This window comes from Antennarius striatus, chromosome 22, assembly GCF_040054535.1.
Source record: "Antennarius striatus isolate MH-2024 chromosome 22, ASM4005453v1, whole genome shotgun sequence".
Taxonomy (NCBI): Eukaryota; Metazoa; Chordata; class Actinopteri; order Lophiiformes; family Antennariidae; genus Antennarius; species Antennarius striatus.
Window position 1 is genome coordinate 10,897,776 of NC_090797.1, and position 243,768 is coordinate 11,141,543.

The 243,768-nt window shown below is 39.8% G+C and overlaps 6 protein-coding genes and 1 non-coding gene across 9 annotated transcripts; 3 read left to right on the forward strand and 4 right to left on the reverse strand.

The window, feature by feature from the left end:
* Window positions 1–10,305: 10,305 nt before the first annotated feature.
* LOC137589195 (chemokine-like protein TAFA-2) lies at window positions 10,306–64,191 on the reverse strand. The gene is made up of 6 exons (XM_068306766.1): window positions 63,250–64,191; window positions 29,678–29,781; window positions 20,881–21,036; window positions 16,355–16,479; window positions 15,721–15,777; window positions 10,306–11,074 (listed from the first exon to the last, which is right to left on the reverse strand). Exons 2-5 carry the CDS (start codon window positions 29,778–29,780, stop codon window positions 15,748–15,750), a joined length of 414 nt encoding a protein of 137 aa, XP_068162867.1. The 5' UTR covers window position 29,781; window positions 63,250–64,191; the 3' UTR covers window positions 10,306–11,074; window positions 15,721–15,747.
* A 147-nt stretch (window positions 64,192–64,338) lies between these two features.
* Window positions 64,339–89,987, reverse strand: etv6 (ETS variant transcription factor 6). The gene is made up of 8 exons (XM_068306765.1): window positions 89,615–89,987; window positions 86,019–86,148; window positions 72,462–72,626; window positions 69,149–69,283; window positions 66,431–67,012; window positions 66,138–66,280; window positions 64,968–65,068; window positions 64,339–64,847 (listed from the first exon to the last, which is right to left on the reverse strand). The coding sequence occupies exons 1-8, from the start codon at window positions 89,642–89,644 to the stop codon at window positions 64,745–64,747; spliced, it is 1,389 nt and encodes a 462-aa protein (XP_068162866.1). The 5' UTR covers window positions 89,645–89,987; the 3' UTR covers window positions 64,339–64,744.
* A 5,062-nt stretch (window positions 89,988–95,049) lies between these two features.
* Window positions 95,050–106,825, forward strand: si:ch73-252i11.1 (uncharacterized protein LOC553517 homolog). Of its 2 annotated transcripts, none has more exons than XM_068306822.1 (12): window positions 95,050–95,406; window positions 96,865–97,000; window positions 97,198–97,996; window positions 98,079–98,129; window positions 98,216–98,342; window positions 98,909–99,080; window positions 103,019–103,139; window positions 103,239–103,335; window positions 103,431–103,506; window positions 103,821–103,951; window positions 104,420–104,571; window positions 104,738–106,825. In XM_068306822.1, the coding sequence occupies exons 1-12, from the start codon at window positions 95,129–95,131 to the stop codon at window positions 105,331–105,333; spliced, it is 2,736 nt and encodes a 911-aa protein (XP_068162923.1). In that variant the 5' UTR covers window positions 95,050–95,128; the 3' UTR covers window positions 105,334–106,825. The 2 variants fall into 2 exon arrangements, with proteins under 2 accessions (XP_068162923.1, XP_068162924.1); XM_068306823.1 differs by having other exon boundaries at window positions 98,912–99,080.
* Window positions 106,826–109,463: 2,638 nt separating this feature from the next.
* On the forward strand, window positions 109,464–204,195 carry syn3 (synapsin III). The gene is made up of 14 exons (XM_068306805.1): window positions 109,464–109,562; window positions 118,908–119,353; window positions 128,714–128,771; window positions 140,354–140,445; window positions 151,639–151,795; window positions 153,091–153,180; window positions 188,261–188,323; window positions 191,957–192,099; window positions 192,869–192,943; window positions 193,155–193,257; window positions 197,745–197,876; window positions 199,370–199,388; window positions 199,508–199,661; window positions 199,906–204,195. The coding sequence occupies exons 2-14, from the start codon at window positions 118,965–118,967 to the stop codon at window positions 200,027–200,029; spliced, it is 1,599 nt and encodes a 532-aa protein (XP_068162906.1). The 5' UTR covers window positions 109,464–109,562; window positions 118,908–118,964; the 3' UTR covers window positions 200,030–204,195.
* On the reverse strand, window positions 153,255–170,462 carry LOC137589143 (metalloproteinase inhibitor 3). The gene is made up of 5 exons (XM_068306664.1): window positions 170,162–170,462; window positions 162,209–162,291; window positions 160,408–160,519; window positions 158,382–158,503; window positions 153,255–155,825 (listed from the first exon to the last, which is right to left on the reverse strand). The coding sequence occupies exons 1-5, from the start codon at window positions 170,289–170,291 to the stop codon at window positions 155,628–155,630; spliced, it is 645 nt and encodes a 214-aa protein (XP_068162765.1). The 5' UTR covers window positions 170,292–170,462; the 3' UTR covers window positions 153,255–155,627.
* Window positions 204,196–212,039: 7,844 nt separating the features above from the next.
* On the reverse strand, window positions 212,040–241,279 carry rerg (RAS-like, estrogen-regulated, growth inhibitor). 2 transcript variants are annotated; one of them, XM_068307206.1, is made up of 6 exons: window positions 240,897–241,279; window positions 240,777–240,817; window positions 234,259–234,412; window positions 220,004–220,060; window positions 214,928–215,001; window positions 212,040–213,038 (listed from the first exon to the last, which is right to left on the reverse strand). In XM_068307206.1, exons 3-6 carry the CDS (start codon window positions 234,317–234,319, stop codon window positions 212,628–212,630), a joined length of 603 nt encoding a protein of 200 aa, XP_068163307.1. In that variant the 5' UTR covers window positions 234,320–234,412; window positions 240,777–240,817; window positions 240,897–241,279; the 3' UTR covers window positions 212,040–212,627. The 2 variants fall into 2 exon arrangements, with proteins under 2 accessions (XP_068163307.1, XP_068163306.1); XM_068307205.1 differs by having other exon boundaries at window positions 240,777–241,279.
* trnak-uuu (transfer RNA lysine (anticodon UUU)) lies at window positions 220,846–220,918 on the forward strand. The gene has a single exon. It is a non-coding gene; the product is annotated as a tRNA-Lys (tRNA).
* Window positions 241,280–243,768: the final 2,489 nt, after the last annotated feature.

Below are 243,768 nucleotides of genomic sequence, written 5' to 3' on the forward strand. Positions count from 1 at the left end.
ATGAACAGCAAACTGCTTCTGGGAAGAATTTCAAACAATCAATACTAACGACAGCTGTTTGTTCTGACAAGAATTATGGTTTGGCATTTCAAAGTATGACACGCTGCTACTTTCAGTTAAGATTAAAGTGCATAAATGACAGCGCTGCTGTAAACATGCCTTCCAGTTTACGGCACGTATGATGGTCATGTAGCGGCATGCACTCCAAATTTGACACGAGATTTACGTAAAAATTCTAAAGTGCAATCATTTCTTTGGGTGGGTCAGCAGGACAACATACTCATTTGTTTCTCTGGTTGCCTCAACCATTGCAGCAACCTCTATTGCCGTCCTGTTGTTGCTCCCTTCAGCAGAAACCAGCCCTGCGTCAAATAGAGTTGTAGCAGCCAGAGAATCCGGGGCTTAGAGAACAAAAGAAGAGGCCAAGTTCGAGCGAGACGGAGAGAGTCAGCGAGATTAGAACCGTCAATCCCGGCATCTTTAGCATCTAGCGAGGGTCTCCTTGTGGGATCAAGCATAAAGTTGTAATGGAGGTGAAGGAACTTTTCTAGTCCGCTCCTGCCCCACTTCCCTCCCATCTTCAAGCAGCACCAGGACTTGGGCTGAGACAGGTTTTGGCGGGGTGAGTGGGTGGGTAGGTGGAGCATTGAAGAACTTTCCCTGAACTCTTGCCGGCTTTGCGTCTCTTACTTTCATCTCAGGTCACTGTCAGTAGAGGGTTTATCTCGTTAAAAGCAGCCCTGAGATGAAACAAGGACCGTTGCTGCTGAACACTAAAGGCCTGGCTCTCAGTGCGGGTTCTCCCTCCCCGGATTCCTTAGAGCAAAGTTTTACTTTGTGCTAAATATGGGTCATTTAGTCTTGAGATGCAGTAACCCCAGCATCTCTCTACCTGATTAATTAACTTGCGACTGAAGAATTCCGCAAAGCATGAAATTGAACGGAATAAAATGGATTGTGCACGGAGTAAAAGGAGTGCTGAAAATATCTAATCCCATTTTTCATTCTTCATAATTGAATGAGTGAAATAAGAAAGCAACCACAAGGGAATAGAGAGAGAAACTCTATTATGATTTTGTAGCTCGGCATATAAGCAGTACGGCGGAAAATACCTCAGTCTGCCATGATGAATAGGGAGGCATGAAGTCGACGTGTTTGGATCAGTCAGATAAAGGCAGTCAGGAAACAAAGACTGTGACAAAACTGACAAAGGACACATTCGTTTTGCTCTGATGTGCCACCAGAAATGTGACAGTTATTGAAATGACTTGCTTTCATAAAAAAAAAGAAAAAAAAAACTGTTTTTTTCTGTCACATGTTATTTGGGTATTGTCAATCTCCTCACACCATTATTGCTTCCAACCTGGTTTTGTGATATCTAATTCATCCCCAGCTGCCCTGATAATAAAATCATAGCAGCAATGGTGGACACAATAGCAAAGCAATTCCATGCTGCGTGCAGGTAAGTTTGATGACACTGATGGCTCACTCAAATCATCACTGTGTTCCCCGTCTCTCTTTGCTTTGTTGTGGTGGACGTAATGCTCAGCAGCATCTCATTAGTTCTTGCTTTTACCAATTTCCAGTCAAATTTTTTTTCTGCTTCACAATAGAATCAGAAATTTACGTCAGACAATGGAAACAGCTTTGAGGAAAAATGATTTCCGCATACATTATGCAGCACCAGATGTCTTGGCGTTCATTGTATCCGTGACTTCTTAATTTAGTCGCTAAACTTCAATGGATCACAATGCAAAGCTTTAACACATCCTCTGAATGCAACCTTTACAGCATTTTTTTCTTTAAATAAAACTGGCGCTGATAAGAATCGCTGGTGTAAAATTAACAGTAATGGTGGCAGAGCTTCATGGTTCCTGTCTTCATGTCTGCTTCATTCAGGTTTTTAAGCTACCTGTAACCGTTGAATGGAAGCTTTATGGATTGAATGACAGGGTGAATTGTACGCTATAATCCAGTGTTGGGCTTATAGGAGGGAATTGGTTATTGAATATGATTAATGATTATTGAAAATAAAATTCTCATTAACTATCATCATTTTTCAGCGCACCAATCATTTGGGGTAAACTAGGGTAAATGTGGATGTAATTAAATGAATGATTCATATCTATTAAGATGATTTATCATTGTTGATTAAGCAATTTATCATATTATTAACACAAATTTACAACTGTAAATTTGGGGCACCACCTTGAAATAACCCATTACAATCAGTCTCAATCACTGGTGAAGTCTGAGCTTGAGCACTGACCCTCACACCCAGACTGTATAACATCATTATGAACAATAATAAAAACAATTTCTTTAAAATATAACACATTTTATTAAAACAGTGATGATATCAACTGGCAATTAATATACCTCAATTTTTAAATTTAATTACGTTTAGGCTACTACCACCACTCCCTATGTAGATTTTAGTGCCCCTCGCTTAATGAGGGCAGATAGTCTGAGTGGAGGAATTTATGACCCAGGCGTAATGTTGCCCCCTGGGAAATGCAGTTTCCCTTGTACTCCCATTGTTCTTGCTGTCTGGCCTTATTAGATGTTAGATCCCAAAAACAGGCTTTCAAAGGCTCAGTGAAACAGTCGAGGCCTTTCTTTGTTTCAAACTTTGGTTCATGTGACGCCCAAGTGCAGTAACATTTTTCAGAGGAAATTAAATTTGAACAGATGTCTTATTTCCGTTACCAAAATCCCACACAGCTAAAAGGCAGAGTGGAGGTCAAGAACAGCCAAACTACAAGTTGCAATCTTTTAAGAGAACACTTGAGGTTCTCCACGAACCCTTAGCCCCATTCAAATCCAGAATGAAGAGTGCACACCTCTACCAATACCAAGCGTGTGTGGGATATATATATGTTTTCAGCTCTCTTAGTTCACCTTTACTCTCTTCGAAAAATGTTTAGGGGATCAATTTAGCACATTTTTCTGATATCAGAATAACATTCAGGGAGAAGGCACTCAACTAAATCTGTGACTAAAGCGTAAGAAGATATGAAGCTCGCATCCACCATAAATCACCATAGCTACGCTTGTCCCAACACTGATGTATTTGCTGTCGGAGATGCATAGGACTTGTTCTTCTACAATGTAATGGGACTCATGACAAAGCAGGAGAAATTTAAGAATTATCTTCTTCGGGGTGGGATGTGTGTTCCTTGAGCACAGACAAAAAAAAATAAAAGTACCCAATATAGTGGCAACTAATTAATAATACTGTAATAATAAACAAAACAAAACAGGAGAATCCAGAACAAGGATTTACTTGTAAATGGCATACAAGGAATAGTGGTGTTTAAGGGTTTTGACCTTGAAAGACAACCAGTAATGATAATAATGATAATAATAATAACAATAGCAACAGTAATAATAATAATAATACTTTAATACAGTAATTATTATTCCTGTGTTATAATACAGTAATAATAATAAAAATTATTATTATTATTATTATTATTATTATTATTATTATTATTATTATTATTATTATATGATAGTTACCTGTTATGTTATTATTATATGATAGACCCCTATCTTCATATTCATATCATATAATTATTGCTTTTTAATGGGCTTTTCCACACTGAGCTGGTACACCTCCAGCTGCAGTCAAGTGGAATATTTTAACTGACTCAACTTCAAAGATGCAAGTTGCTGTTTTCCACTGATCCTCAGGGTTTGCAGCTTGTAAAAGCGGTCATGATTAGTCATGTAATATAGCGATATGGACATTTTTCTATGTGCTTTATTAGTAGTTTTTCATTGTGGTGCATTGAAAAGGTCACGTAATCCTAGATATTCAAATAATGCTATGATTGGATATTGTTTTTCTCAGTGAGGTTGCTGTGGTTGCCGTGGCCCTAGAATGTAAGAGTGGAAATTATCCGTAACATGAGAGCACCATCCATCCTTGTCAATGGATCCTTATGAGCTTATGAGTTAAATTTTACCATAACTAAGAACCGCATGACCCTTGTTGTACACATCAACTGTTTAATACTGGTCTCTTGGGGGCTTTGGGCTCAGAGGTTGTTGTCACGGATGTTGATGCTTAGTTTAAAACAGAAGCACAGGGACGGATCCCTCCTGCTTCCTTCATTTCATCCACACGTAATCCAACACCACCCTGTGAGGTATGTTTCACGCAGCTCGGGGGGGTGAGGCAAACAGGCGTGATACATCTTGGCGCTAATTAGGAACGTCTCAGTTTTATTGGCGTGAGAAGGACCGGATACTGCTCATAACGTCAGCTCTGGTCGGTGTACGTGTTCAAGGATCCATTCCTCATCAGATTTCCAATAACTAAATATAGCGAAAACACCCCTGAGGTCAGATCTGGCAACACGAATGGATAGCACTGTGATATGTAATCATAATAAGGGTAACAAATGTCCTTGGAGATTCAACATTCATGCAACAGTTAACAATGTAAGTGATCTGCACAGAAAGTTTCTTCACATTGTTGTGCGTACCAATCATCAGCATGGTGAACACATCTTACATGCATTACATTCTTGGATGCTACAACCTGTTGATTAATAGGCTAATGGCTTATTTTCATTCTTTTATTTTCTATTCCAGCTTTTCACAAATGAGACGAGGCGTTAAATTCTGCAAGCACCACAGGTTGGAGATTCTTTCCCAGCACTGATTTAGGTTTTATACACACAAACACATGCAAAGACTGTTGTGTTGTTTTTACACAAACTTAATAACCTACAAATTTACAATGGTGATCACTGGCCCACCGACTCAGGGAGTTTGACAGGTGAATTCTGGTACATGCAGTGTGAGGAGCGGTGAAAAGTTCATGATGCCAAAAATGAAAACAGTCTGAAATGAACAAACAAATCACGACTGAAAAAAAAAAAAGCCTAAAAAGTAAAAACCCTGTTCGAACCCCCATAAATCCACTGCACCTGTCGGAGGTAATTACAATGTGTAAAGTGAGGGCACTAATTTGGGAGTGCTAATTTGCAGGAGATGATGAATTATATTAAAAATGAGCTCATATAACATAACCATATCAGTACTATATTATAGATACATAATGAAAGCAGACATTCATTTATTTGCACTTCTCAGATACAAAGTGTTTGACGAATGAGGCCATTTAAGGCATTATGGGAACCCGTGTTTAAAACAGATTGTATTATGTGATTTATGTGTCAGGAAATGTGATGTGAGGATGTGCAGCAGACATAGGCAAAGAAATTCTCTTTTCATTGCAATAACCTGAAACCTGAAAATCGAGTAACACTGAATGTACAACTTTAGACATTGATGTTTTATTGGTAAATCAAATGGCTGTGATGTGACATTGGTTGCTTATAGTGAAAGACCCATTAAGAATTATCACCCAGGACTGCAGTTCCCACAACTGGCTCAGTTTTATTTCAAATCATTCAAGGCCTGTTGGGTAACTTTTGCTTTTTTCTCACATAGCTCTCATTAACATTGATTCCACAAGCATTAACTTGATTTTTAAAAAATGCCACCAAGCCTCTGAAAATGTGAGCCTATAATTTGGAATCAGATTAGAATGATTATTAACTTGGGGGGAAAAAAGCTGTTTTGTTAAAGAATTACATCCCTGACTTCTAAAGATTTATCAGATTTGACACAAAATAAAATCACAGGTACAGTCTGATCAAATCAGGTCAAATTAGTGTCATTATAGATAGATAGATAGATAGATAGATAGATAGATAGATAGATAGATAGATAGATAGATAGATAGATAGATAGATAGATAGATAGATAGATAGATAGATAGATAGATAGATAGATAGATAGATAGATAGATAGATAGATAGATAGATAGATAGAGTTTACTCAGCTCCAACATCTAATATGCCCACAGAAACACATAAATACTTCCAGTACAGTGAATGTCCCATTTGTCATTTGATGTCTCGATGAATGCATCGGAGGATGTGAGGTGCATGTGTGAAAAAGCAGTATTCATTATTTGAGTATCACACAGATATTAAAATGTCATACAGACTGCTGTGTTGCACAGGCAAACAGATTACATGATGTGATGAAATATTTCTTCTTTTCATATGTTGGTACCTTTGTAAATGACATGCTCTCCTTTTCAGCATTTCTCCTCCAGCCTGGAAAGTTTTGAAAGCTTCCATGGTAGAGTGATTTGCATTCAGATCTATAATTTTGTCCTCTGCATGTGATTCTGACAAGTCGTTTTTACAGTGTAAAATGAACAAATGAAATTAAGGTACAATGCTGTTGATAGTATCAACGGTTTACAGTGAGTCTGTGTAATGAAATTTCTTCTCCCAGAGAATCGATGAGCTCCATTCCCCTGGTGGACAGCGTAATTACAAAACCCTCATTAGATTATGAAACTATACGACATATGGTGAGAGGAGGAGATCCTTTTGAAGTGCTCTCGTAATGACTGCAGCAAAGTGGGGAAAAAAGAAAGACCGGAATGCTTGCATTTATGGCAATTCAACCCTCTGAAAGAAACCAAAGCTTCAAGAGTGAAGTTTTTTCTGTATTTTGCAGCTTCTCCATCCCAGTAGGAGTTGGACACTCCTCCAACTCCTACTGGGAGTCTGACCCTTGAGATGTCAAACTGTTTTGAATGCCGAGACCAACATTGCCATGGCCTTTTGATTCATGTAAAATGTTTGTCGTTTTGCCAAAGGACGCCTTCGCCTGAGAAGAATGAAGGTGGATGTTTGAAGGAAGCACTCTCTCTTCACGAAATAGGAAGATGCTCCAGGCACCGCTTGTTTTCTGCCCTCAGTGCAAACTTTTTTCACAGACTGGCTTCTTGGAAAAGGATAGCAGGCAGGGAAACACCATTTAGTGTAAGTGTGTTTGATGGGCACAGACAGGCAGGCATCAAGGGTTTAAAAGCAAGGTCAAAAACCTGGAGAAACAAATCATATCCTTTCTGAATGACCTCCATGCTTGAGTGTTGTGGAAAGATTTTTTTTTTTTTCTAATTTCCCAAAAGACAAACATCTAAGAATTGAGAGATGTCAGCAATGCTCCAAAAACAGTGGAAAATATCTCAACTGTAACTGTGAGTTGAGATCCAAATTGCAGTTTGCTGCTGGTAGGTCCCTTTATGATGAGGATGCAAAAAATTTTAATAAGCCTGTTTCCCCGAGCAACCAAAGCTAATCTCTCACCGGGGTCCTCAGGTAAAAGCATTTAAGAATCTCTCATCTAAACAGTGGATTTAAGTGGGATATTGGGAAATTTGAAGGAGAAATATATTATGGAACATGTATTATTTGTCTGTTTATGTACAGGACTTAAAATCAGCTGTATTTGTTTAGCATCTTATGTACCTTAAATATCTTCTTTCTTTCTTTTTTTTGGTCTCCTAACTCTCCTGTTGCAGGACCAACATCTATGCAAGTCACAGTCTGAATGTTCCCACAAGTACACCAGTAGTCAAAATTAAAATTATACTTTGAACAACATCAAAAATAGTTTGGATAAAGATTAAATAATGATGATTGAATAACTGATTGTGATACTATGTCATTAGACATTAGAATGTTAAGTACAGTATCATCGCCAGAAGCTCCAGTAGCTTGTAAGTGAAGCAGTTTGATGGAGATGCTGCATTGTGGGCCAGAAAAATCTTGTCATCTTGTCATAATGCAGTAATTGTAGATGTGTTTCTCTGTGATGAGTAATCAACTGGTACTCTTGGAACAATTTCAAAAGGAGCAGGTTGTACCAGTTCCCTAAAAGCACAAACAAAAAAACAATGCCATTATTCACAGGACTGTTACACTTTCCAATGACAAAAAAAGATTGGACTCAGACTGGGTCAACTGATGATAACAGATGGTACTTGTCTTGTGGAGGACAGGGTGAGATTAAAAAATGCCATTATTTGAAGAAAAAAAAAAAGAAACTGGAGATAAATCTGTTGCAGGGTTGTGCAAATCAAAAATACGGCTTGCAATTTGCCTTCTGATTTAAATGAAAATGCTTCACTTCTCGATGTGACTTCAGGCGCTGATGAAACAGTCGAAGTGTAGCCGATTTGAAGAGCTGGTTAAGGACCACTGAAGTTGTTGGGTTGACTGAGTAGCACATTCAGTCATCAGCAACATTTTATCAATCTATCTTTGATGACAATATGGTAAACCCATTGGGTTGGGCTGTAGCCACCATGACTGAGACCCCTGGTGTCTCAAGACAAGAGGAGAACATACAAACTCCACACAGAAAGAACTTGAACCTGGAATATTTCTTGATGTAACCCTTACCCTAACCCTATCCCTCTCTCTCAGTACAACTAAAGAGAGGGAGGAGAGTCTCTAGGAGAATAGAATGAGCAGACTAGCATTCAGCCCACCAAGTCAGAGCACAGGATCTAAAGACGCTTATTCTGATTTAAGGAAGAAAGACACAGGTTCTAACCAGTTAAAGCTTCTCAGCATCCGCAAGATCAGTTTGGTTAAAAAAAAACAAAAAAAACCCTTCAATCAAAATCAGAATCAAAGTACTTTATTGATCCCATAAGGGGAAATAGCTTTTTGTTACAGTTGCATAGAAAGCATAGAAAATGTCAGAATGAGGGAACTATTTAGAACAAAGTGCTAAAAAAGAAATTGAAATAACTAAAAGAATAAATTAGAGGATCTAAAAGTATTTAAAGGTATGTACAGTACATACAGTAGTGTCTGATTCCATTCCTCTTCCTCCTCACCATGTGACTGTCAGAGTGAGTGAGGAGTTGTACAATTTGATGGCCACATGTAGGAAAGATTTCCTACAGTACTCAGTAGTGTATTTAGAAAGGGTCATCCTACTACTGAATGAACTCTTATGTCCAATCAATGTTCTGTACAGCGAGTGAGACTCATTTTCTCAGATGATCATTCGCTTCGATAATGTACTCCTCCCCAACGTCACCGTCAAAGAGTGCAAACTTTGCCCCAATAATGTCACCTGCCCTGTGGGTCAGTCTGTCCAGTCTGTTAGCATCCACTGACCCACCACACCACAGCGTAGAGGAGAGCACTGGCCACCTCAGACTGGTAGAACATCCTCATTAAGGTGTTACAGACGTCAGAATTGGACATTCCTTTAACATTTAAAGGAACTCAGGTTTCTGAGGAAAAAGAGACGGCTTTGGTCCCATTTGTAGAAGGAAATGGTTTCAGAGATTTAAATGGGTTTTTTAGATGGTTTGAGTACTCACCTAGAAGAAATGCTGTGTTCTGCTTTGCCAACTGTGGTAAAAGTCTCAGACAGGCTATTCCTGAATTGGAAAAAGGCACTCTGTGTTACATACAAGGTACAAGGTACCAGTACTTGGATCTCAGTGGGACTTGAACACTCCTTCGATCTTCATGCAACATGCGTTAACCCAGAGAAGAGTTAAGCGAAATGAAGCAAAAAGGAAAATGAATGAATGAATGAATAAAATAAGAGGATCCTGAAAATAAAATTGATTTCAAATATCGGTATCATTAACTGGGACTGAGCCAAACACAGGGTCATTAGATTTATGAAAAGTTCAATGTTGTTGTCACTGTATTTCTATCATATTGCGTTGTTTTGCCTGCATCTACTTCCAAACCAGTTATAAACACTCTTTCATTCATTTCTAACCATTAGTCTATGGTTTTGTCTCATCTGTTTATTTAGTTCGAGTCTACAGATCGGTCCTATCTGTCTGTCACGTCTACAGAGCTGCACCAATGATGAGTCCGATGAAATGTTTTATGTGCCAGAACGTTGGCACAAAAAATACAAATATCCATCCTACCTCTGGTGCTGAGCCCCCCACCCATCTCCCATCTCCCCCAAGCAGATATGACTCTAGAACCGTCCCTGCTGGTAACCTGGTTAACAGTTGGTATGATTACCCACCCTGAAAAGTTTCTTTTTCCCTCTTGTTGGATCTTATTTGTCTTTTTTTGGCATCACTCAAACGATGACGCTGATTATTTAGAGGTCTTGGACTCAAAATGATTACAACTTTATGTCAGATATTAAATGTCAAATAAAAATAAAATAAACAAATAGATAATTATGTGGATCGGAACATGTCAGTTTCTGAAAGTACTTCTTTAATTGTCATCATAAAATCATTAAAAACAAAACACATCAGATGCAAAATAACCAAAACCAAAAAAAAGTCCTGCTGCTAATGTGGTGAAATGTTAAGATACTTAGAAAAGACAAGACATAGTTAATTTACACAACCATAGTTTATTACTGATGTCATTACTTACACAGACAAAGGAAGTGTCAGCAACACTTACTGAAAGGTGATCAGCAAATTATACCTTGGGGAATATCAAGGTCATTGTCCAATCAGAGATGCTGTGTGTTTCATTTACTGCTTTCTCCTGGAATCCACATGTTGTCATTAAAAAAACGGGAAAAACGAGGGGAGAAAGGAACCACAATGGTAATCAGTCTTCTGTCTGTTCACGGCTGGAAGGTTTGATCGGGTTACAACATCTACAGCACTGGGTTGTTTCAGCTGTGCTTGAATTCTCAACAATATCTGGCTGAATGGAACACATGATGCATAAATAACATGATGCTTTCTCTTTGTGTAACATGCCACACAATGTGACTGATGCACCAATGAGAGCGGTTGTGTATTTTTTTTGTTTTGTTTTTGGAAATCACCCTGAATATCTGCTGCTCAGCCATGTATTTTCATTTATATCTGAACTTTTGTAACAACTACTTTGTTAGGGAAGAAATCCACGACTGACTGATGAAACAAAACACCGTTTTGGTCAACTTGTGGCATAAAATCCCTGTAAATGTCATAAATACTGGAGAAACTGACATATAGGTAAAGTTCACCGTTGTCTTCCACTACAAGCAGTACATGTTAAAGAATAAATCCATCAATGGAGTCCATCAAAAAATAAGTGCCGTAGGTTCGACTCCCCCTTTTTCTTGTCTTTAGAGCTCTAGAAGCATTCAGAGTTTTCCAAAGATTAACTTGAGTCCAGAAGGAAGAAAGTCTCTATTTACAGAAAGGTCCTCTTCTCTGTTAATAATCTGACCGGAAATGTTGGCTCACCTGCAACAGAAAACAAAAAAAAAACACACACACACACAATTCACTTTTTTTTAATGCAACAATGGCCTTAAATGTGAGCATCTGCTTCAAAAGAGAAAAGAAACACTGAGAGAGAATGATGCTAAAGATGAGCAGAAATAGAAAAGAGCTTGACCTCCAGTGTTAAAAAACTTTCTCAACAGAACATCCAAGCAAGAAGAAATGAGGCTCCCCGCCCACATTGATTGACACGACAAACATGTTGGCAAAGCAACTACACAATCAGATATATTATTCAACCCTGAAGTCTCCTTTTATTCCTGCTCTTCATTTTTCATGTTTATATCTCTGAAAAAAAGTGTTTGAATAAGATAAAATCTTCATTCATGGCCTGTGGAGGCCAAATACTGTTGGAGAGTTGGATTTAAGGATTATGCCAATTAGATTGTGATGTTATGCAAAGATCTTCCTCTGAGAGGAGTCAACATTCGAGCGTACAGGTCAAGATCTCTAACCTTTAACTTGTGAATCTTTCAGATTCATTATAAGCCCTCTTATAGACTATAGTGCCTTCCTTCATCAGTCAGTGTTATCCGTTATTCAGGATTAACGTTGCCATGTGAGTCTTCTCTCTCCTTGCTTTGATGCTATCACAAGAAGTCCTCCTTTTTTCTGGAGATGAAATTGCCTGTCGTCAAGCTCAGCGTCTGATTGGCAGCTCCTCTGCTCCTCCAAGAAGTACATTCCTCTCAAGAAGCGAAACAACCTTCATAACGACATCCGCCATCGATTCCAATCGTCTGTCAACCACCGCGCTGACTTTGACGGACTGAGGGGAGCTATTGGGGAAGCTGTACGGTTCCATTTTCGTGGCTGAACTTTTCATCGGAGACAGACAACGCTGACAGTCTGCTTAGATTTAATTCACAAATGTGTCCCCTCACGCAGGCCGGAGCAACAGCAGCAGCAGCAGCAGCAGCAGCGTGGCACTGCATAGTATCATATAAATCATCCTCAATTATGCAGAAAAGCAAAACAATCCAAGAACAATCGGCCCCATTGCTTGACAAGAAAACCTGCATAATCATATCAAACCCGAGGAAAATAGTTTCCATAAATTTAGCTTATAGCAGCCCTTAGCTGGTCTGCAATAAATTCCTTCCTTTACAGAGTCATTTACATTCGGAGCTGTCACTGTGATTAATGTGGTACTAATTTGAGAATAATTCCGAGCTGAAAAGACAAAGAGCAGCGCTGCTTCTTGTCAGAAGCAAAAAAAAAAAAACAACAAGTCTTTCAGAGATAGATCTCGCCTGCATCTCACTTCAGGGAGGGGCGAGAGAGGAAAGGTGGCGGGGGGTGGGGGGTGGGGGTCATTAACAGTATTTGAGTGACTGAAACAATTCTAAAAATAGAGGGGTAAAACTAAATCTTCATTGGGTGTTGCATTTGTTTAATTAGTGGCTGACAAGTGATAATTTAACTGGCAAAGGATTCATTTCCATTTAGTGCCTGAAGTAATCTTGGCTGAAAGATTTAACACAGCAGGTGCATGGGCTTGTCTTTGTGTAATTCAGCCGTGTAATTGGCACTTGCAGTTTCCTCCTGAGCAATATGTTTTGTGTTGTAAGTACCGACACAGGAATTTTAATAGTATTGCCATTTTAATGCAGCACCAGGCAAGAGTTTTAGTGAGAATCCACCTGTAAAATCAGCAAAAAAAAAAAAAAGACAGCATAGAAGCTATGCAGATTCACCTTTTACTCAGACGGAGTTCTGCTGTCAAGACTAACGGCTAATTATTGCCGCAAATCAAAACGTGACTGTTCTCGTGTGGCTGTGAATTCATTTGGTCTGAAGAGGAATTCAGCAGATAAGCATAGAGGCAAACATAAAGACGTAGGAGGAGAGCCCTTTTGCCGTTCACACCTGTTATTATGGGATAAAAACTTGCCTGTTATGGACACACCCACTGGGCAAGCAGCAGGATCAGTCAGCACAGAGAAGAATCAACGCTGTTTCAAGTTAAACTGCCCATGAATACTTTACTGTGCCTTAAATCCCACAAGAAGAACAAAAAAAAAACAAAATTATCTTTTTCGTTTCAAACTTCACGTCAAGGTTTGCTGAAATTACTTCTTCAACAGGCAGACTCATTAAAACTACTGCGGTGGGTTCTCCAGATTGGCAGTTAACCAAATTTGTTTAGCTACAGTGTTCTTTTAATAACACGTAATTTTGCATGCTGTTTTAATTAGGACACAACAGTGTAAACAGTATTTTCATTTGATATCTCATTTTTAGCTGACTCTTGGTTAATAGTAGTCCAAACCCGAATTAGTTTACACACCTCACATATTAGCACAAACCAGATTTATTTCAAGAATTTTAAATTTTACAGTCACATCGTTAAAGAACCAGTGTGTGGGATTTATAAGTATCTATTGGCAGAAATGAAATATCAAGAACATTTTTTATTCATTACGTATAATCACATTAATATTCAATTCATTCAGTTTTATTTATATCGCATTAAATCACAACATTTGCTGGATCAAAGCATTTTATAAGACCAAACCAACACTTTATTTAGTGGCGGCAGTAGCTCAGTCCACTATGCCTTAGGCTGAGGACCAAAGGGTGGCTGGCTCAAGACCCATGTGGACCACAAAGGTTAGAGTGTAAGCTGCAGGTGAATATTGGAATGGAAAAAAGTAATTTCCCCATGGGGGATCAATAAAGGATTGATTATTTTTATTATTATTATTATTATTATTATTATTATTATTATTATTATTATTATTATTATTATTATTATTATTATTATTATTATTATTATTATATTATTATTATTATTATTATTATTATTATTATTGTTGTTGTTGTTGTTGTTGTTTTATTTATTTTATTTAGATTTTTTTTATACACCGAAGAAAGTGAGGAGAAAACTACCTTTAACAGATCCAGGACAAACAAGATGGACAATCCTTTCCTTTAACCATTGAGAGGATGAGAGAGAGGAAGAGAGAGAGAGAGGAAGAGAGAAATATTTTGATTTGTAAAATCGCGTTTATTCATAAAAGCCAAATTACAAAAAAATCACATTGACACAAAATCTAAAAGAGAATCACACAAATAGGAAATTGCATTTCAAAAAACAACTGCAGGATGTTTGTTTCCTGAACAAAGAAAACAACTAGCAGTTTTCCACAATCATCCTTTTTACTTTTGTCATTAGCTTCTTCAATCTAAAAGTTTCTTGGTCTGTAAAAACTGGTTGGTCACTTCCTTCTGGATTCTTCAAATAAAAGAGCGAGAGATGAAGAGAGACAGAGAGAGAGAGAGAGCTATTCCTCTCAAATGCGGATGGAACCTATCCCAGCTAATGTTGAAGAAGAGACATGGTTCAGTCTGGACGGGTTCATCATGGGGCTGACACAGAGAGCACCAAACCATCTCAGTGACATTCACTCCAATCGACGATTTAGTGTCAGCAGTTTATCTATATCGCCTGTTCACGGACAGCGAGAGGAAGTTGGAGCTCCTGGACGGAACCTTTGAATTTACCGGGAGAACGCACTCCATACGAAAGGCTTCAGGCAGCAGCAACCATCGTGCAACACACTCAGGAGAGTCCACAACTGTGCTCCCACATTTACTGAAGTGTTATGCAATCCAGGTAATACCTCTTACACACTGGCACAGTCCTGCTTATTATGCCAGATAAAAGCAGCTCCAATAAAACATAATTAAACACATTTATTGGTCTCCTAAGAAACTGTGATATGTATAAAATATTCAATATATTAGAAGAAAAAGGTTTCATTGTTATTATTTTTTCTAATTACAAACTATTATGCGTGAACATTATTTGAAATTACTCACACATTTACAGACCAAAAATTGACCTATGCTGTTTTTAAACTGTCCTGAAGGTTCTTGTTTGTCTGATTTAAAATGCGTGATCTGGTGCATGCAGGATAAACAGAGGCTGACATGTACCAAAAAGAGAAATACAGCAGTGTAAAAAGTAATAATGGTAAAGCAGCACATTCTGGGGGGGGTCACCCTCCAGAAGAGCACGACTTTGAGGCCTGCAAATGTACAAATACTAAACCTGCAGCTCGACCTTCTTCAAGATTTACTCCTTGATTGAAAGACTCCCAGGCTGTGTCCTCGGCTTTGTAGTAGCAACAACTGTTTTGTGAATGTTCTCCAAGTCTGTATGAATGCAGTGATGAAACAACCACAGAGGGCAGTGTAGATGGGAATTCCAGGTTATGTTGTGCTGTTTTCCCAAAAGCTCAGCAGAGGTGAAGAAGAAAGTGTGATCCCCCCCCCATCTCCCCCCCGCTGCTTCAAGCAGCCGGCAGAAAGATATGAAACTTAAGAAACTAGTTCCTCCAGCTGAGTTCAAAAGGTGTGTGAGATGAATCCATTGGATGATGCTGATGCTTTGAACACGTTGTTGTCTTTCTAGATCACACGCGTCTTTTCTCGAGAGTAGCTGAACCACTGGGAACCGTGATTAGTAACCTTTTGTCTGTTAGTGCACGTGTTATTTTTGCAGAAGAATGTAACGGTACAGAGATGTTCCCTGTTTAGAAAGCGAAACAATCCCTTTATATATAAAGTGTATAAATACAGTATATATGTGTGATAATTACCTGGACTCCACTGTGAAACATCTGATGTTACCAAAGCTGGTCTCTGTCCGCAGAAATCTGTCCCATCAAGCATGTTGAAGAAGGAATAAAACATTTTAATGTTAACAATTCATATAATCTATGACGTCTATTTCAACATCTATCTAGACATTAAGCTACGTCTCAGAACTCAGTAAAAGAAAAGCTAATTATATGTATATAAATATCCCATTTTGAGGTCCCGACACGTCCCCGAATCAATAGCTCCAGGCTCCATGGCTCCCGGCTCCAGGCAGGTGTGGTGCGGGCAGTTTAAATAATTAAGTACATGGAGAGAGACAGAACTGAAGTCTATGGGTCGTCATAACACAGTGAAGGATGGGGGGCATCATATTACAACGTTAAAAGCAGGTAATTGGAGTGTGTAATTGGCCATTTTGGGTGATCAAAGTGGCTTGAAAGTGCAAAGGAGACATGACAGCCCATTGATTACAGGCCCCCAGGGGCCAGAGCCCCGGGCTGCAAACACTAGCTGTTTTTAGGTGACAGCAGTACAGAAGACTGTAACAGAATCTACGGCTTGTCGACCTTGAAGAGTTGCGAGGTCAAATTCAACAGGTTTGAATATGGTGTCATAAAAATGATTTTAACTCACCTTAGTGGTTTTGATCTTGTTCCCCATGGCACAGCTCCAGCCCTTCAGATCAGGGAGAACTTTGCATTCCTCCCCATCAAGGCACGGATGCATCTGACACCACCACTTCTGCTCCACTATGGAAGCTGGTGAGGAGATGCAGAGGTTACAGGCGTGTTCGACTGCATTCTCTAAAGGGTTTTGAATCTGCTGGAAAATTATTCTGAAAATTACTTTTTTATTTTAATTTAAATAAACTAAGCTATTTTAATACTGTATAAAATTGTGAGAAAATGTTATTTGTTATCAGTTAATTATAAGAAACTAAATAATAACTCTTTTTTTTTTTTTAAATAGTAAAATAATAAATAATAGAAGATTAAGCTACTAGTAAGCCATTTCATTAAAGCATCTAAAATTATAAAACCAGATGCCAGTTTAACTATGGCACTAACACCAGCTATGTTGTTTTGATATGTTTCCTGTTTACCAACAAAAATGCTTCTTGGAAGGATGAAGTAACAGATTTGTGGATCGAATTCATCCTTAATCACACTTAAAATAAGACACGTGCATCAAAGCAGCCCAAAAGACATCATTTATCTATTTATCTTAAAGGTTAATCTTGAGATATGCTGTTAGTGAGTGGTGGAATTATTTGTGATTTTCCCCCCCCCCCAGCCTTCATGTTGACTCTAATAAAAATAATAATTCATGTTATCGAACATTTATTTTATGACACGTTGGCCACCGTTTCTCTCACTGTTGCCATATCAACATGCTTTAATTTCATCCTTTCTCTCTTTGCTGTATTTAAGCACATTTTAATTGAGATGATTCTTTTCGGAAATTCTCCTCAACTTTCAAACACCTTTTTCCGTGATGTTATGACTTCTCCTCAAACGCCAGTAAATTCATCACAGAGTCTCATCAGGGTCACGTCACAATTTGACAGCTGTCTCAGGGTAAGTGATGTAAGATTTGCTTTTTGACTAGCAACACTCTCTGAATCTATTTTCAGTATTAAAACACGCAAGGTTTCGAGATCCCTGTCGTAAATATCCAGGTGCTGAGAGGGGAACCGGCAAAAGTCGTGTCTCCTCTGACATGAGGGGAAACCTTCAGCTCCAGCGGGAACACCTCCTCAATTGTCTCCATAAAAGAGAGCATTAAACTTCTGCTTTACCATTGTGTGAGACATCATTTAAATTTAGCATATTACAGAGGTCATTATCTACATTCCACACACCCCTGCACAAGTATTAGTGTTCCTCCTAATGAAGAGGAAGGTTATTATAATCCACACATAACACCAGAGCCTCACTAGACTAAATTGCAAAGGATTCTTTATGACATGAGAGAATCAATTTGTACCACACAGTCATGGTTATGGCATCAGTGTGGTGGAAAAACATGCATCAGGTCAACTGCCAGCAGATGGTGGTTGGATAACAACGGCTATTAAAAAGCCACAAAGGTTTCCCATCAAAATGAAATGGGAATATTGATAACCAAACATACATAAAGTATATGAGACACATTTCACTTAACAGCTAATGATGCTTTAAAACACAAAGGGCGGAACACTCTGAGAACGTCAGGGAGAAAAAACACATTTTATTGATTTTCCTTTTTTTTTATTACAGCTGTTAGGAATATCTAGTATTTGCTTTGACCTTGGCCTCATGTTCATACATGACCACCAATGTTTTTGCATTGTGATAAAGGCTGACGGCTGACATCCATGCAAAACTTAATACATATTAATAGCATCTGTTTCATTATAGAGGAAAGCTGGAGAAAATTGAAGTTGTTTCTTTTCATCAAGTTAAACTGTCTTAATTACAACATGAGCCACTATTGAAGATTATATTGTGAGTGTCTTGGAGGGTGGCCAAATTATACAGTACTTCTGGCAAGAGAGTCACAAGCAGATCGTAGTTCTGTCGAAGTGAAGGGCTATATGGAGACTATCTGGCTGCTATGGGACAAAGCTAAGTGATCTGAAGACCTGTGGTGGTCACGTTATTGTTGGGATCTTATTTCAGAAAATTAGTGACCCCAATCTAAAATTGATGATAGTAAAAAAAATATACACTGTTGGTTCACACATACATAACAGAGAAATGGAAGGGCACAAAGGACACAAAACTGTGCATTCATTTCAGCCATTTCCTTATATTATGAGGTATCAAGTTTCACTAGAACCCATGCAGTCAGAGACTGCAAAATCCCGCGACACCCCACAATTCAAAATTTTACCCTGACCAACTTGCATAGGTCAAAGCACTAGCTTTGATCTACAGTCTTACTCACACTGGCCTTCTCCATCATCTTTCAATCTTATCCAGTTCCTGAGTGTACAAGAGTTAAAATTTGACCATGACCTAGTTTAGTCAGGGTCAAGGTCATCATCTCATTTTCATCCCCTTTGCCGCCCGAGTCATGTGCTTTTTGTTTCATCTCTCTATCTGCAACGGTTGCAAAGATATTTGGCGGACTAACGGATGGACGGATGGACGGCTGAACAGACTAACGGACAAACACACAAACGCCGACAATTACAATACATCGCCGCTTTGAAGTGGGACGCAATAAAATTAATGCAGTCAATTTTGAATTATTACGGATGAGTTACTGTCACACCAAACTGATGAACGCAGACCGGCAACCAATCCCTGAACCAACACAGTCTGAAGAACTACAGCAGATGTTGATGGTTTGATTCCTGCAGAGGAATCTGGAACAGGTTGGTCAGTCAGTCAGTCAGTTAGTTACTGGTGGTTAGTTAAAATTGTTTTTTCTGTACTTGTTCACAGCTTACTGACTTGCTAATGATCACGTATACTACCAGCAACCGCCTTCATCCTTCATGATATTTTGTTTCGAAAGCAGCCACTGAATGTCTGTTAGGATTCTATCAAGAACTGAGCCAGTATTTTGTGTGGCCAGCTTTGAGTCACCCAATTCAGTCTGGTGCTTCATTAATCTTCATATAAAGAGCGGATTGTCTCACACAGAGTGGAACTAAAGGTAATCCCCGGTTGCAGAAGAAAGAATAATTAAAAGGTTAAGTGCTGATCTTCTTCTTTTTTTTTTTTTTCTTTTGCAGAGATAACGGAGCTTTAAACTGAGGCCAATGACTCACAGCACTAATTTGCAGAAAATGTCAATACTAAAATGTCAACGAATAGGTCAAACACGATTGGGTCCAAAGTTTGCCAGAAACCTGCGCTTTTAAGACGAATGTGAAACAGCCTGTTCACCCAAGTCAGGGGTCTGACACACTAGCATGCTAACAGGTCCTCTGGGTCATCAACTCTACAGTCTTTGACTTTGCAGTGGACAGTTTTACATTTCTGGGTAATTTTTTAAAAAAAAACCTTCAGGAGCTTCTTTGCCAAGTTCCTGAATTCAGCAGCAAAGGGGCATCATCAGATGGATAGTGAGCAAAATATTAGCATTATGCTTTTGTTAACTGCTGCAGACCTTTTTCCCCCCCATGCACGAATCAGAGATGTCCATTTAGCAGGTTAGCAGTGAAGCTAATTACTGGAACGTAAGCTGTTTATGTGTTCTTATCCAGTGTAAAATGTGAAAGTAATTAAAGTGACTGAGCTGTCGATTCTTCATCACATCTCCAGCCACAAAGTGATGCAAACTGTGAACATTTTAATCTTTTTGATGTTTTGTATAAAAAAAAACCCCAAAACAATTCACAAAATAATCAGCAGCTTAATTAAAACCGCAAAGCACAATATAAATATTTCAATCAAATTTAATTAAACTGCTGAGAGCAGTTATCACCACATCTTTGCACAAAAATAGCTGTTTTGTTTTTTTTTGTTTTTTTACTAATACAGTTTTATTTTTTTATAGGAGTAGATATTGAAGCACTGTCCCTGTCCTTACCTTCGTTGTTTTTCTCCCCCCCCCCAACCGGTCAAGGCGGATGGCCACTTAAAAGAGTCTGGGTCCTGCCCGGAATTTCTTCCTCAATGAGGGAATTTTTCCCTGCCGCTGTCTCTTATCCTCGATCTGAAGGGTTCTGTCGGGTTTTTCTGGCTGTTAAAGTACTTTGAAATGTCTGTTTCCATAATGAAGCGCTTTATAAAACTTGATTGATTGATCGATGGATTGATTGATTGGTCAAAAAGTATATATCATGGTTAGATATGACATATACAAGTTTAAACACAGTCTTTGATTTCTTCTGTTTGCTGTTGCAGTACTGAAGGGTATGGATGAAAGCCAGATGTTCCCACCTCCCACCTGCCATGGTTGTTGACATCACCACAGACTGCAATGTAATTTCACCAGGCAAAACTCGATTGATTCTCTATTCACTCCATGTGTCAGCAATTACATTTTGAAAATTGAATTAAGACTATTACTAATTTCATTTTTGAAACACACAGAATGAATTGAAATGACAATATTTTGAATAGAGTTGTTTTGTCCTCAGTATAATTTCTTGGGAATTGAATTGAATGTGTATTTGCTGGTCCGTGCCTGAAATGTTAAAACATCTACCCGGCGGAGCGTACCATCTACACATGATGGGGCGGCTCTAGTGGTGCCAGCCACTTGCCCAGGAAAGCAGGAGCACTTGACAGTTTGCGACCGCTCCTCGATTTTGTTCTTGTTGCAGCAGCGATGCAGCGCCACCACTTCACAGGTGCCTGTCCGGACATGGTGCTGTGCTGCAGAGATGATGAGAAAGAAAATATCAGAGAGTCCAGATGCATCACAGCAGTGGTTACATTCATTTACAGACATACGCTGACTTTTAAAGTACATCTCACTCCTGTCTTTGCTTTATAAGATGGATAGAAAATAAAACGGAGATATCCTGACGCGCCTCAAGCAACAAAAGTAATTGCATTGTAAATTTCCCTGCCTAAATGATGCAGTCTGGTTGGTACATCTTCAGTTTCTTTCCTTACCTCCTGCTATTACATCCCAACCCCCACAAATGAAATGAAACATCCCTTCTTTTGAGAAACCATCTTTAGGGATCATCTGTCCAAAGTTTAGTTGGAATGCATCACTGTATTTTTATGATCTGTGTTGGAAGACTGTAAAAGAATTCATGACAACCTGCTATAAATACTACAACGCTAAGATGTCATTAAGGAGTAGGTAGAGCAGCATCTCAGGAGATGATGCACCGATCACATGTTTGATCATTTTAAATAACTACATGAATACATTACAGTCTCTCCTGCTGTGTTTTCTTTTATATTCTAACAGTGTCGCACCTCGTATGCCTCAGTTGCCGATAACTCTTCCACAAATCCTCCAGTGTGTCTGTGGTCATAGCACTTCTGGCAGACCTGCTCCTCCACAAATAGCATTTTTTTTTGTCCATTGACCGTATCGTAAACCAGCAGCTCAAAGGTCCTTTGATTCGAGGTGCATTTTTAGGAATTGATACGTCCTTCAGGATGGAGATCAATTTCCTGTTCAAAGGCAGGAGACCGGAGAAAACAAGGGTGTTTGGTTTGGTCTGGACTCCAGAGATAATTTCTCCATTCTTAAAAATGGGGTGAATTTGTAAAACTTGCTTGTTTAAAACAGTGTTGAGGCTTTGTGTTATACATAATTAAATAATTTGAGTAGCTGCTAGCCACAAGCTGTCTAGATTTTGTCTCAGCTTGTCTCGGTATTTGTGCAAATACAAGTCAAACACTATAATGTGGCATTTACTGCAACAAAATTGATTGGAGAAGCAGTTGACAACAGCAATAACACACAAAGCGCAGGAGCTAATGATTTTCACATGTAGATCTTTATTCTCACATGTGGTGGCATCATCAAAATGAGGAGCTGTGAATGGAAACACCATTAAGAAGAAGATCAGTGTACTGAAATTACAAAGGTACCCATTGAACTAATTAATAACTCAAGTACGAGGCGGCAATGATTGGAACTGATCTCTCTTTGAGTTTAACACACTGAGCAGCAGCCGTTAAGAACATTCAGATGTGCGATAAGGAAAGTGCAGTGCTGCAGCAGTAAGAGACAATTTCTAGATCATGCTCCATCGTCTAAATTATTTAGAGCCCAAGCTGCTCTATTCTCTTTTAATTGCATGTGACATTTTCCTGAGGTGTCCTTCTGCACAGAATCACTGCCGCCGTAAACAGTAAATCTGAAATGAGTGTATTAAACTGCTCCTAACTGTCTGTACTGTAGCAGCTCAACCAAAGCCAGTTAATTAGGATTTCTCTTCTATCAGTGGACAGCAACACTCTCCAGCTGCTGGAACAAGCAGCTACTGAGACTAACTGTGATGGAATCAGCTGCTCTGCTGTGACTGCATGATATTAAATCTACAAAAGATGTTGAGCGACGGTTGAATGTCACGTTACCTCCAGGGTTTATTTAAATTTAGAACTCTAAAAAAAACACCAAAAAAAACATGATTTATAAAAATTAGCAGGGAATCTAATATCGCTTGCATCAAACGTGTTTTTCTCCTACAGTGTTTGGCTCACTTACTGTCTGTGATTGGATTGAGTCGACGACTTCGCTGATAGCTGCCGCTAGAGTATAAAAGTGAACAGCAGGTAGAAAAAGGACTCGTGCATCAAAAGTAATGCGGGTCGTCATCCAAAAGTAGTGAGACGCTTACTTGTGTTTTGCCCCAAACAAGAGAAGATATGAAAGACAAACACAACAAGCCGAGCTGAGCTGCTTTAGAACGAAAGAAGTGCTGCCAGCATTTCTCTGAAGGACATGCTTCACACTGAGAGGCTGTGGTTTGTCTGGCTGGATTTGTAGTTCTGCATGGACGCCTACTCAGCTTCCTCTGCCAGCAGATACAGAGAAAAGCGTTTCGCTGGAGAATCAGTCAGTCCGACCACAGTCCAGCTTTAAACCTGCTGCGCGGGCCACCTTCTCAAAGAGGATCCCTCCGGCCTTGGACACGCTGCTACTGCAGCTGTTCAGTTTTGAAGATTTGTGTCTTTCAAGTTTCATAAGACAAGCGTGACGCCGTGAAATTTAAATAGCAGTCGTCAGAAGCGTTCTGTTTTCCTGGTGTGCAACATAACATATGGCTGCAGTTTGGTTCCTGCTGTTGCATAGCCTTACTTCTTTTTTTTTTTTTGTCTCTGCTCATGTTTCCTGGCCGCAAAAACACCAAAAACAAATAAGCATGAAGAATTCTATTTCCCCTACCAGGGGAGCTTTTCACTGAAGAACAGTTAGACACTAAGTTCTTCCACTAAATTGTAATTTTGTTAGATCTATATTTCAGAGATGTTTGATACTTAAACTCAGGCATAATTGTGGCCTCAACGGAAGAAGGTTCTTGGTTCAATTCCATCTGGGGCCTTTCCGTGCAGAGTTTGTATGTTCTCTCCATGTCTGTATGGATTCTCTCCAGGTTCTCCAGCTTCTTCCCACCTTCAAAATCAAGCAGCTTAGAATTAGCAACTCTAAATTGACGGCCGTGAGAGTGAATTTTTGCTTGTCTATGTCTTGCCCCATGACAAACTGGTGATTCATCCAGGGTATATCCCGCCTCACGCCTGATGTCAGGTGACCTGGACTCAAATAAGTGACTAAAGATAAGATTCTGGTAATCTCATCTTCAAAAGGGTGAAGGAATGAGTACACAAACTCAAAAACAAATTCAACTAAATGTTTAAAATTCTTACAATGTCAAAGAACAGCACTCCAGTATATGAGAGATACATACTGTACATTAATATAACTTTTGTTTCCATGTTTCCTAATTCCAACTATAGAAACAAGACAATTACAAATGATCAAAATTCCTAAATAACAAAAGGCAACACTTCAGCAACTGTGTGTTGCGTGTTGAAAGTTTGGACACAGAATGCTGAATTGTTTGTGACGTGCCGAAAATAAAATGTGACAACAATTTTCTAAATTCTCAATTAATTTGCTCGTTTTCATTGGTTGGTTTCAACCCCTTTCATTTTGTGATGATTATTTGCCTCTAAATTGCATCTCATTCCCTCCTGCTGTCAGTTTGATGTTGTATAATTGTCGGAATGATTTGATCGAGTAATTTATGCTATATGTAAAATACAAAAAAAATGCCATTTTCATCCATTTTTAACAGCATCAATAAATAACCCTAATGGAGGATTTCCTGTAGGATTTGGTTTCCCCTGCTTTGAAAGTTGGTTTAAACATGAAGTTGCACTAAAAAAAAATTCTAAGCGGCATTTTCATGTACAAAAATCACGCCCTCAGGCACTTTCCATTAGTTTGCCTGCAGGTCTAAGAGATCATGTACAGTGAAGAGGCTCTTCAACTAAATAACAAGGGAAACAATGTTTATGTGTGTTTTAATTATTATGTTTCTTGCCGTTTTATGCTGTGAATCCATACAGACACAGCAGTCAGGTACTTTTTATGCTCCCATCACATTTCGAGGGCATCTCACACATGATTCACTCTATTCTCCTGGATCCCATCGATACACAGACTTGCTGCAACTCAAATAATCCTCTTCTAACAGTTCTCCAGTGGAAAAGTCTACAACAGATTGTTTTTGAAATAGTAAGTGTTTGCATCAGCTGTGCAAGCTGTAGAAACCCAGTCAGCTGACATCAAGTTTGTTGCCAAAGAAAAAATGTGGCTGAGCACGTATCAAAGCTGGTCAGACCATAATGCAATGTTATAGCTCAAAAACAAGACTGACCTTATGTTTACAATGATTACACCAAATGCAAAGCATGTGTTTACTTGAATGGAGTGGATTAACAGTTGTCCATGCATTAATGTAGAAAAATACGAAAAATCTCAAACAAAATACGCCAGAATTATATCATTCTATATCTTTTAAATTCTAATAATAACATTTTAATCTTTTTGATAATTTTTTTTTTTTAAATAAAGCATTAGTAAAAATGTCTTCAGTATATCAGCTATTTGTTGACAGGGAACAGATCAATGTCAATGACCCGGATGCTAATCTAAGTGACAGGCTCATTGTTCAGTAAATGAGATACATATTTTACAAGATAATATAAAACATATGCCTGAAATGAACTCAGTTATTGTTCTGAGAAAAGAGACATTTTGTTCTTCTATTGCAATTTCCCCTGAAACATATGGTATCATCTTCTTCTACCTGCCCTCTTATCTTGATGTCAAAGTCCTGTAACATCTGTCTTCATCTCTCATTACTGACATTTCATTCCCTCGCACACCTCAGTCACAAATTCAAAGTGTAGATAATTGTCACGGTTTTAAGAATTGTTTTCCTGCTTTATTGTAAAAGTTAATGTTTCTGTCATGTTTTTTGTGTAACATTTTCTAACATTTGTCCCAGCTGGTTCCTCCTGATTAACCAGTGAAGCATTGATGCATTCACATCTGCAGACAAGAAGAAACTGAAAATGATGCGTAGTTTGTATTATTGTGTTGTGAATGAAGATAATGTAATCAGGGTTTTGCTTTACACACAGCATCGTGTGCGTTGCCAAATACACCAACTCTAATTCAGAGGAAGGATCTCTGAAGATGAGTTCTGTAATTCCCTCTGAGCAAACCTACATGTTAATTGTGATGAACAGATTTTCCCCTCTAACTATTTGCTGCTTTGTCAGCAGCAGTTTTAACAGAGTGACAGACGAGGAAACACTTTAGTCAGAGCACAAAAACAAATCAAACTCGGGGAGCCAATCTCCATGCAACTATAAATACCAAGGCGTCGATTGATTGTAATGTTTAACATGGGGATCCAGCTCCATCTCCGACTGTTTGTTGCTGCTCTCTCATGGGTGCAAACAGTGTTTTCCTTTCTTGGCAGGAAGCTTATGTATTATATGAATCATTTTTATTGCAAAGCACAGAAAGTTTAGGTGCAGAGCAAGCAATAATGTTTGATGCATATGTCAGACATCAAGGTCATACGTCAGTGCACCTTTTACAACAGTCATAAAGGTACCTATGAACTGAAAATGCATGTGAGCGCAACATGTTAAAAATAACGGAGGAGCAACCATCCATCCATCCATCCATCCATCCATCCATCCATCCATCCATCCATTTTCTTTGTCTTAACCAGTCAGGTTCCTATGGCAGCAGGGTATTCCAGGCATCCCTCTTCCCAGCAACACTTTCCAGTTCATCCTTAGGAACCAGAGGTGGGATGAAAGATATTACAGTCGAGAAAGTTCTGGATCTACTTAGGGTCTCCTCCAAGATAGATCAGGCTAGAAACCCTCCTAATGAAGTCACACTGGAAATTTAGGAATGGTTCATTCACAGTGGGCATCCTAATCTGATGCCCACTATGATGATTACCCGTCACATAAATTTCACTCTTGTTCAAGTTCCCCTTTCAGTAACCTGTGTGATTTGATTATTGCTAAGTGGTTCCCGCTGAGGATCCTGAAATTAATCACTGCAGGATTCATGTTAGTGTGACAAGAAGATCAGAGTTTAAACATAAGCTTCTTTGTCCTCAGAGAGGCTGCGTTGCTCAGAATGTTTTGGTAATTGTTGTTGTACTTTTTCTAGTTACCATTGATCAAAAACAGAATTAACATAAGCATCCATATAGGTAAACAAAAACATGATTTAAATTTCAAAAGTGTCAGCTTAATGTAGCCTTAAATTTGATGGGGTTTTTTTTTAGGTAATAAGCATAAATTCTTTTATCACCCCTTATTACAAACACATTCTGTTTGCATGCCTTTCACAAAGACAAACACGACAGCTGAAAAAAAACACACAAAAAACAACGTGGAGAGAAAGAACAAGTTGAATTTGGTAGAGGGCATGTACAAGAGAAGAATGCAGCTAACTCAAAGGATCGATTACAACAGATGCTAATGAAAATAAATCAGATGTCCCAACAACCTGTGAGCTGAGTCTTCCTTGGACCGAACCCCGTCTGACTCCTTTCTTCCATCTGGTCAATACAAGATGGCACAAAGTCACTGAGGCTTTACATATTTGTGTTGTAAACTCCAGCCGTAATGAAAGACACACTTTTCTTTGCAGTGTCACCGTCTGACAAGACAGCGCAAGTAAGCCTTTCTTCACATATCAGAGAGGAATAAACTGAATTTAAATAGCTGTCAGAGTAAAAAAGCATGTTTGATGGCACAAACTGAATGTTTCAAAAAGTCTCAAATGTGCATTAAGTCAACTTCCCTGCTCGCTTAAATGAGCTACATTTACCCTGCTTGTCAGAGAGCAAGTTCAGTTCTCTTCTCTGGTTCACTGGGAGGAAAAAAAACAAACATTTCTTTTTCTAGTTCAGATGTGTTCTGGGTTCAAAGTCATCCTTTGAATGATAACAAATTTACAGCATCAGAAATAACACCCAGGGGAAATTAGGAGGCTTCGATGGCCACAACACTATCAAAGAAGTTTAATGTATGCAAGATTATTCTGATCTACATCCTGCTAGCGAGATGAGCGCAAAGCCACAAACGTTAAAGTGCCGTGCCGTTTAATTGGTCGACGAAGAGAAGAGAGGTATGGGCAATTTCTGTCCTGTTCACAAATGGACATCCTGTCCGGCAGCAGCTAGCGCCTGCATCACCAATTACCTGAGGTTGTGTATTGTCATTGGGACTCCCAGTGATGAAACATGGGGGTTGGCCTCTACTTGTAATGTTGCTGAGTTGCCATAATTGATCTCTCCGGGTTTACTAGTGACGACTCGACAACACTTTTAATGAGGCGAGAGGAGACGGGATTGACTCATACCTCCAAAATAAGTGTTTCAATCCAATTACTCCCCATTCGCTGCTGTGACATTTTATTTGTGATTCTTGCATAGTGAGGAATTCCTTCCCAAACACCTCACAATAGAAGTGGTAGCCGGCGTGGCGGCATTCCTGTCCTTCTCCTGCTTCTCTCCATGCAGCAGGTCATTGTGTCGCTGATGGAGCGCTGAGGCATCGCGCCATCATCAAAGCTTCCACAAGCTCAATCGCTTCCTACGGAGCGAAGTGAACAGATGGACAGAGAAGTAACGTATTTTTGGACAGAGACCATTTTGTTTGTCTGAAGGAGAACTTCTGCATCTTTGAGCCAGTGGGACTAGGAAGTGTCTTTACCTTGATTTTTTTTTGCTCTTTGTGGAAAGACTGGAGCAACTAATAGCAGGAGAACTCCTGCCTGCAGCCAAACCTTGAATCCTCTTATTTCTGCTGCTTCTGTGCTTTTTTTTTTCTCATTCTATGAACAGCAGCCGCCTTCAGTTCTCTATGTCTACATCTCAATGGGGGAGTCAGACTCCATATGTCAAATATCGTTTTAGTAGTCATTAGGAATTTGACTCAGCCAGTAAAAAAACAGACATGCAATGTGTTCTCTACATCTCCAAGAAATAACCATCTACTGTATAAGCTCCACAGATTTGGGCTTTGAACCATTTTTAATGCTATGGTGTGCCTGTGGTAAAACGTGCTTGAGAAGTTTGACTGATGGTGTCATCTAACAGGCAAGAGGAACAAAATGTGTTGCAGCAGCTCATGCTGTGACAGCAGTCTGTGCTGCGATGTCGACGCTGAATTCCACAATGGTCACTGCAGCGTTGTTTCAGACTCTGTGTATTCATGCAATAGTGAATGAGTTTGTACTGTACAGCATATCTATGTCCTGGAGGATAACATCTGTCCAAGTGAAATACTAAAACACTGGTACCACATCGGATTGATGAAGTTCCTACTATTCCTTCATCATTATGGCTGCAATGAGGCTGCTTTTAGATCTGTATGCAGAGTTTCTAAAATGAATTTTTTTTCTTTTCTGTTTTCATTCATTCTTTCATTCATCTTCTTGAAGACTAGACAACTGTGGTTGTCTCATCATCAGCCACTTATCAGAAATAAGGGTCATCAATTATCCCAGCTGGTTACTGTTGAGAGGTATGGTACACCCTGGACAAGTCGCCAGCCCACTGCAGGACCACACACAGACACAAACATTCAGGCTCATATTCATACCAATGGACAATTCACTGTTTTTGGAGATGGAAAAAAGCCGGAGAACCCGGAGAGAACCCATCCAGACACAGAGAGAACATCCAAATTCCACACAGAAAGGAGTTGAACATTGAACCTACTTGCTTTGTAACGACAGCTCAACCCACTGTTATGATTTATTATATTCGGATGCACTTAAATGAAAAAACTTGTAAGCATTGAACTTGTAGTTTATTTCCCATTTATCAAGAGTTGAAAACGTGTGTTTTGCATCAGAATAAATGTCAGAATTCTGACCGTATAATTGGAATTTCTTCCTAATTTTCAGTATATAGGTTCCTATTAGAAACACATAAGTACTGGAGTGCCCATGCAGCAGCAGGATGATGTGAGGCAGTCTGAATTTGCTCACCTGTAGCAGCTTCTGTTGGTACGGTCATCTCCCAGACACTGATCACAAGCACCATTACAAGCAGAGCTCCTTTTCTTCCGATGTGCACGTATCGCTCACTCATCCTGGGAGGAAGAAAGAGGAGGGTCACAGTAAGGAGGTGACGTAATTCACAATTTGTTACTGCACCTTCAGGCAAGGCATTCCTAAAAAGTTGTTTAGCATTTCATCACCGGAGATTGTTTCGTCTTACATTAATTAACAGTCTTTTAACGTCTTTATTAGTCGCCATTCCGCCCTGAGTGGGATTGGAAGGTTTTCTGAAGCACAACGAGAAGAGGTTGCTGTTCCACGAGCTCACACTTTAACTTTTCTGCGACTTAGCTTGTCTGAATGTGTATTTGCTCTTATCTAGAGGAGATAAAGGCTCTTATCCTCCTTCCTGCTTCCCAAAACAAACTACAGCTGCACTTGTGCGCAAAATCACTGTCTCCAAATCCCGTTTCTTCCCCTGCACCTCCTCCCTCCTTGTCCTCCAACAGAAGGCTCTTACAGTTGAGGCACTGGGCAGGAGGTGAAGACCCTCTGCTGCCCCAGCAGGCTTCAGTAAGTCTCTTTAGGCTCTACAGCCGAGTGGAAGCAGGCGAGCGGGCCACAGTGGCTAATCCAGAGCTCCTCTGCACTCCCTCTCCCTAATGAAGTGGTGGAGCTGAGACCACACTGCATAAGCCACCCGGCACAGTGTGTTATCACTGACAGACAGCGATCAAATTTCAGACGGGGAGCGGTACGGTAATTACTGGAAGAGGCACGGTATCGTATGGCGTGAGGATACAATATTACAAGCTGCGTTTATGCCTTATTTACCACCTCCTGCCTGCCTCATTGACATATAGATTGGCTAAACCTCGTTGGGGTTCTCAGATTATTAGTCTAATTACGTTTATTTTGGCAAGGGAACATGACCTTTTGCTCAGATTTTTCATATCTCTCGGCGTGTCACACAGGAATTAGAACCGAGCGGTGAGTCAAAATAGCACAGACAGGATTTGCATGTATAGAGTGCACTCCGAAAGCAGAGATGAGGCAGTAATTATTGAGACACAGATATACGGATAAAATATGTGTTAATAACCAATCTTTTAATTTTAATAGTTAAGAGAAAAAGCACATTTGCTTGGCTAGAGCATCTGAGGTTATAAATTCATATGTCAAAGATTTAAAAGGCAATTTAAACAATTTAAATTATAGAATTAAGTCCCATCCACTAGGTGGTAAACACCCAGAACGACTCTCATTGCACCACCCCTTATGACTCTAAAGTCAGATCTGTTCATTCTAACAAGTTAACATGAACACAGACCATGGCTCATTCTTTTACTCCATAGGTAACATTGCACCCATTTGTAAAAGCTGCTAATATTTCACAAACTAACCTTTTAAGCAGATGGTGCTAAATTAGCTTTGCTGGAGGCCTGATTCTGAAACACTTTCTAGATCTGCTGCAGGGATGTTAACGCTTTAAAGCACACTCATTGAAATACTCTTAAATTCCATTGGAGGACATTGGAGTAACATTTTTCATAATGTTCCAATGTCATGTAGAAAATTAAACTATCAAACAACAGTAATTTACCCAAAAAAGGGTTAGGTTGGATAAAAATAAGTACGCACACATTTGTCCTGTTTTCTTCCAACACTGTATCCTTAGGTAATGCTGTTATGCTAATATGAGTCAGCACACTAACAATAAACTCCCGACTTTTGTCTGGTTAATATGCTTTCTTAGCCTACAACTTCATCAACTACTCAGTATTTATGTTTTCCACAAACTGCTGCGAGGCTCTATAAAGTCACATTTCCAGCTTAGTGGGGACTTTAAGGGCGTGCTGTGGTGAGACTAGGGGATTGTAGTTGGAGCATTCGTACATCCATCCATCCAATTTCTTGCGGACGAAATGATCGTGATCGCCGAGCCCACAGCCGCTTATCCGCCTCGTGAGTCACAGGTCACCAGCTCATCACGGGGCCAGTCGTCGGAGCATTGGGTGTTAACGTTCACCTTCAGGGGTGACAGATGTGGAGCTGCTGGTTTGCCAACATGTGTGTGTGTGTGTGTGTGCGTGTGTGTGTGTGTGTGTGTGTGTGTGTGTGTGTGTGTGTGTGTGTGTGTGTGTAAGACAGAGAGAAAGAGCGAGCAAGAGAGATAGCACTGTGTTAGTTGGGCGGTCTGTGATGGATAGTGTTGCCACTGGAGCATCAGAACGCCTCACTGAGCAGTAGTTACCGTTTGAGTCTATTTGGCAACTTAAAGTTCAGGTTTGGGCAGAGACCAAAAAAAAGTGCTACAAATCGGGGGGATGGGGTGGGCCGCTCCACTGACGCAACAGTTTCCAGTTCTAAATTCTAACATATTTATATAAAAATATTTCATGGAACAGCTTTCCGTTCAGCTGCCACGTTGCTTGATGTTACACTTGAACTTCATCAGAAAATGTAATCCCTTTCTCCTAATTTTAAGATGCACTGTGCTAACTGACAGAGGTCCAAATCAGTCCACATCATCAACCCACACCTTAGTCTGCAGATTGCACTCAGCACTTTTGCATTATTATTATTATTATTATTATTATTATTATTATTATTATTATTATTATTATTATTATTATTATTATTATTATTATTATTATTATTATAGTTTTGGGGGGAATGTCCCCAGGGTGACATATATGTCCCTGAGATTCAGCCAAAATGCATCTGCAATTTAGAAATATGACACAATATTAATGCAATATTATGGTCAAATAATTAAGTTAATATTTGTTAATGTGATCAGCACAGACTGAATGAATGCAAAAAACGTGTTTAATAACATGCAGCAGTTTAGTTGATGTTGAAATTGAGCATGAACGCATGAGGTAAGAATTTATAGTTTCAATTCAAAAGTCCCCCCAGAACGATGATACATTTATCATTTCGGACAAAACACAGAACTACCACAGAACCTTGTGTGACTTTACAGCAGCTTGCAGGAAGAGACTTAGAATTTGAAAGAATCAAGCAAGGAAAATCATTGAGGAGTGTAAAATCCATGTCCTAAATTTAAAAATAGGAATGATTCTCAAAAAGTAAAACATATTCCTTTAAATGTAATGAGCTATCTAATCATAATCGTTTTAAATATTCCCTTGAGTTTATCTGTATTGATAATTATCTGGGCAATAATTACATTTGTGTCCTAAAGCAGGTAAAATTCATTTATTTTATGCATCTTTATATAGTGGGGACGTTTTTGCCACTGGGGATATTATATTGTGGGTTATAACCAAAAGTCAAATTAGTGTTTTGAAAAGAAAAAAAAAACCAACTCAAACTCTCCAGTGGAGTTTTGATTGTGCATTTTATTCTGTAATGATTGCCATAAGCATGAAACATGAAGTTCATATTGATGTTTGGAGGATAGCAGATGAAAAACAAAGACTAATAAACTGAAGCTTAAATGAAATGCGTAATTATCTACTGATTGTCTGCAGTGCTTTATTTCTCCTCTTGCTAGCAGACAGAATGTTTTCCTGCCTACAGTAGATTGTGTGCTGCACTTCAGGATATTTTCAAATGCAGACGAACACCTTCATTGAGAAATTATGCATATTCTTGTCACTGGTGTCACCTCAGTAGCTCTCCTGGATTTGCATGCTCAAATTTATCCAGAGATTGGACTTTTATCCCTTTGTTATGAGTTGGCTCTGTTGTGAGGTGTATAAGCCTGCAGTGTAGATCATTGGATTTCCTTTCAAGAGTACAAAGTGAATTTGTTTAAAACCAAATGAAGCAAGAACCCATATTTCTGACCAAAAACACTGATCGTGTCCCACTCTTTTGCTCTCTGTGAACTAAATTAGATTTGCAGCAGCCGAGTGTGTCTGCTTTCAAAAGACTCCACTCTAAGTATGACCTTCATGAGCGGACACACTCTCTGACGTTCGTCTGAAAAACAAGTCGGGTATCAATCACAGAAACTTCTCCTTCTCAGGTACATTAAAGCAGCAGTTGCATTTACATCCTGCAACAAGGCTGCTAACCTTATCTCTGATGTACAGGAGTGGAACTGTCGCTGCACCTCACTACACCACCCAACAGTGTTTACATTTATTATGAACAAAGCAAGTCAGACTTCCTGATGATTTCCTAAAAATGGAAATGCAATTTGCACTTTTACTTGGTGTCTGTTCGAGTACAATGAAAGGCTAAGTCAAATTATTATTATTAGTCACAGCCCATTTTAGAAAATAGGTTTTTGAGTTGTTGTTTTTTTGGATTTTTTGTCTTTTTTGGGAGGGGGGGGGGGTTAACTACTGAAAAGAAGAAAAAAAAAACAAATTGGAAAAGTTTTGACCAGGCAAAAAGCTGCATTGCCCTGGGTCTACTTTCACTTCACTGCTGTCGATAAAAAAATAACACTTGGTTTACTGTTATCTAGAGACACGGTGAACACCCCCGAGCTCAACACTTCCCCCAATATTTTGTTTCTCCTGTACTGACAGTGAGACTGAACAGTATATCAAAACCTTTAAGGTTATGGTCCCATCTGCTGTGTCCCTGTCTTCTGCTCCTGGTGACCATATGGGGAATCATTAGCATACTAGCTACGTTACTGAGTCAGGTTGTCCTTATTCCACATTATACATAATAGAAAGACACTGGACTTAAGATGGTCACACATGAATTCAATGATCTCACATAAAGATTATGGAATTGTGCAATTATGTGTGTTTAGTTGTGGGTGATTGAAAATCAATGTTCCAGTATTTAAACACCTGTGAACCATTTTTCCCACATCAGTCTTATTACTAATGTTTACAGGAAAATCAAATTTCATTGAGCAAAATAATATGGAAAGTCCTGAAATTTTTACATAATTTTTATTGAGTTTGCTACATGTGCAAGAAGCACCAGATAAGCACTGATAATAATAATAATAATAATAATAATAATAATAATAATAATAATAATAATAATAATAATAATAATAATAATAATAATAATAATAATAATAATAATAATAATATAATAACAGTGGACTAGATTTATATATTTATATAACATATTTATATTTCTGGACACTCAGTCGATTTTTTGCAGTGGATCCAGATCAGGTTTTGGTACCATTTTCACTGTTTTGTGCTCAATAAGTGATGCTGTTATTCAGAGGACACCATGGAATGACATTCCACTGGCTCGTCCTCTCAAATGAGTATCACTTAGGCATCCTGTGTAATCAAAAGGTGTTTGCTTTGCAATATGGATATGGTTATAAACTCAGGTCATGAGAGATAATAATAATAATAATTATGAATGGGTGAAGCCACGCAGAACATCATCAGTGCCCATAATGCCAAAGCTTCTTCTTCCAACTGGCTAACTCGACCCAAACACTTCATGAAAATAGTTCATATTTGTCATTTAAATCTTTTTTAATTAATTTTTTTTCTTATTTTGATTTTGGTGATTAGATGAGTTGCTACAAGTATTTACATTTTACATCTTATTTGTGTTTCTTGAGTCATTCAAATAAATATTTAATCAGTATCTAAATCATTTTCTCTTTGTCAACACTGGGCAGTCTATCATTAGATGACTGAACATTCTGCCATGAGAAATGTGAATAGAATATCATTAGAACATTCATTCATTTTCTGCTTCATCCGCTTGCGCGGGTCACGAGGAGCTGGAGCCTATCCCAGCTGGCATGGGGCATGAGGCGGGGGAAACTCCGGGCGCGACGCCAGTGCACCGCGGAGCTACACAGAGACAAACATGCACACACACACACACTCACTCCTACGGGCAATTTGGAATGGCTAATTAATCTGAAGCGCATGTTTTTTGGAGGTGGGAGGAAGTCGGATAACCCGGAGAGAACCCACGCAGACACGGAGAGAACATGCAAACTCTACACAGAGCGGGACTCGACCCTGGAAATGCCTTGCTGTGCAGCAACAGCGCTACCCACTGCGCCACCGTGCCGCCCTCATTAGAACATTGAAAATTATAAAACTAGAACCCTGAACATTCTATCATGAGAACACTGAACATTCTGTCAATCTCATTCTGTTGTATTCTCCATTGGCAGTCAGATAGTCAGACATTAGCATCTGGTGCTGTTGTTTTGTAGGCAGTCTCTGAAAGTAAAAAAAACAAAACAAAAAACATTGTTTTGTATTTTAATTTCATTCTTTTTCTTGTGTTAATACATATTTGGTTCCAAGATGGATATTAAATTACTATAAGATACACAGATCCATTAATTAATATTACTGTCTGTGCTGTGCAGCTGAAAAATCTGAAAAATCCACGTTATCCAAATCTGGGTGACAGGTTAGGTTTGGAGCCCATCTCAACTGACAACAAGTGGGAGGCAGGGTACACCCTGGACAAGCTGCCATTTCATTGAATGGCCTCATAGGGAGACAGACACCAATTCACATTCATAATTTATTGTACAAATTCACCAAAGTTGCATGACTGTGGAGGTGGGGGGAACCCGGAGAGAACCCACCCAGACACAAGCAGAACATGCAGGTGGAAGTGAACTAAGGACCTCCTTGCTGTGAGGTGACGGCGCCACCCACTGCGCCTCCATGCTGTCCCAGGACAATACCATTCATACTTCATATAAAACCATTTGTTGTGAAGCAGTATTACATCACCGTGGTTATCTGTTACAGACTACAGCACAAATAAACCTTCATTCTCCAGGACAGAGATGGAGTTTACACATCCTGTGTTTGGACGCACAGGCAGACGAGGGCTTAACAAAGGTTTAAACTGGGTTTGCTTGACAGGAGTCGAAGCCAGGATGATGGAACTAACAGACAGTACATGAAAAGATGAGTCGTCAGTGAACTGACTAAGATTAATCAGAGAATATTCAACTTGAAAGAATGTCTAATTCAGCATGACAAACATCTTTACGTTTTAGATTATCATAGCAAAGGATAGCTGCTATCTGCCATCATCATTTATAATGGTATCCACATGCAGGAGGAAATATAGCTTCGTATTTGATTTGGCAGAACAATGCTGAACACAAGTGAAATCAAGGACTGCAAGTTGATCTTGATTCTGACCTCTGCTGTCATTGTTGCCCCATTTGTGTCACTTATTTTCTTCCTCTGATGAGCTTACACAAAGCCACAATAATATCCATTAGTGAGTGAAGGACTCTGTCGTCCTTGGACTATTTATAACTGTTTTTTAAAGAAGAGAAAAAAACTAGGGAATTCTTCCACCTGCTCTGGGCTTGTTAAGAAAGACTTTCAAGGTGATTGCATGTATGCAAATCATACATACAGAATGCAAATCCTTTTGTTGTATGTATGTATGTATGTATTTTAAATAGTATTATGATGTCCAAGAACCATGCATTTTTAAGACAAGGGTTCACAATCAGAAAATGCAATTTACAAAATGTTGCAAATGGCTTTTGTCAGAATGTAATAATTTTGTCAGTGTTCTAGAATTTACCATAATTTCTGTGGACTAAGGAATAATACGAACCTGTATATACCAGAATTTAAAGTCAAGGAATGACAATCTGATGAAGTGGCAATCATGCATGTATTGACATTGGAATTGGTTTTCTAACCACATCTCACTTACAATTAACCTCCCTTGAGTTCTGTTGCCACAAAGTTTACATAAACAGCTCTTGAAGTTAGATTTCATGAGGACGGACAGAATGAAGAAACCCTTGTTCCTCGTTTTGATTTGTCTGTCACAGAGTCTTTAGTGTTAAGTCATCTCTGAACCAAGGTCATCAGCCCAGAGCAGCTGTATAATTAAGCTCATTGGGGTCTACAGACTGGTGGCGGCGGCCGATGACTCTGCTTAGACTAATGAGGGTGAACACTTAACATAGTCAGTGAATCAATGAAGACTGGGTGGACATGGAATAAAGGGTGAAGGTAATAGTAGCATGAATAAAATGCAGGTAAAGAGAGTGTCATATTAAAAAAGATAGCAGCAAGATAGGCTAACAGTGAAAATGTTGCGATGCTGCTGGATAGATGCGAGGTGATGTCTCAATAGCAGCTGACAATAACAGAAGGAAATTAACACTAAGCAACCATAAGAACTGTGAATGCCTGATTGGTACAAGAGTTCCTTATTTAACAGGTGAAAATCAGTATTAATTTGTACACATCTATTAATCTCCACAACAAATGGAGAAGAAAATACAGTTTAAGTTTACAGGGACTAAAGTGAAGTTCTTTCTTGTTTCAGAGTCTTTAAGGATTATATTCTGGTATATTTTTCCATGAATATTTTGCCTGTTAAGCAGCTTTACAAATAAACCATAATATGCTTTAACAGTCTAGGCCATAATCATTTTAAAAGTGTGATGATGAATTTTTACTTTTCCACAATTGCACAAAGATGCACTCTTGAAATGCTCAAAGCACGTGTGTAATCCACAGTATCACAGATATTGCAGGACAGACAGAGGGAGTTGGTGCTAAACCGTGAAACGCTGGACTTTCTTGCTCTGTTTCTGCAGCAGGATTTAATACCGGGGATTACCCCCTCTCCCCCCTTCATCCCTATCTCACTCTTTACTTGGACCGTGACAGAGACTGTCACCTCGGACGGCTGCAGGGAGCCGATTTCTCCATCGCCGAGCAAACATCGCTCATTTGCCAAAACACAGATGTTCCCTTGTGACAGCTGAGGAGTGAAGCTCTCAACCCTGTCACGCCAAACAAGGGAGTTTGCCCAGTCTTTGTCAGGCGCTCTGTGAAGCATCTGCCACAAATCCTCCTCACTTCACTTCATAAACACGACAAGACAGCTGTCAGGGTCATGTTAAAGTTGATGTATGAACTTTAAACTATAAAAAGAGTTCTGCTTTCGCGCATTGTCCTGATTGCTTGTTAATCAAATCATGATAGGCCAGCCCGCAGCAGGATACAGCTTCTCCACTGTGTGAGTCACAATCTAAATTCTGACGTAAGGACTGTAAGTGGCTCAGTTCACTCCTCAGGCCTTTCATGCTCACTTCTGATTTGCTCCTCATGAATGATTATTTTTGGAAGACGGTTCATATCCACGCTAGAATGTAATCCATATCACCAACTTAAGGATGTGACAGCTCGGCAAAATATCCACACGCAATAAATGTCACTGTCACTCTTTTCTAAGGGATCTTGGATCGAGCCTTTCGTATCTTTTCTCCTCTAGTCACCAATAAAGCTACTTTTGTTTGTTTGCTTTTAAATGTTAATGTTTCTCTGTTAGTCTAGCCAGCTGCAGAAATGAAAGGATTGTGAGGTCCTTTCAAAGAAAAATCATCTGAATCCAACTGATTGTGATTAAAAGTGCAAAAAGCAACACCATGTACAAAAACTGATGCGACGGTTAGCCATAGAATTAGGGTTAGGGATGGGGTTAGGGTTGGTTTTAGGGTTCGGGAAGGGCTACGTTCAGGGTTTGGGTTAAAACCGAATCGGGACACTTCCAGCTATAGCGTGAATGGACCCCAAGCGAGTAGGGCCTTGATTTCAATGAACGCAAAGCAGGGCAGATATGTACTGTACGCTGTTACCCGACCCTGATGCTGAGTGCCCTTTCAGAGATTTAACCACCAAAACGACCTTCCGTAACGACAAGTCGAGATGCTATCTGAGAGGCCGCACTCATCAAAACCGCAACAGCCAAATGGTCTCAACCTTAGTTTTCCTTTGATCAAACTGTCCATGCATCACTGTCTCGTGATCCAGTGTCTTATTTCAGTCCCACCCCACCTTCAAATATGGCCTGGCACCACCAGCGCTGATACAGATCGGTGTAGCGCTCTAAAACCATAGACTCGCCTTATTTCTTTTTATGTTTAGGATCTAAGAACACAGCTGTCTGTTGTTTGCCTCCCTGTAACTGCTCTCTTAGCTGAGGCTTTATGAATTATCAATGAGTACAATCTAAACATTTTAGTTCAAATGAGCACAACTGTGTCACATTAGAGAAAAAAAGAACTGATGCCGTGATAACCACGTTACTCGTGGTTAATGCGTTCCAGGAACCACATGCGAATAAGGAATTCTGCGATATAATGACAAACTATCTTATTATTTATAATTTAAATGTTTATGAAGCCTCCCAATGCTGATATTAAATCTCCTTCTATCTATATTAACTTTTCCCACACTCTTATCGACTGTTTAAAGCACTTTTATGTCTCACGTAAGTCCGAGACTGACGAATAGAAGCGCACTTACGGATGCTGTCAGCCAATAGAATGCACGTACGGTATCATGTGACTGCCTACCAAAAATAGCATTCACTAGTCCAGTTTCATAAACCCAAAGAATTTCATCAAGGACATGCAGCAAGTTAAGTCAAACTGTTAAAACCCCGTCAAGGTCCAAAGTGGGTTAAATCACCAAGCAACATTTTTGTCAACTCTTTTATGAAGTATGTCAAAGTCACATTGTGTCGTCAGTGAGTCCGTCCCCTCACTGGAAGGATATGAGTTTGTTCCCTGTGACAGCCCAGTGTCCTTGTTCAGACGAATCCCTCCATCACTGAGCGTCATCTCTGTGGTTGAGTTTGTCAGCTCAATAACCGTGCAGCAACATGGGAGAAAATAAATAAATGATGTGTAAAACACATATATTTCTCATTTAGAGTCAGCAGCGTGTGTGAGAGTCGGCGAGAAACTAATTAATTTCACTTTTGTGAGTCATAATTTCATGCAAATGCTATTTCTAATACGGTGAGATGTTTGGTTTGATTCGGAGCGTTTTTCATTGTGTTTCTGTCACCTCAAAGACAATCATTATTACTCCGTTTGTGATGCTATGGTAGCTGCTGTCGTTCCTCAGGATAAAAAAGGATAAGAGAACATGGCAACCTGAATTCCAGTCTTTATCGCTGTCCTACGGCTCGGCTGTCGGCTGTCAGGTGTTACCTGATAAGCCAGAGCCGAATCGCAGGCGTTTTGACTTTACATATATCAGAATAATAAATGGCATTTTCTTTTGCTTCAGGTTGATAACAGTAGAAAAATTACATCCAGCAACAGAGAGAAGAAAGCGTGAGTTTTTATATTAAATTTGGTACAAGTTGTATTTTTAAAATGATCTTTAAAATGGTATTCTAAAACATTATTATTATTAGCTTAGCAGACAAAGAAACAATAAAGAGGTTGTTGAAACTTTCATTTCAGTCAAAAGTCTGTAGCTTTATTGATTTACTTGTACACAAAGTACACTGCATTAGCTTTTTACTTCATATTAAATTTGATCTATTATCTATTATTAGTTTTTGCCTTCACCGAAGAGCTTATGTTCTCACTGAGATTAGGTATCCTGTTAATACTGGGTGTGTTTTCACAAATCTTTGTGGAACAATGGGGTCAGGAGAAAACCAGGATTTGTTTTTCACATTTTATTTATTAACACAAAACCTACTGGTTCATTACCCACAAACATTTGTTGGAGAGAAATACGTTTACCTACCACTCTTTTAAGTCAGAGATTATTCTCATACCCTACTGTCAATCACAGCCGTCACACCTGTCCGTCACACCTGTCACATCTATCCAAAGGCACTTTGACACACCTTTAGAGTTCACCTATCATCTTGCAGCTGTCTTTCTGTATCTCTTGTTCTTTCATATGTTTTTTATGTCCATCTTCCACTCCCCCCTTCCATTTCATCAGTCTCAGTCCAATCATCAGCCGTCACCACCACCAGTGTCAACTGCTCCTTTTCAAGAATAGATACCCTTCAACCAAAATCTCCCTGACAGATTATCATATATTATCTGTCATGTTAAACAGTTACTTAGTCACTTATCTCTCTTGGTTATAATCAGATTCACCTTCCTATGTTAGACTCAGAAACGTGTTTGTTTTTTTCCAAATTGAGCTCCTCCCAAAAACAAGCAGTGAGAAGTACGGAGACACGAAGCTCAAATATTTCATGTAAAATTAATATTCTAAAAAAAAAAGAAAAAAAGGCTGGAAACTTGACAAACTATTACGTCTTCATGCAGCGTTCCCATTGGTCATAACTACAAGCTGACTGATAAAAAGATATTGTGGACCTTAAATGTTAGTTTGGATCTAATTCAGTACCTTTGACTGGACTAATTGTGTCTCTGTGGCTGGATTTGTGTCCCTTTCTTCAGACAAAATGCACATTTGCTGGAACAAATAAGAGCCTAATGTGATTTTGGGGATCTTTACAGCGTGGTTTGTCATTGTAGCGCAATCAAATTAAATCTAAAACCCGAGTGCGGCGTGGAGGGACTGATCAATGCTACTGTTACACAAGTGCTAGGCTATTCGTTTCAAATTCACAGCAGGAAAGACTTCTCTTTAAAAACAACAAAGACAGGCTATTTATGAAATCACATAGGAGAATAGGAATACATTACACTGTGAGGTAGGTCACCATTTATCATCATTATTAAGCAAACAGCAGCGCCTGAGGCTTGTGCCTCCATGTGCCAAAGCATAATGCTATCGTGATACTCTCTCTCCATCAGCAAGGACCTGGAGGAGCTTTGTCAAGTTTTCCTTGTTCTGAGAAACAATAATAAACCACATTTATGAGTGAAAGTGTGGTTTCTAATCAACTTTGAATCCTTGCTGCATTTTTACCAAACTATAAGTGCACAGATATATAAAGGTTCGACATAGAGCAAAGTGAAGAGAAATAGAAGCTACATAAACACGGGAAACAGTCACAGCAGAGCGGGAGTGTAAATCAAAATATTGTGATATTTTTGTGCTCAATGTGAAATGGCTGTCAAGGCTGAAGCTATTTCTAAAGCTACATAGAATAATAAAGGAAGCAGCTCCAAACAAGGAGAACAATCGAAGAGAATTTGTATCTCAATTCAAACATGAGTGGCACCTTCTTAAGAATGGGGCGATCTGAACAGAAGCAGTAGTGAGCTCTCAGGTTCTCTTGTGCTTAAGAGCAATAATGGTGGCCCCCTCTGTTCCCATGATGTTTCACCTCTGACTATACACGCTTTGTTTGGTGACAGGCTCAGCTTCAGTACACCTCCTTCAGTCTGTGCAATTGAAAACCCAAAAATCCACACCTAGGATTAGTTGCCACCGATAAGCGTGTGTGTGGGGACACACACACACACACACACAAATAGAGTGTTCTCTTTGTTGAGAAGAAAAGGTGAAGAGGGAGATGTCGGAGCATTGGAGAAGCTATTTTTAGGCTTCTAATGAAACTTTTCAGTGTTCTTCTAGCAACCTGAGGGAAGTTGACAAGTGATTAAAATCATCTTAAAATATATCTCCAGTGCTGGTTTACGTACATGTTAACTAAATATCATTACTGAATTGCAAGTTTAATGTCTCCGTCCTTTTTATTATGAGTACATTTATGACATTTATACATCTATTTGTGCAGGATGTTTCCTGACCTTGTGGGGGAAAAAAAGTCATTTTTAGCCTCCATCAATTCTCCTGCTGTTGTCAAAACTCACACCAGTGTGTGATTGAGAGCTTTAACTGAGCGAGCTCAGAAAAACTGACATCACGTCTACATCGGAACTACAAAGAAAAAGAAGTGTTTGTGTGATCCAAAACGACAACTGTAAAGACCAAAAGGTATCTTTCTACAGTCTTTCATGTGGGAAGAAATTCATTGCAGAGGAGCCATACAGAGGCCAATTTACTCCCACAGAAGAAGAACAAGACCAGCATGAAATGCAGCAATGAGACAGGTTGGGTTTTGAGTCAGTCATTTGGGAAATCTTTCACCATTGCTTGTCTCTCTTTCCCTGGTTGTAAAACCTGCTGCTGCCTTCATACCACTTCTCTGGGAAGCACTCAAGGAAACGTTGGAAATCACTAAATCATAAAGATGGAGCCAGCTAGAAGGAAACAAAGAACCACGACTAAAAATACAACAGCATCCGGCCAGCATTCAGTCAATCCTCCTACTGTATTCCATCTTGAATCTTATTTTTAGCATCCTTGTTGTCGTTCACACGTAGTTTTCTTGTGAATTACTGTCCAAGATTTGTCAAAAGTAAAATGACTGTAGATGTTGGAGTTCATCTGCTTAATAAAGAATGAAGCAGCTGCAGGTGCAGGTGCCTGAAGTTGTTTGTTTGTTCATTTGGGTCACCCTGGTTTCATAAAACACACCTGGAGTCAACCTTCACCTTTGGTGTCTCCGCTGCTCTTCAGGTGGCGGCCACCTCGGTAGTCTCATTTGCAAATGAAATGAAACCCCTCTTTCTTCACAGGAATTTATGTTCTCTATTTATTTTTTTTCATCTGATGAGCAATAAACCAATAGTTACTTCTTTTTCTCGCTAACAAAAAAAAAAACTGTTGAGGGAGAAGCATGTATTTATAAAGGGGATTTTTTTTTTTTTTTGGCTGCTGATGCTTTACTGGTTGTTTGAATTTTACATTTACTAATCGTTTCACTTGTTTTTTCTTCCCCCTGTAGTTGAACTAACGATGTGTGTCTACAGCATGGTTCATGTTTCTGTAATAAACTAGAATTATCTTACTTAATCACAGGAAAGTATGTAAGTCAACAGTCATCTTTTTTTACATGAAGGATTGTGATTGTCGGTCTTCGTCCATTTGTCCGTCCACCCTTTAATCCACCAAATATCTTTCCAACCGTTGCAGACCGAAAGACGACACAAAAAGCACATTACTCGGGCAGCAAAGGGGATGAAAATGAGATGATGACCTTGAACTTGAGAAAACTAGGTCAAGGTCAAATTTCAACTTTTGTACACTCAGGAACCGGATAATATAGAAAGACGAGGAGGAAGGGCAGTGTAAGACCATAGATCAAAGCACCAGCTTTGAGTTCAGCCGACAGGGCGTCTTTGTAACTGAGGAAAGGGAACATGATTTTGCAGAGAGAAGCAAGCCCTGCCATCTTATCATAATACACACGTTCCTGCACAGGTTGTATTTACATTCCCAACATCTGCGGTGCCAGCAACGGTTACGGCTGCGCCATCAATGACGAGCTCCGCCGACACGAGCCATAAATCAACAGCATCGCCTCCTCTTGTCGCCCTGTTCTTTCCTGTCAACCTTTCCCGCGTGTCAGAGAGGAGGTGCGGTGGCGTGGGCCATGAGTGGCACCGCTCCGCTCCCCGAGCGGGGCTGCTGGGACAAAATGACCAGGGCAGTGCAGTGAGGAGGGAGGGAGGCTTATAAAAATCTATTTAATTACACAAAGCGATTGAGCACAGCACACGGGCTTAAATATTAAATTGCACCTCTTTTTTTTTTTTTTTTTTTTGGTTACACTCATCTCTCCGCTGTTTTACATCGCGGAACAACGAGGCAGGAGTTATTTTAGCTGTGGCCCTCGTGAGGCTTATAATCCAGGCTAAGTGACAGGCTAATTTGCGGTATTAGATTGCTTTCATCGGGTCGTCTGGGCCCGCTTTGAACGTTATCGGTAAAAAAGGGCGCTTTGCCTCAGCGGTTGCATTGACTTGTACGCTTTGTGACTCCTACTGGATGGAGGAGGATAGAGGGGGCAAGGGGGAGTCACTGCAGCTCCTCATATGCTGGATTTCCTCAGTTCTGGTCAACCTCCTCAATTCCAGAGAGAGAATAAGTAGGAGAAAGTGAAGCCGAGGGGTAAGAAAACTGGAGCTCTGCAGGGGAACCCACAAAGATCAGTCGGCTGCTCAGCGTAATCATCATCTGAATTTTGTGTGTTTGTAATGAGCGATGAGAGTTAAATTGAACTGAAGGTTCATGAGATGAGAAAATGGGCTTTTCTGCAGGGGAGGAAATCTATCAGAAGAAATAAGAACACGGTTCAATAATGATGCAAAAACATCAAGTCGAAAATTTGATTTGGAAATCAGTGTTGCGCGTGTGTGTTTGTGTGTTTGCGTGTGTGTATGTGTGTGTGTGTGCGCGTGTGTGTGCGTGCATGCGTTTGTGTGTGTTTAACAGCAGGCTAAGTCCCCAAGATATAGTCTTAAATGCAGACACAAAACCATTTTCTTTAACAATAAGATGGGAGCCATGCTAAGTCAACTTATTCCTGATGACCATTCAGAGTGTCAGAGGCCGGAACAAGTAATTAAAGGCAATAGAAAAATGGAGGATTAGTTCGAATTAATCCGCAACTTTTCCCATTTTCTTGCAGAAAATGTCGAAATGGAAGGATATGGAAATCTAGCAGAGCAAAGCAGAACTAATGGGTTGGCAGCTCTCCCACTGAAATGAGAAGGGACTAATAGATCCTCGGCCCTGGCTAAGATGGCTGAGCCAGATTGCATGTGGATTTAAGTGATTAAGAACATGGTGGCCCCACTCCTACTTTGTCAGGGATAATGTAATGTATGACAATGAATGCTAAAATGTGAAATTCCTCATTTAAAGAATCCATCCATCGCTGCTGCAGAAAATTTTGCAGAAGTCACATCTGAGATTAGGAAAATGTTGGGAATAGAAGAATAGAGACTGTCTGTGATTTGACTTCTGTAACAGTTCTGATGGAAAGAGGTCGTTTTTTGCTGATTCAGCTTTTATATAAATCAAATGCAGTTTATTTTACTCGTTCACACTGTTTTTCAAACATGTCACGCTGTATGAAAACTTGCTTAATTACCTGGAATTTGCAGGAGAATTTTTTTAAATGAAATCCTAGCATTTAACAGAATCAATTTCAGTAATTAAAGAAGATAAAAATGAAATTCACCAGCAATGACAACTGCAAGCGCAAATCAATTAATGTCGCCTCGTATTTTCACAACATATTCTATTATATCATGGCTGCACGAGGTGTTACAAGCACATATGTGGCCTTTAATATAGTTTTAATTTATTATTGGCTCATTATTTAACATATTTAGCCTCTCAAGGAAATATTACAGCAGGTAATGTAATACTGTGATGTTATCTGAGAATTGATTTCCTCATCAGACCTTATAACATTTTTTTTACCATGTAAAGATTGCAATTTGTTACATTTCAGTGAGTTATTACACCATCTATCAACAAAATAAGGGAAGACCAGAGGGTGTGTGTGTGTGTGTGTGTGTGTGTGTGTGTGCCCCAGAAACAACGTTCAAAAGAACAAATGACAGAGTTCAGCCATTAGTTATAGGAAGCAGAAATTTCTCCTGCTATTTTTAAATAACAGCTTTAACAAGTTTATACTTTTTTTCATCAAGTTCTCATATCTAAATGACAAAAGTCACATTTTCAACTCCGTTTGATTGCCGGAAGTAAATTTCTGTTTGTTCACTTGTAGATTGAGTTTGATAATCATCATCTTGCCGCTGAGCTGTGAGCGACTCATATTTTCCCGGCCGTTCATCTTTGTCATCTGTCGGCTAGGAAATAGACTTTTTCAAGGAGAAATCAATCCGTGGAATCCAGTCCTTTGCTTCTCCCGTATGCTGATTATGGATAGCAGGTTCGTTGTCTATATGATCTTAGGTGAAATCAGCTTACGGCAGAACGCAATAAGTGTCGCATCATAACCGTGGAGGGTAAGAAAACAAATGTTGGCGTCTGTGTTTTTGTATCATTCATCATCTCTATTTGGATTTACAGCAGACTTGGAAGTCAACATGCTCATCTAATTGAAATGAGAAAAAGATGCTGATTTTGAATCCTTCCCGTTGAAATGCTGAACCCTTAGCAGTCACAACCAGACAGGTCTAAGTCCTGATGCTGATGTTCAGCTGGAAAAACGAACAAAAGACTGATCAGACAGAAGCAAATTCCTTTCCTGGAGCATTTTTAAAATATACATCCGGGATGTGCTCATGCCATAGCGACACCTCCTCTCTCATTATGAGAGAGTCGAGGGTGGGACTGCTGTCTGAAAGCGACATTCCATACAGTCATGACCGACTTCGACAGGTGTTACCACATAATTGGGCATCGTGCCGGCTACAACCGCAGCGCTGCTGTCTGCTAGAGCTCATTACTATCACTCAGAAGTTCCCTGAAACACCTCCAAAGCCAACGAATCTACATGCGACAACTGAAACCTCTTGAAATGCGGATATTTAAGGGCTCAGTCGGTCTGCTGGTGGTTCATAATCGCACTCAGGTCGCCAGAAGCACAGGGTTCAACCGCATGCAGATGACGGCGTATGGAGAAAGAGGGTCAGTCCTGTGATACAAATAATTACACAGTGTAAATCATTTAAATCAAGCCTTAAACTCCTGAGTAACAGGAGTTAGCAATATGTAACAGGAGTCTGAATCGGCTACGACAAGCCAACAACCCGCTGTCAGGTGAAACATGTCTGTCCTTGACATATTACATTTGCAGTTTCTGATGACAACCGCACCTTGAACTTCTGCAAGAAATCATTTCTGCTCGCTAAAGTCAAGTGGTTTGTTAGCAGGATTACACCAGAACTACTCTGTAGGCTTCCAAGAAGCTTGGTGGAAGCCTGGAGCAGTGGGCCAAAAAGGAACCTATTTTTTTTTTTTATGAATATCTGGAAATTATGGTTGACTCAGGATTTTTTTTTCTCTATATTATGAGAAAGGACATTTCTTACATGAGAAGTATTTAATATATTTATACTGTATGTAAACCAGTGAGAAGGTCAGGCATGTCAAAAATAAATAAATAGTGGGGCTGTTTCATTTTAGTGGAGGCGTTCACCCAGCGAGACCTTCTCATCATCATCTTCTAGCTCATATCCCAACCGCCTCCGGGCAAAAGGTTGGGTACATCCCGGATAAGACGCCAGCTAATCACAGGGTTATGTTCATGCCAGCACTGACATCTAAAGATAATTTGGTGTGACCCATTCATCTAAGCTGCATGTTTTTGGAGGTGGGAGGAAGCTGGAGAACCTGGAGAGAACCCACACGGACACGGAGAGAACATACAAACTCCACACAGAAGCAAATAGAACCCAGAACCTACTTCCTGTATCATGTAAATAACTTTAATGCTAAACAAAAAACAGTGTTATAAATAAATTACTGATCTCATTTGGTTCAAAGGGGCTTTTTAAACTAAGCCATTGAGAATACTAAAAGACTGAGTGAAGCTAGTGATCATATCCTCTTCTGTTCCACGTGATCTGAACAAATGAACATAACTGAGGGTCCTACTGCCTGTACCAGTCAGTGAAGGTGATAATAACTTACTCATCCTACAACAACCATGTTCTCAGTATCCTGTCATGCTATTTAATCACAAGATTCTGTTAATGGGATTGATTTGACTTGGAGGCATCATTAAGCTGTCAGAAAGACACAAAGCCTAGGATCAGACAAGACCTTTGGAAGTCTTTTGTTTTTGTCCTGGATTATTTGATCAGGAGACTGGCTAGTAAACAGTCAAACCCAGTGGATTACAACATGATCTGTCACAGATTTATCTACCTAGTCACTGTAGAAAAGGCCAAATTAATACCTTTTTGCTAGCTTCTTTTGATTACCCAGGAGCTGGTTACTTTCTACTTTACATCAAATCAGGAAGGTTTGAAGAGTCTGCGGTTCTGGTGGACATCAGCAAATACAGCAGATGCTTCTCTGAAATAACATCATACAACAGTTTCAAGAGAGCAAACAACTTCAGCACTGTTTGATACGAGTTTAACTTGTCAGAAGTAATCATGTGAGAACAGATGTTTGAGTTTTACGCGTGTCACTTTAGTGGATCTTTTCAAACTCAAACAGGATCAGGCAAGCTCTATAAATCAAACGTTTGTGCAGAGTTTGTTGAAGAGTTCTTGTAGGTCGTTTTAGGCCTTTTTGATATATTGGGGTGTTCTTATCCACAGGAATCGGATGTGTTTAAATACATACACACACACACACACACACGCACACACCCCCACGCACACGCACATATATCTGCCTTTTTTATTACATGTGCAGGCAGTGCCTTGTCGAGCAGATGCTCAAGAGATTTGCCACATGCTACACCTCTGATTAAAGGCTAGGAAGAGAAAAGAAACACTTCAGGAAACAGCTGCAAATTGGAGTGCATGTTCTAAGTGATTCAGGGAAGGGGTGTTAAGTGAAGATTTAAGTTTATTAAAGTGTTGAGACTGATGACTGCAGCTCTGAGGAGTAAAAGCTCATGTGGAACGACATGAGCGTATAAAGAAGACTTGACTGTCAGAAAAACTAATGTAGCTTGTGGCTTTCGTCAGGGTGATGAAATGAATAGGTGTTCCACATACAGTGTGTCATTGCAGCAAAAGATGGATCCGCAAAGTATTGATTCAGAGAGGTTGAATACTGTTGTGCATCATATGTTTAAATTTTTATTTGTAAAATAAATTTCAAATCATGTATAATTTTCTTTGTACTTAACAATTGTGCGCAAACTTTGGTCTATCATAAAATAATATAAGAAACATAAAATCCCAGTTAAAATGTTAGGGGTCATAAATGTGTGAAAACATGAAAGTCACTGTACATCTGGACGACACCACAGCAATGTTTTCCATACAAAAACAGATGAAGTGAAATATTATTACGATAAGCAAAAGACTATATTAATTTAGAAAAGGCTTCAGTGCCTTTCGATTAAAATCTTAATGTAATCCTAAAAAAATCAGTTGATTTAAATTAAAGTGTCTCAGTAGTTCAGATTTGCTGATTTAATTTCTGATGATGCAGATTCAGAATTATTCAACCCCTGAAAAGCATCGTTATACGGGGACACATCAGTTATTAAAGTGAAAAATCTACTTTAATTTACTTCAGTGTTCCATGTTAGGAAATTAGAGATTCCCACCACTGCTGACCCAAAATCAGAAGAGAAGTGTTTTCTAGCAGCACTCAATGAGAGCAGGAGCTTTGGTGAGTTGTTCTGTGATCCATGAAACTAAACAGGAACTATTCATTCCTGTGGATCAATGGTATGTCTGGAGGAGGAGGGATCTAGCTGATGCAGCAGAGAATGCTCTACTGCAGTAAAGCATGTTGGGGGTTCCTCAGAACAAACGCTTGAAACCTGCAGCATGTGGAGGTCAGATGGATTCCATCAAGGACCAGGAAATTATAGAGGAATGCTAGATGAAGCTTAGGCATCATTATATGTTCGTAAGGGACAACGATCCTCAGCGGACCAAAAAGTCTACCGAGGCAGAACATTCAGGAACATTCAGGAGATTGAAAAACGTTTATATTATTCAGAAAATTCTAGATCCTTCTAGACAGCATCAGTCTCCTGATTGAATCACATGGAGGATTTTTTTTTTTTCCCAGGAGTTTCCAGCATACAAATCAGGAATAATTTTGCTTTCATCTGTATAAACATATGTTTACTGGTGTTCTGGCATAAGAAACATTATTTATGCTAACTGATTTAATCTGGTCATGTTGATTAATGAATTTCTTTCTAATAGAATTTGTGAAGTCCATGATAAATCTTTCCCATAATTTGTGTCACATCTTTATTCGTCAGATGACCTAAATGGCTATTAATTAGCGCCTCGATGTCATTTTTGTCAAGTTCTAACGGTGACTCTGGTCCATTAGTGAGTGTGAATACGTGATAAACACACACGTCTGTGGAAGATCTGTTTTGTGTATTATTCGCTGTTTAATTTGATGATGATATTAGCAGCAAGTGCGAAACGACAAACCCTCTAAAATGGAACTCCCTCCTGACCGACAGCACCCATCAGAAGGACATGATGCTGTCCTCGGCTCAGATCCACAAGACTGGACTTCCTTACTCTCCTCTGCCTTCACATGTCTGTCAGGAGTGGGCTGTGTGTCCTGTCTGAGACAAGACTGCTCGTTGTGAGTGTTTTCTCATTCCCATTTTGTAATTAGCTGTCAGCACCTTCAGCTTGACAATGTAATTGGTTCCTATGCTGCTTTAAACTCATTAAGGTGGACTATTTGAAGAGTTGATTTGCGTCGTGTCCTTCAGCGAGACTGAAAAAGGAAACATGGGGTTGAGCGCAGCCTTCCAGCCATCCAGTCCTGCAACAGTGTGTGTGTGTGCGTGTGTGTGTGTGTGTGTGTGTGTGTGTGTGTGTGTGTGTGTGTGTGTGTGTGTGTGTGTGCGCGTGTGTGTGTGTTTATGAGAGAGAGAGGCTTACTGGGTCATCTTTCTCTGGCAGTCAGCTCCAGTCCTGACTGGCCACAGGGCACTGGGTGGCACTGCCTTTCATCTGTCAGTGACAAATGTGACACTTTCCATCACTGCACAATCTCACAATATTTTTTTTGGGGGGGGGGTTGGAATTCACCCCGGCCTGTCCAGCCAGCTGCACCAAAAAAAATACAAAAATACTGAATCTTGGCTGAATAATATCACACTTGAACTGGAGACGTATGTAGGACGTCTGAATCTGCCCCTGAGGACTATTTTGCGTACTCTTTTTTACATTCTCCATGTGTCTGCGTGTCTGCGGTTGACTCCAATTGGCCCGTTTAAGTTTATTTGGTTTAATATTGCTGCCCCCTTGAAAGAAGCAAATTATTTATTTTTGCTGTTTACCTAATTCATGTGTGCCTAATTCATTTCAGCTCAGCGTGACAATCTCTCACTTGTCAGAATTCAAACGCACAAGCAGAGATTACTTTGACCTAAGTTACTGGTGGGTCTGTGTGTCTTAAGATTCAGCTACTCCAGTTTCTTGTTAGTAAAAAGAAATTAATACAAACCTACTTCCCCCTTTCTGTGTTGCCATCAACATGTCAAAATGGTGTTAATTGAATAATTTGAATTTAAATCCCTCCACTGTAACAGATTGGCTCGCATCCCCGGTGGCACCTGGAACATCTGGCACGCAGATCAACAAATCAACGGATCCCAGAGCCTTGAGACTGGAGCTCAGTGGGCTCTGCAGTCTGGAGGCTCACTGTTACTCATTTCTGGCACGCTACTGTACTTGTAAATGTGACTCCATTTCTCTTTTTTTCTCCATCCCACAAGTGTGTGTTGGCGTTGAGCCAGAGAGGATGGGGAGCTACAGAGGCTAAAACATTTCATCAAACTCCTTATTCGCCATCTGAAGGCTGGTTTTTCCTGTGATTAGAAGGGAGGTGGCCGTCATAAGAACACAGATCACACTTCAGTATTTATTCTTCTATCTGCGTGGCATTTGATCAAACACCACGAGCGTGAAGCAAAGCCGTAGTTTTAATTTTTATTTGAAAGGTCACCGACCTATCAAATTATATTAGTTTCTGCAGATGGCTGCATGCCAGCATGCATGGATTGAGCCTGAAAGGTCTTTTGTATTTGCATCAGTGTTGTTCATAATATTGATCTCATATTCACTAATGTCAGGTTCAGTCTATTTGGCTGGATCAAAACCTGAAGTATCAGTATTTTCAATACTAAGTCTGTTTGGGGTATTGACGAGGACTGATACAAAAATAGATCTGCCTCTCTGCTGCCCAAGACTTTTTTATTTTTTTATTAAAGAGCTGTGGTGTCATCTTCCTCTGGTGGATCACGTTCTGCACATGTGATCACTCTGATGCTGATGTTGCATCAATCAGCATCTCTTTCCCTGCGCTTTGGCAGGAACCAGACCACCGACCAGAACCAAATCTGATGGAGGGGAAACAGCAAATGACTCAGAAAACAGGAGATAAATGTACTTACATTAATGTATATCCTTCATTTAAGATGATTCAAATCTTCACAATAATAATAACAACAACAACAACAATAATAATAATAATAATAATAATAATAATAACAATAACAACAATAATACTAATAATAGTAATATAATAATAACTATAAAAATATATAAATAATAATAATAATAATCGTAATAATAATATAATAATAATAACTATAAAAAATATATAAGTAATAATAATGATGATAATAATAGTAATTATTATTATTATTATTATGTGATACAAATGAAAACAATTAAATGTAGATCAACAAAAACTTTACACAGGAAATAAATAAATAAGCAACATTGCTTAAATGTTTGTTTGTTTGTTTTTTGTTTGTTTTCATTGAATGTAAAAACATAATGAATAGTACAGCTTTGACCAGAAAAATGTCAGTTTAGGCTCCACCCTCTTAATCCCACTTCAGCCAATGAGATCATTCCTGCCTCTGAGTGATGTTTGCAAACTGCAAACTAACATGTTTTCTCCCGCTGTGCCCTCGCTTCCCTCCCATCTTCTCTCGCCCTCTCTCCCCTCACGTCTCCAGCTGTCGCCTGGTAGAATGTAAATGAGGCTCTCAGCAGAGAGCCCATGATGGTGTCAGCCCTCTCCTTAGTCTCTGGTCTCATTAGACGCCTAGTGTAGCTGACATTTACCCAGACGCCCTGTTGACTAGCTCTCATGCAGGCCGCATGGGTCAAAACAAAACACAGAGAAACCTCAACAATCCAAATCTCTTTGGAGAGGAAGGTCGCTGGAGCCCGTGAGATGACTGCATGTCACACTGGAAAAAGTCTTAAATGCCAGCGTAAAGCTTTCAAAATAATAACTATAAATCCATATCCTCTCCAAGTGACCTGTGTGGTTAAATTTGAAATTAAGTCAAAAATTAAAAGTCTTCCTATTCAAACCTGTGTCCTTGCTCCATTGTGTGTATTAGCTTCTGCAGTTGTCAGTATTTGGGCACAAATGCTATAAATAATGAAAAAAAATCCCATCAATTGGACAAATTAGGTTTCTGAAGCAGTAAATTCTCCACATTTTTATTTTCATGTATTTACACAAATGCACAAAAAAGCTGAAATTGCTTTGCACGCTAACCTGTGTGGTTTTACACTTACATTACTTATTACTATTGATTATGCCCATTCAGCGTGCTGCACACCATACATCTTTAACATGATCATTCAAATTCGCTTTGATTTTTGGTGAATGGTCGCCTCTCCGGAGCCTTAAAGTTAACAGGAGAACAGTTCTGTGCGTTGGAAATTAATAGGAAGGTCACTGCTATTTCCTGACTCTGTCTCCTCTTGGGATCCCCCAGCTCTGTTTTTCTGCGGTGCTCTCATCCTGTTACTAATGCCTGACTCTGTGTAACCCTTATCTCTATGCTCACGACATGGCCTGATAGGGCTCTGTGTGTAAGCAATTAAAATGGCTTATTGGCCAGATAAGTGAGGGAGAGCACTCAGACTGAAAGCCACAGGCTGCCACTATCAGGTCTTTAGGTTACAGTCCGCGGGTTAAATAGCCCGGGGATGCAGAGCGAACAAAACGAGTCGTGCAGCTCGGCGTGACTGAAGTTCTGCCAGAGGGAAAACACACAGGACAAAGGCCACCGCGAGTCACACAACTAACGTACACAGCAGGCAGTCATTGGGCCCGTTTCACAAAGTAGGTTTAGTGGAAAAAAACCCTGGGTAGGTTAACCCTGAAATCAGGGAAAACCAGGGTTTTTGGTTTCACAAGGGGAGGTAACTTAATCCAGAGTTAGAGCAGTAACCCTGGCCTGTTTCATGAAGCGAGGTAAACTGAACCTCTGGGTTTGTCACCGCAGTAACAGACTCTCTGAAGCTAACCTGGTTGGGAGCAGGTTTTATTCCACAAACCCAGGGTTTCCTCTGACTCCGCCCCCTTTCACAGCCACTCACAACGTTTCATTTCCTGTTTCTGTCGGACGGAGAGTTTAACAAAAGGTTGGTATTATTTAAAAAAAAACCTCTGTATTTTAGAGGTACTTTAGAGGCAAACATGGCATGTCCGTTTGACAAGGATCCCCTTGATGGAGTTTCAGCATTAATTCACAGAGAATTCAATATTTTTGTATCGCATTCAGATGTCCCGTCATATCCAGACAGTTCCCTTTATGATCAGTACTGGCTCACATCCTGATCCATCACACACACACACATACACACACACACACACACACACACACACATCCACAAACTAATCCATCCTCACATCTGCAGCAGCGCTGCATGCAGCACTCCATTCAGTTTTTACGTCCCGCTTCAAACTGGTGATGTATTGTAATTGTCGGTGTTCATGTATTCGTCCATTTGTTTGTTCGTTTCTATGTCCATCACATATCCTGGCAACTATTTCACTGTGATCATCTGTGTGGTTGTGATCCTTCTGCTACTTTCCATCCACGCTCTTCTGTTAAAAAAGGATGAGAAGGTGTTAATACTTCAGCGGATGCTAAATGTCTAACTCTGTATTCCACCAGAATGCTAAGCAATGGGAAGAGATCAATCAGTGATATAAAATATTAGACCAGCTTTGTTTTTTTTCAATTTCTTACTAATTTATTTTTCTTTTTATCAATTAGTAACTCCTGTATGCATCATGTGACTAAAACAGACAGAAAATAAAAGATGAAATACCTTAAAGCAGCCATAAGCAGTACAAAGCCACAGATATTGATGTAAGAAGTAAAGTAGTTTTGGCTATTATTAAGGAAACCACTCAAAGCAGCTAGATGTCAGCTCTTGATTTCAGTTCTTAGGTAATATAGGTATAGGCAATGCTATGAATATTCTTCTCAACTGTTTTTGTAACGCGTACATGTCGATTTACTGTGTTATTCACAAAACATTTAAAAGTTTGAATAGATTTCCTTTTTTACTTGATATAGATGAGAACACATTTATGTGATTTATGTGATTGAAAAGAGCATTATGTTAGCGATAAAACAACTGAAAAGTCAAACGTCCACTTAATATTTACTGTATAATATCAAACATAATGAGGATGAGGAGGATCCCTGACATAATGCAGACCAGTGTGAACAATGTTTTTATCTTCATTCTCAGCTGCTGACATGTGCGCTTCTCCCCCCACTGGATTGCGTCTAAATAATATAAATTAATAACCTATTATTGAAGCCGTTTACCTATGTAATTTTACCGTGAGTGCAACAGACTACGTTTAAACTTACGCATTGATTCGAGCCACAGGTTTACCTCAGGGCCCTGTCATCATTTAGACATTAGTTAATCACAGAAAAGAAAAAAAAAAGTCCAGTATGATGGCATTAAACTTTGTTAACAGTTATAATCTTCTTATTTATGAGTAAAAATTATGATACTATTATGACATTTGTATATTTTTTATTTGTCGGAAACCTAACTTCAAACTTATTTCATAAATCCTCAATAGATTGGTCTTCACATAAAACATCGAATAGAGCCTTTGGCTTTTCAGACAACTTTACAATTTTCATAATTTGGTTTCCATGGCAACAACATTACAACTATTCTTAAGAATAGACTGAGGTGTGTTTTTATTGCCCATCTTGAAAGGCGTGTTTTTCTTTGACCAATTATACTTAGGAGGAAAATGTTTTATACTGTCGTGTGGTATTTTGTCCCTGACCGACGATCGAGTCTGCGTGGATTACCCTGAGTGTAACGTCCCGTGAAAGCATTGTGTAAGTTATCTGTTTTTAACAACACACCCACTACTAAGTAATTTATTTTAATCTGCTGATATAAGTTGCAATAAAGGAACTCATTGCACTGTGTAAGGGATTCTAGCAAAACATGATCCAGCAGTTTGAGGACATTTCAACAAAGAACTAATGACTTGAGGATTTCAGAAAGAGTTAGCAGGTCATCCTAACCTTATCATTACACAATAAATTAATGCTAAACTAGCAACATTTTATTCATGCAAACTGAATAGCCACTTCTTGTGTCAAAGTAGACATGAAAGCTAATTTCCACCCTGTTCTGCAGTCCTGTCTGCTGTTGGCCTCTGGACACTGACTAAGAAAACCAAAGGGATTAATTAAATTTATGGAGTTAGTTTTTTTGGTTATTTGCATGATTACACAGAGAAAACCTGACTTTTCTTTCTTAAATGTGTTAGATTTGTAGAAATGAGTGAAAGGAGGAATTTATTTTTGTTTGATTCAACATTTGAGATGGAGCTTTTATAACTATTCCTGTCTGTTGTACATTAACTAGTGAATGGATTTTGATAAAACCGTGTTGAAAGGTTGGGATGGTAACAGTAAGAGTCCTTTACATTTTAGAGCCTAATAAAAAGTGTTTTGGTTATTTTATTGCAAGACAGGGAGTTTATTTTTGGTTTAGTTTGTCTTTTAACCTTGAATAATTTTTACAGACTACCATCAAACTGTGTCTCAACAGAAATAGCATTGAATTTTAGAATAGAACCAGACTAACAGCTGGGCCGCTGATTTGTTCTTTTTTCTTTTCTTTGTTTTTCACCCATTTAATACAAAACATTAAAGAATAATTTTCTTAAACCTTTATCAGGGCATGGGAACAAAACTTTGGATGAAAAGAAAAGAAAAGATTTAGCTACGGGTGGTTTATATCAATTGCATAATAATAATATGTTCATAAATGGGGATATAACCTGTGGGAAGGGACATGCTCTGGATAGAAAGCTTTTATTTAAACTGTTTAATTTAAATGCAGCAGACATATCCTTTTCATTTCGCTAAAAATAAGAGGAATAAACTGAAGAACAAGAATGGGAACCAGGATAATAAAAATGATACGAAGAACAGAATCTAAGAAAAGAATGAAGCTGTCGTTAGATAGACATCAGATACTGGCACAAGAAACTACATTTAGAAACAAATCAAACTGCTCAAGTTTTATTTCTATGAGCAGTATCAAGTAGCTCGGTCTTTCTGATCTTTACTCATTCATGCGGTGGACCGGCATCGAGGTTCAAGTGTGGATAACTGCTGGGAGATCCTGGAAGCTCACAAACCATGACACCAAAACACACAGGCTCAGCTATAGATTGAAGAAGAGTACAAAGGCATCAGGAACAGCGTCTGTTTTCTGACGGCATCATGGCGGAGTAACAGAGACGAGGTCGACCTTGACCGCGACCTGAGCAAACTGTAATGAGTTTTGAACTTCAGCCCTGGTTCGGTATTGTTGTGGTTTTCAGAGTGCTGAGAGCTGGTAAACAGGATATTGAGTCCCAGATGGCTTTGGCTCACATCATGAAAGTACTGTATGCCCACAGCTCTGCACAAACCAACAGCCATCGAAATTAAACAGAGGGAAGAGGAGAGGAGAGGAGAGGAGAGGAGATGGAGGATGGAGAGAAAGATGTTTTCTCGTGTCCAAAATGTGCGTTGGTGTGTTTCTTTGGAGGCTGGAGTCATCGTGCATGACGGGCGCATGTTTACGAGCCACTGGGCCACACAGAAAGCTGCACTAAGACACTGCTGAAAGAGATAAACCCACCATGAGGGGGTGGGGGTGGGGGGGAGCTGGACAGAGACCAGCGGATCTCCATTTTCTCACACTGTCCTTCAGTTTCTCTCACTCTTATTTCCTCCCTCTGCATGAAATGACTGGAGTGGGAATGGTGGACGAGTGGGAAGAAGATGGCGTGAACAGAAATAAAGTCGACGACTGTCCCAGCAGAGTTTCGGTTCGACGAGGAAATGGTAAATGTTGACCGAATCTCGTGCACGGAGAACAAAAGTATTTAAAAGTAAAACTAATATAAAAGCATCTTGAATGTCTTTAGAGGAAAATCATTTGTTTTGTTTTTTTACATGTTGCCCCCCCTTTTGTGTTGTGAGGGGGAGTGTGTGGGCGGTTGATGGGTGTGTAAACACTTATACTAACATACTAATAGATTTATTAGCCGAGAGACAAGGAAACCGTTTCAGGCAGACTTTCTCACTTACTTTCGCGCTGATGATGATGTAGAATGTTAGACGTGTGTGTTGCCTTCATTTCTGTCACATATGAACAATAGAACAGCCTCAGGTGTGACAACTTCATTTACACCAACACTAACGTTTTTTGTCATCCCTCTCTCTGGATGACATCACTCCAGTTGGGAAGTTAAGTATTACGTACTGTATAAGTGCTTTATATAAATATTATTGGGCCTTTTATTGTGTGCTTTAAAAGATATTAGAATTTTTTTTGTTTGCCAACAGCACTCTTACATCACTTATCTCAGCCTATGACTGCAATTCAAACACAACAGACCATTGAGAAATACAACAACACTAAGAAAACATTCAAAAAGTGAAGTTTTTGTGTGGATTTTTTACATTTTATTCTAATATAAAAGTAATGCTCCTCAGGTCCCGATGGCATCTACATCCATACAGATTCCAGCTTGAAGTGTCAACTTCACATCGTTCTACACTTTCCTTTATTCTCCTCAGTGTCAAATGAATTAAAGATGCTTCTCATTTACATTATTATTTCATTACTTGTGGCTATTTGAAACAGATAGTTGTGAACCTTTTCTTCATTTTCAATAGTGGCCATTTTTCCTTTTTTTATTTATTTGTTTAAGACAAGACAAAGAGTTTAGTTAATGTCTGTTTCACTTTATATAAAACTCTGAGATTAAAATATAATAATATAATATACTGATATAATATTAAGTTAAGTCGTAATATACAAAACTTTAACAAGACTCTCTGAGGACAGCTTGAGAAACAGTGAGGGAACCAGTCAGAACAAGTCCTGCACAAACCGACAGCAGGAATGGGTGACAGAAAAAATCCTGTCAGAGAAAGAAGACAGAGGTCAAAGTAAAAAATGTTTCAGAACTTTTTCCTATTGTTTTATCATTTCCACAGTTCTCCTGTTTATTCAGCGGCAGGTGAATTTGTTGTACTTGAAATGAAAAAGCCGGAGAGCGGAGCGAGCTGCAGATCAAATAGAATGTGAGAGAGGGTGAGGGGGAGGGAGAAAGTCCTCGCTCCCCTCTCACATCAAACACTTACACGGTGTGGTGCCAATCAGACGCTGATATTTTACACAAATTCCAATGGTTTCAGGAGAAGAGAGCACAAACTCACCTATCAGCATGCTGCAGCTGAGCACCTGACCTCCTCTCAGGTCTTTCATTTGGAGCAGAGAGGAATAAATCCCCCGGGTTCCTGTGAGGCTCACAGGACTCACCTCACACATTCAAATGTTTTCCCACAAAAAAAACATCCAAAATCATGTTCAGCTTTCTTAGACAGAATCAAACGATGCCCTGCTGATGACGAGAGTCTTGAGTTTAGCACTCAGTTAGAAATAATGTAGATGACACCTGAACCCCCTTTCCTCTGACCCGGCAGGATAGAAAACAGCAGCTAGTATTGAGGACTGGATCACATTCAAATACATGTCGTAATGCAGAACGACACTCGAAGGAGAGCAAGCTCCTTTAATTCAACCTTCAACTGTAAATTAAGGATTATTTATCTGCTTGTTGGTTTTGTTTTTGTATCCATTTTAATCTGGTTGATACAGATTTTCATTTGGAACCACAACAAACACACCATCTATTTCTTATTATATTTTAATCTAGTACAAAAGGAATGATGTAATATGCATCTTTTTGCAGTTACAAAATATTTTAAGTCTTATTTGTTGGGGTTTCCATGGTAACAACTGTGCTATAGACTCAATCTCAAAAGAGATTAATGCTTGCTTTTTCTATTTGACAGGATATTGTTTAATTTGTGCAATTCCATCAAGCATCACATTTGATCTCTTTCTATATATTCTATTTTTTTTTTCCTTTTCATAATTTTGATGTTGTTGTTGTTGTTGTTTTTCTAACTGGGCTGTAAACGTGGCAGTGATCTCACTTCTCCTGAATGTTGCCCTTTGATAACGACCCCTGATGAGACTTCTAGTGATGGTGGTTTGCTGTTTTCTGCTCCAACAAGAGAAGTATCAGTACTCCCTACCAGCCAATCAGAACCATGGATGAGACATGGAAAAATTTTCAAACATTACGCTCTTCTTCTCGACATGTATTCGCACCCTGCTCCACACTGTGGGGGTGCTTCCTTTTTTCTTTTCTTTTTTAGCATATTGCAGATTGTTCTTTAAGAACATGCAAACTGGATAGTTTGACCCGTGACATTACTTGAACAGAAACATTTGAGATGTTTATTGGTAAACAGGACGAGGAACTGCCAGATGAATGCAGCGGAGTAGAAGCATGAAACAGCAACGAGTGCTGGAGTTCTGTCTGTGAACAGATGGAGAGACAAAAATAGGCCTCTGCCGACTTTGGTTTTTAGATTAGACAAGAAAATGATGAGTCAAGATAATACAATTTCTTTTGTGGTCTGAAAAGTAGCTTTTTATTTATTTATTCATTTGTTACATGTTTCATGGAGGTAATATAGGCCTAGTTTTCTGGGAGAGGAGCAGAAATAGAAACAGCCTTTGGAGTTTTACTTTTTACACACATTTGTTTAGCCTAATTCAGAATTGCTTTTAAAGGCAAAAAAAATGTTTCGAGGGTCAGCAGTTTCTTTCTGGCTGTGTGACGTTCAACTGAAGCAGGCTTCCTTCCTTTTTTATTTTTTTTTTTAAATTTCACTATCAGAGCAGCTCCACCTCAAAGAAATGTACAACAATCTGCACCATTGACTTAAAATGTTGGGTGTCTTTTCTTTCTGTCATCCTGTCGTCTTCTTCATCCCTCCCTGAACACGACTCGTGTTTCTGATGACATCCCGCTTCAAAGCGGTGATGTGTTGTAATTGTCAGTGTCCGTCCGTCCGTCCGTCCGTCTGTCCGTCCGTCCGTTAGTCCACCAAATACCTTTGCAGCCGTTGCAGATAGAAAGATGAAACAAAAAGCACATTACTCGGGCAGCAAAGGGGACAAAAATGAGATGATGACCTTGATCTTGAGAAAAGTAGGTCAAGGTCAAATTTCAACTTTTGTACATTCAGGAACCAAATAAGATAGAAACACGAGGGAGAAGGCCAGTGTGAGTAAGACCATAGATCAAAGCTAGTGCTTTGATCAATGACAGTAGGTAAAGCATAAGCTTTGATCTTTGACCTACACAAGTAGGTCAGGGTACCATTTTTAATTCAGGGGCGTCACAGGATGTTGCAGTCTGTGACTGCCTTGGTTCTAGCATCACTTCCATAGTTGGAGCAGGTGGGGGGTGAGCGTCTGTTTCATCCTGCCAGGATTTCCTGTGTCCCTGCATTTCATCGCTGGAGGACTCACGGGGTCTGCTCCAGGTGAGCTGACATTATCCTCAGAGCAAATTGATCCACAACTATCAATATTTGCTGACTTCCAGACAGCACTGGTCTTGCCACACCTACGACACCAAATCACTAGACTTATCTCATACAGGTCTGAGACAGACCACACAGCTGAATTAAAGAACAGGCTCGACCCAGCCTGGTCAGGTGGACTCAGGACAGAGGTGGAAAACTGCCATCGCACAATAAACTGGAAGTAGGGACAAATAATATGACAATTGTTTGGGGGTTTTTTTTATTCAGGAGTTAAATTCTTTAAAGCTCTAATGGAGAAAATGTTCAGTTGTGCATATCCAGGAATGAAAATAAGTAAAATACACATCAAACTGCAGTTATCTATAAATAAGTATAATGGAGTAATTCCTGCACAGAAATGCCTGCAGGAAACAAAAATGCAGTTCAGACAATCTGATGTCTGATAGTGTAGGGAAGAGAAAATTTTTTAAATCGATGACAGACCCTGATATGGTCCCGTTAATACCTTCCCTGTAAGAATGAGGTGTGACTGCGCTGGAACTGACTCCAGGTCTGAAAGTGACGCGGCGCTGATGGGCGCCTGGCTGTGCGCACTGACCGGTGGACAAAGTCCCCCAGCCCGACGCGGGGCCACAAATGAATGTCGGAGTGGCTTGAATCGCTCTTACCTGTAATTGTCCCACTCTCGTCCCGCACCTTAACGCCCTTTCAAACCATCTGCGGGGCTTCTGCTACAATCCAGGGGTGTGTCTGTGATGTGGAGACATTTGCGTCCCAGGCTGGCAGCAAAACGTTAGATTTGGAGCGTTGGATTTATGTCAACAGGAGAACAAAATGCCTTATCAGAATAAGATTCTTCCTCCTCCGACGCAGAGCCGAGACTCTCCTGGACCCGAAGCGCCCCAGTCTCTTTATTCCAAGAGAGTCCAGAATTAACTGGAGTCTGCTGGCCGACAGTCACCCAGAGGATCAGACCACGCACCTATGACGGACAGATTAATTTGTCAAAGTGGGATCCATCCTGATCAATCACTTCAGTATCCGGTCTTTGCTCCGCTGCGTCGCATCCCGGTCTGACAGCTCAGCTCCGTGCGCTCTAACTTTTATGGAGACTCCGGAGCGCACAGCTGCTACCTCCTGTGGTAACGCGTTACTGTACTCCGATTACCTTTAAGGGTTTGTGTCGCCTTTTACATTTGACCTCTCCGTTTGAATGTCACATTGAAGAAAAAGAATCATGTGTTGCTTTAATGTGATCAATCATAATCTGATTAGAGTTCAAACAAGCCTTTCTAATTGCTTGAATATTATGCTGCAAGGCCGAGGAAATTTGTAGACTGGATTACAAAATAAATGCAGCAAAAGTGCAAAATAACGCAACAATAAATCAACACTAAACATACTAATTAATGCGTAATAACTTGTATGTGAATAATTGATCTAATCAGTGATTATTTCCCACTGTGACATCATCAGTTCCACCAAAAAGCGAGACCTCCTTCCCCAAAGACGCAGATATTCTCATCTCCTCCCCTGCAGACAGTCAGTCCTGAGTGGGGTTTTAAATATGAAGGTGTGCAGTGTTTAATGAACCGTGGACAGACGCGTCTCCTGTCGGATGATAAACGGTACCACACTGCCATCATGTGGACATCTGGTGGATTTTCACCAGAGAATACCGGAGACAGGAACCAACCACGTGACTGTGGTGTGCCGGTAAGTAAACAGTACTCCACTGAGGACCGGTTTGATCAAAAATGTTTAATCCATGGTGAAAACATTCCTGTCCCACACGCGCACACACTCAATTTTGTACAAACAGCAAAAATTCCATAGCATAATGCACGTAAGGAGACAATATTAAAAGTGACACAAGCACAAAGTGATTGACTTTTTGCAGTTCATTCAGAAATAAAAAGGGAACTCTAAGAAAGTCCTTTTCGGGTCAGTCCATCAGCAAAACGATGGGTGCTGGGGTTTGTTGTTTTTTCGAAACTTCAGGAAAACTTCCCTGAAGGTGATCTTCAGGGAGACGGCGTTACATCCGTCTGTTTGGGACCCATTCGAGCGAACATCCATGTGGTCAAGATTCGACAGCGATTGTTGAGGCTGCGTCTGAAAGGCATCAGCGGCTGTAGTAGTAAGTAGTTTTCCCAGAATTCCTCAGCATTCCTCTTTAATATAGATTTGCTCATCCGTGTCAGACTCCATGTGCTCCAGCCGGTCCGTCTGCCCGTTCATTATCTCGTCAGGCGTTTTCATGAACCTGGTGAAAGTATTGGGAACAAGTTACTGAGTAATGATCTCACAAGACATTTCTAAACGATTGAAATACAACACAAATAGTTTAATCATTTCCTGTAAGGATGTCTTTGAGTTGACGGACCTGAAGAGTAGTCTTTGTCCAGGCTCTTTCCTGATAATATTCAGCTTGTAGTAGTGTCTCAGTGCTCGTGACATCTTCTCGTACGTCATATTGGTCCGGTTCTGGAAGAAGGACAACAACAGAGTTTTCAAAAATATAAATATTAGCAATAAAATTCCCAATAATAGCAAAACTGATCTGCAAACAGGTCTCTTAAGGTCAAGCAGTGTCTACATTCCTGGGTGAACAGTGTTGGCAGTGTTTGATCATCAAACCCTGAAGGCTAGCATGTTAGTCGTTAGCAAACAGACGCTTCTTTTGGACAGAGGTTTGTGGCCTGTACTATTGGGGTTAAGTAACATCGTCATCAGAACCACTTTCCTGTACTTCACTCTCTGTTGTGTCCAAATTGTGATTCCATTTGTAGAAGTGAACTAGCTTAAACACCAGCACGGCTTTAAAAGGTGGGAACTGGTTGGGGGGGGGGGGGGGATGATATGAGATCAATACTTAAGAAGTAGAATTCATGGTCATCAGCTTTAACAAACAAGCAATCAGTGGGACACAACATAATTTGAAAAGTGAAAACATTTGTATATGTGTAAGAACTTTTTCTGGCCATTCGGGGGCGACAAAAACAACCAACGGACACAAACAACATCATTGAGTATCTCAAAAGAGCAATTAGTGGATTCTTTAAACTCAGCAAGGATTAACTAGTTGTATTCATCTGAGGTTCCTGGACCCGCCACCCCACCCCGCCCCGCCCCCCTGATTCTCTCTCTACTGACTCCTGAGGGAAATCTGTGTTTTTTCAACTGCTGAAGACTTTGTGTATTCACAGTGAGATGCTAACATTGTCTGATATTTTATGCGCGTCTGCTTCAACTTTTTTTTTTTTTTGCAGATAGCAGCTGGCTGCTGTAGCTGGTCCACAGTCTGTTGGGAGTGTCTCAGTTTATGGGCTGGATTCCATAACAACGTGATCAACAAAAACAGCCACAGGTTAGCTTCAGGGTTGGCTAGTACCTCTGTGAATTCATCACACATTATGATTTCAGTCACCGTTGATACAAAAAAAATTATTAGCGCAGCCACAAGCCAGAAATGGCAGAGGGCTGGGAGGGATGTCCTCGATCACAGCGCCACCTACAGCCTGAACACAGATGGAAGCTGAACTCGCATGCTCACCTTGTGGTTGCCCCAGAGCCTGGCCAGGCCGTTGGGGTCCATGATGCGGAAAACTTTGCTCTCTGTATCCTCCCAGCGGATGTAGTTCTCGTACCTGCTGTCAGACAGGAGCTGGTAGACGTAGTCCCACAGCAGCCTGCAGTCTGAAGGACGCAACAAACAGGATGAGGCGGTGTGGAATAATTAACGTGATGCTTTGTGTCGCAGAACGCAAACAGCACAACACCCTGCCGCCACCAAAGACCTGCTCTCATTATGATGTGTTTACAGGTGGGGGGGGGGGTAATCGTTACCTGCTATCCGTCCAATGGGCATTTGTTGGTCGTCTGGAGGAGACACGGGCATGATGACATGGTTCCTGTAGAGCGCCTCCTCCTGCAGTAGATGCTGCTGTTGGCTCAGCGGCATCTGGATTTGGTGACTGTGGATTTTCCCCTCACGCCCATTCTCAAGGGTCACGTGAGATTGGTTCCCACCGCGCCTGAAGTCCATGGCGGCACCCCCGCCGCTCCTGTTTGGACTGAGGAGCAAGGGATTCATGATGGCGCTGGGCATGAGCTGAATGACGCGTGGAGGACCTGCCTCCGGGCCCCCGGGGCTTCCTGGACACGGCGCCTCTCTGGGAGTCGTGCAGCGGCCGTTGGGCGCGGCCGGCGACACCGACAGAGGGTACATTTCCTCATGCAGGTGGTGGTTGCTGTCAGGCAGCTGGGAGAAGGTTTGGATGGAGTCCTCGGTGGCTGAGCGGGAATGGTTTGGCTCTGAAGGGGATCGCCTGGTTGGATGGTGAGGAGAGCGGGAGCGGTGCCGCAACTCGATGGTCGGTGGATGCTGGGGGACTGGGTCTGACCCGCGTGGGGCCCGCCGTACCGTTTCTGGGGTTCACAAAGATACAATATGTAATAAATACCTGCAGCTACACAGTTACATAAAAAAACAGCTGAATCTATTTGTTGTTTTCAAACACAGACGTCAGAATTTGATGGCTTCTGCCTCCAAAAGGAGAAACTTTGCTGCTTTTACATTGTGTTGCGTTACTTTTTTGTCGAGTCCTTTTGATTTTTAAGAAAAAAACCTGTTATTCTGACATTATTAATCAACCCATCAGACTTGAAACTTCCTGGCTACCCGACACCAGATAACATCACACATCTGAACTAACGCCTTATGTCTTGATCTTTGAATCCAATTTTTGAGCTTCATTCAGAAGTGGTTAACTACAGTGTGAAACTAAATGTTGATGTGGCTCCTGGCGTCTCATCAAACCACCACGAGGTGTCAGTAATGTTCTACAGTCAGGATGACAAAGCTCAACCTTGCTTCCTTAGTTCTGGTTTTGGTTCTTATTGGGAGGAGATTTTAACTACGATTTCTTCACGAACAGGAAATGAGGGGGGAAAAAAGCATGATTCTGAGACTAAGAATGAAAAAGACAGCTGTATCAATCACCAGAAAACCCATCACTGCAGCCAGTGTGTGCAGGTCATGTGATCTGCTGCTTGTTAAAAAGCAGACTTTTCCTTGTGGAACTGGTTTCACTGTTGACATGTGACCTTATGATTGCTGCTGCGAACACAAGTAGGAAACACTCACAGGTATTCCACTGAATATAATCGATAAACACTGACATCATCTAGCATAATATCCTTAGCATCATTTATAGAAAAATCATCATAAATCATCTATATTTCGCTGGGTCTATACATCCCTGGGTCTGAACTGAAATATCTAGTTTAGGTTTTTATTAATAGGTTGTTATTAATCCATTTATGAGACATACATATAAGCGTAAGTATTTTTTATATATTCAAGAAAGCAAGGTTTGAATATTCGTACATTTGTGTTGTCCAAGTGGCTCAAAATTTATCCTAATACAAGTAGTAACTATTCTTGGTTTTTTTCAAGCCATCTTTATTTTTTATATTTACGGTAATTAGCCTCAATTTATCCGGTTCTGATCAGCCTACCTGTGGCTAGGTGACATCAGGTCATCAGAAAAATGACAAATTGTTGACTATTTTATTAAGTGAGGGCCTTGCATAGGTACGGAATGTTCTTTTTCTATTATTCCCACATTCCAAAGCGGTTCAACATTTACAACGAGCAAAGACTGGGTCTAACAAGAATGGAAGCAGTCGGGGTGTGTCATAACGCAGATACAGGGCTCAACATTCATTCAGTCAATCATCTTGAATACAAGAAGATTACAATCATCCACCTTACAGGTCACAGGTCTGCTGGAGCCCATCCCAGCTGACAAAAGGCAAAGGAAGGGCACACCTTGGATCAGACGCCAGCTCAAACATATACACTTTCACACTCAAGTTGTGAAGTTACCCACTGTGCTGCATGCTCAAGATTCCATAAATCACAATACTACAAGCAAGGAGGCATAGTGTTTTTATATTGTTCCTTCCAGACTCCGTGGATGTTCAATTCGGAGTCCCAAGGCTCAGATTAAGATTATAACGCTGATCTATAACCAATTAATTAATTTAGCTGACTAATCTCCACCAATAAGACATTTTAAAAATCATATCAGTGAGATTTGGCTCTAATTGGCTGCTCATTTTTCTTCAGACAAGTCGAAATTGACTTAATGATTCCCTGAAAATTAAATTCCCTTCCATCAAATATTTAGTGGGGTCTTAATTTATCGCAGTTTAATTTGCTTATTATTTAAATTTGTAGGTATACATTATTTTTGGACTTTTTTATTATTTGGATATGTGTTATCATGACTTAGTTATTCAGTTCAATAGTTACCTAGTTTATAATGATATAGCTATGTGATGTGTAAAGAATCACTGAAAGGCTTTTTAAGGTAAACATTTCAAACTTTAGTGTGAAGCTCATAAACAAAAATTACATCACTGGACCCAACTTATGGAGGTAGGTACAGTTCAGTAAGTGAAAACCAAAATAAGGGATTGAAATGCTACAAACTGATCAAGTAAAGAGGTATACAAAATATAACGTCAGACCTAAAACAAAAGTCTGTAAGAACTGACCTTCAAGCTTCAGATGCTGCACAGGACTTTCAGGCAACGAGTTGAAGGAGTTCCCAGGGAAGTAAGCAGATGGATAAAACATGTGAGGCTTCCTCTGCTTCAGGATGTGCTGCAGCAGCTCATATAAGACGTCCCCTACAGAGATGCAAAGGTCAAAGGTTACTGTACATCCCATGGCAGCAGTTTTTGTGCCAGCATAAGAAGGGAAAATTAACAGTGGCGTCATTCGCAGAACCAAGTTCCTCTCCCCCTTCCTCTTTCCTCATCAGGCATTTGGAGTTTGAGCAATAATGGAAGACACACTGAGGAGACAGACGTGATAGAGGGACGGTACTAAGAAAAGATGTCGAGGAAAAACATTTCACTCCAAAACTAGCACCCATGCGTCATTGTGGAAGCATGGATGCTAGTCTACTAACAGAAAAATGGCTAATTTGTCTAGACATGTTCAGTCGGCCTCAAATCCGCACAGCGATAGCAGGATTTAGATGTTGCCATCGACCCCTCTCGATCTGTGAGGCTGGGTGATATCCTTTTGGAAGACCAGCAGCTGATGACTGGATGCTGAAAGATGCATCCCAGCATTCCGTAGTGGATGTTTGCACCTGATTGAGATCGATTCTGTGGGTCAGCATCCCTGTTGAACTTTGCAGTTATCATTCTGAAGTGAAGACAATCAGCCATTTGCTCGTACTGTGGTAACGGGACTGGCTACATAAGCGACAGAGCTCCCATAACATCTGCAATGTTTCTGAGCAGTGAACACCTTCTAGTAAGAGTCCATTTATAAAGGTTTTAAGTAATAATGTTTCATTTAGAACGGTAAATTCATGTTAAGAATGGGCGGTTTTATCCATGTCTGTGTAGGTCCTCAGTCATCCAGGTCGAGGAATATCAACTGGACCTGCTCTGTTTGACCCGGGTACTCTCCCTCTCCAGTAGTGGTGGCACCAGGAACAAAGTCTGAGCAGGAAGTTCACTGAGTAATTACCAGGTGTTTTTCCTGAACACCTACAACAAAAGCATTTCCTGCCTCGGCATGACATAACGATGATGATTATGATAACCTAACCCCAGGTATCATGGATGTGATCTGACATGTGGAAATATTGCACTGCATTCGAGGCTGTTAAAGGTTTCCCATAACAAGGAAATGATTCTCATAAAGGAAGTGATGGTGCGTATACACACACACACACACACACACACACACACACACACACACACACACACACACACACACACACACACACACACACACACACACACACACACACACACACACACACACACACACACACACATACACACACATACATACACACCCCTTTCAGTTCTCACTTTCAGGTCCTGTGACTATGAGTTGCAGTTTGGGGAAAACTCCCGCTTCCCAATGCAATAAAGTCTATAATGTGTCTGGGTTTAAAAAGCTGGTTTCACATTTCATGTGTGTTTATCATTGGGAGCCACAGCAACTAGAAATGAAAGAAAGAGTCCTATCATCTTACAATTTGTCATCGCTGATACATAAAACATCCTCTCTGGTTGCAATCTACAGGACTAATTTATGTTTTTTATATGCTGCACATCTTTGAAAACACATTTTGTCCCCTTTTAACAGAGACAATAAAGATGTATTCAATCTGATTCATGTTTGCCACGAGTGATTTTCAGATTAAACCATGTAGCTGTATTACAGCTTTATAAATAGCATTGTTGATTATTGAACATTACACACGAACATGACAGACAAGCAGGGACTGATAGGAAAAGCACCTTTGTGATCCTCTTAAGGAGAATAAAGACACATCACAAGCCAGAAAGTGTGCTTTGTTCCCTGAAATGACGTTTTAACCGACGCAACAGTGCCAAAACAACCTCCAATATTGAAATGACATCAATCGCTGACAGCTTTGTCTCCTCGATGCTTGTGTGAGTTTGAAGAAAATGTCATCCAACCAGTTGATGATACATTAAACCATTTTACAACTAAATTACCTCTGTGTCACAAAGACTGAACGTGACTAACGACACCTGCGATGATCAATCAGACCTTATTTTCTTCAAAAGGAAATTAAAACTTATGCAGGGTTGAAAATGAAACAGCTGCCAGTCGGGCTACATTTCAGATGATCTAATATATTATAAAAAGGGATAAAATGATGTCTCTGGTTGTAGGAGACAAATAATTAATCGAAGGGAACACCTTGCAGTTTGAATGGATAAAAATCATCTTTTATTAAATTCTGAATTTCCTTCATCATCTCCCTGCGATTGTCTGAGTCTTTCCAGGAAGACCCACTAAAACTCCAACTGGTTTAATGAGTTATATTCTTACCATTCCCAATTCTCAATTTTTTACTCCTGTTGCAACTTGTTGGGAATATGTCGCTAACACCATCTCTAATTTTTTCAGTTGCAGAAATGTGAAAACTGCAAATTTATTTTTTGTTTCATGTCTCGCAGAGCATCCTGACATTACTGGAAGCAGAGTTAGATGAATAGACCCTGATCACTCATTTTATCCATCTCTTCGGACAATCGTCCAGAAACAAACCTCACACCACTGACTTCATTCCCGACTAGCTGTGTGTGTGACACATTACTTCAGACAAACACAAACTCAATTCTGTTGCAGAGGAGAACAGTTGCCGTTATTTGCTTTATTTTTCAGTGTCTAGCCGCTGACAATGACAGGGTAACAGTTGAGGTTGGTTTGTGCTTCCTCATCAACCGTCTCCTACTTCCTCCCCCGGTGGCCACGCTGCAGCAGCTGCCTCCCTCCAGTGTTGCCTGACACCACTATCTTCCCTCCTCTGCTCCATATGAATCTATTGATTTGTAAGGATGTAGTTTTTCAGTAAACACATTGATTTTTTTTAGCTGCACTGCTGCAGGTTTGCACATAAAAATAATAAACTTTAATGTTAGCATTAAGCACAAAGGACAGCAGCTGACTAAGGATCACATTTTTACCCTCGTTAAATATTGTTGTGCAAACTGTGCTCATGACAGCTAATTTATATAAGCGTTCATTTACATTCAAGTCCTTCATTCAAGAGCTTCTATGTCTCAACACATCCATTTCCACAGTTTTTATGCAACTTGGCTGATTCAATAATCAAGAACTGATCTAACTGATACTGAACTGGTCAGTATCTAACCAGTCAGAATCCTGCTCCATTTGGTCTAAAAACACATTTAATAAAATCGACGAAACTTTGCTAGACCTTTTCCTGAAGTCTTCATTTTTCCCAACCTGTAATACACCTTGAATTTGAGGAATGAAGCTGTAAAGAGGCGGAAGGAGTACCAGAGTGGGGCGATCGGTAACGGAAGTCCTCCTTGGTGAGCAGCAGCAGGGCTTTGCCGTTCATCTGGAATGAACCACTGGTGATCGGCCGCAGGGCGAACTCCTTCTCTGCCCATCGCAGCCACTGGGCAACATCATCCCTGCTCCAGAAGACTGGCTGCAACCCTGGAGGTCGGAGGGTTTAGGAAAATTGAGAGGAAGGGGGCAAGAGAAGGGGTTGAATTGGGGGGAATTTAGACCAGAGTTTAGTGGAGGTGCAACAAAGAGAAGGTGGAAGTAGAAAAACAGAAGAAAATAGTCCACCGGAAAAAAACAAACAAAAAAAAACAACAGACAGATGGATGGGGGGTTGGGGGAGAGGAAGGAAGAAAGAAGGAAAGGCAGGAAGGAGGGGAGGGTGTAGGGGAGGGACAGAATGGGGAGGGGAAGGAAGGAGGCAGAGGCAGTAAAAAGGATATTGAGGAAGTGGAGATAAAAGCCAAAAGGAGGAGTGATTACGGGAACGGCAGCAGAGATAAAGAAAAAAAAAAGATGAGGGAGGAGACAGAGTGAGAAGGGGAGAGGAGGTTAGAATAAAAGATTAAAAAGATGATGGGTTAAGGAGAAGAATACAGAGTGGATCACAAGATAAAAAAGAGGGGAGGGGATATATGGAAAAGACGGTCAGACTATTATTTCATTTGATCTTTGCTCTCTGAACTTCACACAGACACAACAGACACTTTATTAGTTTCTGTATAAATAGAAGGAACGAGAGCAGAGGAAACGGCAGTGACACTACCTCTCTTCTTCTCCTAACTAACGCTGAAATATTTCTTTTGCTGCCGTGGGAACGTCTGCATTGTTCACTAATTTGAACAAGGAGGCAAAAAGAAAAATATAGAATGAGAAGTAAAATCCAAACATTTTCAAGAGTGGATTGGAGTTATTAAAGCATTTCAAGTCCACACAAAACATGAAGCTGAAGGCCAAATTGAAATAAAAAATTAAAAATGAATGAATGAATAAATTATTACAGATAAATGAATACAGGCAACTTAAAATTAAAATGAAACCAATGGATGCTTTCAAAGTCATTCTTTGATGCTGATGAAGGTCTACATAGAGGATGTAAAAAGTGACAAAAGTTAGTGTTACTGTTCCACTCGCAGCAATGACCAGGACGTTAGATCATGGAAAGTCAAGTAATTTTTGTCCAGTAAGGAAAAAGGTTTACCAAAACCTACACCATCAGGGTGAAGCTCCAATCTGTATTAATAACTGGTTGCAGCCAGATCAGACACACCCAGGCCTGATGACTACCAGTCCTGTTCAATCAAATCACAAGTTGAACTAGTCATTCTCTCAAGCATGAAGTTGGCTAGCAGGTCTCACCAATAACCTTCACAAGCTTCACAAATATACTTTAGTTGCACAAAAATAAATCCACAGGAATTTACAAGAGAAATGAGGAAGACGAGTGAAACACAAATGCAAGCAGCAGTTACAATGAAATCTGTTCTACTGTGGAATCTGAGGATCACGTTATGTGCTGGTAGTCCTTCAGCTAACTGACTCTCACATATAATACAACAGCTCAAGTGGATGTAAGAGTTTCCCTAAAGATCACTGCTTACGTGTCAGAGCACAGATATGGGTGAAAAATATATCATGAAGTCAAAGAAATTACATCAAAAAATTCCTGATAATTTAAAGATAAAATTTCTGTCAACAGGAGTATGATAGCTAACATTAACCCAGCTGGCTAAGTGCTTCCTGTTGCCTGGCACTGCCATCTTCTCTCTCATTGCCTCTATTGATCTCCCCAAAGAAGTACTGAATCTCTAGAACATTGGGCATGTCTGAAAATTACTAACTGGAATTTGAAAATTACCTAAATTACCAATTACCAAAAGCGATCCAAATTGTACACAAGTAGTCTCAGAGACTGGATCTGTGAACTGAAGAAGTCTCTTGGATGAGAGACGAAACGTCTTCAAAAACTTGTGGATTGCCAGTGGATTGGCTTAAACAGCTTTGGATGATCTGTGAAAACCTCACCCTAACAGATCATGTAGGCCTAACTTTGAGTCAAACCAAAGTTCAAAAATAGACTAATTCCTCAACATAAAAACATCTCAGCCTGTCTGGAATGGTGTCTGGAGATGAGAGCACACAACAGAAGGTTGGCCTTTCAAACGTCTGCTTTTGTTGAATAAAGACCCTTCCCATCCCTCCACTGATTCAATTTAGCACAAGCCATTTGAAAGTGCAAGCTATAATAGCAGGAATTAGGATTACATAATAGTCCTGGACCATGGTGTTACATGAGTAAAGATGAGTAATTGGAATCTATTACTACCCACTACCTGTTATACCCGTTTCCCTTTTCCACAGGTTGTATTACGTTGGGATACAATAAAAATAAATCCTCAAAAGGCTGAGTCATTCATAAGTGACATTCACCACTTACCACATCACCTTGGGATCTCTTCATACATCCATCCAAGAAACATTTTTAGATGTGCAATTTCCTCCAGGATTAATAAAGTATCTATCTCTCCATCTCTCTATCTTCATACATCGACACTTCACTGCCAATAAATGATTCTGCCTAGATTTTATTTTTAGTGATATTTCCAATAGAATCTTATCATCTCGATATATCTAAATCGTTTTCTAGTGCTGACATTCTTGATATTATCTGATAGATAAGGGTCTATATTTTGAGCCTTAGATACTTTATCGGTATTTGTCATGGCTAACACCGACACTGACACCTCACTGTATCACTTTATGTTCTTTGTGTAACCCAGTGAATTACAGTATGACTCCGATTCACCCGATTCTTTTATTCATCTCAATTTCACACACGCATGCACACACATACACACACACACACACACACACACACACACACAAACACACACACACACACACACACACACACACACACACACACACACACACACACACACACACACACACACACACACACACACACACACACACAACAGACTTAAATAGTCTATAGTCTTGATCACAACGTCCATGACACCCCGACAGAGCGCAGCTACTCATTTCTTACATCTCACTTATCACCAGGCCTCAAACACTTCCTCTGGGAGTTGGGCAGCTGTTATCTTTGGTCGCCAATGTCACTGTCACACAAGTAATAGGAACCCTGTGCTCGCTTTCAGCCTCCCTTCCTCACCCCCCAGCAACCCCCACCCGTCAAATAGAGGAAGTTTTCACAGAGCGCAATCAATATAAAATGAAACCCTGTCTAGCTTGTCAGATTCCCATTTCTTCCCTTTCCTTCTAGTCCTCCATATTCAGAGTGGAAGGAGCTCCGTTGATAAGCTTGGGATGGCCTAGGTTATCTGAAGAACAAGCTTAGAGTCTGTCAAGCTCTGACCCTCAGCTTGTCAACAGATATCCAAGGAAAGTGTCAGGGAATGGGATACAGGTGTTTCACAACCACAGCAGCTAGCGCAGGGGAGATAAGGAATTATTATATTTCTTCAGTTTTCAATGCGTTTTTTTTTTTGCTCAGAGCATTGGTTTTCTCGCCAAAGTTCAAATCATAGATGAGCTACATTATCTATAGCCTCTAGCATTTTAAAGAAACTGTATGTAAATTTGCATATTTTAATTTCTAAAGTTGGGTAATTACAGATTATCATGTATAATTTTTTTAATTTGTTGCGAAAGAATAACCACAACTAAAGACAGTAATATGAACTACTAAAATTAGTCCCTTTTGTATCTTCTTCTAATGCCTTTATTTGATGTTACTGCATTATATAACAGCAGTAGCTCCAGGATGAATCTGAATACTCTGCATCATCGACAGACAATCAATACTGAATCAAGCTGCCATCTGCACCGACGGCACCAGCTGTACATTTGTGTTGCTGGGCTGAATACTGAAGCCAGAGTGGACAGCCAGCGCAGCCGGGTCGCAAGGTCACAACAGCGGTATGCTCTCTCCAGGGCTGGAGAGGGGTACTGCTTTGCCAAAACCCCTCCAAGATCCGGCCTGCTGGCCTCAGCCATCTGCACAGAGCCCAAAGGAAGAAGTAACAAGGGGAGCAGAGAGGAGGAGGTGGAGATCCAAACAAACGTGTCCCACAGCATACTTTGGCAGGAAGCAATCCAGCGTGGTCTGTTTCAGCACAGGAAGCTTCCAGCGGTAAAGTTAGAGAGTGATGCCGGGAGGTTTATTAAGAGCATGTCTCAAAAAGGAGAAAATGAAGAGTGGAAACGGAAAGGAAAGAGTGATTCCTGTGAGGACAAGAGGAAGAGGCAGATGAGGTAAACTAGAATGAGCAAGAGCAGTGGTTCCCAACCTGTTTTTTTGTCAGGTTGGAAACCTCAGGCAATATTTTTACAGAACAGCCAACAAGGTGTGGCAGATAAATACAACAAAATAAAATAATAGGACCAGCATAAAACTGGTATTTTGCCGCTTTTTTTTTAAAAGTCATAGATCTTCTTCTGTCTCCTCACTGGTGCTTTTATCCTATGCAAAGAAACTTTCCAAAGACATTTGTTTTCTGTTTTTTGCTAGCTTGAAAGTTTCAATTTAACAGTGATGCAATCTCTGTTAGCGGCAACGGCGGTCCCTTTCAGAAGGTAATCGTGTGACCGATGCAAGCACCTTGATTAGCGTCAAGAGTGACTCATAAGGACATATGGGGGAGACAATCTGGAAAATTTTCCAAACAAAAAAAAACATCGTTCAGAAACAGATAATAAATAAAATGGAAATAACGCAAGTTAAATATTCTTTCTGTTTGGCCTGGTATTCATCAACCCACGGACCGATACCGGTCCAGGTTGGGGACCACCGAGCATGAGTTCTGTGAGCTGCTGGTAAAGATGTTTTTTATTAACAGCTGGATCCAGATTAGACCACACTCCAAATTAACATGTACTTTTTTTCAAGCCTCATGGTTTGCATTCACCAATTCCCGAAGGCAGGCCTGTTTCCAAGGCTAGTTTGAAATCAGTAGTCTGGGGTCAAAGTCCTTTGCTTTTAAGAGTCATGTCAAGTCTTCAAACAATCAGATCTCCAGTCAAGATATTCAGCTGAAATTAAAGATCATTGAGCTTTGCTTGCATCACTCAATGAATCAAGTCTTTAAGGAGTCGAGTGACGAGGAGACCAGTCCGGGTCAAGTTACAAAAGGCTTCACCTGAGTCTACAGATTCTTCTCTGAAAATCTGAATCAAATTCAAGTTGTACGTTTAGGGATCTTATGTTGTACGGCATCTATACGTTGGCTACACAAACTGATTCCAAACATGAAGAGCAACTACTTGTTACGGTGCACACACAGGGGGCACAAATAACTTTCGAAGGAAAACTGGATGGGCCTTTTACACCAACGCTTCCCTCCTCTTGACTCATTCGCACACTTCCTTGAACTGAGGCCCTTCCTGGTTGTTTTCTGTCAAAGAATATGTTACACATTTATTGAAAGTTACAAAAGAAAAATCAACGTCAGTATTCCTTTTCATCAGCCTCTGCCTTTGTTGAGCGCTTCTCAGGATGACAGTATTTATGAAAGTGTGTGTCAGTTTGAGGATGTGTGTACTCAACATAAAATAAAACTGTCATGCATGACAGTAGTAGGATCCCACACCCTTGACTAAACCGTGGGCTCTTAATCCTCTCTGATGACACATCATTTTCACTCCGGTTTCTCAGGCCCCCGTTCATGCTCACCAACACACATAAAAACACACACACACACACACATACACACACACACACACACACACACTGAGTGCACAAGTTGCCAAGGCAACTCATAAGCGATTGAAATGAATGAAGCGCAGAAGAGGATGAGATCACTGGTATCTTGTTTCATTGTTGCGGTACAGAAGCCCTTAACTTCCCCTCTCAGCCAGACGAGTTAATGAGGTCTGTCCTGCTGTGAAGCTTGAACATCTTGTCCAAAGTATCTGTTGAGCTACTTATTTTTCTCCCACTCAACTGAAAGCTGAACGAAAGTCCGTCTTGTTACTTGGCCACATAGAAAAAAAACTGCTTCACCTCCAGGCTGTTTAACTTTGAAGGTGAACAAACTTTAGTCGTTTTCTTTGTCTTTGGAAGTGATAATTGTCACCGACCTGACCGTAGTTGGGTTCATGATGTTTACTTTGAAATTTATTTCTATTATTTTCCAGACTAAATGTGTTGATCAAGATTTGAGAGTGAGTCAACTACTGTATGCATTACTGTTAGAACACCAAACCTGAACATGTAGACCAAGTAAGCAGCATATTCACAGGCCTGTGAATGATTTTCTCCCAAAAGTAAAATGATTTTTTTTTTAAATTGCGGTTAATAAATAATTATCCAACATGAAAGACCTTCTCAGAGATTTTTTTTTTTTTTAAAGTAAAATATTGGACCCAAATAAGGACCCAACTAACTTTTTGATGAATGAAAATGTCGGAGACTATTCAGACCAATATTTTAAACTAAAATCTGTACCCAATACCGGGAAACTCTACAAACATTTTTTTAAAGTAACAACCCCAAACCACAATGAATGAAAATGAAAATGATTCAGACAACATAGTTAGATTGCAGATTAATTTTCTCTCTTTGGAAAATTCAAGAATGAAGTTTGCCAAAGGTCATGCATATAACTCAAGTCAAGCAGCTGCTCCACTGCTTCATGCACATCAAAGTACTCCCTCTGATTATTGTAAAGCCCTTATTTTGAGTCAACTTGGACTATGAGTCTGAGGTATTGTTTTCTGTCCCCTGACATTCAACAATCGAAAAATATGGAAAGACTTCTGATGTACACAACAGTCTCACGCTGATGTTTTGACCTGAATGAACTCTTACTAAATAAACAGAAAAGCACTGCTGCATCAGTGAGACTGGGACTTTGCTCTCCAATCTCAAAGCTCCTTAGTCACTCACTTCTTCAGTAAATGTTTGCCTTTTCTTTCCAAGCAGAAGTAGGCGGATATTGGTCTTGCTATCTCAATAGAGAAAGATTTTTCTTTCCCTAGACAGAGGAGGAGGAGGAGGAGGAGGGGGAGGAAGAAGAAGAGGAAGGAGGAGGGTTGGCCGTGACCTTCTGACACTGACTCAGGGTCGTGTGGGTATGAAAGCAACACATTTTATATAACACCCACAAACATTTACCCCCCTCTTTGTTTGTCTCTGTACATTTATTCTCTGCTAGGTGGGTGCGGCAGGCAGCATCCACCTACTCATGCACGTAAACTTTTACTTTTCAGCCAAGTATACCGCCCCCCCCCTCCTTTCTTATATTCATCCTCTGCTTCCTCCACCAGCATGCACGTGCCTGTCCCAGTCCAGCAAATCTGGACTTCATCCAGTCAAAACAAACATAAAACAGATCATCAATCACACAGAACGTTTATGGCCAGGAAGTAGTGCGACCTGTTTTTGAAAGCCTGTTGTTGAGCGCGGGAGCAAGATGGCTCATGTAGTTTAGTTCCTGAATCCAACCGCCACTTTCTTTTGTTTGGGAGCATTTTTTTTTTTTTTTGTGGTGCAGAACCTTCAAAAATATTTACAAAAGAAACCAAAAAGGTCTTTTGCCTGTCTGAGAGGCACACATCCCTGTAAGCCCTGCAATCAACTCTTTGTTTTCTAGCCATGAGGAGCAACGTCAGCATTTTATACAGTATAACACGTAGGTGTCCGCCTCATGCAAAGCCTCCATGGCAGCATTTCAACGCTTTAAGCATTAAACAGTGCTGGCGAACACTCATCCCAGGCACACGTCTAACAACAATCCAGAATGATTTCCTTTCTCATATTAGTTAAATAGTTTTCAACCAATTTGAACAAATCTTTTCTTTTAGCTTTTAGCTACAATTTGTTAAGATTTTTTTTAATTTCCACATTTAAACTCTGGAGAACCGCATGAGCGTCCGTTAAGATTTGAGTGGAAATCCATCTACTCTCATTATGCAATCTTGCTGCCATTTTTATTGGTAAGTATTACATTTTATGGGGTTTCCACACTTTTGTATTTCCTAGAATCACCTGTCAATTAAAGGGCACCTCCAGTGACTTTATGTTGCAAGTCTGGAAGAGCTTTGTTAAGTATTTAACAACTTATTTAAGTGACATCTCTTAGAAAATCTTGTTTTCTTAGAAAAATGCATAATAAAATACATCGTGAAAGATGTAGAAGTGTATTATGTCCAATTCAAATTCTAAGTTCATGACGGAAAACCAAACCAAAAACAAAAAAATGCTGAGAGAAAAGTATACCCACTAAAAGAATGTGTTTTATAGTCTCACAAAACAATACACAAAGGACACGCACAAGCTTTCCTCAAACCATGTAAATAAATTCCAGCTTGCGGTGAAATGGCTCCCAGACACTATGTAAATTTAAAAAAAACAAAAAAACAACCTTATTAAAGATCTAAATCTTTGTGGAGTCTTGGTCGCCTCAAGGTTCAGAGACATACCATATCATCTCAGCATCCCGGTTCATGCAGTAAGTTTGTCATTGGTGGGAACACTTGTTGTCATCCCCCCCATTTAGTTTGTGTCACTGGTCCACCCTTCACCACCATCATGTGTGGCATTCTATCAGTTTGTATACAACTGTAAATGACATGAAATTTAAAAACACAACACTTGTACATATTGTAACTATTTGGTACATGTATATATACTGTTGATATGAGACAATGCTTTTGTTTGATAGGTGTTGCGCTATGGGAAGTGTAGGACTCAGTGTTTTTGCACATGTACTAGGAACTTCGATGTTTTGATTTCCATGCATCTCTTCCACTTCTGTCGACATAAAATCCATTCCCTTTACAGCAGTGTTGTCTGTGTGTCCATTAAGTTCACATTTCTGTAGGTGGCCCTTGAATACCCAGCGTTTGTTAACCTACTCACACTGAACTGATAGGAGACATAAAATACATCAATTCCTGTCCGGATGGGAACAGAAACTGTTAATAGAGATAAATAAAAAAAACAACAACAAAAAACAGTCATCTGGATGGTTATCAAGAGGAAGAACATTTGCACTTTTCCGAACACGCTATCAGTCAGTGATCCGAGCGTGTTCATCGTGGCATTTAGAAACGCCATGTGTGAGTGTGTCGCGAACAGGAAGAGAAGGGGGCTGCGCTCAGCTCACTTGCTGGCATGTGAGAACAGTTTCCCTTTCAGAGGAGAAAAGAGAGCTAGTTAACACACACACAAACACACACAGACACACACACAGGCAACAACAACAACAACATTTATTCAGGAAGCGCCGTCTGCCCACTCAGGAAATTCCTGAGGACAAGAGCTGCTTCCAGGGGCAGGAAATTTCCCCTCAGAAAGACTCAGACTTTAAACACCAATCCCACGCACATGCGCGCGCAAACACACACACACACACACACACACACACACACACACACACACACACACACACACACACACACACACACACACACACTAAAATGGATAATATGCCATAAAGACAGCAAGAGACCACAGGAAGCAGTAATGTACAGCAACACAGAGTATACACCTACACTACCTCAAGCAAGCTTTGCACAAAGATTCACTCACACTCATCCACCCACTCGCACAAGCATGCACAGAGCAAACCCAGCTGTGTGTGCATGCACACAGATACACACACACCCCAAGGCAGCCTTGTTTCCATGGACATAGATTTCTGTGATCGTCCAGTAAGACATTTCTATTTCTGCAGCTCCTGTTCTTTGTATTTCCAGTGTGTTTATTGAAAAAAAACCCTGACACTCCTTGTTCTTTAGACCTTTAATAATTCAGTCTCCCACTGGCTCGCTCTCAGTTGCGTCATGCTCTGAGTACGTGGGCGATATGTCGAGGGATGTTGCCTGGATTTCGTTTGAATTAAAAACCTGGCAAATTCAGTTCATCAGTTAAAATCAGTGCCGCTTCATTATGAACGGCAGCGAAAATCCCTCCTTTAGTACTTGTCTCGGCACAGAAAAAGAAAAGATCACAGGCAGTTGGATGAACACCTCCGCCAGTGAATTAAACCTGTACATTCATCTACCCACTGACTAATACGGCTGGAAGATTCCTTTAATGATATGTTTAACGTGGACCTTTAACCATAATAGAAACAAAGAAATGAATGTGTATTTCGTGTCTTCAACTGTGGTTCCAGTCAGGCGTAGAAGTCCAAGCAGAGTGGATGTTAATCTACATAATCAAAACTCTTTCAAATGTCTTAGAAAAGAAACTATTTTATAAAGGTCACCAAGAAAAACGACTAATGTACAATACTAACAGCACAACAAACAAAAAATAGAAGTATGGAAACACAGTTTTGCTGCAGAGAGAGTGCGATAAAAATTTTGATGCCACTCCTGTACCTGCATAGTTCAATCAAAAGCGGTTTGAGCTCAGAATCATTTCTCATTAAATATTATTCGCCTCAGATTTATTATTTAACTGCAGGCAGCACTGCTTTCTGTTATATACTGCACCCCCAAATCTTAATTCAGCATTGCTTTATTGAGTTTAATTTCAACGCCAAATATTTTACTGATGTATCAGTGAACTTTTAAACAGTTAGCTCTGCTTTGCATCTGAATTTAGAGTATATATCCTTTACTTCACAAAATATATTGAGGATGTTTGGAACAAAAGGTTCTTTCTATTCTGTCTTTGGTGACATTTAACTGCGTAAAATCAGGCACTTAACTACAAATGTCTGTTCCAGCGCATAGAGAGTTATTTCAATCACTTTTCTGAAGTTTCTAAGAACATGACGGACAGAGACGTGTGAAAAAAACGAACTCAAACCAAAAAAAAAAAACCAAGAATGAACCAAAAGATTTCAACAGAGTAGGAAAGGAACTTTATGAAAATGCTTGAGGGAGTGATAAGACAAGAATTTATCCGATCTGTATTTTCATTAAATTGGGGTTTGACGTGTGTTACGGTGATGTCTGGCTGAAAGGGTTAAAAACGAGTCTGGTAGCATTCTTCAGTGAGGAGCAGGCTGCAGCTCTCCCCGATCTAATCCACTTCCTCTCCAGGAAATGGAGAAGGCGGATTTCTGCCCACACTGCAATTTCCTCCCTCATTCTTTTTCTTTCTGTCTTTTTACCCCCTCTCCTCCTCCCTCCCCCCTCCTCCTCCTCCTCCTCCCACTCTCTTCCTCCTCCAACCCCCTCTCAGGACAAATCTCCCTCCGAGTGTGGGGGTTAATGGACAGCTTGTTTTCCAACACATGTGTGTTTAGATAGGCCGGAGGAGAAAGGACGAGCAGAGGCGTTTTAGACTGTGTGAGCAGTGACAAAGACATGTTGCCGTCTGTCTGGGGGAGGAGAGTGGATCCCGTCCAGCAGCGGCCATAAACTAAACACTGGAGGAGAAAAAAAAAAAGACTTTTCCTGACCTGCAGATGTGTGACATTCACGTGTGAGGAACCGCGCTCGAAATCTGATTATAACAAAGCGGGACTTCCACATGTCTGCGGATGTAAACTGACCCGTCAGTTGGCTCGACAGGAAGCTCAACACGGACCTGTTGAGCGCTCTTCCTTTTTGTGCAACAATGCAAAAGAGGAAGTGGGCTGAGGGAGTTTCCTGTGCGCCTCATCCAGCTTCAGCCGGCGCTGCTGCCCAACTCTTCGCCCCCACAAAAGCCCTGAACTTCACACTTGCAAGAAAAAAAATTTAAGTTGTTAAATATTGACGGACGTCCAGATAAGGCAGCTCAGGGTTACTCTTTGAACATGGAGTCTATCTCTTGGCACAGCTCCAGCCCCACCTGTTCTGTGATTGGTTAAACCGCAGTCCACCAGTGTAACAGAGCTGAAGCCCCGACTGAGAGCCATAAACGTCTAAGGGTTGCTTCATTTCATTTCATTTCATTTCATAAGCCATTTCTACATACCCTCACCTGCAGACTGTTTGCTTCTCATCTGGGCCTCCTCCCAGGTAACACCAGACATCACACAAACCACGTCAGGTAAACCCAAGCCCTATGACTGCAGCAGAAAACTCTTTTTCCTCAACTACGGTATTTTCCGTGCTATAAGGCGCACATGGAAGCCTTTGATTTTCTCAAAAACCAACATGTCTGTCTTATAGTGCAGAAAATACTGTACATGCTGTATTTGGTTTGTTCTGATTCAAAGTGGCCAACTAATCGAAAAAGTTTGATTTCTGTGTCAGAGCTCCACAGGTCACTGTTGTTAGTAGCACCAGAGCTGAGTCCACACGTATGACTTTTTTGAAAATGTTTCATGTATGCAATCCACATCCTAGAGGTTATTAAGCAGCTAGCAATAGTTAGCAGCTACAAGTCGAAGAGCCACTGAAAATGTCTGGGAACCACTTGCCTGTAGAGCAAAGGATGATAGTTTTAGTAGTTAACCCACTATCTGTCAATCAAAATGTCGACAAATGAAACGCCAACTCACAAGTTTGAGTTGGGTTTGCATACTCTGCTGTGAAATCTAAATGAAAGTTCTGCTATTGGTGTGTAATCATACATTCAGCTCATCCATCTTCAGACTTGGACTGAAGATAATCAGGTGATCTTATTATCTTTCTTACTACCATTAGTGACTAAAGTATTCTTCATGTCTTGACACTAGTCTCGCTTTTGGAGCTGTTGTACCTGTCCGTCAATTTCAACATTCTGTGCAGACGCATTAATTAACACATGCCTAAATTGACACACACGCACTTTATTATCCAATAATGGTGAAGATTTCAAGGAGATTCAAAGCCTCCTCAAGAATCAATGGTATTATGGTATGTACTGGCATGCACCTCTTTTGAATAGAAGAGAACGATTTGAAACCACAGGAAGAAACGATGCAGAAATAGATGAATACGAGCAACGGTCCAGTGTAAATGTGCTGAGGTTGGTTTCCCAGCTGTGACGTGTTTGATCTGCATTTGTGTTTTTGAGGTTTTATTTCACAGATCATCAGAATTCATCTCATAAAATTCATTCATAATCTCTTTTTTACCATCCTTCAATCCTTCAATTCAATCTGTACCTGCCTGCTGTTGGTTGGTCTACTGCAGCAGGTGTATCAGTTGTATCAGCTGGAACCGCCTCAATGCCTCCTGCTGAGAGGTCAACATGGCTACGTCAGCTGTGATGCAATGGTTACGGCATGTGTGTGTGTGTGTGTGGTAATAATAATAATAATAATAATAATTTACAATCAAAGTGTATTTTTTTAATTCGTGTCGATAGATACTATCCGTTCACTGCTCTAAACTCTCAGGCTTCACCAGCTGCACAGGCTCAAACTGGATAGTCAAAAAATCATGTCACCGTCCCGCCCACACAGTTTGATTGACAGGCCATTCGTGATGTGACGCAAATAAAAATCTGACTTCCCAGACCAGCAAACAGAAACATTACAATGTTAAAATATTGATGAAAATCAATCTGTTCAGATGACCCACCAGTCAACCGTTCATCTCTCGGTGTCTGTGTGTGTGTGTGTGTGTGTGTGTGTGTGTGTGTGTGTGTGTGTGTGTGTGTGTGTGTGTGTGTGTGTGTGCGTGCGTGTGTGTGAGACTCACGCAGGTGCACAGGCAGCCTGGCAGGCTCGTCCTCCATTCGGCTGGCTGGCCTCGCGGCGGGAGCATGGATGGGGGAGGAAGTGGAGTTTGGCAGTGGGTTCGCGGAAGGACTGAAAGAGCTCCTCTCCAGCTATGAATAGACACAGAGACACAAAGCATGGCTCACAAAGCTCTGCAACACACCGGCCCTGAACCCAAACAGCCCCACCCCACCCCCACCGCAACCCCCTATGCACCCACAACATCAACCCACCGTGGTCCCAGAGGGGCAGGAGTTTCTAATAAAGAGACACACTGGCCTGTCAATCTGTGAAAATGCATTCTGTACACTGAAATACCCAGAATGCTATGCACACTTTAGCAAGGGTCACTTTTAAACATCCTAAACTCACCAATAAAAACATCTTAAAAGTGTGTCATACCAACAACAATCCAAAAAACAACAGTCCAGAAATATCACTTAAATTTTAGTAGTAATTATATAATTATATTATATTATATTATATATATATATATATATATATATATATATATATATATTATTAATTATATTATATTTAGTAGTATTATATACTTATTTATAATTAATATAAAAACAAAGCATAAACTGGAAGATATTTTGACAATTACCAAAAAATGATCTAATTGATTCAGCCTGCATTGATACTATATCAGTGGATGCAACTTGTAATTTAATTATTAGATCTTCATTATTGTGTAAATGCACAAATGAGACTCTCAGATATCAAAGCACTGTGAATAACGCTCATTATAAGTTCCCGGAGTTTGAGTTTTGGTTTGAACCACAGCCAAAAAGCCCCAGAAGTTTACTTTTATCATATGATAAAATGATAATCAACAATTTGCCTTTTTTTCCGTTATTATTTTTAGAGTTCCCTTCACCGTCTTTAATTTTTTTATTGAATCAAGTCATTAATTCCACTGATAGATTTAACTAGTATTTACGTGATCGATTAGAACTTCGACTAAAAGATAATTATTCAGCAAAAAATTTGATTTGTTGTTTTTCAAGTTACAAGAAATAGTTTGTTTCATCTTCTTAAACACAATCATTTATTGCTTTGCTTCCCCCTAAACTGAACATCTTTCTTACTTTTTGTCGATGATCTTCTGTTCTCTGAAACTGCTGCTGACATTTTCTCTGATTTCTGATGTTTTATAACTCAATAATGAACAGCTGATGAACTGATAATAAAAACAGAACACTTCTAAGCAGGGCACATGAAGGGCCCAAACGTCCCTTTTACTTCAATGCATGTCTGATCTGAATTCTAACATGACGTGTGACATCAAAACCACTGCTCAGTTAAACTTCACGCAAAACAAATTCACAGATCCACCCGTTCATGCGAAGCGATAGGATCTTCCTGACCACACGCCAAATCTTCTGAGAGTTTCATGAATATCTGGTGGGCTATCTGTGTAATCCTGCCAACAAACAAATAATCAATGACTGGTAGATCATTACCTCTTCACCAGAGGCAATTTTTGTTATTTAAGATCCTAAAATAAACACATACGTTAAGAAAAATACCCTGATAAGCAACATCAGCACCATCACCAGGCACAAAGCAAACAGCCAGTACACGAACCATCTTTGTCTGAACTAAAAATATGCCACTGAGTATTAGAATGTTGCAAAACTTTCAAATGAGGATGGTTCTAGAAAACAATCAGTTCCAACTTTTCAGTGAAGGACAGATAATTTATGACTTTATGTCATTCGTACAAAAAAGAAATAATCCTCTGGCTTATCTGATGGGATAATTTGCTGCATTTCACTTTAATATGATTCTGAATGAGATATATTTGTGTTTTCACTGTTGGTCAGACAGAACCAGCAGTGAGGACATTCTTCAATATTTATACAACAGTATAAGGATAATTATTTTACTATTATTTTTCCACAATGACAGCAGATATTAGCTGCAATCATATTTATGATACTTGGTTGTTTTAGTCTATACTGTTCCACAGCCCACTCACTGAATCTAGGTTAAGTTATGAGGTTTCCAGGTTGCGGTCATTCTTTGTCAATGGGTTTCCTTTCTTGCAATGAGGCAGAACATGAGGCTTTTGTGTCTTTTAGGACATAAAGTTTAGTTTTTGCATTTTTCCCTCTGATTCCAGCCTGCTGTCACCACCCAGTCGCTCTGAGACCTGCGCACCAACCATATGCACCAGGAATTTCCTGCCAAGCAATAATCCGAAAGTCTTTTATTTCCTCCTCTGCTCTACCCCCGCTGGACATCCAGCCTCTAAAACTTCTGCTGTCTGGAGAAATGTGGGGTTCGTGGCGACAGAGGCAGTTCAGACAATGCTTATGATTAACACTCTACAGAGACAGGACTGGTTTGAGGGTGAAGGTGAGGGGGAGTCCTGTCCTCCATCGGCTGTGGTGGAAAACTTCAGTGAGGTGCTGAGTATTCTTCAGCATGCAACTGCAATCAGGCAGTGACATCAGACTCAGTAATGAGAAAACGCTCCTCATAAACAAAATGCCATGTATGTATTACGTTTAGTCACCTAACCGCTCGCTTCTCTTTCATATTTCTATTTGGGTTGCAACTAATGCATAATCTGTCCATATTTTTCTTCAAAAGAAATGTGGGGGAAAAAAGCAAGAATTAAAAAAATGACCAGGGATGTAAAGATATAACTGCAAACACAGAAAAACAGTAAATTCTCATGTTGGAGAAGCCAGAACAAGTGATCACATGCAGTCGGATCAATACCGATGCACAATTTTTGGCTTTCAAGGGCTGCGATTTTGCGTTATTTCTATTACTGATTAATAAATGATTGATCATTTATATTACAACATGTCAAACACAATGCCATCCAACGGCACACATTATCTTCAGATTGTTTGCAGGTCTTATATATAGCTGTAAACCTGTAAGTCAAACCTTTCATTTGATTATTGAAATTTACAAAGTAAGGCTCCTACTAATACTCAGCTTACTCATTGGTCAATGTACCAGACTGGTTTTGGATTATTCATCTAGTTAGTCAAATTATGCATGTTGGGGTCTACAAACCTGACATAAAAAAAAAATAGAACAGGGCTCTCATTTTCTGATTCTCACCACATTTCACAATTATGTATTTGATTATCTAAATTATATGAAATTCGATGCTTTAGTCATTTGTATTACAAATTGATTAAATTGATTTGATTATTGTCCACTGAGGATTACAGACTACGGTTTTGTAATATGTCAGAAAACGGTGGAAAAAGTCCAAAGAAACGTTAAATATGTCAGCCTAAAACACTTGTTTTTATATAATTACAGTGGTATAACATAGTAACTCATAACAGTAGAAGCTGATAAAAGCAGATTTGGAATTTAGAATGAATAACTAATCGATCACCAGGTGTTAAGGCGGACTAAACGCGTGTAGGAGCAACAGATGACGAGCAAAACAAAGTGAATGGCGCCACGGTAGCCTGAGCTACATGTGCAGCTAATGTTAAAAAAACAACAACAACAACAACAACTAAAAGCACAGCCACAGGACGAGGGACGAAAACATTTAACAGCAAAGTGGAACAAACAAGAGTCGAGAGTCACCTTGCTCGTAGAGGAGGAAGATTCAGACATTATCTCCCGTCAACTTCTCTCCTTCCACTTCTCCGTTGTTGTGCGTCCCTTTTCTTTCTCACAGAAGCACAGACAGCTGCAGCAACACAAGAAGAAGAAGAAGAAGAAGAAGAAGCTGCACTCCGGCTGCTCGGCTTGTTCTTGTGGGAGAAGTTGTTTTGTTCATGAAGCCTCTTCTTTCTTTTCTATCTGCTGGCCGCGTCCATAACGCGACTATCGGTGTGAAAACTTCTTTTGTCTCCCTGTTTTCCTTCATGTGTCGGCAGCGTGCTGGTTAAAAATCCCTTCCTGGAAGACCAACGCTAAAGAGCGACTCTCTCTCTCTCTTTCTGTCCCCCCACCTCTCTCTCTCTCTCCCCCTCTCTCTTTCTATCTCTCTCTTCCTCTCTCTCTCTCATTGATCTGGACGTGTGTAAAACGGCGAAATGACGTGAATTCCCAGCATCGAGCCTTGCCCCCTTTTAAAGGGAAACCCGTAGCAGGAAGTCGGAGCAGGTCGCGAGGCAGACTCGAACGTTGTGTTACTGAGTTTATGAAAGCTTAACATTTTTTAATATCTTGTTTTAATTTATATGAGACCTGGTGTAACAACGTAACTTTTGTAGAACCCATTTTAAAAAAAAATTGTTTTAAAAAAAAAAAAAAAAAAAACACGCGTTGCTCGACTCATGTTTAATAGGGACCGGGGGCGCGCCTAGACACCCGCCAGGGGGCGCGCGCCACATGCCGCCATGAACGCGCACTCAAGACAGTTTAGTACAAAATGTTTTTGGGGCCAGTTTGGATTCATCAAAAGTAAAAAGTTTGGTAAACGTGTTTTTGTTTTTTGTTTTTTAAAAAGGAGAAAAAAAAGATTGAGTATATATACCACCGGTAGGTTGTCAATGCTGGTCGTTGGCTCCACCCCTTCAAGATCAAATGGAGGGAAACTATGACAAATGTACTTCCTAGATGATGGACACCAGCCCAAGAAGAGGCTCACTTAGTGTTCCACATCAGAGGCATCTTCCTTCAGTCGATGGCTTTGAAGCCTCGGTCAGTGTGAAGCCATACACTGCATTTTATACCGTTAAGTGATGGTTTTTCATTAATATCCTCAGCACTTCCTCTTTTACCCTAGCACCAGGAAGCACTGCACTTGTTGCCTAGCAACATTGAAAGCTAAAGTAGGGAGATTATTCAAGAAAATGAATGAATAAAATAGATGATTATTAGTTGTTGAAATTGCTGATGGAAAAAAATTTGGAGACATAGTACAAGTAAAAGTTGTAGGTGCCTGGGTGGGCTGTGAAGGATCGGTGGGGGTTGGGTGTGGATGAGTGGTTCATTTTTATCTTGGTTGAAGGCATGCTCATTTTGGCAGTGAAGTCATTAGAGAACGAACATTAAAATATTTAAAATCATGATGTTTGCATCCCGCTTCAAAGCAGTGATGTGATTGTCAGCGTTTGTGTGTTCGTCCATTCGTCCGTTAGTTTGTTTGTCCGTCCGTCCATCCATTAGGCCACCAAATATCTTCACAACCGTTGCAGATAGAAAGATGAAACAAAAAACACATTACTCGGGCAGCAAAGGGGATGAAATTGAGATGATCACCTTGACCTTGAGAAAAGTAGGTCAAGGTCAAATTTTAACTTTTGTACACTCAGGAACTGGATAAGGTAGAAAGACGAGGGAGAAGGCCAGTGTGAGTAAGACCGTAGATCAATGCTTGTGCTTTGATCTGTGAAAGTAGGTCAGAGCACAAGCTTTGATCTCTGACCTATGCAAGTAGGTCAGGGTAAAATTTGGAATTCAGGAGTGTCGCGGGATGTTGCAGTCTCTCACTGCATTGGTTCTTTCATTCATTCATTTTCATGTACCGCCGCTGTATCCGCTGTAACGGGTCACGGGGAGCTGGAGCCTATCCCAGCTGGCATAGGGCGTGAGGCACGATGCTTGTTTTTACTTATTTTTCTCACTACATCAAAGCAATGCAGCTGTACAAGCTCAGAGTTGGGCCCTTTGCAGTCCAGGTCCATATGCATGTGGTAGGTGTTGCGCTGCTGCAGCCACTTAGAAGTCAAAGTATCAGTGAGAAACAAGGGAAGTTTGTAACCAATACATTTGAACTGACCTAAGTTATCCATCAAGTTTGCTGCTAAAGCCAAACTATTTTCAGGTGTAACGAATGTTATGAATAATGAATAATGAAAGTTAATAATGAAAGTTATGTAAGCTAAACAATATAAAACTGGTTTGTCAAAACGAGCTTGTTTTTGACCTAATGACTGGGTAAATATTAGACCAACCCAAGCTGGCCTTGTGGTTTTCCACCAGATAAGATGAACACTGAAATGGTGTTTAACAATGAAAGGATTAGCTCAGTTTAAGGCTAAAGATTATCAAATATAAACGTTAACCTACTGACAACTGACATTAGCTATCAGCAAAATTTGCCAACAACCTGCAATACGAGTAATTACTGTAATGTTCAGTCACTTTACAAGGGGTTTGTCTGCTCTGCTGCACAAGTTGTGTTCGACAATTGTTTTATGATCGTGTAAGTGACAAATGAAAGGAAAACAATAAACTGTTTCTATGTTATGATGTCACAATAAAATTCTAGCTTCAATGAAGGTCACCAAGAATGAAACCTCTTCATAACTTGTTAAATTCACAAAATGCCAACATTAATTTGTATTTATCCAGTATGGGCCTTCGAATCAGATTAAAGAACATGTTGATTCAAAGTATCTGCTGGCAACAGATGAGAAAGAAGTAGCAAAAATCTTTTTTTAAAAATCGATTCTAATGACAATGTGTTTTCTTCAGGGAGAAGGAAACTGAAAGGAACGAGGCTAATGGGAATTGTGCTGCAAGTAATAAACAAATGCAAATGATTGAAGATGAGGAATAATGAATGTTCACTGTGAAGCTGCAGATTGAGACCTGGAAAATAATTGGATTTGTGTGTTTCAGAATATTTAATTTTTTTGTCCTTTTTGGCCTTAAAAAATCATATCTAATTTAAATTTTTTAACTTGACCGACAAAACTGAATATATTCTTCTGAAAGTAAATCAACAGAAGTGGATCTAAATTTAAGCTATATTAAAAAAAAAACACAGAGTTGGACCCTATCCCAGCTTGTCTTAGGGCGTAAGGCGGGGAAACTCAGGGAGCAACGTCAGTGTACCACGAAACTACACACAGACACATAAACATGCACACAAACACTCATTCCTATGGTCAATATTGGACCGGCCAATTAACCTGAAGTGCATGTTTGTGAAGGTGTGAGGAAGGCAGAGAACCTGGAGAGAACCCATGCAGACACAGGGAGAACATGCAACCTCCACACAGAGTGGGACTCGAACCTGGAATCACCTTGCTGTGCAGCAACAGCGCTCAGCATAATTAAACATTGATTAATTTTCTTTACTGTAATAAGCAAACTGTTTAAAGAATCCCCAGTAGGCAAGCCTATTTGCATGGCGAGGAAGGAGCAGGTAAGCACTTTATATTTACATAATAAATGTATGTCTGCTCATGCACACCTATGTTGAGGTTTTGAGCTGGAAAGCGGGCTGAAAATGAATGTTTCAGTTTTCTTTTGTGCTTCTGGAATTATAAAGTAACTATCATCTTGATTATGAAATTAACTGTAACATCGGAATGCACTGAATGATTTCCCAACATTTATATTAAAAAAACACAGGGAAGATGTAATATTTTACTTCCAATGTTTTGACAAATTGCTTTCATATGATTTAATTACGTTTAAAACAAGGCAGTCGGAGATTGCAACATCCCAGTAGGTTTCTACATCACCGCTTCGCGGGATGTAGAAACCTACTGTGTGCAGAATTTAAAATAAGACTTACTTATTTGCTGATAATGACAAAATCAGTTTTTTCATATTACTAAACTTGTCTTTATTACGTTTTTTTGATACTGTAGCATCATGTAAATACATTCAGATTGTGTCCCTCACCTTAGTGTGTGAGAAAGGTAGGATACCAAATGCTTTTTCTGGTGTCATTTCATTTTAACTCTGTTGTAAATTCTTATTTATGTTTTAATATTTTCAGGTAGAGTCAGGTAATATTTTATATTTTGTTATCCTCCACTCACTAGTCACTAACAAAGCGTAGGAGGATGTGACTGTTGTGTTTTATTTCTGAGTCATAGCTTTATTCACATGTCAGTCATAACATGAAATGCGTTTTTTAAGGATGTTGCTGAACGAAAAAAAAGTCTTGGTTATGAGTGGGATTTGTCTCAGATGAAGATTTCCAGGGAATCCTTTTCCCCAGAACTCTTATTTGTCTAGTGTTTGTCTAGTATCACTGTTTTCAGCACAGTTGGACCAAAGTGAAGAAAGTTCCAGACTTAGTGGAGCTGATATCAAATACAGATGAGAACGCAGATTAAAAACCAGATCACTGAAACTATCAAAAGCAGTCCAACATTTGATCACTGGGTTACACAGATGAGCCAACGGATGCTGACTGGATGACCAGGGCTCAAGTAATTTGAGGCTCAGGTATAGCTGAAGATTTCAGGGGAGGAGGAGATGGGACTGAGCTGGGGAATGCAGACAAACACACAAACCAACGTAAAAATGGGAGAAAATCAAACAGCAATGGAAACAGGAAACAAAAGTGAGAGACAGAGGTAACATGAGGATGGAATGGAGAAGGAAACTGCCAATCCTGAAAGATGCGGTAGCATTCACATAGAAAAATGGAAAATGCATTATTTGCAATTTATCCAAACAACATAGAGAAAGCAGGTAAATTAAAAATTAAAAATCAAAAGCTTTGATTTAAAGAGACAACAAATGCAACAAAAAAAGTTATGATGCAGTAGTAAGAACTGAGTATGGAACTGATTTGACTAAAAGCAGCGGCAATGACGTGTTTTTTAAGCTGTGATTTTAAAGAAGTAAGTTGTAGCAGACTTTATTTTAATTTCTAAATATAAATTTTACTCATAAATTCAATTAATAGGGACAACTTTGATTCTACATGAAGTCTGAAGCTGTGTTATATTTTATTTTCTACCATCAAACCGACTTCTGAATACCTAACTAAGATTACTATTGTTAAATACAAGCAAACACTGAAGTTAAGTCACTCAATCGTTATTGATCCACTAATAGACTGGATCCCATGTGGTGAAGGATCCTGAGTATTTAATGCTTGATTTCTATTACTAATACTGTATTCATTTACACGTGTCTTTCCTATGAGAATATAGATCTCAAGATGATTCTAAGCAGATGTCCTCATCCTTCCTTAGAATCCGGACCTGAATGATGCGATCCAACACCGGGGGCTCCCTCTAGTGGAGAACAGAAGCAGTGCAGCTAAAAGTCATTCTAACGTGGTTAAGTTTCATTTTCCCTTCTACAGAAACGAACCCGTCCTGCCGTCCACCTGTGAACGCCCCGCTCAGTGTCTCTGCTTGTCGGTGGTGGAAGGAGACAAACAGCGTCGACATGAATGAGTCTGATATTTTAAAGTTCCTCTGCGCCAACCAGGGATCTATCAACACTGATGACTTGGTCTTTAATCTGGGCTCTGATCCAGCCCACTTGTCCAAGATGATCAGTAACCGAGAGAAGTTTGTCTCTTGTTGTCCGTTCGGACAACCGAAGCTGGTGGCGAGGACCAGGCTGAGACTGTGCAGAGCCAGAGGCTGCCTGGGGGGCTGCGAGGGGCTGCACCTGTGTAAAAGTGTCCTCTTCGGTGGATCCTGTCAGTTCGGTCAACTAAGGTAGGATGAGGCCTACAGTGAGCCTTAAAGCTTCCTTGTGTAGCTTAATGTCTGCCTTAATACCCATTAAATTATAATTTATTCATAATATACTGTGTGTACTAAACCAGGGACGTGCGATCAGGTGAGGCTAGGCCTCACCTGCCCATCGTGAAAGAAAAAAAAAATGAAATAAACCAAATTAAATGGTTATATTTATCCAGCTAATGTGTATAATGTACAATGTTGTTGTTGTTTTTTTTGTCAACAAGTGTATGCGTGTAACCGTAACGTCTTGAGTTGAGCGGTCCTGAAACCGCTGGAAACAGGCACGAAGTGACGCACGCAGTTCTCCTGCCTCATGGTAGGGGGCGCTGGTGATCCCAGGGATTCGTTTGAGGATTGTTCTTCCTCGGCCGTAGAAGAAGCGACGGCAAACTACAATCTATTGTCAGCGCGTCAAGTGCAGCCATTCATTTATTATCCGCTCGCTTTGCCTTAAAAATGGAGGATTGCGTATCTCAACTCAACTTTGTTCAGAAGGAGCTGCGCATGGACTTCATTTATAAGTCCATGTGCATATTTATTTTTAATGCAGTTTGCATATTTTGTGATGGAAAGCAAAATCGATGAAGAATTTTATGTTAAACCTTGCTATTGAAAGTCACACTTTTGATATATGTTATGGAAATGCAAATAAGAAACTGTCAGGTTTATTCATGTTCAAATAAGGAATATGTTTACTACTTATGGCCTATGTAACAAAACAGACTTTAGGTAATAAAACGTGTTATTGTGAAAGAAAAAAAAACTATAGAAATGTGTTCTTTGTGGACCACTTGGTCTAAGTTATAACCCACACAATTTTCCCTATAATGATAAATGGGTTTAGGTTCTTACGGGTTAATGTCATATTGGCCATTCATACCTTGACAGAGGTGGCACATTCAAATGCAGTTGGTGAAGTCCAACATCTCTTTACAAGTCAAAGTCTGTGTTCTCACACTTATACAAACCATTTCATTATTATTTCATTAAAAGAAAACAATTATTGTCACTATGAAAAAAGGAATACATTTCCTTGAAAAAGAATAAAACACTTAATGATTGAAACACTCAAATAGCTTTCTTTTGATGGATAAATCATCTTTAATTTGCATCTTTATACAAAGAATTAGTGGGCAAGAAATGTAGGTGGCACTACACTGGAGATATTACACTACTGTGGCAATAGTCCACACTCCTCATAACTTTCATGTTGTGGCCCTCACTAGAGAGCCTGGAATGAATGAGGGACTGAAACCATGAAATTTTAAGTTTAGAGTTAAAAACCATGGACTAAAACACAAACACATAAGTCCATTAGTTAATTGTTGGATGTAACCTGCCTGCTGCCTAAAGTCAGCTTTGATAGGCTTCAGAAATCACCATTTTCTAGAGCCTCTGTTAATCTTTGTTCGTTGTGTTCCATGGTGGCAGGAGAGAATGCAACTTCTCCCATGAGCTGGACTCTGATCACAACCTGCAGATACTGAAAAAACATGAGCTGGAGAATCTGAGTAAGACAGAGTTGTGCGTCCTGATGATGCAGAGCGACGACAGGCTCCTGCCTCAAGTAAGTTTGAGCGCCACTTCCAGAGGTACTGATTGAGCTTGTTTGTCTGGTTATGGGTAAACAAGCCCCTCCCTAAAAAGGCGATTTGTTGATATGATCATCTCGACTCAGGACTTCTCAGGATAACATCTGTATTTGTTATTCTAAATGATTGATTATAACAATACTTCTGCTTTGATTCACCCCTCTTATTCCAGATATGTCATAATTACAACAACGGTTTGGGGGAGTCCAGTCTGTGTAAGGATGGTTACAGTTGTAAGAGACTTCACATGTGTGAGAAGTACATGAACCGATACTGCAGCTGTACCCGGACTCATGATTTCACTGCTTCACAGCCCTTGAAAGTCCTGCAAGATTATGGTGTACCTGATGACCTCATTAGCTCCTTGAAGTCAGTTTATGCAAATATATTGGCTTTGAAATACTCTGAAAGGGGCAGTAAGGGCAACCAAGACAGCATTCAATGGCAAGGTGGTCACCAGGGCAATAGAGGAAGAGGTGGCAAAAGGGGCCATAGAGGATTCCAGAGCGGTCATCAACCGCGACCATTTCCCTCCCACACCGGTGGCACTCTAAATACAGCTTTTAGAGGAAGAGGAGGCCCCCGGGGTGGCAGGGGTGATTGGAGGAGGCAGCCATGGTTGCCACAAACGTGTTCCACTGGTGACATCCATGCTGCCATCGGCACCATTGATCAGTTGGATTTTGGTGATACAGGGGATACTGGACCCAGTGAAGCCAACACAGACCAGCAGCAGGCCTCCAATCTGCACCTTCCTGCTGCTAACAACACTGATACAAGCAGTGACGATGGGCAGAACACAGGCAAAATCCAGAATCCAAATGAAACTTCAACAGCTGACGGAGGCAGCGGTGGTAACCAGAAACACCTGCATCGAACCCACTCTACCGATGATGCCTCTGCTGTTGTCAAGGAAGAGAGTAATGGTGACAGTGGGGGCAACAGAAAAGAAAGGCAAAGGCCTGTCAGAGGTAAAGAACTTAACCACTTTTCTGAAAGAACTGTGTGAAATCAGAGACATGTTGTACTGCATCTCCGTTTTGTTCCTTTTAGATAAAACTGAGATATGCCTGTACTTCATCAAAGGACGCTGTATACATGAGGGTGAGTGGAAATACCAGCAGTGTCACGCTTATTCAGTGTGTGATTCAGTGACAATAAGTTTGTTTTTATGGCTGCTGCGCCCTCAGAGCGATGTTTTAAGGCTCACGACAAGATACCATATAGATGGGAAATCAGAAAGGATGATCAGTGGAATCCCATGCCCGAAAACGAGACGATAGAGAAGGATTACTGTGACCCTAACAACACGCACAGGTAAAGTCTGCTAAAATCTATTAGAATGTAGTTCTGAGAAGATGTTAAGATGTTGTTCTTGAACTTAACCATTTCAGACTCATCTTCAATACCAAAATACAATTTAAAGCCCACAGTGCAGGAGATTTTAACGCACACAAATGGTGTCTCATTTGAATAACCCGTCTAGGGGAAAGGGAAGCAACATAAAAACCAGAGGATCAGAATCAGGACAGTACACAGGACTAAATACAACTTCAACGTGACAAAAATTGCAACAGCAACCAATAGTAGTATGTGTTCTGGGTTCAGCAGTACAAAAACTGATGTCTGGTTTGTCCCATGTTGGTGAAATGTGTTTGATTTGAGTGAAAATTAATTAAGGCAATTTTTTCCCAGAAAAAGCTACTCCCAAAAAAACTATATTGAATTTGGTTGAACCGTCTGCATTCATGGACTCTAAGGTGTCCTTGACCTGAAGAAAATCCAGCAGAGATTGATGCTTCATCAAACTTTGAAGACAGCCGTTTACAAAATGAATGAAACGAATGTCATGAATTAAATGATTTTCATTTTGCTGTCTTCAGTAGCAGCGGTCCGTTTGTGTATTTTGACACAATGACCTGTGGACCGGACAAATTGAAAGTACGACGGCTGTCCACTGCCAACTCTTTACTGGAACCAACCTTCATCTTCACCACTGAGTGGGTTTGGTACTGGGAAGATGAGTTTGGAAACTGGAATATGTATGCTTCAACTGTGAGTAATTTTAGATTAATAACACTTTGAATGAATGAATGAACATTTTTACATAGTTTTCATGGTGATTATGCACACATTTCTGTATTTTTTTTTTCTGATGTGTTAGTATAACAGACGTCACACCTTCATCACAATTACAACATCAACAACAACATCCAAAAAATAAAGGGCTGAGGGGTAGAAGCCAATAGGCTTGTGAAACGTGTCTCTCATTACAACATGTTGTCAACCAATTCAGACATTAAATGTTTTCAACCAGTTCATACATTGAAATTTGACAGACGTTCATACCTATATCCACTTCCAGATATTAGTCTTTGGGCCGGTTTCACAAAGCAGGTTTGGTGGAAAACCTGGGTAAGTTAACACTAAAATTAGAGAAAACCAGAGTTTTCGGTTTCACAAAGGGAGGTAACTTAACCCAGAATCAGAGGAGTAACCCTGGCCCATTCTCTTTAACGTCTCAAACTAAATGTTGTCCCTCCAAACAGAAATCCATGGTTTTTTTTCGTTCATTAATATACAGTATGTCTCTGATATTGACAGTTTTTCAACTTTCCATGTAAAACTTGGCTTTGATTGACGTGATTCTGAGATCCCTCAGTTGGGAAATCACTTGTTGCTCCACAGTCTCGGTGTCAGCGTTGTGTTCAGTTCCCTCTCCCCTGGCCACAGCATGTGCGTAATTCCTCGGCTTTGATTTTGATGCCAGTGATGATCATATCATTCATACGAAAGCATTTGGAACAAGGCTTTGATTTGGAACAAATCAAAGCTTTGTGCTGTTTTTTCATCTTCCTCTCAGCATTTTTGCAGAGTGTCAGTGAAGGTCAGTATGAGTATGAGTTAGAGAGAGATCGACAACAGGAGACAGAAGAAAAATGTCTACTCCCTTTGAGAGCCATAAGTAGTGAGAGCTGGAGATACAGACAGGTGTAATCAATACTTTTTTTAAATTATATTAGAAGGCCTTTATCATTTTAATGATCTTACTGAGACTATCCTGCAAGAAAAATACCCTAAAATAAGAATGGGACAGTGTTCAACACTGTCATTTTAACTTTCATTTGAAGGGATGGAAATTTAATAACTCAAAATCACGACCCACATTGGACCCACATCTGAGAAATGTAAAGTTTAATAGACGGTATCGCTCCGTCAGCTGACTTTCAAAGCAGAGCCCTTCTCGTCATTTTATCTTATGTCCTTCTGTTTTACACTTTCAAAATGATTTCACACTTCCAGTGGAGTATGTGAAGGCAGCGTGAAAAACAAGCTGAAAATCTATTTATGCATTTGAGTTCACGTTGTTCCTCTATTTTCATCCAATATTATTATTGAATATTTGGGCACGTTCCAAAATTTGGTGTATTACATTCTATTGAGACAGCCTAGTAAATAGCTAGTATCACTCAATAATTACATTTTAGGCAAGGCTTACTGACCTAACTGTGGAAAGCAGTTGTTGATGTGACTGCCAGTGAATGTAAGTCATGTGAAAATCAATCTTTATGTAAAGCAATATCAGTTTCTTTTATTTGTGATCTCATCTTAACTCAGACTGGAAGGACAAGGAAACAGCCCGATATATGATAATAAGATAAGACTACCATGTCCAAAGTCCTTAAATTAATACTTTTTTAAAATTTCATTTGTTTAACAGTTGCAACCAGTCATAGGGAGGTTTACTATTTTGTGATGTATAGATGTATAGACTGATTTTATTACTGATTTTATTATTGTCAATAAAAAAAATAAATAAATATAAAAAAAATATATATATATATATATATATTGTCAAAAATATGTCAAAACTTATACTTCCGGCTCTCAACGGGAGCAGACGTCTTTCTTCTGTCTCCTGTTGTCTCTATCTCTCTAACTCATACCCAGACTGACTCTCACTTATTCTCTGCAAAATGACGAAACCAAAAGCAAAATCGGAGGACACTAAAGACCAGATGGTCTCTATGAAAGAATTAAAGAGTGAGTTAAAGAGCAACTTTGATAAGTTAGGGAGTGACTTTGATAAAAAGTTGGAAGAAAAGCTCAAACCGGTGCTAGACGCCTTGGAAGAAATGAAGGACAAAATGAAGAAAATGCAGAAAGACATGGATGAAAGAGACCGAAAAATTGTCGTCTTGGAAGAGGGACAACAAAGAATGGATTATTTGGAACAAAGCATTCGTATAAATGATGTGATTATCACTGGAATCAAAATCAAGCCGAGGAATTACAGAAATGCTATGGCTAGCGCTGACATCGAATCTCTGGAGCAACAAGTGAGTTCTCAACTGAGGGACCTGGAGATAACTGTAGATCCGGACCAGATTGAGACATGTTACCCATTACCATCTGGAGGTAGGAGACCACCTGCAGTGCTGATAAAATTCAACAATCGTAAACACAAAATTGCTCTTCTGAAACAAGGCTTCAAACTGAAAGGAAAAAATGTCTACATCAATGAGAATCTCACTAAAAAGAATGCTGATATCGCCAAAAACGCTCGACAACTGAAGAAGAATGGACTGATCGACAACACCTGGACGAACAACTGCAGGATCTTCATCAAAACAAAGGGGCTTTCTCCAGACCAGATGAAAACAATGGTGATCAGGAGTGCAGAGGAGTTGGTGAAATATGAGCAATTAAGACGGACAAGAATTGTTACTACACCAAAGATCAGTACAACAGAGTCACTTCAATATTGGGAGCTCTACTAATTTTGGACACGACAAGTATTTCACGGAACAGTCGAAAAATCTACACCATTGATGTCAGAAACATGGACTAATGAACAAAAAAACCAAACAAAACCAAAACAAACAAAAAACAACAACATGTATTTGTGATAAAATGGGATAACATTAACTTGAGACTTTAAAGAGCATGTTGATATCTTTTGACAATATAATACCATGTGAAACTGTTCAAGTGTCTGTAACAAACTGGTTAATTCTTGTATAAACACTGTCTGCTCAAAGAGGTTAATATGATCATTACATTCTTGTGGAGAACACTGGCAAGGTCAACGTCTAGTTTTGACTATCCATGATGTTAACAAACCTTGTGTTCCTAGGAAGAATGTAAACATGTTATACTCTAGGGTAAAAAGCTAATGTCTGGAAGTGGATAAGGGTATGGGCATCTGTCAAAATTCAATGTATGAGCTGGTTGAAGACTTTTAATGTCTGAGTTTGTTGATTACATATTCTAATGACAGAGATGTTTTTGTTGATAATTTAGGGGATGGGATTCTTACAAGCCAATGGCTTCTACCCGTCAACCCTTTTTTTTTCTTTTCGGATGTTGCGGATAATGTTTCAACACTGATGAAAGTGAAATATGTTGTAATAACATGTCTGGAAAGAAGAAAAATGAACTGAATAAATAAAATAAATAAATAAAATAGTCCCAGGCAGGCTGTTTACCTGTAAACACTCCTGATGCTTTGACACCTATTTAACAAATATTCATCATATTCTCCTGTAAGTCTTAAAACCCTTTTATACCTGGAATTCCAAACCAGGGTTCCACTCAGTTTTTTACCTCAGAGTAGAGGAAGGAATTTTTCATCCCCTCTGTTCGTCCATTCTTTGGGTGTCTATAGAATCCTATTTGATGGCAAAGTTGTATCCCTCATTTTTGCCCTACCGGTTAAAGGACAAGCATCAATATCTCCCCCTCCCCCTAATTGAAGAAAACGGAATGGTTCAATTTGTTTGGGACTGTTAGCACCTCTTTTTTCCAGGCCAAGGACCGTCTGTGTGATCCAGTGAGTGGCACTGAGGAGGTCCTGTTTCTGCAATAGAAAATTATTTGAGGGAAAGTTCCTGTAGTTTATATCTGTTCGTGTCACCTGAACTGGCCCCGGATTGGTCATCAAGAATGGCAGATTTGTTCTGAGCCAAGGACTTATCTCTCCTTTTTTGCAGGGTGGTGGACACAAACCAGCAGACATGGACAGTTCTACACTGGAGCAGAAGTTCCTGGACAACAGCAAAGATATGGTGGAATTCACTGCTGGTTCACAGACATACTCACTCTGTTTCAAAAGTAAAAAGCATTATACATTTGTTCTTTGTGTTGACATCTAGTACATATTAAAATATTGGTCCTATATTATCTATAATGTCATATGTTTTTGGTCCTTAGGTATGATTCAAACAAACAAGCAGTACGGCACACAGAAAGTCGTGAGAAGACGACCCCGGTTTGTATCTGCAGCTGATGTCCAAGCCAAGAGAGTGAGGTATGACAAAGATATCATTCCACTTTTAAAAAAGTTTCGTTCAAACATTATCACAATAAAAGTAATCCCAAATTCCATTTTCTTTTCAACCACAGAAAGCCTCTTGGTCTGATGTTTGCTCCTGTACCATCCCACTGGGACAAGTCTCAGATCCCTCAAACGGGATACAAGGTGCAGAGAAGAGATCACACCTGCAGCAACACTTTTTAACCAATATTATAAGGCTAAGATGTTATATGCTGACAAATTGTTGGTTTAACAGACTAACTAGCATAACAGTTAGTAGCCAAATCTGACATTCTTTTCTTGATGTTCATAATTGCTCATAATGGTTCCAAAGTGTGTATTGTTATTATTGCACAGCGTGATAACAAACTGTTTGTTATCACAATTGGATGAAACATTATTATAGGAAATCACAAAGGGGTTTTTAAGAAAATTAACATTTCCTGATGGATTTTCTTTCTTTCCTGCATGTTTTCCAGAGAATCCCCCTCCAGCACTTCTCAGAAGAATTTCAGAAAATCGAGTCTCTTTTCTCCGCAACCATGACAGGATTTGATGTTGTCAAAATTGAGAGGATTCAGAACAAAGCTCTTTGGGAGGTGTTCCAGTGGTATGTATGATAGTTGGAAATGATAAATACCTCTGACTGCTGCAAAGCCATTTGATGAGAATTGAATGTCACTTATATCCTTTCCCACCATTAGCAAGAGCTACATTTTTGTGGGAGTTTGAAAAAAATTTTTTTTTGTTCGTTGTGAAATGAATAAATATTACAGTAATGAAAAATTAATGTACTGTATAGAAGCAGCAAAAAAACTAGGAACTGCCAACCAACACTAAGCTAAGGCTTAAGTAGATGTTTCTCTGTAGGCAAACTGTAGTTCACTGAATGTGAATTATTACCATCTATGGCACTGTTAGATCTGGTTTCGGGTTCAGCATTATCCTGTAATTCCCACTTGTAGCCAGGGGTGTTGCTGTTTAGCTGAAGTCACACAATTTCATTCATTCAAAATGTATTAAATTCAGTTATTATTGAATTAATGCACATTCCCTAATTTGTTTCTCTGAAATGAAGGCAGAAAGGTCAGATGCAGAACAGCAGAGGTGGGCGCAGAGTGAGAGAAGAAAAGCTTTTTCATGGCACGGACAATAAATACGTGGACACCATCTGTCAAACCAACTTTGACTGGAGACTCTGTGGAACTCATGGAACTGCTTTTGGCAAAGGTGAGTTCAAGGACTGTCAAGGAAAGAACGAGCAATTGCTGTATTACATCAAAAAGTTATTGTGCTCTGATTGTATAATTTCTAATTTCATAACCAATCCTGGATTGGGTGACATCACTAATATAATAATGAAAAGTAATAAATCTTTTTCTGTTTCCAAACATAGGTAGTTACTTTGCCAAGGATGCCAAATACTCTCACAGCTACACCAGTGACTCTGATGTGAAATCCATGTTTGTCGCACACCTTCTGGTGGGAGATTACACCAAGGGGTCCCCGGATTATCGCCGGCCTCCTTCTAAGAATGGCGACGACATAAATTTCTTTGACAGCTGTGTGGATAATGTTTCAAATCCTTCCATATATGTTGTGTTTGAGAAGCACCAGATCTACCCGGAGTACCTGCTGCAATACAAAACCACTCATCCACTCATTGACAGGTTCAGTTCCAACGCATCCTCATACCATCATAGCCCATCTTCATTCCCATACCAACTCAGACCAATGCCATCCTCGTACCAACCCACTTCATTGATTTCTAACCCCATCTCATCCTCAAACCAATCGAGCTCATCTTCGTCGTCATACAAACCCGTCATATCTATTTCTAATCCCAAAGTCCCAAACCAATCGAGCTCACCTTTGTTTCCATTCCAACCCGTCAAATCTTTTTCTAATCCCAAACCAGCCTCAAACCAAGCGATGCCTTACCTACCCACCCAGAAAAAAAAGGAAGAGTCCAGTTCCTGTATTATTGCTTAGAGGCAAAGGTCCATTCATTCCCCAAATTTAATTACACTCACATACACACGCAAGCACATGCGTGTACACACACACACACACACACACACACACACACACACACATACATGCACACACATGCACACACACACAGACAGGAGAGTGTTGTTTTTTTTTACATTTGGAGATTTGCTTTATTTGTTCAAAATTACAATTACACTACAGCTAAAATGAAGGCATTTTCCAAAGAGCTGTATTTGTTGCAAACACAGTTTGTTTTGTGTGTTGAAAATGAGTGTAATTTTCACATTGATTGCATACGGATGTGGTCGTTGATTCTAATCCATCCTGTTTGTCTGTTCTGTGCTGCAGTTCTCTCTGTTAGACGCATAAATAAAAATGCCACCAGCAGTTGTTTGGACCTCTTAGTGAAATGAGGCAGGACAAGAAAAATAATCAATGGCGCTGTCGATGCTCCCTGTGACGTTAGTGTGCAAATAACCCTCACAAGATGCACACAATGTATACATACACATAAACTGCATATGTATATGTTTGCAGGTCCAGATGAAATGTCACTTTTGTTATTCATTGTCACAACGCTGACCAAACCCACCTAAAAACATGCTGATTTTCACATTAACTGATCAATATGTAAATATACTGTAATTCCAAAGGATCAGACATTTATCTTTTCTACACTGAACCAATGCATCATCATCATCAGAGAATTTTCTCTGTGCAGAAAAGCTGTGAGGATGCAGCAAATTACAAAAAGACAAGTTCTATGGAGAATATGGATATGGCTGTCACTACAACTACACCCATTTCTCAGCCCTCGTGCTTCATTATGCATTTGCTGCCCATTAAGAAGGAGCAGCCTTATAGGAAATGCAGCTGTGCCCTGCAGGATGCTACAGCCCACCCAGTGTCAGTAATCCAGTGACATTAAGCAGCCAAAGCAGCTACTTCCTGTCTGATGTGTGCCCACGGCTGTTGCTGTTTCCTGGTAGACTAATCAAATAGTCTAGAGCCGTCTGTGTGGACTTTCCAATCCTTAGCGAATCAGAAAAACTTGTTTTTCCTGCACTGGAGGAGCCCATGAATTAAATATAACTCCTTTCCCTTTTGTTTGTGTGCAGCCTGGTGTTGGTTGTGTTCATGCTTCTGCTTAGTCATAGTATTTTTGTTCGAGCAGATAGAAGAACGCTACGGAGGCAAAACCCCAGGGTGAATGGAAGGGTGACTGATCCCTTTCTGTCTGATAATGGGGGTATCTTTGACGGAGTTCCTCAAATGTTTGAGGTGATTTCAGCAATGGATGCAGACCTGCTACATGTGCAGAATCAGTAGATCCACCCAACTCCTGTTGATCAGTAAAGGTGTGTGGTCAAGTGTCTGCCTGTCAATACTTTCATAAGTCGAGGCGAGTGATTGTAGCAATAAATGACTTTATAAATGTAGTGAATGCACTTTAACTTTATGTATCGGCACTTAAAAAAGATAATAAAAAGATAATGGAGCATAAAAAAATTATGAAATGTTTACAATGAACTGTGATCTATAATGAATTAAAATGCTTTTTAAACATACAGTTTTAAGTCAGGTACCAGTGAAGAGATCCTGAAAGGCCTGAGGTGAACTTGTCCTTTGGTGAGACAGTTTAATGTCCCAGATCTGACTGCTCTGAGCTACAATAGTCTTACTGTGATAACTTGGTGATATCCCTAAGATCAGACCAAGAGAGTAATAACTCATCTGTTGGATGTTCAGGCTAGGACAAATTGCATTTATAGTTTATGCTTTGAAAGAGTCTCAAATATCACATGCAGGTTCCTCGATGCAGGAAAGTAAGATACTAATCTAAAATAAAGATGGATTTGACTTTCAGTCCCCTGAGGCTGCACACTTGGATTAGTTCACAATTTAAACTGTTACTGAAAGCAGACATGTTACTTGAATCTAGGTGACATTTGTTACTCATCTCTGTGCCTGCTGAATTAAAGCGGACTTCATCAAACTACAGGTGAGAAGCTTGAAACAAATCAATGCAGTCAACCCACCCCGACCACCACCCCCAAAATAAAAAGTGATTCTGGCTCCGAATCACAGATTTGATAATCAGTTGTTTTTGCATCATATTATGGGGCTGTTTGCCATCATAAGGCTAGAAGCTGGGCCGTAGCTTCTCATTAAAGTCTCCAACACAATCAAGATGTTTCATTTGGAAATTTGTCCATGAATTCATTTAAAATATTTTTGTGTCTCTAATAACCAGAGAATGTCATATCTTCTCTCTCTCTGGCAGTAAACAGACAGGAGTGCCTCAGTTGTGTTACGACTGCAGACTGTTGGTTACTTAACTCTTTTACATCACCAGAAGCAGTAGGACAACATGTCGCCCAGGTGGCCGTCTACTAACAACCTTAGAGCTTCCATTCACGGTTTTATAATTTATAAGGGTGTTATTGTCTTATTGGAAAGCAAGGACAAAAGAGCACCATAAAAAGATAATAAAGAAGCGCAAACTGATTTAGTGGCATCATGAGAGAAATATTTGTTGTGGCAATCCCATTGTTCATTTTCTTTCTGGTATTAAGTCCAATATTCACTCTCAAGTTACCTGACATTTATTAACTCCTACTGGAAGTCACTGTCTCAGTGGATTGGATGCTAACTGCTCACGAGCCATTTGCTGCCAAGGTAGTTTTACCACAGTTTTTTGTTTGCTGCAACATGTAGACTTTTGATGGTACTGTAGACTTTTGTTCTCACATGGATGACAAAAGCACTTGAACAATCTGAGTGTATTATTTGTTCTAAACTTAGAACAGAGCACAACAATCTCGTGCGTTGAAAAAAATTGTATAATTGTAATTGTATTTAATTGAATTGTATAAAGCAACACAAACAATACAATATAGTGTAATGCAGTTAAAATCAAATTTGAATTAAATTGAAAGAACACAAAAATAGTTTCCACTACTGTTTAAAATTAATTGAAATAAACTCATTTGAAAGATTTTAAGTCAGTTTTAGATTGAACAGGAATACTTTGTAGTCATTACAGAAGAAAGTAGGAAATGCCTAACAGGGAAGCCCTGAGCATTTTTCTGCTCATCTTGAGCCTCAGATCAGCTGAAGATTTATTCTAGTCTGCATGATAACAAAGTGCTGCCTCAATGTGTTTTGTTCTGACTCCAGGGACAGGGTCAGACCATCTCGCTATCCCAAGGCTTCTGTGAGAAACCAGCATTTCAGATAAATTTATTCTGGTTTCGGGGCACAGATGGATATTTAGATGAGACATGGTAATGGGTTTCTTTGGTACTGGTGTTTTGAATTGCTGCTGTTTTTACATCCTGCTTTAAAAAGCGGTGATGTATGTCAGAGCACTAGCTTTGATCTTTGACCTAATCACGTAGGTCAGGGTAGAATTTTTAATTCAGGAGTATCGCAGGATGTTGAAGTCTGTGAGTGCCTTGGGGTTTTTTTTTAGAGTTCGCCTTTTTTGGTTGATTGTTTCTTAAAATAAAGACAAGAATAAATTTAATGTTTGTCCTGTGATTGTTTAACTTAAACATTCTACATCTTTTTTACTACAGTATGTTGCATTCTTGATCCAAGTCTCAAGAAGAAGACATCTTGTATATCACTGGGCCTTCTTGGTTAAGCAGAGAAGGTGAGTCCTTTGTTATAACACTTAGGAATTTTATTCACTGCTCATTGGTTAAAATTCACAATATTGATTACTGATAATCAGTCAGTATCAATGACATGATTAGGATTAGGATTAGGGTTAGTCTGCCTAATTTTATAAAATATAATATAATTAAGAAAATATGACAAATATGAATGAGAAAATGTAATTATTCTTATTTGTAATATATCATCTATCTGTATTTATATTTTGGGAGGCTTCACATTTTACGGGATGACGATGGGGTACTCCTGTTTCCCTCTCGTCCAATGAGCTGCTCGGATCGACTGCAGTAATGAATATTCGACACCCCTCACGTTCCCGGCATGCATTGTGGGGGAAGAAAGAGACAGAGAGAGAGAGACATAGAGAGAGAGAGAGAGAGAGAGAGAGAGAGAGAGAGAGAGAGAGAGAGAGAGAGAGTAGGGGGCTCGGCTGGGAGGCTGAGGAGGACCGTGGACCAGAGCGCAGAAGAAGAATCATCAGTACCAGAAGAAGAATAAGAGGAGGTCATCATCCGACACTTTTGTGATCGCTGACATCCTCTCAGGTAAATTTCCTGCTCTTTTCTCACTCCCACGTTTTTTGTTTTGTTGTTTTTTTTTTCTGCGTGAGTTTCCTGCGGCCATCTGTTCTTGTTGGAGAAACCTGCCACCCCCCCGCCACCCCCCCCTCACAACGAGACTACTCTCTTCCGTTATTAAAATAAAGATGAAATGTTGTTGAAAATATATAATGTTGTGACTCGGATGTGGTTGGACTCCCGGCCGGGCCGCTGGGTGATGTGTTCGGGTGGGTTTGTCTGGGATTCCCTCAACCGTGTCTGCAGCCATCAGTCTGGTGTGTGTGTGTGTGTGTGTGTGGGGGGGGGGGGGGGGTCTGTCTCATCAGGACCGCGGATTAGGATGATAGTTTATTCCCATTTATGATCATCAGATTTAGAAATGTGAAGCAGATAATCAGCTCTGCTGAAGATAATGACCAGCTATTTAATGATGCATCTATCTTTATAAATGGTGCACAAACATGTTATTTACTGCTCAGTGGAAACAGGCTGCGAGCACAAAATGGATATTTTAACACATAATTGTTTAATTAATAGAAGATTTAAATGTCTAGGACATACATTTACATTTTCCTAATTTCACTGGCCTTTAGCGCTTTGGCTGCTCAATGCTTGATCAGGTTCATGTGCTGGTTGTGCTTCTTTAGAGAATAGCATGCAGTGAATTTTGGGGGTTTTTTTCAGCAAAAAATAAAATAAAAAACATCCTCCCTACCCTGATTGTCTTATGACAAAGTTTTTGCAGCTTGCATCACTGACATGCATAAACTAAAATGGCAAAAAATAGAGATGCAAAGGTCGCTTTTGCTTGCTGTACAAGAGAAGTTTGACTTGTGCCGTTGATGCACCAATGTGGTGTTATTCCATTTAAAACATTTCGAAAGGCCTAGAGTGTGTCATAAAATAACTGTAGTGTAAGATAGAACAACCCCCCCCCCCCATATACAGTATCTGAATTGAGAAAGAGGGAAAAAGAGAATTCATGGTTGAAACAAACAAAAGTAGCTGCAAGATTGTAAAATAACAAGTACGCACGTCTAAAATCATCTGTGAATATATACATATATATATGTATATATATATACATATATATATGTCATATATAACGATTATGTCACAAACGTAACGCTACAAATTGTTACAGTTGTGACATTTTTGCACAATTTCTAACGTATCTCAAACATACTAACAAGTAACTGGCTAGAAACAGATATTTGATTAATTGTACACACAACAAAACGTATTATTTTGATTTGAGTCCTTAAAGGTTTACTGACTTGTAGATAATTTGTGTGCGGTTGTGACACGTATTAATATGACATACTGATTTTTCAGATTTTGGAACACACTTTAAAAAGATGAGAGATAATGACTCACCAAGCAGCCATGAGGAACAGGGATGCTGTGTAATGTCCTGGCCAAAAATTCGGTTTTGTGGCTAAAACCAGGTTTCACCCACGTGGTCAAACAACTTGTGTAATGGTTGTGACATAAAAAAGCAAGAGAGTATTTTTTGAAGCATGATTTGTAATTTAAAAAAACAAACAAACTGTAAAGGGAATCTAAATATTTCACATTCTGTTTAAAATAAACCAAACTTATATTGTAAAATATACCATTGGAAAAGAATGAAAACAAATCTTTTAAGTATTATTTTCAGGGATTGAAATTTAGGGGTTGGAGATTGGGACAACTACCCCTCAATAGAAAGTACATAGGAAGGTAGCATAAATGATGATTTTGTATATATTTAGTTTAATTCCTATCTAATTACAGTATTGTGTGTAACTAGATCATAAAATAATCTTTGTAAATATTGAAAGTCTGAATTCTTAATTGTTTTGTTAAATGGTTTTTCTTATTGTGTGACAGCAATTTGCACAAATTCAGTAGAATGACCTATAAGCATACCTTCCACTGAAGGCCATTCTATTTGATATCAAAGGTTGTGAAAAGTTAACTAAACTTCCAGTGATCTATATGATCAGACTGATTCTCTGTAATGTCATTGATCCTTCATATACAGTGGATGCACGCTCCATCTCAGCTCTGGATACTGATAATGACGCTGTACTGTCAAACATGATGAAATATTTATCAGGCCATCGGGAGGCAGACATAACCAGTTATCTATGCAGTCTGCTTCTGCAGCCTCCAGTGATCTCTTTATTATGAAAAGAGAATTTCCAACAGTGACCTTTGTGTCAATAATCAGGTGATTGGATGCTTCTTTGTGCACCAGAATTCATGGAGGAAAGCATCCGATGATGGGAGGAGATTAAACAAGTTTTGGTATTGCAGGGCCTGACTTTCAATCAATATACTGCTGATGCTGTTTATATGGACATTATGCAGCTTGGTAGTCAAAGCTGGGATATGAATAGGTGATGAGTTAAGTATGGCTGAATGTTTGTTCTGACGTTCTGAAAGGAAACGTTTTGTTGTTTCATTCTCTTTCACTTTTGCATGACGGTGATGAAAGATGTGTTTGTATTACTTGTGTTCTTGAATAGTTTGTAGAGCCTCGGTCTAAAACATCTCTGAAGGGCTTTGTCACCGTCACCTCCATATTTTGAGCGATTCTATCTGATCTGTTGGGCGCCCGGCATCTATCAGAAGAAATAAAAACTCCCGCCTTGTTGTCTGTGTGTGTGTGTGTGTGTGTGTGTGTGGATGCTAACGTGGCGTCTGCAGAGAAAGGGACGGTGAGGTCATGGCGCGGTGACTCAACTGTGACTCCTCGCCTCACCGGCTTGTTGCTGCTGCAGACTGTCTTGCAGTGAGCTGGGAGTGTGGCGTTGCTGAGGCAATTTTTGTCACTGCAGTTGTCAAGGTTCACAGTTCAGGGATGAGCCTCATCCTGATTGGCTGGATCTAAAGAGGAAAGCAGCTGGATTCAGAGATTTGTGTTTAACCATTGTTTTGATGGAGGTCTGCACGAGGTAATAAGCTGTGATCATAATTATGACTCCATTATCTTTTTACGTGGCCGGTTGTGTTTGTCCTATTTGAAGAGAGATGACTGAAATAGATGCATTTCACCAAAAGCATTTCAAAGCTTTTGTGTGCAGTTTGAAGTTAACAGCCTAGAAGCCTGATAGTGTCCTCACCCGGTGGGGTTTTACAAGGTTTACACCAACTAACCAAATAAACAAATAAAATAAAGTTTAAATAAATAAATAAAATAAATAAAATAAATAAAATAAATAAAATAAATAAAATAAATAAAATAAATTAAATAAATAAAATAAATAAAATAAATAAAATTTAATTTAATTTAATTTAATTTAATTTAATTTAATTTAATTTAATTTAATTTAATTTAATTTAATTTAGGGCGGCACGGTGGCGCAGTGGTTAGCGCTGCTGCCTCACAACACGGCGGACCCGGGTTCGAGTCCCGCTCTGTGCGGAGTTCGCATGCTCTCCCCGTGTCTGCGTGGGTTCTCTCCGGGTTCTCCGGCTTCCTCCCACCTCCAAAAAAGCATGCGCTTCAGGTTAATTGGCCGGTCCCAAATTGACCATAGGAGTGAGTGTGTGTGTGAATGTATGTTTGTTTGTATGTGGCTCCGCGGTACACTGGCGTCGTGCCCGGAGTGTCCCCCGCCTCACGCCCTGAGACTGCCAGGATAGGCACTGGTTACCCCGCGACCTGCGTTAGCGGATTAAGCGGGTTGGAAAATGAATGAATGAATGAATTTAATTTAATTTAATTTAATTTAATTTAATTTAATTTAATTTAATTTAATTTAATTTAATTTAATTTAATTTAATTTAATTTTATTTAATTTAATTTAATTTAATTTAAATTTAATAAAGAGCAGGCTTCCACGCAACCTCCCACAACAAATCAACATCTTCCTTGTTCGTCACTGCATTGTGATGTTGAATTCTGTAACATGTAGTTCTGTTTTTGTGCAGCTCAACCCTGATGTGATGGAATGGACTAGTTGAAAATGGTTTCGAGACAAAATTCAGCAAAACATTTTTTTTCTTCATACATATTCTTTGCTTCACCAGCATTTGTTTCATCCACCTGACCCATTATGGTCTGTTAGAAAGATTTAAAGAGCTGGCCAACAATAGCGAAAGGAATTAGGATGAGATTCATTTGCTAGCTTTGGTGAAGCAACAAATTATGAAGGAGATCACGGTTGGTGGTGATTTAAAATTTGAAGTTTATTTTAGAAAACCTCAACCTGGCCAGTTTATTGTAGTGCAGGGAATAATTGGATCTTTATTTGTGGAGCTGCTTCGAGTGGAAGTCTTTGGAAGTGGGGATCTAATGATCTGCTGACTCCTCTCTGAAAGCATTTCCTTTCTGCCATCCAACTCGATGACCGTACTGTACTGCATTACGCCAGGTTTGTGTCATCTTTGCAGTGTTTTGGGGTCCAGGTCCTCATCCTTACACAATGTGGAGGGGGTCTGTACCTCCTCTCTGTTGTCTGTATCCTTACTATGGTTGTGTCTTTAATTAAGGCACTGGATGTGTGGATTGGAGTGCATGAGAGAGATGTCACTTTGTATTTGTTGGTTAAAATAATACACAGACCGATTAGTCAGCATTAGTCTAATCAGCATTAAGAGCTTGTTGACAAGTTTTTTCAAGTTGATATTATTAAATTCCTGATGTAGATCCTGAGTTCAATGGCACTCTTGTTAAGTGTTTCTAATTCTGATTCTAATTCAGTCATGATAATACTTAACAAATATCACAGTAATACATTGTCATCAAGTGCAGGTATTTTGCTGCTGCTGGATTCTCTTAGTCATGATAAACATTTGTGATTGGTGGCCTACCTCTTGGATTTGTAATTTTCATTTTTTTCTTTTTCTTTTTTTTTTGTAAATGAGCAGAAATCTGAAACAAAATGCACTTGCCGGCAATATGAACTCTCCTATTACAGGTTCAATTCAGATCAATGCACAATTCATCTGTTCAATTCTGGAAGCAATCCTAGCAGAAACACTAAGATGATGACGGTGTTGGATACAGTGATGAGTCATGATGCTGACTTCACTGATTCTATGCAGGGTGTTGACAGAGGAGGGGTAACTAAACTGTACTAATACTGTAAAATGTAACATGAACAACTCTACAGTATGTAATAAATGAATAATTGAATTTCTCTATGCTAATGTATGAACAAATATGAGTGTTGGAAGTTCATCATTTTACTTCAAACAATGTGGATTGCATTAATATCTAAAAAATGCTGTGGCTATAAACTCTGCATTTTAAATTTTTTTTAGCTGCAGTGAAATAATTTTAAATGCACAGATGTTAACATCATTTACTGCTTATCTGCATATTCTCACACAGGTGGAAAGTTAGATAATGTTTCTTTCAAAAAGTGAAGAAAATTGACTTTTTCTTCAATCTAAATAAACATTAGAAATGAAAAAAAAAAACCTTAAAATAATTTATTCTACATGCATGGTGTGACCCGAGATATCCAATGATCTGAAAATACATTAATTACATAATTTGAAACACGCTGCTTTGTAGCATAAACTTGAATGTGTGTTAAATGGCAAATTAATTTTGCATAATTTTGGAAATATAGGATAATATTTCCATGAAAAAGGAAAGAAATGTTAAAAAAGAAAGGTAATGCGTGTTCTCAACAATTAGTCAGCCATGTGGTTCCAACAGTCTCTGGTGTGTTAGTTCACACAACAGCCTCTCAGAATAGATGCTAGATTTGACAAAATTCACAATTAGGTTGCGAAAATCAAAGAGTGAAACATGAAACGCAAGCGAGCAGCAGGAAAGAAACTTTGTCGAGCTGCGCCTTTACCTACCACAAGATTTTTAAATATAGATTACTATTACATAAAATCTGAACACACACCGTATAACAGCAGGGGTCCACAGTCTGTTGTGGTATTATTTTACTTGCCAAAAACTCCTGAGCTATATAATGACGAGTATATATTTGGAGTGCAAACTTGTGATTACTGCTGATCCAAAGTCCGGCTGTTAGACTTTAAGGAGTCAAAAATGATTTGACATAACATCCACATCCTTTCTTTTGATGGTTGGTCCCCATCAAAAGAAAGGATAATCGTAAATATGTGGATGACCCTATCTGATATTCTCATTCCATCACCATTTGCAGTCTCTTTCTGCTTACGCTGCCTCTTAAAACCCTCCATGCTAATGTTTGCCACCAGGTCAGCAGGAACATCTGAGGTTTCCGCGGTTTCTTCTTTGAGTGGCAATGCTACAGACACAAGAGACCGTTTGATGGCATCGGATGAGAAAGTAGTTCATAAGTGGTGGAGGAACCAGAGAATGAGCCGGTGGTGTAACGATAAAGAATTTCATCAGGCGGCTCCGTACCAACGGGACCATGCCGCTGCAGGCTGCTGAAAATGCCGCTGTTGCTGATTATCTTCCTTCAGTCTGTTTTCTATCCTTTTCTGTAACGTGACTAAAGCCCTGCTCTGTCGAAGCTTCGTGGCAGTTGACACATGAGTATAATTTTCAGGAGGAAGCCCCCGTCAGTCTCTAACAGGATGGGATGTTAAATTGCTCAAAGGTACATTACATCTCCCCAGTTCTGGTGGTATTCCATGTGACAACAAGCATCTGCCTCCTAAAAATAACCATGCTGATCACTGAACGCCCAGACCCAACACTATTCTGTGGTTTCACTGTCAGAGACTCAAACCTACTAAAAATTCATTGCACTTCATTCATTGTTTGTGTTGCAAAAGCTGATAGAGTCTCGTCTCCTTCTGTCAGACATTTCCATTATAATCTAAAAACTAGATCAAACACATCAGAGCCAGACGGCCTCGTGTTCGTTGTTACATCAACATCATATACACACAACAGCAGCACATAAAGAAACAACATATTTACTGCAGTAAAGTCTGCACTTGTTAGGGATTCAGAGTTTACCTGGTATTTATTTCTAATTCTGAGGATTTAATAATAAAGGCTGTTTAAATTCCATTAATCTATAAGAATAAAATGGTTCAAGTAATGTGTGTTGACAAACCCTGAGAGAGTAGTCACCACTTTTTTGGGTGTCTTTCAGCTTGTTATTTTGGTTGCACAGCCTGCAGCTTTTTTAAATTTTATTTTAACCTTGTTTTCAGCAAATAGAAAGCTGATGAAAAAAAAATAAATGAAGCCATTGTGTACAAATTAACAGACGAGCAAACTTAGCCACTTGCTGAGGGATACAATTAAGAATTCAGCAAATTGAAATAAAGAGTTTATCTTCAGGTATTGGTGGAGGCTAAAACAAACAAGCTAAGAAAAAAGAATGAGTGACAAACTTTATTTTGAAAACGCCCACAAGCGTTGTTAAAAGGTAGTTTTAATGTCAATTTATTAGCTAGTGTGCAAGCTACAAAAAACTTTTGAAGGTGTTAATCCATTTTACTGTAATACGTCCTAATCCTATATCTGCTGTAACTGTGTAAGAGAGGTTGCAGGTTTGTGGCTGTTTAATTAATTGGTTTTGAATATCTTGTCTTTCCTCACTGGATCATTTGGGGAAAACTTAACAGCTTCTCTCTGGAGGGAGACATGACAGTGTCCTCTGCAGTCCCTTTTGCTGGGGAAAGGGAGCATTCCATTCTACTACTGATGATAAATCTTTAGAGATCAGGTTCACAGATCACTTTCTTGTGGCATCTCTCACTCTCCAGAGCGACTTCCTGTCAGTCATCTGGTTGCATCTGCTTGTGAGAATGAAACATTGGCTCAGCATCCTGTTCTTCCTGGCGTTGACTTTTTGCACCCTTGCTCACCATCTAAAAGACGAGAGGAGTGATGCAAACACCAGACACATCCTCCTGATCTCAGCCAGCCTTCCCTTACTATGAGAGCAGCCTGTTTGTTTTATTTTTTCTGTAAATATGTTTTTATTGTTTTCAGGAAATTTTACAGTGGTATAGTACGCACACATGCCAAAAACATCACCAACTTACCTTCAAAACATTGGGTGCGTTGTTTCTCATGTATATCAAAAATCATCCCTTCCTTCCCATCCCACCCTCGGCAGGCCTAGTCCCACCCCCCACACACATGACCACAAGGTTACATGTAAAGATAAATAAATAAATGAAATAAAAAAATGAAATTATATATATATATAATTTCAATTTCAAGGGGAAAGGAAGGAGTTGTATGTCCACATGCACACAGAGCAGCCTATTTTTAGTCAGGTTTATGCACATCTCTTCCCCTTCACTGGAACACTTGCTTTGTTGCATTTTGATATCTGATCTGTTTCAATGCGTCTCCTGCCAGACTGGGTTAAATTTGTTATGTAACTGGTTCCTTTTTTTTTTTCCAGCTGGCGCTATCTGCTTCACAAAGACATGAACTGGAAATCACTGCGTCTCTGCTGTGTCACTGAGCTACAAGCTAGATCAGGGTTAATGATACAGGAATAACTTTTCAATGCATGTTTTCCACGTAAGTGTTTCAGGTCAATGTGGTCAACTTTGAGAATAAAACATAAGTGAGTGGAATTTTTGTGTTTCTTACACTTTATATTCTACCTACGTTTTATGTATGTCACAATCACGCATCCAGAGAAACAGCTTGCAAATGTTAAAATTTTAATTTCATAAATTGTTGTTATTATTTTCTTATTTTATTCAGCACACACGACAAGCTAAAACAGAATTTGTTTGATATTTAAAAAAGCAATTAGAATGTTGCTCAGTAAAAACAGAGTAATGCAAGCTTTTGCATGACATATCTCTGGCCTCAGATCACTTTAAGCCCAGTATTCTCCATCTGCTGTCCCTGTCCAGATCTGCATCCACTCCCAAGGGAAGTACATGGTTCTTCATCGGGTAAATCCATAAATAGCCATCAAAGGTCGATGGCTGTCTGCTGAGTAGAGTCATTAGGTTTAATGATTGGTCCAATGTGTTTGTGTTGTCCTTTTGGTCATTATGTTGTTAGAACGTTGCACATGTAAAGATAATGATCATTGTGACATAACACTCACACTAGAACCAGGTCGGTAAAAAAAATATTAGAGTACAGTCGTGGTAAAATTTGTGCAAATCCTTTCAGAACTATTTTTGTCACATTACATACAAATAATACTTCTCAGTAGTAAGTATTAGAAACCATTCTCATTGCAATGCATTCAGCGGTAAAGTGGTGTGATGCTAAGACACTAAAAGAGGATTGGCTCCAAAGTTCTTTTCCCGGCGTGATCTTTTCCATTTCTGGTATATAATTTTGAATTAATTGCTTTAATCCAACTTTTCATTCGTGAAACGGGATGTTCTGACTTTGTGAGATTGATAGCAGACCGGTTCTCTCTTTTTGCATCTCCTGTGCAGGATTTCAGACTTGCCTCCCCCTCACCTTCGGCCTGACTGACCCACCAGCCCACCGCCATGAACTACCTCCGCCGGCGCCTTTCAGACAGCAGCTTTGTGGCCAACCTCCCCAACGGCTACATGATGGATCTACAGAGGCCAACCCCTACAGGTTCATCAACCTCCTCTCCCGCCTCCCCGGCCACAGAAAGACGGCAGCCCCCCAGCGTCCCGAGTCAGGCCTCGGGTTCGGCCCCAGGCTTGACTTCGGGCACAGGGAGCTTCCTTAGCTCCTTCTCCAGCGTAGTGAAGAGCGCTCAGGTGGCCCAGAGCGTCGCAGCTGCTGCTCACGCCAAATCGGCAGCGACCGCCACTGAAGGAGCCTCTGCAGGAGGAGGACAGCCACCGAAACCGGTCATACGTAAACCCAAGATCCTGCTGGTCATCGACGATCAGCACACAGACTGGTGAGTGGACGTTTAGTTGAGGTAATGTGTGTGTAGGTGGGTGTTTATGTAATGAAAGAAGAGGCGTCTCCATATGGGTCTCCTGCCTCCAGATGTTTGAATTCAACTTTGGTTCAGATTTGTTTCAGGCCAGGTTCTACTTCAACATACTGTATAGTAAATTAACTACATACTACAGTAATCCCTCGCACATTCGCCCTTCACGATGCCCAGCTTCACCTCATCGCAGATTTTAAGTAAGTAGTCATACCGTACGCGCATTCTATTGGCTGACAGCATCCGGAAGTGCGCTGCGTTCTGAGACTCATGGAACTACATCTACAGTGCGTTTGATACGTGTATTTAAAAAACACTTAAAAGCGCTTAAACAATATATGAGTGTGTGAAAATACAGATATGAAGTGGTTTGATATCAGTATAAGGAAGGCTCATAAACGTTTAAATTACCGTAAATAATAAAATAAATAGCTCATCGCAATATCGCGGAATTTTGTTATTTGCGTGTGGTTACTGGAACGCCTTAACCGCGAGTAACGAGGGATTACTGTATTTGCTTTTGAGTGTGTAATTTATAGTTGATCTCTTTTGACAAATCCTCAATGGATGAGACAGAAAAGCACAGTGTCTTAAGGTCACTTACTCTCCTTACAAAATGGAAGCAACATGACTACAGCCAGGCTACAAGAAGCAGCAGCTGGAAAATACAAGATGGCAGTTAACCTTTCAAAAACTAAGAATGTTGAAATCAAAATGAACACTTTTTTTAACTCACTGAGTCTCTTTCTGGAGTACTTTGAATCTGTATTGCATGCAGTCGTGGTGCTTTTATGAGTCTTCAGAGTTGGGAATGAGATTGATACGACTCCCGTGTTTGTATATATTATACCTGAATCAGAATACTTGTGTGTTAAATCTGAAATATTCTCCGGCTTCGGATCTTAAAGCAAACATTAATTGCAATTCGAATCGTATGTCCTTGGCTTGTGCAGGCTTAAGACTTTCTGTGTGGTAATGAAAATTGTCATGGTAACAGGATGAAGGTCATTTTTTTTTCTTTTTTTGGAGATGACAGAAAAATAAAAAGTTTTATGAGAAGAGATGATTTGATCTTTCAGGAGCAACACACACACACACACGTACACAAACACACACACACACACACACACACACACACACACACACACACACACACACACACACACACACACACACACACACACGTTAGAGGCTGATATCAGCCGTCGTTTGCTGCACATTGTAGAGGAATTGATTTGCAGAGCTGCATTTAACTACTGGTTTGTCATGTTTGTCTTCCTCAATCAATAAATCACTTTCCCATTTCATAAAATGTTATTCTATTCCTGAAAGTCGTTGATAACTTGGCCGCTGTGAAAATTTTATTAGCTATGTCCAATTCTCTGAATTTATCTACACATTTAGCAGAGATTATTGTGCGCCTGAGCCTCAGCATCTGAGGTTCTGTGGAGGGATCAGGTCGGGGTCTACGAATGATCACTAAATTAAAACTCCGAGCTGACAGTTGTGTCAAAAGCACCAAGATTGTACTCATCATTATGAAGAGGCTTCTTTAATCTGACTGGCTAAAATCCTAAAAATACCCATTGCCCTTCACACCCTTGCAATTTTGAAATGAATCGTCAGAAGCTCATTCCAACCCTCCTAGGGTCTGTCCTCTTTTCTGCGGGAACAGCAGGGGTTCATCCACCTCAACAAACTCAGGTACTGAGACGGAGAGCCTTGAGGACACCACGGCTATTGCCTGGTTGCTTCTTCAAGTAAATCCTGTGACAACACATATTTGATCATCTGCACCCACAACAGCAGAGTGAGAAAGCTTTTTTTTTTTTTGTTGCTATTTTAAAATTGGTTGTTAGCCAATATGTAGGACAGGTTTTGTAATAATTCTAAACATACTAGGTTTAGACATAGCGGATGCACAAATAGCCTCAACTGCTCCCAGATGATCACTCCCTTTTTAAAGTAACCTTTAGCTGTGAAAAGACAAGATGACGTCACGGTCAGCCACAAATGGCTCATGTACGTGTCCAGCAGGGGAATGAAGTCACTGAAAGAGTTATTTGTTCTGTTCGATCCTCGATCTTCACAGAAGAAGGATATGACTGTGTATGTGCATCAACTAATTGTGATTAATTTAGGTTTGTTTGATTTGCATGTAGGCTCTTACCTTTTCTCACCACTGAGGGGCATTCCAGTTCAACTTGAGCATCACAGGGAGCCTGATGAGTGTCCATGCTCCACTAGATAGTGTCTCTGTGGTGAAGTGGAGGTGTGTGGCCGGCAGAGGGGGATGTGTGATCGCCTTAGAATCACACATGAAAAACTCTCCTTTTGAGCTTGGAACCCTCAGCACTCACAGTGGTTGTAATTTAATCAACAGATATCTCTTTATCTGTCAGAACAGGATATCAGACACAAACACTGCCTGAAATACCCTCGATCACTCTCACCGAAGATAGATCGTCGAATGGCACCCGATGGTGGAAGTTCATGTATTTCAACCTAATTTGTACAAAAATCCTTTGTTTCATAATCATAATAGTCAACAGTCATAACAAAACAGTCAAATATGAACACAGAGACAGATGTTTAATCAGTTTTATGAAGATATTATCTCAGAAGGATGTCCTTGAGTCAGAGTATGAGGGTTGAGTGATGACTTCATGCACCGAGATAGGAGTCAGTCTCAGAGGATGAAATGCATTTTTTAACATTCTATATTGGCAGATTTAGTCCTCTTGTTATAGAATTAAAAGATGAGTTATTATTTCACACATCATGAATTTATATAAATGCACAATCAAGGTGCTTAACAGGAGAATTGTTATCTGAAAATAAACTCATTGGTCTTATAAGCACACAGGTCCCCCACTTTGGTTTCCTAAATGTGTTTGTCATAGATAAGCGTGAAAAGGGGTCAATATGAATGATGCATGTGGGATGAATATCAAACAAATTATCCTGCTCTTCAGTGGTGAGAGCTCTTATATAATAACATATCTAAAATTCAAACATTATAATATCAATGTTGTCCCCAATTTAATAAAAGAATGCACTTGATTATCTTTCCTATTTGAAATTCTTAAGTCAAAACACTGATGATCAGTTTGGTTATAAAAACACGTCCGGTTTGTGTCTCAATGATGTTGCACAAAATCTAACAGTGCATTAATGTTTTATCCTTTTATTTCATGTCGATGCAATCATATATAATCTAGTGTCCATGCCTTTACCCTATAGATTATTTGATAGAGTGTTCACTAGCTGTAGCTTGAATATTGTAGAAGTTGTTGAGAGCAGGTGTCAGACTGGCTGTTATCCCACGAGATCTGCTGATGCAGGTCATCAATTCACTTTGACTTGAACCAGTTTTCAACCAGGTACGGAGGTCCAGTTGTATAAAACAGCTTCTGTGCTTTGCTTTTCAGTCACTCCATATTTAAAGTCTTTAAAAAATAATCTGTCTTTTTTGCATTTTATTCCTTCTCAGATATTAAAAAAAAAACATTTTGGTTTCGTACTTGCTTGATTTTACATTTAGGCATATTTGAATTTAGTAGATTGTGACGTTAGCATTTTCACATTTACCCATGGTTGAGGTTGTAGTGTACCCACATATAGAGTCATTACAGTGTCCGCATGTATCAAAGCTGTTTACAATTTCAATATTACATCAGTTTTTCTTATTATACTGCAGTGTTTTTTTCTTCCCATCTGTGGTTTTTCTTTTACAGTACTGCATGTCCTGTTTCATTTTGCTTCATACGCAGAAAACCTAAAATAATATAAACAACATCAATAACTGCTGTAAATATCAGAAAAAATAGATATACTCTTAAAAATCACAAAATATATTTTAGAAAATTCTGTCTTGTTTCTTCATTGCAGTTGGAGTGTCTTTCAGCTGATTATTGTTTTAAATATTAGAGCTTTTTTGACAGTGTCTTATTACTGCCACACAATGAATGATCACCTGTGAGTTTGAATTAACGAATTGATTATATGATTGCTTTATTTCCTTTTTAAAACAACCAGTCAAGTATTTGTTAGCAGATTAGACACTTAATCCTGCTTCACAACCTGATTTGTCCAAAATGTCCCTGACAGATGTTTGCTATGTGGGTATCTCAACATTTAACGACAAATTTTTGAAAAATATGAAGGTCACAGTATATCTGTGACCTTTCTTTGTCTGTTGATTAGTCTTACATGAACATTTTATGGAGGCCACTTCAAAAGGTGCAGGTAAAGCATTGAGTAGCATCTTAACAGTTAAAGTCTGACGCCTGACATAAAAGTAAAACTCATAAGGAAGGCAAACTACTTAGCTGCTGCTTTACCAATATGTAGTAGGTGTCATGTTGTTGGCTATTTCAGTCATAGTGCTTGCTTTTGGAAAATGTGAATCCTTTTGTTAGTTGGAACATGAGGGAAAAAAGAGCATAGAAATTCTAACCTATGGACCAACTTTCAAATTTACTTTTCTACCTTGTAGTGCTGTTTTTACTTTTGAAGCCGACAGTCGATGTTCCTTGCGTCACTGTTTCTATGTATAAAAGTCATTTTTAACATATACAAGTGACACATAATCACCAACAAATCTTCCAGATACTATTTATTTCAAACTGTGCATTTTGTAGGCAGAAAAACAAGCTGTAAACGGGCCTGACATACATCATAAGACCATATACTGTAGTTGGCTCACTTTTTGAAAGATGAGGTGAAAATGGATATTGTGGTTTTACTGGTTGACATGACATCACAACTATATGACCTCAGCTTAAAATTTACAGGAAAAAACAACTCTATGTGATTTGGTAGCAGCTGTTCACTCTTTCCAGAAAGTGGATGTCCAAGAGCACACATTTTCCAGAAATGAAATTAATTTAGGCTGAGAGCGATGTTTCCTCTCATGTTGAATTCATACACGACCTGATTGGAAATTTCTACTTCTCTCTTGGACACAACTCGGCCTGGGAGAGCAGCTTTTGTTTCTTTTGATTCAGAGTTTTGTTCTGGTCCAAAACTGTGTCGATATATTGGTAAACAGTTGTTTATTTATTTGTACATATCCAGCATCTTCACTGCATACTCTTATTTTACTTTATTTTTGTCTCAACTAACTTTGAATGGTAAAATTCCACTGTTTACAAGCTAATTCCAGCAATGTAGTAACATTGTGGACCAAAAGTCCATTTAACCAAAATACAGAGCTAAAAGTCAACAATGGTGGGAAAGGTAGGAAATCACATTCAGACTTGCAGTTCTCTGTGGCCAATCATCAGTCCAGTTCAGCTTCAGGTAACTTTTATTACTTTCGTAATAAATAAATTCTCAAAAAAAAGGGCGAAAAGTTGCCTCACTTCCAGATGAACTACTGATCCTGCTTGGGACCAGTAGTCCTGGACAATACATCGATGATAAAGTGACTATCATAAATAACATTTTAAACTATGTTGTGTGCTGTGTTTTCAAAAATGGAAGCTTAAAATGTATCCATTCTATATCTTTATAAAGCTCCAAGATGCTTTAAAACTTTCTCTAAGTTGTACCAGTGTTAGGGCTAACCTCTATTTGAACTGTTCCTGTTATGCAGGACATGTTGCTAGTCAGATAGTGCAGTCTTTCTGAAAGGCATGGTGAAGGTATCACAGAATGTCTGTCCATCCATCGCTCCCTGCCTTAGGGCTGAATTTCCTCTTGGGCATTCCAGCAGAGAGGCTGAGGTCTCTGAGGAAACGCTGCTCTGTCCTGACAGGCTTGGCCTCCAGCAATGACTGATGCACAATAGCAGTACACAGCTCTGAGGCAAAGTCTCCGAGAGCATCACCGCCACCACTGACAATTCTTCCTTTTCTGTCTCTGTCGCTCTCTCTCTTGTCTCTCTCGCTCTCTCTCAGGCTCATGCGTAAGACCTTTTGCCAAGAAACCGCCAGTCTGTTTGCACTGTGTTCTGAGTGATACAAGCATCTGATTGCTCAATTCAGCCCCACTGCGGCAAAGTGTTTATTTCGTAATGTTTATAGCATAGTAGTCTGCCATCTACATTACTTGGTAATGTAGATAGCAGAGTACCATAAGACTTATTTTGTTACCATGAGCAATAAAAGGGGTTTTTAGTTATATAACCTCTTATATATGTATTTTTATCCATTCATCACCTCATCCTCAGCCAAACAGCCAAAGTTATGGGTCACAGTTTCTGCTGGAACCTATCCCAGCTGGCTATGGGTAAAAGGCAGGGTAAACCCTGGATGATACGCCAGCTCATTGCAGGACCACACATAGACAGACAATGTAGATTGATCAGTTCGCCTAAGCTGCATATTTTTGGAGATGGGGGGAGGCTGGAAGACCCAAAGAGAAACCATGCAGACATGGGGAGAACGTAAAAACTTCCTCACCTTTTTGCTGTGAGGCAGTATTACTACCCACTGCGCCATCATGCTGCCCTATTCTGTATATGATTTTTATTGAGTATAATAATCTATGTTTTACCTCTCACATAGGACGACTGTTGATTGCCAACCAACATAAAAGTACTGTACCCCAAACAGACAAGACGACTGGCACAGCTAGACCTTTTTAAACAGCATGCTGAAAAATAGGGGCCCCATGAGTGTACCATTTGTGTCAAGACAGGGCTTTCATGATGCATATTGAACTGTATTCCACCATCTTAAAAGTATATACATTTTCCACCTGCATTTTACGCTTTGGCTTTCTCATGTGGGATGGCAAAGTCCCCTGTATTACCATCCTTACAATTTCCAACCTCATTGTTAATCTATTGAAAGTGTGCACAGTATTGTAACTTTATCAACACACATTGTTGCTAGACAATATTATTGAGGCTGTAAATACCTTAGGTTACATAGAAGGTGGTAAAAATTCCAAGTAGTGTCTGAAAACCACTCAGAATTTAGTTTTCATGTAAAAATATGTGTCCAGAAGACAAAATCTCAGTCTTTTTAGCAATATTAGTGTGAAAGTGGATGAAAATAGCATCAGGTACTATAACTGTATAAGCATGCTACAGGAGACAGTAGGTTTCATCCACATACTTGACTCATACCCTTCCTTGACTCATACCCTTCCTATCAGTAGTACAAGAAAGAAGGAAGATGTTCTCATAGAGAAAAGGAATTCTGATCCATGGTGTTTATAGAGAGGGTGTGTCCTTGACCCAGAGAAGGACAGTTTTGAGCTCTTTGTGAATTTGAATGTTTACGTTTCAACATGCATGACGTGATTAGACAAATCCGAGAGCCGAGCGGCCTGTAAATTAAATTGATCACTTGGAGTGATGACATGTTCACAATCTCTTGAAATGCATACCAGTCATTTTTAGGTGACCCTGCCTCATGCTCTGGGGTAGTGGTTCAAGGTGACGGGACATTCGCTTTATAGTATGTAGGTCAGTCATGCTGATCATTCACAGCCTAGAGAATGAGACAGGTAGGGACCTAAAGTTCTAACAGATGTTAAGCAGATGATCCTCAGTGACCATAATGAACATTAATTAGCAGACCTGAAAGGACAAATGTAGAGAGGTGAAAAACAAAGAGGCTGGTGGATTATATGAGGCTGCAAAAGGAAACTATGTTTTGGTGTGAGTGGGTTGAGAGGCACTCTAAATCCCAAACAGACTGTCCCAGTAACTGAAGGCCTCTAGCATGTAGCCTACATCCTCAGCAACACAGCTCCAGCCTCAAGCCCTCAACAGATTGTTAACTGTTTCACGTCTGCAAAGGTTGAAAGTTCAACACTTAGGGCCTGAGGACAAAACATGGCTGTAAAAAAGGATGGAAGAGTCAGAAATCCACAGTCTGGGGTTCTCTCAGGTTTTAATAACAATATACATTTTTATTTCATTAAACAATCCAAAAAGTATGAAATTACTTATTTGGATTATGCTAATAAATAAGTATGACCGTCACCCTCACAAGTACCTCACAGTTGAACCCTCAAATGTATCAACTCAATATGTAGTTGTGCTGACTTTTTATTTAAAGTCTTTTGACAACAACCCAGTGTTCTGAACAACACTTTTTTGTTTTATATTTTTGTTCGATGGGGTTTTTCGTGGAATGCATTGTTGTGAAATAATTTTCAAATCATGGCCAATGATTTCACAACTTCTCAAAGCAATAGACAGTACACATGATCCTTTCAATTTGTTCACACACAAGGTCACAGCATGAAAGATACAGTTTTCATGCATCTGAATCTCATTTCCTGATGCCTTGATAAAACTAAAACACATGCTAGCATTCTGTACCAAATGTCCGAATGTCCAACAACTTGGTGGCAATCTTTTGTGCACTGAAACAGTTGCTGGTTCATCAGCTTGTGAATTTCGTCAGTCTCATTAGAGTCATCGTCCACAACCACCAGCATCTGGACCAGTGCATTTTTGGGGGGGATTTATCTTACTGGTGCAAAGGCAAGATACCATTCAGTCAGAGTCTTCCCAATGAATTTCATTGCCAAAGACTTTTCCAATAAAATTTTACATATCAACGTCATGTCACTGGCATAAGTGGCATAAAACTGGACACTGTGGAAGCTGTGGCGGAGAGGAGGACTTTGAACAAACTGTTATCCATCATGGACCATCCCAATCACCCTCTCCAAGACACACTGGACAGACAGCTCCTTTCTCCAACAGACTGCTACATATCCACGGTCGAAGGGACAGATACAGGAAATCACTCCTACCACAAGCGATCGCTCTGTACAACAGCTCTAACATATCAGACAGAGTTCCACCACAGCCTGCTGTGCCAATATGTTTTGTCAATAAGTCCTCTATATTCCATTAGTACTGTACATACTTCTAGTATTTCTGTAATGTTTGTACGAGACTATATATCTTCTTCTGACAGTATTTAATATAAACTTATTACTCTTAATTCTATTCTGTCCCCTATTTATACTTTTTTTTAGCTTTATCTGAATGGCATTCAAGACATGTCTTGAATGCTGCTGCAACATGTGAATTTTCCAGTTTGGGATCAATTAGATCTTTCTGTCTCTGTCTGTCTGTATGTCTGTCTGTCTGTCTGTCTGTCTGTCTGAGTATCTTTACAGAATAGTTGGAGAAATATCTGCATTTCTCTACATCTCGTGTTTAATTAATCTTTGAGAATAAAGTCTCTTGAAAAACCCTGACCTTTTTAAAGTACAGAACTTTAGAATATCAGGGGAGATGAGATGATTGTACCTGGAGCAAGTCATAGGAATCCAGTTACAGGAAGTAATATCGGACAATATTTTAATAAATATTTGAATAGTTTGTTTTGTCTTTTTTTTTTGCAGGTCAAAATATTTCCGAGGAAAGAAGCTGAATGGAGAGTATGAGATCCGGGTAGAGCAGGTATGAAACTTTTCTAAATTTCGTCTGGATAAATATTTTAATGATTAATTAATCTATGAAATGTAATATTTCAGTTTGATTTATTAAATGGAAGAATGTTTTTTTTATTAGCTATTTTTTCCTCCATGGTGTAGTCCGATGTAGAGTAACTTATTAAGAAAACCATAACAGCAAGAGGACTGATTTGCCAGGTGAATTATGAGAACGGCCAACACCAACAGTGTGCAACACTAACTAATGTTAGCTTGGAAATTAAGTCTGCTAAGATCAACAACCAACTGGTCTCCACGACAACAGTGACCCCAACAAAAAGTCTATGCGTCATGCATGTTTGATCAAGATAAAATAGAAGAATGTCACATGTTGTATATGATATTGTGGATGACCTTGAGTTTGCCAGCAATGTACAGTACTTAACATATTAATAGACTGGTGTTCATGTCAAGGACAAGCCAAGGTAAATTAATCAATGTTTGTTTCACTACATGTGGTTCTATACATCACTTCATGTCAGTGTGGTGGATCTCTCTGAAATACCATGCCACGTTTTTTTCTAAATTACTAAGTTTAGTCAGATTCTACTCATCCCGGTTAGCTGCATCTAATCAAATTTTACTTCAAAGGAACAGTTTAATCATAGTGTTAAAGAGATTTTGAAATGACTGGAAATGTGCTTACGGACTTTGTTACAGGATTTAGATCGGAAGCCTGATGCCACTCATGTCTGTTCTATATTCAGAAGGTATTTAGCTTAACATGAACATTGAAATTCGAGGAGAAAATCAACCGTCCATTATTTTTTAAGCTCACTGACACATTATCTCCATTTTTTGACCTATGCAAAAACACAGAGGAGAAAAATAATTGGTGGTTTTACACCTTAGAAGAAGCTTGTGATGGACTTTGTTTAAAGCAATTGTGCAAATAATAGAGAAATAACAGAGAAAGTTCACATAAAAATGTGTAAAAGTCTAGACATAAAGTATTTACAGTGTGTAGATAACATTTAATTGAGCTCAAATAACATCACCTACATCTGCAAGCCATTGTTGAGACTGAAGCTGTCTTTGAAATCTAGAGGTGGGTTTTTATTAGTGAGAAGAAAAAAAAAAGAAACCGCAAAAAGCTGCACCAGTGAATTTATATCTTGCTTCCTCAGATCTCTGCTGTTGTGGTCACATCCTTTTCTCAGGCAGGATGGGGTTAAAATATGAGTCAAGATCACTTTTAAAAGAAATACTGTGTCGTCAAAGATATTGAACACCAATAAAACTGTAAAAGAGTTGATTTGACCCCTTAAGTCAGTTCAGTAGTCGGGGAGAGCCCACAAGCCACTCCAAAGCTGGGCTACAGCTAAAGCTGACCTACTTATATCTAGCTGAACCTTTCACTTTCCCAGAAGCCGTCCATATTGACAATAGCAACCTGTCACTAATTGCCTTCAGCAGCCAGACTTTGTAGGTCGCTGGTGCACCATGCTGAGAGTCTTAAGATGATGGAAACCCAATCTCTGTGTGAAGAGTTGGCAACATGCTGAGTTGAACCCTGTAAGGGGATGACATGATAATAAAAGCAGAGAGACCCAGTGAACCTTCACATTCTCTCCAGTCCCACATTTTCTTTTGTTTTAGTACATCTATACAACAGACATCCTGACATTGACTTTTTACCATAGTCTACGCCAACACTGATGTAAACAAAGACATTGTCCTTCAAAGGTCTTTCTTAAATTGAAACTACGTACCATGTAAATGTACAGTATATACTGCGTATTTCTATGGTTGTAAAAAGAAATTGTGATTATTTTTGTCCAAGTTCAATGGGTGTTGTCTTTTCCCAATATGCCAGCTGCCATTTATCATCCTTTTAAAGCTCTCTACACTAATGTTCACAAGCCTGAAACTCTTCTCTGGCTTACTCGTTGCCATATAAGGCACCATCTTCAGACTCACTACAGCATGTGATGCTGCAGCGGGGAGGCGTGATGCCAGTCCATATGAGAGAGACAAATGCTCTCGCCTCGATTGTTCAGTGTAATAGCTCTTGTAACAAGGCTACCTTGTCACGTGTACATTCCACAGACAATTCCAAAGAAAACAATGGCTAAAACCATTATTGTGGATCATTCGCTCTCCTTTACGTGAGCGCCCTTAAATTAATATTTTGCAGACATCTGAGTTCCTGTGATCACCGGACAGTTCTTCTTTTCTTAGCTGAATCTCGTGTAGCACAGCGGTGGTGCTTTTCTTCGCTTTTGAATAACAGACGAAACAGGCTGGAATCCATTGTTGTCTTGCAAAACCATGAATTGTGTGTAGTAATTCTTGATGCCGAGTGCCAAAATCATGTAGAGCAATCCTCACAGGCACTTTAATATAACAACATACCTTTTTTTGTTCTAAATTTCAAAAAAAAAAAAAGCACAGCCATAAAAATAAAGAGAAGCCTCCTTCTGGTGTAACTTCAGGGCCAAATACAATAAAGTCTGTATTGCTCAACATGAGTAGAGTGAGGGTTTAGATATTAACTTCTTTCACTCTCACTCACTTAATCTTTTGAGGTTTATATGGAGATTTCCCTAACATCAGCACTGTGCTTACACATGGGCATTTGACTCACTTAAAGGAACAGTTCACAAAAAATTAAACATTACTTTACATTTATTGTCTACTCTTTACCATGACAGATGAATCTCAGTTGAAACAATCTACAAAAACACTTCTGGAGTTTTTGGAGTTTTCCAAAAAACAAAATAGCATTGAAGCATTCCAGTAAAAAAACAAAAAAAGGTGTGGACTTAAACATATAGAATAACAAAAAAACAAATAAAAAAAAAACATATTCTGTAGTGGGATCATGAGCTTGTAAGTACATATATGAACCACTAGATGAGCTGCAAAATTCTCAATTTAAAGTTTGACCCCCAATTCCAGACAACTTGTATACTACTTTTGTTTCATCTTCAGGAAGTTATGTTTCACACTATGTAGGTAGATACTGTAGATAGAAGACAATTCAGCCCATCGACGCAACCAATTTGTTGTCACATATGTTCATATCATTATTTACAGTGTCTGGATTTATTCCCACTGGTGGTGTGTTGTAGAGGTCTTTGGAGTTCAGCCGATTACGTGTTGCTTGCAGTGTCTTTGCACGCCTTTTAAATGTGAGTTTCATGACTGCATTGGCCTCTTGAGCTGAGGCGTTTTGTGCAGAGAATTAACACATCTGGAGTCAGTTTTTGTAGTTTTTTGGGTTTTGCCAGTGGGGTCTGATGTACCAGATTAGAAATGTTTGATGTTATGTTAACCAACTGAACCCACATAAGCCAGGTGTAGGTGGAGAGAGCTAGAAGATTAATTAGCCCTGGGAGAGATGTTTTCAACAACACAGAGAAGTGCCTCCATTTGCTTTGCTTAATGCAATGCAAGAGCTATGCACACAATAATTTGTTATAATAGACCATAACATATAGATAGTGGGTGTTCACTTAAAGTGTGGACAGACAGTGAGTGACATTTAATGCCTTGATGGAGTGTTCAAAGTATGAGAGCTGTGTTGATGTCTGGCAATGAGGTGACAGCTGCTTTACGCTGTAATCTGATTTATTATTTTGATGTTAAATGTCAGAAGAACAGCAAGGCTAAAGAGTAGTTGTTTTGAAAAATAAAAATGTAACAGTTGCCCTTAAAGGGCTGCGTTGCTTCCATAAATGGTCTCTCTTTTTATGGACTCTGGTGCAGCTAATGGGCAAAGTACTAGTACTGAATTCAGCAAAATATAAAACTGGTTTGATATTTTATAATTGTCACAACTCAATGGTGCTCAAAATATGGAGGTAAAAAAATGTCAATATGTTTGCCAGCTGCAGCGAAAGTTTCTTGTAGACGTGATGATACCCGACAGAAGGCCGCCAAACAAACTGCCTGTTTGCTACCCTGCAGTCGTAAACACTGCAATTTACACAATTGGACAAATTAAGTAGTTAAATTTGAACGGGTCTGTTGTTTGTGAAAGAACAAGGGCTGTTCTTTTGGGTTGCCGGACCATGTGTGGTTCAGGTCGGCCAGATCAACATCTGCTCAGCAGGTACATGACCTCAGCACTAACCACGCTGCAGTCACAGCAGTTCACAGGCAGTGGACTGAATGTTATCCGCACCCTTCTTTGGATGGTATTTGCACATGACGTAGGGCATCTGGGTAGATCTTGCTCAAAATGGGTAATTTGGTTTGATGATTGCTGTAGACATTCAGCTTACACAGCTGTCTTCATATCTCCTGTTGCCCTGTGACATTTATCATCTATCATGGATTTCAACTTTTAGTGCCTCGATGGATTGTGTCACTGCTGTTAAAGGTGGGAGTGATTAGCACCACATACATTACTTCCTTGTGGTGCACATGAATAGACCACTGTACCTCTCACTCCTCAATTGCATCAGTGTGTGATTCAACCAAGCATATCAAGAGTACAAAATGGTTGTCTACCATCTACAAATTAAATACGAGTCTACTTTGACGCTGCTTTCTTCAGCTGACAGTCAGTTTGTTTCAATTGATACAATATTAATACACCAACTAATTTAACCACCTACCTACAGAACCAATACCCGAATGCATTTCATCTCCAAGATGTCAGATGAACTTTTTTAACTGATTCCTCAAAGGATAGCCTTCAACTTTAGCAACAGCTGTTGCCATGCTTTGACTTGAACCAACCCTCAACTAAGTCTACAACTGCCACGAAATACAGTATTTTACATTCACAAACTTTTCATTAGGAAAATATCAGACCTGTCACAATATTTAAAGTTACTACTATTATCTTCTTTTGAATATTTTGCTTTCTTTCTCGATTGTTTTTCAAATTATTTGCAAGTTGTTTGAAAAGCAGCCTGACTGAGTCCTCTGAGTTGTTTTTACCAGATACTGTTTACATTTCAATTCTTGACCGAACAAAAGCCTCCTCCTGAACCTCAGTGACATGCCTTAGTCCAAGTCTAAAAATACTCACAAACATTCCAGATGAGCTACTCTTGTGTGGTGTTTACTGTACTGCCCACAGGTTCACGTGGATTGCAGTCAGGAGTGCACATAGCTCTGCAAGGATAAATGAGGCTTGACTGTAAATTCCTCTGGCAAAGTTAAACCGGTACCTTAGACCACAGTTAACATTAATCACATATAAATATTGATCGATCTATCTAGAAATCTCATTCATTCATTCATTCATTCATTCATTCATTCATTCATTCATTCATTCATTCATTCATTCATTCATTCATTCATTCAATTGTTCCTGGTTGTGAGAATGTTCTTGAAATCCATTTCATACTGATTATGAACATTCTCTATAATATAGGGTAGATAGAGATTAATTACCCATTCATTTCTCATGACACAACTGTAAAAAAAACACCCATATTGTATTACAAATTTGTTATTTGCCATGTGAAAACAAAGCCACACAATCGACATTTTAATCTTTTGAAGCAAATTGAATCATTTGCACAACTTAATGTCACATTAATTAATCAGTGCCCCAATATAAACACAAATGTTTAACATTTTACTTTGCTAAGATTACTGTATTGTAAATAACAGTTGGGTAGAATTGGAGCAAACATGACAAATTGGAAAATCTAAAAGAACAGAAAGCCTGAAGACATAAACATAATTCTGTTCCTCCATGTAAATTCCTTGAAACCGTTATTGAGGTGAGAAGAATTGACTCTGGAAGTGGTTGTCCCATGTATCACTTCCTGTTTTCCTTTCCCAGGGCAAGAGCTGCTCCTAGACAAGTGTCTGAATGTATTACCATGATGGTAACCATGGCACAGTGAAAGGCTTCCCATCCTGACTTTTGGACCTGTGCCCTGCACCAGCCACTCCATCTATTACTGCCCAAATGACTGTGGTTGTTATCGCTCCCCTTACATGGAACCCGCCAGTCAGAGAGGACACGACATGTTCTGCCCTTGCCAATAAATTGCCCACTCTTTGTTTTTATGTACTCGCAGCAAAAGTCATCGTAGGTCCATGTGTTTGGGATGGGGTTTTATTTAGGAGATATACTGATGGAGGATGTGTAGTTGCGTTTGACTGTGAATTTGGGTGTGTTATGATTTTGTTTTAGCAAGGCATGCCCTGAAAAGAACACAGATGTTTCTCTTAGAGGAAGGGATCACTAGATAAGAGCTGAGAAAAGGAAAAGAGCCAAGTGTATGTCCTTGAGGCACATTGAATATGAGTGGCGCCTTATTGTCCCCTAAATAAGATTACGGTATTTACTCGCCCCCTGCTCTTCCTCGTAGAGTGCAGCACATTAAATAAAAGAGGTGGGTGGGTTTTTTCTCCTGGCACAAACCCCCAGTTTTGTTACACTGGCACATTCTTGTTAAAACCTTCTGACTCCCCCATACAGTTTACATAGACCACAACACTGGATGAAAGGGAAACTAATCTCTGGGAGAATATTGCTGATTATATGTCTTTTTCATGCAGATGAAATTGCTTGAAGTCTGAAATGATGATCAGTGTGAGAATGTGACGAGGATAGCAACTTAACTTGTAATGCAAATTGGTAGGAGTTGGATGGAGCTGCTAGTCCGGTGTACATTGCTTTCAAATCCATCTATGTTGTGTTTTTGGATGGATGATCTATATGAGACTGTTGTCTGTTGATGAAGAACTTCTTCCTAAATAGTAATAAGGCTATCACAGCCTTGGCTCATGAGGACATGTCTCATATCCAGACTTGCTTTTTGTTCTGTTATCCGTGGGTTTTGTTTTCTTCCAGTGTAGTTTGAGTTGCTGCTATATACCTTATATGATCTTTATAGCATCAAATTATTTTATTTGCCACTCATGATTTTGTATTACTCTTATTACATGCAGCAAGACCCAAAGTAGGATGATGTTGATCTGTTTTTGATTTCTACCAACTCCTGATGAATTTATCTGATGAATTCATCTAGATTTTTAGCTGCGTATTGTTCCATCTAATTCTACAGCTTGTTGCTAACTGTACTTTATACTGTTACCGGGTTAGTTGCAGACAGTAGTATTTTCAACAGTAAATTTGAAAGGTAATTTCCTGAGTTTTCTTTGATGCATTGCTAATAAAGAAATGTTGATCTGATTAACTCATAGATGTATTTGCTAAGACTGAAATCAAATCAAAAACAAACTGAAAAAATAAATAAATCTGTAGTTAAGATGAAGCAAAAAGGCAAAATTGCAATACTTGGCATCTATGCAAGAAGAAAACTTTTTCAGAGTTCTTGATTTAATACAAATGTGAAACCACTATAAAGTGTTACATGCTGTGCAATCAGTTTCCTATTTATTTATTTACCCAGTCATTCCAGAATGTAATCCATCGACCCTTGAGTCACAAATGTATCTGATTATCTGACTGTCAGATGCTATTAGCCATGTGTTATCCATGTGTGGAAGGGTTCACTCCAAAATTAAACGGCATCCTCTTGAGAAGAAATATGCTGTCAGATGTCTGGTTTGAAGTATTTCAAAAGCTTAAATGATTCATATGCAAAAAATAAAGTCAACATCTGAAGATACCTTTCATAAAATCGCATCTAAAGTCTGAAAAGCCACAGCATACTTGCGGAAGTTGATATTATCTTCAAAATACCTCTTTTTAAATGTTGGTTAAGAATGACATTCTGTGATGTAATTAGTACTGTAGAATTGTCAGTTGAGTGAGACTTTCTCACCAAAAGTATCTTTGAGACACAGGATTCTTTTTTTTACAGCATGAAGCTGGTGTCAGTGATCGACTGTCCTCCCTCGTTGACTCAGTTTGTGACTAATCTCACACACAAATGAAAGGCAGCCATGCTCTCTTTGTACTCTTAGGTTTGTTATTTGTCATGACAAATTGAATTCTTGTTATTTACTGTGTCAACAGGCTGCTTGTTTAGCATCCATTAAGTACTTTAAATCAGCGTCACTCCTCATACCTAAAAGTGACATGACCACTAGCAAATGGCAGCTTTTCATGTTTGATGTCAACAGACTGCTGTTTAGCATCTCCTCCAGGACTTTCTGCATCTGGAGTTTACAGTGATGCAGGGTTTGAATACTCTCAAGAAAAATGAGATATATGTAGTTTGACAGTGTGTTGTATTTACTGAAACCATTCTCTGTGAGCCATACAGCCGTCAGCAACACTTTACGTCTGCTTGTCCTCTGAGGAGACTTGAAGTATATTTGGAGCTGAAGTCCAGGTACTTGTTTCCAAAGGGAACTCAAAGAGATGTGTAAACACATGACCAGTCAAACGTTTGGACACACCCTCTTATTGAATGGTTTGCCATATTTTCATGACTATTTACATTGTGGATTCTCCCTGCAGGAAGTAAAACTATGAATGAACACATGGAATTAGATACTAAAGCAAAAAGTGAAATAACTCAAAACCTGTTTATGAATTATTATTCTTTTCCTTTCGGCTTTTCCCTTCAGGGGTCGCCACAGCGAATCAGTTGCCTCCATCTAAACCTGTCTTCTCATCCTCTTCTCTCACACCAACTACCTTCATGTCCTCTTTCACTACATCCATAAACCTCCTCTTTGGTCTTCCTCTAGGCCTCCTGCCTGGCAGTTCAAAACTCAGCATTCTTCTACCAATATATTCACTATCTCTCCTCTGGACATGTCCAAACCATCTCAGTCTGGCCTCTCTGACTTTACCTCCAAAACCTCTAACATGTGCTGTCCCTCTGATGTACTCATTCCTGATCCTATCCTTCCTGGTCACTCCCAGAGAGAACCTCAGCATCTTCATCTCTGCTACCTCCAGCTCTGTCTCCTGTCTTTTCCTCAGTGACACTGTCTCTAGACCAAACAACATCCCTGGTCTCACCACATTTTGGACACCTTTCCTTTCATTTTAGCTGAAACTCTTCTATCACACATCACACCTGACACTTTTCTCCACCCGCTCCATCCTGCCTGTACACGCTTCTTCACCTCTTTTCCACACTCTCCATTGCTCTGGACTGTTGACCGTAAGTACTTAAAATCCTCCACCTTCTTGATCTCTTCTCCCTGTAACCTCACTCTTATATAAACTAATGGCTTTAATTGCTAATTTGAAGGTCCTACTGCTACCTACCTATTTATATTTACAAGGAATGTTATTAACCGGTTTGGGACCTATATTTTTTTGTTCTCACCAGCTCAGGAACATCAGTTCATGGGTGGAACGTATAACCGGAAACCTTATAATTCTATTTCTGTTCGGAACGAGCCGATTGGCAAAACATTCTGGTTCAAAGCCCTGCTGTTCCATAAGGCTGTCAACTGGGAAACCAACCAGACTTCTGCACAACACGACTGATGGTCCCATCTCATTTAAGATGGAAAGAAAAAAGCAAATGAATCTTGATAAGGCACACTAGTTTGCAAAGATGTCAAAATAAAGGGTTGCTACTTTAAGAAATCTATACTATAAAACATACTTAGAGTCCTTTAACAATATTTTTTGCTACAAAATTACACAGAATATTATACATAACTTTGCTTTATAGATTTGATATCTTCAGTGTAAGCTGCTGAATGAGAAGGTGTGGCCAAATATTTGGCTGGTACTGAACCTGGAACAAAATAGGATCTGTTTATTATTTCAAAGCTAAGCCTTTGACCCATCCAGAAGTGAGAGATTCACTAACTTGGCACAAAATGTATAATTTTGTCTTGCCCAATATGCACAATAGCCTTTTCTCTTGCTCCTGGTTGTGATATGTCTAATCCACCCCAGAGAGATGGTGAAACATCCTGATTTTCAGTTCATGTCCTTCTTTCATTTAAACCCCTCATTATTTTAGGCTGCACATTTGCTGTCAGACAAAGCTTCCATAATGTTTGTTGAATCCAACAAAAACAACTGCTTTCTTTCTCTCTCTCTCTCTTTCTCTCTCTCTCACTCCATCCTTGATCTCTCGAGCTAATTTACTTGCTCTCACAGGTCTTTTTGTACAATCATATGGCCACAATTGGTCTTTGTAGTTGTTTGTATGTGCTTTTGGATTACATGATCACAGCTGGATCTTCTCCGATCCACTTGGGTATTGCACAATGTTGAACTAGAAGGACATTGAATGGAGTTCACCTCCGCCAAGGCCAAACGTATCCAACACATGTCTGTTTAGCTTTCCAGGCTGATGTCCCCCCTCTCCACAAAGTTTGCTGCTTTCCACTGTTTTCTGTTTACTGTTGAGTTTGTGAAATTGAATTTGACAAGCAAACCTTCTAATCAGCAATGAAAAAGTAGCTTATTTTTTAGGAGGTTTACGCGGCAGTGGCTTAGATGGTAGAGCGAGCCGTCCAATGATCTCAGGATTGGTGGTTTGATTCCCGCTCCCGCCTAGTCATTTGTTGTTGTGTCCTTGAGCAAGGCACTTTACTCTCCTTGCCTCCACCAAGGGACTTGCTAATGTGTAAATGTGTGTGATTGTTCCAGTGGTGGTCGGAGGGATTGTTGGCGCAGATTAGCTCCAACGTTTCCATCAGTCTGTCCCAGGGCAGCTGAGGCTACATATGTAGTCTACATCACCAAGTATGAATGAGGAGTGAATGAATAATGGATCCACTATAAAATCATCTTTAAGTGTCTAGAAAAGTGCTATATAAATCTAATCCTTTATTATTATCATTATTATTTGAAAAAACCCTGCTTTGCACCTTAGTTTAGAATTGTGACATACAAATGGCATAGCACCTCTCATGCTTTGTAGGGGTAGGGCGTAGCTCAGTGGTTGGAGCACAGGACCCATACATGAGTTCCACCATAGTCATTTGTTAATTGTTGTTTGTCTTCCCCCGACATATCAGAGGAGAGGTGACTCTCCTCTGATATGTCGAAGAGTCTCCCCCCAAAAAACTAAAAACAAAGACACGTTCTTAGTAGCACATGTGACCCAATGGTGACATCACAGTGCACTGATGCACCCTATTCAGGCACCTCTTCATCCCATGATATCTGCAACTTTTGTACTGTCAGTGTTATTTTGACATGCATTAACTGTGTTCTAACAAAATGTACGAAAGTAAAAGAATGAATATATGTTGAATTAAAAACAAAATGATTATTTCGGTTTTTTAAGAAGCATCCTTGTTGATGGGGCAAAAAAGACGTTCATTTCAGGAGCTTTGGCATCAATCCATTCTTTTGATCCCTAAGGAGGAAAATTGAAATGTCTGTCTCTAATTCTTGTCCATCCAGTAAGTCCATTCCCAGAAGTCGGCTTTCACCCATCCTTTCGAGTATCTCTGGGAGTTTGACTGAGTCTTTAGGTAGCTGGGCTACGGCCTTTCACAAGACTCGCGCTGTCCAGGAGGCCGCACACTGGGGATAACTCAGTTTGCCTCCTCTCACAAACTTGCTGTCTCACTTGGCCTTCTTTTTGTTTCTTCTGTGCAATTGTAGAAATGTGAAATAAAGCTATCCTGGAAAAAAATATTGTCTATTTTTTTGTCGGTAGTCAGAGAACCTTCCGTAGTTTGTTTCTTTCGTAGAATCTAATATCAGGTTTTGTTTTTTTTTGTGTTCCCCAGGCGGAGTTCTCAGAGATCAACTTGGCTTCGTATGTTAACTCTGGGTGTATGGTGGACATGCAGGTCAACAAAGGTGGCACCAAAGTGGTCAGGTAAGAGGCTCAAGAACAGAAAGGAGCATGAGCACTTTGATGCATTTGCCCAGACAGTCTGTAATCTGCCTCAGTGAGCCTGCACAAAGGCTCTTTTTCTCAGTGACAGGTATTAACAAGCAATAGCGCTTGTACTCCAAGAAATCAAGGCTGCAATGTGAATACGCCAAAACAAAAGAAATATGCTACTTACCTTTTTTAAAACCATAATGGGAAATTTAAGTGGCAATGTTGAAAAAGGGGTTGAGAATTTTGTCACTGTTGTCATGGAAAAATATCGTATGATTTCCATTATGCAATTGTAGTTGCAATGGCGGTACTGTGTAGAGGAGTTCAAGAAAAGAGCAGCTATTGTTTGTGCTGACAATACTGACAACTGCTGTCACTTAATATATTATAAACATGTGCATGTAGCCATCGCCTTTAAATAACCACGGCAAAAAAAGTTCCCTTAATATCAAGCAGATGATAGATTTCTGTTTGTGGGACTATTGGAGTGTGTCGTTTTGAGTTTTCACCATGTAGGGTGGTAGTAACCTCTGACCAGCAGCAGCTAGACAAGGAAAACTGGGTATTTCAAAGAAATACTCTCTTACATGAGGTCGACACCCATGGAGATGCTTGATGATCAGCTAAGGATGTTAATGATTGTTGCTGGCTCCTACTCAACCTTCAATATGAATGCATGATTACTTAAAGAACATTGTCATGAACAAAATCAATGCGTAACAATCAGACTTACCGTTATGGTTCTTGGTGACCCTCATTCAGTCTCATTCTCCAGGTATTACATTCTGATTGGTCTGTAGATGAGCTAGTTGAGTGCCTGACTTCCAGCTTCATTCCACCAGTCGTCCTTCTAGCCTTCTCAAGGAATAGTTGGCTGATCTGTGTTCTGGCCCGTGCTACACACGGTTTTACAAATTAACTTTCTTATCAGTGTTTAAAGTAGCGTTTGCATCAGAAATGTCCTCACAGTGCAGTGGAGTGTGAAATGGAGCCAGAGTAATCACAAACTGGCAGCAGTAACAAGGCTGATGTTACAATGCAACCTTGGAGTGGACACAGAGGTTATTGTGTGGGTTGAATATTTTTGGGTGATACTGCTGTAATGATAGAGGAGCCAAATTGGCTGCAGATGGTCTGACTGGTGCCATGTTCACACAGTGCTGATATTCACTGCCAAATGGTTGTGGTGTCGTTTATGACTCTGAACTTGACTGCAAATAGTATAATGACTGTTTCTGGCTGGTGATCTGATTGGCTGATGACTAATAAAGTGCAGCGTTTCCAAACACGATCTTGTAACCGAAAAGTTCAAACGTGATATCTTTCATTGAGGGAGACGCTCAAAGTTTAATCTGGGTATGAGCTGAACCCACAGTGGCAGCTTGTAAAATCTTTGTCATTGAATACAGCCAATGAAAGCAAATGACGTCTTTGATCGCAATGTGCGTTTAATCTTAACCAGAGTGCTGCTAAATGTACTGTTTGATTACGTTATTCTTTGTGTGTAAGTGTGCATGAGAGCAAGAGCGTTCACTGTGTACTCTGTATTGTATGTTTAACGCAGGTCCATGTGTTCCCATGTCTGTTCTGGCTGTTGCATTCACAGCGCTCTGACCTCTGACCTCCAGTCACAGTCATGCTCACCCAACATTTCTCCTCCGCTGGCTCTGTTCAGCAGTACACTTTCTCACAGTTCTGTGGTTTCACACTTGTTTGTGCAGTGATGTTTTCTCACTTGAGTCATGCTTGCTGTGAATATGAATCTACTGTATAGATATTCATTGAAGGGACGCAGCGCCACCAGTTGCAACTTTGAATAGACACCATGAGCGATAGAAGGATGGGTTTAAGGTCAAGATTTCCAAGACCTTCCACTGACTGCTGGGGTGCTGTCACTAATGAAAACTAGATCACAGCTCCTCTCACTTCATCACTTCATAGAAGTGATGAAGTGAGAGGATGAAGTGAGGAGTGAAGTGTTGCTTTATTCTGCAGTTCACTCTTCCCCTTGCTCAGAGCTTCTCCATCCTTTCAGATGTCTTCACTGAGAAGCTGACTAGTTTGATGTGAGTCAATGGAGGCCCAAAATAAATGAAAAAGAGCTCTTGTACTTTACACGGTTTTGCATTTTTTTTAGAAAACTATACCTTTCAGCCAACTCCTTGTCATGCGGTTAGGCTATCTAAAACAAAATTAACTGAGCCTAACAACCCTGGCCAAAATATCAAAGGCTGCATTCCCCTGAGTTCAGTTTTTTTGTCTTATTCTAAATTTTTAATTCTAGTTTTAGTCAACGAAAAGTATTCTTTTCTAGGACTGCAGAAAGTGTATGTTCTGATGACTACATCCAGACATGGAATTTGATTTGATTAGCATTTTTCTTTTGAACCGCGCCTAGCTCCAAGCGAGCGAGCCTGGCTTCTTACCCATTTATCGTTTAAGAACAAGTAGGAATCATTTCAATCCAAAGACCTCCTGTCCATCACTTCAGATAAAACTGTGATGTGAAAGAAAGTCATCCTGTGGAAAACCTAGAGATGAGCTGGCTGATGACAGTTCCATTTGTCTTTCTAGACCAAGATGGAACAACTTGTACTGCTGCAGGCTTCCATTGGTGTCATCAGGCTTCACCCTCCCCAAGAAAGTTTCCCCAATGTTTTGTCCCTGTCCAGTAATGAGAGTCTGGGGGTGAGCTGAATCAAACAAGACCGGGATCCAGCCTCAGGTGGTGCACTGCTGTGCGGTTCATCTACTGAGCAGAACATTAGGATTGAGATAAATGAACAAACCAACAAAAAACATGCATTTTGCCAAATCAGAATAGAGAAAGAGTTTGGGAACATTTTATAGTTAAAACAGTGTGTGGTTGTTTGTCTGTGTGGGCTTGTGATGCACTGGCGACATATCTGGGGTATACCCAGTCTCTTGTCATTAGCCAGCTGGGATAGTCTCCAGTAACGGATGGTTAGATGAATGGATGGATGTTTGAAAATTAACTCATATGATATCACTTGGATAGTTTTAACAAAATGCACGTTTGTGTGTCAGGTATCATTGTGTCATGTAGTTCACATGCAGTCTTGCTTTGTTCAACGTGCAACGTGGCATTCACCGCACAATCTACTGCCCAGCACAGTGGCGCGCCATGAGGTGCAAGCGCTTCTGATGTGGTGTTCCCTGCTGCACTGCTGTAGTCAGCCCTTTGTCTCCTCTGCTCTGCTGCCAAACCTCCAGCGAGCTGCTCTGGTCCAAGAGGGAAGGCTGGTCTGGCTAAGAGTCGGGCAGACCCAAGAGCAGCATTACAGGGCTGCTGACGTGGCTGATGAAATCTAGTTTTTGATCGGTGGTGATCAATGTCAAGGAGTGGATGTGTTTATTAGCTGTTGGTCATTGAGTTTATTGAGCAAGTTTTATTGCTGCATTGAAGTAGCAATAGGTTGCAGCATCAGATGGCGAAAAGGTGGATTTGAATGTAAAAAACTTACCCTGTCCAGAACAATAAACATTAGAATCTTTTCTCACTGCGCTATTTGTTAATGTTAACTGCTCACATCGTCGTAGCAAAGAGACAGTGGAACCTCCTCTAATAGTGAAGCTCAAAGCTTTAGTGTCAATAATGCAAGGGAATTTTTTTTTTTCACGATAGAATTTTGTCAGATTTTCAACCTGAATTATTTATTTTACAGTTTATATGGCCAGCGCACGGTTGATTTGTTTAATGATCGGATGGCTTCTCATCCGATCATTACAGGATAGGACTTTTTCACCATTTTCCCCCAAATTAATGCTGAAATTATTACTTCAATCAGCAAGAATGGGGGGAATGCTGGTTTGTTTTTCAAGATCTCTTGAAAAGCTGTCATCAGATTTTAATAGTTTTTTGTTGAAGTGGGCCTCGGCCCGAAGAAATATTGATTTAACTCTGAAGCGAATCTCATCTGAATCTACCGATACAGATAATGGGTCACTCTATTGATCGCTTCAATTCGTTTTATATCATGTCCATAGCTGTTTTAAAGTCAGTTTAGCTGAGATTGTCTTATTATTTATCTTTTAAAAATAATTGGTAGATTGAGTTATTACTATTGTAAAATTGAAATTGAAAGTGTTTATCAAAGTATTAAACCAAACATGGAGGTAGATACATTACATTAGCTTCAAATTCATTTTTTATCTTTTTTATTCTGTTGTATTGAATTTTCTGTCCTGAAAGCTGCAGGTCTCCCCCAGACAGGCCTTCCTTCCTTCCTTTCTTCTCCAGTCCCAACAGAACATGTCACAAAATCCCTCTCCTGTTAGCGGAGGTGTGGATTTACTTCTCAGACCACACAGAAGTGACTCCCACACACAGGTACAGACAAACAAAAGCCTTGACCTCCTCTTCTCCTGACCCCTGTGAGAGAGAGAGAACCCATTTTAATCAGCGAACGACGTGTCCGCCTGCAGGAGCCTCGACACCTCACCGCTGCAGACAGGTTCACCTTGTTAGCAAATGCACGCCTCACACAGACAGTTAAGACTCGGCTTTAAGAGACCCGAGGGTTGTTTCCTTCAGGAGCGCTGTGACTGTAATGAAAGCATACTGTGGCCGTGAGGCCCACTCCATCATCCCTGCTTTTGTAATATAGCTATGAATACAAATGACCCCTCTAATTCACTCAAACTCCTAACAACAGTCATTTCCTTTCCTGCCAGAGGTCATTTGGTGCTCTGTCGCTCTTGCAGGTCCTTTCCTCATTACATCTGCCTCTTGTGGGACTCTCCTTCAAATTCTCAACACAGTCACAGCTACATAACTGAACGCTCACTGTGGTTGTTTAGAGACGTTCTCATGTACTACTGCCCTCTTTTCCTTTTCAAACAAATCTTTATTGTTACTGCAGTTGTTGCCGTGCGTCCTTTTGTTTTCAACACGACCTTCCGCAGTGAGTGGAATGCAGCTATGGAGTGCGATCGTCGCTGGAGGTGATCCAGAACTTTGGCAGACCAGACTGGGCCCCTGCCCAGGCCCTGAGTCTCTGACAGGCCGCTCTGGTGCCACCAGGCCTGGAGCCACGGTCACAGCTATAAGGAGTCCTAGATTGAGGGCCATAGGATCACAGAATGATGCTACCAGAGCAGAGAAGGGAGTACTGTGTGCATACAGATAAAAACCTAATCAGATTATAATTTGATTTATTGGAGTAGAAGTCCATAAACGTAAGAAAGAAAACAACTGGAAAAATGTTCTTCACATCATTTCAGCTGTAATAAATGCTATTGTTTCAGTCCACGCTTTCCGAGTCTCACAACTCCCACATTCTGTTGTTTCCTCCTGTCAGCCAAGAAAATCTCAACCTAGCAATCAAAATAAACAAAAGTGTTATTTTCATAAAACTGTACAAAATGGACACAAAGGGTTTGCAGAATGCTCCAGTTGTTCCTGCTTGGTGTTTATTATTTTACTCAAGCATAAAATGTTTTCATTAGCAGAACCCCAAAGTGACTTTTAGAGTAAAGCCCAGAACTAATGCCTTTTTTTAAAAAAAACATTTGGCAGAACTTAATATTTTATAATGCTAAACAGTGCTAATTATGATTTAAATTTCTTTTAATTTACTGCAATTTATATTCCTATATATACAGTAACGCTGTTCCCTTGCAGAAAAATGGTCCTTGTTTCAATTTCACCTTCAATTTCTTTATGGAGTTTCTCCCCTCTGTTCTTCTTTGCTTTGTCTGCGTGGAATGTCACCGGGGCCTTCAGCTTCCCCCCCCAACGAAAAGCATGCAATTTAAGTAAATGGATCACACCGAGTTGTCCGTAGGTGTGAGTGTGAGTGGGTGTCTGTGTTTCTGTGTTGCCCCGCAATGAACTGGTGAGTTGTCCAAGGTATACCCCACCACTCGCCTGCTGTCAGCTGAGATAGACTCCAGTGTAAACTGTGACCCAGACTTGGATAAGGGACTGAAGACAAAATGAAGAATGAATGAGTGATTCGTTGTAATGGAAATACTACTGTAGGTGTGTTGGGCTTGGGGATGATGTAGGTTGCAGCGGAGATATAAAAGGGAGATCTACTGAAAAAAAATAGACACACGTATCTTAAACAATCTTATTCTCTGTGTTTTTCCTTTCCTGGAATCTGTCTTTCCATGGAAGAAATAACAGAGACTTGAAGGATTTATTAAGTTGATCAGATTGTATTTCTTTGTACTGTTGTATTTCCTTGACAAACAATAAATCCATCCAAACAAGTATTTCAATTATTGAAAGTATATCAAAATATCCTCAGTATATTATTATTATTATTGTTATTATTATTACTATTATTATTATTACAATTATTATTATCATCATTATTACAATGACTAGGAAATAAGGCATATTTGAACATCAATTTTTCACAAACTCACAATCAGGTTGAGAATGAATCAAAGACATTTAAAATTTCTTGGATTTTTTTTTTTTTTTTGTGATAATGGAATCTTGTCACCAGATAGAAACCTGATCTTTAACGTGACTCTGGGGACGTTTTCTCTGAGGCTGATCTTTGTGTCTGAGGGTCTTATCTTTTAGCCCTTGGTGATGTAAAAATGAACATTTCCTGACTAAAAGAACCCTTATTCTGCATGTTTGAGGTGTTTCCCGCCTCCGACACACCAGATTCAAATCATCACCTCATCATAGAGCTCTGCATGAAGCCTCATACAAACCCTGCCTGTGAAGGAGGTGTCACATTTAAACCATGAATGGCAAGACGACCGCAGGACCAGGACTGAGATGAAAGGATTAGAGATGGGTTTTAATAATCTTTTAATTTGTAATGACCTTGACATGTCGTCAATGGCAAAGATTCAGCTCAAGACCTAGGTGATGCAGAGATAATTTGGGTGCAGACAGTTGATGGACCCTCCTGTGTTTTCTTTACCTCCCTCCCCCTTTTTATTCATCTTCATCCTCATTGGTAACCTCTGCTCATTATTAGTACAGGTCAAATATGTATTGTGATTATGGTCTCTTGATATTTTGTGTAACTGTTGTAATAAACCTTCTTCTTGACAAAACATTTATTATAATCACAATGTTGCATTCATGCATCGGTGACAGAAGGATGAGGGACTACATTGAAACCCCCCTTTACTTGAAATATAGACATATCACTGCAAGCCTTGTCCCCTCATTTTTGTTAGATTTGATATCACTTCATTTGAAAAGTTTAAATATGTTAAGTTTGTGGTTTTACGCTTTTATCATAAATATTATCATAAGTTCTGGTTATGTCAGGGCCAGCAGAGAAGGCCTTGCTGGCCCTGACGGCCCACCGCTGACAGCTGTTAATGTGAACTCTGCTGTATTCTGTAAAGCTGGCTCTGGGAATTTATTACACTCAGCTCTGGTTTTCCAAAAAGATACTTGTGACAATGACTCCATTCTTTATTTTATTCTACATATTCACTTCTTATCCACATCTAAATATTTTTACCATATCAAAACTTTAGCTTGTTTTTGCTGAAAAATAGTTTGTAGTTTTCTTTCTATGGTGTCTTTCCTCATATACAACAGGACAAGACAGATATTTGTGTCTGCATTGCATTTCCCTCCGATGACTGAGAGCCAGTTCAACACAATGGACCATTGTGTACTTGTGCTATGCTGATGTTCGGTATGTACTGTTTGACATTTGTGGCATACCCTCAGAGTCCTGCCCCGACTATCCTTATCATTGAGAGACAGACTGATGGGAGCAAGATAAGGCCCCTACCAGCCTTTTAACCAAGCACAGGATTGTTGTAAAGACAAATGTCCACAATTCAGACATCACTGTGGAGCCTATTAGAAGGTCAACGATTCTGTGTGATTAATGAATGTAGAGAACAAAATTGCTCCATATTGTCTTAGTTTGGAATAATTTCCTGCTGTATGCATCCTGATACTATTATACAATAGGCTACAACTGTCAGGTTTGCAGAGCAGTGTTCTCGTTTGGTGTGCATACTTGCGTCTTTGACGCACACGAGTCATGTCCCATCCCTACACAAAAATTTGTTGAAATAGAATCAGTAATTTTCACGTAAAAGTTGAAGAACATCATTTTAGAGATGTGGATCTCCGGCTTCCTCCTACCTCCAAAACACATGCACTTCAGGTGTATTGGCCGGTTTCAAATTGCTTGTGTGACTGTGTGTGTGCTTGTTTGTCTATATGTGGCTCTGCGATGCACCTCGATTGTGTCCTACCTCACATCCCTAGGCGGCAGGGATAGGCTCCAGCCCCCCGCGACCCACGACAGAGTTAGAAAATGAATGAATGAATATCTTCACCAGTAAGTAGAGATCTACCCTTTACCATACTCCATCCTTAGGTTTTTGCCTAAACAGTGATCCGACAAATAAATGCACTCAAGTTAAAAAATAGGCTCCTCTATGGAAGTAATAAGGCAATAGCAGAAAAAAAATAATTCTCCAAACTTTTGATTGATTTTCCCATTTTCATAGGTTAGTTTGAACTTTAGAATGACTTGATGAGATGACTTGTTTTCCACCACATTTGTACTCCCTCTGGTTCACCTTACTGCTCAGTTGTTGAGTGGGCTCATGATTCCGTGTGGATTCATTCCTCCTTCATGTCCTAATCCATAACCCTGCTCTCTCCCTGTCAGTGCCTGTTATTATCAGCCTTTATTGCACCACTGATAACCCATTCAAAGGGCGCATTAGCATATCGTCTGTGGTGTGATGACTGTAGGGCCCGAGTGATTTGGATCGTAAAACTTGGATGTGCCGGTTCAGTGTACTCCATGACCCGTGGGGAGCCCTGCTTCAGCAGAACGAGTCCAAGCAAACAGACAGAAAAACAAAGTTAATGGGTGACAAACCTCAGTAATGCTCTGCTGCTATAGGGCATCAGCTCCATTAAGTGTAGCCCAGAGAAAAACATCTCGCAGAGCTGATTGCCGTCTGCACCTGGCCTTTCTGTGGTAATGAGGCACCGCAAAGATATCGTCCATCAGGTTTATATGGATCCATGATCTTTGCAATATCTTCCTGCGCTTTCCAACCATACGGCTTGTAGTGGTGAAAGGGTCGTGATAGATAACAACAGACAAGAGGGTTAGTTAGTCTCACACATCTGCACTCCCAACATTTTGTTTTGGGCTGATAAGGCTGGCGTATGTTAAGTCAGTGTCGCTCAGTGTTGGTCTTCTCATGCACCATTTAGTGTTACTCTCCTTTAGCCTTGGGTGTTTTCCGGTACCAGTACGTTACACGAATCAGCCAATGTATTTATCAGGAACATGAGTTTCACATGAGCTTTTGAGTCTAGTTTGGATCTGGAGGCTCAATAAACAGCTTCATCCAGTATAAATAGCAGAGCCTTTGGTCGGTTGCCACTGTGGCTACGTGCAGCAGCAGCTGTAGTCGCTCTGTCGCCGGGACCAGATCACTCCTGTCTAACATAAGCAGCACTGGAGGACACAGAGACTGCTTGAGGACCTGGCTCTAATTCCATCCTACATCCTACATACCTTTACCTACTGTGTGTATACCTGTGAACAGTCTGATGGGCAACTGTCTGCATCTGCAAAAGAAGCAAAAAGCCCTGTGGAGCTGCTGGGCATACATTGTTGAGCTGAAAGAAATGTTGTTGTTTTTTACTGTAGTTTGTCTTTTTAAAGATACTTTTACAAATATTTTCATATTAATGATGAGTAAAATAACTATGCCATGTGAAATGGTTCAGTAGCCATTACGAACCCTCAAAGAATTATCAGCCATCCCCAAGTTCAGTTGCACATGTCTGAGAAACCAGCTGAGTTGAGTGTTTTAATGTTTTAAAGTAGGCTTGTTCTTTTGTTTTTTTGTTTTTTACAGAATGCAAACGTGCTGTCGGGATTCTTTCTCTATCCAGTATTACAGCTCTGGCATCAACTGACCAATGGAACTACTAATGGCATTGATACAAAAGTGTGCAATAGTGAACTGTGTTGTCTAAAATTGGTGAATTTTGAAAAGCCATAATCTATACCCATACCGTCAATAACTCTATGGCCTATTCTGAGGATTGGCACTGGAGAAATATAAAGCCTAACTGCATGCAAATATTGCTTGTTTAACCAGCTCCACAGATGGTGAACAGCTAATCAATCAATCCAGTGGGGGGGAAAAAACAGAGACGCAACAATTTATTGCATGACAGATTGAAAAAAGTGCAATAAATGACAAGAATCTGAAGCATGCACAGTATCTGACGCAAGCTGAAGCATTTAGAGGTAAAACATGGCTGCAGTCAAAGGGAATTTCCTGTGTTAATATGAAATGTGGTGCTGCTTGAAATAAAGCCTCCAGGTGATTTTGGGTTTTCTTGGCCCTGCTCCCAGAACAGTTTGTAAAGGAAGGATTAGGGTGTGTTAATTGGATAGATGGTTCAAAAAGATTAGGTGCACCAAGAAGCCTTTCTTCACCCCTTCAGCCCGACGTAGTTGCTGAATAATGGAGCCCTTGACTATAAACACGAGGCCCATGTACGGCGTGTTAATGTGCTGACAGAGCTGTGAGCTCAAGAGGAGCCAACGAGAGCTTTCTGACCTGTGCACGGTCAGGTTAAATGAAAGGGTAAGGCGACTTTATTGATTCACGTATGTTTCCAGGAACTGTAAATTATGTCGAGAACATTTTGTTGCTTGTAAACGTGACAGGAGATGTCATGTGACAGCCCCATCAAGATGACTGACAGCTCTTGCAGTGACTACATCTTGCAAGTAGGGTGGATGGACTTGGGGTTCTCAGCAGCCTTCATAGTCTTAAAAATTCAATTTGTGGCCAATAACTATAAAAATAAAAGCCTGTTCTATGAATTGACATAGAACATGTTGAATTTAGCGTCTTAAATAGATACCTCTCAGGGTATTTCTGTTTTACGTCACCTCCACACTTGTGAGGAAGCCCTCTGGGTGAATGTGTGGTCCAATAATGGCAAACTTCACTCAGATACGGTGGTGTTGTGATACCCTGCTCAAATTCCCACAGGAAATGCTGTCACAGAAAAGAGCTTTTAGAGTTTCTTTTTACCATGCCAACATTTTGTAGTTAGTTTGAATAACTTAACTGATGGGAACACCATTAGTTTTACAGATATTTGGTCACAAACCAAAGCAAAATTCTGAGGAGATGGTTTCCATGTTCATGTCTGTCTTGCTGCAGGTCCTTCAAGCCAGACTTTGTCTTGATTCGCCAACACGCTTACAGCATGATCCCTGGCGAGGACTTCCGCAACCTTGTGATCGGTTTTCATTTCGGCGGCATTCCAAGCATCAACTCTCTCTTCTCCATCTACAACTTCTGCAGCAAACCTTGGGTGGTAAGCAGTCCTTAACTTCCGTGTGCTCTACTCCAACCCACACAAAGACACTGCTAGTTCCGCCCTCCAGAGGGGCATCTGATTTATTTGGGCTATGAAATGGAGCTATAACACCTACCTCACAGTTTTACTGTCTCTCTACTCAAAACAAGTTGCAAGACTACAGCGAAAACAGTGTGAATGCTTGGCTCTGCAGACGTTCGTAATTGTAGACTTACCAGCTGTAAGTTCAAAGTATGTTGAGTACAAGACGAAACACGTGTTTCCATAATTTGGTGCACTTCTACAAGTTGTAACACACTATCTATGACTTCCAGCTTTGTTGTCTATTTGTTTAAGTTTTAGTCAGCCCCGATTTTCTATATATTTTCTAAATACATTTATGATGATAAATATTGTGGAACTCAAAAGGATTGATTGTGATCACGTTGTATATATTCAAATGTACAAATGTTTTTTCCATTGGTTACCAAACATATGCCCCTCCTTGAAGCCATAAGGCCCTTTCATTGATCCAGCTAATGATTATAGCTATTTTAGATTTATTTGCAAAACATTAAGTATGTGGTTCTTCAGTTTTGGCAAGCTCAAACTTAACATGAATTTATGCCAAACTGATACAAAACTCTCTGGTTTCCACAGCAGAGTTCTCAAATATGGGTTCCTCACAGCTTCCATCAACAGGATTTCGTGATGTACCAAGTTGCATTGTTTACTTAAATTGGTGATCTAAACATCGGTATTAAATATTAAAATGAGTAATTTTCGACCTCAGAAATAGAGTTTATTTTTAGAGCTGCCATTTTGCACAGACGGTCCATAATCACAGAGGCAACAACACTCGTTATGAAAACATTTCTACACCCAGTGGAGCAGAAAATTGCTTGGAGCAGATTGCACCTACTATGTCAAACTAACCTCACCGTTATGTTAACACGCAGCCGCATGCACTGAGTTCAGCACTATATAATTAAGTAGATAAGGTAGCTAAGAAGAAGTTAGTCCAACAGAAAAGGAATTACAACACCTACATTTAACAAATCTTCTGAGTTTTCCCTCCAAGGCAGCAGGTGCTCAGACTTCCACAGTCAAAGTTGGATCAAGCTATACTAGTTTGTATTTTATAAGCACCTGAAAGGGCTTAAAACCCGCATGCCCTCCAAATACGGCAGTGAATTTCAGGTTATCCATGATGCAGCTTGTCCTCTAGTTATAAATGTCGTGGACTGTAACTTTGGGAACCTCCTATCTAGCCTCTCCGTACTAAAAAGACTTATTTTCCCTTTTCCTTGCAGTTTTCTCAGATGATAAAGCTCTATCACTCACTTGGGCCAGAGAAGTTCCCCCTGAATGAACAAACCTTCTATCCCAACCATGCGCAGATGGTGAGTGCCCTGCTTTCAATTACAGCCAATGACGTCCTTATACAATGAAAAAGAAGACATCAGAACTCCTGTGGCCTGGTTTTATTAAATCTTTATTATAAAAATATAAAACACAGAAATGAAGTCAAACATTTCTTTAACCCTTGGACATACACTTCAGGAATCAGCGTTTACACACAGACTGTACACAGCTTCCTCGATTGGATTGTTTTTTTGTCGTTTTTTTGTTGTTGTTTTTTTGTTTTTAAGGATCAAACTTGACCAAGTGTTTCTGTGTTAAGCAGACAGTATGTTTACACGAACATGAACCACAGAAATCAGGACACAGAAATTCGACAGCTGGAGAAATGAGCATCATCATCACATATACAGACAAAGGTGGTGTTTCACAAATCCAAAATATATTGTACATTTTGTTGCTTTTAAAAATGTCCCCCCCCCCCCGAAAGTCAGTAACTGCCTTACATGTAACGTCTCAAAAACACAACTGACATGTAGGCATGACTCAAACCATGTCTCAAGGCAAAGATTCATTATCAGGAAGAGATCAACTAAAAAAAAAAAAAATGGCATGGATGGACGACACATTAGTTAAAGGTGAGTTCAAAAAGATCACTGAAATCAGCTGTGATTTCAACTCAATCCTGATGTTTCACATCCATCATATACAAGTCATTGCTCTTCCTCCTCTGATAATCTGACCATGGCGCAAGTTGTTGTTTTTTTGTTTTGTTTTTTTGTCAAGATGAAGGTAAAAACACATTTCATATGAAGAAAATACATTTGTTATTTTGGAATGGACCTGAATGAATACTGTTTGACCTCTTGCTGAAAGCTAAGTGTAAAACTTCTGCACCAGGCTCACATGCACAGCCACAAGCTTGGTAGCTTAACTAGAATTGGTTAACTTGGCATTCATCTTACTAGTACCTCTAAAGCTAACTAATTAATGTGTATTTTTTTATAATCTTAAAAAGATGTGTAAAAGCATCCAGACTCCAGAAAGTTAGCCATCCATAAAACAGTTAACCCAATTCCGTGGAAACTTTGAAGACTGTTAGAATTAAACACAGGAGGTATATTGTGATAACCGTTGACCTTAAGCGGTGCTGGACCTCATGTTACTCTCTTATATTCACTCAAATACTTATTTGAAAATAAAGAACTTTGTCAAAGCCACCGTTTTGTCTTCAGTGGTGTTTCTAGTGTTTGTGATGTAGAGGCCATTACTCCCTATGAGGCACGTCTGTGTCAGTTATTGGAATGAAGTGAAGGTGCAGCACTGAGAACAAATAGAAAATAAAACCCTACAGGTGAAGAAAAATGAATTTAGTGACAATATTGTTACTTTTATATATATTTATATATATAATGTCCATTTGAAATAGTTAAATACAAAAAGATTGAATATATACTTACAAAATATTTCATTGTCTGAAACCTCTGCTTGACTCTCATTGGATTGGTGGAGCGTACCAGTTGAGGAACTATGATCACGCTAAGAAAAAAGTACCATAACTACCACTGGAAATACTGGATGGTTACACACATCCTGTGATGGTTGTCGCATTGCAGTCGTGACCCGTTGTTATACTTTTCATTTTGTTTTTGTTTTTCTTTCCAGATTTAACACATGGCTACTGACTAATCCAATAAACATTTATTTTACAGAGGTTTCAGCTGAGTTGACCGTTTATTTCTGTAGCTTATGTTATTTACAGCAAAAAAAAAAAATCACCATCTCTGCAAGGGATTGGCTCCTTCTTGTGTTGGCACTGTAAGACAGACATTTTTAACATTTCTGATTTTCATCAGTGCTCAACAGAAAGGGCATTGTTTGCAATATAACCACAAAACAAGTTACATAGCAAACATTAAGGTAAGCAGATACTACCGTCCATAAAGACACGTTACAGCAAAAACTGAACATGATCAATTTGTACTTCATTGTAAAACAATACCATTTTTAAGTGTTTGTTGAAGCTGAAATAAGAAAAATCACACCTCATATTGGCAGTGGATCTGCTGTTGCTCAAATGCGCTAAGGAACCATTATACTAACTTAGCATTAGGCTAACTGCACCAATTAATGTCATTGAGGTTATAATTGTTTTAATTGTGGACATGTCACTGGTTGACCATGTCTTAGTGGTCAGTGTTACCTTGACACCACTGGGCCTTAAAGAGACAGTTTGGACTGTTTTTTTGAGGGGTTTTTTCTGAAAAATTTAAGAGGATATCTTCATTAGAAAAAAGGTATTGTTTTCCACCAGAAGTGTTATGAAACAGGCACTGTGATGGATTTCATCTTTTATCCTTGTTTTTGCCCATTTAAATAGGTTATCACTCAGGTCAGTGAGCTTCAAGAGTCCTGTAATACTCAAAGGGATTGGGATGGGACGGAGTCAGGGAGGCGACAGTGGATTTCAGGCGTGGCGCTTTAGGGTTCAGGGATCGGTGGTGTTGATTGTGGTTTTGTCACGCCCAGTCATGCCCCTGTACCAGCTGCAGTAGCCCTCCTTTTGTTGGATGCAGGCGTAGTGCCGGGACTGGTAGCCCGGATAGCCAAAGTGGGACAACATGTCTGTCCACAGGCACTCATTCTTTGAGGTCACAAAGCAGGGCAGGTAGTGGCAGGGCTTAATCTATAGAGACAGAAGAAAAAAAACACACACATGTAGCCATGAAACAGGAATCCAAAACTCCATTATAACGTTGCTTAAAAAACCTGGGCTGGATCCCACAATGATCACAACTTTTAGACCTATCTTGAAACTGCCTTTCCTTTCTAAAATCTTAGAAATGTTTTTTATAATTTAAAGATTATTCCCAACGCCCAACAGCCAACAGTTCAATATACTAAATGAATGCAAATTCCATTATATAATCAACAGGTGTCAAAGTCTCAAACTTAATGTTATCCCTCCAATCAGAAATCCATGTCTTTGTTTTCATTAATCCATGTTTCTGACATTGATGATGTTGAATGTTTTTTCAACTGTTCTGAGGAAATTGATGTAGAGGCTCCCACTATTGAAGTGATCCCTCTGCAACAACTGTTTTCCATCATTGTTGCTCGTATTTCACCAACTCCTCTGATGGAGGTGGTTGTTCTTTCAGGTGTTGTCGATCAGCCAATTCATCTTTAGTGAAGAGCCTGTTTAGCGATATCAGCATCCTTTTTAGTGAGATTCTCATTATTGTAGACATTTTTTTTGTCTCAGTTTGAAGCCTTGTTTCAGGCATCATTCATATAAATGCTTTGTTCCAAATCATCCATTCTTAGTTGTCCCTGTTCTAAGACAACAATTCTTTGGTCTTTTTAATTTATCTTTCCCTATTTCTTCATTTCATCCCTCATTTCTTCACTCCTTAACTTTTCCATAGAAGAGGTGATCCGGTCTTGAATATCCTTCATATTTTTGTTTTCATACTCCTCCTTTTTTCCTCTTCCTCTCGTCATTTGAATATTTCAGAGAGTCAGTGAGAGTAGAACTTAGAGAGATAGCGACCTGTAAGTGACAGCTGGTCATTAGTTTGTAGGTCGTTGTTTTTTACTTGGACTGAGCAAATTTAGCAGTGTCTGGATTTTTTTTTTTTTACCATTCAAGCTAATCTTTTTATCGTTTTAGCAAAGTTTATCACTAGAATGACAATCTCTTCACATAAATCTTGTTAGGAAAGTACAGATTCAATCCCAGAAGAGAGACATTCTGGGCTTATTTTATTGTCTTCTTAAAGCTAATTTGCAGTTGCATGCAACATCAGTAATAGTGAGTTTATGGTATAGAAATTTATGCAAACTAGATTTAGTTTAATGAGCCACTAAGAATCGGAAAAATCCCACAATTCCAAGAAACAAAGGGTAAAAAAAGTATGAAGAAAGGGAAAATGTGCTTGGTGAAATATCCAGGACATTAAATTACATCTTAGCTCAGCCTCTTTTCAGCTTTAAGTAATTTCAAAACCAGTAAACATATCATGACATTCATTTTCTTTGTGTGTGAAAAATTCAATCAACTTCTTCCTGAAAGTTTCTTGGTGAATCAAATGGGGTTTTTTTTTTCAAACCTCGCTCGTACGTCACACTTCCAGGTGCTCACACAAAAAGCATCTTTCACAGATGAATGTACAGCATGATTTGACAGGAAGATTCATATGACAGCTTAGAGGTGATGAGTGGGAACGCTGTGTTTAGTGACAGCAAAAGGGAGTCATCATCTGCTGTAAGCCGCACTTAACCGCATCTGAATGAGCCGGCAATTCAATTAGCAAGTTAGAGGGCACACCTCCCATTTTGGGTGTTTTTGTTATTCAAGCCTCAAGAGTCTGTCCTCCACGGTTCAGAGACGTTGGGCATAACATCCTGGATTGAGTGGTTTTAATGATGCGGGGGGAATCATTTTCTAAACGGTACGACATGCTTCCTGCCTCCAGTAAATCATCATTTCTGAAGCAATTTGGAAGACATTGAATAAGTGTGATGATGTTTACGCCCGCCTGTGCTGCTGACTCTCAGACTGAAGTTTCAGTTGACCGATGGCATTCTCTAGATGCCTCTGGGCTGCTGCCATGTCCACACCACACTGAACACACTGGGAACAAATAGGACTCTCTGCTAATCCACTTAAACTGATACGGGCCAATGGTGATAGCAGATGTCCGTGACACTGTTGTACAGTAGGACGTTTACGAGGAGGGTCAGCAGCTGCACAGCAGCAGGCTACAAGTATAACTCACTTAAAACTGGGAATTGATCCAGAGCCGTTGCTGAAAAACTCTCAAATGTTGCAGCAAAGCCCTCCAAATTATTCAATTTTTGTCTCTGATGCACGCCAATGATGTGTATCTGTAGGAATTAGTTTCTGTGGCAATTTTCCCAAATAAAAAACATGAAACCATGAAAGTCTCTTTAAGTATGAGTTAATGGGGTTTTTTCCCCCTTCTATTTTGTTGGCTTGTCACATTTTCAGCAGAAGTTAAACAGTAGCATTTATTGGTCTGATTTGGTTTGACCTTTCATACACAAAAGTACTTCTGTTTGGAGAATTTCCTTCCTCCTGTAATCATTAATAAATGCTTTGGTAGGTGTGGTACACATTGTAAACTCATTGGAGCAGTTTTATGTTTCATTTTAGTAACATTTTAGCTCATAAATGGGATCTTCTTGTCCTTGCTGCTGGTTGTGGATTTCCACTCACCCTGCAATTGCAGCCCAACTGGTAGCGATGGTTGATGCCTTTCTTCTGGGCCAATGAGAGGCGCTCCCATCGTTCGTTGAAGTTACACAGCCCTGTGTAGACCTTGTCATCGTACACTCGACCTGAAGCAAAGAAGACATGCAAAAGATTAATACATTGAACTGCAAGTTGGATCAGTAATCTTCATATGCTTGTGACATAGTGGAGAATTGACAATGGTTTTGTAGGTAATTATTAAATTACCAGATACACGAAATTTCAAAGTTTTGTAGTTCAGTTTGGACATCAGCAGTGAAACCATTAGATCAGGGGCGTCAGGTCCAGGAAGTCAACCATTCTACCCTGCTGAGGTCAGAGCAGGCCTGAAACCCTTTATCCCAATAGTAATAACCTACAATTAATAGACTAAATTGAATATATTCTGTTATGTCGCCAATCTTTTTGATGACTAAAGTCAATTACAGGCCAAGCGTTTTCCTGAAGGTCTTTGCGGTTCAGTTGAAAGCCTCTTGTATTTGGACCGCCTGGATTTTTGCCATTGGCCTGTTGGTTCATAACCTCTAGCAAAGATGATTGCTTCAAATAGATGGAATAGGAATAGAATCACACAAGCTTTAAAAAGATTTGAAGCTACAGTGGTTTAATTAGATTGGCATCATTTTTGCTGGTAGAAAATCTTCAGCTTGAGGCCATGAATGTCATTTTGACAATCGTCTAATTTCATAATCCACTGCTTGTAACATGGGACATTATAAACAAACCATCCAAGTGATCCAACTTGTTTATGTATGGTAATACCATATCTTACAGTAAGCCCATTTTAAACCAACACCCCTATTTCTGAAAATCCAAAAGGTCAGCAGCCTTCTATTTTTAGCACCTGACGATTTGTACTGACAGGTGCACAGCAGTGTCCCATGAGAACATCATGATTTGTCATCATATGTCTGCTTCACAGTGGTGTCACCACGCTGGAATGTGACAGCTGACAAATATGTGTTTCTTCAACCCCCCTGAACCTCCTATTTGTACTGTATCCTTGCACTAGGATTACTGGAGTCACTTCCAGGCTTATTATGTGGTGTTGAGTGTGTGACATGCTCCTAAAACACTAATTAGAGCCAGAGTACTCAAGGCTTGATCAAAGAAGATTCCAAAATCTCACTCCACACTGCATTTGACTAGCATGCATTGCAGGCTTCACTATATGCTGGACCAATTTTAGAGGCCTGGTGAGCAGTAAAAGACGTCAGTGATGTTACCCTCACGTGGACTGGGTAAACATAGCTATTGTTGCCTGGCAACGCCAGCTCATTCTCTTGCACTGTGGGGTGCAGTTACAGAATTTACAGGTTGGGACTTGGCGACACTTATACACCACAAGCACAGCAGGGTCCAAAGTAAACTGCACCTCTGTTGGAAATAGCAAGTAATATGCTCCTGCTGGAAAACGTCAGTCGCTTCCTGCAGGACTTTAATTATAAGTTGCATGAGAGAGAAAACTGCATTCTAATGAGTCTGGCCTGATTTAGGGGTAAATGAGTGCAGAAATGTTTCTTTTAAAAAGGAGCCTGCTTTTGCTTGCTATTAGTAAAGTAGGAAGTTGTTCTAAGTAGTGGGAAAGTTTGCGTTACAGGATAAATTAAGTCCTTGGAGAGAAGATGACTGAGGGGTATGTTGGACCAAACAACCTCTCATTGCTAGGGGCAAAATTCTGAAAGGCGTCTGAGAAAGAGCAAGCAGTTACTGGCAGGGCTAACCTGCCTGAAATGTTTTCAGTGAAATGTACGAGACAGATTTTTAAAGGTTTTGTTAGGGGTTGAGTTATAAGTTCAGTGATTCAAGCCCCAGTTCTCCCAGTCTGCATGCAGATGAATCGTTAAGCAACAACCTTAACCCCAACAGTGGGCATCATAAGATTCCTCAGGGATGGGTCAAATATGGAGAACATATGTCATGATATTGTACAATGTACAGTATGTAACAACAAAGCTTCTTCCAAATGATCCAATCAAAATCCTCTTACCTGTGATCAAATACTGATACTTGTTGATGTCAAACTTAACACCACACAAACTCTCCGAGGCATCTGTATAGATGTGCTGCACGTGCTGGACTTTATCAAATCCTTTGTACATCTGTGAAATATAGAGAACAAAATCTTGATTAAAGTTGAATCCCGGAAATGAATTTAGTATAGTGTATTGCTACACCCCGTGGTCTACCCCCTTCCCAAATAAATAAATAAGGAATGAAAACCATGCGGCTGCATTATCAGATGACATTCCTAAAGGAATGGCTCGTGGGAGACGGATTATTAGACTCAGCCCTTAACTAAATCATAGATAATATGATTATATTGTGTAATGTGCTTCAACTCTGATGTGGTTTGCCCAAGGTCATTACTAAACCATGGAAGTCCGCTCGATTTATTCATCTCAGGTATGCAGAACTAACAGTCGGTGTTTATCCTCAAAACTTTAATTTATTTATCTGGGAACAACAGGAAATCCCTGTTTAGAGCCCTCACTCCCTGAAAAACAGAACAAACTGTTCCTTAAAGCCAAAGGCATTTGTATCATTTGTTGAAATTTGGAGGGAGTTGTATTCCATTATAGCCCACAAGAAAAAAAACTGGTGTTTGCATTATAAACCATCCTACTGTAATACAAATAAATAACGTAAGAGGTCTAAAGGGCACATCTAATTCCTGAGGATAATCCTTGTAGTGACGATTGCTGTGCTTCGCTACCCAGAGGCCACTTAATGCTTTTGTACAAACTGAGACTTTTCTGTTACAGCACTTGACTGTTGAAATGTTTACACTCTAAGTGAAGAGTTTGGTTGAGCTGTAATGCCTGTAAGCTCACTAATCCTCTGGCCCGGCTCCTGTCGCAACAGCAGGCCGGTGTCAGCATCTGTCAGAAATATTCAGCGTTATGCAAGAATATAGAGGAAGTGAAGATCAGCCTTTCAGGCTAAGTATCCCAAACTGCTTAACAGCTATTGCACAGCAGCTGAGGGGGCGGAGAGACACTCTTGTTCCTACCACATCCAGTGTATGACATTCTGTATCTGCTTTTAATAACAGATTAACATTTTAATTTAATGAAAGAAAAGAGCTTTGTCTTTTGTTTTGCGTTAACGTTAGCAAGTCATGAGTTGGTGAGTTTAACATGTTAGGTCAACAAGCACATTATCTCACCCAGATTTGTGTTGGGATGTCATGAGTATCGTGACAACCAGCACAAATTATTATTTGTGTCATTGCATGACTAGAAAAACGTCGATTTGGGAGAGAAATTGGTGTGACGCCATCACTCAAAACCCTATCGCACTGATGATCTTCTGACATCACACATCCTTGAGCAAGTAAAGATCTTAGTTCAGAATGCAGGACAAGCTCATTGTATGGCCCCTTGTGTGTACAACACAACTTGTACACAGATATCGTATATCTTTATCTTATGTTGTGAGCCCAGACATATCTGTCTGGGAACAAGTTTGTTTACCGAGGTCATGGCTGATGACAGAAAGAAAACGAGCCATTGTCGGCATCATTATATTTCTTTTTCTTTGGCTGTCGGTATTATTTCTGGAAAGGAATTATGTTTGCAGATTATTGACTTCCTTGATGGTGTGAATATGATCAAACGATCATTTAGTGACATTGGCTCTACTAAACCTGGACAAAAATTTGCTTTATGTTTGGTGTGACCACACCATAAGCTTGACTGTGGTTTTTGTTCTTAAATAGGAGTAAACATTTTTTCCCCAAAGCATTATTCATTTAAAACAGTGCTTCTGCAGAGGAGTGAAGCTCTCACCTTCATTTGCTTGACCGTGTAGCGCATTGTTCCAAAAGGTCCATCTCTCAGAAGCTTCTTTCCAACCACTTTAGCTCGAATCACTGAAGAGAAGAGACACATCAATAATTATAAAAACACACTGTCACATCCCCGTTACATACAAAATTGAGCTTTCCTCTTCAATCCATCAAAATAACACCCGTAGGAGGCATTTGCAAACCCCTTTATGAAGATAAGGTCGAGGTTGGCACCACAGCTAATCCGTTTATCCGATTTTCTGCCTTGCTGCTGTGTACCAAGGGAGGCCAACGGAGGGGGAAAAAAAACACTACAGGGACTTCTGAATTTGATACACAAATTAGAGGGAAAGGGGCCTAGTCCATAACAAGACCTTATCTCACTGCTAATATTCGACATTTTCTTAGATTTACTGATTTTTTTTACAATGGCTTTGACCTTATTGGTTTATGAGACAGGTCAGAACTGGCCAAAGCTGGCTCCAATCAGGTCTAAAACCAGCAAAACAGGATCAATATGAGGGTAGAAGAGCAGTGTGTTTAAACAGGCTTCTGTCTTCATTGGGATCAGAGCTTGAGATAGATCTAATCTGTGTGCAGGACCCTCATGTAAATGTCTGTGAGGTGAAAAAACTCAATGGTGCTTTGGTTTGTTTGCTTTCACTCATATAGGAGTAAGGGGGCTTTTTGTGGAAGGCCAAAGAGCTGTGAGGGTAGGGGCGAGTGATAATTTGAGCCAGTGAATAGACTCTCGCCAGAGCTGTGGGCCCTGCATAAGCAGTCAATCCTCTGTGAAGTTCACCTGTTGCCCACAGCCGACTGACCGCAGACAAAACTATGTTATCTTCCCTGTAGGAATTTCCTTAAAACATTCTTCAGGGGCTCACATTCCCCAGAAAGAAAAAAAACCCAGAAGCCTTTCATTCTCTTTTGACTGCAAATGGAAGTAAAGCATGTGGCATCTTGCATTTGGGCTTGTTTGCCTAGCTGTCCTACTTCCAGCCAAATGGAAATGGATATTTAAATAAAACTCAAACAGGAAGTAGCTAGAGCATGGCCACCCAAAAGTATCAACCACAAATTTATTTTGGACTTGAGGACCCCAACTTGAACCAAGATTTATTTAACTCCAGCTTTATTTTGAGCCAGTGTGAGTTTGGCCTTCTAGCAGTCTCTAGCAGAAAAATGGTGATCTGGTTTGGTTAATGTCCTCACAGGTTGGTGCAAATGTTTTCTGATTATCTATTAAAGTGTGAAATATTAGCAGTAGATCAGCTGCATTTTCTATGAATGAAGGGCATACAGGGGATCATAGGTAACTGCTCTGTGAGGATATCTTTCAAGAAAGTTAAATTTCCTGTGGTCCTAGTTTAATGGTTTAGAATGAATATATCATCTAATGCACAAGGACATTTTAGGCTAAACACTGCAAAATTGAGGTTTGACATGATGTTGCTGGATAAAAGTCAGATTCTCAAAGTTAACAATTCATCCTGTGGAGACCAACACTTTACAGATTAATTTACTGAAATTTCATCCAACTTTTGTTTATACTTTGTCGTCAAACTTCACAGTGGCACAATAACAAGTCATGTGATGTTTCTGTAAATATGATAATAATCGTGAACTAGCCAATATTAGTTTTACCAATGATCCTATTATTCTGCCTGTTCTTTATGTTTTCACTCATATGTGCTTGATTTTATTTTTCTTATACAAGACAGCATGAGTGCAAAACAGGCCAATCTTCCCTGCTTCATATGAGATTTCAGTAGAGATTAAGTAGAGCTCATAGCTGACCCTTTCTCACCTGCCAGCTTTGTGTCACAGTGAATCACACAACCAAGGCAAATGCCTGTCATTTCAGACGTTTTGTTCTACGTCTATGAACCCCCTGTCTGCCAAACAGTCTGACCTTTCACAAGAACTTGCTGCAGAACATTTGATCCATTAATCTGTCAACTCTCTTAATTTGAAATTAAAAGCACTATTGCCTGATGGACCTCTGCAAAATGCAAGCAAATGCTGTTTGTCGGACATTTGCTGCAGCAATTACAGTCGGACCAGGGCACAATTACAGAGGAATGTACCAATATCATAGGATACATTTACCTCTCTTAAATACACTGCTGCCATTATTTTCAGAATCACCCCAAAATCTAGTTTCATCTTCTAGCCTGACCTCAAACCCAACTCCGAGGAGAAACAAATGTTCGTTTTTTAAGACCACAGGTCAGCTGATTTGACTGAAGCACATCCAGATAGGACCCCTCTTGTTGGATGGCAGCCACTAATTGGCCAGTGATGGTGCCATCATCCAGAGGAATGTGTCAAGGGCCCCAGCTGCTCAAGAGACAGAGGATTTGTGTCATTCCCCAGCGGTGACCCCTTGACTTCTACATTCAGCAGTTACATTTATGTTCAACCGCAGGACCGCCTGCCAGCATTCAAAAGGCGACATTACGAGGGTTTACTTAACCCAGTTGCGTGGTGTGCAGTCTCACATCACCCTGGGTCACCTGGAAACTATGGACACACTGTGCTGATGAATGTCATGTTTCTTCAGTTTAGTTTACTTTCTAAACATGTTCATACATCTTTTATACAAGCTCGTAAGAAAAGCTATTCACCATATCTGTGTTACTCATTCATGTTAATGCAGAAACTGTGATGTAACAGTCTGGTGCTTCACAAGTTCAGTAAGTATGGTGACAGAAACTTTTGCACATCCTGATTAATAATTAAGGTTCCTGCTATTGGATCAGTTTTGACATAGTATCAGCCTCCACAGTGGGATACAATGACTTTCATACTGTGTAAAAAGAATGGCTGTAGTAGTTCAAGATGCCAACTGTGAATATAGTTGATGTGAATGATCAGTTACCTTACACAGTGTATCTACCTCATAGTTTGCTCAGCATGAGGAGTAACAGGCCAGTATTCATCTCCTGCAGAGGATCTGACATACATTTTAAGAGTGGGAGCCTTTTGTGACATAGAGAGGTAACTGGGGTCTGTCAGAATGCAAAATAAATGAAAAATCTGTTTTTCAATGCGGTATGTTTTGCCTAAAGCAGGGGATTACACTAGCATGAATGCAAACGTTAAATCTTAAGGTGAGCATGTAATTTAGTTGAACATTTATTTCAACCTACGTACAATGAGGTACAGGCATGACAAGAATATGTGTGTGTGTGTGTGTGTGTGTGTGAGGGAGAGAAAGGAAGTGAGGTGCAGGGCGGGTGACGGGGATTTTATTATGCAGAAAGTGGTCCAAGTTTGAGGAGGTGAGTGGGAGGAAGAGGAATTCTCAGGACGACACACTACCACGCTCAAAAATAAACACTGAAACAGAAACCACTGAAATGCTGCATGAAACATGAAGCCTGCAACGGCCACTTACTGGTTGGCAAAATGGAAAAGTAGCCTATGAAGAATGAACTGAGTTTGTAATTACCACCGCCGGCAATATGTTTGTATCACATCATATTTTTAAAAATATTTTGAAGTACTCAAGTCAGCAAACTAACATTAAACTAAAGTATGAACATAAGCCTATCTTCTAAAACAAAATAGGAAAGACAAAAAAAAGTTACCTCCAACACAAAAGGGAAATACCACATAAAAGTTTTCTCTTCGTGATAAAACATTGGACAGTTTCATACCTCCCATAAACTCTCTGTAGACACCAATACCAGTCACAGAGGCAAAGAAGAAACATCTCCTGAATATTAGAATTTCATGCACATAATACAGCATATAAACATCATCCAAGAACCAAGGCTTCGTAAAGTACTTTACCTTGACAGTTTCTGCTTGGATATTATGAAATATTTTTGTCAGGTGACAAATGTCTTCTTCCCTCAAGGTTTCTGGTGAAGCAACCAGTCATTTAAATTCAAATGTCTCGGTAAGTGACGTCAAAGACTCCAGCTGTCTAAGCTAGACTATGTATTTAAAATGAAATCCTTCCCTAAAAAGCTTGTCTCCAGATTTCTGTGCTTGGGTTCACTGGAAAAGATAGGTGCAACAAACACCTCTTTTCTGCCGCCCCTCTGTCTAGTTTCCATATTTCTCAATTGTTGTCATCAATTCACTTTGCATGTCTTTCTCTCGGTCTGCCTCTCACCACTTCTTTTTAAATTTGTTGGTCCGTTGTTTAAATTTCAATGCTACTAATTTAATTTCTGGTAGTATCATCTAATTTAGTGCTCTTTGTTGATAAGTCACTTTTTGTGACTATTACATAAAAATATCAACAAAGACATAGTTTCTAACTATTGTGTCCATTGTGTGATACTGTGGTTAAACTACTCAGTGCTGCTTTAGATGTACAACTGAAGCGGATTGAATCATCGGTTTGTGTTCTACTAATAAATGGATCAACATCACTGAGTGCCGAGCTGATTTCCATTGCTCAAATCCTGAGGTTGTGATCATAAGAGAGAGGGGAGGAATGGATTGGAGATTTGATGTCATTGGCTCAGGGGATGAACATCCAAAGCTTGTATGGAATCCAGGGCCTTTGACATCTCATTGCGTTTTAAGTCACCTTCGGGAAAACTGCAGACATCTGATATGATCTTACATAATGTTCCTCATAACCAGAGTCCTGACTTTGCTCAGGTTTTCATGGGTCACCTGTTGACCTGTCGATATGGGGAGGGGGTGGCTGACAAGGCGTAGTGATTTAAATAAATGCTACAGCTCATTAGCCATAAGGACAAAGATATATTGGAACAAGGAGAATGCAATTGCAAAGCCCCATACCATGCATTATTCTCAACCTGCTATGCTGAACTTGTTTTACAAAGCTCCTCTATAAGCAACAAAATACCCACGGCAGGGACTCAACAGCCTGATCCTCAGTCCCAAACTGAGCATGCACACATCGCGTTAATCCTCAGTAACTGACCTGGTTCAGGCATGTAAAGGTTTGGTCACTCAGCACTTGGGAACTTACAGAGAGATATTAAATCTCAGGGTCAAAGTTTACTGCTGGGCCTTCAATCGCGCTTTCGGAGGGCTTTGGAAAAAGAAGCGCTGTTCATTTCCCTCCGTGAATAGGCTGCTTTAACCCAGCTGCCGCACAGCAGCCAACTACAGTAGGTCTGTCCAGCAGGATGTAGCCAGGACATTGCCTGGTATCCAGGTATGTCAGCAGGAAGACAGACAGGATGTCTCTAGGCCAGGCAAGGCAATTGTAGAGGAGTTCCCATTTTCAGATCTCATTATAAACAAAGTTTACATTTTAATAGCAATTACTGATAGTCAAGAAGATGAATTTAAATGCTTTTATTGTCATGCTATCATACCACCATCAAAACAAAAAAAATATGAGATACAATCACTGTTCCCAGACTGTATTCATGCTCCTGGAAAGAGTGTGATATTCCATTTATACTGTCAAATAAAATCAGACAACCTCCAACAACCTATTTGCAATCCTTTATTCTAATTTAGAGGGCCTGCGAGTGATTAGGACCTATACGGCAAAACCAGAACACTTTGAAATCAAGTACAGGTCTTCAATTTGAAAGTATTAGGCCTGACGTTTTTAAGGTTGATGGTGAGAATTACAGAGTTTCTATATTTCAACCACATATTTTCAGTTGAAGATTTGACTGTACAGTATTCTTCTTTAAGTAGAAACACCACCCTTCACAGTTCTAACTTTGAAAATGCAGTTGCAGTAAATTTAACCCACTAGCCATGACCTTTGTGCTCTACATCCAAGCAATTTCTTCCTCAGAGGACGAGCCAAAAAAAGGAACTCAACATGTAAGGCCACCATTGGGCTTTGCCAGTACCTTGGAAATGGCATTGGTGATCAGTTTTGAACCCTCAGAACTGATCACTGCCTTTTTAAGTCAGTCCTATGTTCTACATTCAGAAATCAGCTGGTGCCACCATAAGACAGATGTGGAAGATTGTGGAAGACATCTGTGATTGTGAAAATTTTCAGTAAATCAAACCAGACCACTTGACTAAAGACCCCCGGGGAAGAATGGCAATCAGGGAATGTAATGGGTTAGAGACATCAGTTACAGTATCGCACTCCTTGGCTTTGTCTGTTCCTCTGACTACACTACACGTGGCTACAGCAGCACTGAGTTCAGAACAGAAAGAATAAAATTGTTTCTTGGTTTGTCGAAATATGGTGATAAACTGTGGAAGCATAGATAAGAAACTCTCAAGTTAATGAAAACACAATTTTATTATCATATGGTTGCACACCAATGACGACATAATTACGAATGTTATATTTTGAACAGTAATTCTCACCCCTCCATAAATTCATATCTTATTGCAGTGGTGGTATCAGTAAGAAGTTTTAACCAACAGTAGATCGTTTCAAGACAGGACTCCTGCCTGAAAACAAGAGGGAAATATGTAATTGTATTATTATTATTATTATTATAATAAAGATTTTTTTTCACGGACCCTCTACTTGTATTGTGAAATCTTTTTAAAGAAAATTAGTATACCATATATATGTAGAGCAAATTTGTCAACGACAAAAACTTTCTCTTTTTTCAGTGAGGGAACTGTCAATTTATCTGTTTGCGAGCATTCGTCTGGAGATGCTATGATAGATTAAAAGGTTGATACCTTCTTTTCGCAAAATGTGCTAAATTCATTTTGCTAAATGCAAAATGAATTTTGTCTTGATTAAAATGTATGAAAATACTTCCAAAAATGTCAAACCACCCCTTTTAATGACACATTGCTACTTGTGGGGTTGAGGAATGGCATTTAGGAATAAAATTGCAAAGTGCTATTTGCATATTAATTTTGGAAACAGTCAGTTTCAGTTTGATAAATTTGATGTGATGTTGGTAAATGATTGAGAGATCTGCAATTTCACATGATCAGCCTCTACTGGTGACTAGTAGAAAATGCAAAAGCATTAAAAGTAAGACATCCAAGTGTGTATGTGTGTTTTCTGCAGAGACTAGAACTTCCCTTGTCGCGTCTTAGTCGACATAAGATCACGGAATAAACACATGGTTGCAGTGTGATCAGTTTAGAATAGGGAGATTATTGTTTTTTGTCTGTTTTTGGCAGAGCGTCAGGGAGACGTTTTGTGTTTTGTTTTTTTTGAGTCAAATTATATATTAGCAAAATATCAGCTGCCAAAAAAATGAATTTACTTGCTTGCAAATGACGGGTTATCAGGTCATCACCTCACACAGAGCGTCTCCTTAACAGGAAATCTACACACTGTCCCATCTGAAACATTTCACCCCCAGAACCACCTCAACTCATCAACACCTTCTCGCCATACAGGGGCAGATCAGATAACCCTACAGTTTTCACCAGTGTTGCCTAAAAACAGAGGCCAAAATGGACATTGCCAGGAGGGGAGAATGCCCAAGCAGGATAAAAAACCTGTGTAAACCTTCCTCATCCCCTGTGTGTGAACCACAAATACCAGAGTGTGCAGATAAACACGCATTATTGAGAATACAGACACAGAGTCCCATTATGAACCGGTGTCAATTCACACCATTCCTACTTCTCACAGAGGAATGGGACTGACATGATGAAACCAAAACAGTAATTTTGCAATTTAGATGATTGAATTGTTACGGACAAACATGACTAAAAAAAAAGCACCTTTCACAGACCAAATACCGTAGAAGTTTAAACATTTAAACAATGAATGAATTTACAGTTAAAGAAGCAAAGGAACACGTGATTCTCAGAGGTCATATCCTGGGGAGAATCAGAACACTGTGAAATATTGGTTTTAGTGTAAATATTCTAGTACAGGTAAAAATCAGGGAGATTTTAACTTCAAAAAGGCAACTAGAAAAAGAGTAAAAGACACTGATTGCAGATCAGTCCTCTACTGTGTTTATGGACAGGCAGTACTACTGTCTCAGCATGTACTTTCAGGAAAAAACGGACAACAACAAAAATAATGGAATGGTTAAATTCCGTTACTCACCGATGTCAGAGTTACAGAAGGCGTCTTGCGGGTGCGTCAGAGCGCAAGAGCAGCCCTCCGTCAGCTGGTTCACTTGCAGGCTGCTGAATACAAACAGCAGGCTGACCAAGTGCTGGTAAGCTGACTGCATCTCTCCAAACTTTTTTTTTTCCCCCACACCGTTCTGCTACTGGATGAAACTGTAACGAGTCCGTCTGGAGCCGCTGTGCGCACCGGCTGCACTGGTCTGCTGGTGGGTTACAGTTAGAGTCCGGGTCTCCGCTCCGGTTGTCGCTGGTGCGTCTTGTCTCGTTTGATGGCACAGCCGTACATATAGCCCGCCGGAGCGACGGACACGCCCCTCTCCACCTCTGTAGCGCGCGGGCGGGGTGACCAATCAGCGGCCGACGCTGCTGTTAGGAATCACAGACAGGATGACATACTGGAACTTTTACTTGGTGTTTCCCCCCCCCCCCCCCCCCCCACACACACTAAGAGAAATAAGAAGGCTGAAGGAGGGGACATGTGGAGAAAAATAAAAGAGAAAGGTTTATTAATGAAAGGTTTATTAATGAAAGGTTTATTAATGAAAGGTTTATTAATGAAAGGTTTATTAATGAAAGGTTTATTAATGGAAGATTTATTAATGAAAGGCTTATTAATGCACATTTGACCTTCGTGTTTCATATCAAGTTCTTAAGCAGTGAAATATTACTGAAAATATGAAGAGGCGATAAAACACATACTGTTTGTCATTTAAACCATTTTCTTTTCACTCACTTCTGAATCTCACTTAGTCATCCTGCCCACCCCCCTGACGCCCACTTAATTAGTAATACTAACAGTATGTTGGAGACGGGTGCAGTACAGATCCTTCAGCCTTCAGCACCATCACACAGTGTCTAAACTATAGGTGTGAAACACACAACTGCTCCTGTTCTACTTTACATTCATCGTCATATCAGCGCTACCTGGCTGCTGTTCTGGCTTCACGGGGTCTGACTGTATTCTGATCTGGATTTATTCACGGTGCTGACTTGCAGTCAAACATGTCCATTAAACCTTGCTTTCTTCTAACTGCCTCAGTGGACCTGAGCATTATCAGGACAGAGGATTATCTGCACAGACTAGGGGAGCTATGTTAAAGGGTTGAGGCTACTCACTGTTATATAACCAAGCCAGAAATAATCAGGTTGGTGAACTCTGACCCTTAATGTGCCTTCATTAATAGTTTTGTCAGTTCGTAAAGCCTGCATGGCCAGATATAAACTATTTCATATCTGGTATGGTAATTATAGGCTTCTACTTCAAATATGTGTTTTAAAAGTAATAAAAGTTTTCAAACAATCCATGAAAATGGTGACTATAGTCCAATAATTACACGTTGATGGGAGTTAGAACACTTACCAACCTTCACTCTAGTCTCAGGCATCAAAAATGATCCGCTGTGTTTCAGGTTCTTCATTTATAAAACACACCAGTATTTTTTCAGTGGTGCGTTCACGTACAGTGAATTGACACATTGTTGGACACTAGCAGATTGGAAAAAAAAAAACATTTACTACGTGTGGAAATTCATTATCGTGTTGTGTCAGTGGGTTTGTTTCATCATCAGATCCAGATGGCTCTGAAGGCTCCACCAGACAGAAACATGTCATCCGTTTCTATGCTGTTAACCATCGATAAAGTCCAGCCAGGTGTTATTTCAGCCTCCAATGTGAAGACTGAACTAACAGATTTGTGACATTCCTTAGTTAGACACTAGATTGGCATGCGTCACACAGGGATTAACATTTTTTATGCCCAAATTAGGCAATGAAAACTGAAAGAATCAGTAAGGAAGTCATAGGGAGGGTGGGGAAAGAAGTTATTCACTTGAGCAATATTACTTCACTCATATGTATAGAGGTAAAACAGTCCAGCATTCCTAACATATATCCCAGAGATAACTTGAGTCAGGCCAGGAGCAGGAAACAGACCCTAATAAGGGATCATGTTGTTAAATCAGGAGGTTTAAAGTGTGTGGGATTTATTTAGGTCTACAGTATTGACAGAAATGGAATATTCTGAATTGTATTTACATTCCTGTAAAATTGAGTTGGATTGAGTATGTCATATCCTCTGCTAATCTGCCATATGACAAGATGAGTGGGGGCATATTCGGTTGTTAGTACTTTAGAGCCTTTCTGCGAGATTCCCACACATCGGATGTTCTTTGTTCATCATTATTAAAATTATATAAGAGCGCTTTGACATTTTGAGAAATAGAGTTAGTTAGATTAGAAAGTTGATTGTAGTTTTACATGCTTGAGTTTTAGTAAAGATAGCATACCTCAGCATAAAGACTGGAAACAGTGAAACATCCCCTAAGGCTTGTTCTAAAGGTAAAACAATTCACATATCACAGTCCACAGTCCATCCAACTAGCCCAAGATGCTTTCTGTTTAAAATTTCTAATCTGGGCTGAAAGCAAAATGTTCAACCTTCTTCCTGTCGCCATGCTTTTTTAAAAGTGTAGGAGCCTTTAAACTCAAACTGAAGTTATTAATGATGTGAAAACACATATGAAGGTGAATCAACAGTTTTTAAAGAACTGTTGCGCACTATATGTTTGGGATTGGTGCTTTGTCTGGGCTTACAGCAGTCCTTGCAGTATGGTTTAGCCCACGGTGAGATGAATGAATTAATCCTTTTCTGTATGTTTCACCTCAAAAAGGTCACCGTGTTTCATAATGTAGATGTGCCAGTACTGCTTTTGAAATCGTACATTTGACAATAAAGTTGACTATGACTATGAAATGCAGTGGCATGCTCTACTTGTACTCAACTGTTAGAGACTGGGCAAGATGAAATGCAACACAGAGTGTCCAATATATTGAAGTTACGTATAACTCTCATTTCTATAACTATGACTTGAAAAATCGGGACCTTCCGGGACGGATGTGCCAAACTAGGCCAACATAGTGTAAGCATAATGCAGAACAAAGTGCATTTCATCAGAGAGTCTGATTATAGAAATAGGACTCTTACAAGGCTCGCCATCCAGGGGGGGAGCAGACAAGAGCATTGTGCAGTAGAGGTCATTAAGGGCTATGTAGTTCTGGGTTGACAAAGGAGAGCAGAACAGTGACTCAGAGGAAATACCTTAAATCCAACCCACAAGCTTCTAAAGGGACACAGGAAGAGGCGAAACTTGAAAAGATAGAGCAACGGTCACCGAGGGACAGTGTTCAGCCCCGGCTCCCTTGGCCTTGTTGCACAGCCCACATGTCATTTCAGATAAGTGGGACAGACGGGACGACCCCTTGCTCTGCTGCTCTTTGCTGTGAGGAGAACGGGTTATGGAAGTCAAATGACAGGAGCAAACAGCAATTGGATATGTGCAAAGTGTGTTGACCTCAATTCTCAGGTGGGAAGGATGATTCATCAATGGAGATTTCATCAATGTTTCGGCTGACTAATTTATCAGGAAGAAATGTGCCATACTACATCCCGGATCATATGTGATGCTGCAGACTACATTTCTGATGTGAAGTGGTCTGGGTTGTTACATGACTCATGAATATATGCTGAGTCTTACCTGAGCAACAGACTGTAATGTGGGCAGTAACCTAAATATTTACACAATAACTCACTTGTCTCCATTGATATATCAACTATACATCTCAGGAGACTTGGAAGGCTTTTTAACTGTGTTCTTCGTAATATTTCTATTACCAGAGGAGATAACACTCCACCGTAAAAACTTAAGATCCCAGTGATGACCCTGTCCACCTGCCTTCTATCCAAAAGGGAAGAGCAGTGACAGACACCTTTTAGGTTTTGTATCGTTTCAATAGTTAACGTTCTAATAGTTGACATGATTCACCCAACTCTAACTTGTGCTCCAGTATTTCTATGTCTAGATCTGCCCTCCTAATCAGGAAGTAAATAATTTCTTTATCTGTTTTCTGTATTTTTTAAAAACTGAATTCTATAAAGTTCTTTAGCAGATAGCTGGGAATACATGAGGAGAACATTAAAACATACAGTTCCATATGAATTCCACAAAATGAACCGCTGATGTTTTCTGAGCATCCATCTCACTGTGCACTGGATGTGACGGACTCTTCTGCTAACGTCCATCCATGCTCTGTTAAAAAAGGAATGAGAAAGTGTTAATATGTGAGTGGAAGCTAAATGTCACTGATTACAATCAGAATGTTAAGCAATGGGAAGACAAAATATCAGTAACATAAAATATTAGACCACCCTTGTTTTTTTCAATTTCTTTTTCATTTCTTTTTCTTTTTATCAATTAGTACCCCCTTTGTGTATCATGTGATTAAAACAGACAGAAGATAAAACCTGGAATGCCTTAAAGTATGAATATTTTCCTTCTCAACTGTTCTTGTGATGTGCACTTCGCCGATTTACTGTTTTATTTAAATAAAGTTGAAATTAATTTCATTATTTAACAGAACTTGATATAGTTGAGAGCACATTTATGTGTGTAAAGAGCATTACGTTGGCAATAAAACAACTGAGTCTTCATATGCAGTAAAATACCCTCAGCGCTTCTCGTCTGTCGTCATGGTGACTCGTCGAATCGGGGGTCTATTGATAATGGCTTATTAGAGTTGCGTTGCACCTGCTAAAGTGCAGATGAATTTACCCTGGGTTGATAAAACTGACCGTGATAACTTCTTGTTTTAACTTCTATGATGTTAAAAAAAAAAAACAACCTTGTTGTTCCTAGGAAGAATGTCCGAAGAGAAAAATAAACCAAAAAAAAAAAAAAAAAAAAGTGAACCCAGAGTCACAGGATTTACTCAAGGTTTGTTAAATCTGGTTCATGAAACGCACCCTTTGTCAGTAAAGAAACATCCATCCGAGTGCTGTCACGACTTATTTGTGGTGCAACATGAGGTAACCTTATCTCTCATCGCTGCTTTTATTTGAAACTTTATTGTTGGAATGAGCTCAGAGCTCAACATCTCCAAACCAGAAGTTCAGAAAGATACTGGTTGTTTGTGTGGCATTCTTGTCTCCTGGTTTAGTAGGATGTGATATCAACCCCTGGTGGGGCTTTCTTTTGTCGTTCTGTCAGTGTGCCCCACTGAATATTTCCACAGATGATCACTACTTTCCAACCACAGCACATCCGTCATTTGATCTGGAGTCAAGACATCAGAAAAGGACATACAAACATTGTTTTGACCCATGCTCCTGCTCACAATGGGACTCTCCCCGCAGTAAAATATGATGAACGGTCAGTAACTTCCTTCTCAAGCATACCAAATACAACCACAGCCCTTGCCATTCAGACACAGGGTCCTCGTTGTACTTTGCTGTACATATTTGGTGTCAGGAAACCCCACAAAATGACCATGTTTTCTTATGGCAGGAGACACCAGTGGTATGACAACATGGAAACAGCTTTGAGGGATTCCTGAAGGTTGAGGGAATGCCTAAAATGGGGTGTCTTGCCGAGCAAAGTAAAAACAAAATGACTGTTGGATAAATCTGAAAATGCCTTTTTTCTTTTAACTTCATCTCAAAATTCTGTGTTCAAAACAATAACTTGTGTGAGGTTATGTGATTAAATGTAAAAATTATATAAAAGATGTACAAGTTTATGTTATCTTATGGATGTGGTTGAAGTGACTTGCTGTTTGTAGATCTTGGTTGTTTGTGCAGTAAAAAAACAACAACACAAAATGCTCTCCCTCACAAAAGAAAAGAATATGCAGTAAATTATTGGTATTGGATTGGTGCAAACTCTGCACAGGGCAGGACTTGAACCCGGAACCGCCGCACAGCAAGAGGGTTCCGGGTTCCGGGCGGTTCCGGAGAGCAAAAGAAAGCGAAAAGTAGAGGAAAATCTCTCTGGCAAATGCAAAATAACGTTCTTTTGGACAAATGTGTTCTGGGGACAAATGTGTTCTGGGGACAAAGTGTTATGTAGACAGTGTAGATACCGCTGTACGCATTACTCAGAGGGAACAGCGAGAAAATGCCATTTTTAATTATTGGTCACAACTGATTGAGGGGTACACGCTGGAAGAGGATTCTCAGCTGCTGACAAATGGAGCCTGGATGCAACCCCTGTTCTTAGGTAACCACTTATAACAAACTGTTAAGCCTTTCTGCTCCTCTATAAAACCAGTTTGTTATTCCTTCATTGTTTCAGAGTGGGCTCAATTAATCTGCCTGAAGTTGTCTCCATTTAGAACTCAGTAAATCATACCATAAAACTGTAAAAAAAAAAAAAAAAAAAGTCAGCTTTTCCCAGAAACCTGAGCAGCAGAAGGAAGGTGTGTGTGGGAGGAAGAGAGAAAGATAATTTAGGGGACATGGTCAAGGGAGAATCAGTGAGTCACCAGCAGGTCAGAGGGCAAGGGTGTCAGCATGGTCCACTGGGTGCTGACATCTCACAATGGGAGGATGGAGGGTCTCAGGCAGATTTAAATTTAGGAATGACATCACAGTATCAGAACACCCCTGTCAGTTCTTTTCACTTGTTCAAGCATCTGTGCAGTTTCATTCCAAAACCCTCAGATGTTATCTGCCCATGATATTTGGCAGGAAGCTGAGACAATTAAGGAGTTACTGTTCTAAAAATGAGTCATCTGACCTTCTCTTAAACAGCTATTATTTTTAGGACAGTTTCATTTTTATATCTCAGTGGGCAGCGGAAAATGCCACATGAATGACTAGTTATTATGACATACAGTATTTCAGCACCGAACAAAATAGTCCCAGGAGGTTACTTTATTTAAGCAATATTTATAAGGCAAATTCTTTCATGTCCTAAATGTATAAATGGATGACAGTGTGCGACAATGTTAGCACAGGAAACCTTTATAAGTGAATGCTGTTTGAAAAAGATGAGGTCAGGTTTGGAAGTTCATTTTTTTACATCCCGCGTCAAAGCGGCGATGACCTTGAGAAAACTACGTCAAGGTCAAATTTCAACTTTTGTACACTCAGGAACCGGATAAGATAGAAAGCAAGGAAGGAGAAAGCCAGTGTGTGTAAGAGCATAGATCAAAGCTACTGCTTTGATCTATAAAAGTAGGTCAGAGCACTAGCTTTGATCTTTGACACGTGCAAGTCAGGGTAAAATTTTGAATTCAGGGGTGTCACGGGATGTTGCAGTCTGTGACTGCATTGGTTCGTTTCCTTTGAGTTTTCATGAGCTATACAAAAAAAGACAAAAAACACTCAAGGAATTAAGAAAAAAGTAGTTTTTTATTCATGTAATGAAAGTATTCTATATATATTTTTTCCTTTATCTTTCTAATTGTTTCAAAACACCTTAAGATTTATTTTTTACTTGGTAGTGTTGAAAATGGCAATAGATATCTGCATTTGCAGACAATAAAATATACCAGTCTCAATAGTAGAGCCCCCATACTTCAGTAGTATTTGTTCTGAGCTGTGATGAAGTTGTTGGGAGTTTTCCCTTTTTAAATCTCCCCTTGATGCTCAGTGGTTCTGTGGGCAGTCATGGACCTTCCTGCAGCTAAGACCAGAGGGTGTGGGTTTGTAGACCATACTCTACCATGGATCGCTGGACAAACCACAGCAAGAGATCGGTCACCCCACATTTATTTTATAGCTGGAATCCCCCATTAATCAGAACTGAGACTCTACACAAATATTTGTATTCAGCAAGGAAAGGCACTCACATTATGCAATTATTTTTCTAGCTGTTAAGAGATTTTTTTATGGTGTTTAGTTAGCTTACAATAACAGTATTTTTGTTCAATGTTTAGAAGGATCTCTCCTCCTTATCTGAATAAGATCACAAATACTTTGATGCTTTTGATGTAGCCAACACTTTGATTCTTCTTAAATCTTCATTTAAATTTAAAAAAGAATAGTTGAACAAAAAGTCCTTGAAAAATCTGTTTTATCTCTTGAGCAATTATTCTTTCCTTTGTTGTGCTGTAGAGTCTCTATGGTGCCAATATTTATGCAGTGCAATGGTTCCAAGTTCATGTTGAGGATCCCACGAAGGGGTAACAAGACGAATCTCGGAGTTCCTAACAACATTATTTTTGTAAGAAACACAACAAAAAAAATGCAGTGCAAAAATAAATGGTTTCGTTTGCTTTTCCCCTCACTTAGTATTTAGTAAGCCTCCTGCATTGTGTTAAATATCAATTTTTAAAGACTTAATTGTTCAAAATTCACAGTCATCCAGTCTGTAAATCATTATCACCATGAGAATACAAATTACTTTCTAGTTGTATATATATATATGCTTCTTTCATCACTTTAATTGTTGATGTGGATTTCAGAGTGTCACCTATTCCTGCTTCTGGTACAGCTGGTATGAATACAGAGTAGTTTTACTACATCCAGCTGTTCCTAAACATCAGCCTCCTGGATGTTTGTCCTCCCTATGTACTGCTCCTTAATTACAAACAGTACTTGTGCTGACAGTTTGGCTGAGTTCTGGTATGCTCTGTACTACAACCCGCCTTTCCTTCCTCTACTGTCTAAAAAGTTGCTGACGCCTCACGTGTTCATTAATTTTCTGTATTGTATCAGAGAAAGAGAGCGGGGAACACTTTATACGTCATAAAGCCATGTTCTGACACTGGAATACAAATTAATGCTTCGTATTGTCACTGTATTAGTGTACAAAGGTTACCACACATGTCTTATTAATCCAAACACATTGAAGCAAGTCTGTTCACATTGCTGGTAAAGATGTTTTTCTAGATGTATAAGTCAATGTGAATTTTAAAGTTATGTGTTTAGATCAAGATCAGAGAATAAACACAATTTTTTTGTGCAAATCACAGGAATTAGCACTAAGCCTTTTGGAGTAGCAGCCATGCCAGGGCTTTGCCTCACATGACGGATTTGGCTCTACCGCCTAATTCAATCCACACATGACCCACCACTTTGATATAGTACACGTGTGTGTTGTTGGCCATTAAAAATGTGTAAACTATGCAGAGAATGAGTGATTTAAACCCCTGGGTTTCACTTGAATTGTCTACAGGTGAACGGAAGGAGGAAGCAGTTTAACAACTATCTGCTGTTGCTTCACATAATAATTTTGTAGAGTTTGATTCATGCTTTGGAGAGATGCAATTATTTTGTTACAGTTGCATAAACCTGTGTTAAGCCCCCTGAGTGAAACCCAGTTTAATTATAGTTAAAGTACACCTAGTGCCCTTTCAAATCTTTTTTTAACATCTGCTTTGCAGAAAGTTAATGAAGATACATATTTAGGTTGTCTAACTTCCTTCACTTAATGCTTTTAGCATGTAAACAGGATGTTGAGGTGGGACAAAGTGCTGGGAGGACACATTTAAGGAAAGAATGCATGGATGGTTCCCTGGAACAAAAGCGGTAACAGAGAAGTGACGGAGCTGTACGTCTTGCTGGGCCAACAACTGCCAGCAATGTGCGATTGTGACCTTTAACCCCTCGGTCTGTTTATATGTGTACAAAAGTGACTTGAGGAAAATGTGTATCACAGAAATTATATTTGACCTCATGAGTCAACCTTCTTCCTGTTTGCGCACACTTTCGTTTGTCACGTTGCACACAGATGCAGGTTTGGATTAGGGATTGTTTTTGCCAGCATCACTGAGGAGAAAGGATTGACTGAATGATTCCATTCAGCTTTTGGATCATGAGACAGGGAAGCCAAACCTGCACGCAGCCACTTCACTTCTACTCAGCCTTTTCCGAGACATAATACTGCAGGAGCCCCTGGAAAATGGGAAAGCAACATCACTGTTCCTTTTAGACGTAGAGGAATGTGGCACAGCATTGATGATTTTTGCAGGATCGACTTGCCCGAGGCCTGTCTGTCCTTTTTCTTCTGAAGCAGGAATGTAGGTTAGTGAATTGATTAGGGCTAATAAGGCCTGTCCAGGACCCCATTAGTGGATGGCCACAGAGATGCTGGACTGAAATAGGTCTGTTTTGATAGAGTCTGGACTTGTACTTAACATGGGCTCTCAAACTGATCTGTGTTTATTTAACAAAGAACGGACTGGCTTCAAGTCATGATGTGTAACTACAACCTTGATTCCCGTTTACAGTCTCTTACAATTGACCTGTATATTCTGATATCAATCCCACAAGATTCTTCATGAGTTGCATCCTTTATAAAATCGTGTTTCACAAAATACTGAAAAATCTCACCCAGCTATTGCTTTGAAGAATCTTTGGAGAGTCACGCGTGAATCTTAGATGTTTAAATGGTCAGTCCTGATATATTGGTATCAGTATTAGTTTTCTTGCCACATCCTGAAGACAGACTTTCAGCAGTGGCCCAACTGGGCTCTTTTTTCTTGTCAGGACCTGATTTAATCTTTTCAGTGTGCCATATTTATAATTATGACTATACTAACGAATGAACTAGACTTCGCTTTTGTTTCTCCAGTTATGAGTTTATCTTTTTGTCGATTTTATCATGAACAGAACAGATTGTGACTTAAATCAGTGATGTTCAACCTGTATCTAACATCTCTTTGCACCAGATTCCTTGGCAAACCTGTGTTGTTGACATACTTTTGTCTGGAGTGTGGTGAACCACTGACTGACATTTGAGTCCTTGCTACTAGCCTGGCTAAAATAAATAATGCTAATTAAATTTATATGCACAGGAAAGACCAGAGCCAAGTGAATCTTTCTGGACACAGGCTTGAAAACTGGCCTAATAATTATTTACTCAATAGGTTTTTGGCTGTTCCTATGGCTATTATACAGTATATCTTAATTCTAACATATTCTTATTGATTTTGGTGATGTCTTGAACATTGTCCAGTTGTTGATTTGCTTTAACTCAGCTTGTAATAAAAAATAAGCTGTTCTAAATACAGTATACTCCACTGATGACTGCTTATTTCATCTAAATCTAGTCCAAACAAATCTACAATGTTTCATTTCTCTTGAGGCAACGGCCCTATACATGTTAAAGAACGCAAGTCAGGGAGATTTATTAGGTTATTAATGGTATGATAATGACTTCCGTGTCACAACTGTCTTTGCTTACGATAAAGCATGTTAATACACACTCTTTTCTCTTTCAATCACTTAGCAAGTTGTGATGATGAAGCAGGTGGCTTGAAAACCACCGATCGTTTCCGTCACTTCGCCATCAACACCTCAGTGTTGTCAGCGAGGTCCCACCCTGGAAACTTCCGTTCTTTGGAAGAAGTTGGGGTTTCCAGACAGCTGTCTCCCTCATGGAAATACAGGACAAACCTAATGGAAGCCAGATGAGTTGAAATTCCACAACAATAATTACCATGCCTTATTAAACAGTCTTTACTGTGTAATCTTTAACACAATGGGCATCTACAGCAAGCTACAGTTATGGGCGGATGTTAGCCCAAGGAGGTTACCATGACAACTTGTAAATGTCTGTTGTGGGTGTGTGTTCAGGACCTCCTGTATGTGTCATGCTTATGTCACTATGTGTTTGGGAACATGTGTAAAATTTGTTTGGAAGGTTACCATTGTGAGAAATGTGTTCACTTGAAACAGACCTCGGAGCCGTCCGATTGAATCACTTCGTCATTACCTCAAATACTGCAGTTTTTATCGTGACATAATTCTGAAACAGCACAGACCCGACAATATCAGTTGTGGTTTTGGGATGGAAGGGTCACAAACCAAATAAAGACCTCATGACTACGATAATAAAAGGTAGACAGTAAGTACAGATTACTCACAGTAAAGTTCAAGGACTGGAGGAAATGTAAGACAAGTGCTAGAAATTGCTCAGTATTTGTTAGATGACAAGTATACTGTATAAATATAGCCATGGTTCAAATGGTACAAAAATCATGTCCTGCATATTATGGGGCCATAAAAACCGATAACACTTGACTTTGAGAAAACAAATCATTCAACGAGAGAGACACTCACTCATTCATTTTCTCAACCCGGTACATCCACTTGCGCAGATCTCGGCACATAAACACGCACACCCACACACACACACACAGACACACACACACAGAGACACACACACACACACACTCATTCCTATGGTCAATTTGGGACTGGCAAATTAATCTGAAGTGCGTGTTTTTGGAGGTGGGAGGAAGCCAAAGAACCCGGAGAGAACCCACGCAGACACGGGGAGAACATGCAAACTCCGCACAGAGCGGGACTCGAACCCAGAACCGCCTTGCTGTGCGGCGCAAGTGAAACATGTTATCTGGAATTCCTTATTCTCAGAGGTGTAGGCAGATTTTATCAAATATTGAACATGTCCAGCCAGAACTAGCTACTTGTCGTAGTTTTGATATTTGTTCCAGCTGGTCAGATTCTGGCTGAAGTTTTGTATTTGAAATGCAGACAGCGGTATTTATAAGTCTGGATGAAATTACTCAGTAGAGACAGACTTTATATTTTAATGCTCTGTATATGATCAGAGAGATGTCTAAAGCGTTACATTTCTGTCGTCATTTGAAATAACGCGGAACATTTACGTGCACCACTCTAAAGGAGAGCAGAAGCCAGTCCTGCCAGGTGTTTGAGTCGGCTCAGTTTTTCAGCTGGACTTCTCTTATGGTTCTCTTAGTCCGTCAGCAGGATTTGATGTAGGCATGCTGTCTTTGGTCCTAACTCGGTCAGACTCTTGAAAAGACTTTTGGGTCAGGGTCCTCACCTCTCGTCGTCTGCCCAAACCATCATGCCTCATGTCTTCTCCTTGATGTGGCAGGATTGAGTGGCCATAGTAACAATTAAAAGATCATAAATGCATGATGGATGCACCATGTGTTTCATTGGATAATACATGTGCCCCTGAAGAATTAATCGGTTCCTTCTGCTCAGCTTCTGAAGCGCAGCCCTGCTCCTCACATGGTTTTCATTGGATAAGGTCTGTTTTTGACCTATTTCTGTGCAACTTGTGTTTAGAGGAATGCATTTGATTTACATCAGTATTTACCACTGAATGATTAATTAAAATGAAGTAATGTAATTTAAACCTCTCCTTATAACATACAATTGTTCTAATGTGAAGGGACAGATTGGGTTGAAGTACCGCTCTATGTTACACTAAGTCAAGCTTCACTGCCCTGAAGGAATGTTCTGAGATAAGCAACAATAACAATGAAAAAATAGCTTAATGTAGTTGTAAATTTAGTTAGAAAGAGAAGCCCCCTCTACAAATGTCACCTTATTGCAGAAAATGTTGGTTTAGTCAGTGTAATTTGTGCTCCCTTACTATAGTCTTGGAAATCAAGAAATTTCAGTGACAGATGGATAAATTAATCTGTATATTTTTGAGTTTTACTCATATTCTCTACATGGTCTTTCAGCTCTTTGTTTTGGTTTTATGGTCCTCAACTTTGCTGCTTTTTTTTTTTTTTACCATCACTCATGCTCCTAACCTGAGTTTTCAGACTGAGCGATGAATTAATCTTGATTTTATCAAATATTGTTGGGCCAGAATGATAGACCATGAACTTTTATGTCAGCTAGTTGGGGAAGTTTTCGCTTCTAATTCCTGTAGTCCTGATATGTGAAGGGGTGAAACAAATGCACCTTGTTTTCACCAAATCACAGCGATGAATACAAACTTCCGTTCATTATTGTCCATTAATGTTTTAAATGTGTTGGAATTTACCACGGAAGTGTTTTGAAGGAAGCATGATTCACCTCAGACACTGACCTGCATGTCAGTTCTGTGTGACTCATTTTAAACAAGGTTTGCATGTACAGTCAGAGGGAGGGGATTTGTGTGGGGGTGGATGGGCTTCCCTGAAGTTTTTTTTGTGTTCTGGTCGTCTGGCACATTAATGTAAATTAAAAAAGCCTGTTTGGGTCAAAATGAAACCTATGACTGGTGAACTCATCTGCCGTAATGAGCTTTTTTAGTATATGACTTCTATACATCTCAACCACACTGGATGTCTTTCACAGATTTTTGCTGGGAGCAAAAGGCGTGGCTGTGTGCATGTAACTCGGATAAAACAGGAAGCCTAAGTTTTAAACCAAATTTTCCACATCTATAGGACTCACAGTCGCTAATGGCCACCCAGACTTTTCTAAGGATGGAAACAAGTTTTCTTGAATAATTGTCTAAAGACTATCAGTTGCCATAATAAAAAAAAAGGCTTCTCATAAATACCCACCCTTCTGTCTGACGGGAAGGTTCCAGTCACATTTCACTACACTGACACAAAGATGTTTTTTTTAGTCCTATTTTATAGCTGGAATTTCCGACACAGGAAAATAGAAGACATTAAAAAAAAAGAATCTATTACTTAAATTGTCGATCCCAAATAAAACAAAATAGCATCATAATATCATAATCCATAATCCAAAATAAATTACAATTTTAAGACCGACATATTTCGCAGACCTGCCTAATTACATTGCCTTTCAAAAAGGTCATCTTTTATGGCAAAATCAATCAGGGTGTAACAGCAACTGTTCCACAAATAAGAAAACTTCTGAATATGTGTGAATTAATAGGATTTTTCGTATTTTTCGTAGTCTGAACAACCTCTGAGGGGGAAAATGCAACTTAAAACTGCTGTTGATTGTTTTGGGGTTTTTTTTTTTATTTCGACATCAAACGCAGAAAGTTGCTGGACAGTTAATTTTATGTGCAGAAAATTTCTAGATTATGTAGTCGTCTAGACTATATGGGACTAGTTTTGAGAGCTATCATGGGATGCTGCTCTGTGGAGGTGGAGCATGCATTAACATGTCACAAGATTGGTGGGAAAGGTGCATCAGTACGCTTGTGTCGCCTTTTATGTTAGCTTCTGCCAACTGAGAGTCCTGCAGATGGGCGAGTGTTGGCTTGAGTGGTAAATGACTTTGAGCAGTGAGTATTTACTTTGAGTTTAACAATCAGTTAAAAAGTCCCTATGGCACTAAGCTATTAGAACAGCACATTTCTAAAATGTGTTACCACTTTCAGATAGGTTTGGCTTGTAAAACAGCCGGTACACCAGACTTAACCTGCAGACAAGTCTGGCTCAGGTGTCAAAATGTGAGGGATTACTTATGGCTCACATTTGTATGTTCCTGACCCCGCGGCAGTCCTGTGCTTTGCTTTGCTTTCCTTTCCCGATATTGTAATACCAGTGACAGTGCATTTTTTTGTGGTTTAAACAACAGTGAGCACACGTCTCTGTCTGACTCTCCGATTTCATCAGGGGCAGAGGATGTGGTCGTCTCTCCCCCAACATGTTCAAAGTCTGCCAACATCGCCACACTGATGGGAATGACTGGAAGGAACATGTCCAGACAGAGTGGGTGGTTTGTGACCCTTCCATCCCAAAACACTTCTCCACAGCAGACATTCAGGCATTCACACTGTGCTACTGCTATGCTATTCCCAGGTACTCGCTAAACCTCAGGCATCTTATCATTCGTCATGTGACGCACACACTTAAAAGCAGTACTGACTGGCCTCATATAGTTTAATACACAGAAAAAAATAAATAATTATTTCTTTGAGTCCATCAAATTAATATCCTCTAATAAGAAGACTTTAGGCAAATTCATGCTGAAACTTTTATACAAGCGCATGTCAACACCACCACAATGAAAATTCTTACGTACAACTTTTCTGAACTGCTCACCAATGTGATTTTGAATAGTGATCTGGGATTATGCTAGCAGCATTGACATCTACTCTGACGTCTGACATTCGTGTCGAGCCTGATTTGTAAAGAATGGATTAATGTGTTGTTCTCTCTGGGTTCTCCGGCTTCCTCACACTTCCAAAAAAAACCCCCAAAAAATCCCATGAGCTTCAGGTTAATTGTCTGGTCGCAAATCGACCATAGGAGGGAGTGTGTGCGTGTGTGTTTGTCTGTCTCTCTGTGGCTCAACGGTGCACTGGAACTTTTATTGAATGCAAGTGCATTTTTTACCAATATTACATAGCGGAAAAAGGTAGCATCGATTTTTTTTTTTTTTTATTGTAAGTATTTGTCCAAGAACCCAAAAAACTGAAACACACTTTTTTCAAGTTGTAATCAACATTAAAATACAGTGTTTGAGTGTTGATAGTAAAATTGTGACCATAGATAATATGTTATTGTAATTTAGTGTTATAATAGTAAAGAACAAGAGCAAAAGAAAGCATGCCACTACATCGATCATATATAAGACTGCCAATATTGTAATAATGCAGATCATATCGGGTGTATGATTTGAGTCATGTTTAAAATATACTTTAATCCTACTCGGTATTTTCTGTGCTTTACGGAATGCTTCACAGAAAACGGTACACTGCTTGAAAGTTTATTGCAAATTGGCTTCATACAGTCTTACCTCCCTTCCGTACTATGGCAGTTCTGGAGTGATAATGGAGACAATTAGAGTACGCTTTATCTTGGCAGCATGTTGGATAAGCTCGTACTGTCAGAAACTGTCAACAGAAGTGGTGCTCACACCCTTAGGCAGCCCGATGTCTGTTCAAGTCCTTGCACTAAAAAAGCTGACAGCAACATTAGGATGTGAAGCCCTGTCAACTATCAGGGAGGGTTTGGATAAAGTGATAGCAGCTGGATAAGAGGCTCCCTTCCTCCTTTGCAGGTCTTATGTAATCTCCATGCATGTTTTGAATTTGTTCCTTGCGCCTGAATATCTCCTGTTACTCTGTTTATGTTCTTTTAGGCTTCACTTGTAGGTGCTTGCAAAGCTAACCCCTGAACAGGTTATGTATAGTTTTTATTCCTGTGTCTTTTTGAAAAACCAACACGAATGACAGGAAGAATTTAGAAAAATAGAAACCCAACCTCCAACTCAAGGAGCGACTGCAGATTTTGGAAGTGTTCATTTACAGTGCATGTCAGTATCAGGGAGATTCTTCCTGTTAAAATGTTGCTAATTCTCTGGAGAATTATAATTATAATAATTTCTCTACAAGACAAACCAGTAAGGAGTGTCATGCTATAAAAAAATGATTTATTACATCATGTCTGTAATTTATAATTCGTCAGAGAATTTGCAACTCTCATTTTAGCAGAATTTGTTTTTCCTGACAGTATGATATTTTTATTTAAACGTTAATAAAAGATCACAAAAGTGTAGTTCATTCTTCATTTTTATTGTTGTTAACCAAATAAAAGCCCCTGTTAGATAATCTGGAATCACTGCCAAACAGTTATCACAGAGACCACTGGGGAAAGTGTTTTTGAAACTGGAAAAGTCCCTCTGAGATTACATCCCATTTACAATCATATCGGTGGATTTATCAAGGGGCGTTTAAACCACAGGGAGATTTGAGGTAATCTGTTGATGTTTCAACCACTTCAGTTCTACAAACTATGACAAATAACATGTTTGTGGCCTGTCTGGTTTGTCCAAACCCATCTCAGTAAGCTGTGGTTTTCCATCTGCCTTTCCAGAAACTCTTTTGTGTAAGAAACGAACATTTTTCTGACTCTACCGTGTGTTTTCTTAAATAGACAGCGTTTAGGTCACTGGTGAGATTGGACAGTTTATACGCACATCTAAATCAGCTGCACTCCTGTTGTCTCTCACTGAGTTTTACCATGTTTTTCTTACTGTATATTTAGAACAAGTACAGGACTGAATGTTCCTACTTAGTCTGATGTCTTTTCTAAACAGTTGACTTGAATAAACCCTGGGCTTCCAGCTTTTATTCTGCAAGGCTTCATCTTTTCTTTGTTTTCTGGCACACAAGATATTAACATGTTAATCAGAAGTGCAAAAATCTGTGTTCTATATTAAGAGTTTATGAAAATACCTTTTTAATTTATACAATTTCATCTAATCTACAACAAAATAGTCACTCCATTCTGCAGCACCCTTCACAACTGTAGCATTAGATCATCTTTCAGCTAATAGTTTTTAATACAACCAACTCTGTCTTAACATCACTTTATAGAATCAAATAACGGTATCAATTCTCGCAGTTTGCTTTTAGTTGCTGAGCAAAGTTAAAACATGTCTAGTTTAACGTAGCACCGTGTTCTAGACTTCAAATGTACCAGCACAAAATGAAAAAGCAAATTCAATCAGATTCTCTAATAAACCCGTTCTACAACTTTGTTGTTGGCTTAGACAGTAAACAAAAACATTACCTGCACAATTTAGAAATGGGACAAACACGGTTTATCATAGCATCTCATGATCTGATGTCATTCTTCTTTGCAGATTACAACCCCCTCCTACCCTGTGGTGGTTAAGATGGGACATGCCCATGCTGGTATGGGGAAGGTGAGTTTCTTAAAATATACAAATAAATTGATATAAAGTCTTAAATGGTATGTTACAGACCGTGTTTTGTTGGGGACTGCCGTGAGAGAAAGACAGCATGGCCCTGTTTCTTTTTAATCCCACCCAACAGTGATATATTCTGTATTATCATCACTCTGGATGTGTTTTGGTGTGCCATCGTCACTTGAAATGATTTTCTGATTGTTACTTAGATGTTACGTCTTTGCTACTGCTCTTTTTGCTAACATAATGTTCTGTAGTATTTGCTTTGTTCTTATTCACCTTTTTCGTGTTATTATTCACTGTAAGGGTTTTATATAAGTGAGAAAACAGCTTAATAAAATGTGACCAGCTATTTTTACTGACTGACAGTCATTTCGGTTACATTCTTTTGCCTTCGTCTGTCTGGATGGGTTTGGTTTCCTGTTCAGGAGCCAGACATTCTATAGAATTTCCCATAAGACTGCAGGGGAACTTGGCAGGTCCTCCATGGAGCAGGACCTCATTTCACCTCTCAGAGCTCTGTCAGGAGGGGAGGAAAGTGTGGTGTGTAAGTTATTGCAGTTTGGTTTTCTTTTCACAGAAACCTGTAATAATTTAGCAACTGGATCAGAGAAAATGAATTTCTAGCTCACTAATTCAACTTTTTTTTTTTTACCCAGACGCCCCCTGTATAACATTGCATCGACTTTAACCTAAAGGTACTTCATATAGCCATTGAGTCTGAATCAGTACCACTTTGATTTTGAGCAAAATAAAAGAGAAAACCATGACGAGTGCTCAACATTTATCTCTATGTTGATTTTCAAAGGATGTTCTTGGTAGCACAAAACAGGAAGAGGGTGTTGTTCTTTCAAAGTTTATTCTGGGATCAAGACTAAATACTTCAAGTCAATTATTAAATTTTTGATACGATTATATAACCAAGCAAAGCCTCCCTTCATTTCATACATTCCTTATACTGCCTGATCTTTTACATAATGTTTATAGCCAGTCACTTTTGGAAGCGAACGCGAAGTTGTTGCTACTCTATAAGTTATATAACCGATACAGGTTGCTCACTAACGTCCTTTTTTCTACTTGTGTTGTTACCTTGCATTTATCACACAAGAACATTTCAGTAGTTTTATCACGCATTTGTAACAACAATAGTCTTGTTTTACTCACTCTGCAAGTCACCAAAAGCTCTGGCCCTTACAGCAGGTGAATTTAAGAAAACAAGGAATTGGCAGTATTAGCATTATTAATAAAACATTTTCCTTTTAGGACTACTTTTGTAAGGAGTTGCCTCCTCTTTCAGCAAATGTTATATATGTTATATATGTCCTATATGTTTTGAATATGGCTCTGTATTTAAACTCCAATTAAATGTTTTCCTCTTGCACACACACTGTGTATTTTTGGTGAGTAGATTTTGTCTGTACACTCAGCATGACAGGATTTTTTTCCACCACACATTCTTCATTTCATTTCCTCTTGGTTGTGTATATATGTACTTTGCATCAGTTTGAATGATGTTTGCATATTCTCTTTTTTTTGTTGCAATGTCTGCTCACTTCCTGTCCAGTGGGTTCTTTGTCAGCCCAAAATTTTGATTTTAGCTGAATGAACATGAAAGTAAAGCTATGTAGCTTCCATCATTGTTTTTCAGAAAGCCCATAAAGGCGTTGAAAGCCTCAGTGTCTCCCTACCCTGGACCGCGTTGAGATATTCTAAGCAAGTCAAAAGAGTCACAGCTGTGGTCAGATATAAGTATTTCTGGGACAATGAAATGTGATGTTGAAGAGAGATGTTTTTCTTTTAAAATCTTGTAACCAACACCTGTTCTATTATATTTAAGGACATTTAATTGTTTACCTCTGACTGACTGCTGGTAAAGGAACCCTGAACTTTAGCTCTCTTTGTTAATTTTGTCAACCTGCAGCTAACTGGTTCACTCATCAGCTTCTTGGTGTTCATAATTGATTATTGTCAAACTCTAATCAATGTTAAAATGTGTCATACCTTTTTCTCCAGCATTTGGCACCGCAGTTCAGTATTTCAGCACTTATCCTTTTAGGTTTGAATTCAAATTTCCTTTATTATTTAAGACTAACTATTAAGCCTACATTATCTGAATTAAAATTTCACAGATGGTCTCTCTAAGATGGAAGATGGAGTCTGTGCTGTATTTCTGCTGGATTCTAGATTTTTTTTTTTAAACTTTAATAATCTGAGATTGTGGGAAAAGTTAAATTATCAGTTTTCTGATTTTATCTGAGTAATTAATGGATTTATTTGCCATGTAACAGCTTTTTATGTGGGTCTCAACAAACATTTTTATTTTATGACCCATCAAAGTAACACCAGTGTTTATTGGACCACATTTACCATCAAAGCTGCCTGGCCTTACAACATTGAACTTATTCTTATTCAGGGTTGCATCATTTTCAAAGCTGTTTTCTTTGTTCCACCCGGACAATCTAAAAAAAAAATCAGTGATTTTTTAGGATTTGTTTGTGATCAAATGCGTTAAACTTAGACTTTAAACTCTGAGACATTATTAAAGTAGTCTTGAAGACCTCACAACTTGTCTCGGTTTCATTTTACCTTGAAGTAATGAATTTGTTCTTACTCTAAGCTTTTGGTTTCTGTTCAATTTGCATCTTCAATCTGAAAGTTTTTATGAAATCAAATATTTAGAAGTCCATCATTCTCAGACCTTATTGTGTCTATTAGCATCGGAGGAAAAAGTATGGCATATATCCGTACAAGGGACATGAACTCCAGTTTAAAACAACAGACAAGTACTTGGATATATATCCGTACTCATCACCAAAAGAACGAAACACTGTGATGACTGAATATTATATATGACTTGAATATTCAGAGACACAACCAGGGTTTTCTTGATTCTGTATCTGGTTTGTGTTTTTTCATCAAGGCCTGTTCTGGTCTTCCTCTTTATAGAACTGTCCATTCTTTATAGAATGGACCAGTGGCAGGGATGGTGATGACTGAGGTTGAGCCTGTTCTGAATCATTTTGTGTCTTGGATATTGAGCTCTGGCAGTTTGTAATACATAAAAGCTGTCAAGTAATGGGTTTCCCATTTCACATGACCTGAATAAACCTCATAAACCTGGCTTCACCTTTGTGGAACAGGACAAAGACAAGGTGGAACATCATGAGAAGACATCAGAGAAAGGCCGTTGATCTGTGTCAGGTGATGCCTGACAATTTTGGTGAAGATGTTAATGAAAGGGTTTGCATCTGAGAGGATATTGACAAAAATAAAAGTTTTTTTAGAGAACCATGGAGGGCAAGTAATGGCTTATTTCATTTTTGGACAATGCCACACCTCATTGTTACCTAATCACCTAGAAGAGTGAGAAGAGTTTTATGTAATAGCCATGTTGTGTGTTAATGAGTTCCCATTGCGTCATCTCCCTTTAGTCTGTGTCCGCAGTATAATCATTTGATGGGAGTGAGGTGATGTAATTCAAAGCCGCCCCTGGCAATGTTTCCACCCAAGGTCCGTTCATTATCCCGCCGGCCTACAAGTGTGAAATTCCTGTGGGATTCTAGGCAGCTACAGCTTCGACACCATGATTCACAATTAGTTGGTCACTAACCAGTGGCGTCTCTTCCACAGATCAAAGTTGAAAACCAGCAGGACTTCCAGGATATCATCAGCGTAGTGGCTCTGGCCGGGACCTACGCCACCACCGAGCCCTACGTCCAGTCCAAGTATGACATCCGCATTCAGAAGATTGGCAACAACTACAAGGCTTACATGTAAGATGTTTCTCACTAGTATGGTATGTTTGACAGTAGGACACAGCCGGGTCAAAGACTGGAACTCGAAGAGTCCAGTTAACACTGTGGCGAAGCTGTATATAGAAAACTGTGTAAATCCCAGGAAACAACATTCAAACCATAGAAAGTTCTCCGCTAGAACAGAGACTTTCTAAACACCTGAGGCAAAGACTGTGGAGTGGAGTACAGTCACTAAGTCTTCAAGTACATGGGAGGAAGAAGGTTTGAAAATCTCTAAAGCCCACTACTCTGCAGAAAAGTTTTTTGCTGAACTTTTATTAAAACCCAAAGAAAATTTGATAAGAATATAAAAACGTAAGCAGCACACATTTTTATAGTTTAACAAACAACATAAGAATCACTGTATTTTCAGATTTCAGGCAGTTTTCTGGTCCCATTCCTCCATCAAACTCACACTCTTTTGGAAGGAGGAGGTTTTGTTCTGTAAATTCAGTCAAGTGTGTAACAGTGAAGACCAGACTATGAGTCAAGGCCCTCAAAACTCCTAAATCTCTGTATCTAAATAACCAATTTACCCAAAGCAGAAGAACACATCAACCCAGCCTTATCTCAAGGAGTTTTCCCACAGCTTCAACCATGAAAACAATCTTTACAGGGCTCTGACACGAAAAGAATGTAGATGTGGATTGTCGTCATCATGTCTGACAAACTGATGAGATCTTCTCCCATGAGCTTTTGTCATGAAATGAATCAGAGGCATTTGATGATGATTTTATCTGATATGCAGGAGGACGTCTATCTCTGGGAACTGGAAGGCCAACACTGGCTCTGCCATGTTGGAACAGATCGCAATGACCGATAGGTGAGATGCAGGGATTTCTATGTTGTGTGTATTTGATTTGTATTTTTTTTTTTTTTTTACTCGAAAACTCATTCTCTTGTCTATCAATTTCTTACTGGGATTTGGGGTGATTTTTTTTATAGTTCAAGGTCATTTCTGTCCTTCATGATACCAGCAGATTATTTGATCTTAATTCACTGGTTTATCAATTATTAGTTTCACCTTGTTTCAGATATCGTCTGTGGGTGGACTCCTGTGCTGAGATGTTTGGTGGCCTAGACATCTGCGCGGTGAAGGCCGTCCACGGAAAAGACGGCAATGATTATATCATCGAGGTCAGTTTATTCCAAATGAACCTTGACTAGAGTCAATGTTGGAAAATAAAAACTGTTTCAAGAAACAGATTCCTGAAGATTTTGCTAACATGTTGCGTCTTGAGTATCCTTCTTAAATATCTATTTGAATACTGCCTTGAGAAATTTGTGTCATCATAAATTACTATTTTCCCAAGGGCCACACCTGTTTAATGATGAAGATGGTAAGATAGGAGGATAGAACAAAACATTTGCTACTGTCTTTTACCAGTTGGTAGGACAGTAAAACAAAGAAAAGACAAGAAAAAGAAAAAAACGAAAAGACAAATAGTTGACATTGATGCTGATGACGTTTTAACACATTATGGTGTAAATCAGAAGCGAGGGGTGTAGCCAGACATGACGGTGTTTCACACAATCCACACAGCCTTGACAGAATGATTAGTCTGTAGCCCAAACATAGGCAGGAGAATGAAAACATGAGGTTGAATCATTGTGTTACGTCCACGGGTGAAGACTTCGATTGACAAATTCCAGTCTGTAGGCAAATAAAATAGCTGTGCTTGTGATCCAACAGGACGTTTAGTTACTTTAAATCATCTGTAACTAACGCTGTAACTGAGGTTGTTTGCGATCTATTAGCACAGGAATGTTTCTGGGTTTTAATTTGTGTGCTGATACCTGAAGAATTAGTGTAAAAATGATGAAAACACTCTCTGACCTGAGAGAATTAAGGTCGTGTCCAACAGATGACTTCTTTTTCATGAGTAATCATTCCCACAGAAGTACTGTGAACAGAAGGAGAGCTGCACGTAGGAGGACTACTGCATGGAGATTCAACAGGTTTCCAAAAACTCAAGTCCAAATGATGGCTAATGATGGTCGGCCTGATATTTCGCTTGTGCATTTGCCAACACAATCAGAAATAGATTCAGGAAGTTGAGAGAACAATAGAGCAGCTAATTTTTACCATTTGCTTCCTCAGTTTTGTTTTTAGATTATTTTCTCATGTCTTCAGATGTGAGGAAACAGAGTGTGGGACATTTGATGTGCCCAAATTAAGACCATGTAACCGTGCCTTTCTCTTTCTGTTCCCTGGATGAGGTCAGAAGTGAGTTAATATCTCAGTATCTCAGGAAATATCTATCAGCTCCTGTGAGAGGTGTAGTCCCAGAGCCGGACAGAAGCTGGTGACACAGTGGAGTAACAATGTTTTCCATCGGGCAGCACCTCCTCCTCCTCCTCCTCCTCCTTCGCTCGATCTGGCCATCTTTCTTTCACCCTTTCAGCATGATGGAATTTAATTAACCACAACAGGGAAGATCTGTCGGGCCGTCACAGCTGGGATCTGTTTTCTGTACCAGACAAAGACATCTGCCTTGACACCTCTCCCTAATGAAAAGTAACGAGCCCTTCATCCTCAATTCATTGCTGCAGCCCGTGGTGGTGTGACCTTACACGAGATTCCATAATATAAGGGATTAACGTTGAATTACGTGTCAGAAAATAATTCAACAAGACAGCAAGACATGTCACACAGCAGTGGAAAAACGTGATGCAAGCACGATAAGAACAATGCAACACAACGATCCAAAGTGTGAGAAGACTTCTCCCACATGCTGCAACACAGCAATATGATGAGCAGTGACTTATGTAAACAGGAACAGCACCCCATCATTTAAGGTGTCAGGAAATGACATCATGTGACAATGTTGAGGTTCAAGCATCACTCAGTTTGATGCTAGTATTATTATTCATTGCTATCAGCCAATGATGTCGGTCCATAAGTTTAGATTGAATTGTGTTGAAAACGTTCCGAATAGACTTATTTTTCATAACCAGGTATAAATTAGTTTGGAGACAACTCAAAAATAAACATATTATCAAAATGTATTACAATGCATTGGTTCATCTCAGTAGAAATAATGAAATGATAGAGGATATTCAAATTCTAATACAGATCATAATCCCCCCAAAAATTTACTTTTCATAGTTGAAAGCATAAATACACACACACACCCACACACACTTCTACTACAGTGAGGACTGTCAGTGCTTTTCTCACTATTTCACACACATTAAATCATATGTTTTTTCCTGAGTCATGACATCACAGTATATCTGGGATGTCAAAAAGTGCTGCAGTCTTATAAAGACTCACAGAAAGCTGTTTCCACCCCTAAATCAAGATTTTGGTGAGTGAAGAAGAAGTTTTAATGGCAATTTTGCTAACTAGCAAGTAAAAGCAAGTAAAGAAACTCCAAAGAAAACCTTCCTTACCTCCTTGCTGGAGATGATGAGACATACATAACATGGAATCATTTATCTCAGTTCCCCTGAATGGTTTTACTCGACAAATGAGTCACGACGCAGGAAAACATGTCAGTCATGACTCAGTGATGCATTCATTACCTGAGCTGTATTTGATGGAAGCTGAAGGTGGATGGCATAATCCATACATCTCTATCCATCTATCTCTGACATGTTAAATTCTGGATTTAATCACAAATTATTCAGATAGCAGTAGAGGTACAAAGTGATCTCTCAGATAGAATAGTTTTGCCAGGAACCCCCCACCCATCCATTCGTCTCTGTGCTGTAGTTTTTCACGTGTCGTGCTCTGCAAACTTTCCCATGCAGTAGGGGTGTTTTGTCCAAACAGAGCACAGTGCCACTCAATAAGAGTGCAGAATAACACCTCTGTGTTGCGCTGCTGAAAAGGCCAGTGGCAGTTCCAGTCTTCTGCTGGATGACTCTGTATCCCAATAAATCAGCAGGGTGGATCCCAGCTCCGCTTTCCACCGCACGCCGTTTGAAGTGGGGGCTGGCAGTCGCTTGCCAGGCCTCTGCTCAAGTCCCATGTGGTCATGACTCAACTGGCCAAAACACCGTGCCACGCCCCGCCTCGCTGCAAAATCCCCATCGAGAGGGTGGGGGGGGGTGGGGGGCGTCTTTTAAAGGTCCTTTGGATGGCGATTATGTGCAGAACAGTATGAACCCAAACAGTTAGCTCTCAATCTGTGCTGGAAAATAAAGGCAGAAAATAGAGATATTGGCACACGGAAGTCTAAAATGTGTTTTTAATGCTTTAGATTCTCTGGATTCGTTTGATTGAAGAATGCATAAAACAATCGTGTCCATTAGAGACTTTGTGGTTTGATGTGTTTCCACATGAAACATGATGGTGGGACAGGATTTAACATCAGGGAGACATCAAAAGTAAAGTGTACTTGATGGAGACTTGATTAAGGCAGACCCAGCAAAGTTTTTACCAAAGTCAGTATCGTGTTTTATTTAGTCTGACTTTTATATACTCTGCAGAGTACATTAAATATTTGAAGTTTTATATACCATAGCATGGTACGACAGTTGTTCTTCATATATTTAGTTTAGGAACCAGATTGTCTGGATTTAATTTTTGAAAGTATTTTGAGCTTGATTTCATCAGAGCGTTGAATGAAAGCAGTTTCAATGTGAGAAAAGGGACAGCCCGTGTGGTGGAATGTTTCTGGTTCAGTGTTTGTTTGGAATTGGATCCCTCCGTGCACTCTGCATCAAATTGTTGGCGTCCTGCTGGTCAGACACTGTGCACCAGAGGAACAGCACATGCTCGTCTGCCTGTGGATCGGCCTCATCTCCCACATCAGGCATCTGCATCCAAGTCGACCGTGCCAGCAGCCACGCTTCTCTGCTCTTGTTTGTTTGGTACTCAAGGAGGAGAGCCCAATGTTCTCCTCGGTTCTGCTCTACGTGTGCAAACGCATGTGAGCTCCACTGATGGGAAAGATGCTTATTTTTCTTTGCGGTTAATTATTTGTACAATCCTCATACTTGAGGAAGTCCTACTTCAGGCAGCATAATATTTACAGATGATGGAGTCACATTTTAAATTTGAGTCCTTTTTGTCCGTTGGAAGTGGCACAGACAAATAGTATTAAGTTTGAAAGATGACATTACTGTGTTTAAAAAAACTTTTGAGTGTATCTAAAAATGAAAAATAAGCCTGGAGCTCTCAACATTTCTCGAATGAAGCCATTCATCATCTCAACAAGTTGTGCACGGTAAACTATTCATGTCTGTGCTTTTGTTCATGTTTAATATTAGAAAGATTCTGAATTGATGAAAAATGAATGTTTTTTTTTTTTTTTTTAAAACGCATTAGAGTTAGATTCTTTGGTATCCTTGCCTTTTTTGTTCATTTTATTCCTCAAACCTCCTGATTAAAAGTTTTTATGTACCCGACAGCGGATTGTTTATAGACCCTGCACAAAGGGTATTCTGCTGTGCGTGAGTGCTTCAGAACAAACAGAGTGAAACGCTCACGGCATCCGGCAGTAAATTGTTTTTAAGGACAGCAGAGTGCTGCAGAGCTGATATTATCTGAGATCTGAAGTGACTCATCCTTGGGGGGGGGGCAGAACACCTGCCATGATAAGAGTCGTGATGCTGCCATCTAGTGGAGGAGGTCTGAAGGTTCAGGTAAACCATGCAGGTTTGTCTGTCTGCAGGTGATGGATAGCTCCATGCCTCTGATTGGTGAACACGTGGAGGAAGATAAACAGCTGATCACAGAGTTGGTCATCAACAAAATGGCCCAGGTGCTGCTGGGAGTTTCTACACCTCAGCCATCCTCTGTCAAGGTACGTTAGATCTGATGTGTCAGTTTTAGTAATATCATCATCAGTGTTACTGTTTGAACTACTGATGCTGTGATCATTGGAGTAGTGGTAATGTAATATACACTAGAATGGACTGTAACCACAGCTGCCAGTACTGTTAACACTGACTTTACACTTTACTTCCTTAATTATAACAATTCACTTAAAAGGGATTACGCTGATAACTGCTATCATGATAAAATTGGAGTCATTATTGCACATATAGATAATTACATCCCACTTCAAGAAGGCAGATGTGAGTAAGACCATAGATCAAAGCACTAGATTTGGTTTATGACCGTAGGTCAGAGCACTAGCTTTGATTTTTGACCTACGCAAGTAGGACAGGGTCAAATTTTGGATTCAGGGGTGTCACGGGATGTTGTAGTCTCTGACTGCATTGGTTCTTGTTTTTTTTTTTTTTTTTTAAACAAACATATCAACAAACAATATTAAATATGTCAACTCTTGTAAAGATGGGAAATGGTCTGATAGAAAAGATTTATTTGTTTAAAAAAAAAAGACTGAAAGAGTAAATATCTAATAAATTAAGGCTACAAAAAGTTACCACAAGTGTTTTAATATCACATGATATAGATATAGATATCAGTGCCTCTCAATCTATAAGCAAATAAATAATTTTTAAAATACTAAAGGGAAGAAATAAAAACATGTCCTTGATTTACTATCTCCTCCACAAAAATCCTTGTCGCAGCAGTTTTTGCATCATTTGCTCAAAGATTTTTAGGCAATATTAAGGAAAGTGGGGGAAAAAAACCATCCTGTGTCTTCCTCTGTATCTGAATCCAAAATGAACTGGGTTCCATCATAGAAATATATCCTCAGGTTATGAGCAAACAAAATGAAAAGCAAAAAAAACACGTGGAGCAGCTCTGCTGATGGACTTCAGTATACAGACCTTTATCCAAAGCTGTTTCAATCAATCCACTGGACTTAAACAGCTTTGGGTAACCGTGACCTGGATAACTGAGAACCTACACGGACAAACAGACTTTTATGCGCCCCAGGATTAATAATGTCATTGTTAGCAGTGAGACCAGTGATGTCACACCAGCAGGGTTTCAGCATCCTGGGGAGAGTTTTTAAATGAAAAACGATTTAATTCATTAATATAGTGGAGATTATTTTATCAAAAATGATTTTACAGATTACTGGGCTATCATTTAAATTTAATGTTCTATTAATTAAAGTTTTAAAGGTTTATGAAAGATAATAAAATGTACAGAAATATTTATTTATAAAAAATTTTAATTTAACTCAGAAGCTTATTAATTTTACATTTTTACTTTACGAAGATTAATGTTCCAGTCAAAACGTAACATTAAGAAGGTAGATGGAGACAATAAGCCAGACTGCGGATGTTGTAGCTCATGTCTGACAAGCGTTTTATAACTGCAGCTGTAGTTTTGGTGTGTGAGTGACCCACTAGTGACTCTGTGTCCCTTCATCCACAGACCACGCAGCCCCGGCGAGGTAGGTGACTCTTTGTGTCTAATTTTAACATGAATGCTTGCAGCGGGGGGGTCCTTCGTTCCTGTAAAAAAACAACAACAACAACAGCCTTTTACATGTAAACCGTTCTCCCTCTGCAGGGGGTCAGCGCTCTACTTCTTCTCCATCCCAGTCGGGCCACGGTTCCCCCCAGCGAGCCCGGTCGGCCACCACCTCGCCCAATCAGGCCTTCCAGCCCGGTCCCATCCCTGCTTCCTCTGGATCTGGATCTCAGAAACAGTCACCACAGCTGAAGTGAGTGGGAAACGCATTTGATGACACACGAGCAAAACAGCAACAGGAAAAGATCACTATTAAATTCGACTGTTTCAGCCACACCATTAAAAGCAACAACTCTCCCTAAAACAATAAATAATTTACTGTTGTGGGAACAGCTGCAGACACCTTTGAAAATAATGTGATTAAACAATAATGAGAGGGGTTGAAAATAACATTAATCTTATAAATCATTCAAATTAATTTTCTCTTTACTGCTCAGCAAATCCCAGTCCTTGACAAACACCTTCACAGAGACGCTACGAGGAAACATGACCGACGACGAGGCCAAAGCCGAGACCATCCGCAGCCTCCGACAGTCCTTCGCCAGCCTCTTCTCCGACTGAAAACCTCCCAACAACTTCGGGGAAAAATGTCCTGGCTGGTTTTTTCCTGTTATGGAGTCTCTGCTTCCTGTTTCTTCTCTTTTCCTCCTCACTGTGTGTGACGTTTAACTCCTGGTGCAACTCACTGTCCTCTCATCTATAAGTCATCATTATTATAAAGTTGAAATACTCAATTTTGTGTTCTTTAGAGGAGAATTTAAGGGATGTCAGGTGAAGTCCGTCAGTTTAGAAAACAGGAAGTAACATAGCGTTTCTCTTTCTCTTTACTTGGAGCCGGTGTAAATGTTCATTACTGGTTTCCTCCTCCTTTGTTTATACATATATTCAATTCAAGTCCTTTTTAATTTGAATTTGTCTCACAGCCTCTGTGCTGTCTGCAGACGTCTACGGCAATATTCCTGTCTGAAACTGTTCCCGTGAGAAATGAATCCTCAGGGTTCACCAGCCATTAGAGCATCATGCCAGCAGACACATTTCTCAGACACCCGTGTGCTGTAGACACATATTGGCTTCTGTATTGACTCCTCCCTCCAACATTACCAAAGTGCTTTCTAATAAGAAAAGAAGAGGAAGAAAGTCTCCCTGCACTGGGTCAATAAAAGCGAAGCAGCCCTTCTACACAAGGTGTATAAATGCTGTACTGGCTCACAGCCATCGTCTTCCATCACAGCCCAGATCTTCCCCTTCTTTTTCTTACTGCTCTTTTCTTTGTGAATAGCACCTCGGTGGATTTTCTGTGGGTGATTTCTATCATAACTTTACTGCTATGGGTTTAAAGGTGAACAGTGAGGATGTGATATTTTAGGACTTTTAATGTGCTTGAATTTTCTCTGAGGCAGAAGAGGTTTGCTTTTAAGCATCACGTCAGTATTTAGCTGGGGTTGTCATCGTTTGTCTTCATTATTTTTTTGTATGAATGTGTAACATCTGTGGCGGTGGCAGAGAGACATCCTCTTTTTAACGCGCGTCCTGCTTTGGTGCCTCGTGTAAATGGTTCATCCAGTTCTGAGCTTTTTCATGTTGCGTTGCAGAAAGGCAGTGGAAAAAATAAACAATGCTTTATTTTTTTTAAATTTTATTTCCTTGGGTGTAACTTGGTGCAAATTATAGCAGAAATGCAGACATTGGTTTTTGTTGGTAAGCATTCTAGAGACTGAATGTAATCAAGAGATTCAAAGATCCATTTTAATCCATGTTCCTTTATTTAATAGAAGGTCAAGATTTATTTATTGAATAGTACATTGATTTGTTTGTATTTGAAAATGTGGAAACTGAATTAATCACCACCAAATTACATGTATGTCCACTGACTAAATAAGGCTAAAATTACATCTAAATCGTCACGTCATTTTCCCCCAACTGAAGTGTCTCCATCCAAGCAGAGAACAATCACATTCATAATGTAAGTCAATTGGAGAATCTGCAGTAAATTAATTGAATTCATAAAATCTACATATTTCTGTTGCCTATCTAGTAAACTATCACTCATGTTCTGTCTGGATTTTTTTGTTTTTTTTTGTCCCTTTTACCTGAAACAAACATTTGAATACCAGTTAATTAAAAATAGAACACTGTATTTGAATATCTGTGGGCAGTATAGTTAAAACGGACCTGCAGACGAGTTTTATAATAATCATAATAATAATAATAATAACACATTTGTTCTTTCAAATGCATGAAGCAGTAGTTGTGTGTGTGGGTGATTGTACTGTATGTGTGTGTAATGTACAGGTACCATTTTAATTAATACGAATAACTGCAACGCACTGCAACGCTCAGAGACGTAACTGCACTAATGACTGCAGAGAGTTCAACTTTGACTTTTACAAACAGTCGCTTTGGAGGGAAAAATAATAGATGTGGCTGCTTTTATTGCTTATTATTGTGTGTTCACTACCTGTTTGCCGAGCCTCTTCCTGTCACTACCTGTTAAAGTTTAAATCCAACATGATTGTCGTCCCTTGATTCCATCCACCAACAGAAAAAAAAGCTTTTCATCCTAATTAAATTTCAGACAGAGAAGATTTTATCACTATTAGCCAGCTGGCTAATAAAGTTAACATGAGCTCCTGGAGTGATGCCTCTGTTTGTCTCAGAGGCGGCAGAGCATGAAGTCTGACTGCTGTCCGTCAGAAGACGTCTCCCCTGTGACGGGTAACACCGAGGCTCAATGGAGTCATCTGAGCAGCGAGGAGTTGTTCCTTTATGTGCAGAGGACATGAGGTCAGGTGAGCATGATGGTGGTGAATTTCACTCGAGTGAAGAGGATAGGGAAATGAGCTTGACTGATGACAAGGATGAGGAGCCCTGCCTGTCAGGTGACAGGAAGACAGAGCTGTGTGATTTATTCTAACGTCAGCATCAGGGAATATGCATGTGTGATATCTTAATTTATTACTGTTTTATTTATTATTTTAACACCATCTTGACACTCATTGGTTAATTGTGCCTCTGGTGATTGTTGGTAAAAGCAAAGCTCTGATCTGCAGTCTGATTTAACTGTGAGTCATTGCAGTGTCTTCTATTCACTAAACCATCAGCTGTCAAAATGGACCAAATTTGATCTTTTTTCTGTTATGAAGCTTATTTCTAGGCTTGATCTATGTTTTTATTGTAAATATGCCTCTTATGTAATCCCGCAGTGTGATAAGCCATAAACATTGAGATTTATTATTGCTTATGTGCCATGCAATAATGGCTGCAACGTCACTAACAGCATAAATCACTGTGTCTGTTGATTGTAGGAGGCCTGCCCTGGACCTGGTTTCATTTTATATTAGAACCAACAGAAATCACATGATACACTAATCATGAGCTACCAGGCTTATTTCCTTTCAGAAGAAAGATAAACTTTGATGTCACTTTTCTCTGCTTCACCACAATTTGGTCAAAACTCTCGGATTTTGTGATTTGTCTCGACTGAAACCGCAAAGTTTACTACCTCAAGTTCAGCAGAGCTCAGAAAATTAGTCTAGAGCAGTAGAACTGGAGAAGAATTGTTTCAGATCATGAACGGCAAACTCAAAGGGAGAGGAAATTGCCTCCTCGGTCAAAAAGGATTGGTTTGATGCGTGGGCTGTAGAATGTCTGTGACATCAGCCTGAGGGACATCAGACCCAGATTTCCTGCAGCGAATGCGGGCAGCAGGTTGAAGATGGCCTGCCTGGAGTAACTGCTGTAACAGAGTACAAGAGCCGCTCCAAATATACTCATCTACCCCTTTAATGGAGATCCGATAAGATTTTAACATTTTCACATGGATATAAGTTTCCTTATTTTCCCTTTGACCCATCATGGACTGGTCACTAGATGGGGGAAGCTGCCCCCGCAGCTCCCTAGAATAATCAACGTTAACTGAGTCTGATGACATGACTTTATTTATGTATTTATGTCTGTTTAGAGCCACATTATTCTGTATATCTATTTAAACTCACATGTAGCCTGTAGTGTAGCAGTGGATTCAAGGGGGTGGGGGTCGACTGGAGGCCTCCAGCTCATTGTGTGCCCTGAGGCACCAAATACAGTTAATCTGATCTGGTGTGAATTTTCAAATATTCTTGAATTGCCTCATTAGGATCCGACTAATAGTTAAAGTGGTTTTATTTTAAGTATCTGTTTCAAACAAACCTTTGGTTGATGTCACAGACGCTGCAGCCATGTTCTTTGAAGGTGGGGCTCAGTTCTCTAAATGTCGTCGGACAGATTTGATGGCTTCACCCCCTCCGATTAGGAGGCAAGACAACGCTTTACGTTCAAACACTTCCTTTTCACTCTCCTTCATCACGATGGAGTCACAAGGCTCAGATTTTGGTGCGTTAAACTTCAACATAGCCTGACTCTGAATTTGAATATGCAGCCATTAAACACAGCGAGCACTGCAAGGAGAAGCAGGTCCAGCATGTACTGTTTGTAAATGAGAGGTAATAATGTCAATGCACGGGTTAATTTGCCTAACTTTCAGTCCACTGTGTTCCTTCCTCTCTGCTGAATGATGGATGGTGTTGTGTGGTATTTTACGTGTAGGTAGCGTTCTGTGTATCGGTGTAAATGTGGCATGAAAACAAACTCCTTTTGTGTGCCTCAGGTTTGTAAATTTGTTCGGTGATCTTAATGTTTTGGCTGCTTATTTGTGAGAAGTGTGACGCATTTTCATGTGTTTCTGTAATTTATCGGTATTTATGTTCTTTTGCTTTTTGTTCTTTAGCCTGAAAGTCCAGGTTTCTGTTATTAAAGGTAAGAACTTTTATTAAACCTGATCTTGTGCATTCCAGTTTCTATCAGTCATCCACATAGCCCCCACCAAAAGGATTTAGATGTTATTTTCTCCATTTATGGTCACTGCAGCAGAAGTCCTGGCACTTAGAGTACTTTTAAAAAATGCTATTTGAAACAAGCAACATTCATAATATGTGGTGATAATCCTAAAATCCCTTCATCTTGGATTGCTACCATGTTTTATTCCTCTTGGCATGAAGTTCAGGTGTTAATGGCTAGTTGGCAACACAAGGCTGCAGCGATGGAACGCTGCTGGGGCCGCTTTCATCTCCTGCCCACTTCACGTCAGCCTTTTCTAATGAATCGTGTTAAGCGCTCATGTTACAGAGGTAATATGAAACACATTCAGTCATGTATATGTCACTGCTCACACATGCACACATCATTACTTTCAAAACAACGGCTTCGACTCAGGTATTTCAGAAACGACTTCATCTAAACCAAGGTCGTAATGAATGAAATGCATTGGCATCCACAAACAACAGCCGTGGAATCATAAAAATATTGAAATGCACTTTCCTCATGAGTGATTCAGACTGAAACTAGACAGCAGAAGGAGAGAGCCAAGATTCTGTGTATACTGACACGTGGAACAGCTCTCTAACAAATGTCTAATCCACATTATTTCCTTGCCTGCTTGTCTGTAGAAAGTCAGAAGAAGTTTCTCAGTTTACAAGACATTTCTTGAGCTTCTCAATGATAAAGTAGGCTTGTCGCGAAGATGGGGACGGCTGTCTCCAGGAGCTCCAGCCTCAAAATTTATATGAGAAGACCTCTTTTATTGCCTTGTTTAAAGATGACATTTATAATCTTACCTTCTAATGAAGATGTGCATACATGTCCAGCTTAATGTACTGATCATCAAGTTGCGGATCTGACATCAGACTCTCTGTGGTCCAGTGAGACTATTTTGATCTTCAATTGTTCAGGTTGCAATGCCTTTTTGAACCAAAGCTGAGTTAATGTTTGCTGTTAAAGTCTGAACTTTAACAGAAAATCTATTACAAATGGAAGAATGTCTATGAAGGTAAATGTGTTTACCAGGCGTGAAGAACTTTGAATATAAATATTGGTGAATGAATGTTTATGTACTTTGTGGCAATGACACAATCAAAACTCTTCCAGTTGGTCTCTAAGAAATCCCTCAAAGGAAATGAAGTGATGACAGTTTTAATAAAAGTCTGTTATGTTAAGACTGGACTGGAGACCACCCTGACTTTGTTCAACAACAGGATTTACTCAGTGATCTGGATAAAATATTCTTACGTAACATTAAATTTTGCTTTCAGTGGAAATGATCCCATGTCTAATTTATTTCAGCTTAATGTAATTTAATACTGGTCTTTAAACTGTCTTGATCAAAACAAAATCTGTTGATGTCTATGGCGCTTTCGTCCCTGAAACTTGTTCCCAGTTTGTCCTGTACTTCATATTTCTTTCCAAATCTGGTACACGTGTTGCATACCAGCCCACTGGCAGCCTGATGGTAATCTACTGCCAGTGTGATTTCTTGCATGCTTAAGGTGGAATGTCTGATCTCTGATCTGCCACAGGTCCTTTCCTGTCTTCATGTAGACACACCTGCTCCAGATACAAAAACATACACATATGTTGTCTATAAGGTAAAAAAAAAAAAAAGCATGCATGAGTGTTTAGTCTTCACATACTGCAAAGGTCTGTTTGGAGTAGAAATAGAAGAACGCAGTACACTCCTATGCTAATTTAAGTCGACCAGACGGGGGCGCTGTCCTCCCAAATAAACCAATCTGTTTTCATATCCATTGTCATTTTCTCTCTCAACTATTGACAAGATAGTTCATCTTTAGCACTTAGACTCTTCAGGGAGGTTGAGACCAAAGGCTACCACCATCACCCCCACCCTGGTCCAGACACTGACACTGGTGATGGAGGGTGTGCAAAACAACAGCATGAAAGATCTACAGAAATGGAGAGAGTCATATTTAAAAAAAAAAAAAAAGGCAGCAGAATAATAGGCTGACAATGAAGGCGAAGCTCCATGCAGTTAAATAGATTGACCAGCTCATGAGAAGAAGTGTTATAAGTAGAATTTAGCGTGCATGAGGGGGGTGAACAACAATAAAATAACTGAGTTAACAAAAATAAAGAGAATAACAACACTAAAACACCATAAATGGATAAATTACATCCTGAGTAATGAGTCTGTCCTCAGTCGGTGTTAATCCTCCTCCTCCTCATGCACTGACAAATCCTTTTCTTGTTTTGGGTTCATCACAGATCATGTCTGTCATCGTTTCTCTGACTACATAACGCCGATGAAGATGCATCCGTGTGGAATGGTGAGCATTCACCACCCTGGTGATGTTTCTGGTGTTCTGCCTCACCGCTGCATACCAACGGCATGGTCCTGGTTAGGTTGCTCCAGCCGTGGCTTCCTGCAGATTCAGTTTCCTACCTACTCTTCTTGCTTTTTTATAGTCATGGGCTAGTTTAACAAGGGTATGGTCATTTGGAATTTGTTGGGTAAAACCATCATGCTATGACTCAGACTCAATACTACCCTCAAATATCAGTCAAGCACAACCAAACCTTGTATGTTGAGAACATTCCACACTTGCAGATGAACAATCTGTTTAAAAATAGAGAAAGTCTTTTCTCATGTTGAGCAAAAAAACTCTTGAATGCACTTATAGAGACTAGCAATGCTGAGATTATGGCTGTAAGCATATACGTGTGTGTATATAGATATATATATATGCACACACTTTTATATATAAAAAAAGCAGGAAATGTCCAAAAGTGAAAAAGCATCCAAACAAGAAACCACAATCTGAAATGTGAAACCTGGTAGAGATAAGAACTGCTGGAAACACAAGGGAATGTGATGACACAACAAGGTCAGGCTGAACCACAGAAACGTCCGACATTGGATGACCACTGACAAGCCGATGAAGGGCAGCAGGAAAACATAGAATCGATATGGAGAGATGACAATACACACAGGTTCCACCAGTGAATGAATGAAATACGAGGAGAAAACCAAACCTTCTGACTCAAAGAGGAAACATTCAATGCAAAACACAACAGCAGGGTGTCACACCGACGACTCTGTCGTGAACGGGTGGGTGGTGCGGTACTTCAGCAGCTTCAAGAGCGCAGAGCTGACATCACTTTTACCTTTGGATTCTATGAAAGCTTTTAGCTTTTGTTCCCCCCGATGACGGTGAGTCATGTTTTCTTCGAGCATCATCCTGATGCTGCAGGTAATCAAAGCCCTCAGGGCATGAAGCGAGGACGGCCAGAGGGTCACCTCTATATTTAACCTTCACTTTTAATTCATACACCGCAACTTGTAGGTGTCAGCGTGCATCAAACACTTTGTCATTAAATTGCTGGGCTGGGGGCTTACATCTTGTTGTGTGAGTGTAAATCTGTGTATAAGACAGCCTCTTTCCCCTATGGAGGTTTGCCCACGGTACACCAGCTATAATGCTCACTATACTGTAGTGAGAAACTTTAAAACCAGGAAAGGCCTTGGTTGTCTTGGCAACTGCAATGCTTCATAGAGGATGCAGAGAGAAGAGGAGAGATGGAAATCCTCTGCTTTTCACAGTTAGTTGTACGTAAGCTGCTGGTGGTTGTTTCCACTTTAAGTGAATAGAATGAAACATGTGGGACGGGGGTTGTGAGTTTAAGTCCCATCTAATTTTGTTTTTTGTTTCAACCGGGTGCTGCATCAAGATCTGATGCGGGTCAACGTTCATACAAACAAATAAAGGACTATTAGGGAAGAAGGCTTTTTTTTTTTTTAGCTGGTCACATGCACACTCATAAAACAAATATATTTCCACAAAGTGGAAAGTACGACTGCAAAATGGCTTTATTTTGCAGTCGTACAAAACCTTCTGTATAAAATGGTGAGACATTACCTGTGTTTCACTTGGCCAAGGAGTTGAGAGATTACATTGGAAAAACTCAAGACTTAAGTGTCTTTATGGAAACAGTGGTTTCAGTCGGGATAATCTAGTTTTTATTGGAACTGTTTCAACAGAAACTCCTCAAGTCATTCCTGTTCATTCACAAAATGTCAGACTGACAGCACAAATCTCAAAGAGAGGCATGTAAATCTAAATCGACTTCCACGTCCAGACCCCACCAGGGATATTTATTTTAAAACATCGTACTGTAGATTTAAGAGCAGATTTTCCACAACAGGAAATACCTTACATTAAGACTGCTGCTTCTCAGCCTATAAATATGAATACTTTTCATGCTGTTTCAAACTATAAATGGTTTCTATAGTACATTACATAAAATTTTATTATAGATGTATGGTGGGAAATACACTGAAATAGTGAATCAATAAATATATAAAAAATACCAGCAGAAGAATGTTTCCATAAATCCATTTATGGGAGTGAGACGTGAGCATTTCACTCTCCTGTCTGTAATCTGTGACGGTAGGCCTGCAAAGTGGTTAGCATAGCACAAATACAGATGGCCATCTCTAGATTTGTGTTTATAAGATTCCATCTGAATGTTAAACCTTTCATTCATTCATTTTCCGAACCACTTCCTCCACTTTTGCGGTTCACGGGGGTTTCTGGAGCCCATCCCAGGGGACTTAAGGGGCGAGAGGTAGGGAGACGTTCCAGACATGTTGCCAGTGCATCACTGAACCACATGAAATACGAACAACCACTCACACACTCACAGCTATGGACAATTTGGAACTGACCAGTCCACCTGAAATGCATGTTTTTAGTGATATGATGATTTCCCCGTTGGAGGCAATACAGTGGTGTTTTAACTTTAATCCTTTTTATTAAAGTCCCAATCTAAACCTCTTGGGTTACGACTGTCAGAGAAAAGAATGAAAGATGGAAAAACAACCTAAAATAAGACAATTAATCTTATGCGATAAGATAAATCCCAACTTTTTCTCTCAATATACAGTATAAAATGTTTTCCAACCTAAGTTGATGAAATAGGAGCCTTGCCCCAGACGGGATTCCTCAAACATTTAATGACTCTGGATGATGAACTGGAGTCAATGACGTTTTTCTCCTCCAAAGCGGACGTGTTGTAAAACATTTGAACGTAAACATGTAGTCAGAATGTCAGAGAAGAAGTGCTGCTTGGCAGAAACTGAGCTGAAGAAGAGGGCCGGTCTGTTCCTCCTCTGTCAGCCCTTCATTTCCTCTGCTATGAAACTGATGATTCCTCTCTGTTTTCTCTGCTCTGCTGGAAATGAAATCTTTCAATAAGAGTTTCTCCAGAACTTATTGGCTCCTCAAACACCTGAATTAAAAATAAACATACAAGTGAGTCTCCGAAAAATGAGTTCTGCAACTCTTATGAATTTACTTCTGTAATAAATGATATCCCGTGTTTTTATCTCGTCTCAATCATCCAGTCAGTCAAAACGCTTTCCTGTGGTTATTTATGTGCATGTGCTGAAATCACTGCTGAGCTAATTTTCCCCATGATTGCATATCTAAACAGGATGTGTGGGAATTATTTTCGCTCTGGAGACATTTGATTCTCATACAGCAAGAATGATGGCTGAATATTTCCTTCCTGCACAGAGGAACATCAAGGGGTTGCCACTAATCAATTCAAGGACTGATGGATTTTTTTAAAACTGTATCTAGCCTTGAATTTGGACTGTGAAATGCTGACAAAATCATATCTGGAGCTTCTCTTTGTGCTGCATCAACGCTCCCGATTTAATCTCATCGCGGATTTTTTCGGTAGGCAGTCACATGATACCGTACGCACATTCTATTGGCTGACGGCACCCGGAAGTGCGCTACGTTCTGTGAGTCTCGGACTTACGTGAGACACATAAGTGCTTGAAACAGTCGATACGAGTGTGGGAAAAGGTAATACAGATAGAAGGTGGTTTAATATCAGTATGGGGAGGGTCATAAACGTTTTAATTACTGTAAATAATAAGATAAATAGTTTGACGTTCTATTGTGGAATTCGTTAATCATGTGTGGTTTCTGGAACGCATTACCTGCAAGGAATGAGGATGCACTGTATGCACATTTTTTACCTTTTTTCTTTTCATTATTTTTTATAGACAGGTATAATAAGTGAAGATGTTATAACAAAGGACTTTATTTTCCCAATCCTTGTCTGGAAGGATAAAACGTCTTTCTTGGATTGAACACAACCCCGTTTGTAATGATGTTTGACAGTTCCAAACCATAATGAGCTCATTACTGACCTTTTTGACCAGAGAGCAGAAAGCATCCACTGGAAATACTGGAAAACTCTCATCAATGAGAGTGACCACAATGGGTAATATTACCTCATTCCCCTGTCAAGATCTCACTGAGAGCAGCCACAAGAGATCAGATGCTATAGATGAGTTTTCTGACAAAAATAAATTAATAAGATTGAAGAAAACAAAGCTGGTCTAATATTTTATGTCACTGATTGTTCTCTTCCCATTGCTTATAACATTCTGGTGGAATACTGTGACATTTAGCATCCGCTGCAGTATTAACACCTTCTCATCCTTTTTTAACAGAGCATGAATGGAAAGTAACAGAAGGATTTTTTTTTAGTTTGCTTCACCCAAAAAAAAGTCATCTTTTGTTTTTGTGGCCACAGCATGAGTCAGCAGCATGTTGGTAGTGAAAGGTGTATTCAGTGGGATACTTGCTTTTTAATGCAGAACTATAACTAAAAGTATTCATTTTATTGAATTATGAAAAGGGACTGTAATAAAATATTTGAATAGGCTGGCCTCAGGGCAGCAACGAAATACCGAAGTACATCTTATGAAATTGTGCTGTAACAATGAGCTGCAGATGAATACACCCACTATTGTCAGTCACTGTAATGGAATAGGAACACTTTACCTTCATTATAAAATGAGTGATTAATGGTAGTTTTAATCCTGTAGCTCTGTATAATTAGCATAAATAAGAAAACGTTTGACAGCTTTTCAAAATAGAACAGCTGTCTTTTAGTAGTTTCTTGCGGATTGTGTCGACTCTGTAAATAATAATTCATCCAGTAAAGATCAGATGTAATGAAAACATTACATTCGGTAAGCAATTTTTAAAAAAATTAAAAATCTAATTCTGTTGGTTTTCTTTTTTCAATTAAAGTAAATCATTTTTCTATGTTTTCAGGTTGATCATTACAGCTAAACTATCCTGGTGGACCTGACAAGATGCCAAGTCTGTTTTATGTTGTTTTTTAACTTTACATGCAAAAGTTGTAGAATTCTGCACAACGGTGCGTGAAAACTCACACAGGTGGCTCCTATTTTTTGCCATATAGTCAACTGATTTCTACAATTCCAAATTGCTAAGAGGAAAGTCTGATCTGTCAAAAGGTCTTTCTTCAGATCGCAGCTCTTGCGGACCAGGACATGCTGACATGTTCTCCTTCAGCAGAGAACAAACAGCAGTCTGACCTCTCTAGGACTCAGAAAACACTGAAAGGGAGATTGAATCATTTTTGTTGTCTGAGTCTTTTGCACAGTGTGGTTGTGTCTGTGACCTTTGGGAGTTCATGTTCACTGGAAAGCACAAAGGACTTCCCACTGGTGACATTGGTGCACCTGGATGAGTGCACATTGAAAAGAAGATTTCAAGTTGTTTTCCCTTGACAAATGGGCCTGGGCAGATTTCAGGCAGTTTAACATTCTGCTACTGTGTCAGACAACGTGTTTGTGCAAATAAGTGTTTTAAATCCATCATGCAATCGTTTATACAGACTCCTTGAGATAAAATCGTTGGGATACATCTCAGGTTTTAATTACAAGTGCACAGCTGATATTTTCCATCATACAGATAACGTACGTAAAGAAAAAAACATTACATTTCAACAGTTACAGTATGTTCTACTGTAGATGCCTTTGGGTTCGGTGCACACCTCAGACACTGTTGCTTAAGGCATCATACCATATTATACATGGTGTAAAATGCATTACTGCTTTGATTGTTTGCATGCTAAGTAGGACAGGTTGCATGCTGGGGTGATATCTGCCTTTTTTTTTTAAACTTTATTTTATTTGAGAGGATGAAAGAAAAAAAGTTGAGAACTTTTAACCATTTCAATGATTCATGAACCATTTTGTGTCTCCTAAAGATTTATTTTGATTCTAATGCTTGGACGATATCATCCTTTAAGGCTCTGATGAGGAAATGACATTAACAACCTCTTCCAGAGAGAAGAGATATTGCACACTCTTTTTTTCTTGTTAATGATCAGAGTAACACATTCCACATTGAAACAGTCATATTTGTCCGTTTCCGAGCTGGTAACCGCTCAAAACTTTTACATTTCTTGTGTCGTCAGACGAGAGCGCGGCTCTTCCCTAGCTGCTGATCTTGGTCAGCATCTTGTTGATGGCCTGTTTGACGTGTGTGGTGGAGCTGCGGCGTCTGGCTTTGCCCTGCACGGCTTTGCGGCGCCTCACCTCCCGACACAGCTCATGGAAAGCTTCGGCCACCGTGCCACCCTCATTGGCACACGCTGAGCATTCATAGAAGGCGCAGGCCATTTCAGCCGCCAGGCGCTCGCCTTCCTCCGTGCCAACCTGCCGAACGTGGTCCAGATCTGACTTGTTGCCCACAAGGACCAAGGGGACATTTTTGGGCTTCTTCACCTCCTCTAAGAGACTTCGGAGCGGCGCCACTTCCTCAAAGCTGCCCCGGTCTGTGATGTCATACACAATGACGAATCCATCACCCCAGCGCATGTGGCCCTCCTTCTGCTGGATGTCCTCCTGAAGAGAAGGTGCAGAATATGGGGATTAACTTGAACGGTGAATTCAGATTTCAAGATATTCTAAGGAAATATATTTTGGTGTTATTTAGATTAGACGAGAATTGGAAGAAAATATTTCTTATATGTTATTACAGTACAGCCATCAGTGAGTTACCTTAGCTTGACTTATTAAAAACAGGTAAAGCTTGGTTTTATTGTAAATTTCATACTATTGCTGCTTCTTATATATAATTTAATCCGGTGATAATTTGTTGTTCATGCAACAGTGCAACAAGAGATACATCAGACCCATCGAGTCCATTCATTATATTATTTCATCTACTCAGTGGAAATAGTTTTCGAACTTTATTTCATTCAGTTAAAAGATTATATGAGCATGTTTTTATTTGGATCCAAACCAAATTTCTTTACACAGATATCAACGTGCGATATATGTAACATGTTTTGTTCGGGATCCTTAAATTATATTACCTAAAAAAAATGTAAAAATTAAATAAAAAAATCCTGTTTTGTCCCTTTATCCTAATCTGCAGTAGTATTTAATGGGGTCTACTCGAACACACACACAGACATTTACGGGATAGTTTCTGCGTATTCTTGCTGTCAAGACACGATTAAATTATCACCTCCTTTGTGGAGGTAAGAACAAGGACTTGTTCTTGCGTGGGTGACAATTTGAAGGCGACATCTTCTGAATCCACATGCTCTCTTTCGCTGTCATTTGATGAAATGAGATTTTTTAAAAAACACTAGACGTTACACACAAGGTCTCTTTACGGAGAAGCGTCTGCATTCCCTGATTCTTCCTTCCTCTCCTCACCAAACCTGCTCAAGCCAAAAAACATACTTCTGAAGTTGCCTGAGGAGCTTGAACATCCTTGAATGTGGTGCTAATTTCAGAATGTTGAAGCAGAAACATATGCAGTGACATATGTTAGTGCTAAACTTGTCTTGTGTCAAACTTTAAATCATAACCGCACTAAAGAGAGGAGCAGACATCACAGTTTTTGAGATGTCTGCTCTGGAGAACTTATAATAATGTTGACGTTTGTATACCTGACCGATTTTTGACCCTGGAATTTATGATCTAGCGGGGAGACTCTTGGTCCACAAATCATGATAGCATTACTACAATGCTTTTACACATCCAGAGCCGAGAGAGGCCACCCGACGCGGCTGTGCCTGAAACATTCAGACCACATCCTGATGTCGGCTGAAAATGGACTAAGATGTAGTGGGAGAGGGATGACTCGGCTGTAGTGTCGCAGGGGAAATCAGCAGAACACCTACGCAGCACTGCAGCATATTTATCCCCAGCCTGAGGACACACACACACACCAGCTCTCCCTCACGGTCAGCACCCACCAGAGCTGCAGGAAATTACTATCTGGAAGAACCATTCACAGTTGTATCTGCTTGTCCTGCTGCAGCGCTTTCCAACATTATAGCATCAAATATTCCAAAGAAGGTGTACAAGATGGTTTGAGTTCTTATATGTTGGACATAGGTTTGATTCCTGGTGCAAGTACCTGCAGTACTTTTGTCATATCTTTAGAATAACATCCACAAAAATAATGTTTAAAATCAAAAAAGTAAGCAAAGTAGTTAAGTTTTGCATTACAAATTGGAGGTGGAGTTTATGCATGCCTGTACCATTTTTTGATAATTTTGGTAGGTGTGTGCACCATCAGTCCCCAAAACTAGGGACATATACCAGAAGGAGGTGTTTAAAAGGTTACATCCATTTGAATTTAATAAGTTAACCCTGACCCTAATCACAGAAGAAATAGGTCAGTTATGGTGGATTCTCCAGGTCATGTTTTATTTCCTTAGATAAATGTGTGTAACACACCGATGGATTAGAAATACAGGGTTAATTCATCTCACCTGTCCTGCAGTGTCCAGAATCTCCATGGTGACAACCTCGTCGTCTATGTTGGCCTGATGACGATATGTCGATTCTGTAATACACAAAACAAAAGATTATAATTAAAACATAATATAATTATAGTAAGATTGTGAATCAGTCTGCTAGTTCTGACGCAGGACATAAGAGAAAACTATTTATGTAGCACTGAAATAAAAATGCAGGGAGGCAGACTTTTGAATTCTGTTTATCTATAATTCTACTTCCTAACTGTTTGAATGATTAATAGATTACACATAATATTGACAATGACTGTGAGCAAAAAAAAAAAATTTGCATACCTCCTTTCTATTCTTATTCATCATTCATCATTATCTGAATGATGCATCTCATCCTCATGCCTGAAGAACTGGCTTGAAGGACAAAACGTTTGTGTCGGCCACAGAACCTTTTGAATTGGGACAAATTTTTTATTTGATGTCATTGTTGTTAGTTTTTCTGCTCTTTGAATCATTTTTTTATTAAAGTAGAACAACTGCGACATTCTCAGAGGAAGGGATGATCCAAGAAATGTGATTGGATGTTACTCATTGGTCGGTATAATAGTTACATCCCGCTTCAAAGAGGTGATGTATTGTAATCGTCAGTGTTTGTGTGTTCGTCCGTCTGTCTGTCCACCAAATATCTTCACAACCGTTGCAGATAGAAGGTTGAAAGAAAAAGCGTATTACTGGGGCAGCACAGGGGATGAAAATGAGATGATGACCTAGAATTTGAGACAACCAGGTCAAGATCAAATTTCAACTTTTATACATTTTTTTGCAGATATCTCATGAACCGGATGAGATAGAAAGATGAAACAAAAGGCGTTATATTCAAGGAGGCAAGGGGATGAAAATTAGATTACAACCTTGACCTTGAAAAACTAGGTTCAAGGTCAAATGTTCACTTTTATACCTTTTTAGGTACACATGAAACCTGATGAGATATAATCAAAAAACAAAAAGCAACATTTTCAGGAAGCCAGAGGCATCGTGGGATGTTGCGGTCTCTGACTGCCTTTTTTGAGATTGTGTTTGTCTGCACGTCCTGCTGGCTTCAGAAGGCCCCTTCATAGACACGGATGTGTTATATGGACTTCCATGTTTTTCTGGAGATTCTGCTGGAGGGCAGTTTCTTTTTTTATTTTTTTCCTTGTCTTGTCTGCATGTATTCAACCTTTTATGAGATCAATGCTTATTTTAGTCTTGCAGCAAAATCTTTTATACATTTTAATGCGTGCATGTGACCGTCACCACTCCTCTCTGGGAACTAAATTGTCAGTCTTTATTAGAATTTCCTGTTGTGAGCCAGAGAGGGAAGTGCTGCACCCCTGTGAGTTAAGGGGGAAAGCAAAAGGAGAGAAAACACAAACAAGGTAGTGGATAGACAGGCAGTGCTGTTGGAGTGAAAAAGATTTAGGCTGTTTTATTCTGATATTTCAACATCAATGTTACAAAACACCAGATTAGTGGAGGTCCTGATAGTATAGAATAGGCCACCAGAGGAAACCAGTGTAGGAGGAAGATAGAGGGCATTAGATTTTGATGACTGAAGTGAGACTCATCACATTCTGATGGGACCCAATGGTTCTCAATAATTGGACTCGACAGGAGCTGGTAAGCCCTGACCCAACATGCATGTGTGATGAAACCAACACCCAGATAGGCTACCAGAACTCAACAGGGCCACGCTAGCCGAGCACTCCCAACCCTAGCAGCCTGGAGTATCCAGAAGCCATCACCTGAAGAGCCACCAGGGGCACCGAGAACCACACCCCCAGTCACCATCGCCACGAGGCGAATTAACGGCCACGACCGACAACCGGCAGCCATCAACAACCATCCAGCCGCCATAAAACGTCCGCAACCCAGTCCAACTCCCCAGTAGCCCAAGCCAAGTTTCTATTAGAGGTAAAAACAAGAACACACCCTGACTTCTCCTCAGACTGGTTGAAAAGAACATCACAGATCCATTACCCGATGCTACTTCTTTTTACTGTCTTGCACTTTGGAGCCAAGCCCATCCATCTCTTCAAGCAGGTTACTGATCCAGAAAGGATCCTTCATGATCTATCGCCTGAGAATAACCTCTAGCATCTTTGGAAACTGTCTTATTCCTGGAAAAGGAACACAGGTGTGAGCTGTGACCGTGACCCTTCATTCCTTTAGCAGGAGTTATCTGCCTGAATTGCCCCCTATAAAAAGCCCATCTGTGTAAACACGTCGCAGAGAGCACTGAAGCTGCTGAAATGCTGCTTGGAAACAGATTCCTCTTTTAACCCAGAGGGGCTTATGCTGCGTTCAACATGGAGGTAAAGGTGGGCATGAAAAAAAACAACCCTTTAAGATGGATTTCCTGATAACTGACCATACCAATAACCAATCGTGTTGCTAAAATGTGAGTAGTCAGTCATCGCAGACATCTTCGTAGGAGGTATGATGCTTATAATGTCACTAATTCCTGTTTTCAATCCTTCATTTGCATGGTTACCCAAAAAGTACTTGATGGATTCAACTAAACTTGGTGGAGGGATAAAGAACAAGCTGTTCACAGTGTGCATATTTGCATATTTGGATATTCACCTTGGTGGAGGTGTCATTCTAGTTTCCTCTGACACTTTTAATCTACAGATTTTGGTCCACGCTGGTCTTGAACCGACAACCTTCCAGTCTCTGAGCGACTTCCACCCCACTCTGGCATAAGATAATTAACTCCAAACATTTGAATGACTCTTCCTCCTTTGTGACAAAATTATTGTCACATAGCTTAACAGTAAGTTCAAAACAAGAAACAGTGAAACTAAAAATGATGTTCTGATCGCTCCTGTCTCTCAGTCTCAGGAGTCCCAGGTGTGTTCACTTCTCCAGAGGCATGAACTGCTTCCTGTGACATAAATGAAATGCCGCAGAGAGCCAGAGGTGGAGACAGACTGGTGATTTATGCAGTTTGGCAGGAGGCCTGATGAGGAGGAGTATCACACATCTTCCCTTGGGACGGCCTATTCCAGGAGCCATGACTGTCGGCTGCAGACGTCCATCCTCCTGTGTGTTTGTCTCCAAATGTGCTGACAAGAGGAAGAGTGGCAGACGGTTAAACCTGCCACCCCATCCCATCAACCCCAATGAATCCAAACTTCTCACCTGTTTGACAAGATGATGGACTCAAAAACAGAAAGTATTGGGTTGCTGAGGGAACAGTTTGTTGATAAGGCTTATAGATAGTTTCTGCTCTCAGGTAGAACATACTTTTTGTGCTAGCAGATGAAATCTGTTGGGATGTTTGGAGAAAACGACTGAAGATGAGAAGAATGAAAATCCCAAACCATCGTCACCCATAAGGCCACACTTCCCAGCATGCCCTGGAATAACATTCATTTTAAAGGTTGAAAAGAACATGAGGGCCATCATCGGTGACCCCGATGAGAGAAATGGGGGGGGGGGGATAAATGGTGGGCTGCAGCACAGGAAGGCATACTGAGATGAAAAAGTGAAGCCCACTTTCTGGCAGTAATCCTGCATTTGTAAGAGCAGCACTCTGCACACAGACCCGCCTTTGTGATGAACCCATAGGGTCATAATAACGTGTCAACCTCTTCATGGGTAATTGCAGTCAGGCAGTCTGATTGGTCACAGAGACTCTCCAACAGTGCTGTTATTCCCATTATGCACCTCAAGCTGTGCTTTGTTGGTTGTTATGCAAACTCTTGTGGTAACCAAGGAGGCAGTTGTCATTCTTTTTCTGCTTTCTTCCTCTTTTCTTGTGAAGAACAATTTACCTGGTATTTATACGGTACTCATCTCGTATGAAGGTATCAAGGGTATCTATCAGTGTTCTGTTGTGCTCAAATGCAGGGACATGAATCTTTTAAATTCCTAATAACTTTCTAGTGTTCTTGTGTTGTTTCCGAGCAGCTGAAAGCCTCCCAACAATCTTCCCAGCCATATGTTGTGATGCGAGGAGGAAGGACACCTTCTGTTTAGGAGATTATAATCATGTTGTTCCATGAAATAGCTGAAACAAAAAGAACCTATTCTCCCAGGTGCCTCTCAATAAAAAGATTCACCATGTGATCCAAAGGTTCTGGCCTGCTGCATACAACCAGAAAGCGAAAAGCGTCTCACAGAAGGACACAGGTGTGATGTCATTGTGCCTCATAATTACACTGTATAGAAGTGGCTCGATCTCCATCACTGTACAACACGCTCAGGTCTATAATTATTCACCCATGAGGGCAGAAAATACATCCTCTACATTGATCCTGTTTGCATTTTTAATTTTTCTTCTGAACAAACTATTTTCATCAATTTGATGACTAATGACCTCACACCTCATTAAGTATAACTTTAACTTAGTACTGCATCTAGTTTGTTTGTTTTTTGCATCATTTGAGTACACTAGTCCAAAGAGAAAAAAACAACATTTAATTCTGGGAATTGTACTGAGAAATTGCCAAGGCTATCTTAGTGTAGCATAAACATTACATGCTAGGCAAAGAAATAAACTGTAGTAAAAAAAAAAAGCATTACGATTACAGTATTTTCCACACTATAAGGTGCACTGGACTATAAGGCACACCTTCAATGAATGGCCTATTTTAAAACTGTTTTCACCAGAATAGGGAAGTCATCTTAAAACTCATCTTCAATGAAAGGCCTATTTTAAATCATTTTTAATATATAACGCGCACTGGATTATAAGGCACACAGTTGGTTTTTGAGAAAATTAAAGGTTTTTAGGTGCGCCTTATAGTGCAGAAAATACTGTAAGCATCTTATATCTTGTTTTATCTGTGCCAAAGTGTAAGAAAATCTAATTTTAATTATTGATAACGTAAATGCTCAAATTAATACCCTCCAGCAGAGATGAGATTTAAGGATTTATTTAACATACAGACACATCAGTGGTTGAAGACTGCAGTCATAAACTTACAAAATAAGAAAGTAAAAACATTCTGACGTACAATTCTGAATAAACCAATAAGTTACACATTTATATGAATTATTGAACTGTTTTTGAATCAGTGTTTTTATAGAAACAGATAAATATTTCCTTACCGAGCGTTGGGTCGTATTCCCAGATGAAACGTCTGGTCAGAAATCTCACAACCAGAGCTGGAAGAACAGAGACAAGGTTCAGAATACAAACGCAAGAAACGATATTAGGATTTTCTTATACTGCACATACTGCATGTTATTTCCCGTCATTATATGACGGGAAATAATATGCTATGATTTTTATGATTATATGTGAATGAAAACATATCAGTGTCAGTAGCTAGACAAGCATTAAGTGGCTATAAAAGCTAAACAACTTAAATACAGTACACATTTCTCCCTTTAAGTGCTACTGAAAGAGCATCTGATGGTCATCTGAACTTATCTAGACTAGTTGGCCTGTTGTTTACAGCCTTAGATTTCATGAGCAAATAAAAACATCCCCCCACAGGCCAGTGACTCATTCTGTTCATGGTTTACCCTCAACAAGTATGAACCCACACACTAATGTTGAGTATCATCATTCAGACAGAATTAAGAGGTCGTTACCCGTGCATTACTCAGAGCTATAAACCAATAAGAGTGTTATTTGTGACAAAACTAAAAACGTGACTCGACGTGTGACGTGGGTCTCTACGGCCGTCAGTTCATGTAGCGTTGAGCGTGTCTCATCAAGAAGCGAAAAACGACTTCTAGATCCTGAGAATGAGATAAAAAAAAATTGGAGCCTTCATGACGCTGTGTGAATGGAGCTAAAGCCAGGATGTGATTAGCTTAACTGAGCAAATAAAGTCCTTTAATATTGTTATTATGTGATTGTTTATTGACAACATAATACCAACACTGACCCTGACATATGAGGCTGTAGCACCAAATCTTTATTTCTCATCATCATCAATAGAGCCTGGATAGCTCAGTTGGTAGAGCATCAGACTTTTAATCTGAGGGTCCAGGGTTCAAGCCCCTGTTCAGGCATCAAATTCTAGGGGAACAAGGCACTGTTCTCTCACAAGTTTTGGTACCCCCATGTGAGAGCTGCCTCCCATAATCTGCATGCGAGATGTATATATGCGTGTTACATTAGAATGGAAAAAAGTAATTTCCCTACAATAATAGATTGCTTATTATAATACACTTTTACATTTCCTAAAAATGATTAGCCGTCTAGACAATCATGCAGGAACTCTGTAACTATTTATTTTCCTCTACTTTCTTTCATTTGACCTCACATTGCAAACCATAAATGAATAAACAAACTTTCAAAATATAGCATAGTACACTTTTTTACCATTGTGTTATTTTTTTGGGGAACACACACACCAACAAGCAAAGGGACTCTTCAGGCCTGCATGTGCCTGAGCAGCACCAAATGAGTCTGAATGGCCCACTTGAGCCCACGTTTCTATTCTAATGTCAACATCCTGAGTCTAAATATTTATTTTGATCAACCAAACAGTACAACATTGATAGATATTCATCTCTGTAGCTTTTCTTTCTTTATTTCTTTTCTTGTGGGCCATTTGTAATCATGTTGTGGTGATTTAATTCCTCAGTAATCTATCCATCAATTTTTCCCAACACACTTCAGAATCATCAGCCAAAGGAGGAGTGTGTTACACAACCTTCATTAACTCCCTGACTGTGCTGACAGCTCAACGGCAGATAAATTGTCACGTTGCTGAGAGTGCAGACTGACGCACACTTTCTTCTCTGGACACATTTGCTTCACTTGTTCGGTGGTGAAATTCCCACTGAGATTATTGTGTGGCGTTTCTGCCGCAGTGGCCTGGATTCCAGGTAGCCAGAACAACCAATGGGGTGTGAAGTCCTTTCCTCATTAGAGGTAACTGTATCCCTCTCTTTTCACTGCCACTAGAAGAAATGTAGGCATGGAAAAGAGGAGCCTTTGTTAACATGCGTCAATATGGACATTGTGGCCCAGATTCACTCACGGCTCTGTAACGTGCTCTGTATCACCAGGCTAACCAGGTCATACAGACACCAAGAGGAAAAGTGATAACAGTGCTGATAAATTTTTAAAAAGCAGCTTCTCGGCACTTAGATGAAGCCACATACATCCCTCACAGGTAGAATCGGTTACTATCTGAAGAGTTTTATTGATTGAAATAGAGTCATAAACTTTTCACCTCTATGATTTACTATAACACCTCATTTTTGCAAAATTAGGTGAGAGCAAAAACACGGAAACATTTTTATATACTCCATCAACTGCATGCTGTGTGAATCAGAGTGAACTGTGGTTCTTCCTCATTCCTCCTCCAGATTTTTTCTCTTATTCTTATATACTGAATATGGCTGAAGAATTATTTAATATTTAATTTGTGAAATAAAGAATGTTTTGCTTCTCTTCCTTCTCTGTCTGTTGAGTTGAGTCGGCAGCATGTGGAGAACAGAGCTGAAGATACCTTAACAACCTGTGCTGTCATGTCTCCTGTGGCAATGACACCACACACAGAACACATTTCATCACCACTGACAGAAAAGTATATATTAAATTGAAATAACCCTACTTTCACCTTTTCAACGCTGTTGTCTATCCAGGCATGGGACGATGGAAGAAAGATGGCATCATGATTATCACAAAAAACTTGACATTTCTGTCAAGTTGTGGTTAAATCTGGGTGGATGAGGAGCTCCACCGCAGCTCAGTCTGAAAACAACATCTTATGTTGGCTATCAAACCAAGATATTATAAAGGTTTGCTCAATGGAAGGATGGAGAAGTTTTTAGACTCACATCTAACACATTATGAAAGGGAAAAACTGCATTGTCCCAAATGACCTTATGGCATCAGCAGCAAAATGTTGGAATTAGTGGCCCAGTTCTGATCCGGCACGATGATACTCATTCAGGACTCCCTATTGACATCCCCACGAACGCCAGACGGACTCCCGTGGATCTTTGCTTTCCTCCGACCACAACAACACCTCGCCGCCAGCTGAGAAGTGGACCTCTCGAATTGTTGAACAGCTGCAGTCACTTTGTGTACCTATTGTGTTCATGTTACAGCAGTTCTCATCACACAATACACCTGAGCTGTCAAGACTGAAGGGGATGATGTTAGAATGAGAAAGTAGAGTGCATTTATGTCAGTAAATATAGAAATACATACATAAACCCACAGCGGAAAGTCCAGACTTGAATATGTGAGGTAGCAGTGACTTCACAAATAATAACATCTATTTAACTCCTGAAACTAAGAACTTTTAACAACGCATTTAAAAAGTCGATTTTCTACAACACCCCATTAAAATAACAGAGCAGTTTAATGTTAGACTTCAGTCAGTGTCTGACTTTAACCCCTTATGGTGTTTATTTCAGCTAAAGATGCCTGCCATAAATTTGCCCTCTGCTGATTGGAAACTGTTTTTTTTTTGTTTTTTTTCCTGTTTTACATGAATAGAAAAGAGGTGAATCATGACAAAAACAAGCTGTTTCTGGGGATTTTATTGCATTTCTGTCAGAGGGAATTCAGACTGTTTGCAGCTTGCAGCTGCGCCGCAAGACAAAACTACAACTTCTTGTAAAGACAGTATGAAATACCTTAACAGGAAACCCTCACCGTCACATCCCTACTTCACACTGAGAAACACCATTGTCATGTCTGCTGTAATTATACTAAAATATTTAACACTGAAAGGCCAATTTAACAATTACGTGATTCTTAATCCTGTAGCAGTCCTCATTCCAGATCAATAGCGCCACCACTTACTACCAGAGACATGAAAACTGGTTTATAGAGTGCACTTTCATTGATTTGTGAATTTCACTATATCTGCTCAATTTAAGGGAAAGTGAGAAAAGAGGACACTCTTTTGTTAAAGCTGGAACTTGAATATCTGATGTAGGTATAAGAGCTACTTCCTGAGGCATGCATAACTTTAACCTGCTTTTTGCATCCACGTTAACCCACATTCTCACAAACTGATGTTTGGAATACGTTTGACAGATGGTGTTTGACTGATTCAGAGTCACTTTAAAGTTTTATACTAAATAAGCCAGATAAAACAGATGGAAATACGTTTCAACCATCTTTCTGCGTTGAGTGATATCCAAGCTCTACCAACAACAGTGTTTCTTCCCTGGCACAGAGAATGGTGTCCATGGTGCTGGAAACAGGAAAACAAATTAGCTCTAAAAAAAAAAAAAAAAAAGCCCAACCACTTCTTGAACAGGAGGTTAGGAAACTGATCCCAGTATCAGAGCTTTCCCAGAGTTCCTTTCAGCACCGGTCTCTCTCTAGGGCACGTCAGCATCTTAAATCACCAGCTCCAAACCACTCTTTGACATCCAAAGTCTTCTCACTATATCGGGGGGGGTTAATCGATTTATTTTTTTACTGCAAGATCTAAATAAGATCAAGTCAGACATCTCATCAACTCAGCCCCATTCCAGATCTGATTAAATCCTGCCACCAGGCTCCCAGCACATTTATTTAGGATTTTATCAAAGCCCCTTTTAGAGGGGATGTGGGAAGTCAAAAGTGAGGAGGATAACAATAACATACAAGGCAATGGTAAACACATCAGCTCCACATGAATGTTGGCGTCACAGTCCAAGTCGCCCGGGAATAAATATTTCACTTTAGGAGAGCTGTGTGAGCTCTGTGGGATTCAGATTTTTAAACAGTGAAATGCAGCAGACAAATTGAAGTTGTGACAAAAATTTAAAAAATAAATAAATCAGAGTTTATTAGGAAACAAAACTCTAGTTTAGCATAACAGAAAGTTTTTTTCTTCTCTGACACGTTACAAGTCTTACCCACTGTAGTCATTTGGAGTTATGTAAGGATAAGGAGAAAACTAAGAAGCAGTGATACCTCTGTTAGTTAATAAGTCAGTTTGACTTTCCTCTTAACATTTAAAGCAAAAATTTACAGTAGAAGACAACACAAAGTCTATGAACAGCTATGGTCCTATAGGAGCTATAGTAATATACTGTCTGTATATCACTGATTTCATTGTGAGCAGGGCTCAGCTGTCAATCATGATGCTTCACCCCCTTATGATAGCGTGAAGTTAATGAATGGAAACAAGCCCCTAAACAAAAGTGACCAATGACATAAAACTATATAAATAATTATCTAACATGCCATCTGTCTTTATTATTCATTCAATGCAGCTATCAATTTCGCATTTAACACCTTGTTATGAGATTATAAAATGAGTCAGGCGGCAACATCAAACTCATGGAGTTGTCTGACTCATGGAGTTAATGATCGGTAACTACGGCTCACAAAATCTGCCAGTTCTCATCTAGGTGACACAATAAGTACTCGCTTGCGTTTGTGTATCATTATCTGAAATCTAGGACTCACTATTTCACAAATGACTAATTGTTCAGGCTTTTATTTTCCCCTGCCGTCGTCATAAACTGAGCCTCATTAGAGTGGATGAAAGGGGAAGAGATTGGATGCTCACTTGAAACATCAGCTCCGCGCTCTGTTCCCCCGCCGTGGCTGTGAGGAGCTCTCCTTCCCATGATGCATCAGCTTTGTCAACATCGAGGAAACGCTTTTTTCCCCAAAATATTCAAGCGGTAATATTTCAAGAATCCTTCTTGTTATGCAGATCAACTTGCATCTGTCTAATTATCAGTACACGACTCATCACTCTTCAGCATGACACCATACTCATTAATTACTGAGGTTTGCGGATCCCTGATCTCATAAATATTCAAGTAAATGATCAGAGCTAATGCTCTTTTGCACATAATAACAGACCAGATTTCCATTTTCAACTATGCATAATTAATCTAGCTATGAGATAATTAATAATTACCAGTCGGCACACTCTTGTCAAAAAAAAAAGAGGCTAAATTGCATTTTTTAAATGAACAGCTTCAGAGACCTCAGGGGTATTTCATGAACTCCTTTTAATTCCCTGATCGCTGACATCCATCCCATATTCAAACCTATTCAGATTAAACCAGATCCACTTGGGCTACGGTATGGCGTAAGCAGATGAGCAAAATTCTTCTCTCAGATTTGGAAGAGTCATGATTCCGGCCCCGTGTTTACCAGGAGAACACCTGCAGAGGAAACAGCTGCAGTGTGAGCAGCCTCCAATGTGTGTGTGGCTGGCAGCCCACCGATAAAATATGGAGTGCAATCAACACATTCCCTGCGTCACAGGATAGCATTTTGGTTAGCTTGATTGGTGTTTGCTGCCTCAAGATAATTTCACAATCAATCAAACAAGCGATCAGGCCACCAGATGTGGCATTTTAGACTCCTTGAATCGTGACAATATAAATTCTAAATGCAAATGGATTTACTGCAATCATAACGGATGTAATTACAGCAGTAATGTTAGTCAGACCGGGAGAGATAATCTTTGTTTTGTGTTGATAGATGTGTAGACGACTCACAGCTCCCTGAGCCTCGCCTGGACGATCCAGGCTGCCTTCCAAAGAACACATAACTGTTTAATGAAAGGCATTAACTATGAGGTAACGTAATACTATCTGGATGGTGAAAAGGTCAAGGTCGGTCATAATGGTGAATCCAGTCTTTCTTTTTACGGCCCGCAGCTTTACTGTTGTTTCACTCTTCCTGCTCTCATTAACCGTGTTTCCATTGGGAGAGGCAGCTCTTTAAAGCTCTAATAAACATAAAGTAAACTACCGACTCAGCACCAAACAGCAGCTTAACGTTGCTGTTTAGCTACTGATACTTGGCGTGTATAAGTAACAGGATAAAAAATATTCTGGTTCTGCTGCATCAAGCTTTTTTTTTTTTTAACTGTCCACCATCAGTTTATGCCTGACAGAGCCAAGGTATGCAAGGGCAGAAATATTGGAGGCTGCAGGAAATGCGTCAGCCTGCAACATTAAGACAATATATATAAATAACATGAGTGCAAAAAATTCAAATTCCTTCCATGTGTTCACGTACCTGAGCAAAAAAGATGATTCACAGAATACAGAATTTTTTCAAAACTGTCTGACTTTATTCTGAGCATGTTTGCGGCCCCACTTTTATGCTCCGGCGGTGCTTGTCTGAACTTGATGGCAGCTTTTTCAAACACTGATTGCATTGAATTGGCAGCTGACCTTGGGAGTGAACAGAAATCACTGCCGCTCACGTACAGAAAAGCCTAAGAAATCAAGAAAGCCAATGAGTTGAGTCAGGTCGGGTAACAACAAATGTTCTTCTGGTTTTTTTATCAGTATTTTCACAGTGGCATGGCCAACCGGAAAAAGGTAACGGAATACCAGTTCAAACTGTAAGTGGTGATCAAAAATGGAAAATCTAAGATCATACATATTTTGTCTTCAAACTGAGTTATAAATGTCATGTGACCCTATGACATTGCATTTTAAGTGTGTAAGAAACAGGCCAGAATAAAAGTTGAGTTTGTTTGAAGTCTGAGTAGACGACTACTGACTGGGCAGCACGGTGGTGCAGTGTTGCCTCCCCACAAGAAGGTTTTTGGCTTCCATCCATCCATCTATCCATCCATCAACTCCCGCCCACCCACCCAGAGGTTTTAAAAAACATCAGAAGAGAATGCCAACACAACAGCAACCTGATACACGTTGGAGCTGACTGTCAGAGCTGGAACAGACTGTCCTAGTGTTTGGTAAATGCTGTACATTGTGACATTTTTGAGCCTCTCAGAAGACGGCGTGTCGTCTTTGCTATGCTGCTCTGGGTGAATACACTATGAACATGGATGCGTCTTTATTGGAACACAAGTCGTCGCAGGTATTAAGTTCATTTTGAAAGATAGTACAAGTCAGACCAACTCCCCTCCGCTCCACTTTGGACCAGCTCCACAAAACACACACAATGGCTCGAACAAAAGGTAGTCATCCTCCACGGGGTCCAGTGGCTCCGTTAAATGGGACACCAGAGATGCTTTGATTTTACGCCCATGAATATGTTAAAGGAGACAAGCTCGCAGTTGTGGGGTGGAGCAGGAAGAGCGTGTGGGCTCTATAGCACCACATTCATCCCTTTAATTTAGTCTCTAACAATAGCTCCGTGGAGCTGCTCAACAGGAGCCATATGTGAGGCAGATGAAGGCAACTACACCTTCAGAGTCATCAGTCAACGTGATGACACACAAAAGTGAAGTCGTGTGTACAGCTGGGGCAAAAAAGGAGGTTCTATTTTTACCATGAAGCATGTCAACCTGATTTTATAGATTAAATAAACTCTGTGGCTGCGGTGCACTGGTGACCCGCCCGAAGTGTACCCTGCCTCACGCCCCCAGTTTACTGCGACAGTCTCCAGCAACCCCACGACCCCCTGACAGCGGAAGAAGCGGTTAATGAAGATGAATGAATGAATGAATGAACAAATGAATGAATATAGTCTGTGGTTTGAAAATCACATCATCATCAAGAACTTTCTGACAAACAAGCAGCCAAAATATTGTATAATAACCGGCTTGGAAAATCATATTTTTGTGATCCTTAATGGAACACAAACATAATCAGTGATCCAAATTAAAGCGCAAAACAGGAAGTGTGTCAGTGCTTCTCTATAAACATAAGAGGCTCAGTGGACATGGGTAGGAGCTCTTTCAGCTGTGATGTCAATTAGAAATAAATGTGAACACTGGACCAAAATTAAAACAACACATTTCCCATCATTATGGAGAAAAACTAAACTGTTTATACAACGTGCTTCAAAAAGGCTTCTCAAGCAAAAGGTTCCTCCCTAGAATAAGGCTGACATGTTTTGAATAGTTTGATGTATGAAATGGTTTTGTTACACATAAAAATGTACAAACTTCAATATTTTTCTACGAAACAAGAAAAACAACGCTCTTCAACTTACATGTTGAATAAAAATAATAAGATGTTTCTTAACTACAGAAAAAGGTACTTTTACGTAGTGGGGAACAGTGTGGAATAAATCAAATATAATAAAAATAAATATTACTGAAAGCACTGAATATTAAACATTAGCCCAAACCCTGACTGATAATACAACTTGAGAAGCATGAGACAAAATACTTAATGGATCTATCATGAGAATTTAAAAGCAGTTCCTAATCTCCTGGGAGTATCCAGGAGAGAGATATAACCGGTGATGACTCATGTCTGTCGAGGACAGCCACAGAGTAAACAGAGGATGGACAATATGTGGAGGTGGAGCAGGGGCAGAGATGTGCTCTAAAAATAATTCAATTCCATAAATAAGTTCAACCACTACAGGAAGCCCACCTTACTGTGAGACCTAAATTTTACTTGATGGGTTCACCGTATATTTGTACGCGTCGGTGACTCATTTCCTAAAGCAAAAAATGACTGAATTTAGGATAAACTCCAGCAATAAATCCTAAAACCTCTCACCTTGTGTGAGAGAGACCATAGGAAGAAAAGGAAGATTTGGACGCTGAAGGTGGCGACCATCTGAGAACCCAAGAGAGCTAGAGATGCTCTGTTTCTCTCTAGAAACAAACAGAAAGCTCCAGGCTGCAAATAATGCATTTAGGAGAGAGGGAAGTGGAGGACGATGGAGAAAAATAAGCTGAGTGTGGGCAGACTGGGGGAATTCAGGTTCTCTGACGATTAATTGAGCCTCAGAGGTGTTAGTCAGCAGTAGCAGAGGATTGATCTTCTGCCTGTCATGTAAAATGTGTTCTTTTGTTTGACAATATGGATATTTACACATTTATTCGAACTTGTATCTCTAAAACCATAAATATTCATGTGCTGCAACAAGAGATATTTAGATGCAGGAGTGGATATGAAGTTAAATGATAGATGGGAATAAGTGAAACATAAGAACACACTTTTTCTTTTAAACTGACAGCTAAAAGAAATGAAAAAAGGGAAGTTCTCTTCAAATTCTTCCTGTCTTTCAAGTTGTTCACTGATTCTCCAGAGGGTACATTCAAATCTTAAAGCCACTCATGGATAATTCAAGAAGAGAACAACTGATTTTTGATGTATTTACAGAGAGCTGGGATTAAGAAGAAACTCAAAATGCAGCAGACAGCACAAACACAAACACAAACACAAACTGTACCTCCTTGGCAGAAACAAATATGACATTTTCAATCAATCCCTGTGAGCAATTACAGAATCATTTTGACTTTAGTATTTTATTTAATGTCATACAGATCTTTCTGATTAAAATTTGAGTTCAACTCGTCGATTAAAGCTGCCTAGAAAATTGCTTTAACCCGATGATAACCTCATTTTAACAGTTAAGGCCAAACACACCGACTGAAGCCGCTTCTTACCTCCAGCGTGTGATCATTCAGATGAGTGTGTGTGTGTGTGTGTGTGTGTGTGTGTGTGTGTGTGTGTGTGTGTGTGTGTGTGTGTGTGTGTGTGTGTGTGTGTGTGTGTGTGTGTGTGTGTGTGTGTGTGTGTGTGTGTGTGTGTGTGTAAAAGAGCTGAGAGAGATGGTCCAATTAATAACCAGATACAACTGAGTTACAGTAGAATAATCAGAGTATTCAGCTCTGAGCCTGCTCTCTAATGAATTCGCACAACCTCATCAAAAGGAAGGTCACAAGCATTTAGTGATCCGTTAAGTCCACTGTCGTCTGTGTGTGTGGACACGTCCTTTACCTCCTCAGCAGCCATCAGGACGATGGATCTCAGCGTTCGTTTGCATAAAGGATAATGAATGAACGTAAAATCCTGTCAGAATTCCTTGAATCAGCGAAGCTACTGTCCCGTCTGTGTAAATGAAACATCAATCGGATCTCTGACGGCAACCAATCCATATTCTTCTTTTTAACAGTGCATTATTTTATCGACCCTGGCATCAGCTGTTAATCTGAGCAACTAAATATGTTTGACCTGCAAAATAGAGCTGGATGCACCTAAATAAACTTGTGCAAAGGATTTAGACCACAAACATCAATTAATTGGGCATGATGTCTTCAACTTTTCTTCCCTTTTAACGCTGTAGATAGAACTCTATGACCACCTTTTGAACTTCTGTATCTCACTTCAACAGGTTCCTTTTATTGCTAATCCCATCAAAGCTCTTTCCCATCCCGTCCAGAAAACACTCCACCAAAGCACTTCTCTCTCTCTCTCTCTCTCTCTCTCTCCTAGACAGACAACACACCGTCCATATCTTTCCCCACAGCAACACAAAAAAAGCCCTGGACTTGCCTCGCCCGAAACGTTCACCCACACAGCAGAAAGACGCCGACAACTGGAAAAACAACACCTTTAAGTCTTATGCAACACACTCGAAATACATAAAAGTCATTTAATAGAGGCGTGTGGAGCAGACAAGCCACATCTGAACATTCATATCACTCCAGTCGCACTGAAAGTCTCTCGTGAACCTTGTCATATCTAAGAAATCTGCCTTTGACAGACTGATAAGAACAATTGTCCCCAAGCATAATGCATGCAGTGAGTCATACCTTGTGGCTGCTCACTGGATCCGGCATGCAGAAAGCAATCAGGGAAGTCAAACATCCAACCCAAATCCCAGCTGTGGGCTCTCTCCCAGCTGTCAAAGGCCAAATATGTGCCTGGAAACCTGAGCGGCAGGAAGAGCGACGGTCCCTCTGCCTCTGGATCTTGTTAATTGCTCTGTGGCATAAAGAGAGGAGCTACGCACAGAGTGCTTGATGGATGTTATTTAATTACTTTCCAAGACTTTCATTTCCTCCTGCAGCCATCAGGAAGTTGATTTGGGAAGCGGCGTGAGAGCTGCAGAAGCGATTTGAGTGGAAAGGTTGGCTTTGCCATCTTTCAGCAGGACGCTTATTTTTATAGTTATTATAAACGCAAAGAAATGATGCTGTCAGCATCATTTTTAGGCATGCTGTTCAGCTGCACACTGTTTTCTTCAGTGCTCCATTTAAAGAAAATACCTAACCATTAAAGACAATAACCTGCTCCTCTATTATGTGCCAACAGGAGGAGGTCAGACTTCAGGCTAAACATTTTGTAATCACTTTATTTCTGTGCATAACTTGTTTTCAAGCTCTACCTGCTCTCCGCAATAATGTACATTATTATTTAAAATATTTCAATGTGGTCAATATTCGAATGGAAAAATGCGCTTCAACCCCAGACCTGGATGTCCCCTCCACCCAGACAGCTGCCTTTTTCACACAACTTTTTAAATCCTGTAACCTGTCACCATATTTCACAAGCACTACAGCTTGTGTTAGTGCTTGAGTTATAAGACATATAAATGAGGTGTATTTTCTTCCCCTCTCCATGGCTGTTTTTCAATTTCTACTCAATCATAGAACTATATTCTGCAGTAGGGGGATTTATTTCGGCTGCTGAGAAAAAGAGATGGCTAAATGTGACGTAGAAGAAACACAACGTCAGAGCCTATAAACACGTGTCACTTCTCAGGCCAACACAGTAGCTGTCAGTTTGTCCAACATCATGTTTATTTGGCCTCTGAATGAGGGTTTACGCCAACGTCCAGACCCATATTAAGCTGATCCCAGGATTGGAGGTGGTGAGAAAAAAGTATATCTGAGGCAGACACATGTTGGCCGCGCCTCCGTCGCCGTTCTGCTATTTCTCAAGATTCTGGCCATCAGACAGGCCGAGGAGAAGAAGGGAGGCACAGCGTCGGAGGAGCGACGAGACGAGATGTTTTACGAGCCGCCACTTTGCACCACATAAATTTAATTTCCCAAAAGAGAATCTAGCCGTCTCTCAAAGCCCACTATTTACTATGTGAGTGTGTTTCCTCAGCAACAAGCCACAAGCCTTGGTTTGGATTATTTACATTGTTGTTTTACTGACAGATGCATATTATAAACTATAACAGGCAGTGTTGTTAAATTTGGAACATGTAGTTTGTCTCATCCTGACTGTGATTCTACAGTTTAAAATTCTCTGCAACACCTCTCTATGCTGGCTATTGATCAATGATGGAAACTATAAGATTTTTTTTCATCTGCTTATAGTTTTCAAACGTTTCAATTTTTTATTTTGAATTCATACCTGCTGCCCATACAGATGGGGTATATACGTAAATAGGTAAGAAAAGTGAAATCAAAAGCTGCATCTGGGCTTCTACAAAAACTAAACTGGTTGTCTGATAGTCTATATTTGCTATTCTGAAAATGTTAAAGAAATGGGACTATAGATGTGTCTTATCTGCTATAAATCTGAAGGTTGTGTCAGCTGTCTGTGACGGATGATGAAATGTTTGCCTGGCTATATTAAAACCGATATTTGAATATTTGAATATAATATTCCAGACAGACTCTGCTGCTGAGGCAAGACCAGGAGAAGTCTAAATGAAGAGCGAAACGTTTAATTATTTAAGGCAGAAAGAACGGAGATCCCAAAAATATCTTTGAAGATTTTGAGAGACCAGATTCTCAGCACTAGTCACCGATGGATCGTTCTTCAATGTAATGCAGTCTTCATCTACTTTTTTGCTTATTTTTGGATGCTGTTTCTTTTTTTCACTCAGCTGTAAAACCAGACGAGCATGTGTACAAATTCAAACGAAAATTGGGAGTGACACATTATATTACTCAAAGCTCTAACAAGAACCATTTAGAGTGCTTTCAATGGAGAACATGAGGTCAGCAGCCTCCACACAGAGAGTAGCAGTAAAGACTGGCGGAGCGAGGAAGAAGAGGCAGCAGTGGTGAAGGTTCTGACAGATGACTGACAGGTTTGGGAGAGATGAACTTCACTGAAACAGGAAATGACGGACAGGTATAACAGTATGCTAGAAATAAGTTGAGGATTGGGGTTTCAAGGTCTTTCACTCTTCAGGTGTGCACGTCAGATAGAGTCTGCCTCACCGCCGTATTTTACTACTGATGAAGGTTACGAGATCCCCGGTAGATATCATTTTCAGTGCAGCACTCAAGCTGACCTCCTCAGGCATTTTTTAGTGGCCTCTTTCTACATCAAACCGATCTCCTGGCATGTTTTCCAACAGCTGATTGCTATGCAGGAGCAATCTGTCTTGATTTGCAGCCAACAGTACACATATGGTTTGTGTTATTGTGCTAGCTGTTGGGGAAAAACAGGACAGTGCCAGCTGAGGCCGAGCTGCTGCAACTTATAGAGGAACGCAGAAACCAAACGGTAATGACTCATCTGTAGGAGTGAAGGTATTTAAAGGAGACCAAAAACAACCTCCTACTGTAATGTTGACTCGGCAAATGTGTGTGAGGAGAAGGTAATGAAGCGGGAGGAAGGAAAGTGTTATCAGAAAGCAGAGGTTGTGGTGGGTTATAAAGAAGGCCAGGAACTCATGCTGTTTGTCACGTCAATAACCGATTCCATACAGGTGAATAAACATGTCTGTCCCAAATATTTGAGTATTTGAATTCCTTATCAACACTTAAAGAAGCGCGGATCTTTACCTGACTTGCCAACACCGGCTCTGCCGAAGACGGCCAGCTTCACCTCCGGACTTTTGGCCATGACAACAGCTGCAGCCAGTGAAGAACGGCGAACCAGTCAGCAAGTTCCAACGTCAGCCATCCATCCCCTCATCCAGCACACAGGAGGAAGAGTCTGAGCAAACAATGAAGGACAAGCTTCTATATCATGTCAGCACAGTCCAACAAGTCAGTTGTTTGACTAGAATACCATGTGGAACGCTGTTTTTTCCCTGCTTGTGCAATATCTTGAGATTTTTACTTTAACTCAGCAAAGAATGATTTGTGAGTCTGCGTATATTAAAAAAAAAGTTTGAAAAATAATTGTCCAGGTTATCTGTGTGTTATTCTAACGTAAATTAATTTAATTGAGTTGACAAAAAGAAACTATTTTGTTCATCCTACCAAACAACAACATAGAATTACAGCAAGAGGAACTCAGCCATAAACCTCCCTTTGTGGATGATTTCACAGTGTGACGTGTGAAACCTGTGATAAACCTCTATTTATTTTTGCATCAATACGAACACCCACACTGTGTTGTTACGGCTAATTGTGCAGCTCTTTGAAATCCAGTCCAGTCCGATAGTATCCCTACCCGTGGAGGAAGTCTGGTGGCTGCAGAGATTTCATCAGCTGACTATCAACTCTACAAAGATCACACATCAATACGGCTCCCGTCCCAAACGTTTGGAGGCAGCCCGTCGGGAGCAATGGGAGTTCTTGACCTCCTAAGTGGGATTTTTAATGCAGGTGTGAGAGGGATTTAAAAAGAGGACTGAGAAAGCGGGGGGAGTGTAGTATGACGCCTGCACTCGACTGAAGTCCATCAAGTATCTGTTCAAATGGAAAATACGACTGTGGTTTAAAAAACACCTACAGGTTAGCCCTGGTCTGTTTGTGGATTTAACATCAAAATTCAAAAATCCCCAAACACTCCTGCCAGCACCAATCTGTGGCAAACCTCAACTAAACAACTGCTCAGTTAGATCCTTCACTAGCTGCATAATCAGTTGTTTACTTCGCTTAATAGTCAGCTACATAGGTTCCCACTCATCCGCGGAGGCCCCATACTGCACTTCAAATGCCCCACAAGACAGCTTGATTCTAGGGAGACATTTAAATAAAGAAGAGTTAATGCCAAAATTGAAACAGTAGCTTCTGGATTTTTTTTTCTCATTTATATTCGAAGCTTTTTAAACAGTTTTCAAAATTATTCAGAGTTATATTCTCTCCTTCTCCTTAGATATAAAAGCTGCACCTGTGCTCTACATTAGGAGAATGACTTAGGTAGTTGATTGTTTTTCTGCATTTTTGAAGATTGCTTTTTTTTTTTTTTTTACCAAAGCTATTAAAGTTGTTAATGTGGGTTATTTATTACTGGTTTATTGTGTTACTCCACTACACATTCAGTATTCCACACTCTTCCACAGTATTCAATGATTTTATAAAACAGCACATATTGACATATATTGTTTCTGTTGTCAAAAAAATGTGGTATGAACAAGATGAATAAATAATATCTGGTTACCCAAAGCTGATAGTAATTCCAAAATTGCTGATTCCAACCTGTCCGGTTATATGAAAAGCTAAAAAAAAAAAAATTTGTTTTGAGTGTCAGTGCCAGCTTCACACTGGTTGAAGTTATGAAGTGGCAACTTTCCAGCTCTTTAAAGTTTAAGCTAACCTTTTCCCTTTTCCACCAGCGTGCACAGGCCCATATATGGTGTGGCTGTGTGCTTCTTACTGTAGCTCAAGTGGACGCCGATGATCCATCCCTCTCTCTCTCAGCAAGGGTCCTCAAGGTAGCCAGAGGCGTCTATTTCATCACCAGCTCAGTCAAAACACCGTATGATACTCTGAAACTGGTGACTTTATTCACCATCAAAGTGAAACTGATGGATATTTTCATCCAAGAGAAATTTCCCAAACTTGTGTAAAAGCATATTTTCCCAAACATGATGTACGACTTTGGTCGGATTGTACTGCAAAACAGCTCTACATTTTTTGTACCTGCTTTTGCTTTTGGACACATTTTGCAGACATTCCCTTGGCACTGGTCTCGCAGACTGGACATAAAAACCGATGTTATTTGTCTATCTGAGAAAACAGTCTAAACATGGTGAAGACTGGAACTCATCGTTGACCTTACTAACATCTTTTAGGTATTTGACAACAGCTTGGAAATGACTTATCGATCCAGAAAGTAAGTAAAATGAACTGGCTTGAAGACCATAACTGCTAATCAGTTTCATCTATATTTATTTTTTAAAGGTCCTGGAACGCTAATCCAGATCATTCCAGCCCACTTGAACCTCTGCTCATGCCAGCAGGCTCTAGTGTTCTGCTGCTGTGGGTTTGTTCAGTGTAAATAAATAAAGGCAGAGTGGAAAAGTTGTTTGTTGCTGAACTATTGTGCAAGACTTTGTTATATTCTATTAAACACCAAAATCTTGTTTGCATAGAAACAAATGGCCACATTGAGTTTCGCATTCATCTGCATGTACAGTAGGTTCATTCAGTGTAAGGTGAATGTAGACAGAACATGTAGCAGTAACATACCAATGTGTGTGTCTCTTTTATCACAGCTGGCCATCTGACTTATTCCTCACTTTAAATCCATTCTTTCTATCAATTTTATATCACACACATTAGTCTAAGCAGACACACACCGCTGCAGTGTGGAGCATCAGGGAAACACCACTGACGAAGAAGAGGAAAGCACAGCAGTATCTCCATCCCTGACTTTCTACTTTACATTTTGCCATTTATGGCCTCCATCCTCTCCACCCACTCCACCAGCCTGACTCATGTTCGCACCTCAGTTATATAATGAAGCTGCGTTAGTGAGGCTGTAGCTGCTGATAGACTCACATCTGGACAATTCATACCTGTAGAAAGAGAACAAGTTCTAGTGACAAGAGTAAAAAGAACCACCTCCAATTTGGCAGCGCAACTAAGACAGTGACTGTGGTGGTGTCTCCATCGTGGCCTAAGACAAAAATAATTGACCACAGAGTCACAAACCAAAGATAAACAGTCAGATTCTTTGCTATACCAGAAGTTACATAATGTAAGAAAATTCAAATGTTAATATTTTGCTGCAACAAGAGATGCTTTACAAAAAGACATGCAAACCAAAAGGCAGGCCGATCTCTACAGCGTGATGAGCTGTGATGGGTTCACCTGAACTTGAACTACTTTGAACAATTCAGAACCATCTGTGACTTCACCACCTCCTGACAGAGGTGTCTGGCTCTTCAGCCACCGAATGCTTTCTGTTTGGCCCACGGCAGGTCGCAGTGAATGGATTTTGAAGCCACTAGAATCGATCTCAGTCAGGTTTTTGGGGCAAACATGACAAAAACAATGAACTAATAAAAGTTTGATCTCTAGATTTCAGGAGAATCGAAGGTGATCGTGAAGCATTTTATGTGTTGTTTGAATAATCTGTCAAAAAATTTCAAATTGTAAACCATCTTGTGAAGAAGAACTAATTTGGTAACACATTTCAATTGACATTGATATTGTGCAGAAGAAAAGGGAAACACTGCAGTTGTTAGTCAATATTTGGCTGAACACTAAATGTCTGTTTCATAGTTTAAGTAAATGGTAAGTGCTGTTATCATGGAGAATCATAGAGAAGTAGGTCTGACACAGTTATTACAAAATCACCTGAGGGCACTTATTTCAGCTAACAGAAATTATTATCTATAGTCCATAATTATCGACTTTAATATGTTTTATGTCAAGTAGTTGCACAGAATCCTTTTCGTGTGGATATATTTTTAGTTCAGTTCACTATTTATTAATTAGTTTTCTCCACATAGTGAGGAGAAGCCTCAGGATTCAAACCCAGGACCATCACTTAACCAGTGCCTGAACAAAAAGTCCCTGAAGACACAAGCCATTGCCAGAATTTCATTCTGTAGAAATACAGGAGTTTATATAATACGGATGAAGAGTGGAAAGGCACTCGGTCCTGATGATATACCCGTGGAGGCATGGAAGTGTCTAGGAGAGGTGGTGGTAGAGTTTCTGACTGGGTTGTTCAACAGGATCTTAGATAGTGAGAAAAGGCCTGAGGAATGGAGGAGAAGTGTGCTGGTGCCCATTTTTAAGAACAAAGGAGATGTACAGAGTTGTGGCAACTACAGAGGAATAAAGCTGATGAGCCATACAATGAAGTTATGGGAGAGAGTAGTTGGAGCTAGACTAAGGGCAGACGTGAGCATTTGTGAGCAGCAGTATGGTTTCATGCCAAAAAAGAGTACTGCAGATGCAGTTTGTTTTGAGTATGTTGATAGAGAAGTACAGAGAAGGCCAGAGGGAGCTGCATTGTGTTTTTGTAGATCTGGAGAAAGCTTATGACAGGGTGCCCAGAGAGGAACTGTGGTATTGTATGAGGAAGTCTGGAGTGGCAGAGAAGTATATTAGAGCAGTGCAGGACATGTATGAGGACTGTAAGACAGTGGTGAGGTGTGCTGTAGGTGTGACAGAGGAGTTCAAGGTGGAGGTGGGACTGCATCAGGGATCAGCTCTGAGCCCCTTCTTGTTCGCTATGGTGATGGACAGGCTGACAGACAAGGTTAGACAGGAATCTCCATGGACTATGATGTTTGCAGATGACATTGTGATCTGCAGTGAGAGCAGGGAAGAGGTGGAGGAGAAGCTAGAGAGGTGGAGGTTTGTCCTGGAAAGGAGAGGAATGAAGGTCAGCCGCAGTAAGACAGAATATATGTGTGTGAATGAGAGGGACCCAAGTGGAAGAGTGAGGTTACAGGGAGAAGAGATCAAGAAGGTGGAGGATTTTAAGTACTTAGGGTCAACAGTCCAGAGCAATGGAGAGTGTGGAAAAGAGTTTTTGGAAAAGAGATTTGTCCAAAGTGCAGCAAAAAAACAAACAAACGTTGGAATGACTGGATATCACACTGCAGCCTCCGATTCTTCTTCATAAGAGGCGAATCATCCAGATAAACAAAGCTGAGTTATAGAGTGTCATGGTCTGACACAAAATGTACAGCTTTATTCACCTTGAAGCAGGTCATGTTCTCTTTTCATATCATGGGACAGTAAAGTCCAGCAATCAATAACCTACTGGGAGCACATCCAAACTGTCCAACTGGGCACTTTTCTTGTGCTTTTGTGTCATTTCTACATTGAGAAGTGAATCTGGGTGGTGGCGCTGTGGTTCACAGAGATTACAGACCTCTAACTCCGGGCCATGGGAGGAGACCTGCTGCACCATGAGCTATAGAAAGACTGCAAACCACAAGCCTGTCATCAAAATACATCCAGTGAACTGGTGCTGCGCCTCGGAAGGGAACCCAGGAAAGCAGTGGGGACAAGAACACTAGAATGTCCCGCGCAACCAGAACAAATCATATTCAAGTCAACTAAAAATAAACTTATGAATCATAAGTAACAGCATAGACTAAATCTGTAAAAATATATTTAAATTATAAGTCTACAGCTTAATAAGGAATAAAACTCTTCAGCTGCAGGCACAGTTGTTGTTTTCCTCCAGAGGTGGCAGACATCTGACTCCAGACCAGTTTGATCTGCTTTTCATCTCTGAGAAGATTTTATCTTTCTCTCATGGCAGATGAAAAATGAGCTACTCTAAGAGTCGTCTGACAATCGAATGATATGAGTTTCATCAGGAAGAAGTCCTGTATTTTTATATTAATTGCAATTCAAAAAGCAGCAATAGGGTGACCTTGGAACAAATGATGTTTTGTTCATTTCCATAGAACAAACAGAAAAAACTGTTTTGTAGCCGCAGGATCAGTCCAAACTCCACAGGCTACCTCTAAAGTAAGCTTACTACACATATTTAACACCACAGCGTTATGTTAGAATAATCAAATACACAAATTACTATTATATAAGTACACCTCAGAGTTATATTTCCGTACAGTACTTGAGTAAATCTACTTTTCTTGCATTATACCACCATGGTTACTGGATGTATTCTGTCTGATGACCATCCTCAGGCTGGACCCCTGTCGGACAGACACCCATGTGGATGTGCTGACTGACACCCAACACCATGGAGAGGTATTATGTAAGACTGTGGATCTGCTGTACAGCTGCTGGTGGATGTGTCTTGGAACCCACTGGAGGAAGGTGGGGGACGGGGAAAGTAACATCAAACTGCACCTCCATGAACACACTTGTGATTGTTCTCTAATAGTTTGTACAACAAACACCCAAATGACTGTAGAGACTGCCCACTTTGAACACGTTACAGTACTCATCTCCCTAGCGACCAGGGATTCGTGGATTTCTCCTAACTGAACATCAATCCAAAGTCACAGCAAGACCCACACATGTGCCCCACCGCAGGCATGTTATATCCGGCCATTAGAGACATCTCCATTTCAGAAGACAGAGATGGTGACCTTCCCCAAAGGTTTCATGCTGGACCCCAAGACAGACCACTGGTTTCCTGCTGTCTCCGAGGGGAGGACGCGCCTCTCATGAACATAAAGACTCACCCGGCAGCTGAAGTCGGTGATAATGTCCCGGTGATGAAGCACTGATGAGGGAAAGAGGAGTTTTAAAAAAAAAAAATAAAAAAAAACTTGTCAGGTCCGCTGTTCGATCTGATATCTGACCTTCCCGGACGCAGCGCACCGCTGCGCGGAAGGACAGCGGCTGCGGAGCTGGGCGGACAGACGGGAGGATGGAGGGATGGACGCCGTCAGGACGGTCCGAGCAGCAGCTCTGGCTCTGATCAATGCCCGCCTCAAGCAGGAGAGTCAGCTGAGATGTGGTGTCGGGAGCGGAGGTGCGGGAGTCCCGGACGCTGTTGCCTCTGACGGGGCTGCTCCTGCGTTCCGCTGTCGCTCTTCACCGAGGAACGACAGCGCCCTCTACCGGAAGGATGCGACAACAGCATCGTCAGGCGATCCTCCACTGGTACCCGTGATCATCACCCAAATACTGAAAATATAGGAAATACTGTACAGCAAAAAAATACAGACAGAATGTAACTGAGGACGATTCAACTTCATTTTCACTTTTTGAAACATCTCAGATAATTTTCTTTTCTAGTAAAACACGGGGAAATTTGTCCTTTCTAGAGTTCACTTGAACTGATGACTTTAATATAATTAAATAATATTCAAATAAAACACAGACAATTTATTAATATCTGGTGTGAACACTATTTCTTTCTAAATTTAACATGTTATTAATATTTGTGTTTTTATGTTTATTTGGGCCTGCAAGAAACTAGAAAAGTGAGGTAAAACAGGTATACGTTTGTGTGGTTTTTTTGAGTATTGTAAACTCTGTTGCTTTGGAATGATATTATTATAATGGATAGAGCACATTAAAATAGTTTGAAGTGTTCTGTTTTCTCATTTCTGCAGTAACTATAGCTGCAGTTTATTTTTTTTATTAGCTGAGAAAGCTAAGAAATGGGTGTCAATTCTGCACAACATCACACATGGATAAGCCTACAGAGACGGCCCACAAGCTAAATTACTCCATATAACACCGATTATGTTATATATGACTCAAATATCTGAAAAGACAACATCAAGTTAGAAATGTACTGTAATCCAAGGTATGAAAATGATGTTGTCATTGAATAAGTTCTGCAGATTCAAATATTGATGATGAAGGAGATGATAGTGAGTAACTGTGATCAATTTCCCTGTTAATCATTTGTACATTTGAAAAGATTAAATGTGAAGTGTCTGAAACCATCAATCCATCCATCCATCTTCCACCGCTTATCTGTAGTCGGGTCGCGGGGGCAGCAGCTTCAACATGTGTTGGTTGAACTTTACTCACAGAGGATGGAGGAACTACCTCAGGGGGACCAGACCATATCCAAACTGTAATTTTTAAGACTTTTTATAAGACAGTTCCCCAAAAAAGAAGAGGAAAACAAGAGGAGAAACCTGATAACATGAAAACACTCCAACAGGCTTTGAGAACATCAGGTGGGAGGAACCATCCCAACTTGTTAAAGTTAAATCAGATTGTTGCCAAAGGGTTACGCATTCACTGCTGCCAATCACTGACTGAAAGACTAGAAGATTGAGTGTGAAATCAAGGCCAGCCAGGGAAAGAAGTAGATGAAATGGAGGTGAAGAGTAGTTGTGGACACTAGTGTCAGAAAGGTGAAATGATCCGCTAGATAATGAAGATGAAAATGATCAACAATACGGAGGTGCAATTATTGACCTACACAAGAGGTCCCAGATCAGTGGATCCCGAGCTAGATGACCACATGATGGGCAGGCACACCCATCATAAGGTTAAATGGTTCAAGTCTTGTCATCATCAACCACTTGACACCTTGGTACCATCCCAGCAGATCTCCAGTACATTGCCTCCCCACGCTCAGGTCAAAGATCCCCCCCCCATGATACTCTTATTGTAGCCTATGTGAGTATATCGTTCTTCGTCCTTGATGACCACCGGCTGTGCCGAGATAGGTCCCCACCGAAAATCCAGGACTGTCTCCTTCTTCTTGGAGATGTTCAGCTCATTTTGCTAAGACTACTCCACAAAGTCTGCCACCACTCTCCTGTACTCCCCCTCCTCCCCCTCCCCAATACATGCCACAATCAAGGAGTCATCTGAGAATTTCCTAATCGGTATGTGTCCGAGTTATGCTTGAAGTCCTTGGTGTAGAGGGTGAAGAGAAGGAGAGAGAGCACGTTTCCTTGAGTAGCCCCTCATATGAATGTACTGGGGTCTGTCGGTCAGGTAGTTGGTGATCCAGCTCAAGAGGCATGGGTCCACAGCCATAGAGGCCAATATCTCCCACAGGAGCCAGGCTTGATGTTGTTGAAGGCGCGCAAGAAGTCAAAGTAGAGCACCTTAATGGCGCAGTCCCTGACGTTCAGGTAGGTCAGCGCACGGTGGAGGAGGTACAGGATGGTGTTGTCAATGCCAACTTGAGGCCGGTCGGTATAGGGACCCTCTCGACCTGTAGACTGAGGTTGATTACCTGTAGAAGAAAGTCCCCCATTTCAGCAGCACAGGTTCGAAGGAGTCTCGGGGACACCTGTTCCGGTCCAGCCACCTTCCTAGGACGAAGCCTCCTCAGTGTTGACGTCACCTGGTCAGCGGTAATCACAGAGTGCATAGAGGAAGAAATAGGGGGTGCTGGTGGATCCAATGATGTTGCTAATGACATAATATTACAGTAGATTCTTTATGGTTTGTTCTAGACCACTTTGAACCATAGTTAGGTTCAAATTATGAAGTCAGCAGACTGAAATAAATGGTTAAATACCTCATCCAAAGAAAAACATCCATAGGCAGGTTATACCCATTATTTTCAACTGCAGGTTTCTCAAGAACAGTTTGCAATATTTTGTAAGTTTTCTCTCTCTCTCTCTCTCTCTGTCTCTCTCCCTCCCCCCCTCCCCCCCTCTCTCTCTCTTTCAAGAAAAAAGTCTGCGGTCTTTGCTGGAGACAGTTTCATCCGGACCAGATTAGCTAAATCACAAGGTAAATGTTCAC

Bases quoted from the DNA above. Each gene is read 5' to 3' on its own strand.
- si:ch73-252i11.1 (XM_068306822.1), top strand. From the start codon at position 95,129: ATGAATGAGTCTGATATTTTAAAGTTCCTCTGCGCCAACCAGGGATCT. The intron at 97,997-98,078 runs GTAAAGAACTTA...TGTTCCTTTTAG, and splicing joins AAGGCAAAGGCCTGTCAGAG to ATAAAACTGAGATATGCCTG. The intron at 103,336-103,430 runs GTATGACAAAGA...TTTCAACCACAG, and splicing joins GTCCAAGCCAAGAGAGTGAG to AAAGCCTCTTGGTCTGATGT.
- rerg (XM_068307206.1), bottom strand. From the start codon at position 234,319: ATGGCCAAAAGTCCGGAGGTGAAGCTGGCCGTCTTCGGCAGAGCCGGT. The intron at 220,061-234,258 runs GTAAAGATCCGC...CTGTTCTTCCAG, and splicing joins AGCCGGTGTTGGCAAGTCAG to CTCTGGTTGTGAGATTTCTG. The intron at 213,039-214,927 runs GTGAGATGAATT...CCTTCTCTTCAG, and splicing joins TTCTGGACACTGCAGGACAG to GAGGACATCCAGCAGAAGGA.
- etv6 (XM_068306765.1), bottom strand. From the start codon at position 89,644: ATGTCTGAATCTTCCTCCTCTACGAGCAAG. The intron at 67,013-69,148 runs GTCAGTTCTTAC...TGTGAACCCCAG, and splicing joins GCAGCATCTGAAGCTTGAAG to AAACGGTACGGCGGGCCCCA. The intron at 65,069-66,137 runs GTGAGCATGCGA...TCCTTCTTCCAG, and splicing joins GGCTCTGGGGCAACCACAAG to AACCGGACCAATATGACGTA.
- LOC137589143 (XM_068306664.1), bottom strand. From the start codon at position 170,291: ATGCAGTCAGCTTACCAGCACTTGGTCAGCCTGCTGTTTGTATTCAGC. The intron at 158,504-160,407 runs GTAAGAGGATTT...TCTTTGCTTCAG, and splicing joins GTATCAGTATTTGATCACAG to GTCGAGTGTACGATGACAAG. The intron at 155,826-158,381 runs GTGAGTGGAAAT...CTGTCTCTATAG, and splicing joins AGTTGGGCTGCAATTGCAGG to ATTAAGCCCTGCCACTACCT.
- syn3 (XM_068306805.1), top strand. From the start codon at position 118,965: ATGAACTACCTCCGCCGGCGCCTTTCAGACAGCAGCTTTGTGGCCAAC. The intron at 119,354-128,713 runs GTGAGTGGACGT...TTTTTTTTGCAG, and splicing joins GACGATCAGCACACAGACTG to GTCAAAATATTTCCGAGGAA. The intron at 151,796-153,090 runs GTAAGCAGTCCT...TTTTCCTTGCAG, and splicing joins TCTGCAGCAAACCTTGGGTG to TTTTCTCAGATGATAAAGCT.
- LOC137589195 (XM_068306766.1), bottom strand. From the start codon at position 29,780: ATGAGTGAGCGATACGTGCACATCGGAAGAAAAGGAGCTCTGCTTGTA. The intron at 21,037-29,677 runs GTGAGCAAATTC...TCATCTCTGCAG, and splicing joins ACCAACAGAAGCTGCTACAG to CACAGCACCATGTCCGGACA. The intron at 16,480-20,880 runs GTACGCTCCGCC...TCTCCTCACCAG, and splicing joins CGCCCCATCATGTGTAGATG to CTTCCATAGTGGAGCAGAAG.